Source organism: Melospiza melodia, chromosome 1, assembly GCF_035770615.1.
Source record: "Melospiza melodia melodia isolate bMelMel2 chromosome 1, bMelMel2.pri, whole genome shotgun sequence".
NCBI lineage: Eukaryota > Metazoa > Chordata > Aves > Passeriformes > Passerellidae > Melospiza > Melospiza melodia.
The window spans coordinates 44379480-44623272 of NC_086194.1; the positions used below are offsets into that span (position 1 = coordinate 44379480).

At 40.3% G+C, this 243793-nt stretch overlaps 2 protein-coding genes across 7 annotated transcripts; both read left to right on the top strand.

The window, feature by feature from the left end:
- Window positions 1-53941: 53941 nt before the first annotated feature.
- Window positions 53942-217416, top strand: TMEM108 (transmembrane protein 108). 6 transcript variants are annotated; one of them, XM_063155912.1, is made up of 6 exons: window positions 53942-53983; window positions 61716-61846; window positions 132153-132234; window positions 206104-207216; window positions 215549-215703; window positions 217073-217416. In XM_063155912.1, the coding sequence occupies exons 3-6, from the start codon at window positions 132195-132197 to the stop codon at window positions 217193-217195; spliced, it is 1431 nt and encodes a 476-aa protein (XP_063011982.1). In that variant the 5' UTR covers window positions 53942-53983; window positions 61716-61846; window positions 132153-132194; the 3' UTR covers window positions 217196-217416. The 6 variants fall into 6 exon arrangements, with proteins under 6 accessions (XP_063011982.1, XP_063011977.1, XP_063011971.1 ...); XM_063155907.1 differs by lacking the exon at window positions 53942-53983 and adding an exon at window positions 54023-54277; XM_063155901.1 differs by lacking the exon at window positions 53942-53983 and adding an exon at window positions 54023-54273.
- Window positions 217417-220186: 2770 nt separating this feature from the next.
- Window positions 220187-240619, top strand: BFSP2 (beaded filament structural protein 2). The gene is given in 7 exon segments (XM_063165728.1): window positions 220187-220412; window positions 220414-220959; window positions 228270-228352; window positions 230205-230361; window positions 233886-234047; window positions 239124-239255; window positions 240344-240619. Coding segments are annotated over 7 exon segments (1464 nt in total). The 5' UTR covers window positions 220187-220304.
- Window positions 240620-243793: the final 3174 nt, after the last annotated feature.

Genomic DNA, 243793 nt, shown 5'->3' on the forward strand with positions numbered 1-243793 from the left:
ACTATGGGTTGATAATAATCCCCTTAGAAAATGGCTCCTTTATAACTCTTACTTTTTCAGAGCTAATTCCCTTATCTCAAATAAAATCAAATTCTGCATGTGAGAATGTCCTGTTGTATCCTTGCTGCTAAAAATAGTAAAACTATTAATATGGTTACAGTACATGTGGGTGGTTTTCGTGTGCAGAAATCAAAACTACAACTTCCAAAACATTCTTTAGATCTGCTCTGTCTTTATTTTATCTGCCTCTGCTTTATTTTGCTGACAGAAAGGATGTTTATTTTTAGTGTGACAGAAAGGATGTTTTGCTGGTCCTTTGATAGTAAAAAAAGGCTTTTAAAATATCCCTCACCCCTGTATTTTTGTTTTCTTTGAAGGCTTTTATCAACCTATAAAGAAAATAAAAATACAGTGGTGAGGGGTATTTATTTGTGCCAAATATCCATGCTAATGATTCAGTTGTCATAATGCATACACTGGTGTCTCTTCCTTAGCCACTCACTATTACATGAAGCTGTGGTAGAGCCAGCTCTTCACCACTGGGAATTCCCTTTGGTAGGTTCTGTCCTTTGAGGGCTACAGGGTCAGGGTAGCAGAGCATTTGTAAATAATTTCTCTATTACACTGTGGTCATTCCATCATTGCACACAAGTCATTTGCATATGAAATCTGACAAAATTTGTTCAGTTGTTCCCTCTTTATGTTCTTTGCTTTCTCTTACCTGCTTCCCTTATTGTCTTTATACCCCTTAGTTTATTTCTGCCTCGTCTCTGGTGTCTGTTCACCTTCCATTTCCTCCTACCTGTTCCATTTCCATCCCAAACAATGCTATCTGATGCACACAGCTACAGCACACAGAGACATATATAAGCTAGCTTTGTACTTACTCATTTTGGTATTGATAGTACAGGTTCTATTTTTGTCTAAAAGTCCAAATATGTACCTCTGCACATTCTGCCACTGTTGGTGTCTGGGCTAATTCCCAAATGTGCAGGCACAGTGACAGCATTTTAGGTACACCCTGAGAGTAAGACAGACAAGGTTCAGTGCATACACTGCCTCTAGTTTTCAGCTGCTTAGTTATTGTTTAGAGTAAAAAAGGCATCTAATTTATTTAGGAGCTACTGGCTTTAATCAGTTACTTATATGCAAGACCTGTTTACTCTGCAGGAAGCTGGTCTTAAACTCTACAGGAGCCATGGCATCTGCAAGGCCCTGACTATGCTTTTCCCCTTTGTCTGAATATTTTTAAAATGTACTAGAAGCATCAAAAAGGGTACATCTTGAGAATTTTTTTAAGGAGATTTGAGGTTTTTTTATTGATTGATAATTTATGGAAATGGTTTCTGAGCCTGAAAAAAATTAATTCACTAATTATTTTAGATTTATCAGAGACTTTATTTTTTTCCCATTATCGCCTCCCTTGCATCTCAAACTGAGTTAAATATTAAAGCATCTTTATTTGATTTATTGGTTTGTGCACCTGCATCATCAAAAACTTCAACATCTCTTTGAGAAGAGTGTTCGGTGTCTGCTGAATACACAGGAACAAGGCATTGCTTAGGTCAAATCTACAGCCAACTGCATTTTAATGGGAGTGGATGGTATGAGTGAAAAAGTCAACCAGTCAACCACTTTACAAATCTGGAATAAACTGACTCAAAGCAGGCAAGGACAGAGGTGGTGCCTAAAAGAATTTATGCAGTTACTTTACATAACGATGATATGAGCACAATCACCCAGAGCAGTGGCTTACTAATGACTCTAGACAGAGAGAGCAAGATGCTTAGAGAAGAAAAACCTCTAAAAAAGTGTTGTGGTAGATCAGGACCTTTCCCTTCAATCATGTTAATCTCCTTGCAGTTGTATGTGCCACGTACAGCAAAATGCCATTCCCTTGCTTATTAGCAAATGTCTGACCAAGGATGGCTTAGTTATGTCAATGAATGCATTTCTCTCTCTTCCTGGTCTTGCTGCTTCCACATGATTGGAATAGTTTAGAAATTCAGAACATGCAGAGGACAGTGCAGCATATAAAATATATGGATTGCTAAATGCCTGAAGGTTTTTTTTTCCCCAAGAAGGCAATTTTAAATGAGTTATGTTAGACTAGGTTTGTGAGATATTAAGCTCTGTAGCACTCTGGGACAGTGCCAAGTTCCTTAAGCCTGGTGCCATTTGTTTGCTATGTGTCATTTGTGCCTGTCTCTGCTTGGATGGAAATGCTGTCTCTGTTTTGTCTTAACCACTATCCCCTCAAGTTTTCAGGATTTTATACAACTGTATTTTTGTTAATTGCTGTAATGATTTCATTGCATTAGTAGTAGATCTATTTCATATTGGAATTGAAGTAATATGTCTTGTAATATATTAAAAATGGCATGGTAAATGACATCAGCTCCTAGTGCAATTAGCAAATTATGATATAGTCTGACTTCAGAAAGACCTTGAAGGGTCAGATGCATACAACATACATGCTCGAGGTGGAAATTCTTTTCAAAAACCATATTTAACCCAGTTTAACAGCAGTTCAGCTCAAATAGAATAAAAAAGGCCTATTCTGTATGTAGAATGAGTACAGAATATATCTGACTCTTTGTTATCATTCTAGTTTTTTTTAAAATCCCTCTGCAGCTGTCCACTGAGTGCTGTGGGCACTCTAAATGATGGATTAAGAATTACGATATGAGCTTTGACAAAACTTGTTACAACTTTAACTCCATTTTCTGAAAACTTCCTCAAAAGCTATGGAAAAGAAGCAGAAAAATGGGGGCTGGGAGAAATTAGTCCATTTGGCATCCAGGAAGTAGTAACAAAGAAGGTAACTCCTCACAGTTACCATGATCCTGTTGAAATAGTGCCATTATAACTGAAATAGAGAGAAGGTCAGAGCCTGTGTATGCTTTGAGGGAAGAGGCTTGTTATGAACAATTTAAATAGCATAACAAAATGTCAAAAGATATAATTTGTTCAGACTGTCTGAAAGACTTTTTTGGAAAGATCTGCCGAGGCCTGATAGAATGTTAGGTTTAAGTTTTTTCCATAATCTACACTGAGTTACAGTGGAGAATCTGAAGATTCCTCTGCAGAGATACATGCAGCTGGAAACCTCTGTTTTTAGTGTATCTTTAGGCTGAGAAACCTTTGTTATTGCTTTTCAATCATAATACTTGAAACATGAAGAAATACTTTAAATCTTTATGGACAGAAATACTTGGTCTTCAGCTTTCACACTTCAATCATATTATGACTGTTAATAGAAACAAATTTTGCAAATGTCAAAACAGCTTTATTTCTTGGACAGACATTTCACTTTCTTCTTAAGTGCTGCATTTAAATCGTCTAAAGTCCATTTACTCTGATCCATTTTCTTAACATGTGAACATGATTGTTTAAAGAATAAACAATCTATTTTAGTTCAATTAATTTAGTTCAAGATTATTTTGGGCTAGCCTTCTTTTGCCTTTTTTTTTAATTGTGTGCCATTGTCCTGTTTAGTAATGTCTTTACAAAAGGTACTATTCTGTTTACACAGTCTTCAAGTCTCTGTACTGATATAACTGACTATTTTAAATGCAAGGCAACAAGAAAGCCTGCTCTTTCTTAGATTCCAGCTACCAAAGCTAAAAAAAAAATCCTCCTTTGTTTCTCAAGCTAAAAGACTTTCCTTTGTATGTTTTGTGCTGAAAATTCAGCCTATGGATATTAGAGAGAGTTAGGGGGAAGGATGATTTACTTATTTGATGATCTGAAAGGTCTTTTCCAGTCTAAATGATTCTATGATCCTACTCAGAACTTTCTATTCCAAGGTGCAGGAAATCTATTTCTAATCTCTTTCTAACTGCCCCAGTCAGGGATTGTTTATGATAGACACAACTCACATCACACAAAAATGTAAAAGTCTTTCAGGGTCCACAGATGTTGCTTTCTAAACATTTGATATGTAGGTGCAATCACATACCCAAATCAGAATGAAATAATGTCAATGGGAGGATGAACAGTGACTGAAGGATGCCAGTTACTCATTAACTCTCAAAGATTCTGTAGAAAATCACACATGAATGTACTGCCATCATGGTGTTAATTTTCATTTCTCTCCTTTGTTTCTCCAAGTAGTTCCTTGGCTGGAAAATCAAGATAATTTTGAGTTTCCCCACTCTTCATTCCAGACAGAGTGTAAACTATCTTGTGTATCATCTTGCCATCTATATTTTCATAAGCCTGAAGGTATAATTTTATTTCTAGATGAATTTGGCTGTAATTCTTTTTCAGTGGTTCACAAATATTTTTTTAGCAGACTTTGCTGAAGAACATTATTGGGGGAAAACCCACGTATCTTTTTATTTAGCCTTTATTAGATGAAATCACTTTCGACTGGTTAAACTAAAGACCCTGCCAGGTGAAGATGTAGTTGAGATTTCTTGAAAAATTTGACAATGAAGCTTGTTTGACGTTTTGTCTTTTCCAGCTCTCCTTGCTTCTGCATTGCAATTTCCTTTGGGGAAAGCAGATTTCTTTGAGCCAGACAAGTTGTTTTTAGTTCCTGTGCAATTGGCTTGAGGGTATTTTCAGTTTCTGTCTGATGTGTGAGATTGTCATTTTCATTTTCTGATGTTGGACTAATCTGAAGGTGTTTTGCTTTTTATTGTTGTATCCTCCCAGTATCTGTTTTCCAAAAATAAAGTTGAGGAACAGAGATTTATGGTAGCAATATATTTAGAGTTGCTGTTACAGACTGCTGAAGTTCTTTACTTGATTTCTGCAGTTCCTGCTTGCCTTCAAATGCAGAGATATTTTCCAAAATACTGAAAATTATAGTAGCCATTGTAGCTGAGCTATATTGTCATTCTGAGACATGATCAAGTGGTAGAAGTATACTTAAAGTTATTTGTTTATATTAACCATCACAGAACTGGTATTCAGTAAGAAAACTGTATCTCCTTGAATGCTGAAAACATTAGCTGTATTTTAATTGTGAAACACTCAATGTTTGTATGCATTTCCAATTCAGTGTAACTTGGCCAGTTGGTTATATATTCTTTCCAAAATCAAAGATATAGCTATTGATATATCTTTTTGAACACTTTGGAACCAGCCAAATATATGACACACTAAGTATTATCAGTTTTTTAAAATTTCTGTAAGGGGCCTGGAGATTTTCTATAACTTTTATTGATGTCACTGTTTTAAAAATAATAATTATATGACTAAATTCAGAACACCATCTTTTTCTGTGAATGTTTTTGAAATGTGAAAAATACAATCTATGTACCTGAAATAACAGTAGATTTGCCTCTCATGACTATTGGGTAAGAAGATGACACTTTGAAGATTGTAATAATTTTAGCAGAAGCTATTCTGTTGAGAAACATCACAGTGTATGGAAATGCTACATGCTGTTATGTGGTGGTGTTAATTTGCATTAACAATGAATGCATTATCAACCTCTTGCATTCTTTTTAAGTACAGTCATGCTATGTGTTTAGTGGTGCATGAATTTAGACGTTTAAATAGACAAGCTTTGAAGAACTTCAAAGTGCTTTTGGTTTGAACCCCATCTAACAATGATGTGTAACTTACCTAAATTAAATTAGCAACCCAGCAAATAGTTTTTCCATTCTGCCTTCATTGGATAGTCCTATTAGAATTATTTTTGAAGTAGCATTTGCCCACGGTTGTTTTGGGGAGAAAGAGGGATGAGCCTGCTAGCTCATAAGGATGACAATTTTCTTGTTCATTTCTACAAATCACTTTTTAGAGTCATATTGGTGTTGATAGTTTTCATTCTGCCTGGCTCTTTTGCCATGTAGGATTGGTCTCTGGTGAAATCCATATTGTGCAGAATGGATCATCCAGTGTAAATTCATACTTGCATGTTGCTCTGTACATGCATTGACCTTTCATAATTTTGCTTCTTAATACAGAAAAATATCATTTGTAGAAGACATGTTTTACAGCATCCCTATGCTAGAAGCAAGGCTTTAATGGAATTATTATAAATAAGAGCATATGCTTATACAAATTCTGGTGACTGCTTAATTCCATCAGTCATCAATCAGTTCCAAAATATAGTATGTGCAAAATATATGTTATAAAGGATTTTAAAAAAGAAAACTTTAAAGGAAATGTATGTGTGTGCGAAAAATAACTCTTATTACAGCTTGGGTTGAAGGTGTTACACAAAGCAGTTTCCTTTCAATTTGGTGTAAACAAAGGAACAGTTAATTCACTTTTGTTCAGCCATAGCAAAAATAGGAAAAGCAGAACAGAGGCCCAGAGAAGAGTGAGCAGAAACCATTTTGGCTAATGCCTTTTCTTGGGAAATGATAAAACATGCAGGAACTGGGATTGACTAGAGAAAGGAGAGAAGGAAAAGGAAATGCAGACAAATTAAAACCAAAGAAGCTGAAGTCACCATGACCTTTAAAAAATTAAGGGAGACACAGTCTTGGGCTGACTACTGACTGCAGGTAGGCATGGAATTACTCCCTGGTCTTCAGGGAATCAGGAGTTTACACTCCTTTGGATACAAATAAGGATAACACTAAAGCTACTTGTGCTTTCATTATCAATTATTCCTCCCCAAGGAACTAATTTGAAAGCTGCCAAATTGTGGTGACCAAGTAGGTATTCCAAGACAGTCTTCTATTAGTAGCTCAGCTAAAATGGTCATCAAGAATAGTAAAGCATAAGCATTAGAAGAATAATAAGAATACTAAAGCTTAAAAAGACACTTTGAAATTATATGCAAGGGTATATTGGAGATATATGTAACTACTTGTTGGCTTGCTTCCAGGATTAGCTGCTTAGACTGTGGAATCAAAATGAGCATTTGGATAATCTAATAGTTCTTACTGCAGAGCACAGATAATAAATCTGCAATTAGTAATTCTCTCACTAAATACATTTAGGAAGCCCAGATATTTTGTAGTTAAAACTTGTAATGCCAGGGAACTTCCCATGTCTCTAGGCTTATATGCATTTATTCAGCAAGAAAGGGTTGGGGAAATCAACCCAGTCTTAATTTTCCATCCTTTTTTTTCAGCTGTCAGAAGAAGTTATAGTTTCCTCCTACAAACTAAAAAAATGCTGATAATAGAAATGGATGGATCAGATTTGCTATTCTTGTAAGTGGGTACAATTCCATTGAAATTAATAAAGTGCCATTGAATTTGCCTGAAAGTACCATTATACTCCTAAGGTTTTGATATGCAGTTCAGAAATATGATATTACCATTGAGTTCATGTGCATGATCACTTTTATTTGCATCTCTTCCAGCTTTTTGCAACCTCATTATTGTAACTGCAACTGAATCTGTCTAAAAAGATTTGTATGGCCAAGATGTTAATTTACCAGCTTGAGGAAAGCTTATTGCAGTTAAAGTAGTTAAAGTTGAGTGAAGGCTTTTTTTTTCTCCTACGCTAGCCAACACTCAGAATTTTAATACCTTGAAAAATAATGATGCTAGAAGATTGAGGCAATCATTGATTGATAGTAAAAACATGGTTGCAATAGTATCAGTTTCCCACAGAAACAAAGGGAGAGGAGTTTTGAAAATATGATCCAGCTTAGCCTTTCAAGTCAGCTTTTCTGTCCACACAGATGACTGTCTGCTTTCTGAGCTAATCCTGATGTTTCTTTCTCTGGTCAGTCAAGTAGTAGAGCCACTGAAAGTTCTGTTTGGCTTCACACAGATCAAATGTACTCTGTAAGTTTTGACATAATAGAAGTTGAGGAGAGCATTCTCTGTCAGCATTATGCCAGCTTAGAGGCAAGCACAAACGATTTGATAGCCAAGTTGCCAGCAAAGTAAATAAGAATTAAGATACATTTTTGGTAAATATTGAAAGCTGTAATATTAAATTCCAAGAAGATAATTTGTCAAAATAAATGGGCTATATAAACCAAAATTGGAACTTCAGTGATGATGTTTTCACTTCTCCACAAAGTACTATTTTACTTTCTTTACCTCTTCAAGTTATGATTTCAGGAAAACTTGAGATAAAGTAACTTGACAAAAGGTTCCCAAAAGTAAAAGTTTGCAAAGTAGAAAGAAATCAACAGACATTATCTATGTGGTGTCTATGTCTTTCTGATGCAGCTTCCCCTAGATGCTGTTTCTGCCCTGGCAATAGAATAAGGACAGTGCCATGACAGTTAATATTTTCTTTGTTTATGGTCTCTTTTGCCTGTAGGAACTTTGGTTCTTATGTTCCCTCATTTGTTCATATTTACTTCAGTGAATTTGATCCTTTTGAACATGAAACCTGCAAACAAAGGAAAGGAAAAAGAATTATAAAGTAGTAGTAGTAGTAGAGTAGTAATAGTAATTGAAGCATAGAAGTGGCTGGAGCCCCAAGCTGCAATTCTCAGAAATCCATTGATGCAAGACCATAATTGCATCAGAGGAGAGGTTGTGCTTAATTTTCCCAGCAAACGTTTCTTATTGTGATTGTTGTGTTTGGAGTTTTAAAAATCCAATATTGGTAAAATTTGCATGAGTCTGGCATTTGCTGCTTATTTTTCCTTATAAAACAGATCAACTACCCATCTGTCTACATAGGAAAGAAATATTGTACCAACTGTGAGCCTGTATCCAGACAGGAAAATAATCACATCCTTTCATCTTCAGTGTATGCAGAGATGTCTGGAGTTGAAACAGACACAGAAGAAAGGAGACAGTGACTAAGTAATTCCTGCCTTTCTATTGTTAGGATTCAGACAGCTTGGTCAGCAGTCAACACAAATAAATTCCAGAAGGGAATTACAGTCAAGACACTCATGTTCTCCCATACAGCCCAAAATAACATGGAACACTGTTATTTCCAAGATGTTACTCCAGAAATGACCAGTAATAGAAACAAAGAACCATAGTAAAGAAGTTAAGATGAGAATAACTAGCTGTATCAACTTTTATTTTCAAAGCTTAGTTTTATTGAAAGGCTGTACTGGATGTGATCTGTTATAATTCAGTTGTTTTCTTTGGAAGGGATTGGGCAGAAATTATTTTTATAGCTTTCTTTAGGTGATTGTGAAAATAATTCATTATAGAAAAGGACCTATTTTTGGTTAACCTAATCTTCTGAGGCTTTTATGGTGTACCTGTCACTGTGGTTTCTTAACAGTACCTTAAAAAGTGGCTAAGGAAGTTTCACACTTGGACAGAACTTTCTTACTGGCTCAGAAGCATGCTATGGTGCATACTGAAACAAGCTGTGTTTTATTTCCTGTAATGTGTTTCTTTGCCTAGAAAAAAGATGCCAGTTGTGTGAGAAGTGGCTTGTGGGACAGGATGTGCTGATCCAAGGTAGTGCAGAAGTTGCAGTTCCTGATTACTTATTGTCTCACCATGATTGTTTGCTAAAGCTTTGCAGGACTCTGCTTTTGCAATATCTTGTAGCGCTAGTTAACACTGTGTGTATATAAACATTTTAAATATTGGGAAGTGTATGCTACTTATGTGGACATTGTGCAGTATACTAACTGGATCTTTTTTGAAGATCTGATAACATAATACACTGCCTGCGGTCAAATTTTATCTGAATGTCATGGCTTTTGAATGTCCAAACCGTGGTCTTACCCAAAGGGCTGGATTTTGCAGAACTAGGAGCAATGGAATCTTCTCTCTTTGTTGGCTTTGGTGGGAGGGTTGAACATCTCTGGCCTAAACCACCACTGGCATCCTGTTATTGCCCCTGGGATGGCTATACAGTACAAGTCTCGGACAAGGATGAAATACAGACCTTCATTTTAGGGGCTGAGGAATGCATTCAGTATTTTCTGATGTCCAAAATCTAAGGGGTAGCTGAGAAGGTCTGATGGTGTTCCTTCATGTCTATTTTGCTGTTTTTCTGGCATGGTCTCTTCTATGGTTTTTTCCTCCTTCCTACACAGGTTCTTTACAGACAACAAAAGCTTCTCTGTCTTTTTGATGTGTGTTAGGAAAAATACTCCCAAATTCAGTGCCCCCAAGGAGACTTTTCAAAACCACATTGCTGCTTTCTCTCAGTCCTGTGTTTCCTGCCCTCTTCCCACTGCAGTGGGATGCAGTTGAAAATTGGAGGCACGAAAGGCAAAGATCACGGGTTGAATTTACTGGAATTGGTGATAAGAAAATGAACAGTAAGAGCCACAATATTAATAACAAAAGTGTACAGAAGAGAAAGTGGTTCATATGCAAAATGCTCACTGAGCCCATCCTGACCCAGCTGCATCCAGAGCCACTCCACTGCTCTCTCCAGCTGGGAGCAGCACCCTGCTAACCCAATCCCCCCATCTATCCATGACTTTCTTGACTGGAAGGAACCCTTTCTATCTGGAAGACAGTTCCTTTCACCCACCCCCAGCAATGACATGAGGTAGTATAGAATAGTCTCAGTGTGCTAGTCATGGCCCACTCCTGGCTACTGCAAAAATTAACCCTGTCAATTAACCCAGAATCAGACATTCCATTTGAATATTCCTATAAACTGTGGAAAACACTTTGGAGTCTTATTTTTTTCTATCTGTACTTTTATTTTCTTTTGAAGTTCTTATTGTTGAGAAAGGTCCTGTCATAGTTTTTACCTGTCTACGAGGCATAGTAATTTTTTTTTTAATTCTTTCTGTTGTATTGGGGTTTTTGGGGATGAAATTCTACACCTGCATGTAATATTGGAAGTGAGGATACACCAGTGATTTTGATATTAACATTACATCTTTAAATTTATATTTCCTTCCTAAAGAAACCTAATGTTATAGCATGATTTTTAGGTATTGACTGAACACTGAACAAATAGATTTATTCAGTTCTCCTTGATGACTCCTTTTTTTTCTTTTTTTTTTTTTTTTTCCTACGGGTATCTTATGACTAATTCAGAAGTTATCAGTGCATATGAGTAGTTTAAATTGTTCTTTTCAAGGTGCACTGCTGTGAACTTTTTCTACCTTCGATTTAATATGATCATCATAACATCCAATTGCTTTGGTGTAATAGGTCCTAGTGGAGTTCTTGAGAATGGCTCGCTCAAAGGTTCCTGAGCATTTTATCCTGCTGCCTTCTTTGGCAGTACAGCAGCATGCAGCACTTTGGCAGGAGTTAGGAGATCAATATGATACCCCAACGGGAAAGCCTTGTGCAAGCTAATAGAAATAAAACCTCCACATATATTATTATTATTATTAAAACTGTGATTCTCTTATTAAAAATTGACCTTTTTTTCCCTATGGGCTTTTAAATTATGCCTAATCTAACCCTTTATTTTTAGATGAACTTTAGTTGGTAATTCAAAAGGATAAGACACCATGGAAAATTGACGTTTTTCTAAATGGCATTGTAAAAATCCCTTCCATAAGGGAAGCACTAAAATATAATGATGTATTTGAATAACAAAATGTACTTTCAAGGAGAAAATAAATGAGAAAATGTTCATAAATTTTAGAAAACCCCTTTAAATAGACCCTATAAATAGAGAGAAACAGATACAAAAAATTCCTAAAATATGATAGTATTGCATGATTTCTGGCTTAGTGGATGCCATTTCAAGCTTGAGTCATTTGCAGTATATGTGTACCCCTACATTTGAAATATCTTTTGTGCTGTACCAAATCCTTTATTGCTTTTGGCATTTGAGGGTTTTCTAACTAAAACTGGAAAACTAAAGTTCGGAAACCTGACCTTTTAAAATTTAACTTATTTTCACTTACTTGGCAGAGCTTTTCCTCTCACTAAGCTTTTAATTAATGATATAAAAATATTTTATTTTGAAGTTTTGAATAAAACAAATTTCCAAGGTATTGAGGGGGTTTTTTTCCCCAGGCAAGTGTTTGGTTTTCATTGTAAATTGAATCTGCTCCCATTTTTTTGTTCTTCCCTATCCCATGTTTCAATCTGTTTGTTGATTGATTCAGGAGAATCTTGAAAACTTTTTAAACAATTCCTCAAAATAAAATATGTCGCTATATTCAGGGTAAATTATTCTGACATGAAAAATAAAATTCACCCAAACTAAAGGTTATATCGAAATACTGGTTTTAAGTTAATATTCCAATAAACTTACTTCTTTCCATGCAAAGCCATCTATAGTTTAATAAAATTATCACATAGTAAACTGGTTGGTATTACTGAACTTTCTGGGATTTTGTGGTCACAGGGACCTCCATGTGTCAATAAGGCTATTGTTACCCTTTCCCTTCTTGTGCATCTAACATTAGATTAGTAATGAAATTTTATGCTTGATTTTAGTAATATTTTCATTACCTAATTATACATAAATCAAATCTCAGAGGATTTTTTGTCTATGGAGTCATGAACCTCCCATCACATCCATATTTATCACTTTCACGAGAAGATTGAGTTCAAATGCTTGTGTGGTACATGTTGCATATGTAAGAAGGAATAGAAGAAGCTAGAAATTAAATCAAAATGGTGTTAATTGCTAATAAATGCAGGATGCACAGCTGGAATGAAATTTTGTTGTTGTAGGTAGAGTCAAGATTCATGTTATTTAGATGTTTAGCAGTATGTGCAAATTGGTCTCCTTTATACATTCTTTCTATTTTCAGTATTTCAAAATGTGGACTTGGAAAATGAGAAATCCACACTCATGCCCAATCCTCCCTGTCCTCACTCTGGAGACAGCAATAACATAAACCCATGGGAGAATACTGTATTGCTGTTTATATAAGCTATTCATTTGCTTCCACTACATGTGAGGAATATTATATGGAAAGGTTCTTTCTTACTCCAAATACTCAATATTCCCTTAAAAATAATGTCAAGATATAGACTCAGAACAATATTATTTTTCAGATGATCATAAATAGGAGGATTTCACAGGGCACAAATACACTCCCTCTCAAAAATCCATGCAAGATGCCTGTCAATTCTTTCAATGAAATAAACATCTGCTTGCTTGTTGTAAACAAAGCACCAAGCCATATTTCACAATTGCATAAAAGCTGGAAATATTTTTCTTCAGTATTTTAAATAACAGCCCCATGAGAATGCCATTCTGTCTTTCATGATTAAAACATTTCTACAGAGGGAGTTAGAGATTAAAATCTATTCATTATGGAAACTATTTTCATGTTGTTGGAGCTTTTATGAAAGATTCCAAGTTTCCACACCATTTATTAGGCAATAACATCACAAGAGAGAACCCCCAGGAATATTTTAGATTGGAGGAAATCTAATAAGGACTTTCAAAACTGGGGTGAACATGATTTGAAAATATTTCAAAGAAATCTTATCACTGCTTTAGAGATATGGAATAACTTGCCTGCCCCACCCTCCTGTACTATCCATTTGGACCAAAGTCATATCTTTGCAATTAAATCCAAGTTATTATGAGTCAAATGGTGACTTTCCATTCGGTAATGGCAAACAAGGATGTTGGAGCAATAGTCATCAAAAGGATTCACTGAACTGGAAAATGCAGTTTGACGATAAACTCCACATAATTTAAAACCTATGGAGATGTGATGATGGGCTTTGCTGGCTTTTTATGGAAAGACATTTAAAGCTGTCATCTGTTTAACAGTAATTTTGCTGGAAGATACAGCAACTGAACATTGTAACTACATCCAAGGGGAAAAAAGAGATAAAAGTGTGGTTTATTTTGTATTTGAGTGCACTGTAAAAAGGTCAAATGTGACCCACTGGGTGAAAAGCCCACCTCTTTCTCCAGGGGAAAGTGATGCATTTTTCTTTCTATTGCTAACATACCAAAATCCAGAAAGATAGCTGTGCTTTCCTTTTTCTTTTTATCTGGAAGTTTCTTGGTTTTTTTGTGGATTTTTTTTTTCTTATACTGTAACCTAAGAACTTAGAGAAGAAAAGAACTGGAAATCTTTTGTGTCCAGAGCCATTGCAGGACTGCTGTTTTGACCATTATAATGTGCTTTAGCTCGAATCTCAGTATGCTTGTGAAACCTGTCAGATAGAAGGGATTTTCTGTCTTTGCAGAACTAGTGAAAGACAACAAATTCCCTGGAACTGCTCAACATACTAGAAGAGGTACTGATGTTACCTTAATACATGGTAAATACATCATCCTTAGCTGTGTTACGACAGCTGCCTTGTCCAAGCAGTGCTGCATTCCTTTATTGGTTTTATTTTTTCTATTTTAATCTATTACTTTAAAATATTGTCCAACTCTGGCCCTGTGCAGGACCTCCCAACAGCACACCTTGTGCCTGACAGCATCGTCCAAATGCTGCTTGAATTCTGCCAGGTTTGGTGCTGTGACCACTTCCCTGGGGAGCCTGTTCCAGTGTCCAACCACTCTCTAGGTGAGGAGCCTTTTCCTGATATCCAACCTAATCCTCCCCTGACAGCTTCAGGCTATTCCCTCAGGCCCTGTCACTGGTCACAAGAGAGAAGAGATCAGTGCCTGTCCATTGACCTCCCCGCAGGGGGAAGTTGTAACTACAGTGAGGTCTTGCCTCAGTGTCCTCTTCTCCAAGCTGAACTGACCAAGTGACCTCAGCAGCTCCTCACGTGGCTTCCCCTCAAGGCCCTTCACCATCTTTGTAGTCCTCCTCTGGACACTAAAAAAATATTTCATTTTATTTCAATGCTATTTTTAAACAGTTAATGTATAAAGGCTTCGGATTTTCAAGGACACAATACGAGAACACCAGCACTTCTTTATTCCGTTACATTTGGCTTTATCTCCTGGAGCTGCTAATCTATATTTATTTGCTTTTATTTTTAGAATGTGGTCAGAAAGATCTCTGTGAAATTATTTTGAAAAGCTTTTCATGTGTGTGTATATGTCTTTGTGCATGTGTTTATATAGGGGAGCATATGATGGATCCTTATTAATCCATACATTACAATTTCAATTCTCTTCTGTGGTATTTTTCAAAGCTTTACAGACAGGAGCTTCTTTTTTTTCAGTATACATCCATCCTGCTCTGGATGCTTTTATCCTTATTACAGTCTTACATAAGTAATAAATTTCAGAGTCATCTGAAAACTGTCTTGTGTCATAAAAAGATTCAGCATTTGTCCAGGCCAGAAGGATGCAGCTATCCAGCATAAAGCAACAGTGTGCAGGGATATCTGCACTAGAATATCGGAAATTCTATAGTTGTGTTTACCTAAAAGAAGAGCTGTGCTAATTGCCATTGCTGAGAACACATCTTTAGCACGAGGCCAATAAAAATGTCAATAGAAACTGCTGCAAATTAATCCAGTCAGGAACCTACCATTAGCAGCCAGAGTCCCCCTTCCAAAGTAACTGGTAAGTTCCTGGAATTGATCAGTAATTACACAAATTGACAATCTGTTTCTTCATAAGACAAAAAAGTGCAAGACAGTGTGAAAGATAATAAAGAGGTCTATTCTTTCACTGTGCATCTCTTTATGCCATAGAAATAATATTTCTTACTTCAGTATTTCCTAGAACTATATTTTATAGCATTGTGAATTTGAATTTCACCATGTTTTTTTATTCTTTCTCAAATAATATAAATTATACTTCAGAAAAGGAGAATAATTTACTTGGAGTATTCTCTGACATGAGTTGGGGTGGAAATACCTTATTGGATCAGTCACTCCTTTCCAGACTCAACAATTGCTTAAGATATATAATGGCTTCAACCAGTATTTGAATTTGAATTACTTATTTTATCTTTTTGATGGATAAACTATTCCATGGTCTGAGAGAGCCCATGAACTAAAGGTATGTTCACTGCAGGACAGACAAACCTGGACACACAGCAGGATGGTCATTAATTTAAAGTTGTATCAAAGTAAGTAAGTGAGGGTATGATTTTGATTTCGATGTAGAAAAATTTAAATTCACTGAACTGAATGGAGTCACTAGGTATTAATGACAATGAAGAAGAGAAAAAATCCAGGAAAATAAAGGGAAAATAGAAGATGAGAAGATAACTAAAAGAAAAGAGTAAGGGAGGAGGGTTTTAAAACAGATTTTGAAGTTGTTAAATTTGTGGGCCCACGTAGAAATCATATATAGACAAATTCTAAAGAGGAGGTCATTAAACCCAGTAAACTTCTAGGATTTTGTAGATGCAGAAATAAAAATCAAGGTGAATTGTAGAATGTGTAACGAGTTTCACAGTGCTCCCTACTATCATGGCTTTTGGATGTAGGACAGAGGCCACCTACTCAGTGCCTGATAGTTTAGAACAGTTCAGGAGTTAGTAATAAAACTATAGAAAACATGGTCATAAATACATGGAAATAAAAGCCAGGTCATAAAAACAACTTTTTCCTCCAACACCTCTTAATTCTGAAACCTATCAGAGGCCAAGATGAGCTGGAAAGATGACAGAAAGCTCGAAACAACATAAATTATGCTCTTCATGATTAAGAATTAAAACTCTGCAGCTTCTTCTTCAAGGAAGAGACCAAATGGTTCTAAATAGATAATTTTATTCCACATTAAGTCAGCAAGCACCCTTCTGACTAGTGTTGCCCCCATTGACAACAGTGAGTGTAAAAGCCAGGGGCTCTGATTGCAACACCTTTGTAGTTCCTTTGCTGCTTCTGTAGTAACTTTCCCTGAATGTTCTAGGTCAGAGACTCCTTTCATCTTGAAGCCCTAATTCTGGTGTCATTCTTTCCAGTGGGGCACACAAAGAGTTTGGGAAAGTCACTAAGAGTTTTCTAACCAGAACCAAATTCATAGCTCAGGGAGCACTACTTGAAAGGATGGAATAGTTCATTTCTAGCATAGTGTGTTCTGGCACAATTTCATCAACTGGGAACATCCATCCTGAACTTTTAAAGTCTCTAGCTTCCAAAGACCTTCTGAAATGGGAGCAATCTGTTTATAAAATGCAGGTTTCATTTAGAGAAATGACTCTTTCTGAAGTTGTTTCCTGGACATCAGCAACTTCTCTGTGGCAGTTTAATTATGGAATAGCATTCTTTATATATTCTAGTTATAACTAATTTCTTATTCAAGAATGAGGTCAGAGAATAAAGTCACAGTAAAATAAAGATAACCTGAAGCTGGCTCATTTTGTTCTCAAGGGATAAAAATTCACAGTCTAAGTAATAAATTTTATTAGAATTTCCTTTTTTATTGCTAGAAAAGAAAAAGTACTGCAAATGACTAACAGGAAAGCAGCATGTTGAGTTATTTGTCTCCATAGCACATACCACATTTAAATATGCAGTCTTTCAGCAAAGCCCTCAATGAGGTAAATTATAATGCCTTATGCTGTAGGTGGACAGAAAGACCAGAAATTAAGTTAGTGTTTTCTCATGGAAGAGTAGAATTTGCAGATATGCTCAGTGCCCTCATCCTCTAAACTCAAAACAGGTGAATATACTCATGTCTTCTTGGAGAGCTAGTCTGCACTCTGAGCTATGAATTCAGTTCCAGTTAGAAATTCATAGTGAGTTTCCAAAAGTCTTTGTGTGCCTCATTGGGAAGAGCAAGGGCAGAATAAGAGATTCAAGACAGAAGCAGTATCTGACCTAGAACATTCACAGAATATTACCACAGAAGGAGCTGAGGATGTACAAAATATTTACATTCTGGCCTCCTGGCTTTTAAAATATGTACATCCCATCATTAGTTACTGCTCTTTAGTAGGGTTAGTCACAGTCAGGTGTAATCTTCCACTGTCATCTCTGAGTCTTCCCAGACTCATCAATTAATAGGCTTTGACCTATTGATCATAATTAGTTTAAAGCTAGGTATTTTGTTTGTTTTTCTGAATTTATATTTTCAAGTAGGAGCCAGAGAGACAGATCTGTCATTACTAATCCACAGAATACAAAATCTATGAAGAACTTTTTCCTTCCTCTTCGGATGGTACCTTGTAATCATGGGTGATGCAGTTCTCAGAACACTGTGATGATAATTGATGCTTTAAGTTGTAGTTGCAGAATAGACACTACAGAGAACTGACAGCTAAGTAAAATTTGGCCCAAAATCCCAGTGGAAAATAGGTGTAGACCAAAGGCTTTGAATTTATTATTTATGATTAGACATGTAGGTTTTCTTCCTTTTAATTATATAATTCTGAAATCCAAGTGTGTCCAAATGAGTTCCAAACATAGTCTTTCAGTTTCTGACACTTAGGAATTCTGTATCTGAATTCTGCAGCAGAGTCCATTTCTAGTGCAGACCTTATTACCTCTCAGTTGCCTTTCTGAGTGCTTAGAAACTTACCTTCCAGGCATTAATTGTTGATATCCTGGAGTATTTTTATGTGCCACTCTATCTAGTGGTATGGTGTTTTCTGTCAGAACTTGGCTGGCCTTAAAATAAAATCCTAAAATATTTACTGTTAGAAGACTCTGGGAGGGCATCTGGTCCAACACATCCCACACCAACAGCTTTCTTAAAGCTGGGGGTGACTTGCTAACAGAAAAGACCTTGGGTGAAAAACAGTTTATATACACAGTTTTTGGAAAAAAAACCCAAACATTTTGGGAACAGCCCTCAAGAAAAAATGGTGCTCAGCATTTTTTAACTTCGGATCTAGAACTGTTACAGCAAGTGAAATTTATTTCACATGCACATGTTCACAGTATCCCAATGAAAGTACTTTGCTCTTACATCCAAAATGTCATTTTCTGTCAATGTATGATGCTGGATTTCAAATAAGTATTATAAAAATAAACCAATAAGTCTGGCAGCCAAGCACATCTTGTGAGTATACATGAAAGAGATCCCTAATTTTTTAACCTGTCATGATATACTTAAAAAATGTTGTATCTGCAAGTTTCTGAGCTATGGATTAATTAAATGAAATATAAATATGAACAAGAACAATTATCCACCATCAAAAATATTAGCTATTTCATTTTCTCCCTTTGATATGTTTATTAAAATTATCCAAGATGCAGAAATTGCTGCTGTGTAACACTGCAATTCTCAGCAAGATATCGGTATTTTGTTATGAGTTCATTTAATCTTTATGCCGTTCATTTTTTAAATGTTTTAAAATAGAATACAAATAACAACTCTGATTCCTGTTCCCATATCTAGATGTTCAGAAAACTCGATAATGGCCCCTAACCAACAAATTGATAAAAACTGAATGCAAAGACTATGCATGGTATCACATGAGCAGAATGGGAGTTCAGGGTCTTCACATTTTCATTAGAACTGGAAGAGACTGAGTTGTTTAAAAAAACATAAACTTGTTTATAAGAAAAACCTGTACAAGATCTATTTTACCTTCAGATTATGTCTTAAATTAGGCAGCCAAGCATAAAACTATTTTCCCTCCCCTCCCCATGCCAGCATGAATCTTGGGATAGCTTAAATACCTTAGTTGAAGTTAAAATCTTGGCTGTAGAACTAGTTGGCCCCCTAGAAGGGAGTGCTTGCTCAGACACTGATTTCTTACCAGCATAAGCCTTTGCTAAATGCACACAGCACTTGCAGTGTCCATACCACTGTGCTTTCCAGGTCAGGTGGACATTTATTCTGCAGCAGTTGTGTGGGTTTTGTTCCAGCAGTGATGGTCATGTGAATACAATGACATTAGTTGTAAATTAGATAGTTTAGCTATTGCTCCCAGGCTCAAAACAGAATGCACCTTTAGGTCCTTATTTCATATCCTGAGTGATTTTTGTGGCACAAACCGAGCTCTATGTCATTACAGCTCTGCATTTTGCAATTTCCTATGCAGCTTAAAGTTAGCAAACTGATTAAACCATAATTTAATTACATACCTAAGCTGTCATCACTGTCATCGCAGGGCAGACATGTCCTTCTGCTTTGCACAGAGCTTGCTTTGATGGGTTGATGAGATGGTGCAGAGACCTTGATATAAACTAAAATCATGCCATAGGCTTTCCCAGGAATTATTGCCCCAACACTTGGCTCATTCTGTACTGCAGAGGGGACTGGCTTTGCAGTAGGAAGAATTTAACACGTGCCTTTGATTTTGAGAGTACTTACATATTTTGATTAATGATGCTGTGGATCTATATCCCTTTCTGGGAGCCATATCCAGGAATGTGTTCTTCCCTGAATAGATCTTATCCAGCAGAGTGTTATTGTGAAATAAGTCTTCTGTAAAGATGCAGAAATCTCACCTTTTGGTACTGTTTTGCAGATCTGAAGATCACCTGGGGATATTACATTTTATTCTAGCTGGGTTATGAGGTTTTCACCATTGTGTGCAATCCTGCCTGTCTGAATTACATATTCAGATAAGAAAGAAATGATCTTTCTTTTCTCCTTGGTAAAAACTATCATAAAATGGGTTTTGGATGTAGGAAATGTTCTCACATTAATATTTTAAGCCTAAGAAAATGACTGCAAAATATTGGTTAAGCAGTAGAGATTCAAAACGTGCTTGACTGCAACTCTAAATGATGATTCACAGAAAAATTGACAGTGATTTTTGAAAATTTCAGAGTTGTCCTTAAATTAATAATCTTTCTGTCTGAAATTCCAAAGTATAATTTCTTTCAAAGCCTTTACATGAAGAGTGAAAAGTGACTTCTGATATAATTTTAAGGGAATGATATCAGAAAGTCATTAGCTAGCATTTAAAACCTATAGTTCAGACTACAGCTCTATACATCTCAAAATTTAATATGGTTCTAATTAGGGTTTAATTTTCGGAGCATACATAATTCCTTCTAGCAAATTAGCCATTATTAGTGAATCATTCTCAACATGGTATGCATTATAAATCCTGATTTTTGAGAATGGGTGATCTTGACTTTCTGTCTGCAATCTTTTCACCTTCCGCTGTGTTTGCTAATTCCTGTGGGATGCTGAGAACCCTCAGCTCTCTCTGTCTTCCACACAACCAAGCTCTGAGCCTACTTAGATTCTTTGATTAAAAGTTTGTTCCTTCGTTTGCTTTGTGCTCCCAAAGGCTTTTCTTCCAGGCAGCCCACATTCATTAAAGACTCTGTGGAAAACACATGGGACAAACTTAATTGAGCACTGCCAGTCCAGAATAGCAATGCTTGTTCAGTGAGAACAAGGTGCAAGACAGTTGGCATCTTGGGAATTGTAAACCATCACCAAGGTCTTCAGAGACAGGTACATTTGCTGGAGACAGCGCAGTGTGTCAGGGGATATTGCATCTCCCTTCTGTAGAAACGGGGATTTTAAAGGTTACTGTGTATCTTTCCCCATTACCAAATATCAGACTACCCTTGAACTATATATAGTATACACTGTAGTCTTCATCCCTTTGCTTATTCCAGATAGTTTGGGGTCTTTTTTTTCTATTGTGTGTCGCAGAAATGGACTTTGGTCGTGTTTCTGCATTTATTGAAATATGTGAAGTGTGCCATCCACTTAAGCAAACCACACATTGAATTAAAAAAACCCCAACACTGTGTTACTTGGTGTATTGAGTAGTGTATGTACTACCTAGAGTAATAAATACCTCATTGATAGCTAGCAAGTACTTTTACATGTAAATTAAAAATTAAGTGTAATGCAAATTATTGATCTCTGATCTAAAATATTTACATTCTTCATTGAAATACAACTACAAGTATGATTTACAAAGTTACCCTAAATACTACTTAATTTAAAACAAAGTAAATACCAAGTAGACGTGATTTCCCAATAAGGTGATTCAGCAAAGACTATTTGATCATGGTGAAACAAATTCTGCATCTATTTCCCAAGTGACTTTAAGAAACTACGCAATTAGGATATTTATTTTTAAATGCAAATGTTATTAAAGTTCTGGATGTTCCCATAAGGACTAGAATTTCTTCTCATTGGCAAAAAGTCATAGAAGATTATCTATTTTATAAAAATGGTGTTCCAAGTAGTTACAGTAGAAACTGCAAGGCTATTTTTGATCAACATACAGATACCTTAAAAATATACACAGTATGGATAAAAAAGGGAAAATTAGACATCCATAGGCAGATGTACCAGCTTTTGATGCAGCTTTTCCATGTTTCCTGATAAGGAGATTGTGTAGGAGACCAGACTCACGAGGCAACAGTCAGCAAATAGAACCCCAAGTCAAACAAAAGATTGAAGCATCCTGAATGCAAAATGATCCACCTAATAATTGCCGGTGCTACTAGGGATTCAGTCAGGTCACTGTTTTCGTTCCTAGATATTTTTTTTACCTGTTTTCTGAAAAAAAGGTGAATTGAGAGACTGGTTTTCCTTTTTCTCACAGAAAGGAAAGGTGATGGGAAAGATTGTTTGCAGCAGTTTTTGAAAGACAAGGAACTAAAGTTTGATGTGTTTTAGAACCAAAATGAATGAAGTATAAAGCTAAGGCATTTATGGAGTCAAAAAGATCTTGTTTGATTTTTCATCTTAAGGTATGTGTTCAACATTTAAAAAAAAACAACTATTAGATAGCACTGTCCAACTACATAAGCTCATCTCTGGAAATTCCAGCATCTACACAGAAATTAAAATTAGCAATTAAAAGCACAGGTATCACACCATTTCTACTTTGTAAAACTTTTCAGTATCTGTAGGAGCCATCTCTCCTCCTGATATTATTGAATCAGCCACTCATGTTTGGTGGGTTAGGCATGTTCTGATGCTTTTTCCTGCTGCTTTACTTATAAAACTAGGACTTGTTTGTAAGTCTATTCTATTTTTTAACTGGATTTTACAGTCATCAAAGCAATTTTGTTGTATTTAATTGGATGTTGTATCACGTCCTGATGTTTTTAAGAACAGAAATAGCAAAAGCTTGGTTGGGTGGCTGTGCTTGAGAAGGATCCAAACCCAATCTGTTGAGAAGGCAGTGCTGGATGAGTTTGGTTGCAGGTAAAGAATGAATATGCCATTGAGCACTTCACTTTCAACTCCTTATTCTACTCTCATGAGCCCAAAACCTCAGAAATAGGTCACAGAAATTTTTTATATGTTGTCAGTTAAACTGACACAATGCTGCCTTGCAGGAATGATTGATATGGCCAATTAAATCATAGCATGCTATATGCAGCTGATGCTTTTGAAATATTTCCCTGCAGTCCCACATTTTTCCTGTTTTCAAGAACAAACTTATAACTCCCATGCAAACTTATAACTCCCTTCCAAAATAAACCAAATAAGTTTGAAAAGTATCCTACATGGAAAAATTACCCAGAATTTTAGACAGGTGAAGGCATTAATATTCTTAGTGTTTAATTGTTTCACTCATTTCTGGGTGTTGAGTGACAGCCCTTGAATAAATGACCAGCATATCTTTTTCTTGGATGCAAAGCAAGAATATGATTTTTCACTAGGGAAATGCCAGAATCTTCAGAATTTACAGTTTCTTTGATCAACACATGTACAATTTAAGAATATATTTTAATCAAAAGTACTCTTAGTGGCAAGGCAGAGTAAGATTTACATCCCATACAGCTCAATCATTTATTAGCCTCCTCAGAGATATTATTTAGTATAGAAAAGAGTATGTCAGGAATCCTAAAAGCTTGCTTTTAACAATTTGTTGTTCTCTACATTATTAATTTCTTTCAGAAATTACACATGGTTTTGCCATTATATTGTGTTTGAGGATGAGAACTTACTGTGTTCTGTGGGCATAACTTGCCTAAGTGAAAGGTCTTTCTTCCATGCCAAGAACCTGTTATTTAATCCTAGAATCAGAGAATGGTTTGAGTCGGAAGATAATCTCTGGTATTGTTTAGTCCCAATGTCAGGATATACCAGAGGCCAATAGTCCAATGGAAGTGCCCTGATGCAGAGTACAGCTTATAAAGCAGTGCACAGAAATGTTTCTGCAGCACGAGTGTGTTGTTGTATACTTCAATGACCAAATCTTCAATCTTTCTGGACAAAGGTTCACCCTGTTGAAAGTTTCCAAATGCAGTTAGATTGTAATTGCCGTCTGCATTTGCTGTTTTCTCATCTTTCAGCATCTTGCTCTGCTGGAAAAGCATTGTCTTCTCTGAAAGCATTGACTTCAGTCTCCCATGGCTGGTCATTTGATGAAACAGGTTTATTATGTGGGTTTCTGAGTGAGAAAACAAAAACAGCAATAAAAAGAAAGCAGATTGGCAGTTGCTATGGCAATTCCATCCTTTGCTAGGGTTTGATATAAGTCTTAGGAGCTAGGGGAAATGCTCAGAAATGATAATTATTCTTTTTTCAAAGGAATGTAATTTTCCATTGTGAACAGGGATTATAAAGTCAACAATTTAACTGGTGCAACTGGACTCTAAATTTTATATTATCCATTTCTTAAGGAGGGGAAAGGGACATTTTCTGTAAAATAGTTGTATTGTTACCTGCATTTCCAATTATGTACTGAAAAATTCTATTTCAGATTATTGGCTTTTTTTCCAAGTGTATATTGGTGACAATGGTTAATAATATCTGAGCAAACACAAACCCAGTAAAGTGTGCTATTTGTTGCAAAGAGATTCATTAATTTCAATGTAAAACGTGGTGCTAAAATAACTTAGTTTTTTTCCCAGAACCTGAGAGGAAATCATTAAGTGAGTTTTGGGACATGACTTTGAGCAATGATCTCTGTGGATTTCCTGAAAATGATATAGAGTTGCAATTATGTGGTATTTCTCCATAACTGTACATTTAGGAGATTACAAAAGACTTCCAGATTAGAAGTTTGATACCAACCCATTTTTTTTTTCTGGAAAAGAAAATTCTAGTGACAATGTACATACTACTGCTGCTAAACTTATGAAATAACTCTGGGGTAAGGGTAGACTAAAGGAATATGCAATAATACTCTTCCCCATTTATTATTCCATTTCCACAGACATGTAAAGGCTCTTATTTATGTATTGCTTTCTTATTCTGAGACTCTCCTTATATTAGTATTTATTAAATATTTTAATTATTATTTATTAAATATTTTACAGTGATGGATTTTTTTATATTTCTAAGGATGGATATTGAATAAATTTAGTGGCTGCTTTGGAAGTGTAATTCTCTAAATTCTCTGTAGAAACTGCAGTACAACCATAGGACATCAGTTGTGTATCACTTGATATCTGTTTACAATAGAGTTGAATTTGTAAGAGATAATATTTGTTGTCACAAAGGACAATTGATTCCTATCCTCTCTTTTTAAATCAGTGTACTTATAAGAGAAGGTAAACTTTTATCTTTTGGGAATATCCAATGTATCCAATACCCTGTGTTTTCTAACAGATGTACAGATGTAACACTAGGGAACATACAATGAAATGCTTTCTGGAAGGACAAAGGAGACATTCTAGGAAAATGTGCTAAGAATGGAGAAGAAGTAATTCAAAATAACAAGAGATGAAAATATGGAGTCTAACTGACAGCTGTGTCATTGTGTATGCTGAAATAAGTCTGTAAATTCAACCAAATAATTGTCTGGCTTTCCTTTCTTTTTCTCGGGTTTTCTGCAAGGTGATTTTTCCTCAAAGTACATTGACAAGGCAAGATATTAGTAATTTTTAGACCCTAATTTTAAATAAATTGTCATTGCATTTTAAAAGATATTTTTAATGTATATGACAGCAGAACACAGTCAGACTTTGAATTATACTTTTGTTTCCCACAAGAGTTGAATTCTAAAAAGAACTTCAAAGGAGGGGGGATACTGTAAGTCACTATTTTCCTATTTTGATCCAAGAGATTGTGATTTACAAAACAAAACAAAACCAACAATCAAACCACAACACAAAAAGGAAGAAGTTAATTAATTGCAAGGAGGAACACTTCAAAGGCTGAACATGATGTCTTTCTCTCTGGTTAGTACTAGCTGCTTCTGATTCACACAAATGAAAGAAAAACAACATTCTTGTGTGCTTGAGCTTTGAGGTACATAGGAGTGTTGGACACCACTATGGAGAGAAGACTCCTCACGCATGTGGATGCATTCTACCACTGAGAACATCTGCTCCTCACTGTCACCAAATATATAAGGAACACTTTAAGTGAAATGGTTTTAAAAAACAGGGTAAATAACCCCTGTATACGTCAGAAAGATGTATTTCAGAAAATAAGGGATATTATCCTAAAATCCTCATATACTTGTTGTATTCTGGGAGACTTTCAGAGCTGACTAAATAACATTCTTGGAGCAGCTAGTACTCACGTTTATTTGTTATGGGACATTAATTAGCCTTGTAGATGACCCAAAGTTGTGCATAACATACCTGCACAAGTTTTCATGCTGTGCTGTGTTCTGTAGGGAATGCCCAGGCATGACTGAGGGCTGCACTTGTCCAGTAAGTGACCCCAAATGTAAAAGAACAGATGAATCCCCTCCTAGGGTCTGTGGGCTGGCAGCAACAAAGGTGTTACATAGCACTTTGCAGCTCTGAGAATCCATTAGGAGATTTCACATAGACTATTTCTCCAAGAGAGATCATCTGACCAGAAGCCTGCAGCAGAGCTCTTAGAGGGGAATTACTTTGCTTGCTAACATGTCTAAGCTTTTTGAATAATTTGTGCTGTAGAGAGATGTTCTAAAAAGAGTCCAAAAAAGTATTTTCTCAGGACTCTGAGGAAAGAAGTTAATTAAATTGTGCTGATTAGCATTTTATAACATTTTCTTTGTACTACCATCCAGGCAGGAATTTCCTGTTGGTTATATGCCATAATCCAATGAAACAGTTTAATAAAGAGGAGCACAAAGTGCTGGTGTTGGTGAGAGCACTTTGTCTTCTGGCTGTCTGCATTACAGGTTCCTCAACAATGGGAACATACATACAAGAATGCAGATTTTTTTCTTTCCCTGTAATGGTCATAGACGTGGATGTGCTGAACAGAGTTGGAAACGGTCTGCAATACTCAGACACAGAAGGGCATCTCTAAGTCTCTACAGTTGTTGCGGTGTTCTTTCCCATCTGCCTCACCTGCAGGTGCAGAAGTGAAGGCTGGACTCATCTAACAAGAAAATTATACATGTAACTGTAATTTTGGAGAGTGAGATTTCGTCTCTGCAGGCTCTGGCTCTACGCAGAGATGACCCTGAGCACTAATCCAGAGCAGCCTAAATATAGTGCCCTGCAGAGGTACTCCAGTTAAAGTCTTAGAAAATGTTGTCTTCTCAGTCAATTGCAATTGCCTGCAGAGGTGTGGAACAATTATTCCAATCAGAAACACAGTACACACATTGTCTCCTTCCCTATCATCCTAAAATCTGGTAAAGCCAAGCTTGCTTATCGAGCTTGACCCTGTGTGCTGTGCCTAGGGATGGAAACATTCTGAGTTGTAGCCTGCATAAGCAAAGAGGCTCAAATCCTTTGGCACCCTCTGTAATGAAGAAAGAGAAATAACAGTGAGGGAAGTGAAAAAGCCAGTAAGTGGAAGAAAACGAAGCAATGGGAGGTGTTGTGGAGCATCTAAAATCTGGGTGCAAGAGCACCAGCTCAATTATGTTTTCTTTCCTGCCTTGGGTAATGGAGGTTGCCGAAGTGGGGCATGGATTCTAGCAGCTTTGGGAAACACAGTAGGAATAGGAAGGATTTGCACACAGGCAGATACTTTCTGAGCAATTAAACCTTTTTAGTTCTGCAGGTTTCTCTGTGGTAATGTAATTCTGATACAGTTTTACAATGTGATAAGCTTGAAGAGAACAGGGATTTCACAGTAAATGGAGGTACAGTGAAAGTGTCTTGTAAGGTTCACACCCCATATATCAATGTATTTAAAAACCCAAGTAATTTTGTATGATATCTTACATTTTAATGTATTAGTTAAAATATGGTTCATGGTCTAAAATTAAACAGCCTAGGGTGATCATATGGTAGCAGATAAAATATTCATCTCATTATAATTACAGAACTTAAATATAAAAGATTTAAACCTAGTAATGTTGCATTTTGAAAAAAAATACTGTATTGCAATTCAGGCGGGTTACGTGAGCAAGATCCCCTCTAGGATTTCAAAATATTATTTCCTAGCCTCAATAAATGCATTTTCTGTAGGATTCAACTTCCTCTTTCCTCTGTAAAACAAGCAAACTAACAGTGTCCTTTTCACTGAGCAGCACAGAGAATCATGGTACAGAGAATTTCCATATTGAAATGTACATTTGCAATAATACCGCATGAGTAATGGAAGCAACGACTTCCCTCCCTGCCAAAAATATACACACAGCAGAAAAATCCCCTTGAAGTCTACACAAGGAGGATGTGAAAAATAGCCTAGAGAAGAGTAATCAGAGGCAAGATAATACCAGTTTTCAAACAGGAAAAAGGTTGCTTAAGAAGAGATATTCTGGGTCCATCCACTCTGTTATTCTAAATGTAGCACCCCCAGAGGACATAAAAAGCCAGTAATTTGGACCAAGAAACAGCAATCCACCTTCATTACGTACTCCCTCCCCTGCTTATTGGACATCTTAGGCACAGCAATTATGGCCAGACTGCATGGCTGGGAGCTATCATGGAAAAAAACATTGTTATGTGAGAGAACTAGGGAACCTGCTTAACTTGAAATGAGGAGAGCTCCCATTCCAGCTGTGATTTACTATTAACTGCAATGACACCAAGGTTTCCTGACTCAATTGCTTTTGAAGCACAACTTTCTGGCCTCTCTATGGCTATAAAAAGCCATAACAATGTCATAATAGGATTTTAGATTGGAGAAAGGGATACAGGATGCAAATTCAAACACCTCTGGGCAGGTTTGTCATAAAAATATATGGCTACAGAAAAAATATCAGCAAATCAAAATATTTGTAGTTATAAACTTAACTCAGACGTCAAAAAATGCTGGTGAAGGACAGGGTACAGTCAGATACCCGTGAAGAAAGCTATTGCCAAACACCTCAGCCTTTTCCTACCTCTGCAAAGTCTGCAAGGAATGGTTTAAGCAACAGCCCCAGTAAATAAATGCAAATTATAGAGGGTATTACATGTATATCCTTTTCCTCATTTTATCTTTCAATTATTGCAGACAGATGCTATTTACCTGGAGCATGCTTGTTTAATTGTGTGGCATTTAGGATGCTTCCTTTGAATTTTTTTTGTCATGTGAGCAACTTCTTCAGTAAGAACATAAGCTTCTACCCACTCATTAATGTATCATAACTTTAATGGTTCTTTCACTTTGCAATATTGTTGTTTCATGGTTATAACACCCAGCAGTGCTAAAGAGTGGCCAATAACAAGGTCCTGTCAGGGAGAGGTCTCTTTTATAAAAAAAAAAAAAACAAGGGTGAAAAGAGAACACTTGTTTTTCAATTTTTTAAGTATTTGATATTGACTGTCAATCAGGTTGTTGTCAAATAAAGTCAAATATGATGATATTTCCTTCAGTCTTGTCAACAAAGGAAATGCCATTCTGCTCTTCATTTTTTCTCTAGTTTTCTGTTTAAAATTCTGTAAATTTCATGAAATTGAACATATTCCTTGTAACAAGACTGATTTTTCTGTTTTTGTAATTAGACACTTGATAAGCCTCAAGCCACTTTGACTCTTTCTCTTTTTCCTTCTTGTATAAATTAGCAAAATTAAATGGAAACCTATACTTGTATCACAGGCTAGTATTGTACTTCCTAAGCTGTGCTTTTCTGGTATCATGAAGGCTGGAAGAGTTTGAGCAACTCTTTCGTAAAATAAATAATAATTCCTCTGGCAATTGATTGCTTGCCAGATGAGGTTAAGTGAGCTTGCTCTGACCTGACTACCAGTTCATTTTCTGGAAAAGACTTCAACTATTTTCATTTTTTGGAATCAGGAAAAAGTATTAGTTGCACAGAGCAACTTGTGTACAGTGGATTTCTGGAGCAGATGTGCAGATATGTTAATATTTCTGCTCCACTGCCTCTCCTTAGCAGTTGAGGTAAAACTTGATCTTCTGTCCAATTAAAGACATTTTGACAAAAAAATGGCATTCTCAGGGCTGCATCCAAAGCTGTAGCAACAGTAGCAAGAGGAAGGGACAGACTATAATCTCTATTTATGAACAGTCCTTTAACTTTCTCCCATCCACATATCAAAGCAAGTAAACTGCTGTTAATCTTAACATCAGCAATCTGAACCAGAAATTAGACCATGCCCATTATTTATGAGGAGGGGTGGAAAGTGAATAATCTTTTTTAGCATTATATTGCAAATTTGGAAAGAGATATGCAGGTTTTGGGTGATATGACACAGAGAAATAAATCTTACTGCTCTCCCAATTTAATACATCAGATTCTAAAGACATAAAAGTGGTTTCATTTGCTGCATCCCATTTGATTACTACCCTCTTTTGGTGCTACATCTTAATGCATTTACTCTCTGTTGTTTTGCAAGAGACCAAAGTAAAGCTTGGGTATGCTATCAAGATGGAATAAGGAAAGTATGAGCCCCAAGCCTCCTTTAAATTACACCAATGTAAAGGAAAAATTTAATTGAAATTACATTTCCTTGGTGCAAGACTGCTGACATCAATATTCCCTCTACTATGAATCTAGTAAGGTAAAACATAGTTGATGGATTTGTTGTTCACTGTGGGTGATGGCAGCACCTGCTTTTCCATTGACCACACCTGAACATCAGGCTACAATGAAATTTTGCTGCTTGTTAGTCTGTCATTGCAAATCTGGTGCTTTGATATAAATGAGAAAACAAACTAGTACAATAAAGTTGTTGTTTGCCATTGGCAAGTGTTGGAGAATTTTGCTCAGAAATGGCTTATAGAGTTTTGTTCAGACATGCCATAATCATATACAGCTGATGGAAAAGTAAAAGGCAGCTGTGAGAAGCAAATTCTCACAGCCTGTTTCTGTAAACAACAAAAGTTCTCAGGCACGTTTATGTAAACAGCAGAAGTTCTCAGGTTGTTTTTAATAACAAGTAAATATCTTGTCCTTGGATAAGTTTTGGGAAAGCAAAAGTTGACAAACATGGAGGCCTTGAGAACTTTCATAACAGGGTGAGAAAATAAATCTTGGATTCAATAACAAACCACAGGTATTGAAAACAAAAGGAGGGGTTAATGTGTAATCTGTGACCAATGATGAGCTTGGGTTTTGCAATATGCATGAACTTAATTAACACGGTTATAAAAATGTGCATGGTTGATCAATAAATCGGAGTTCGATGCTGATCAAAGGATGGGTTGTCTCCCTTCGCTTTCCTTAGGCAAGTTTAAGGAGTTCTTATTTAACAGGAAGAGACATTCTTTCCCCATTCCTTCATGGTGGTTGTTTTTCCCTCCTTCACCCCGTCACTTTTAAAGTCTTGTTTTTTGAGTGATGGTAGGAAAATAAATCCTTTTGCAAAGAAATAAAGACAACTTCTTTTAACTCTGCTCCAGGCTGCTTTCTTTGTTGCTGTCACTCTGCAGCCACTTGGTATGAAACAGTCTGTATTTACAATCCAGAAAGACAACTTTTGGAATGTGTTGGAGGCCATTGACCCTAGAAAAATAAGCTAGCATTTCCATTTAGCTTCTACCCTGGAGGCTTCTCACTTGCATGCTATGATTCATTGTCTACACAGAAAATCAAGCTTAAAAAAACAGGCAAAAGGGCTGGATACACAAGTGTAGAGCAAAATAGTTTCTTGCATATCACAGCATTTCTTGCATATCTCAAAGTGCTTTCTGGGGATGCTGATGTAAATTCAAACAGAAAGTGCAATTTTCCTAATGTCAGTGATATAGCAAACTCCCAGCTATGCCTTCAATTTTTGTAAATAATGTTGTTTTTCTTCTCCCTCCACCACCCCCTTCCTACTGCCATCCCTCCCACCCCCTTGCCTTTTTCTGCCCTGCCATATTTACTTTTGATCCAGAGTAAATAGCTTTTTAACTCAGTGTTTTCCCTTCTAACTTTCCTTGAGGAAGCTACACTCAAGAGGTAGCCTGGAGTCATTTAGTTCTTCTTTGCAAGATGCTGCCTGTTAGACTATATTACTATCAGGCAGATATTCTTCTACTCCACTGAGTGCTTTTCCCTATGCCCTCCTTGCATTGTGGAAGAATTCATTAGCTGATTGACTCCTATCTCTTTTTCCACAGTGTCTAGTAATGTTATCTATTCCATTTAAATCCCTGTCCAACTCTGTGCTGTGTGGTCATGAAAGAGCAGGCTAAGACTGTGTCTGTACTGAAGGACAGTGTGATCAAGCAGGAGAAAATTGGGTCTTTGTTCAGGAACTACAAATTCCTTATGTGCAGCACCATGTCCTTTTGAGAAAAGAAGTTTACAGCTTCCTCACACATGCAGTAGGGCTTATCTTCTGGTAATGGAAATGGACATTGATGCACTGACATTACTGGAGCTATTTGGAACAAAAACAATTAAGGACTTGCCTCCCTAGTCCTGCTTTCCCATGCTTTTTCTCAAGGAGAGGCTTCCAGTCAGAATACACCAGCAGCAGTGATGGTTTACCATCCCTGTTCAAAATGGAGACATCTCTGTGAGGAGCACCAAAGAGAGCAGGGCACACCTGAGCTGCAAAGACCATTGGTATGGGCTTGAGCAGCTGGGCTGCACATGTGCCTCAGCTTAGACATAGCACAGGGCCAGGTTGTGCGGCTGTGTGTTTTCAGAAGTCAGCTGCTATCTCCACATGAGGCTGGAGCACATGGAACTGCCATCCTAGTTGGCGTTGTTGCAGGAAAGAGTCAAAATAGGGGTTTTCATGACTGAGATCTATTCTGCTGCTATCTAGCACTGAAGGTGGTGGAGGATTGCATATCAAGGAGGGAGTTGTCTTTGCTGGTGTCATCTGACTGCTGCTCTGAAGCAGCAATGAAAAAATACCTGCTAAGAGGGATATTTTTAGGCAAACTGCATATAAATTTCTCATATAAAAGAATAGTGATTTCATTAGCCCTTCAAAGACATGAGGGTCAAAGGACAGATTAAAAGTAAATAATGCAGATTTCTTAGGACTAAGCTTTTTCTGCATCCTTTGCAGTGTTCTGCCCTCTAAAGACAACTAGGAGTGCCATACAGAAGGAAAGGTAAGGCTCAATTTCTTGCTCAGCAGGAATATTTGTTTGACTTCATTCTAGTGGGAATTTTTTGCCCCATGGCTTGGGGCTTTTCACCAATAAAATCACCGAGGTTCCAGAAATATAATCGCCACATTCATCTTCTACGCACTGTTTCAGGATCAATAAAAGATTTGCATTTGAAATGTTAGTAAATTCTCAGTTCATCTGTATAATTTTAGACTGGCTGCAAGGTCACCACTTTGGTATGCACTTCTGCAACAGACCTATGTTGTCAGTGTCATTCCTTCTCCAGATGTAGGCAAGTTACTTTACTTAACTAGTTCCATCAATTTAATAACAAAAACCAGGTTTGTGGGGCCATCATAGATTTGCAGATGATGACAGCGGATGTTAGCTGAACTCTTGCTTATATCTACTTCTTAGCAAATACATTTTGCTGTAGATTGGAAATGTCCTTTTAGTGCCACCAGAACAGATGTTGGCAGACAAACATAAAAGACAGGCTGCAGGATGTTAAAAGGTCTTGAAATAAATTTGAGCACATAAAATTATGTAACAGCTATCACAAATAAGGCGCTGTGCATCCATTTTTTACTCAACTAGCTTGAGTTTCATGCTTATAAAGTTGTGTAGATAAAGATTTTGAAAGCAAAAGCCTAAAATCTGACATGTACAGCTGTATTTGGGCACATAAATAGAAGTGCATGACTAAATTGATAATAAAGGTACCTGGCTTGCTATTTCTTTCAGACTCGCAGCTTACATGATGACTGGTGGCTTTGTAAATAACATTTCTTACACAGAAGAGCTACAGCAGGTCAGACGAGAAGGTGACCTTCCCTGGCATTTTTGACAATGTCCAATAGCAGATGTTTTAGAGAGAATATTGAAAAATGACAAACATACAGTGACACTACTATCAGTATATCCTCCCAACTTTTGTCTGTTTAAAACATTAAGGGCTTCTCTTAGATTGGAGTCTATATCAAATCTACTATTTGATTCCCATTTAAGGCCTGTTCTTGCATGAATTTGCCTGGCAATCTTTTGAATCTCCTAGTACATTTGTTCTACTGCGGCCATCAGTTCTGCTGCTGAATTATTTTCTTTTGTTAAATTATTATTCTTCTCTTTTTTTCAAGAGAAATTGTTCTTCTTTTTTGTTTCTTATTTATGTCCCTGCATTTAAAATAATGTGGCAAGCTCAGTCTCTCCTGGTCTCTAATTATTGCTTCAATATTTTAAGAATTATTTAAGAGTGCAATTTTCACTTAGGAAAAAATAAGGCTCTCTTGTTTCTGGTGCTCTGGTGCTCTTTGGTGCTAACTAGGCTAAACTTTCCTCTCATGTAGAGACTCTCTGCTAGCTTCCAGGAGGCAGACAATGACAGTACCATATGTCAGTTTGTGATGTTCCCAGGTGGTAGGTAAGTGATTTCCAAACACAGGAACAGATTGGTGATGTTTTAGACTCCTCTCTCTCTAAGGAAAAACACTCCAATATATCTCACTGCTGTAAAAGCAAATAAATTTCTTCAAATATTCTTTAAAAATGCTAAAATTAGCACACACCTGAGCATTTCAGATAAATCAGAATAAAGAGATGAATTCCCAGTAGGAGAATGTGTTGTGGAACTTCATAGATCTCCTCCCTTTCTAACGTCTGTTATACTGTCATTCACATTTTTAAAAATTTATGTTTCTGACAAACAGGAACCTCTGGAACCTATTAGAGAGATGTAAGCAGCCTCTTAAAATGAGGGTGGTGTTCACTAATGGTACACCAGTACCTCTGAAAGTTTGCAAAGATTACCTGTCCAATCTGCCCACAAATCTGAGCCTTAGGTGAGAAATACATTTGCTGCTGGCCTTAGGGTGCCAAATGTACTATTTATTCCTCCCTAATGCATCTCCTCCACATTTCTGCTACTATTTCAAACTGCTTGTTAAGGAAGAGATGGCACAAGTATAACCTCAAATTCTGACTTTTTGAGAAAGAAATAGTAAAATAGAAACCTTCCAAATTTGATGGAAAAATATTAGAAGCTTTTTGGATTCAGGATACAGACTGCTGCAAAAGGGCCATATGAGGAAAAGAAAGATCCCCAGAGCAGCTAATAGCCACTAACCAAGACATTAATTTGAGTTAAAAATAGATCTGGTCAAATCAGTATGTTGAATATGGAGCAAAGACTCAAGCAAGTGCCATTGTATCTGATGAATGCCTTACACTAAAATTATTGGCTTTTCCAGGATGGAAACCTCTCAGACTCTTTGGATTCAGTTCCTGTGCTTTGTGTAAGAACTCCACCTCTCTTGGCAGCAGAGAAATTAACCCTTGTAATGGATGATTAGCTCTCTCTACTGTCTAGAGTACGGGAGGTTCAAGAAAGGCAGGACAGTGGACCTGTGCCTCTCATGTGTAAGGAGTTGTTGGTTGCCTTGATTTAAATAATCTCTGCCCAGCATGTCTCTCATTATTCCTGAGAAAATATTGGCAATTCTTTATAAAAAGAGTAGCCAGTGACTGAAATCTCAGAATTTTTCATGCATTCTCATTTTCCAACCAGTTGTACAAAAGCATTCATCTAAGGTCCTAAATTACAGTTCCTTTGAAAGGGCAGTAGGTTTTAATTATACAGTACTTTTAAGAATGTGAAAAATACTGCAGTTTGTTGGAGAATAAGACCTGAGCCTTGTCCTCAGTTACTGCTCCATCTGGGCAGAAATGCTTTATTCCCAAAAAAGGTTTCTAAACAATGCAATGAATGCATAGAAATATTTTCTGTAAATTATGTGGCATATGCAAAAATGCAGCATGGCATAGATGTTCAAGTGGTTCAATATGGGATGATACTCATGACTTCAGCACCCCAGGGTAACTAATCCTTTCACTGTTCCTTCTGGTTCTCATCTCATTGCCAAACACATATTCTTTCTTCTGTGAGGGCAATACACTAAGACTTTTAATTTTTTTCTATCATTCTCCTTCAAACAGAATATAAACTCAAGGCAGTTAGTCACATTTTCAATCCATTTTATTCTTGGGTTACAATAGCTCAGTACAGGCTCTGCTCCTTTCTCCATAACTGAAGCTAATCCTTAAGGGAAATCCAGAATAAATTTGTATCTTTCTAGAATGCCAGTCATGTCTGCACAATGATACAACAAGAAATTTAAAAACATGATGCATAATAGTCTTCTAAAACCAGCACTTGGCATTGCTCAAAATTAACTGCTGACTGTTCAGATCTCATAATTTTTAGTGGGTACAGTAGTGGAGGTCACTGCATTTTTCACTGGTGTCTGCAGGACCATGAGATGAGAGATGTGTTATTTAGCATCATTTCATCAGAAGGATGTCTGTTCTGGTTTACAGCTATTATTTCTGTCCTGTAATATATTTTTGAGCTTTAATGTAATCAGATTTTACTCAACATTTAGACTAAGAGAAAACTGGCAACCTATAGGCAGTACATGAAACACTGAGAAAGAAGTAAAAATCAATCTCTTTTTTTCACTGCTAGTCTGCAGATGAAACATTTATTTTTGAAGTATTTCTGTGTAATAAAATTCTGAGATTCTATTTGAATTGTTATCTTTATTATTCGACTTATAATGCACGTGGGACTTAGTCTGTATAGATAGTTAAAATAGGTAAAATGAATGAAGGTTTTGCCAGCCATGCACTGGGGTTTGGGCTGAGTCAAAAAAATTTGAATCTAGTTTCACATTTCTTATGAGTCAAAGACATATGACAGTGCTGAAATAATGAATTCTGGAATAGCAAACTCTGTAAATAAAAGGCAAGTATGGATATGGATGTCAAATTTAGATTCAGAGTTCAGATCTGATATTTTGATTTATCTCTTTGATTTATATCTTTATCTCTTTCAGCTTTCAATTCAAAAAGGTAGGCATTGTGTATGCTGTTGTTAGATTCCCAGAAACTAGGCAGTTCCTGCCAGCTGCATTCCATTTTTTCATACTGTGCTTCCCATCATCATTTTCAATAAATCTGCTATGCAAACTGACCTTGATATTTAATAAAGGGATAAACTTGTTGCTACTGAGATATTGAATTTAAGGCATGGGAAATCATGTAGTCTCACTTCAGTGCATTTTGCCATTGATGGTATCTCTCAGCTTACTCCTTAAACTCTGGTGGTTGCTAAAAGCTGGATCAGAACCTCAAGTCCCTTCTCATTTTTCACCCTTACCTGGGCAATCTTTTCTGGAAAAAAAGAGTGATGTGTAGAACCAAAAGGCCGTGCTGGTTTCTCTTATCTGGTCCTGGCAAAGCTACTCCAAGGGATGACACATCTCTGTTATTCTCAGGCAAAGCCAGTGGAAATGCTGTATGTTGGATAAAGCAGTGAAGAGACAGATGATAATAGAACTGTAAAATAAAGCAGTAGGCCAGGTGCTGAGAAAATAGTCTGGTTTTGCTCCATTTGAGGATAAATCCGACAGAGTTTAATAATTTCACTTGTACTAAGAATTAATTAGGACCTTGAGGCTGGACAAATACAGAATAATCACTCTACTAATCTACCATGTGCAACCTATTTATGTCATGGAAAGGGCAAGGATAATTACAGGTTATAAATAACTTGGTAGACAAAACATGAAGGCAGAGACCTTTCATTGTGTTTTTATATGAAACCACTACCTTTTTATCCCTTTTCCCTTTGATTTCTTATTGCAGAAAAGATAGTTATCTTACATTAAAATTCTGCTTTTCACCTCAAAGCACATCAAAAATGTAAGCACACATGGTAACGTGTGTGCAATGACTTACATAAATATGAGGCCTTCTATTTTATAGGGAATACCCAGGAGATGGAGGCTTAGAAGACAGAGTGGGGATATACCCCAAATAACCATTTTAAATTTTTTTGGCATTTAAATCTCCAGAACATAATTATCCAGATTGGTCTGATTCTGAGAAAGGGATTCCTGAACATTTTTGGCCATGTAGGATCCAGCATTTTAGGTTTATCAATGCACAAAGCCACCAGATTCATGACAATATGGCTGCACAAATTTAGCACAAATCATTGATCTCCATGATACTGAAAGTGTTGCATATAAGATAAAACATTCAAAGGCCCTTTATAAAGGCCCTTTATAAAATAAGGGCCTTGTTACCCTTGTAAAATCATGGCTCAGGCCTGCTACTTCAGCTAAGTAGAAAAGGACTATGGGAAAGTGACTTATCTGGATCAGAGGTAGAAAAACAAGTTAAATAACCATTATGTGTTCATACCATGGTTTATGATGTTTGGTTGGATTACATTTGTTATGATTTACAACTATATAACTGATAAAGGCCTGGCTGCTTGAAAAGGCCTGGTTTTTGCAATAAAGGGCTCTCCTTTGCACCTGCCTGGGGACTCAGCATCACTATGGACCCTCACCCACATGAAAGCAATTTCATGAAAGCAATTGAGAATTCCAAAGTGAATTGCAAAGGCCAAAAGGACTAGTTTTGTTTCATCATTGCCATGGTGATGAGGAACTGTGTAGGTGCTGATTTAGTGTAGTAATTGTTGATGGTCCTTGGGCTTCAGGCTGGTGCTGGCCTGATTCTCCTGAACTTGTGGAAACAAAAGTCATAGCCTCAGGTTTGAGTTTTTCAGGTTTTCCTAGAGCTGGAGAATGAAGGAACAGCAGTCCCTCCCTAGGGCTAGTTGCTGTGTGGCAGAGGACATAGCATTTAGGAACAATTTTGTCATTCCTTCTCTGCAGTAAGCACTACATGGGTCAACCAAAGTAGAGGAGGATCAGACAGCTCAGTATGAATGCTCTGAGAAGCACATGCTAATGGACAGAAAAACCAGCATTTGTGCTCCTCATGGTCAGAATAGATGCAACAGTGTATGATCACTCTAATGAACACATCAGAATAGAGAAACTTTGTGTCATATATATTAGGTTTCATTCCTAATCTTCTTTGTGTAATAGAAAACACGAGGAAAGGAGGCAGATGTGTGGGATGATATATGGAGAACTTTGCAAATGTTGCCAATGCATAGAGTTAGCAAATAAATTTAGTAATGTAATATCATGGAGTCATAAATTGGGTTGAGACGCAGGGTTGGGTTGGAAAGAGACCTTAAAGATCATCTAGTTCCAACTCTGCCCGCCAAGGGTAGGGACACCTTCACTAGACCAGGTTGCTTAGTGTCCCATTCAGCCTGGCCTTGAAGACTCCCAGGGATGTTTCATATCTTCTCTGTGCAACCTGTGCCAGCGCCTCACCACCAAGACAACAAAGAATTTCTTAATATCTAATCTAATCCTGCCCTCTTTCAGTTTAAAGCCATCATACTTTGTCCTACCACTACATGTCTGTATAAAAAGTCTCTCACCAGCTCTCCTGTAAGATCCTTCAGGTACTGACTGATGCAATATGGTCACCCTGGAGCCTTCTCTTTTCCAGACTGATCAATCCCAACCCCCAACTCTCTCATCCCTTCCTCATAGGGTTCTAATGATGTATCAGAATCTTAGGCAAAAGGAGGAAGGTAGAGTGTGCTTTGGAAATAACAGAAGAAACACCTTTCAGCCTGTGCTCAGAACCTTTAGGAGTGATCTGAAAGCAGCACTATGTATGGAAATATAGGCAGGAAGTTTGCATTTTGATGAAATCTATCCAAGCCTTTCTTCCCCCTCAGTACTTCAAACAAACCACCATGTGTTACTCAAATGAACAATGGGAGCAGAAATGTGAGCAGTAAATAGCATTTTCTATTGTCCCATTGAATAAATTATGCTTTACATATCCTTTTAATCTTGGCTCTGTCCACAGCATTATTGTGGTATGGTATAAGTCCTGCTAATGTTAGCCTTGGTTACAAAAAGCATTGAGTTTCTCAGATGTGCTGTTTCCTTTTGGAACAGCAACAGTTGAGACAGACTGATTTCCCCAGGGCCCAGAGTAACTTTTCTTTGAAGTACTTTTCCCAGTTGATAATTTGGCCTGATCCTATGATCATAATAGCCAAGTTGTTTGGTATTTTTCTATTGCTTTTTTGTTTTGCTTTGCTTTTACCATTAGCAGCATGAGAATCTCCCTCTGTTCTATAACACCATCAGCCTGAGACCTTCTTTGGAATCACCAGTTCATAGGTGATTCATTAAGTTCAGTTCAACTAAATGGTCAATCATAGTCAGCTGTATACCAATTATTTTCTTCTTCCTTTGGTAGAACCTCTGCTTTAATCTGAATGGTAGACATAATATTGATACAGCACACACTCTGCCTCAGACACATAGAAATTTATGTGCCCCTGACACATAAAAAAACCCATTTCACTGTCTTGTCACTTACCTGAATAAGTATTTCTTGATTTCACCAAGAAAAATCGTTATCAAAAGCAATAGGTCTTTAGTGATGACAACTTCTGTGACGACTGTCAGAGTAAGGACATTATAGACAAATTTCTTGATTTTTTTCTAGCCACATTCAGAAATAGGGTATATTTTTTGCTTAAAAGTTAGTAAAAAAATGTTTTAAATCTTATCCATTGATGATAAAGTGGCAGATGAATGACAGTCTCGGGATATTGATATGCATGGGGATCGAGATCCTAGTCAGGGGCAAAAAACTGTGGGGAAATGTCTGCAGAGGGCATCTGTAGCACTTATTTTCATTCTGTGTTCCCAAATACTTGAGTGATTTCATTCAGATGTGATATGCTGCATTGAATTTTGCCTTTGCATAGTTATATACAGTTTCTTGGCTGGGTTCTCCAATGTAACACTTTTCTTTGTCAGAAAGAACCTTGGATTTTTCCTCCTCTCACAGGTGTTTCCTTTTCCCAGACTAGTTTCTTAACATTTCCAACACTTCCCATTTATTTCTCCCCAGCTGTTGCGCCATACCAATAAATTCATGCAGTAAACATCTCAACAACAGAATAACCCGAGAGAATGTAAATCAGCACAGAGCAGCTCAAAATCTGGCATGATACAAATTTATGAAGCCTAGAGGTCTATGGAGTTGAACCTCAATCAAAATCATCTCACAAAGAAATTTGCAACCAGTTGTGTGCACCGATACTTACTCTAAAATAATCTTCATAAGCAACAAAATCTATTGTTCAGTTTCAGGGGGGTTCAGTCTTTTCTCTTAACTCTTTGTCTTACTTATTTTGCTACTCTCCTTTTCCTTGACAAAACCTGGAAATCAGGCCTTATCAATACACCCTCCTTTGAAATTAATGTGCAAGGCACAAATCAGTAGCCTGTGTGTGTGATGTTTGTGTGTGTGTGCATGAGAGAGAGACAAACCTTATGAAGAATGGCATTAAACCAGCTGATACAGTTGAGACATACAATTAGGCCTCAGATGCTTGTGCCTAGAAATATGTACATTTGTCCTGACTGAATCATTTGAACTAGTAAGAGGATGTGCCCATGTGAAACTTTGCTTCATCAGAATTGTAAGAATAGCTTTTTATGCATCGTGGCTTCCTCAACTCATGACTTGACAGCAAAGCAATGTCATATACAATAATTAATCTACAACTGCAATCCTGTCAGCACAGAGTAAATTTGAGTGACATGGAGGAATGGATGTGAGGAATCAAACACTGGAACATCCAAATGGTTCACTGAAAACTAAATGAAGATTTAAGAACACACCTATGCATCAACCCTGAGACAGCAATGAATAAATGTGTTTCAGTAATGATCCAAAGAAACAAGAAGGCATAGCCCCCTGTTACTGGGACTGACAGGAATCAGAGCATGGGGATAATATTAATTACTTGCTGCCTGTATTGGATTAAGAACTGAGTTACCCAAACAAAGATGAACATAAAGTGAACCAATACTTCTTTTTATGCCTGATGGGGTAAAATCTGCATGCTTGACTTATGCTGAGCACAACCTATTTATAACCATGCTCTTGCAGACTTAGTGGAATTTTTCCTGGAATCAGATGTTCATTGCAGCATCAATGAACCTTCAGTCAGGACCATGCCTTTCTATTCCTCAGCAGAGCAGCACCTGCAGATGGGTACTTGCAATGGGAATAAATGTGTCAGAATCGTCATCTTTTATTTTTAGCAAAGTGGATAAAAATTAGGAATTGAGCTAGAGCAACCTCTTTCTCTCTGAAATATTTTGTGCAGTTGGAGGTCATTATAGTTGATCTCTAGTTTTATAAAGGCTTATGTAAATTAAAATTAGGATTACATAATTCTCTGCATTGAAATCCACTACTATTGTTTTCATGCTGGATAGCTAGCAAATTGATAATAGCACTGTGTATGCAGTAATTAATTCAGAATTACTATCATAAGCAATGACTGATATAACTATCTCCCTTCTTAACAAAAATTCCTGAAAATTATTTCCCTTTAAAAAATCCATTCTTTTTGTAGAATAACTCATTCCCATTTCTCTATACTATTACTAACATTTTCCTCCAGACCCTTTAAAGACATGACAAATAGGCAGCATTCTCAGAAGCAAATCACAGAAACATTTCAATTATGGCAAATGATTTCTGAGGAACAGTTTTTAAAACAATGTAAACAAAGCAGAATGGAGAGGCAGAATTGTGTTTTAACAACCAGGATATAGACACTGATAAGGTTAAAATGAGAGAGATGGAATTGAACTGCTTCTGGCTAGTGAAGTGAATGGTGACTTACATGTGCTTCTCTGTTAAAGAGATGCATAAAGAATGCCTCACCTTATCAGCATGCTGCTGCTACATCCAGTGGAATTTACTGTACATTCAATTAGGCAGCATGTCACAAAGAAACTCTGAGCTTCTAGACTTCCCTGTGTTGTCCTACTGTACCACACACAGCCTTCAAAATTTACTTTCATTCATATCAAATTTGTAAACTTGTTTTCACATTTTGAACAACATTAGGTTGTTTTTCAATTGTGTCTTCCCTCACATTTTCCATTCAAACAAGAGTAGTGAGCAGAAAATTACAAGTGTACTCATTTATATTTTAGTGAACTTGGGCAGCTCTTTCAGTATGAAGAAGCAGAATCCTTCTTCTAGCAGAAACTGTAGCTTGCTGAACAGGAAATCCCTCCCAGGTCATCCCCTTGAATCGTCCCTGTTGCTAAAAAAGAGTGGTGATAAGACCAGGAAACTGAGTATGACTTGTGCCCTATCTATTTTTTTTTGTAATCAAGGGTATTTGATGAAAATGAATAAGCATTGTTAGACCATACTCTAGGTGTATTTTCTTAAGCAACTTCTTCTTCATTAAAATTGACTATACACAAAAATTCATGTCTTTAATATTTCACAATCATTTGCTGTTTTGGAAAACACTCTTGAAAGTAAAATTTGGTTTTAAACAAAATGCAAAGAAAATTAATTCTGCAGGAGGAAACTGTCTGCTTCAAAGCCAGTACCAAAACCACTACACAAACACACAGTGGTTTTTGCAAGGGCATAATGTCCTTCCAGACAAAAAAAGTCTGATACCTTACAAAACATTTGGGAATTTGCATCTTCTAAAGGAATTATTTCTTACTCTTTCTGTACAACATTTAGCACTTTTGTTGGTCCCATGACCAACTGGCGCAGTTTCCTGCTATTTTTAGTATTTCCTTAGACCTTCATTGCTCAGTTCTCTTTAATTTTTTCACATTATGGACAAAAATATCCCCTTACTATTTGTATGTCTGCTATAAAGTTATTAACCAATACTGTTTGTGTCAGGCAAACAGATTTCATTTCAAAGTGAGATGTAGGTTATTTCCCTTGCTTTTAATTCTTATGTCTTTCCTAACCTTCAGTCACAAAGTTGACCAATTACAATTACACTCTGGAGAAGATTATCCTGAACAGGTGTTAAACTAATGCAAAATATGTCTCCATTTTCTTTTCATTTCCCCTTGTATTCAGGGGCATTAGTTATTTATAACCTGGTAATTATTTTTAGTCATTCAACTGAACAAGATAGGAAGAAAGCAACAGGTAAAGAGAAGGTAAAACCACATTTGAAGCTAGCAAAAAATACATTGTTTCAAGAGCAAAATCCTGACTTGCATCTTAAACAAAGTTCTTTATCCTTGGAGTCAACAGCAGGGTTTATATTGACGTCAGCTGGACAGTACCACTGCCAGAGGTCTTGTGATGCCACTGCAAATGTGCAAAAGGATGAGAGAGCCAGCAGCAGCAATTGAAGTATAAAAATACTGGTAGGTCAGCATTATGTAAACCATGACTATGTATTTAATTTTTCAATTTTCTTTTACTAATTTCTGGTGTTGTTCAGGCAGACTTTTAACCAAGTTTGTCTCTTTAGGCTATATTTTCTTTTGCCTGGGTGTATTGTGTTCCCCATACGATCTTTCTTGCCATGGTTAGGACAGAAAGGAAATAAAAATCAAGATGAAAGAGGAGAATCAGTTCTAGTTTGCTTTAATATTGATGGAGTCAAAGCTGATATTAATATATATAATGTAAGAACACAAACTTTTCCTGACAGACAGAGAAACTTTTGTGGTTCGAAAAACCCATAGTGAGCAATGAAAATATATATATGTGTAAATTACTATGTGCATGCAGCTGACAAAGAAAAACAGATTCCTTCACTGCTTACTTTGAGAAATGGAGAATTTCAACTCTCCATTAGGTAAAGCATTTCCTGGAGGAGATAAATAAGCAAGTGCCTAGCAAGACATTGGTGAAGGTTGAATAGGGCTGAGATGAGCCTGATGCCACACTGAATGGCATTATAAATCAAAAGGCACCAAATAAATAAAACCACTGGCTGGGAGAAGTTGATTATGGATTGGCTGAAGTTTGACTTGAGTCTGTGATGATGCTGGAGGGGTAGAGGAAGAATGATTTTAGAGATTTCTTATTGAAGGAGAATAACTCTGAAGATTTAGCTGTCTGACACAGGTACTAAATAATTGAAGTTGTAAGTTGTCTAGGATAAAAATGGTTACATCAAAGCTGAAATGTGGTCAGTGTCTCCCAAAAAAAATTCAGACAGAGAAAGAGAAATTTAAATGTTTGTTTGAACTCAAACATATATTGCATGAGTGCTAAAATTCCAGGAAAATTATATTAGTTTTAAAAATTCCCTTTGTTTTCTGTTAATTTCTCATTTTTTCCTTTCATCATTCCTACAATAACTGTTGTGGGAAAAAACTACTCATGGTCCTCCACTAAAAAAAAACAATTGAAAAAAGAACAGCACTAAAACATAGTCATTCTTTTTGACTGAATACAGAGTTGCCTTTATATTTTCTCTAACTAATTTTATCTGTGAAGGGCAGCTTAAGAAAAATAAATTACAGACTGAGGTACTACTCACAGAAGTGCAAAATTCAGTAAACTGTTAATATTGTAAATCTGTTACAATTTTCTCTGCTCCATTACATGTACTTGACTTAAGTTGAAGATCAGCACATTTGAAAACTTGGACGTAATTTTGAGTCCTGAGGGAGCAAGGCTTAATAAGTACTCACACTTCTTCCCACTTCATTATTACTAGATTATTGCTTTCTTATTCCACTATCTTAACTTGTATGCCTTGACTGTTCAAATAGAAACTCATTGACTTGAAAATGAGCCCCGTTGAGTTGGCTCTACAACTTTTGCCTTAGAGGAGAATTTTTAATGATGTAAATGCTGTGAAACTGCAGATACTTGCACAGGAAGAGAAAAGAATGAGGCAAATATTTCCACTTTGTCTTGAAGAGAAAAAGGGGTATGCAGGGAACACTGTATTTTTTGTTCCTGTGTCTGCAGTTCTTTACCAAAAGCTTGAACATTTTAGAACTCTTTATTCAAGCAAAATTATTAACTTCAAAGTCTCAGAATATGGCCACGGGCCTGTAAAACCATTAGGATCATCTTGGTTGATGTGCGTTGGACCGTGAGTTGCTAGAGGGTTATAACAAGGTTGGATTAAGCAACCAGAACCAGACACAGAGATTGGAAGCCTCTATTTTCCATCTACAGTAAGGAAGTTACAGGACCGATGGAAGAAATGTAAATTCTTCAATGGCTTAAGAAAACTTCTTTGCTTTTGAGCTAAAAAGCTTGATGCTAATGATGATAAAACCATTTATTTGGAAACACTGATGAAGGAGGACATGGGAGCTGTGTTGGAATTGAGCTGCAAATCACATTTATTTACTACTGCACACATATGCACGTTCACACTCAGACATAGTTTGCTGTCTGTTAATTCAAGGCATGGCATGATAGCCCTAGTGAGAGATCTCCAAATCCCCTTAGGCTGGTTGCTTCAGGTGAAAGAATCCCTGTTACTATCAGTCCTAGCTCAGCAGCTACCAGCCTGATTCCTTACACTGCTACCACAGGGCTGGGTGAATTACTACAAAATTCACAGCTGAAATACACCTATTTTCTTTCTAAGGATTGGCCTGTTGGCATAACAATGCATTGGATACTGTTCATTTCAGAGTGTTGACCAATTCACCAATTCATTTCAGAGTGTTCAGCCAAACACCTTGAAGTGTGACACATGAAGAAATTCCCCCACATTTGGGACCCTCATTTTTACTGAACATAAGTAAGAAGCCAAAATGTTTGCTGACCCATCCTTTCCAGGGAAATCCCTACATGATCCACGCAAATATCAGCAATTGTGCTACCTGCACTGAGTAACTTGTAATTGTTTTAAAATCTAGACAAAGTGGATGGTGTGCTTTCTTTGATGGATGTTCAGAAGTGATTGAGCTTGCCAACAGACTTAAGACCTGCTTACAGACAGACATCTTCAGACCTGTCAGTCTGTGGCTGCATCTGGTTGACAGTGGGAGGGCTATTATGAGTCCCTGAGGAATGTCCTGATAGTGCATCACCTGAGCCCAGCACTCTCCCCAACGGGAAACCAGGGAATGGTTGAGACTCTTTGAGATTCACCTCTCCAATCGTAGTGCTGTGTCTGACAATTAATGTCAAAGTTGATTAATATAGCTAATTCATACACATTATGAGATAAATATCCAAAGAATATCATCAGAATGATATGGCAAATGTGGAATTTGGAGATTTGTGTTGCAAAGCTACAGACTGGTCTTTCCAGAATTTAGGAAGAGCCAAACACCTGAATCCTGAAGAAACTGATGAGCAGAGATTGTTTAGAAGGTTGACCCTGTGAAAATGGCTGAGAACCTTTTGCAAACTGTGATGAAAGCAACAAATGGTAGAAATGGTAGGCAAAAGGAGGATGGCAAGGTGGGTGGAAAACAGAGAGGTTTTTTTGCCCTGGAATGTACTAAAAGAAAGGAGAGCATTCTCTAGAAATGATTTTATTTTTCCTGCCTGTCAAGTAAACAAAAATATCACACTCTGAATAAAAACCATCAAAAGAAATCAATATACTAGAACAGACTTCACCTTCCAGTTGTCCATGTAAAACATATTTTTAGTCTTTTTTCTTTCACAGAAAACAGTCTTATTTTATTTGTTTTGTCAATGTTTCACATTTATTTTAATAATAAACAAAAGGCAGATACCTTGGTCCTATCTTCTATTTGGCTGAAATATTTTCACACTTTCATTGGAAGCCATATTTAGACAAAATATCTTTTTTTTTTCTTTTTTCTCAAAAGAGTGATAAAAAATACTGTTGTCAGAGCATGGAAGCTGTTGTGGAACCCATCTGGAAAGCTGCACTGACTGGGGCATTTCTAGGAGTCACACCATCAGACAAATAATGCACCACTGAATCAAATTCCAGCAGTATGTTTTGTGACCAAATGCACTTAAAAATCTCTACAAAATGCTAATGTTTACATGGCTGGTTTAATACCCCCTGAAAAAGACTTATAAAACTTTTTGGTAATGCAGTTGTTCAAATACCTTCATCCAGCTGTAAAGAAGAGATCCAGTAGGTTCTACATGGTTGTATTTTCATAAAACCCAGAAATAACAGTGCCATCATGGCAGAGGGATAGCTTTCTAATTGGATCGGGGACAGTGCAAACAATTTTAATCAGACATCTGTTTCTGAAGTCTCACTTCCTAGACTTGTAAGTTATGTGACAATTAATTTTCAGTATAAAGTGTCCCAACCCTTGAGGTTGGAAACATGAATTTTCTATTCATTATCTAGTCCTCCTCTCCTGGAATGCACAGAAGAATGTCAGAAGAAGACAAATAGCTCATCTTATTTTAGTCTTCTCAATTTGGAGAACTGTAATAATGAATTAATCCAACACCTTGCTAATTGGAACATGATTGTAGTTTTAGAGATTTTTACATTTAGGTGTAAGAATTACACTGTCTTTTCAGGGGAACTTTTAGTTTAATATAACCCTTTGCAACTTATTTAAAGTCCTCACTGTATATATAATTTCTGCTTCTTGAAAGTTATTTTACAAACAAATGCATCCAACCAAAAACTCCTGGTGATACTATAAATCTGGACACAACAACTCCATAGGAAAAAAGATGCAATTTAGGAAGAAAAAGCAAGGAAAATGTTACTTTACCTGTGTTTGCATGACAGATGGTGAGCACAATCTTGGGTAATCTGTTAGTCCTTGTGAGTGAAATCAATTAAGTTAGAAAATCTATTTATTGCCAGGGAGATTAAAAAGTAATTAGCAATCATAAAGAAATCTGTAAAGGTCCTAATTATAATGAAGCAATGAATTTAGTTTCTGAACAGGAGGGAGGTTCTAAATACATGGAAAATTTGTATCTTTTCTGTTGTTTATTAAGAAAATAGCAAGCCAAATCTTTTTGGTGTTTTGGTGATGATGTGTGGAAAGGCCACCTGAATTTTTTTATCACAATGCTGACACAATAGCAATGTCCTTAATACCAGTTTATTAAAACCGAACAGCAGGATTAAGTACTTAGTTAAGAGCATTTCGCAACAGATAGGAAAATAATCTTACAATTTTTTTTAAATTTTCATATTCTTTCATCTTTTCCTGCAGTTGCTTTTAGTCAGTTGCTTTTAGTTTTAGTTTTAGTTTTAGTTTTATTTAGCCTTTTACTCATGTCACTAAAATTATATGTATTTTTTTTTTCCCAAGAGCTGGGCATAGAAGAATAACTTAATTTCCACACTAAGTTTCCATGGGATGTGCATCACCTGCAGTCTTTGCTGGAAGAACATATCAAACCCCAGTCTAAAGCTGGCGGTGGAAGGTTTCTGTTGACCATACAGACATAAACTAGGGAAACACCTGAAATGAAAGTCATCAACAACAAATCCCTGGAGTTTATGGGACATATGAAGATATGTGGCTTGTTGAAGAGACTTAGTTATGCTGTGGGGGGAGGTCTTTTTGGTCACCTGCTGTCCAGATTGCCTCAGCTTCTTCCCTGCTGTGCCCCTGTTGTTAATACTGACTCTGATAGACACATGGCAAAATGGAACTTAAGCCTCCACTGTTCTGGTTTGGTGTGGTGACCTTTCAGAAACACAGCTCCCACCAGCAGTGATTGCTTAGCAGCACTAGGAATTCTTTATGGGTGAGAGCTACTTTAAACTAGTTTTCTTTGTTGACATGTTTTTAAAATTTCTTTTCCCTTTGTGAATTATTCTCTTTGTGCTGAACCAAACAAACCAAATAACCCTAAGTTTACTTTCAGCTACCAGTGCTCTTCCTCAAAGAAGTGTTTCATTAAGGTATGGGTGAGGTATACACACATCCTCAACACCTCTGGTTTTGAATAGTCTATTCAGCACATTTACAAGAGAAGCATCGCCATTCCAAAGCCTGATATGTAACATTTAGATACAGACCTAAATTAATTGTGGCAAGCTTTGAAAATGTTATATTTTAGTTTACTCTTTTCAGTGGTATACTCCATGCTCTTTTGCAAAATCTCTGAATAGCTACAACCCTACTCAATGAAAAGTACTCTCAAAGTCTTTTGAATTCTCCTATAAACCCTAAGGCTTTTCCTTCCCTCTAGGAGAACTTTTGAAGCATTAGTAGTTTTTTTTTTTGTTTTGTTGAAGATTTTGTATTTTTAATATATTGCTTCTTCTCCATCTTGCTTAATTAACTGCTTGGAGACTTCTGTTATGCTTATGCAACCAGCACAAGAACAACTTTCCCCTAGTAACAGCTGCCTTTTTGAGAGCCCATCTTAATCAATATGCATCAAACCAAAATCTCCGAGCACTTTCCTAAAACCATTCAATATATGAGCATGCCTTATGTGTAAGTCCCTTTGGCAATCATAGCTGATCAACTTTTCCTTCTTCAGTCCTTTCCTCTCTCTTTACAAATTCTAGGGAGCTGAGATGCTTCTGAGAAACAAAAGAGGATAGAAAACCTCAGATATGAAATTTAAGGTTTTTGAAGTCTGTAGGATTAACCTTGGATTTCCAGGACTATATATAAACATTTAATAAAACAGTGCTCAGTCCTAGAGCTGCTAGGTATTTATAGCTTCTATAGGTAGGTAGACATTTAGGATGCCTGGAAACCAGACTATGTAATTAAATATTTTACCATGTACTCAGGGACCCAATGTTAAGCGTAAGCATAAATACAAAATTACAGTAGTAAAAGAACACTTCACTGCCTGCTGTTATCTGAATTCACAATCAAAATTAATCCAGTGGATGCATATTAGAAACATTATTTTTAAAACCTGCTAAAATGGCTCAGGTCAATGTTGTGGTCCTGAATGAATGAAACTCCAATATTTTCCTTACTCTTCCTAGTATTTTTATCATTACTTTTATTGAATCTTTGTGAGGGCCTTCCTTCTTTCATTCTAACTCATCGTTCTTAGCACATGCATAATTTCATGACTTTGTAAAGACCTAGAGATGAATTAAATTTGAGATGAAAGGAAAAGAGATTAATAGTAAAAAGGAAAAAGCTTTCTCCTTTTAAAAAAGTGACTCAAATACTACAGATTTGCTGCCAGTGCTTTTCTGAGAAGTATTTATGATCACAGATGTTTATAAGCCAAGACATTTTTGTAAAAAGTCCTGCATATTTCAGGGATCGTTTTATGCATTTAAGGAACATATTCTTAACAACTCATCTCCAGGTTTTATTTTTAGAGCAGTGCCACAATATTTTAGTATAATTTATTAAAAATTTATTATGCTGTTAGCTCTCAAGTTGTAAATGAAGCATGTAGGAGGAGAGGGATTACTACTGTACAGCTTCTACAACTGGGAATAATTACAGTCCTTCTAGAATTAGAAGGGGGTGGAAAAATACTGTGTAATAGGTTGTGTATACTTTTTCCTTTCAGTTACAGATGGATTCATTTTTAAAACCTGCAAATCTCTCAGCTCCTGCTGGGTGTTGGTTACCCACCATGAGATTGACCTGAGAGAGAAGAAATGGATATGGTCAGAGGACTCATCTGGGGCTCCTCTGGCTGCAGCTCTGAGTTGACAGCTCCATGTTTCTTGTGCACCTCATCCTGACCCTTTGAAGCTGATGGGCATCTACCAGGCTTCAGTTCTCTTGAGTCCTAAGGAATCCTTCAAGGATGAAGAATTCTTGTATAGATTCTTCCTTGTTCATCTCATTTTAAAACTTCCATTCATTTTGCAAAGATAAATTTTACTTTTTATCTAAACCAGTTCAATTTGGATTCTCTATACACTAAAGATTTACTTTCATTTTTGTTTGACACATTTTTTTAAAATTTTCATTAGGTAGAAGATGAATAATGTCATATGTTTTTACCAGTCCCATGAGGATTTTGAAAATTTCTTGTAACTATAGTTATAACATCAAAAATAATTTTGTTCCATTGAGAAAGAACTTCCAATCTTTTTCATTTGTCCTTTATAATTACTTATTAATTACAGTGTCTCAAAGGAGCCGAGCTTGCTGGCTTTTGACCAGAGACAAGTCACAACTTCTCTTCAAAGCATAGATCTCTGAAGTGGCTGAACTTCAGAACTTTAGTCTTCAGAAAACATCTTTTAACCTGTAAATATCTATTGCTGGCTAGTTAAATGAACTACCTTAAAATGGTTAACCTCAGTATGTAAAACATAGGCAGACAAGTGATTTCTCTGAAATATGGTTTCTATATGTGGTTTGCGTGAACCTTGGGCTAACATTTTTATAGCAGCTGAAATTTCCTCCTGAATGATATTAAACAACTATGGAAGAAAAAGCTTTTACAGAAAAAATAATTTTTAAAGTTTAGCAGAGTTGATGGACATTCTGCCAAACAAACCCCCTCTGTTTGCAGCAAAGGGCTCTATTTAACTTCAGGCTGTTACTTTAGCCTGTATAAGGCAGCAGCGAGATTAGGCAGACTGGTGTTCCTTCTCTCTTTGACCATGAACCAGAGTATCCACAGACTGGCAGACATAATTGAGGCTGCCAGCCTGGGGAACTCTCCTCATATCTATTCACTCATCATACAGGAAGGTGAAAAATCTTACACTTCCTAGTCAGTAATTGGTTACTCTGTTATTACAGCTTCATTAGCATATTTAGCCTATTTATTTAATATTTGTACTGTGATTGAAAACAACTAATTGCAGATGTTGCTAGTGGTTGGTGTATGACATGGACTCAGCCATTCATGCAGCAAATGAAGGAAATGTTGGGCAGAAGAAGAAATAAGAAAGGAAAGCCATAAAAACACAGCAGTGGTTGGTTTTACACTGATAAAGTAAAATCTCACTGAATAATCCATAGTTTCAGTGTTGGTGATATTTCACCACCAGCAACTCTTTCTTTAATTGGAAGGAAGTCAACAAAGATTGTAAAGCTTGTTGAATGAAGTGTTGAGGAACCAGGCAGATGGGGAGATCTTGTTTTAGCCTTTTAGTGTCTAAAAGGGGGCTTATAAGAAAGATGTTTTTTATTGGGCCAGTTGGGATAGGACAAGGTGTAGTGGTTTTAATCAAAAAGAGGGTAGGTTCAGAGGGTGGTAAAACCCCGACACAGCTTCCCCAGACAGGTGCTGGACACCCCATTCCTGGTAACATTCAAGGTCAGGTTGGACAGAGCTTGGACCAACCTGATCTGTTTGATGCTGTCCCTGCAGGGAGGTTGGACTAAAGGACCTTTAAAGGTCCTTTCCAACCCAAACCATTCTGTGATTGTTCTGTACACCAGAATCTCTGTGTACCACTTCACACTCTCAAATCCTAGATTCCTGATGCACTCAACATTTCCATGGAAGTAATAAGAAATAAAAAGTAAGATAGCCTACACTATTTTAAGTAAGATAGTGTACACTATCAGTACAGTAAGATAGCCTACACTATCAGAAGACTGATGTAGCAGGTTTGCATTGGCTAATAATAGTTTTATAGCAATAGCAAATCTAAGGCAAAAAGAGATAACCAGAAAAGGTAGGGTTTTCCCCTCTATTGGTTAATATAGAAAAATACCAACCAATAATGATTGTGGCTAATGAGGGGAGAGGAAGGACGGCTTAAAATTTTGAGGAAGCAGCAGTACGTTGGGTAAGACATTGAACTGGAACAAACCTGGGAGCTGCCACTGTTTCTAGATCTGCACTTCTGAGGCTCAGGTTCTCAGCCACACCAACGTCCCTACGAACGTTCCCTTGCCTACGGGATAAATCCTAACTCATCAGTAGCAAATTTCCTCTGGAGATCTCTTCCAGGTAGGCTCAAACCTGTAAGAGTTGCCCTGACAGCCCACGAGCCCCGATGTAAACGAGTGGTAAAACACTGCCAGAATGTCAAACAACCCACTGCTCGCGGCGGAAGGGGCCATGTGGAGCGAACCTCTGTGGCAGCCACCTGTAATTTCGCTGTCACACCGTATTCCTGCCAACAGCTCCTGCCGTACATTTAACCTCCTCAGCCCGGCCCCCCTAAACCCCGGGCTTCCCTCTTGGCGCAATCACGGCTAAAGCCCCCTCCCAGATCCCGGTAAGACCCAGCCCCGGTAAGACCCAGCCCCGGTAAGACCCAGCCCCGGTGAGACCCAGCCCCGGTAAGACCCTGCCCCTCATCGCGGGCAGCCGCTGCCGCAGCCGCGGCTCCTCATTGACATTCGCCGCCCGCGCCTCGCCCGCCGCCGCTCCGCGCCCCGCGGCGGGGCCGCCGCCTCCCCCGCCCTGCCGCAGCCAGGGACCCTTCCCGGGGAGGCCGGGCCGGCGGAGCCCCGCCCGCCGCCGGGCCAGCAGCAGCGGCAGCGGCAGCAGCGGGCGGCGGAGGGTGCCCGGCAGCAGCAGCGACAGCAGCAGCAGCAGCAGCGCCGCCGCCCGCTCCGCAGCGCAAGGGGAGGTGAGCGGCAGCGGGAAGCGGCGCCCGGCTCCTGCTCGCCGGGGCGGGGGCTGCGCGGTTTGCTTCGCTTCGCTTCGGCTCGGCGGCACCAGCTCCGGAGCGAGAGGGATGGGGCTCCTCTTGTGAGACGCGTTCGCTCCTCGGTTTGCCTTCTTGCTCTTGTTTCACGAGAGGTGATCCGAAGTGGCGGCAGCCTGGTGGCCAGCGCTGATAGTTTAAGGAGCGTTGCGTTGTAGCTGTCCTTCTGCGGCGAACTGGACTCGGTTATATGTGAATAAGCAGTTTCAGGGGTAGGTACGTCGTGAAAATAGCGTGTGGATTGTTGCCACTCTCTTCGAATGGGTGGGAGCTGCCAGGGAAGGTGACATTAGTATCTATCATTCCGTGAAAAGCATCATATCTCGGGTAGAAGGCAGGATTTTTTTGGTTTTTTTTTGTTTTCCAGGCAGGAACGACCAGGTGCTTGTCGCGACCAGTTAGCAGAGATGTGTATTGATAATATTCAGCCAAAGGCACGAGACTGCTCCATATCAAAATGAACTGGGAGCCTGTGGCTTGCATGTTATATTTAAAGTAGAGCACTGCATCCTTTCTTAAAGATGTCTAGAAGTGTAACCACAGAAAAAGCCTGTTGTTGTAGTAGTGATAGGCAGTTTACTAGACATAGCCTTCATATATTTATCTCATATAGTAGGAGGGGCCAGACGACTGTTTCAGTAAAATGTTTTAAAGCACAGATTGCAGAGATGGTTGTAACAGAGATAAAACAACTATGGATAAGTAATTAAGGATTGAACAGACTTATATGGGAAAAATGGGGAAGGAAATTTAACTGTGCTATGAATAAATGGCCATGCTTGTGCAGCAGTACTACAAAATATCTACTGTATCAGAGAAAATTCACCTCTCTTAACTGCAGAAAGCAGTCAGGCATTGAAGGTCTGTGGAGGGAGGGAGTCCTTTATATGGAGAGGCTGCTGTGGAAAAAGCCGCTAATTAAAGCACGTAGGATCGGTTCATCTTTATCCTATTGACAATTTAATGTTTAAAAATGACCCTTTGACTGCCTGGGAAGGTAAATCAGCAATGAGAACATGCTTTTGATGAATGAGGGTGACATTTTACACCTGGCCTTTATTTTGGAGGGGGGACGAGGGGAGAGGGGAAAGTGTGCTAATCAGTAGATTAAGGAATGCAATTCAAAAGAAAAAGAAAATTTAAGTAAACATTTTCTATGAATGCTTTGCAGCACTATCCCTGGAAGGCAGATGCAACTGTTCAAATCTATATTAAGTTCATCAGAGTAAGCTCTGATGTTTGCAGAATGATTTTAACCAGATAATTTGTAGGGATAGATAATAGTGTAGTAACAGTAACACTGTGTCTGAAGATATTCTAGAGACTTAACTAGACCTAAAACTGTACATGCAAGCAATTGGCTGTTGTCTGCTCTGCTGTTGTCCCAGAGTGACCTATTCCCCTCTCGTTTATGCCAGACTTACTGTAAGTCAGAATCATAAAGTAATATTTCATGCAGATGCAGTGAAATTATTCTGCTAATTTTTTTACCAGCTATTCTGATTGTGGTGGACCATGCTAATCAACTGTGTGAACACCAGTTACTCCTTTTAAAAAAATGTGTTATTTCTGAGGATTTGAAAACTGCAGAAATACCTTTAATCCTATTAGAACTGATGGAATTTGCTCTACCCTTGTAAACTGATGTTCTCTCGTCTAATGCCAGGTGTAGAATAGTTTGCACTTTTGTCTTTCCACTGGAGAGATTAAAGAAAGAGGGAAGCCAATTACAGGTGTTACAATGGTAGAGATGCAATTATGTGATTGCACCCAAGATCTGCAGTTACAACAGCAGAATAAAACAAAACACAAGGTTATTATTGGCAAAATCTTTTATTTCTGTTAAAAAATGGATGTTTCAATATACTGCTGACATATCTGCAATATTGTGCATACATTAAAGAAATTTTATGTGTTGTCACTGCCTCTAAAAGTTTGAAAACACTGGGCAATCTTTCCTGTCCTGGCAACGGCGGGCAATATTCCTAAGTGCTTGTGCTGTAGCATCTCCTCTGGTGCTGCCTTCCACTGGAGGGCTTGCCAGGGCTGAGTTTTGGCTTAGCAGATAAGCTGAATCAGCACAGATTACATTTCTTCACAGCCTGCAGCTCCCCCAAAGCAAGAGTTCAGCTAAGCTGAACCTCTTGGTGGCCATGCCACAGATCTTGGCTGGATCAATGAAAACCAACTCATGCTCCAGTCTAGCTCATTGTATCAATGGCATTCCATTGCCAGGTAAATAGGAGCAATTGGTTGAATAAATTCTATTGTATGTGCTTGCAAATTATTTATTCTTGTCAGAGTTAGTGGATATGTGTAGTAAACTTTCCCTGACTGGTTCCGTGACATCCTTGCTTGAGCAAAATATGAACAGGTATGCCTGGTTGTGCTTACTAAAATACTAAATTAATTAATAAGCAACCTATGATTTTTTATGAATAAGTACTAAGTTTTTGCATCCAAAGCTCAGCTGTGTTGTGGAGCACAACTAAAGACAATATGGTGTCTACGACAGATCTTCTTTGAGTAATAGGGAGCAATTTTATGACTGTGATACTGAAGATATTGAAAGCTTAAAATCAGTAGAAATTAAAGTGAACTAAAAATCTTGTTATTCCCTGAATTATTTCAAGAAAACCATTAGGCACAGTTACTGTGGGGTAACTACAAGTGACTCATCTGGAGGCATGCCCTGGCCACAGTAAATATACAAAACAGGAAGAATGAAAATCTCTGTTAAGTTTTTAACTTAACATCCACAAAGAGAAAGCTTCTTTGTCAACTCTCTTGTCTGACTGAAGGCTGAGTTATTCTTCAAAAGAAACAGGAGTGAGCCCAGGTTATAACTTTGGATCTGCTTGGTAGTCTGTTGTAAATAAAGCTTTTCAGACTTTGAGTTTAAGATACTAGGACTCAGAATGGTGAGGTTAGAGGTGTTACCAATAGATCATTAGTAACAGGAGTGTGGTAACTGTTGAAATAAGGAGTGATGGGTGCAGGAAAAAATGACCTATCTCTTGCTCCTGGCTGATGGAGGAAATGAATTATACAGAGCACTTAGCCATCTCTTTGGGCAAGAACATGATACATCTCTTCTTGGTACTGAGTAATCCTTGCCACTGATGATGATATATGTAATCCACAGGTAAAACACTCATTGTGATCTTTGGTTTGCTGATAGCATTCTCTGAAAGATGTGTATGAGCTGGCATGCTTGCCCGTTTTCCTTTGAAAAGCTCTCTGGAGCTGAGTAAGGGTCCAACTTGTTAGTTATTATGGCAGTGAATTCTCTATGCTTTCTCTTCATTCTTCTGCATCAGAAAAGCAGGTTTTATTCAGTGTGATGGGAGGCTGAGGGAAAGATTTGCTAAAAATTGCCTTGGCAGTCACCATTTGGGAGCATGATATAAAGGGGAGACATGAAAGTAATTTTACAAGTGGCTAATGCATTAAATGCTGAAAGTAGGACTACTGATCTTGCTGCAGGCAGCAGTGACCACTGGAGCTTTTCTCCTAAGAGAAGAATAAAAGAAACAGCATGATTCTTAGAGTAAGAAGCATCTCTAATATCTGGGTACATTTTCAAAGTAATTTTTGCATCAGTCTGTTCCATTTGTGAAATGTGGAGAACTCAACTGAGATCCTTGTACCACTGTTCAGGATCAACTTTGTAATTTGGCCAGGTCAGTAACATGCTATGGTGAACCTGTTTTAAAAAAAGAGTTAAGTAAATTTGGGAACAGGGCTCTGTTTACAGGGTCGTAGAACTGCTGAGGTTGCAGGGACCTCTGGATGTTGTGTAGCCAACCCTTTGCTCAAAACATCTAGAGCGGGGTGCGCAGGACAGTGTGCAGCTGAGTTTTCACTGTCTCTAGTCTCTGGGGTTGGAGACTCCAGTGCCTCTCTGGGTCACCTGCATGTGTGTTGGACCAATCTCACACTGAGTTTTCTTCTGTTTAAATGCAGTTGCTTATGTTTTCAGTTGTGTCTGTTGCATCTTGTTCTTTCAGTGAGCCCCTGAGAAGAGCTTGGCTTCCTCTTCTTTGCTGTCCCTTCTTTGTCATGTGGGCATTCTCCTTGTCTATGGTCACCTTGTCCACTGAGAGTCCCAGGTCTTGCTCAGTAAATCCATTTTGCTAGCCAGTTGCCCTCCAACCTCTGCTAGCACAAAAGGAGAGGGAGGGCTAAACAGAAAGGTGGGAAGAAGAGAAAATGACAAAGGGAAAAGAGTAGGAGACGTGGTGGGAGGTGGGTGGGGGTGTGCAGAGGAATGCAGGCATCTGGAGACATTATGCTGTTTGCATCAGGCTGGTTTACCTCAGCCCCATTATAGTGCTGTTGAGGGAAGACCACATGTCAACCCACAAGTGCTTTTATGCCTGGTAATTGAAGCAGGATTTAATGCATCCTGTCATTGTAAATAATGACATTAGTATGAATCAACAAGGATGTGTGAGTTTTTCCTCTGAGGTTGGTACATACGCTTCCAGGGCAGCTAGGAATTTCCAACAGTCTTTGCAATGGCATAAATTCAGGCAGTTTTGGTGTGATTTAATAAAAGGTTTGGCTGGGCAGCTCACTTTGCCTTATTAAGCTTATTAAGGCAGGCTTTTCCAGGAATGGCCTTTCAGTAAAACGTCATGATTCCTAAAGGAACAACAATAGTTTTATGACAAGCCACTAGTATGATACGTTAGTTATGGAAGACGTGGGTGAGAGAAGCCTTCTGTGGTCACTTAGAGGATCACTGGCATTCATATTTTAATCTAGTGGTAGTCCTCTAGAGTAGATGGTGCAGGACTACATTTAAGAGTCCTTTATGGTGGTTGTAAAATGGAGGTTGTGCGATGAGGTTGATTCTGGTGTTTCATAACACTTGTACACTGGAGCATAGAATTCCTTGGTGTTTGGAAATCACAAAGACTCCAACCACTAGGAGTCTTTCCTAGCTCAGAAGTAGTTGCTGCTTGTCCTTATCATTAGCCCATGCCCACATCCACTGTAAATAGGTCACTCAAAGTCAATGGAGCAGTATCTGTCCACCACTTGTACTTTGGTTTTTTTCTTCCAGAAGATGGAAAGTCACCCAAGAAACAAAAAATATGGTTTTTCTTTTCAAAGTCACCAGAAGTGTGATCCATGGTAAGGTGTTAGAACAATGCCATCAAAATTCTCTTTACTTTCATTCAGGCACATGCCAAGGTCTGTGTCTCAGATGTCCCTTTTCTTAACCTGCTGCCTCTCTGCCAAGTCGAGTTGTCCTAGTCCATGTTTCAGTGAAGATCCTCTTCGAAGCACCCACCATTCAAGGGACAGCAGCCACTCACCTCTGTCTGAACCCTGCTTGCTTCAGGACTCCTTGCTGTTACAGGGAAATAGAGATTGATCACAATAAATATGCTGGCTGCCTTTCCTGACCTACAGGCCCTGGTCCATCCAATAAGCCTGAGATGGCAGGAGGGTTTCATGTACTAAGACCAGATTTACTTATTTGAAGTAAAGTATAAGTATAAAGTACAAGTATTTACTTACATTGTATTTGACATTATGTTGGCATTATATTCTGAAAGAGTAACACAGTATTATGCCAAAATCCCAGCACGAGCATGCTGCAGAAATTGTAATATATAGTGGAATTGCAATGCAAGCTGCTTCCTCATGCCAGTCTCTGCATGCTCCACTGTCATGAAGGTGGATTTCTTCTAATTAGAGAGGTCCAAAATCAGGGGTTGAATACAAATAACGCCTTCAAATGTTCAGATAACCTGTGTAGTGTGGCATTTTCAGGTTTTTTTCCTAGCAGTTTGCATTGTGGTGCTTAATTTGCAAGAGTGTGTGTTGTATTTTTTCCCTACATTAGGTCATGACTGTCATTTTATTCAGTACTTCAGAAGGACAAACCTTTAACTTCATAGAAACCAAGTCCTGAAACTTGTTGGGAGTAAAATGTTGTGTAATGTTGTTATTTCTCTGAGATTGAAAATCAAGGATTCTCAGGTAATTGTGTGTGACCTTTCAGATCTGAGATCTGTCTGCATCAAGGCAGAGCACAGATCCCTTAAAGTATGTGCCAGGATCAAGGCTTTTTCTGGCTCTATCAGGAGTTTCAGGTTTGAATAACAATCAAACCAGATATAACATGTGCCATCAGTGTGTGGCATGCAGGGATGGGGTGGCTGTGTGTGCCACCCTTCATGGTGACAATTTACATCAGGATGTAAGGCTACAAGTGGTTCATATAGTATAAAGTGTCACCACTTAGGATTTTTAGACATTCTGACTGAAGTGAATTAATTTTCAATTTTCCATCATAAAAAGGGAGGGAGAGAGCAGCCTACAGAGGATATGCATACTGCAAACCCCATATACGTGATCTGTACTAACCTTTGAAATACTCATAAACAATTTCTGTGGAGAGCAGGGATGGCTTTTAAGCAGCAGGAGTCAAAATGTGGAAAGCAGCAAATATGCATCCCATTTTCTGTGCCATGATGCTGGAGCCAGGGGTGTCTGGTGAAATCTCATAATGAAACAGTTGTTTGAGCAGTTGAATACAGCCCAGCAAAGCAGCTCTTGAACTAACATGGGCTGCCTGTCTGCCAGTAAACAGATAATTACACTCTGCTGTTTAATTGAACTTCCATGAAAACTGCAATATGTTTTTTGCAAAATCTACCATGAAAATGTGTCCTGCTTGTGGATCCTGCATATGGGGATCAAGATGCTGGGGAGGGGTGTCAGGTACAGAGGTAATGCTCTATATGCTGAACACAGTGCAGTGGGGAGTCAAGCATATATGACTCCCTCATAGCTTTCACAGAGGAAAAGTGTGTAAGCAGAGAACCTGTTGCTTGGTTTTCAGAAGTCCTTCTGGTTCAGATGACCAAATTTAGATACCTGGAAGGCACTGCAGCTCTGGATACATTTGAGGAATCTACTGTTCCTCAAACGGAACAGTATTCCATTTGAGGAACAGTAGATTCCTCAGATGGAATACTGTTCCATCTGAGGAATCTACTGAGTAGATTCCTCAGTAGGAGGAGGAGTAGTTAAAAAAAAAATCTTTGACTGAATTTTCCTGCTGTCCCACTAATTCATTTTGTTCCTAAAAACCATTGAAAAGTGGCCAGGGTCACTTTTTGGGAAGGTTTTTTCTTTTTTATTACCTTGATTGCTGAGTATAAATCTTGGCCAGTCTGTCAACCTCCAGTTTCTCAGATTAGTAGCATTCTTATTCTGAAACTAGTATTTAAATTGAATTTAGTCTCTTTCCACAGGAATCAAGAATCAACCTTTAACAGATAAATTAACAAAGAAATTGATGATTCAGAGATGCAAATTGTGCCATGTTTTTTTGTTAAGTGTTTGAATTTCTTAACATTAGGAGCATGTTGGGAAATCTGTAGGATATACACATATGGAATGTGACAGTCTGGAAAGTCTGAGTCTGCAAAGAAATCCTAGAGTCTTCTACTTATACACCTAAAAATCAATAACCTACAGAAACAATGTGGTCTGTAATCCATTACACTGAAAGCTCTGGAGAGCAATAGGAGCCACATGGCACAGAGCCATATGTATTTAAATTGAATGCCTTATAAAATGAGATGAATAAACATCTTGGAATAATACACCCACTTCTGTAAATTTACAGGTTGCACCAGCTGGCAGATTAAAAAATAAGAAAGGAAGAAGCTGGAAGAGATTTGATCACCAGGAAGGTCTGAACCAATGGACTGTGTGGATATAGATATGTTTGAAAGCATCTGCTCTTCCCCGTACAAGGTAAGGCACAAATGGATTTTTCTGCTGCTTTGTGTCTCTTCAGTGCAGTGCAGCTCCCTTTTGTGGCACTGCCCAAGATGGTAGTGGATGCGTTCTCCAAAGCTTGTTCAGCCTAGTGTCTGACTGCTAATAACTGTGGCCAGTTATTAATGACATAAGTGGATGATATGCAGACCCAAAAAAGCCTAAAGCTTCCAAAGCCAGTGATAAATTTGGATCCTTGGGGCCTGTAAAATTCCAAGTTTTATTATACGAAGTACCTGCTCAGATAGCTCTACAGGTTGTCTATTTTTAGCATGTGCTAATAGAAGACCTTCCTGCTCACCTAAGGCATCTTTTTATGTGCTTATTAATTGCTGTAGATTGAAGTAGATTTGAAACCTGTACGTAGTTTAGCAGCTAATCAGGAGAAAAGATCTCTAAACTAAATGCCATAACATGTCTCTGACTGGAGATGCAAGTTTTGCTGTTTTCTTTGTACATTTTTCATTTTTCACTTTCAGGATTGGTATATGGTTTGTTTACAAAACCTGCTTGATTTTCCTTTTTTTTTTTTCCTCTACCAGTACAATTATTTACTTACTGGTCTAAACTGTAAGGTGGTGGAGAGCTTGATAGATTTACTGGGCATCTTTTGCCTGATGCCCAGATATAATCTCACTTACTCTGAATGTTTCCTTTACTGAGTTATTTTCAGGGAAGGTACAAAACACAGAATTTCAAAAAGCTACTTGAAGCTGGTAGAAACACTTGAGAAACACATTAACTGAACTTGTTTTAAAGTAAAATTTCTCATTTTCGAGATTATGTAGTTCTGCGTGTCTGAGGAGTGGCTATGTGGGACTTCATATTTTAACAATTTGGATCAAGACAAGTTTGCTACAAAGCAAACACAAAACCATACCAGCTCTGTGTTACTCAAGAGCTCAAATCAAGCAGCTGAGCAGTTGGAAAAAGAGGCATCTGGGCTTAGCTGGTCTCTACTTTAACCCAGAGCAGCTGAAGAGAGGACTTTCAGCTCAAGTCAATGCAACTCTTAATTTCTCCATTTTCCCCAGCCAGTGTTAAATGATAAGGGAACAATCCTGTGCAGTGCTCTGCCATTTCTTCTATTCTGTATGGAAATATGAGCACCAGTGTTATCAGTCTGCCATTTCCACAAGTGTGAGATAACCAGTCTCCTTCTTTTGTGGAAGAACTAAATTGAAGAGATCCTTAGGTGGGGACTGTAACAGACTGTGGCACTGCATCCTGTAGATATATAGTGGGGGGGCTCCCTTGCATGCTGAAATAACAGGAATGACATGTGTAAAGTATTCAGAAAATGCAAAGATAAGCAATAGGCAGATACAACTTAAAAGGAAAAACACATTCAAACACTTGAGCACTTGGGACATTCCAGTAATTTTCCACAACTCTTGTTAGGAAGGAATGCACATGGATCATAAAAAACTGTAGGATCTGTTCTAGATAACAGGCATTTCTCTAGAGAGTTTTATTTCGTCTACCAGGTGGTTGTGTAACCCCTGGTGTCCACACTCAAGTGCCCCAGTGGAATCTGTTTTGCCCCCAGTTGTTGCCAGCTCCCACAAGTACAAATGCCTGCTGGTCTGTGCTTTCCTGTTTGAACACCTTTACACCAGGTGTGTGCAGGGGGATGGGGAGTGGCAGCTTTGGTTCTGCCTGTGAGAAGGGACAATGCCATTTCCTGTGCCACCTTGCCTGCTGTAATCATGTCCTTCTCTGGATCAGAGCTTCCTGAGTTTGTGTTTCTTGGCACAGCAGGGAGCCCAGCCTTGGACAGGGCCTCTGGCTGTTGCGTGGCAAGTAATCCTTCCAAATAGGATTTGCATTCTTGCAGCAGCCCTTCTGGGGATAGAGGCTGAATGCATGGAGGCAAATTGTGCTTACACAGACATAGCTCAAGCCCAGCCATTCAGAACACCAGTCAATGACAGAGTTGCACACAAATTGAGTATCTGAGTATCTGAGGAGAACTTGTACTAGTGGCTAAGAAAAATGTACCAGGTCAGAGTATTCTGCAGTGTCTTAGTTAACTGGATTTATTGGGGCTGCTTCACAGCAGAAATGTTGTTAGAGCCCCAGAGTTGCTTTGTTACTTTTCATTTGCCAAAGGCTGTCATCCCTGTAGTGCTGCTGTGTGAAAATGTGAGCTTGCAACTCAGCTACCTCTGTGAACCATCTTGGTCTTCACCTAAAACTTCATTGATCTTTCAGTGCTGTGCATGCCCTGCTTTAAAGCACCTGAGATGATCTACTACATCTATACTCTTGGTATTGGTATGGTATATATAGTACAGTTTATATAATATATGTTGTATAGTGATTCTTGATGGTAGCCTGCAGCTGTTGGATAGAAAAAATAATTGGATGTAATAGTGGCTTAAATCAAAGCCAGACTTTGAATTCCTAAGCTTTTAAATTGTGATTTGTTTGTGGGGATTATTCTTGATAACCCTTTGGCCATGTTTATCCAGTTTTGGCTGAGAAATGATTGAGAAACCAGACAAAGCTTAGGAAGTGAAGGAAAAAATGACCTTCTAGTTTATACCCAACACAAATACTCCAATATTACAAGAAGCTAGGTGAGTTTCAGCTAATATTCATGTCATGAAAATGAAGGCCTGCAAACCTCTGAAAATCCTAGATTAGAAAAGTTAAAAATTGAATAAATATTTTCTTCAGCTCATCCAAATATTTTGTAGCTCTAGTTTTGTTGTGGGTTTTTTGTTTGTTTGTTTATTTCCTCTGTAGAACATAAGGACATGTTTTTTCTCCATATTGAAGCACTGATAATTTTTAATTGAAACATTTGTTTTTAAACTAAGGTTAGCTGAATCAAAATGAGTTCACTTTGCTAGGAGTTTGCAGTCCAGCAGAAGACTTCCTTATACTTCAATTTAAAAAAAATATTTTGCTAATGACTTAGTCCTGTCTTCCTCCTTTCTGGTGCACTGAATTTTATGTACCTATTATTCACTTTTCTAGCCTTGATGAGACCTCAGTTGTTTTTCATACTGTGTTGGGTCCCACATAAAGAGAAAATGCATCTTTCTGCAAAGAATATATTATCAAAGAGGCAAGAAAGACTGGATGGGTATGACCCAGGAGCATAGGGACAGTGAGACATTTTTCATCAGCATAGTAAGCAGTGCCTTCCGGAACCTGCAGGCAGCCATTTACATACACAACTCGGTAGCCTTGAGGTGATAGTGTTTTAAGGTGGTAGAGAATCAAAGCCTTTCATCCATGCAAGTGGGGAAGGATCTGAAGAACTGCACATCGTGTCACTGTAGTACTCCATCTATGCTGTTTTGATTTGAATAAGAGCAATTTGATTTAAATCAGCTTGGAAATGGGAGCAGGTTCTTGGCAGTGGGGGGAAGCCTGTTCCTTTTGGAAGTGAATGTGACATACATCTTGCCTGTCCTGCTGTGTAATTTGTCCTGACATTTGCTGGCACAGTAAGTTCTTACTAACTGCAGTGACATTTGCCCCGTGTGACATAATTCGGAACACTTTTTCATAATACTTCCACTTGAACTGAAAGCAGCCAAACTGTCTTTTCTAATTTCAGCTCTCTTGATCCCTTGTCCCCAGTGATAAATTCTGCCTTGCAGTGTTTCCCAGTGCTGCCTGAAGTAAAAAGATGAGATAGCAGCTAGCAACACCAGGTTTTTCCCCTGTTGCTACTCTAAAGCATGCTAGAAGACACTGATCCTTTATGAGCCAAATCCTGAAGGAGTTAGCTTCACAAGTCAGCCCTCCCAAAGCAGACATTAAGATACAGAAGTAGCAACAGAGTCACCTAATGATCAGGTGTGTTTGTTCTTGCCTCTAATACTATTAATACTGGTCACTAGTCACAGAATATTATATTCAAAACCCATCAAAAGGAAAAAAGGAAAAAAGGCACAGTTTACAGTCTAAACACGCAAAAAGAATTTTTTTGGTTTTGATGGGGAATTGTTTCAACTTTGATTTCAATTTGTTTCTAAAAGAAAAGTATTCCGTATTCTTTAGTAAAGAATATCGAAACACTTATTGCTACTTATTCATGTATTCAAGCTGCGTGTGAGATGCAACATTTATTTCTTGATGATTAGGTGGAAAGTAAAGTTGTTTTGATAGCATTTTGTTCATGTTGGTGACACTGAAAATACATAATTCACTCCACTTTGTGATCTGGCCCTGACAAGTTTGATTACTATTTCTATCACTAATAAGTGACAGTGTATCTTTTGGGGTGGTAGGAGACAGTAGGGATGAAAAGTCTTTTGGGTGCAGTTAAATGTTGTCAAGTGTGGTGGGGAATTCACCATTAACTGGAGGAAGTTTGGGATTATGATCTCTTGTTCAGTATCTGGTATGGAAAATAAACTGGTATACTGTGTAAAATCAGACTGTGAAATCTGATAAAAAAGATGAACTTGCTGTGAGACTAATCTAAGAGGGTCCATCAGTACTGGCAGAAAGAAAGGAGCAGGAGCCTGGCTATGCAGGATGTCATAGTGCTCCCTCTTGTTTCTCACCAAACATAGAAACAAAGGGAGACGTTTAGGTATTTACTTATATAGCCTCAGGTTCCTCACAATCCATAATGACACATAGTTTTGAGGACAACCTTGTATCAGCTCTGTGGGGTGGGGAAATGCCCTTATCCCACCCCTCCATACAGATGGCCACTGAGATTAGCCCAGGATGATCATGCAAAGCAGAGAACTAAATTCCACTTCTACAAATAAGCACCAGACCTGGCTATACTTTTACATGCATGGGCTGATTTTTCTGCAGAATGAGTGGGCCATGCCATACCTGTCCTCAGATTAAGGATCAGTCTGTTAAATTTCAGCTGTGCATTTCTAGGTCAGATTTAAAGTGAGTTAAAATGTCACACTTCAACTCTTCGCTCTTCAGGAAGAGAACTGAAAATAGTAAATGGAGAACAGAGAGCTACAGAAATTCAAGAGACTCAGTTTTCAAGAAGCAGGACACACTGAACTTCTAAACTCTAATCTGTCTGCAAAGGTGAAATTGCAGCTGAGATAGTATCACTTTGTGCTAAAGAGGTCCCTATAAATTAAGATCCTCATACAGGAAATTAAGTCAGTATAGAAAATCCATACAGAGTGACTTGTGTATTTGTTTTTGTATCTGGGCTATTAATTGCATGTTAGATTACTTGAAGGAAAATTTTAATACTCTATTTGTGATTTAACCTTTTCTTTTTTGTTTCTGTTTTCCTCTTGTTTTTTATTCTTCCTTACATGTGTGTCATGATTGCTTAGATTTAGTTAGATGTTAAACTGCTTAAAAACAAGCCTTTGCAAAAGCAAAGTAACATTCTTTTTCAAAACCTGTCTTTTGGCACTTAGCATGCCAACAGCAGTGCTAAGAAGTCAAGGGAATGCCTGCAAGCAGGAAGGGAGAAGCACTTGAAGTGAAATTTCACATCTGAAAGCCAGCATCCTCTTTTGCAACTAGTTGGGGATGTTTATGGGTGTGAAAAGCTTGCTGACTGCCGAGTTGTCAAATCAAAGTGCTTAAAAAGTTGGGAAAGATTTTGACTTCTATATGTTCTGTAAAATCCTATTTTCATGCGTTTCAGTGTGGGATTCAAAGTTAAACTGTTGGCTTCTTTCTAAATGTGTGCAGACATGGGAAACTGATAGATATGATGCACTATGTCAGAAAAAGCCACAGTGGTGGTTTTTTGCTAGAAAGTGAGATGAAAGATGATCCGAACATGGTCTTAGCTGCAGGATCTGATTGGGTTTTTGTTTGGTTTTTTTTCTGCATGGCTTTAGCTAATTTCCTAATTATCTGCTTTAAATATTTCCTTTGGTTGAATGGAGTAATAGCTTGACTTTGGGAATGAAATGAGGGGGTAGAAATATATGTGCAGTTGCTGAAGCTCCAGATTGTTAAAAATGCAGACTGCTGGTATTATACAACTTTGGTCTCATTTGAACAACATGAGCAGCAGGCAGCATTGTCTAGGCATCCTAGTGAACTACCAAATAAGTATTTAATTCCCTAAATCCTCTATTGTGGTTGTCTTTTGTATGCATCAATGTCGCAACTCATGTTCTCTTTTATAGCTATTCAAGGAAAAGGTTGGTCCTTTTTTTAAAGTTATGTTCTTTGTCCTAATCCTTTTTTTTTTTTAATATTCTGAAGAATTGTATTTCTTGCTCATTTAGCTACATCCAGTGCTGACTTTCCTTGCTCAGCTTAGTCATATTTTGCAGATAGGATATATTGTCAATAAACTTCAGGTAGTTCAGCTGCTCTGTCTTTTATGCTGAATCTTTTTTAATTTTCCACACCATTGTCCAGAAGAGACTTTCAAAGCTAAGAATGACATCAGAGAGTCACCTTGTTCTGTTCTTTCTGATTTGGTGTTATTAGCTGCTCATGCCTTATCTTATGGTAAAGTCAGCTCCAAAAATGGTTCATGTAAAGTTTTATTCTCAGAGCTTTTCTTTAAATTGAAAGATGTTTTACCTATCACTATAAAGATACTAATTTGCAATTGTTTCTTTCTCTTTTGAAATGTCATCTTCATGCCCTTGAGTACAGTCTCTCTTAACATGATGTCTTAGGCAGACAGTGTTTATTTTATTTCCTCATTCTATCACACAACTTAATAGCTTTCGGAATGGAAGCTGTCAGGTACCAATTGGCAGGAACCACCATACTTTAATTTTGTACTTTCTTTGGCAATTTAATGATACTGTATTCTTCAGTTTTCTGTTTCTCAATAGTAGTCTGCATCTTTCTTCATCTTTCATTAAGGCAAGGCGTCATTTATGACTTTACCCTTTTGGAGGATGTGACATCGTTCTTCCTTCCCCTTAGGCTGTTGAAATTCTTCTTTGATCTTCTTGCACCTTTCCAGGTTAATTTTAGTTGTCTGCTTATGGGTGATCAATCTGTTTTTATCCAGCTTTACACTAAGTAGAATCTTCTTTGTGTTTCCCTCCTGGGACTGTCTCATCCCTTGAACTTTTGCTCAAGGGAAAACTAGAAATATTCTGCTTCTCGAACACAAAAATATCAAACACATTTTCATGCTAGTAGGTAGCTTTTCTTGTGTCTTACTTAGGTAATACACAAAATGCATATCAAAGAGATTTACATGGTGTCTCTTAATCTAATGGTAGCTTGCTATAGTCCTGGACTAAACTTGCTAGGCATGGCTAAAATAATTTCTGTCTTTTGCAGCACCAATTTTATGTGTATATGTATATGAAACCTGTGCTTTGTGCTCTTCACACACTTGTTTAAAACTTCCCAGGGAATTTCAGCTGGGTATCTGCTGAGTTTCCAGTCTTGTTCCATACAGAATCTTTTCTAATTTAATGTTGCCGGTCTCATGATTCAGTTTGCTGAACACCTGACTTCCAAGTTTGGAAGAATGAAGGAAACTTGGAACTTGTTAAAAAAATTTTGGCAAGAAGTGGAGGTGGTAATTTTCAACAACCCGGCCAGAAATAGGTTGAGAAAACTTAATGCCTGGTTTCTTTCTGATGTGACTGGTATAATGTATTTTAAAGTAAGCTCAGAAATAGAAGACCAAAATTCATATGCTGGACACATGGCAGATCAGAGCAAAGCAGTCCTAATGAAATAGCAGTCCTTTCTCTCTTCACATTAGCAGCTGCTGGGACAGAAGTGCTGTGATTTTCTCCTGCACAGGTAGAAAAGGCACAAAAAAGTGATGTAAGGGAAATATTCCGTAAAAATTTCCCTAGAGTGTTTGCTTTCAAGTATGAAAACTGTCTAGGCTGATCAGTAGATCAGTTCAGGCATAGAAGAAGCCATTCTGCAGATCTTTCCCTGCAAAACTGCAGAAAATTTCTAACTACCTCAGATATTGGAGGCACCAGCTCATCTAAGGTGTGTATCTGTTTCAGTGAAGCAAAAAAGAAATAATTGGCTCCTTTCCCAAATGTGTGTTTAGTTTCTAAGCACCATAGGGTACAGAGTACTAGCAGAACTCCCTAAGAATTAGGTTTGGATAGCTGGCTGCCAGCAGTGACTTCTTAAAAGGAAAGGTGATTTTAGATATCAGCAACTAATAGTAGAAAACCAGTCTAGCACTCAGTGTGATAGCACAGCCGTGGAAGTTTTGTGCCGAGGCGGGAGCTGGGGAGAGACAGTTGGGGAAGGCGTTGAGGGGGCGGGAAGATAATTTTCACACTCTGCACAAGTAACATAAGCTCTGTGTTTAATCTAATATCCTGAAATCTGACATGGATAGCTATCCTCAGGGGATATTCACAGACTAATTGTTAGTTCTTCTTTGACGAGAGGAGAACTCACTGAAACATTGCAGGAAGGGTAGCTGTGAAAATTTTTCCACACATTTTTTTTCAGGGCTTCTTATCTCCAGTTTAACCCTTTGTCTTACTGAATTGCCTTCATTACCCCGTCTGATGTAGAATACTCGTGGATTATGACAGACCCATTGCAACAATGGGATCATTCACTATTTTTCTTCAAACTTCCAGTAATATTGTTCAGTGGCTGTGCACACAACCTTGCAGTGATGCAGTGACCTAGCCTCAGGCTTTCCCAGTGTTTTGTGTGCAATTATTTAACTTTACAATACCCTTCTGAGGCAGCACTTGACCTGTGTTAGGCAGTGCTTGTGAGTAGTTATATTGTAATTATTTTAACTGTTTATGCGTGGAAGTATGGTGTTGAGTGAAATCATGGAAGGTGGCCCCATCACATATCATATATCCTCCTCCCAAGGTCTTAATACTATGATGACAGGAATGACAAAAATAGAAGCTGAGTCTCAGCTCCCGGGAGAGTGATTTCATCATTGGACCTTCTGTGTATTTGCTTTATCCCACCTTCTTTCTACCTTTGTTTCAAAGAAGTAGCTTTACTCTAAATAAAATTTTAAATTAAGTGAGTTGCAATAATACATCTCTTCCACAGGAGTTTGCATTGTCTTTCTTTTTAAGTTAGATGTACTAGGAATTATACTGAACTCCTTGCTGTGTAGTCAATACTGCATGAAAATTGAAACATTCAAGCACCTTTTTGGAATGGAATGCCCTTACTGATGTTGCAAGGCAATTAAGTTCTGTTAGTTTTGTTTGTTGAAAATCGACCAAAACACAACACCTTTTTTTTTCTCCTCATCCCTGTGTCACAACCCTCAGTTTTTTGTGTAGATGTTAAAAGCTAAGATTCCCATTCTTTAGAGAGCCTGCACAACTTCTCTCTGCTATAGTTTGGATTATCATGTGAGGTATAATCAGGTTTTTTTATACCACATAATAATTTTTGCATTCTAAATGCAGCAAAACTTACAAAACATGATCACCAAAGGACTGTTAAAGCTGATTTCTTATCACTGGAGCTTACAAGCTGTAGCTGACAGCTGGGAATACATGTAACTAGGTAAAGGTCAGAAGTAATCCACCTCTTTGCATTCTGGCACTGCAGACCCATTCTAAATACAGTAACTGGCTGCAGGGGTGGGTTCTGTTCAGATCTCCCTCCTGGCATACACAGTATGATGAGAAAAGGAGCTAATAAAAGCTTAGTTTTTTGTTTTGAGAGTGCTTGCCCAATTCAGTTTACTAAGGACCAGGCTGCCCAGTGCTTTGCTTTAACATCACCATCATCCAGAATAACATATTGACTGCTCCAGAATAATACACTGAGCACAAATCCTGGTCAGGAACAGTAAAAGTAGCTGATACCATAATGCTGCATGGGAAGGGCAGCAGCTGTTACAGCTGTATTCTTTAAATTTATTTTTAAGTTGTATTTTAGTTTTGGTTTTGTTTGATTTGGAGGGGTGTTTTTTAAAATTTTGGTTTGGTTTGCTTTTTTAACTTGATATTGGAGATGCCACCTCAAGGGAATCCATAAGCCATTTTCTCATTTATGCAGCATTTTCTACTATGAATATAATCAAATCCCTGCTTAGTATGAGGCAATCTCTAGAATTTATGCCTGTATCTTGGCTGCAGATTACAGACTACATCATGCATATGTTTGGAAAAGTGCAGGAGATCTCTTACTGAAATTAAAAGTAAACTTTCTATTAACTAAATGGTTGAAATTTGTTATGGTGGTTTTGTGCAGTTGTTTTCCATGATTTGGACAGGACCAATCACAGGAGAATGATGAAGGTTTAACAGCAAGAAAATAGGGTTAATTAGGAACTGTGGGGTGCTGTAATGACCCTAGAGATTGCTGAAGTAGGCATGGCTTTTGTTGAACATGAGACTGCTTTCTTGTCTCCCAAACAGTTACACCCCAAAATGTGGATAAAGCTGTTGTAAAATGTGCTTCTCTAGAAGGTGTCATTCATTGAGAGAAAGAAGCTTACTATTTTTTTTTCTGTTTTGGAACTATTTGAATAAACATAAATCAGTTGCTCTTTCTCCCACTGACTTGGGAGTCAAGGTGAGGGATTTTGATCCTGTGCTATTAATGATCATAGTTTTAACTGCAATGTTTTTATGCAGTGCTTTTAGTTGGATTCCTCTCAGAGTTTATTTTTTTTTACTTAATGTACTACAGTATTGCTTAGTACATTTGAAAATTATACTTTGCTCAAACTCAGAATTTCTTCTGTCATTTTGCAGTAAAACAATGTTATGTTGCCATGTTTTTATAATTTTCTGAAGAACACCATCACTTGATTCCAATGTAATTTCTGTTTATTTAAAAGGCTGACATATTATAGTTTACTTCAGATCAGAAAAATTAATGAACACTCCAGGAACATCAGGGATGAATAATGAGTAATAGTTAGTCATCGCCACACCTTTTCTCTTTACTCCTTTTCCTTCATAAAAAGGAAAAATTCAACTGTTAATATTTTTATTCTTCTTTTTTCAGTGAAGATATAATTCAAAATGCATTGATAGCTAACTGCAGAGTGCCATGGAAGTTTAATAAGATGACAAATTACCTTAAAAACTAGGCAACTTTCTGTACTTATTCTTGATTCTGGACCATGTACTTTCAAGGCTATGTACTTAAGCCATTGTCCTCTCAGATAATCTCTCCCAGTTATTAAAGCAGGTCACTGTCTGGTATGAACAGGAGCATAGACTCAGGTTTCAAAATAATTTATCTATTCTGATCTGTGAAATGAAATACCAGTAGTTTAATGTATTTTCTAAAATTAATAATTACAATGTATTTATACTATCTTTCAATTCACATAATTCAACAGCAGATGATAAAAAAAGAGAATAGATAACTTGATTTGTTGCTGTGCCAAAGCAGGATTGTCCTGGTGTCATATTTTCCATTGCATTGCCCAGTTCACTTTTTGGTAACTTCAAGGACAGATTGCCCCTAATTTCCTCCTCCTGTCTAGGTAAAGTTGAGGTTCTTAAATGAGTTTTGTTAAGAGGCTCATTCTTTGTTGCAGTCAGAAGTTCATCAATGTAAAATGACATTTGCTGAGGTGAATCCATGTGTTTTGTGTAATAATGAAGCAGTTTATAAACCTTAGTGACTGGATGGTGCAACTGGAAGAGAAAGCATGTGACCCCTTGACTTCGAAGGGTCTGAAAAGGTAGAAATGTTGCTTCTTGAAGGTTTCCTCAGGTGGTTTATTAAGTGGTGGGTTTATGGACTCTGCACTGAACATTGAGCTTTGTATTCCAACCTCCTGGGAAAATTCAGTGGCAAGTAGGTTTTGTGGTTAGGCAGGAAAAGTTGTGAATTCAGTCCCTCATCATGGAAGTGATTGTATTTCTTAAGCAGAATTACTAACCTTCTTGTAATCTAGAGAGAGAGGCTGATTTGTAATATGAGTCTTTTCCCATTTTGTAACTCTATGTGAAAGAATTGGCAGTCCCTCCGACTCATATAAAGTCACCTTAATCCAGGTAAAAGTTTTTTTCTCCTCTCTTCTTTACTGCAGCCCACCAACTAAACCTTTAGTAGTATCTAAAAGATTACTTTAAAAATGTTTCCTTTACTTTTTGCAAAATTACACTCAATCTCTTCCAGAAATAATTTTCATTGTGAAAGTGCTTCAAGTGAGCCCTTTCTTCAAGCAGAAAGTTTTTGCACTCTCTTATTTAATAGAGGAAAACATTGAAGAAATTACAAAACTTGAACCCATGCGGCTTGTGTTGTCTCTTAAACCAGCTACCATAAGTGATGACTGAAGGATGTACAGTCCAGCATTTATCTTGCTTGATTAGCAGATCCATCAACTGAATTTTGTTCTTCCTGACACTGAGGAAGTGAAGCTGCTTGCCTGGCCTTCTCAATTCTGTCCAGCTAATTATGTCTGTAGGATTAAATGCAAACAAACCAAAAAAAGGCAAGCATGCAAAAAGCATGGTTTATGCTTGGTTTTGAAAAGAGACTTTAGATACTCATTCCCATTTGTTCTCATTGTTAAGGAATTGTGATGACAAAAGCACTTTGCTCATGAAATAAGAGGAATGGAAGGAGAGGGCAAGGCAACATTAATTGGACTGAGGGATGTGCATGTGGCTTGGCAAATTGAGCAAGTGGAGGAGGTAGGGTCAGGGCTCCTGACTTCACAGCTGATAGACTGATGTTCTCAGTTTAACTGATTTACTCTGCGACACAGAGTACTTTGGCTCTTCAGTACGCCCATCCATAAGAAGGTTATGTTACCTGATTAAATAAAGGGTTCTGCAGATTATTTTGTAAAATGCTTTGGGAAATTTGAATGAGAAGATTTATAGCTAGATAGGTACAGATGTAGAAATAAACACAGTTATGCATCTTAGCCTACTGCAGTTACAGAGCACAGCATTACTGCCACCAGAGGAAAGGACTGAAGGAAATCCTCCGGAAGCCATTAAGTGATTCCTTGAATCTAGTCATACATGTACTGGATGTTGCTTTTTTCTAGCAACAAATGTGGAGTGATATGCAACTTAGTGCATGGATAGAGGCAGAAGTGTGGGGATAAAGGATCATCTGTTGAGGTTTTTTAATTCTTTTGTAACTTAACTTGTCATTAGAACCAAAATTTGTTATTTCTCTCCTCTAGAGCCCTAGAGTGTTAAGGTACTGGCATTTAAAATGAAAGAATTTCAATACCCGAGAATTATATCCTGAGGAGAAATAAAAAGGCTTTTTCAAACATGCTTTTCTTGAAAACAGGGTACTGGGTAGATAGCTCCCTGGTCAGCTTCAGGATGCCAATTTTTACATGACTACAGCAACTCTTCTCTGAACACTTGTTTCTCCTATGGCTCATCAATTCCATTTGCAAATCACTCCGTTTTTAAACCATTAAACTGGTAACACATTTTAAGACTCAGTCCTAAAAACTATTTAAAGCAGTAGTGATCTGCCAAAAATAACACCAACCTGTTCTTCTACAGCACTGTAGGATTCATTCCCCTTGCTTTGTATCTTCCATGTATTTTTCCTTTAGATCCATCTTTCTTCAGTTTCTGCTGTCCTTGTGGCAGTGGTATTTAGATGGAGTAGAAAGCAAGAAGGGAGAGCTCCCTGAAAGCATTTTTGCTACACCACTGTGAGAGAAGCCTATTGGTGTGTGTCAGCAGGGACACAGGCGAGAGGTAACAGGTGGCATGAAAGGAAATGTAAGAAGCCATGAAGGTACAAGGGAACAGCATTTCTCAAAGAAAGATAAGTAATGTCAAAGCAATGTGCAGGGAAGGGAGACTGCTGGGGACCTAAGGCAAAGGTGGTCAGAGCTTGAAAGTGGACAAATACCATTCTTCCCAGACAGAGCCTTTTGTGGGATGTGGCCCATGGTGACCTGCTGACTACTGGGGAAAAAGCTTTGGCCTCTTCACACTGAGCTAAAAGATCCTGGCTTTTTAGATCAAAAGACAAACAGACCTCTCAAGTACTTTAGTTCATGTTTCTTCTTGAAAGTGTCCTGTGCCATTAGTACTTGGGTACAAACGGAAAGAGGGGAAATGTAGGTTCAATATTAGGAAGAAATTCTTTACTGTGAGGATGGTGAGACTCTGGAAAAGGTTGCCTAGGGAAGTTGTGGATACCCCAGCCTTGGCATTGTTCAAGGACAGGTTAGATAAGGCTGTGACCTACCTGGGAGGTGTCCCTGCCTATTTTGGGACTAGATATCTTTAAGGTCCCTTCCAATCCCTTAACATTCGGTGATTCTACAATTAAGTCATGCAGTAAGAGAAAAAGCTGCAGGGCTGCAGCTGTTTATTTTGCCTAACCAGTATGGCTGCATCACCCTTAATATGGCCAGCATGCCCAGTGTCACTCAGGCCCTGGGCACAGCTAGATACATTCAGCTCAGCTCTATATAATCAAATATTTTTTAGTTTACAGGTGATAGCTACCTGTAAACTGCTTGCTTGGTGTCGTTATCTGTAGATTGTTAACTCTCAAAGTGTGTCTGGGAATTGTCAAATCCAGGACAGTGACCCTCTGAGTGATCTAACAGCACTGGTGATTGATTTCCAGCAGCCAGAGGGCCATAGGTTGGCTTTCTCTGAAGGATATAGAAGGGGGTGGAAAGCTGACATTATACTGATAATGGCAGGTCAGAGATAGGCAGTGAGGATGCACAATGACTCACATTGATCTTGACATTCTTTACAGCCCAAAGTGTTTTGGGTTGACTTTACTCCACCTTAAGGAACGGAGTGAATATTTTGAACAAGTTTTGCTTTTGAATGTCGGAAGTTTGTTTGAGCCTGAGGAGATTGGTTGGAAAAATGAACAGGGACAGATTGCAAGTCTTCTTCCATAGAACTGCTTCAGTACTCTCTGCGTAAAGAGAACAAGATTATTGGGACTGTATTGTCGAAAGCGAAGGGAAGCCAACCCACCTTGTCGTTGATCAGCATTGACTTCGATTTATTGATCAAACTTTATATAACAGTGTTAATTAACTTCATGCATATTGCAAAATCCAAGCTCATGATAGGTTAACAGAGAAAACTCTAACCCCTCCTTTTGTTTTACAATACCTATGATTTGTTTATTGAAAACAGGACCAGCGTTCTCACTGTGATATGAAAAGTTCCCAAAACTTCCATATCTGTTCTCAGAGTAGCTATCTTTTCCCAGAGAGCCCAAGGACAGACTGTTTTGCCTGTTATGGGAAGACTGTCTGAGAATCTTATTGTTTATAAAGTGGTGCTTGAGAGCCTAATTATTTATAGAATCAAGCCTGGGAATTGCTTTACAACTACCTTTTACTTTTCCTTCAACTGTATGCCTTCATGGCCTCTTTCTTTAAGCCATGCTAGAACCAGACTCTCCACACTGTATTCCATGAGGACCAGCTATGAAACAAGGCTAAAAAGAGGCATTTTTCTGTTGATTGCACAAGGAATTACACTTGCCAATGCCATTATGTGGATGTCATCCTAATGCCCATTTGCAGCAATGCTGTAAGCAAACTTGTACCATGGTTTAATTCTAACTAATTAAAGTCTTATTTAGGAATAAGTTATCTGTACACCAGAATAATTTATTTATTTATCTAAAATCACAGAGGCAGGCGCTTCATACTGAGGTCTGCCACCTCTGTAATGCAACTTATTATCCCAAAAATGATCTGGGGTTGCTTCTCTCTGAATTCAAGCATCTGTGACGTTAATGTTACTGCATTTTATAATTGGTACTTGATAGTTTAAGTGGATAATCAGCTAAGACATAAATGCAGCTTACCAGGAAACAATTGAGAATTTAGGATAATAAGACTGATTAGACACTGTGTTATGCCAGTCTCATGCTAAGATAATTTTACTGAGTTGAAGTTGTCCAAATAATGCTGTAAGATGCACAGTGGTCAGGCAGGTCCCCTTCACATATGCTTAACTGCCTGTCTTTGAGCTGACACTGTCTGAAAGGTAGTACGCTCTTGTTAGTGAATAAGATTATATGCTTCTCAAGTCTAGGATCATAGACATTGCTTTCCTGTGATCTTTGCTACTTCTTTCACAGAGGAGTTTGAAAAACAGCTAATAGCATCTCAAAGCAGTCATAATTTCAAATACTTTTGTCCTGTTATCTAGGCTCTTTATTTTAGATTAAAATATAAAGGCAGAAGTGTCTTGTCTGGCATTACATAAGCCTGGTGGCTTCCAGCATTCATTGGGAATGCTTGTGTGCTGCTGAAGCATGTGTTAATGCTCTGAGGAGGAGGGAACTGAGGGCATTTTTCTGGTGGACAAGCAGAAAATTGGCAGCACATAATTTGTAGAGGCTCTTAAATCAGCAGCAGAAGGAGCCACAAGCTCCACTTGAGCTCTTAGGTAGAGGTGAACAAAGAAAGCTTTATGTTACCTTTGCTACAAGGCTTCATGAGAACCAGTTTAGTCTATGCCACAAAAGATACCAGCCTTATTGTCTGGGTATCAAAGGAAGGTGACACAGCCTGGTGTGGAAGATGTTGCTGGATATAGTAGCGCAGGAAGGAGACCACTCACTCTTTTGTCCCAAGGGCTCATTCTGGCCCTGATTCCCATGGTCTAGGGATGGAAAGCAAATGGAGAGAGTCCAGGGATGATAATTACAAGTTGGTTTTTTTCTAGAATGTGCTTCCCTGACACCAGGAAGTACTTCTGCTAAGAAGATTGATGTGTCAGTATCTTGTGCTGCACTGGGACTCGCATAACCTGAATCATTTGGATCTGTTTCTCAGATTCCTCTGTACTTATTAGGCTCATGAAATCCATACACTCTGATGAGCATTTAATGCTATCTCCAGAAGTGCTGGCTAATCCCCAAGTGCCTGTTTAGCGTGCCCTTGACAACTTCAGTGTCACAGGAGCAGCAGCTGGAACTGTGTGCTCAGTGGCCGTGTGATGGTTGGTTGGGGTGTGTTAGGCATATGCTGTGTGTTCAGGGCTATTAAAAGGATTAATTTACATGAGCCATGACACTGTACTGAAGCTAGTGGTCTTCAGTCTGTGCCCATTACTCTGTCATGCTTAAGCACAACAAACAATTCATCTTATTCCCAGTTTTTACTTTTCCCCTCCAAAAATTCGCCTAGGGGAGAAGAAACTCCATGAAAATAACAGGACAGCTTTCATGGCTGGTTGTAAGAGAAAGAATGAATTTCCCTAGCTTTCCTATTCTAGAGTCAGTCTGGCTCAAGCCAGCTGCCCAGTGTGTCTGGTTCATAGATGTGAGTGAGCCACAGTAGTGAGGAAAGACACTGGGATGTGTGGGTGGGGAGCTTTTCTGAGATTATTAAGGTAGAGTGGAAAGAAAATTACTGTTTAGGAAACAGGCTGCCAGTGAAATGATTGCTTTTTTAAGCAATTTGGTAGAAAGACTGCTTTTTGAGCTAATAGTCCCAGATTTCTTTAGTTACTGACTGTATATTGGGTTATTCTTTCAGATCTTTGTAACAAGCTTTTTTTTTTTTTCCATAATGGCACTTTTTTATTTCCTTTACAATAAGGGTTATTTCACTGTCTTCCGAGCATAGGAAGCTTCACTTTTTTTTCTTTCTTTGATGTTAATAGATTTACTTTGTTATTCTTAGGCTGGGAATTTTTTAATTATTACTTTGTTTGTAGAAGTATGGCAAAAGTCCTGAGAACTGTTATCCAAAAGGAACTGGCCCCTGTTTGAATTTTTGCTTTGATGCCAAAGGAATTTCTGTGAAGGAAGGGAAAGCTCTGGTATCTTTGTCACTGAGAACATATCTGAATTGATTTCAGTAGAGTCTGGTAAAATTGGTGTCAACCTTAACCACTGGAAAAAGACACTTTGCATTATTGTCTTACTTCTTAATAACAGTAAAGTACCATTTCCATCAAGGTTAGACAGTTCCGAAGTGTGCTGATAAATATCTGATGGCAACTGTGCCAGTGGATCAGCATGGCTCTGAGTCAAGAATACTGAGATTCTGATTTCTGTTCAATTTTTTAGGTACCAACTGTCCACTGGCCTGTCCTTCTATCCAGCTCCTATTGCCAAGCTATACATTCACTTTCTAATAGACAACTTTTTCCTTTTCCCCCTCATGTTTCTGGCATGCCTATTTGTTTATGCACATATTTATTCACTTATTGTGCATCCAGCAAGATAAATCTGTATGAAGAGCTGACTGTAATTCAGCTGTGTCATCACAGCAGATTTTTCCAAGGAGAATTGGAAAATCCCACTATGACAGTCACAGCCCAACTGCACATCTTAAAACTTATTGCAGCTCTAAACAAGAAAATGGTACAATTTAAATAATTAAGTGGATCTCAAATGTTTTTATTGCAACCAAACAAATAGACACACAATGAACATGGCCCTGCCACTGTTGACTGACATAAAACATTAGGGAATGTCATATTTCATGGTGCAGTTAAACACCCAACAGCCCTATCTCAGCATGGATGTCACATTTATATTGTAAGAGTGCTGTATGATGGCCATGATTTTTATTGATGACCCTTGCTACCCATAGAAAATGTTTTCTTGCAAGTGTGTTATCAAACTGACATCACCCCTCTTCCTTCCTATTCCACATCCACAGCAACTTTCCACAGCAGATGGATTCAGGTGTTTGACCTTTTTAGCTGCTTTAACAAAACACATTACTCATAGGCTAAAACTGCAATATGAAGTTATAACATTTCTTACGGTTCCCCTCACAAAAATGTATGTGGCACAGAACTTTATGGGAAGGAAATGTCTTACCCAAATCTTATGTAGCAAGAAAAATGAATCCATCTTGCTAAAGATGTGGGGTTTGGGAATGATCTCAGCTTTGATAGTGAACTGAATACAAATCACCTGAAAAATACAAGCATTTGCCTTGTTCCTTTAGAGGAATTACACTAAACTTATGGTTAAATAGCCATTTCCACTATGGTCAGCCAAAGGCAGTGTTAAAGAAAGTTGGTTGTATTTCAGAGAAGCCAAATCAGCTCTCTCCAACAGTCAGTGGGAATAGGGGTTTTTTGATTATTTTGGCACCTTTTACATCTTTATTCTTGCAAAGCTGGAAATACTGTGTGAATAGCGTCCCTCTGGGAAAAAAGTCGTATTTTATTTGCAGCCTGTCAGGAATGGAGAGATCTGAAACCTGGTCAAAATGAAAACCAAAGAAAATTGTTTGGATTGGGCTGCTGCCTGAAGATAGCTTGGTCTGAGTACTAAACTATGTGTTACTTCATGTTAAAAATGCCCCTGTTGTTCAAATTGTGTCTTAGCTAGTGGATTGAATTTTTTTAGGGATGTCAGCTGAAGGTGCATTCTATGTTGGGATGGGAAGTTATTTGTATGTTTTGTGGAAACAAATCTAATTTGGATAGGAAAATTACTTATAAATGCCAGGTACATTTCATGGCTGCAATTTTAGTCTAGTAACCTCTTGAATTTACAGTCACAATTTAGTTTTAGGTGGGATGCAAAATACAGCAGGTTAGATAATCTTTCTAGCTAGATGGAGGAGCATGTTTTCTAGGAATAAACAAATGACTGATTTTTCCCTTTTCAAAGTAGTTAATGTTCTCCAAGGTCTCTTCCTCAACCTTTACAAGCAGAGCATAAACAGAGAGGGATGAATCTTCAGTGCATCAGTTTCACACCAGCCAGTAAGAAACATTCATTCTAAATGTTGCTGAGCCCTCACTGCACAGCAAGGCATTCATTGCCTGCGTGTGTGCAGGAGTTCTGCTTCTGTCTAGTTGTGTTGGACACACTGCACTTTGGAAGGTTTAATCTACAGGGCAGGTCTTGTACAGTTGTCAAATGCATCTTTGTTATGAGGTAGTCCTCTGACCAGGGGTGTTTAGCATCCCAGAAATTCCAAAAGGTTGAAACTTTCTTATTTTCCTTGTCTGTAAAATCCCTCAAGCAGTAAAAAAAAAAAAAAAAAAAAAAAAATGACGTGAAGAGGAAAACAAACAGAGTAGTGTTAATCAGAGTTATATGTTGGAATAGGCTTGGAATTCAAAGAAAGGCTGATAATCTTGATGTTTCTGACGTCCTTTACTGCAAAAAAAATTGTTCAGTCACATTGGCTGCAGGCCCTGTCCCTTTGCTTGTCCTCCTGCATGGGCTGTGCTGCTCATAAATAGGATTGTGCTCTCCCTTGCTGAGTTCTGGGCAAGCTTGATGTGGATTCATATGGAAAACTGAAGATAAAAGGCAGATCTAGAAAATAGAATTATGTGTTCTCACCTGTTTTGTCTGAGGTAAAGCAAGTTGTTCACTGACCTTTTCTTGCTTTAATGATCTCTGTGTTCCATCTCTTATTCCAGGAAGCTTTGCTTATCTGCTTGCTGTACCCATGACTAGAAAGCATTAATTTGGACACCTGGATGACAAAGAATTGTTTATTTACACTTAAGCAGCTGCAGTGTTGGAGTGCATCCTTTGAGGATAAGAGCACATGATGGACACTAATTGGAAGACTTTGAAAACTGAGCAGTATCTGCCTTGAATTATAACCTTGTGCTGTGCTCTGCACAAGATCTCTAAGATCAAGGCAGAAAGTCTCACTGAGAACTAGCACAGTTTCAGAGACTGAAAAGAAAAGAAAAGGCATTGGCAGTCCTAGAAATGCCTCACTCAGGGGTGAGTGGTAGACATGTATCTCAACTGCATAGGCCTGAAGGAGAGGAAAAAAAATCTGATGTGCCGTTGAGGAATTCTAAGCTGCGTTGTGTTAGTTCTGTATGAATTGTAGATCTTTGTTCATTTAAGAGAGGGCTAAGCCTCAAGACCTGAACAGGCTGATTTTTCATGTGCAGAGTTCTGCAAAGACTGCTTTGTAGATTGGTTTTTTAGATATCTATGAGCTTTGCAAGCCACTGTACAATAGGCACAATGAAAAGTGTATAACCCAGAAGTACAGACAGTGAAAACTGTTATCTCACCAGGAAGTGTAAAAAGGGAACACCGCTGAGGCAAGCAGCTGAGTGAAAAACTTTGACAAATGGTAGCTTTTTCTCTTTGGAGCTTTTCTGGATTTACAAGGCTGTGGGTAGAGAATCAGCTGGGGTAGAAGCCAAGCACCAATTTTAGTGGGACATTCATGATGGCAATGGTGCCATGTGAGAGGAGGCAGAAGGGACACAGCAGCCTGATGGAGAATGACCTTGTCATTCACCTAAGATGGCAGCATCTGAGAAAGGGGAACTAGAAGAAATGCAGTTGTATCTCACAAGGTGCATTGTTGTTGTAAGAGGTAAGTGCAGTGATGTTTGCCATTTTCCTTTGCAGGACTGCCTGGCAGCCAGGCTGCTCTCAGGGGCAGTATGTTGATTTGCAACAGAGAAAGGCTTACTGTATCCTGCTCACTTTGGGTAGTTTCTCTAGTTGCCACCAGTTCAGTGACAAGATCCTGTGTTTTTTATGTGTCCCCTAGAAAGGAGTCACTGTCCCTGCCCACCCTTTCTTTTGTAGATGTACAGTAGCCTGTGATGAAACATAAATTTAGACTGTTGTCCTGTTCCAAAAATCTGTTCAATGTTTTTATAATGCAGCTAGAGTGATTTTTAGGCATGTGTTTCTTTTCTTTAGCTTGCTTGCCAGTCATGTTTATGCCTTACAGAGCACATTGTTCAGGGCCATCTTTGGCTATCTTTGCAAAAGCCTTTTTCAATTGTGCTGTTGGTTTATGTCTAAAGATGGATAGCTTTTGAGTCTTGGTTCTTCACAGAGGCACTTCAGTGAAGATAAACACTTGGTATACAAAGTACAAGGCTAGATGTAATGAGTTGTTTCCTTGACTTATTTGGGTGCAGTGATTTTTACATGGATGCAGCTGGTGTTGGTTTCCCATGTAGACACCCTTTTAGCAGGGGATATTGGGCTGTTTTGGGGATTTATTATGTGCATCTTTTATCATACAGGATTTTTATTTTTTTAAAATAACTTCTACATGACAGCTATACTAACACAGGTATCTGAAATGCAGGTCTCACTTTTGTGGAGATTTGAGGATTACAGGTTCACATGTTCCTGTACAACCTAAAGCCCTTCATTGCTCTGTGTGCCTCATCTCGGTGTGAAATGCTGACCTAAAGCCTTGCTTGTGTTTCTCTTTGTACATCCTGGCAGCAGAGTAGCTGGTGTTGCTGCTGCAGGAGTAACAAAAGCTTCCAATTACCATCTGTCATGTCATATTTATAATTTTCAGGATCCAACCACGGCTCTCCTGGTGTGATTGACTGCGAATCATGATTGACGTTAATAGCTATTTTTAAAAGTCAGAACCTAGGCTTTATTTCTGACAAGAGGAGCATGTTTGATTGATACTGAACTCATTACAATAATATAGTCGAGTCCAGGAGTCCTGCAGTGACATTTATAACAGCTTTGTTTCACATGCACGTGTACAATTATGTCCTAGTTGTGCAGGGCCTGCTCCCACAGCTGAATTTAATGCCATGTTTGGGGGGCTCAAAGAAGGAAGAAGAAGGGAAGAGACACCTGTAGAGGCAGTGAACGCCCCTTTTAGAGAGTTGTCATATTGCTGAGTGGAGGAAAAGAAATAAAATGTAACTCTTATGCATTGACTTTAGCCATATTTTTGTTTGAAGAGATGCACATCCCATTTTTAAGCTGTGGCATGCTGGCATCAAAAAATATTCTGCAAGGGCAGTAAATCCCTATTATTTGGAACAGGCTCATGATATGCTTGAAAAATGCAGAATTTTGATTATCCTTACTTTTGTCATTCACACTTGATTGCTTTTTATTTTATATACAGTAAGTAGTTATGAGAGATACAGGCAAAAGTTTTGATTCAACCTTGAAGCCAAGCTGGAAATAAAATGTTTTTGCCGAAATGAAAAAAAAAAAAAAAGGAAAAGGCAACCAGACTTTTGTCAACTAAGTTGGCAAAAATAAATACTGCACTAGCTTTCATTGCATTGATTACAAGAAAAAGAAGAGACAGCTGTGAATGAAGTCCAAAGGACAACACCTGTGGCCTGAAAAATCAATATATTAGAATAAATTGTGTTAAACATTGACTGTAGTTGAAAAGCACGTTCTGTTGAGAAAATCTTTAGAAGTAGATATTGTCCTTCAGAACTTTTCTTCGTATTCTGTGGTTTTTCTGCTTCTCCTGTATATTTTTAATAATTTGTGAACAACAAAAATGAAATTCTGAAGGTCTTTTTTTGGCATAGTTCTAGACATTTTAGTGCTCAAAACACATTAAGATTAGGTGATAACACAGTAGCATCTAAGTCTGCCACCAAAACCAGCCCTATAATTTCTGTGCAATGTTAAGATGTTTTTGATGATTAAGAGCCTGTTTCTGTCCTGTATAATGAAGTTTTTAAAGGGTTTCCTTCCAGCTCTCTGCCTCATTTTTGGTGTTGTGAGTTTGAAGGGCTGGGCTGGCACCAAATTAAACAGAGCTCTCATGTCTGCTCTCTCTGCCTCCCTGAGACATGGAATGAGTAATAATAAATGGTAAAGACTAGATGAGATTAGAAAATCTGCATAAATAAATAATGGGATAAAAATCAAGTTTTACAGAGTCAGGGGCAATTTTTTCTTAAAGCCAAGTGTCATAATTTTTAGAGACACACCTCACAAATATGTAAGTTAGTGTAATAATTTGTGAAAATGGCAAGCCATGAAAGGCAGAGGTTCTAATAGGACTATAGAGCAACATGATCTATGATTAGAATTAATTATATCTAATTGCATCCAGTGCAACTTCGAAAATAAGGCAAACTTCAAATAGGCATTTGTCATTACCACCCTCTGTCAAAAGGTGGGATAGAACATGCTTCTCTTGTAGTCCCTGGGAGCAACACTAGTATTTGGCTGGCAAACAATAAAGGTTTTCTAGTAAAATTATGCTCATGGCTGCAGAAGACAAACTCACATTTGAACAAGTACATTGGATCATGGTGCCTACAAGCAGATAGCAGCTCTCAGGATGCACAGCCAAATGTTTGCTTGTCTATGTACAAGACATTTTTGTTCTCGTAAAGCAATGCATGAGCACTTTTGCAGGTAGTTATTGGACATTGTTGTGAAAACCTGATCTTTCATTTGATAGCCTAATGCACTGATACTATATTTTCCTTTTCATTAATACACATTGTGGGATCTCAGCACAGCAGTCCTGATGTGCAGAGTCACCGAGACAACCCTTGAGGGGCTCGGAGGTCCTGGAACGTTGCCAGAAGTGTCTGGTGGCTGGACTTTGATCCTGCACAGCAGACGACACCTGTATGAGGATGGGAGGATCACACAGGGATAAATGGTGAAGGAATAGATTAATTATGGTGTGAAACACAGGTTTTAGAATCTCAGTACAGGGGGGTTCTATGGGACAAGATGGAGGAATTAGGGCGTGTCCTGTCCTTCTTCTTCTTCTTCTTCTTGTCATCCATCTTCAGTGGTGGTGGTGGCACTTTGGGATTGGTTCTTTCTGGATGCGCACTTGTCAATAGGGTGAAAAATATTGGGGGGAAAAGGGAAATATCTTATATGTAGTTTTTAGTATAAAGATAAGTGACCGCCCCGAGGGCACGCAGTGTGCTCATGGCTGGCGTGCTGTGCGGACTTCTGTCGGGCCGAGAGAAGATATTGTAGATAAACAACACCGAAGACTGAAAAACCTGAAGACTCCTTTCGTCCTTTGGAGCACAGGCTGCCCCAAGGCCATCCCGAGCCTTTCCAAGCCATCAAAAACAGCCGAGAATGGGACAACACAATCTTGAATTGATTTTGCATGAATTTCACTGAAGAAAGGATGTAACTTTTCTGCAGGCCTATTAAATTTTGTCCTTTTTATCTTTTTCTAGGCTGTACTTTAAAAAAACAAAATTGTAAAAATTAAAGTGTTTCTTGGCATGAACTTCAAATGTCTTCTGAAGCAAACTTCCTTTTTTGAGCTGACTTAGCAAAGTGCCCTGTCTGCTCTGAAGCATTCATGCTGTGAACACAAGTTTGAAATGCAAAGAAGGTGTCTGTTTTAGTACCACTGGCCAGGGGCAGTGAAAGGAGTGCAGTTCTTCTTACCTTCAACTTAATTCAGTGCTCCCAGTTCTGGGGGAGAGACTATTGAAAGAAGAGTCCTCAGTTTGGAAACAACTAATGATTTGTGTTTGACTGGGTTTGATTTCAGATCCTTGACTGGGTGAGACACCTGATCAGGATATAATGAGAGATTCACATTTTGAATTAAAACCAAACCTAAGTAGAAGTAGCTGGGGCAAAAGCTTTTAAGTACTTCTGCACATAGTAGAGAATATTTTTTTCAAGTATGAAATATTTTATATGAAATTTCTAATGAACCTTATGTTCTTTTTGATTCTTGTACATGTTAAAAAGCTGAGACATGAGATATACAGTAAGGCAGATAAATTTAATCTTAAGTTGGTTTTCTTTTATTTAGAAAAAAATCCCAAAACTAAGAGATATGAGAGTACTATCTTCAATAGCTGTGAGGTATGCTAAGGAAGGCTTGTGAAATTGTTTCCTCTAGGAAACAGAGTTCAAGTACTGTTTGAAGTTTCCCTGCTCAGGAGCATGCCCATGCCAGTATGAGCATGCTCATGGAGGCAGCACTGCGGTCCTGGAGCTCAGACTACAGATGCCTGGGTATCACTGAGCTACTTCCTAAATGTTCTGCAGCACAGGGCAAAGTAAAGTAAGTTTACTTCAGGAGGTTTAAAATTGATTGAAACACAGGCTCACCTCCATTGAAAACACCTTTTCAATGCAGAAAGATTGAAAATCACTAGACTCCACAATTACATATGTAGGATTATTACAGAGAGCTAATCTAACTGCAGGTAAAAGCTCTCGATATGGGTTGCTTTCACTATTGACATTGTGTATGTACTGGAAAAGAAATTGCTGTTGTTTTGATTTCTTCAGATTAAGAATGTTTAAGTGTTAAAGCACACTTGTTCCATCTGGTGAGACCAAATACCTCCTGTTTGGAAGTATTTTAGCCAACAGACAGAATGCTTTTATGGTCAGTCATCAATTAACAAGATTTTCAAATCAATTCTTTAGATATCAAATTCTACCTTGGCACAGCTGTTGTCTTCAAGCAATGACTTTTAAAGTAGATTGTTCTCCAGAGAGAAATGAAAGTGTCTCTCTGCTGTTAATGTGATTTATGCTTCAAGTAATGAGCATACCTTGAACAATAATACTTGCATACTCAATTCTATTTACAAGTGAAGGGGTTTTTTTTGTAATTTCTAGTAAGTTTTGCTTATGTGATAGGTGGAGTGGTTAACATACACCGAATTCTGATGGCTGGGACTAGTTCCTAAAATATGGGTGCTTTTTTGAGCAGACTTTGTGCAGTTGAAGTGATTTTCATGCCTAAATTCATGTTTAGGTATTACATATTTACTTTTGTCTGGAGATTGAGATGATTACATGTGTAGATATTTGTAGATTAAGTGAATGTTTCGTTCTAAACCATAAGATAGACTACAAATTAATGGCCTAGAATTTTTAGAAGATACGAGTATGGTGAACAATCTCTTGTTTTAGCTTGACTTCAGTGTATTTGAGGTATCTCTTGTAATTTTTTAGCAAATGCATATTGATGTTCTGGGGTGATTTTTAAAATTTGATTATTTTATATTTATGTTTGAGTCTGAATGAAGAGCATTTCCATTTCTGATTATCCCTGAAGGCTCTCCACTGAGAGAGGAATGCTCCAGAAATAGCTGTTCCAGGAGCAGTGCCTTCTTAACCACTGACCAAGTACAAAGTCACAGAACCATATAAATTGCTGGTTAGCAGGCATCTCTGGAGAACACCTGGTCCAGCCTCCAGCTCAAAGGGGGCTACTACCAGCAGTACATCAGCTGAAGTGTGGCTTGACTTTGTCTTGCTGAGCCTTGCAAACCTCCAAAGCAGGTTTTGCAGCCTCTTTGCACAAAGCAGCCCTCCAGCATGGTCATTTTGCTCTTGGGCAAGAGGTTCAGCTAGTAATCAGTTGGTGTTTCTTGAGCACACATTTCTAGGTGGAAGAAGGAGGAATTAATCTCTCAAACTGTAAGACCTACAGTGTAAATCGAAACACTTTCCATAAGTAGGTTTGTTGAAGAAAACATAAAGGGGAAATTCCATGCTGGTTTCCTTTAATCACTTCAAAGCTCAGCAGAGAAACTTGAAAATCAGTTATACAGACACGACTGCATGCCAACACATCTCTTTTAGAAACAGCAGAATTGCTACTCCTCATTTTGCTGATGATGTCATGAGGAATCTGAAGCAGCAATCTGAACAAACAGCAGCTTAGGCAATGCTTTATCAGCAAAACAGTTATGGATTTGTGGTTAGCAGCATATCGATCATGTGTTTTAGTGCACTTGGCAGTTTTATCCTTTAATCTGCTTGTAAACCCTTTTCACTGGCTTGTAAGATAGGCTTTCTCAAAATATGTAAACTGCAGAGGTGATTGTGTATGATGTTGCACTGAGATGAGCATCTCTCATAGTTAATATGATGCCATTTTTTCTTCTTGGGACCATGGGAACAGTTTGATAAATAATGTAGTTATAGATTTCAATAAAAAAGGGAAAGAATTGAGTAGGTCAAGCTGGACACAACTAGATACCACAGTAGTTGGTTTGGAGATGTTTTATAAAGTTGGAAAGAACCCCATGAAGTCTGAATTGGGGCAAGGAAATGTACTCACTTACTTTCAGAAGTAAGTTTTGATTTCTGCTAGAAATAAGACTGACTGTGGGAATAACAGTGATAGAGATCCCTTGACCCTTGATTTTGCAGTGTGTAGAAACTCTTCAAGATTCTTTCAAACTACTTTGCTCTGGAAATTTTGTGTGCATTTTGTGAGCAAATTTTCCCATGTCCTTGAATTTCCATGTCCAAGAATAAGCAATTGGTTTAAGTTACAACTCCTGAATGATGGAATACACCTGAAAATTTGCAATATTTGTTCCAACAGTCCAGCAAGATTTCATATCTAGTTGTCAGGAATTCACCTGACTTAGAGATGAGTGCCTGAGGGCAGGTCTTGCTTTGGGTGCCACTTCCCTACTGAGCCCTGCTGCTTAGGTCTGCTTATCCAGACGTGGACTTGCTGCAGTTGAGTTTGCAGGTTGCCATGGGCATTAAATAGTTCAAAATGTGTTCTCACATTTTAATAACAGCCAGTTCCTGCCCTTCTGGGTCTGGATGATAATAAAATTACTGTGTGGAAATGGATAGGGGACAAATGAAGTGCTGCTGAAAAGGTAGATGTGACAAGCAATATGGAGGAATAAGACATTTCCAGGGCTTTCATTTGTGCTGCATTATGTGAAATGGATGAGAAATGGTTTCTTTGTTCAGTCAAGATTTTGTTATGAGGCAGCTAGGTCACCGAGGGTGACTTACAGTGAAAACAGGAGAATATTGATGACTCCTGATTGCTAGCCAAAAGCAGGAGAGAGGGAAAAGCAGTTCATTTAAAATTGAGAAGTGAAAAATGTCACAGAACAGAAGTTTTTTCTGTTTCAGGAGAAAACATAGGTAGAGAAGTTTTTGTTCTCTTTGTGAATGGGTATCAGACTTGATTGTATGTACAGTCACAGGTATGCCAGGTCTTAAAGCTGTACAGGTACCATTATCAAGGGCCTTCCCTTGCAATCCATACCAGCTCTGTTGCATCCACTTATTGCATTGAAAAGTAATGACTGAGAAGTTGGTGTTTCTTTCCATCTCTCTTCCTGTTAATAGGTTAAATATTTTCTGCCTCTGTAAGAAATGAATCAATAAAAATGGCTGGAACCCCTTGAAATGTACATCATAGGTTTTTTTGTTAAAGGGGTTATTTTTGATGGTAGCACTTCAGGTCTATTATGTATGTAAGAATCCTACCCTTCCCCTTCCCTAGTCCTGCTGGGTCCTGACATAATAATATGCATATAAAATTAGCAGTTAGCCAGGCAAGTGAACAAGTATGCTGTTTTCTGTATTTTCTTAGTGTTTCCTCATGCCAGTCATATGTCAATCATTTAACCAGCACCATTTGCTAATATTTTTGTTAACTTGTTTTCTGAGTGCTCTGTCAGCAATACAGAGAATGTCATAAATTGCTAGCAAAAGGGCAAGAGTCGACTTCACTAAACCACTTCTTGAGGCCTTTTCTTCATTGGGTGCAGATCCCTCGGCAGCCTGTACCAAAGAATAGTTGATTTCTTGGTAAAGTAAATTTTACCTGTGATGGAATGGGATGAAATTCTTCAAAGGGTTGAAATAGTTATCTGTGCCTGGTAGGGCTCCTTTTAAGTATGTTTGTTTACATCTTTTAGATTGTCTCCATTGATCATTGTTCAATGCCTTGTTTTCTCTTTTACTGCTTAAAAGTTACTTTGTTTTTTCTGCAAACAAGGCAAAAGAGTTTGTACATAAAGAACACTGTGGAAAATTTTCTCTCTGTGTTCAGAAAAGTATGGAAACAAACCCAACAACTAAGTGTACAAATTTTGAAAAAGAAAAATACTGTGCATACATGTAAACATATTAATATACCTGCATACCCTAAGTAAAGATAAAAACCCATGCATGGTTTTGCTAAGTCACCACAGCTGCTCGAGATGCATCTTGTTCACAATTGTATTTATGAAATTGTCAACTCATGTACATCAACACTTTATTTTTCCTGTGTCAGGGAAAAAAATGGTTTGAGATGAAGTTGACATTGTATGATAGGTCCAGAAAAGAAGGAGTACTTGCTTTATGGTTAAATGGTGGCATAAGGTCTTCTTAGCTTGTAGTTTCTCCAGTCTCTCTGAGTTGGAACTGCAGGAATTAAGTCCCTACAGCACTCTGACAAAAAAAAATTAGTGGGAGACAGACATCGCAGACCTTGGTAAACACATCAGAAGACCTACTGATCCAGAAGTATTAAAATTGCTTGGAGTTTGATATGAGGAAAGTATCCAATTATTTGTGTAGGTTTAGGACAGCAGCTCAAAGTCAGTTCATGGTTAGGACCAGATGATTGAAAAGGGATATGTACTATTTTCCCCCATGTGGGCATGGATAGGTGCCTTGAACCCTTGATATAATAATGGCTTTTTGTATGGCCAGTGAAGGTAGGACAGTTAGAGATACATTAATTCTTGATGCATTGCTTTTTGCATTAAAAATTGGGCATAGAATATTGCTGTTGGTCCAGACAACTCATGTCTGATGGTGGTTGATCTCTGCTACATAGGCAAGGCATGCATAAAGTAGCAGAAAATTTTTACCTTCTCCCTGCTCAGGACTGCTTTTTCACAGACCCAAGAAAATGATAAATCGAACTGGGTTGTAAGTGAAATTCTTCTGCTTCTCTCCCTTCTGAATACAGTCACAACTTAGTCATCTCTTATATGTTTAATTTGAGAAAGATTCAACGCTGAAACCTAAAATATCCATATTTCAGTGTTGCTCTTGTGATCTCTACTGCCCATCTGACACTGTCTTCAGTGCCTTGTACAGAGAAATTCTGGTCTCATATACACAGATAATTTTTCATAAGCCAAGCAATCTCCGGAGCAGGAGATGGGAGACCACAAGAGTATGGCTTTGAAATGATGAGAGAATGTCTACAGGCTGGCAAATGGCATTTTTCAGTGGAACATTACCAGCTGGTCATGATCTACTAAACATACCTTGGAGTTTTTTCAGCCTGGTACCTGATTTTTGGCCCTCTGACAGATGGCACCCCCAGCCCTTGATATCACATTAATTCCTCTCCTCAGTCTTGACTCTGAGGTAAGACTGCCATCTATTGAAGCCTCAACATTATCTCCTGCAAAATTTAGCTTTCCACCTAAATACTGACCAGTTGTAGTCCTGCTTTGTTTATGAGATCTGACAAGACTGGAGGCCTCCCTGGCATGCCTTCAGGCTAGATCACCTTGCAAGCAGACATCAGAGTGTCAGAGAGCAGCAGCTGAGCAAGAGCTCTTAAGCTGCTGCACTGATTCTTTTTGCACTGAAAGAAGCCATTACAGATGCATCTTTCCATAGCATGGTTGTCAGATGCATTTTTCCAGAGCTTGTCAGTCGTAGTAGGATGCAGCTGTCTTCCATCAAAGGGAATTTCAGGCACTTGAGGATAATAGAAAGAAAGAGATAAGAATAACTTTCAGAAAACACAAAATTGGAACATGATTATAAGAAAAAACCCCTTCCATTCAGCTCATTGATTCCTCTCAATGATTTCTCTCTGCTTTCATTTATATGCAGGAATACTCTCAAGTGTAATAAGATTCATACCCTGCACAGTAGTAGCAGAAATTTTTAAAAGCACTGGCAGGATGCAATTCTGAAATTCTTCCTTCTCCCTAGACACCACTTCACCTTAATAGTTTGATAATGTGGAAATCCCATAAGCACAACATTTGAAATTTTTTTTTTTAATTTATTAAGAGCCTCTGCTGAATGCAGTGGACTTTTAAATAAGACTCCCTCATTGAAAGATGTGGACTGACCACAACCCAGGGTTGTGTGAAGCCATGTGACTCAGTGGTCTTTTCTGGATGCCAGTGCAGTGGGGCTCTAGCACTTCAGCTAAGTTGGCAGGCCTTGTTTGTTAATCTCCAGGGACTTCTCTTGCACAGTCAACAAAGGGTCTGTTCAGGAGGATGGTGAGGAGGCTGACTGTCTCTAAACACACCAGGGTCACTACCAACCTGGCACCTCTTGTGTTTCCAGACATTCCTTCTCCAGGCACTGAACAAGCCAAAGGTGCATGGCTAAAAGCTTCATTTCACTTGACATATTCTGCACATCTGTCTACAAGACATCTGTAAGGCCCTCCTTTCTTAGCAGTTTTCCTTGGAATATCTCCTCTGTATAATCATTTCCAATGGTATCACCGGTTTCAAGCAAAATCCTAAATAACATGCACTGCAGGATGGAGCTAAGCATCAAAGATGTCTAAGTTGTGAATCCTCAGAATTTTAAGGATTATTATTTTTTGTTGCCTGCAATGGAAATGTTTGCAGCTATGCCAGCTGAAAAATAAGGTAAATCACAGGCCCAGTTCTTCTTTGCTCTCCCAGAAACTGATGTGAATTACTGGGAGCACTCAATTCCAAAGTGTGGTATATTCCCCTTCAGTGATAAAGCAGCAAAGCTGCTTGTACCTACACAGCCTTCCCTTTGGATTTAGGAAGGATAATGCTTTCCTGTTCAGGCACCATAAATGAGATAATGCCTCACCATCAGAAAGCAAGGGGAAAAACAAGGCCCAAAGGTTAGCATACATCTTATGCTAACTTGGCATTGCCTGGACATTGGAAATCCACTGTCCCCTGCTCAATTCCTACAGCCCAAGGAGCAGAGGCCTCATCTTGTTCTGCATGCAGTTGTCATTTGGGGCCCTTCTCCCAAGGCTGTGTGAGCAGTGAACTCCTAATGGAGCCAGAATTGTTTGGCCATTGTAAAGTGCAGCATAAGAGACAGAAATGTTCTCATTCCTTAAGGGGATAAATTGGATAGACACAGGAATGAGAACAAAAGGTTTTGGAGTGGATTAAGCAAATAATACATTTTACCACAAAGAGAATCAGCACATACTGGGTGAACATATTGCTCAGGAGGATATGTTAAAGTGCATAACTGTTCATGTGTGGGATTGTATGCTCCAGTGTTCCTCTGTAGGTGTTCTTGTCACCCACTTTTCTCACTTATGGAGAGGCAAAGTTGTGCATCACCCAGCCTAGTCCTGCACAGTGATCCTGTACGAGGCCTTTCAGCACCCTAAAAGTACCTGTGCAGCAACCTCTATCTGAACTGCATCTTGAAAGGGCAAGACAGACAGAAAATGACCTAGAACTGAAACATTGTCTTTTTCCTTGAAAGATCTCCATTTTTTTCTCATTCTTTCTTGGGGCTTTTCTTTCAGACATCAGTAAATTCTTCCTTGACTTCTGGGCACCCAGAGAATGGTGCTGGCCCCGGAGCTTGTTGTGTGCTCCAAATGGCAGCATCTTGTCCAATTCTTGACTTCAAAGTCTAAGGGAGATTTGATTCCCCTAAACACATTGGGTAAAAAAACTGGGAAGTAGATGGGCATTTACAAAAATAAATTTCCCCACACTTTGTGTGAAGTATTAGCCAGAAAAACCAACTAATGAATTCATGTATGTGTTTTATTCCTCCTGAGGCAAATATGAATATGGATCATCATTTGTTTATGCCGGACAGGAAATCTGTGTAACTTTAATAGGGCTTTCTATTAGTTTGTGACAAATAACAAAATGCCAATATATTCACAATTCCAAACCCATTAAACCTGTCAGCTTTGCAAATGATTGATAAAATGCTCTGATTCAGACTTGCACATTTCATCCACATTTTACTACAACTACTGCTTCTTGTATGAGGCACAGTATTCTTACCAGTTTCTCATCAGGGATAAGTAATTGGCCAATTAAATCATAGGCAATGATATCTTGTAGAGTGGAGTTAAATCAGTGATAGTCTATCTCTGAACACTTTGAATCTTAATGTAGGATAAATTGGACTCCCTCCTTTGCAGTTCCCTTCATATGGAATCCTCTGGTGTGAATAATGGAAAACCTGTATTTGTCAGTCAGGCAGGGCTTTACACCCTTTTTTGTCACAGATTTGTTTCCAGACTGGGTTCCACCTCTACATTTATTACTGAGAAGGCATTACCAGCTTGGTTGATAAAATAGTGTCTCCCTTATTTAGGCTGAGGCCTGACATCTTGGTAGCAGCAAATGCTTTATCAGGGTGAGGACTCCAGGACTTGATGTTGGAGCTTTCACTCCAATATTACTTTCCCCCAGTAGTTTTGGCTTCTTAGTGCTAGAGGTTGAATTAATATTAGTAGTCCAGTAGTGGATAGAGGTTTTGAGCTGTACGAGAGCTCCATTGTGTCACAGACTGTATGTAAACCCCTAGTTTAGTGGGGAAAAGTCCCAATCCTGTAGAGACTGCAGTATAATCAGGCAAGAAGATGGGTAACAAAAGGAAATGGTATCTCTCTTTTTCAGACGGGGTTTCACTATTGACACAGGATAATGGAACAGTAATGCTGTCTTCAGAAGCGTGGAGAAATAAAGCATTTTGCCAAATGTCAAAAAGAGAATTTCTGTTAGAGTGGGGAGTGAGCTGAGATTTCTTGAGTCCCAGTACATTACTCTGATAAAAAGACAATCCTCCTGCTTTGTGATTTTTAAACAAAATTCAAGCATATCTCCCATAGCCTGGAAGCTAAGTAACGTTCTTCTGGTAGATGAGAAAAAAGCACTGTACCAAGTGGGGAAGGCGCAAAAAGTAAACAGAGATCATACAAATAAATTAGTTTTACTTTTTTCCCCTCTAAATAATTTACAGATATTTTAGTGACAGTGCTAACATGTAAGGATTGCTTCTACTTGACTCAGAGCACTACTTCATAGTTGGAATATCTCCTTTTAGCACTCAGAGTTAATCTGGGTGCTTGGATAAGAAGGAACAAAAAAGGTGAAGTGTGTGTTTAAGTTCCTAGTAACAAAAGTTGTGACCGAGGTTTGCTGTTTATGCTCCTGGATCACTTTTCTGCATTCCTGTGCTGGCAGTGACTGTTCCCTAACTCAGGACTGAATGTTTTCAGCAAAGTCCCTCCCTGAAATATGCAGCAAACTCAAATCCTTACTTTAAGTTGAACCCAAGCCTAGGTATTTTTCCATAGAAGCAAGGACTCCAAAAAGGGAGTACAAAATCACTGTTAAACACATAAGTTCTCTTAAAAACCAGAATCATAGAATCATTTACATGAGAAAGACCTTTAAGATGTTCAATCCTAACCACAAAAAACAAAAAAACAAAAAACCAAAAAAACAAAAAAAAAAAAACCAAAAAAAAAAACCAAAAAAACCCAAAAAAACCACAAACCCCCCCCCCCCCAAAAAAAAAAAAAACCAAAAAAAACCAAAAAACCACACACAAACCTTCAAACCTTTTTGGTTTTGAAGAAGCAGATAAAACATTGTTTATTTATTCTTAACCTATCCTTTGGTTATGAGTCAGAAAACACCTATGCAGAAGCAGTTGCAGGACCACAAAAAAATCCTGATTTGGGCTACATTTTCCACTGAATCCATGGAACTGCACCCAGTAGTTAGGAATTTGGTGTGATGTCATGTCAGGAGCAGATGAGGAGGGCAGTAATGTTGCCTCTGCTTCACTGGAAAAAATTCCTGATAACAAAAGCAAAACATCAGCCCTGATTGTGGAGTTTCCCCAGCCCAGCATGGAAAAATGAGTTTTTGAGCTTTTCTTGTTGATGCTCTGTGAACTTTTTGTAGGTGGACCATGTGTTCATACACTGAGGAAGGAACAGACTTGGCTTTTCACACCACATCAGAAGGGCTTGATTGCTTTTTTGGAGGGAATGTGCCCAGACACCATCAGGGGATAAGTAGTAACCAGCTGGTGAGAGGTATTTAGAGCAGAGACACATTTGGTGATTAAGTTTTGACTGTTGCACTGATGGCCTTCAGCCTGGTTTCCTTAATGGGGCAGACTTGGCAGCAGGAGGAGTGGGAACACCTGTCTGCTGGCTTTCCCTGCTCCAGCCTGAGCATCCTATCATTTGGAACACTGGACATCTGCTGCTAGACCCCATCTTTGTGAGCACTTGCATACGTTTTCAAACACTTGCATATGAGCTAAATGCCAAATTCAGCTGGGGCAGGGTGTCAGGAGTCAGAAACTGAAGCTGAACACCTTTGCATCTGGAGTGATCAGTGGGCTTATTTAAAAAGAGCTGCAAAACAGAAGTGCAGTGAGTCTCAGCTGTGATGCATGGTAGGCTTGTGCAGACTCTGAAAACCAGATGTAAAAAACACCTGCATTTAATCAGTCTGGGGAGAGTTGTTTCTGAGCTTTATCAAGACTTCTGATCAACTGCTGGTGCCTAACAACACCCAGGGAGGCACTGGGAGTTGTTGTGTCACTGGCAAGATATAATGCTGTTGTTAATTTAATGCTCTTTAGATTGTTTAATTTGGAATTTCAGATTTAATCAAATGTCAAACTCACTGTCCAAATTCCTAAATTAAACATGAATTGTTTGGAAGCTTCTCCAAACTGCTGTTTGTTACATCAGTCCCACAGTCACTTTTATTGGTTGCAGAAGCAACTATTTTGTACCAAGGTAATTTGGCCCTTACTACAGGAGTCAGAATAGCTGCCTTGAGACATACTGAGCCCATTTTCTGTAAGAACTTGTGATTTTTAATAACCTCATCGAAGTCATTTTGGTGGAGGCTGAGCAGGAGTGGAATAAAAACCCACAAAAGGAAGGGTAATTCCCATTCTCATTAAGGCATTCCCTTTGTCTCTGTATCATGATGTATGTCTGCTTAATGACTGTCATCTCCCCCATCCTCCCGAGGGTATTCATGTTTGTCTGCTTTTATAAGAAATGAGTCATGGACTTTGGGCATCTCTGTCACATAAAAGCATCTGCAAAGATCTGAGTGTAAACACTAGAGTTTTGTTCTGCTGGTTAAAACTGCTCTGCAAACACTGTGCTGGCTAAAGTTGCCTGAAATATCTTTGTGAAAAGGGGAAAGACCAGACTTGGAATGTAAATAAATATATGAATATTTGTTAACAGATGAGGCTCTGGAGCAACTTTTTAACTTGATACTGGAGTTTTTGGTGTAGTGTTGTACATGTCTGATTGCTACAACTCTGCAGCCTGGTTCCTTGTTAACAGCAGGGCTTGTGTGAGCTGAGCGTTGCTGAAAAGCCTGTCCCACTTGTGCGTGTGAACGGCTCACAGCAGAAATACGGGTCCATCTGCTTTTTATCGACTTCCTTCCACACTGGCACTTTGTAAAGGATGGGCTGTGAGACAGCAGCTATTCTAGATTAGAGTACACATGCCAAGTGTCTCCTCACATTGTCCTTCTGAAGAGTTGAAGGATTCGGAGCAAGAGCTCTGCAGGAGCCTGTTACTGCATAAATGCATGTGCTATCAGAACAGTTTTCAGAACAGTATGGTTTCTGATCTTTTGTAAATCCAGAACAAATGATACAGTGTCATTTCATATTTTTCTTAAGCTAATTAAAAGCATAATTTAGTCCTTAATGCAGAGTATCAGAAATAAAATGGTTATTAAGTTAATGGTCACTTAAAATAGTGATGTTACACTCAGTCCAGGAGGGCTTACTGAAAGATGCTCTGCTGCTCTTCCTTTCTCAGCATCACAAACAATGCAAACACCCTTGTTCCAAAAATAGACTTGATCAATACCACTTGTATTTAGATTTTTATTGCAATTATGATTGTATTTCAACTTTTCTTAATAAAACCAGCTACCTGTAGTTCACTAATTCTGTTCTTGGTGTTACTGGCAGAAAGGCAGTTACAAATGTGTTCTGTTAATGCAGAATGGATTTTCAATATGCACCTAAATTTCAGCCTGAGAATACTGAGACTTGTGTCCCATATCTGTTCAGGGATTGTCAGTGGTACCAAAAAACTTGCATTCTGGTCAGTGTAAGAAGAGGTGAATCTTCCCTGCAATGCTCCAGAGAGATACTGGGGATGTTTTGTTGAGGCAGTTGTAGCATTTGGTATTGATGGGACCCTTTACCTTGCCAGATCCATTGGAGCAGGATGTGAAAACTGAAAACTTCTTAGCCTAGACCAGTAAAAGTGTTTGTGTGTGTAAGATCTGACTTCCCTCAGTTCAGCTGGGTTGTTGAATATTTTCAGAAGCCAGCAAACAGCTGCTGCTTACCTATTCCTCACTCTGTAATTTTTGACCTGTTACTTTAATTTTGTTTCAGCCTTGTTTTTACCCCAGTGTTCCTCAGACTTGTCACTAGTGCCTGCAGTATATGGAGCAGGAAAGGAAAAACAGGAGGGAGAAAAGGACAGGAAAGAATCTGGCAGTGTGGTCAAAGCCAGATGGTATAAGAGTATGTTTGGGGAAAGATATCTGGCTTCTGAGAATATTTTCTACCCTTGTTATTTAATTTTTTTTAAATGACATAAGAGTCTGTGGTTAATATTGCTTTGTCACCAATGTGTAACAGCTAAAATGTGTTCTTCCTAGTCTGCAGAAAGCTGTGTCCCAACTAAAGTGTGAAGCAACATGTCAGAAAAGCAAAGTGACATTCCGAGTCCTGAGCAAGACTTTTCTTTTTTTGCTAAAGGGTAAATAAATCTGAAAAATGGGGAAAGCTGTTTTGGTTTAATTTATCTTGCTTCAATGCAAGACTGGTAAAGGGCAATATGAGTGTGCTGTGAAGTGGACGTACAGAATGGGTAATTTAATTTTCTTGCTGTTGTAATCTGCTGGGCATTTTTCCAAAACAAGAGTAGGGAGTAACTGGCATATTTCACTACAACTGCCCAGATGACTAAGAGGAGATTAAGCCTTTAATTACAAGATGGAGCATCCTGAGCCAGCATTACAGCTTGTGACTGAGGCCACAGTCAATCCTAGAAAAATCTAGAGGGTCTCAAATAGATGACCTGTATGTACTTGCTAAAGACTTAATGTCTTGCCTATTTACATATTTATTTTATTGAAATTATACAAATGTATGTATAAGAGGATTAATATTTTCCATGAATTGGAAATATTCTCATGTGTCTGGCCTCCTAGCCATGTGGCACTGAAGAAAACTGACAGCCAGTTCTTTTCTTCTGTGTTTTCATATCAGCAACATAATTTTTAAAAGGTGCTACTCTGTGTGGATAGAACCTTTAAACATCATATTTAAACGCCTTGTCTCCTTTTTGACTTTTCCCTTCATATTACCAAGGCTGGTTGCTGTCATCAGTGGTGAATGGTTAACATTCTTGCTGATTTTACTTGCCATCACACTGTCAAGTTAGGAGATGGCCTGCAATACTCATGGAAAAGTGGCAGAGAGAAGATTTTTGGTATTTTTCCCCTTGTAAAATCAGTAAAAAGCCAAATGGAGAGATCTCAAGTACCAAGAAGGGCTGTCTTTTGACAGTATTTCATTAAACCAACCTGTAAGAAGGAGCTGATTTCTCTTTTACACAGAACATTTATATGGAATAATGATCTATCATTTGAATATTTTGTTTTTTAGGGAGCTCCTTCAACTACATTCGTCTGTAATGGGAGTTGGAAGGGCTCAGCTTATTGCAGGAAAAGAACCTGAAAATTATGCCTTTATGCACAAGACTTAGGTGATTAAATGTCACTGTCATATTTTCTGAAAAATCTCTTTGCACAGGATTCTTCTCCTGGGAAGCTGAGAAGCCTCGGAGAAAAAGGAAAACAATAATTATCTGTTTTGCTTCTCCTGTGTTTTGCTGCTTTGGAATGTGGTTTGGACATTGTTTACCAACGGGCGCTTGTTTCATTGGTTTCATGTGAATTGTTTTTACTTAATGACCAATCACCGTCAAGCTGTGTAGGGACTCTGGAAGGAGTCATGGGAGTCATGAGTTTTCCTTATTATCTTTTAGTCTTCTGTCTGTATCCTTTCTCTATTCTTTAGTATAGTTTTGGTATAGTACTCTTTATATAATATAATATCATAAAATTATAAATTAGCCTTCTAAGAACATGGACTCAGATTCCTTCATTCCTCCTCTGTCTGGGGAACCCCAAAAATACCACAATTAAATTTGAGACCTCTTCAGTAAATTATGACGGAATAGTAGCTGGAGCAGAGTGAAAAAATTTATAGTGCTAGTTCACGTGCCCAGGTTGAAGATACGGCATGGAAAGCTGTATTGTGCCAGTGTTAGATGGTCTGCCGGAGAGGAGCATTCCCTGACGGAATGCTCGGGTATTGCAGGCAGGACCTGGCTCTGAAGAACAGTCATTCTCTCTCAGCTGCACAAAAGTTGCAGGATGTGGGTGATTTTGTTACTCTGATTCCTTAAGTCCTGGAGCAGCGCACAACTTTAATAAAGCTCTGGTGCTGTGGATGTTTCTGTTCTCTGGCGCTGGGAGCAGGATGCATTAAAGGGGCAGTTGAAAACAGCCATCAAGTTGGACCTTTTTCAACACGCAATGAGTCTGCTTTCCTCACAATGTGTCTGACTCTGGTTGGCATGATGTGTCCTCTTCTTGACAGTGGTCTCTAAGAAGAAAGCAACAGTGCAGTTTTTTTAGACATTACAGTGTGTTTGTCTGAGACAAGGCAAGAACTAAGTGTTGCAGGCACATCAGCTGTAGTTGAATGACTGAATTATGGTGACCATCCGGAAAGACCTAAAGAGGAGTGCCGAATTTGGCTTTAATGGGATTACTGTGAAAAATGGTGTCCTATGAGCATGCAGTTTTTGATGCTACTCAGAAATCCTTTGGATGACAGAAAGTCTTATGGAGAAGCTGTAATTTTACATGGGATAAGTGCACTTTCTCTCTTTAAATATAGCATATGCGGGCAGTGGCCTAGTGAGTTGATAGTCTTCAGAATCTCAGTTCAGGCAACACTGCTGTTACATCAGTGGGATTTTTCTGCAACTTAATTGTCACTTAATAAGAGGAGAGAATATTTTCAGAAGTGAAAATATCCCTGCTAGCTTCTTAGGAAAGGAGTTTTACCTTTGAAAGCTTTGAAGTTAACATGAGAGGAGTCAGTAAACTAGCAAGCATTTTGATACGTAAAGGTCAAGGATAACTATTAGATAGAGTGGCTGGCAGAGAAAATCTAGGCATTTAGCAGTGGATTCATGCCACAGTGAGTTGTGATCAGGCAGTTAAATAGCAGGGTTATTTGCATCATCCATGTGGCTCCGCTGTGCTATTAACCATTCCTCCTGGTGTCCTCTGCAACAGTGTTTTTGAAAGTTTGTATTTAATTGCATAGATATCCTGAGGCCCAGACTTCTTGTTCTTGTGTTAGTGGCTTTAGCAAGGATATCAAGAGCTGCAGGATAGGGCATATTGCTTTAGCGAAAGAAATTCAAAGACTACATTAAAGTAGCTCTTTCCCTTATTTGTTCTTATGTATCCTGCTTTTCATCCTTTGAACATGACAGGAATTTATTTTCTTTTCCCCCATAGTAGAGTGCATTGTGAGCACTGTATATGTCCCTCAGCTATGACTGAAAAATAAAGGAGGGAAACAGCTGCAGCTATTCCGTAGCCAGCGGCAGCAATCACTGCATGCTGGGTCGCCTGCTTGGCAGGCTCTACAGCTCTCTGCTCAATAGCCAGTACAATTACCTCAGTTTATTTATGGTTGGGGGGGGGGACATCAAGAGTAAATTTGGGGAAAATTTCCATTTTCATGGTATACCTGGAAGCCTCAGTCATTGCACAAACTCAGCAACCTTACCTCTGTTGAGGCAGAAGTTGAAAACCCATCCATTCCAGCCCAGCTACAAACATCTTTCTTGGGTCTGCTTCTGTTGTGACTGCACATCCGTGTTTTCAGCGATCAGCCCCATTGAAAAAGAAGGTAGACAGTGGAGGATCTGCAATAGGTTTTGTTTAGAGAATCACTCCTGTTGTCTGCACTTCTTATGCTTTCATTCACAGCAGTCCTGGTGCTTGAGAACTGGACTGGCTTAAGATAAACCTAAGCCAGAAGCTGCAGCTCTGTTTGCAAATTTCTCTTATTCAATCCATGGGACACTAAAGCAAAGCTAATCCCAAGTAAGCCACTCTGAAACATATAGGATGTGGTTGCTGGATCTTTAGCAATATTGTCATAAAAAACTACTCCGGTTGGGCTACACTACTTGCTTAATAGATGTAGCCTGGAACTACTGAGCTCTGTAGCGCAAGTCATTCCATGGAGTTCAGCTCAAGCCTTCATGCATCTCTACTCCCAAGTAGGAGAGACTCCACATTCAAAACCTCTCTTGATGGAGGGGGTGATGGTGATTTTCTCATGAGTACTCACAGCAGGGCAGGGTGAGATGGCTTCAGCTACCAGCAGATTCCCAGCTGCCCAGGGAGGAATGCCTCCTTTATCCTACAATAACCCTGGTCCTTTGAAGATGGATGATCTGTATGAACTCCACTTTCATTTAACTTCCTCAGTGCTGTAATGAAATGCCACCACTGGATGTGTCGAGGAATAAGAAGAACAATTGTGACGCCTTCATTTTACAAGATGTTAATTGAAAGCTGCTGAATACAGCACAGGATACAAATACTTCCTGTGTAGCAATGTTTATTATTATTACTGTCTGGATGAAACAGGACAGTTTATTGTAGTTATATAGTTGTTAAATGATCAACAGAACACAATTGTATGGAGGCTGTGGAAGTTCAGAGGGTGCCCCACAGCAGCTGAACAAAAGAGTGGCATTGCAGCTTATTCCCACTGTGTGGGCTGGGTAGTAACCAGCCCAGTTCACTCTTGCCAGGAGAACTGGGTGGGCCTGTTTCTTTCATGCTGTACCAGAAAACTGTCTGTGGTAGCCAAACAATGCCAATGTTTTCAGTATTACATTACCATAATTGAAAATACTACTGAATTGCTAAAAAACTGCCAAATCAAATGTTCCAGATAACCGTGGTGCCATTTGTCTGACAGATAATGTTTGATTTTCTGAAGAACCATGCAGCATGCAGAATTATGCAAGAGAAAATACACTGCATGGTTATTAATTCTTTAATACTTGAAACTACTTAGCAAAGAACATGTAGATCAAAGCCTTTGCATGAGGAGATTGAGCTTCTGAGACAGGAGATAGCAGGAGCAGTCTGGAGCAATATAACAGAATCCTGGAGGATAAAAAAAAGAACTGATTACATTTCCATTAGTTTTAAAATCTGCTTTGTGTTCAGTTTAGACATTTTCATGGCTCTTGAATTCCAGGTTAAATGTAACCTGTTAAGCCCTTGATCCATTTTCTCAAATTGACAGGCACTAGCTTTCCATTTCTAATAAATATGCTTGGAATTTTAGTAGCCATCCTTCAGGAAAAAAACTGAGATGCTTGTTGATTTCTGATTGTCTCCTTAGATTATGAAATAAAGAGGTGGGTTGTAATAATCCAGGCTTTATTGAAATCGCCCCCAGAAGACATATTTCAGACAGGTCAGATTTTCATGACCTCAGTTGCTATTGCTCATAGAATGGAAAAAGGAGGGATAATCCTTTCTTTCTTGTTGTGATGTGCATTTAATGATCTGATTCATATTTAAAGCCCAAGCCTACCATAAGTACGTTCCCTATTGATTTCATTGGAAACAGAAATAGTTTTTTATACCCAAAAATCCTGTAAATCCAAAATCTGACCCTCCTGAAGTCAATGACAATTATACCAGAAATCTTCTAAGTGGCAAAATTTGACCTCAAGCTCCTCTGGATATATATGGGAGCTTTGGAGAAATGATTTGGAGCACAACTCCAGTTTAGTTACATGAAAAAGAAAATAAAACATTTAGGGTCATTTTGATCTATTGCTAGCTTTTTAGCATTTAATGTACTCAGTAATTTGATAGTATCAAACCTTCTAAGATTCTATGCTAGTGTATATTGCAGTTTAGTGTTACTGAAAAGGATCAGTTAAGCAAAATACTGATTATCAGTGAAAACTCATCATATTTCATTAGAAGGAATTGCATTTCTCCTTGTTTAAGTTGTTGAAGAACCTGAATTTCATCTCAGGAATCTCTAAATCAGTTGAAGCAAATAAAAACCCCTACAAATCTTGTATTAGTAAGGAATAAGTTGATACACTGCATTCTTTATATTTCCCTGACATATAATTGTGTTTATTTCTGTAATTAGCACAAGTGTGAAAAATAGCACAGATTAAGGCAGCAAGCTGTCCAGTTTACAGAGCTGTGACTTTGAGTCACTGGGAGGGCAATGCTGAGCCCTGGCTTAGTTAAATACACAAGCCAAGGAGTAAATCATCAGAACACAAAAGTAGGCTTTAGGAGATGTTAATGCTACTTATGTTAATAACCCTTCATGTGATACAAGTATATAAATGGTTCTTTCACCATTGCTGTTTTTACCCTTTTGGTACTAACTGGTGAAGCTTTAATTAAGAAAATGTCACCAAAAGGTTAAGTTCTTGGTGGAATGTTTTCAGATCTTTAAATAAAAAATACTTTTGTATCTTCCTTCTTCTCTCCTTTCCATCCCTTTCCTGACCCCTTTTTAATGAGTATAAATACTGGGGAGGATTTCCAGGATGTTTAGGAGTCACCTTGGCCTCACTGACCTCAGTAGACATATGTTTATTTTGAACAAACATCTGATATTCTATTTTACTGTGTCTTTTCTTCCAAAGAGATGCCTGAATCTTTTCTTCTTGGTTGGTTTGGTTTTGTTAAATGTTAAATGCAAAAATGCATTTAGCATTGCTAGATATCAACTGGCTGTTTTAAAACAGTGGGAGTAAATAAATATTGACAGAAAGTAAAACATGCTGTAACAAATATAACTCTATCTTCTACTGCTAATTAAAAGTTGAAAGTCAGATTTTTACATGTAATTTGTGTGTGAATAGAGCAAGTCTTTGTAATTAAGGGTGTCAAAAGAGGAGACTTCTAACAGCTGTCTTTTAATTTATAAGGTGATTTGTTTGTTAAATGGTTCATGGCTGCCACAATTTTGGGTGTACCTGAGTGTGGGCACCCACCATGCTGCTCTGTGTGTTTTAGCTGTGTTCCTCTCCCCTGGAGGCACCATCACCCCAGAGACTGTTGTGTCAGGGATGAAGAACTGCAGGGTATTTAAAATATACAACAGCACACAGCAGCTTGGCTCTTGGTGTGCGTCACAGCCCCCTGAGCACACCTGAGGCGTGGTGTGAAGCACCTTGGAAAGGCTCCATTATTTTTACAAACCCAAGTTTACTTATGTTCTCAGTTCATTGGTACTGAAGTATTGAACTCTTTTATGAACAGGCAAATGTGTAAAATTCAAAATGAAGGGGTTTATGTGCAGTAGGCTGGATTGCACCTTGAGGGACCTTGTGAGTCGGAGCAGAATGAAAATCTTCTGGCTGGTACTGGCAGATGTATTGAACTTTTCATAGGTGTGATTTATGCTTCTCTCTGCTTTCCAGTCATTTTTGTTGGGCTGAGGGTGAGAGAAAACAATTTATCCTATGCCTTTAAAAAACAAATCAAAGTTAAAACCTGCTAAATTTTCTTTCCTCGTTTCTTCTTTTTTGACCTTGAATTCAGTATAATGGTAGCATGTTAACAGCAGCAGAGACAGCATTGAAAACAGAGAGAAAATTCTCAGGTTGTGCCACTAGCTAGAACAGATGAAGCACTACTTAACAGGGCCTGGCTATGTTCTCTTGGATTTTTGTTCATGTTTTGTTCATTTTTGTCCATACTTTGTTAGCGTAGCATTATGGTTTGCCTGCATTTACTTCATGGCAGAACATTTTGTCTGTGCATATGAAGTGTTGTGTAGTCATTACTCCTGTTGGCACTGAGCTTGGACCCCTTAGATATGAATTACAGCAAGCCTCGATGTTCAAAATGCAATCTATTTTGTCAGAAAATACTTTTGCACTGAAAGTGTTGTTTTACTAAAATAAACACACAGTTCACCTAATCTCTGTTAGTCAAGTCAAATGTAAGACAAAGAATGTCCCTCTCCAGGGTATGCAATTCCCTCCTGGTATAGACACTCATGTGAGAAGCTGAGCTATGGATTCAAGTCCCTGGCTGAATGAGACAAAGCAACAATTTGAGCTTGTACTTTTCTAGATACTAGGTGAGATTTTGTTTAGGGCTTTTGGTTTTGTGTCGGTTTTTTTTTTTTTTTCTCTTTTTTGCCCACTACAATTTTAAGTGTAAATTCCTTACCTCAGTGTAGAACAGAAAAATATTTAAAGTGTTTCCAATTTTCTTAACATAAAAAAAAATCCTGCCCTTTATGATAAATTGCAAGGAACCCTTTATTTAAGTGATGTGTCATTCAGGAGGAAACTAATGAATTCTGTATTATGTGCTGTTCTGCAACCCCATCTCACTGGCAAGCCCTGAAAAGTGAGAAACAAAGTCTCTAAACACTCCCTACTGCCACAAGAGAGCTTTTGCATTAGCACAGAGATTTTGGAAGCTGCTATATCCACCTTTTTGGAAAGATGAAAGGGATGTGGGAACAGAAGCTGCTCTGTGCATTGTCTCCATTTGTGGGGAGTGAAGTTTGCAGTTTGGGACAGAGGGTTGTTCTTTTGTTGTCTGGAGGACAAGGACATAGGTTCCTTTTGGCTACTGTGGAGCTCTTGGGTGGGTGGGAAAGGCACTTGGAGCTTCGGTAGAACTCTTATTGTCTTCTGTTAGAGACAAAAGAAAGCCTTTGTTTTGTCCTCCTCCATCTTTCTCTCCATCCCCCACATGAGAGCTGTGAAAATCTCCCCTTAGAAATACTCTTCAGATACATGTCTGTATGTTCAGGCACACACACACTCACATGTGAGGGCATGTGGGTATTCCTTGGATTGTCCTGGGGACGTGCAGGTGGTCAGCAGGTAGAGAGCCCTAGCACACAGCAAATGACCCCATTAATTTTCCCCTGTTAGTCCAAACAATGCCAGCCCTGGGAGTTATTTCTGGAATGTGTTAGAGCAGAGCCATGTTCAGCAGACTGGCTTTGTTGCTAAGGAATAGCAGCAACCACAGGGAAAAAAAACAAGCTGATTTCTAAGCTTTTAGAAACAATGTCTGGAGGGATTTCCCTCTGGACTTAAAGAACATTAATCTTTCTGTCTCTTGTCAGAATTACAGTGTATTCGTGTTCAGGTATCATAGCTTGGCTGGAGCCTTGTTTGTAAACACAGACAAATGTCTCTTCTCTGAGTATTAGGGGTCTTTTTATTTCAGGAAAGCAATTTGGCCTCTTCAAATAAATTCTTTACATCTTGTGATTTCAGCCCTTGGGAATAGCTCTGGCTTGACAACCTCAGGTGCACGGGGCTTTTGTTTTGCTAAACAAAGCTTTTCCTTAAAAAAGGGAGAAAGATATTGTTTTTTCCGATGTGTGATGAGCAGATCTGCACCTAGTCCACAGAGGAGGAGACCAAAGCAGTATGGCAGCAGTGTAGAGTTCTTCACACCTGTGTCTGTCCATATGGGCAGAGAAATTCTGTGGCACTCTTAATAACTCAGTAAAATTGATCCCAGTGGTGGTTGTAGAGGAGAACATGAGTTTGTCTGCTGTTGCTGGTGAATGGTAATATCTGTTTAGTTGGACAAATGGGTGCACTTTGGTGATAAAGCCCATTTTCCGTAGCTGCTGTAGGTGGTCTGTGGTCATTCTACACGAACTCTTAACTGCAGGTTTCTTAACTGCTGTTCAGTAAATTGAACTGGAGATTGCGTCTTTCTTGAAAGAGCAGCAAGAAATAAACATGCAAGTAAATAAGAAAATTGTGAGGGAGAAAAGTAAATCTGTGTATGTATCCCATCAATTGTAAGCATCACCTCTACACTGATATCTGGCTTAAAGCATCTACATGAGACAGGTACAATTTACTCCTGTAATAGAAGGGGGACAGGTCCTTTTTCATGTGTGCTCATGGCTAATGGTCAGAAAACTGGGATAAGTATGATATTAATACATAAATAGAGTCATAAATATGAATTGTTACTCAGCATAGCTCCCTGTTTACCCTTCAGATATGTGCTACAAAATTAATTCTGTTTCACTAAAGAATGAAATAATAGGAAGCTTGGTCAAGAAACTGTTTCCTGCTTCAAGAGATAAATTCTCTGTAGCTAAAACATTTTTTGTACCACCAAAATTAAAAAGCTGAATGTAGATTGTGTAAGTTTGATTTTTTTTTAGTTTTACTGTTAAATAAATCCATAAAGATGATTAAAAACTGGCTTCCTCTTGGCCCTTTCATTTGTAAGGAAACAAATGTGCCAGTCTCAGCAAACAGATGTCCACATCATAACAGTCATCATCACAGTTGGCTTGAAACCTTGGCCTGTCTCATAAATGCATCTAAGGACTGAAGAGATGAGGAGTTTTACACCTCTTGGTCTCTCTAGGTCAGGCCTGAGAGAATAGCAAAGGAGAGTAAAGAAATCTGCTTTGTTACTTGGATGTTGTATTGCAGGGGTTTTGAAATCCTTTGGTTCCTGTTGCTGTCCTCTTGGGATATCTTGTTATTAAAAGAGAGTTATAACCAAAAATATGTAGACAATGTTGTTGTGTGATTGTTACTTTATTCACACCATGATGAATCTGGGAGGAGAATGCATTAAGGATTTAATGCAAAAGGACTGGGAGAAGGAATTCCCCAGTCCTGGCACAAGCACTTGGATCACTGTGAAGAAGGGAACTTATCAGAACAGGGAATTGATCTGAATGCTGTGGGGCAATTTTGGGGAGCTGTGTGCAAATTCTTTTACTGATTCCTATAAGAGTGTAAGTCAGACTCATTGGATATGCCTGGGATCTGGCTGTATGTTTTTCAGATTCAAAGATTGCATGGAAAATGCAATTTCCTGAATCCTGTTTTTTTGTCCTTTCTCTGCATAACAACAACTCTTAAGACCCAAGAGTAAATTTGCAGACAAAATAAGGTGTTTAGACCATTACTTTACTGAGGAACAACTTCAGATTTGCTGTGGGTGCTATAGCTTATCAGCCACCAGCACATGCAAGACATAAGAGCAGGATGCTCTGGGGGTGCCTTTGTTCCTGAGTGGCTTTGTGGATTTACAAAAGCCTGAGATGCCTGCCGGTCAGTTTTGGTAAGTAGTGTCCCATGCAGGATGAGTGGGGAGATTGTGAAACACTGGAGTCCCACTTCACAGATTATGGTGCTGTTTGCTGCCTGTGCAAAGAACAAAGAGGCTGCATCTCAAAGTGCTTTCAATAGTCTCAAATTGGGTTTTTTGGGGAAAGGAGTGGCTGATTTTAGACTACTACATTGTAGGGTAAGGTTTTGTAATCCCAAACTACCAAAAACTGCTGTCTCTAGTTTTTATGAGGGGTTCATGGCACCACAAGTGAAGTCTGCTGTGGCACTGGGATGGGATGGATCTTTCCTTACAGTCCTAAAAGTACTGCGAGTCTGACCTGTATGGGGAATCTTGTTGTGCACGGCGTGTTTGTCTTCTGCTTCTTGTGTTGTGACCTCTCTTGTGTGTCGGAGGGTGGGGGTTGGGAGAGGTGTCTGGAAAATATCTGTCTTTCAAAAGGACTGCATCTTGCCTGCCTATACAGGAATGATAATGCTGAATTTCTGACATCGTCAATTTCCATGGCAACGAAAAATAATCTCATAAATGTGGGATTATTGCTTTAGGATCAGAGGGGGGAGAACCTGGGCTGTGAAAGAGAAAGTACACCCCTTACTTTATTTAAATATCTCAGCAGAAGAAGGAGTAAGAAAACAACTCTTGAGATTTGAGCATACTTTGCTTTCACTTCTTGATCACCTAAAAACCCAAGCCTTAAATATTAAGCAAATAAAAGCAAGAATGTTCATCTCTCTTACTCTATTATCTTGTCAGCAATGTTCATTGCTTCTGAGTGCTCAGCAGATGATAAAATAATTGCTGTGAAGCTAAAAGAAATCCTTTCCTTCTTTCAAAGTATATCTAAAAGAAATCCTTTCCTTCTTTCAGCAGTGCCCTCACAGCCACTGGCTGGAAGGTTAGACCCCAAAAAAGAGCATGATACTGTCCACATTGTGGTAGGTGACTCATCCCAAACAACTCTTAATGGGGACTCCAGTGGGAATATTTCTTCTGAGCAGGCTGGTTGGAGGGCAGCAAAAACATTCATGGGCTTGCTGAAGAATTCTAGATGGAGTCCACTTCAGTTTTCACCATGAGAGGATCGCTGCAAGCATCTCAGTGTCCTCTGCTTCTTTTCATCACATGTCATTTTGAAGCTGTTTGTCTCTCACATACCTACTTACACATTGAGAAGTTACAGAGGAAATTAAGGTTTATAGGAAGGGGTTCATCAGCTGCCATTTTTCCTAAAAGAAAAGCTGCAATTTAACATTAACCTAGCAATTAAGCAAAAATTTACGCTAACATGCTGCTTTCTTGCATAAAAATCCCTCTCAGCAGCTCTGAAAATTATCTATGAGAAAGGTAATAGAATAATTCCCAGCATCTTTGATTTGGAAAAGCCATTTTCTGGCATGATTGATATTTCCTTTGTGTTAGCATGGGAGGCCATAGAAAGAGGAGTAATCTTTGTAATGGGTGTACTCCATGCTGGTGCCTGGGGTCCATGATACATTTGTCAGGCTTTAATTAAAGCTCTGGAGTTGAATTTCCACAGTAATTAACTTTTATTTTCAGTTATACTATGTCTCTCATTTTTGACACTGACACTTTCCTGTTAGAGATAGGGGCAGCAACTGGCACGAAAAAGAAAGAATGTGGAAATGAGGAATAATTTAAGAAATGGCATTGTATTTGCCATGACTTCTGACAGTAGACAAAATCACATTTTCCTAAAAAGCTGTGTTGTTGTTAGCTACTTAATATGTTTTTTCTTCTCCATAAACACAAATCCTCTTACCTTGGTTACTGTTCCTTATGCAAGGTCCAGTAGTAAAAAAGCAAGTTTTATTCAGTGGTATCACATATTGCTGTTACAACAGGTCTTTCCTGTTATGTCTTGCACAAATATTTTGTTATCTTTCGGCAAATCTTGACTTTTAAGCATGAATGTGTGCTAGGGAGGCTATTCAACCATTGTTTCTGGTATTTCTGCAACTTTCAGTTCCGTTCTGAGTTGGATTTTTAAGAGTAAATACTACAATTCTATTGTAGTATGTATTGTATTGTCTACATTCTATTGTCGAGTCCACATTCTGTTGTTGGTGGTGGGTTTGGATTGCAGGAATCTCTCTCTCATTGAACATGCACCCTGCTTTTATTAGTAGAAGTTAGGTACTTGTATCTTTCTATTCCACTTTTAAATCGTAGTTTTCACATGTTTCGCATACTGTGAAGTACTGTTTAGTAGGAGCACAAATAGTGAAATGACAGAGTCATTGTCATTTGGCTTGGCCCTAACAAAACAGCCTTTCCACGAGCAGAGAAATTCCAGAAGCAGACCTGGAATCCAGTCCCCTTCTGTCTGAACTGCTGAATCAATTACCCTATGTCAGACACACTGAGCTTCATTTTAAAAATTAAGGGTTCTTAAGGTTCTTAAGGTTTGTTTTTACACTACTGTAGTCTAAAATCTCTGCTATTTATTGACTGTCTTCTGATTTCCACTTTGCATGTGTTCCCAGCTGGCTGTCACCATGTCCTCATGTGTGCCAGTCTGTGTGTTCCTGTGCTCCTAGATGGGAGAGTGAAAGCCTCTTTGCAGGATGCTGTAATCGAGTCAAGAACTCTCAGAAAATATTAATTTCCCAGGTGTCTGAATGTTGTCTTGTCTCACCCTCAAGAGTGAGGGTGAGACAAGACAACATTTTTTCCAGACAGGAGGTGGCTGCTTTCTAGCTTTACTTTTCTCAGGCCTGTTGGTGTAGCTTTGGAATTTGTTTTCTGTAATTTGCAGCAGCTTCATCTTTGCTAAATACTTGAAAGGTATCCCTTGTTTTTAAACTGCAGGTCTGGTCTTGCTGCTATAGCTTTGAAACTGGTGATGGAATTGGCTCTCAAAATGCAATACTACCAGTAAAGAAACAGCTAAGAATAGTATTGCTTCTGAAATAAAGCACTAGAGATAATTAAGCAGAGCAGTGCAGTAAATCAGTGTGGCACTTAAGGGCATGGCAAAGGCCATGAAAAAGAAAGGTAATAAATTGTATGGTGAGAGATGCTAATTGATCATTGTTAGCAATTTCAAGCTGTGTCTCCAGATTTCATTTTAATATTTCTTGTGGACTGAAAAGCAAGTGCAGAGCTGAACTGATTGTGATCAGATAGAAGAATGGAAGCTGTAGAGACACATGGGCTGTTCAGGCACCAAATTCCTGTGGAGTAATTCTGACTGGCAATATGTTTCCAAATGTTTTGCCTATCTGTTTTATAATGTGCTGGCTCTACTCACCCCACTTGTCTTACAAAACTGTTCCATAACAGAGTGTATCTGAGTGCTGTGAAATCCTGTATGATATTTTCTCTATACTTTCTTTTTTTAATTTGTCTTGATTTTTCCTTATTTCTACCATCTCTATAATTCATGTGTCCATACATTGTTTATCCACTGTCTGTTAAAACTGTTCTTTGTAGATAATTTTACCAGGTCTTTGATCAGCTTTATCCCTGAATGTACTTCAGTGCTAGCATCTCTTTGGCAGTGCTGTGTCAAAGACTGAGGGGCATTATTTTACATTCAGTTGTTCTAGAGATGTCATGGGGAGGAATCTCATCCATGTGTTCCACTGCAATACCCACTTGGAAGAGAAACTTGGGGTTTGTTTGATTTCTGACCCTGCTCAAGTTCCCAGATCTGATTTTGCACTAACCTGAGGTTAGTGACCCATCCTATTTTAATACAGAACCTTGTCCCAACTTTATTAGAAATAGGCTTATGTAAATGGCTTACAGAAGGTTCCCAAAGATGGGCCTTGCCTCAAATCTGCCATTAAACAGAATAATATTTCCTCCAGACACCTGGAGAAAATATCTGGAGTCTTGCAAAGCAAGAATTAATGGGCAGGGATCCTGCATTGGTAGAGAGGAATAGCCACTGATGAGGTCACAACTGTATAAACCGTATTTGCACCATTGCTGGGAAACTTGTGTGTGATATATTGTGTTTTATATCATTAATAATGATCTTTTTTGTTATAAGTACATTTCCAAAGTTTCCTTCTTCATCAGCAGAACATTTCATGCCATGAATTTATAATTCACTTCTTCCAGGATCTATCTGTTTTGCACATAGAGCTATTACTTCATGTTTTACAGAGAAATCTCTTACCCAGGAGTAGGATTTCCTGCCTATTCATTGTCCTTTGATGGAGTTTTGCAGACCAGTCTGAGTTCACTTTGATCTTGACTTCCCCAGTGAATGGGAAGCCCTGTAGGTACCTTAGCTGTGCTTGATCCAGTAAGCTCTCTCAGGGGGCTGGATTTATTCCCTAGAGCATACTGCCACACTGTGTGGTTCTTGCCTTCAGCCAGCTCACATTGTCAGTAAAATATGTCTGTGCTTATCTGCAAAAGGCTGTGTAGCTGTAACACTGATGTGTGGGGTGAATGTGTCTTGCAGCTCTTGGCTCCTTGGGGAGGTACTTCTTTGTATATAGATGGTATCTAGGAGCAACAGTTTCTGCCATTCCCAAACCTTTAGGGTGCTTGAAACCCTGCCCTTCATGTGGAGAAACAGACTGAATGTGCATTCAGGATGCTTTTATGGCATATATTAAAGGTGAAAGCACACTGTGACATTGACTGGAATCATTCCATCACACAGGGAGGCTTTCAGGGCACCTGCTAATCATTTGCAGCATCTGTGGTCTTTCTTGACTCTTGCTGTAGCCAAAATATTCTCAACACAAGAATTAGCTCAGCGGTTTTGCATCCCTGTGCTTAATATCTCTGATAAAATGAGCATACACAAATCTCAGGCTGTTAATGTTGATACATAGATGTCTCAGTCAAGAAATAGAGAGAGGAAATAACTATCTGAGCTTTAAATCTATGTGTGTCATTTTATTCTTTCACCTAAAGTGTAAATTAATAGGCTGCCGTCAATCTGCGCATTTTAGTCCTGCTACAGCTGTTTTGTCTCGAAGAAATAGTTTGGTGTTCATGGCCAGAGAGAGAGACAAAGAAACTCATCTTTCCATTTAGCGGAGATTTCAGAACATTCTCATCACATAAAGGAGACTTAGGTTTTGTGTCTTATTTATACAAAATGGAAAAACAGATCTAGGAGGGCAGGGAAGGAAGCCTTATGTTAGAGTACTCAGCAGAATGATGGTTTAAGTACTTATCTAGGCTGTGGATAACTAGCTTAACCATCACACTGGAAGGAGTCTTATTTTTCTGAGAAAAGAGTTGAAAGACCATTTTTCCATCCAAGAAGAGTGGTCAAATATCTGAAATCTCAATAAAAGAAAGAAAAATTGAGGTGTGAAAAATATCTAACTCATCTCACTGAACAACACTTTCAGTTGTACACACCATCAGAAAGTGTCAACATCATATGTCACTCCTCAGCTTAATATTTCTACAGTTGACAAATCAAAGGTTGGGGCAACACTGCATCAACTCTGCTATCACTGCAGTATTCTATTGCTATCTGCGGTATTCTGAGGCAGTCAAAAAACAAGCTAAAACTTTAACTCCTGTGTAGCAATGGTTCTCCAAAATGCACCAGTAGGTGAAATTGGAGTAAGAAATCACATTACTCCTTGAATTTGCAGTTTGTGACTAGTGCAGTGTCAGCATCATATTTTCTGAAAAATCTCTTTGCCCAGGATTCTTCTTCTAGGAAGCTGAGAAGCCTCAGAGGAAAATGAAAACAATAATTATCTGTTTTGCTTCTCCTGTGCTTTGCTGCTTTAGAATGTGGTTTGGACAGTGTTTACCAACAGGTGATTGTTCATTGGTTTCTGCTGTGAATTATTTTGAAATATTGGCCAATCAGGGGCCAAGCTGTGTCAGACTCTGAAGAAAGAGTCATGAGTTTTTATTAGTATCTTTTAGCCTTCTGTCTGTATCCTTTCTGTATTCTTTAGTATAGTTTAGTATAGTATTCTTTAATATAGTCTAGATCATAAAATAATAAATTAGCCTCCTAAGAACATGGAATCAGATGCATCATTCCTCCCTTCATTGAGAATCCCTGAAAATACCAGACTGTAGTTCCAAAGTGTAAATACAAGGAACTTGCACATATGTTAAATTCACATACATGGATTGTCCTCCTACTCTCATCTGTAGTGTTGTTTGCATGGCCAGCCTGCATTCAGAGCAGATGTCAGTAAAAGCATCACAAACCCTAGGTAAGATAAATCTGAATATCTGGGTCTCATCTGCATTCATTGCACAATGGGAAAGACTTGACAGAGTGATGAAGATTTAAGAAATGGAAGCTTGCACAATTCAGGTGCTGTGTGCTAAGTTACTTAGGCATTCTAACATAAAGATATGTCCTGTTTTTTTTTCCTGAGTCTGTGATAAGGAGGATTATTCAAAGCTGCAGTTGATTCATGGATAATGCAGACGTAGTCTATTTCCACTGGAATCCAGAGAGAACTTGTTCATACAGATAAGTTATTAGAGAAGAATGGCACAAGATTGTCTTTCCAAGTGAATAATCAAGCATCTACATTGTCCTCAAAATGTCTAATATTGACTTTTCCCAAATAAAGAACATCAGATTCAGTGGACCACTGCCTTTGTGACTATGCCTGGTTTATAGATCCAGGATCACTATGACAAATCCCACTGTTCTTTGGTGTGAGATGCACTGTTTTCCCAAGAAAACATTAAATGGTTTATATAAAGTCAATCTCACTCCCAGCCCTAACAAACTACTCCAGAACTGCTCTTTGTTTGCATTGTTCCATGTGCATTTAGCCTTCCGGTAAATAGCAAGTGAAAGTTTTGTTCTGCTGTGTTCCAGCACGCTCAGTTGTACTCCTACCTGGTGGGAACAGATGTATCTACTTCTCCTTCTTCAGAAATGCCTTGCAGGGCTTTGAGACTTGAAATGGCCTATTTTCTACCAAATAACAGATGTCTTCACAGATTAGCCTCTTGGAGTAAAAACACAGGCACACCACACAAAAGATGATGATTAGCTAGTTGAATAACAATAGACAAACTCCAATGCAGATGTGCAGGAAACAAGGAAAGGATCAGGCAGTTATATTTCTATTTTTCTGAGTTCATTATATGCATTCTTTTTTACAATGACATCTTAATGTTAAAGCTGCTATTATGCAGCTTTCTGTTTCAAAGCTTCTAACTTATGATTTTTTCAAATTAAAATAATGTATTAATATTTCTCCCAATTACATGCTAATAAAAGACTTAATTCAGTTTGCATACAATTAATGCATTTGTTGCAAAAGTATTCCATATGTTATTTTACTTGATTTCTTTAAATATATTTCAGTTAAGGATTTGCATTCATCTCTTTCAATATGAAGGAGATTAAAGAATACTTCAGGTAAATCCTTCAAATCATAATACACCTCTCTGTATATGGTCCAGCAGAAGCCAGAAAGTTTGCTCACAGAATTTGGAGTGAAGCATATGAGGAATTAGACACATTTATCTACAGGACTTCCCCTTGATGGTTTAACTGTCTCCTTGCAAAGACTTGAGTGCTTGCTGATTTGATAGGTCAGAGTCTTCCTGAATGCAGAAGAATATAGACAAGGACTCTATTAACCTTGAGTCTGGTAAAGGTTGCCTGATGCCTATTTTAGTCTGTAATTTTTTAAATTTCAGTGAAAATAATTTAGTCTCTTAGAGAAAAAGAAATTAACAAAACGGGGGGATGGGCAATCATGTTTGATCACATTACAGTACCTTGTATTATTATGTGGAATTTCCATATCACAGATCAGGAAGTTGAAATCTATTGGGGAGAGAGGACCATGCAGGACAAAGACTAAGATTTCTCAAGTGGAAGTCAAGGTTAGAGCTTTACTCATATTAGTGGAAAACTGCCACATTAGATTGCCTTCTGGTCTGAAAAATCCTTATCCATGTATGTTTCTTCAAATTTTGCAGTTCAGCTGTGCTAGGATTTGGTCAGTAGGGAGCATGCTTCAGATGAGGGAGATACAAAGGTTGTGGCTATGGCCTAAATGATTGCCTTGGGTATTGAAATTATTAAGAAAGGACAGGGCTGGGATATGGTCCCCATGGAGGGGAAGCTAGGAAAGGGACAAAGAGATTATTAATATGAGGAGATAACATGGTGAGGCAAAGAGAGAAGGCACAGAAGGGTGCTGAGGAGGAGAGGATGGGATGTTAAGAAAGGATGAAACCAATACACAGGAGAAAGAGGTGCACAGGATTCTGGTGGCAGGGACCAGACTAGCAGTAAGGCAAGGTCAGGTTGTCAGCTCAAGGGTTAAAGTCTGAGCTCAGAACAGAAAAGGCTCCAGTTCTCTGGAGGATTGTTTTTATTTTAATTTTTTTAAATTTATGATTTTCTCTTTGTGTTTTTAAACTGTGTAAGTTACACCTAAAAGCCCTTTTAAGGGTGCAAAGCAAAGCTCTCTGAAATATGGAGAGATTTCAGTCAACACTGCTCAGATGAATCAATATTTTATTTTCTCATAGTAGTTCATTATGTCACCTCTTCTTCCTGTAACTGTACATCATTCAAAGCCAGCTTTGAAGCCAGAGTTATTAATTTCCTGGGGAGTACTTCTGTGGCTCTCATTATTGCAGCATACGAGCACTTTAAAAACATTAATGAATTTATCTGCACAATGTGCCGATAAGGTGAAATGACATTATGCACCGGGGAAAATTATGCACAGAATCATAATGTCAACAAAGGAGATTTAATTTAGATGCCCAACTTGAGATGTTCATGCCCTGACTTTCAAGAAACAGCATTGGATCGTCCTCTCTTTGTTTTGGAGTTGGCTTCTGCTGAGTCCATCACCGTTGGAATTGCTCCACGCTTCCACAGTTCAGAGCGCAGGTGTTCCGTGCTCTGCTCTAAGCAAACAATGAAGATGCAATTAATGACTGCCTGCATGAAGTTTGGGTTTTGTGACTCCCTTGGCATTAGGCACTGAGGCAGAGACAGAATCCAGTTCCCCAGGCCAGCTTTCCACTGCCCTAGGCACAACCATGGTGGTTTTCCAAGCCCTTACCTCAGTCTTGTTGGACTGCCCAGTGCCATCCGTGCTGAGGCAGAGATGCAGCAAACAGAAGTTCCTCCTTGTTGTGACCTTGACTTGCTGAATGTGTGCAGTCAGCCCTTGCTCTTTCACTGAGTGAGGCTGGATATTAGACTAAAAATCAAGGTATGTGAGTGTATTATTTGCATTGTCACAGTATGTACAGACCATAACCAGTGCAGATTTCTTGCACTGCCGGGATAGTTGCACCAAAAGAGCTCTCATTCCTTCATATTGATTCATGTCTTCTGTAACTGTTGTGACAATCTTAGCACACAGGGGCAGGGGCTCCTGAAGCAGAGAGAAGCTGCAATTTTATTTGAAAATTATCCTTCATTGTGTCCCTGGGTGGCCTCAAATTGTGTGAGCTGATTTGGGGATAAGGTGGAAACCATGTCACACAACACACCTATAGCTGGACATCTCCCGTTTTTGTCCTTGCAATGTTGAACTCATGGCTCAGAAGTGCATTGCACCCAAAAGACACAGCATGTTCTCCCCAACTTTTTACAGCCTGGAGAAGCAAAGCCATGGTGCAATCAAGCAGGACTTGGAAGAGGTCGTCTCTGTTTCACTGAAAAATTTTTCTTTAGTAGGAAAAGAGAAGGATAGAAAGGGAGAGAGAAGGTTTTAAAGATGCACAAATAGAAGATAGTCTCTATTAGCTTTCACAATGAGAAGGGTGTCTCACTGAAGTCTGTACCTGCAAAAATCCTGCTGTAACAATCCAATCTCCCCCACATCCTCTCCTGTTCTGTTCAAGACGACTCTTCCCCATTTTCCTTCATCAGTTCATTTTCATATTGAATCCCATTGTGGTTGGACAGAGTCACTGGAATTACTCTGGATTTGCAGTCAGCAGCTCAGAAAATGGCTTAGCCCATCTCAGTTGCAGTGTAGCAGAAAGTATCTGACACACCTGAAATGGTCATCACATTTTAGCTCTAGTCAGCTATTTAGGCACATGTTTATTTATTAAATCCACCTATCAGTCCTTCACCTAAGCAGTCCTATTCTTTCCCTGTCTAGGCTCTTCCTTACACCTGTCAGGAAAAAAAAGAACAACCTTCTTCAAATTGTGGCATTTGCTTGCACTGCTTTATGAATCTTGAGCCAGGTGCTGAATCTATACTGAAATCTCCTCTCAGGGTCAGTGGGCCTCACCTGAGGGAGAACTTCACCTGAGGAAGAACTTCACAGTCCCAGGCAGTAAATAGAGTTTTCACTAACCTATTAGAATAAGCTGTGCATCGGAGCATAATCTTAGTTGACAGGATAATGTGGTTTTAGATGCTGGGGTTTTGAGATTTCCCTTTTTTGTTCATATGCTTTTCCTTCTGGCTTGCTTGCACCTCTGTACATGCCAGTGAACCTTTTGAAGGAGGGAAGATGAGCTGTTTAGCCAGTAGCAGTCTTGCTGGCTTCACAAACTGAAAAGGAAGAAAATAAGACACACAGTGATCTGCATGCTAAATCCTCTCTAAAGCTTCAGACCTGTCATGTAGAGCTAAATCTCTGTCAGTGCTGGGTTAGCATCTTGCCCAATCATCTTACCCTACCTCTCCTTCTTTTGCCTTCAGTCCCCCTCTCCAAAGCCCTAAGTTGTAGACATCACGTTGACACAGACTAGGGCATTATTATTATTCAGAGTTGCATAAAAAGTGAATTTACATTGAGTAAAACCAATAAGCCATGCTGCTCTGACATTTAATTTTCTTGGAAATTCTTCCTATTGAATCAGACAGCACTACATGCATTTTCAAATGAAATTCAATGTTTGCACTACAGTAACCTTGTAGGCAGAAGAATGAATAATTTGGAAATTACCAAGAGCCTATTTCCTGCCACCTTCCTTCAAACCTAAATTTTTATGTGGCTATATTTCTATGTGATCCCATGTGATTTTTAAAAATTTTTATTTCCACCCACTGTCTCAAAATGGTGTGCAAAATAGTCTTCTATAAAAAAAGGATTGCTATTAATGTGTGGATCACTGGTTGGTAGTCTCCTATTTTTTCTGTGGCCATTTCTTCCTCTGACATCAAACTCTGGGAAAGTTGAGGATAAAAAAATGGTGTCCCTTGAACTAGACATGGTTATGATAAACTCTGAGATGAAATGTCAAGCCTAAGCAGGTGTACTGTTCTACTTTCCAGTGTGTGTTGATCAGCCGCCAAAGCAGTGCAGTCATATTTCAGAGCTCACTTTATCTCCCTTCTCTCCTTACCATATTGAATGTCTGATTATAAAGGAGGTAGTAAATGGCTCTGTTAAAAAGAGGTTTAACCAGAGACATAGGTCAAGACATTGCCTTACTTTCTGTGTCAAATGATTATGCATTTATGCATCCATCCATCCAGATCTGCCAAAAATGTTCCTATTCTTAGAGCTGAAGTTGTTATAATTTCATAGAAGAAGCTGGTTCAGACAGACTTTGTCTTTGAAGTGATAGACTTCATTTCAAGATGAATGTGTGCTCTAAAATAGCTGAGCAAAGGAAAGCAGCAAACACTTCAGTTGGGATTGCCCCTGAACTAACATCCTGTCATGGGGGCAAGAGGATCTGGCAAAGCACACAGAAGGTCTCAGAAATGCTCAAACTTTCACATCTGTTTACCATACTGATATTTTTACTAAAAATATTTATATAAACCATGTTGGATTTTCTTGGGATTTATGGTCTGTTAAAAAAGCTAGCGATATAGGTTAGTATTAAATACATTAATGCACCATTGAGACTGAATGGTTAAGAACTGAAAAGCTGGTAATGCTTTCCTACCATGCTTTTTTCAATTATAATAAAATGTTTCTTTCAATCTTAGGTACTTGTATATGTCTATTATAACCTGTCATTGTGAAATTAGATCCTTATGCTGTACTCACACATTATGATTAGAGCTGGTTCAAAACATTCAATCCAAAACTGACATGGAAATAATCTTGAACATGTATTTTGATAGGAAACTTAATATGATTTTCTTTTCACTGAAAAGAAAAAGGAGATATATTGTACAGTTTTATTAATTTTTTTTCCTTTCTTCTTTTTTCTTTTTTTTGTTACCTTTTGTCACTGAGATGCATGCTAGTATAAACAGAGAAGGGAAGACAAACAGAAAACATAGCTATCATCTATACATATATCCACAAACAAATATACATATGCAATTCAAAATTACAATAATGAATGCATTGCATTTATTTAATTTTTTTGATAACCGAAATGGTTGTGTTTTCCTTAACTGTGGGATCTTGTTTGGTACAATAGGATGGGCCACAACCAAAATACACAGGCAGGGCACTCTGACCTGACTCAAAGTTCTTGTGTTTCACCCATCTTCAGTTCTCAGAAAGGCTGGGTCTGTGGGCTGGCCTCAGCATCTGATGGAGCCAGAAGAGCTCTACGCTGCCATCCTTCACTGGTGATTCTTTCTCTGTGCTTTGAAGATGTAAACCAGCCTCGGGAGCTGAGAGGCAAGGCAGAGTGAACGGGTCTTGGACTCAGGTCTGCTGTGCTTATCTTCCAGCAGGTCAGTTGAAGTTCCCCTAGAGATGCTCCCAAACTTAATTAGCCTATCTTGATCTTTTTCTTCTTTCATATCCCTCAATCTCGTTAATCTTTACAGTCTCTTGAGGAAAGTTAGTACAAGGAACCTTTTTTACAGATGAAGTTTTCAAAGCCAAAATCCAGTATTGTGAGATTTTTGTCAAAACAATTAGAGGCACTTTCATCTACTAGCTTGTGTCTTTAGTTCGCAGTAAATCAGATAGTGCTGATGCACAATACTGGGCCTCCTTTGTGGTGGTGTCTTAAGGATTATTTGTTTAGCTGGGTAATTGTGACGTTCACTAAAGGGAAGATGATCTTGCAGTTAAAATGTTAGATTGAGATGTTTCCATCTCTGCTATAGATTTCCTTTGAAGCCACCTGGGGCCTGTGTATCAGTGTTTTCAGGATTCTAATACAGATATGTTTGACAGCACAGGACTTGCTTCCATTTTGGAGTATCTTTATTAAACTGATATTTTGGCCTGAATTTCAGAGGCATGGAGCATGCATACTCCTCTTTGTGAACAGATGATGATTTCCATTCTTGAAAATTTGACCCAGTAAATCGACCTTAGGAATACAGTACCATATTATAAAAGAGGGAAAATTATACCTTCTCTTTTGCATGCTTTTTTTAATCTACTTGAAATACTTGCATTTAATCAAGGTGAATAATGTGAAAAGCCTGATTTCAGCTGCTTCACGAAGGTAAACCCTTTTTCAACTCTCCTGTGTTTATTACAATGCAGGCAAAGCTATTTGCTTGACTGTCCTTTACATTAAGTCTTTTTTAATTGTATATCCTACACAATGGGAACAAGAGAATAGTTTAACACAGTTGCAGAGAAGTTAACCTCATAAGCCTTGAAATCCCTGTAGCTGGAGAAAGCTCTGGGTGAGATTCCTTTTACAGATGTTGGCATCCTCATTTTCAGTGTTACGGGCTGAAATCAATTGCTTGACCTTCAGCCCTTTGAAACTCAGTGGAGAAAAACAGCCCCACAAAAGGAATGGGCCTTTTCCTCCCAAGAGAAGCATTTTAAACAGGGCACAGGCTTCAGAGGAGCCAATCCATCTGCTCATTGCAGAGGGAGTTTCAGTGTGTAAATCAAATGTCACATCCACAGTGTGGACACCCTGAGGCCCGTGAGATGCCATAGGAGATCCAGCAGGGAAAACCCAGCATCACAAGAGTGCTGTTTCTACAGTAGAAGAGCATCAAGTAGAGCTTGTTTCTACATCCATTCCCTGCTGTGAGTGACAAGGATAAAGAGGCTGTATTTTCTTCATTTTTCCAGAAGTTATAGAGACATCTTTACTAATATAGTCTTGTGTGCCAGAAAGGTCTTTTAGCAGGAGAGCTTCCAGTGGTTATAAAGTTCTTCTATGAAAGAGCAGGCAATTTATACTGCTGAATGCTTCCTTGGTGTAGTGCAGCCTGTGAAATTTTCATCATGAGCTTGAAATTAATATTAAAAGATTTTCTTTAGTTTGGCTGTCATAAGACCCACAAAGAAAATTTTGAAAAATTACACAACTTAGTCTTAAATTTGTCATATTTCATTAAAAAAAAAAAAAAAAAGGCTTTTCAAGAGGACAGTGAAAAATGGTTTTCACTATGGACTTTTTCTGTACAACTTTCTTGACTCAGTTGTTACACTTTCTTTTTTCATGGTGCATTATGAAGGATTATTCTCACAAAAACTAGGAGAAGTTGGACTTTTTTCCTTCAGTTACCCAAAGCAGCCTTGGTGTATTTCAATTTCATATTTATTTCAATGAAATAAAATTTCATTATCCAAGTTTCAAATGCCCATATATTCTCATGTATTGAGGAGATTGCTTACTAGGAAAGAGAATATTGCTAGGTGTCCACAGGGATTTCACAAAAATATTTCACTATTTCATCATTGGATATTTTATATTCAGCCGTATACAAGTTTTAAAATAAGCACAGAAATCTTCCCCTGCCCACCCCTAATATGTATTAATGACCAAATTCTAATTATCCCTACAGCTTCTAAGTCAGTTTGATCTTTATGAAGATGTTAGCTTCTCAGGGCTCCACAGACATGAATGAAGTGAAGGAAGGGCTTCTTCTTTTCTATACTAAAACTGGACAGACAGACACACACAGTCATGTCTTTGCACCATTGAGAACAAGAAGCAACCAGAATAACTCTTCAGACTTTTCTCCCACTGGAGCTGCCATAATAAATATTTGCTAATGGTAGGTGATTAGGATCAAAGAAATAGTCAAGAAATGGTCCCTTGCACCACTGATGTAGTGTGAAGAACATTTAGCAGCCTAGGGCTTTAGAGTTTTTTTCTGTTCTCCATCTCTGGGATTTCTCAGTTGTAATCAGCCAAGAGAGTGACCCTGGCCATCACAGCTTTGCCAGAATGGTCATGTCTCTTGTGAAATGACATTTCATTTCCACCCTGGTATTTTTCCTCTCAGTTTTCCCTACCCTTTGAATGATTGCCTTTTGCAATCAGTGATTGTTTATGAGATGACCATAGATGCCAAGGCATTAAATAGCCAAAGGCAACCGTAGTTTTACCCAGCCTTTTCCGACTAAGTCCTTCCCTTGCCCATGGTCACTTGGACGTGAGGTTCTTCATGCCCATCTATTTTTATGATAGTGAACCCCAAGAGTTCCTTTCTTCCCTCTCCTTTTTATCTGCATGCCCCAGGTCTGACATGGGAATAAAGGAAGATGGTGAAGGGTGAGCTAGCTGGCTGTGGCCTCCACTTGCCACAGGAATGACAGTAGTCTTTAAGCGATCATCTTGCCTGGAGTTGTTAATGGAAACACTGTCACAGCTGGGAGGAGGGCTGAACACAGGAATTGGAACTGTTGTGCTAGAGAGATGAGGGATTGGGACTTCAATAGTTAATAATTAAGTAGGGAAGCTGAGGAAGAGGGAACAATTGCTGTGAGGGTTTATCTTGTATTTTCTCTGTGTGTTTTCCTTGACTGGTGTTTGTCGTGCTAATGGGGAGTAGGGTTCCAAACGCCAATACAAGGAAAACCACAGCCAGTCTCCAGTGCAGTGGGGATTGTAGATGCTGTGCATCTGAATTCAGAGGGGAGAGGTTTTGGGAAGGTTATTGGGTCTTGGTTTTGTTCTGGATGCTCTGAGATTCTCTGCTGCCAAGTTCGTGTCCCATAGAATGCAAGAAAAGCATGGTAGTAGCTCTAGTTCAGATGCCTCCTGACTATTCCTTATGACAGGCCTGCACTCCACCACCAAGACTGGTTTTGATCAGCTGTGATATTCTGAGGGTTGACCCTACTCTCTGGAGACCTTAGGAAAGCAAAGCACTTCTCTGGGTAACAGTGGAAGTAAATGTGAATTGCTCATTCTTAAATCTGCAAAGAGGAATCTACTTCAAAAAGTGCTGAAAGATCTAAGTTTAAAATTGACATAAATATAAAAAACTCTGCACTCAGAATGTAATCAAGAAAGATGGTAACAGTGGTTTGCATGTTCCAAGCAGTGGGAAATAAATCACAGCAAACAATATGGCACATGTTGAACAAGAACAGAGAATTCCTGCCTGGAGGAATCGTATTGCTGCAAGTTAATCATCTTTTTATTAGCACGCCCTGAAGCTTTTTTGGATACAAATTTTGCAAAATAACATCTGGATTGTGGGAGCAGGCCATAAAATTAAGAAACAAACACGAAGAAAACACAGAGTTGTGCTTGAGCTGTGTGTAGTCAAGAAGAGGACACCTGTTCCTTTTATGAGGCACACCAGAACACCCTCTGTGATTAACCCGTGGGATGCAGTGGAGGAAGACCATGGTGGTGGACTTTACACTGGGGGAGTAACTCCTGGGGATAATCTCTGCACTCTTGAGCTGTAAATGAGCAGCCTCTGCTGTTGATGTCTTATGAGAAACTCGTTGAACATCCTGGGGCAATATTATACTGAAAGAATCAAGGCTGGGTCTCCTTGATAGGGGAGTCAAAAAAGATCAGGGATGGAAGTACTTCTGAGTCTGTCTACTTTTTCTCTTTCATTTTCTGGAGAAATACTATTGTTGAAAACTGTCTGTGATGTACCATTTTCTCCTTTCCAGAATGATCTATAGCAGAGAGAAGGCAGTCCAAAGTAACATAATGAGGTTTATGTGCTTTATGGATGGGAGTGGCATGTCTTTTCCTTGTCTCCTGTTTTATCACCATTTTTCAGCTTCTTTATTTTAGTCTCCTGGTTTCCACTTGACAGACAATAAAAAAGTGTTCTCCACTGACTGTTAGCTTTCCCTCAATGTGCATCTTCTGTTCTTTCTCCTCTATTTCTTCTTTAATTTAAGGCCTGGTTGGCATTTTTTTCCCATCAGACATAATGAATGGCTGGGAGCTGTCTGCTCTTTTGGACTCTTTTGTCTTCAATCCATCATTATGTCTTCATTGTCCTCTTTAATTTAACTGAGATGTTGAGGGGATCACTTACTGTGAAAGACAATATTGTGATCTGTCCACAGGGATTTCACACATCTATTCATCATTTTGGTAAGATAAACTATATGTGAAATATTGTGTACTAAAAAATGCAAAATATCTAAGTCCACTTCAGACACCAAGTGCTTAACCAGTATTTTTAAACAGAAATAGGTTAGGTGGTTAGATATATCACACCTTTTCTGGATACAAATTTTATCAAATTTAACTATGGAAGATGAATATTTCAAAGTTGACATTGATTTGATTACAAACTTGCACTAACTTTATTGCTTTCTTTCAAACTATGTCAGAAGGTACACCAATATGAATGCGATGAAGGTCATAATTAAACCTTTATTTCCTGGTTTTCAGAGGGAGTTCAGAGGATTTGGGAATATGCCCTTTCACTTGGAGACCAAAATCTAGGAAATTAACTTTACAATCCTTAAAAAAAAATCTCAGGGATCAGGTATAGTTGTATCAGATAATTCCTCAAGTACTCAGAATGGCTTCTCAAACATTAAAACTCAGTATGTTGGAGAAGTCAACTCCCAAAAAACCTCAGGGAGGTGTTGAAGAAATGAGTGAAGAGTATAAAATGGATACAAAACTCAGAGACTCACATTAGATTCTGGATTACTGAAGTTTAGCACACATTTTCCACCTAAATTTTTTTCCAAGACCACTTCTATTTCTGCTCATTCTTCATGATTTTTTTTCTATTAAGTGACAGTTTGTGTATTTAAAACAGGTGGTGGTACTCTGGTTTTAAATTAAACTGTCCAAAGTCAGGAACTGGCTGTGTGTCTGCATTTTCCATCTGCAGTGCACAACTTTGCTAATCTATTAGTGCCTAAAATTACATTCCCAAATGGCTAAGAGAACATGGGTTGGTGAACTAGAGCACTCTCATCTACCAGCAAATCTGTAACCTTCCTTGATTGTGATAAATAAATGTACCTACAGGGCCCTGAGAAGAGTGTTGTGATGGCTGGACATGGCTTAATACTCAGAAAGAAGATTTCCTCTGCAGCTATTGAAATGTCTGACCATGAGATTTTGCTTTGTCTTCTTAGAGGTACAGAAGAATTTCCATGATTGGAAGGAATTATTGTAGAAACTGTGGCAGCTTCAGAAGTCCTTATATATGATAGGTACATATTTGCAGTATCATAATAATAGCAACAGTAATTCAGCCCTTCATTGCCCTCTCTCAGATGTTGTGTGGCAAAAATGGCAGATGAAATTCCATGGTGATAATTGCAAATTCACATCCACAGGCAAAAATTAGTCCAAGCTCTAAATACCTGAGGAAAGGCTTCAGAGGAGTTGTTGTTACTTAGCAGGCAGGTCTGTAAAACAGTGGAGTAGAGCTCAGGAGCTGTGATGAAGACAAAGAGAATCATAGGCACAACTGGGAAGAGACTAGAGAAGAAACAGGACATATCGCTGTGCGGTATGAAACTCCAGTACACACCCAAATTTTGGTGGTTGCATACAATTTTTTTCCCTTCTCCTCAGATCTGAACTGGAACGGATGAGTATAGCTTAAGGCATGACAATTATCAGACATTAGGTATATCTTCTTTATGGAAAAAAAAAATTCCTCAGCTTGAAAAAGAGATTCTAAATTATCTAATGAAAGACTAAAATTGTATGATGTGGCGGAAATAAGTGAGGAATAATTATTCTCAAGTTAAAAAATATGGCACCTTAGGTAATTTATTCCACTCAGGCTTGCTGGAAATAGAGCAATCCATGCCAGGGTGTAAAGATTACCTTGCACTGAGGCTGTTTTGCAAATAATTTCCTGCTGTCCAGCTGGCAGCTCATGTTTAAGTCAGGGTAATGGGCTTGCTGGAGCTTTCACCTGGGTGGGTGCAGCAGTGGTTCCTCTGTTCTCAAGTCAGGTCTTGATTCAGGGACTTGATGGGCTGGTTCATCTGCCTCAACTTTGTGCAGTTTTGATGGTCATTGCAAGCAGTCTCTGCCTCTGGAAAACCATCACTGGTGTTCCTGGGATTCCAAAGCTATACAAATAAATCCTATTAGATGTCTCTTGCCTTGCAATAAAACAAATCCTTGTTTTGCACATATTTCCTGTACACAAGAAATAAGATATTAAAAACTGGGGAAAAATGTTTAAAAACTGGTTTAAAAATGTTTAAATTTAAATTAGTTGTACTAGATTATCATTGTGGGTCCCCTCTGAGTGAAATGATCTCTTCTATTAAGCCCAAGTAACACTAAGGACTTTGAAGAAATTATGACCATGTAAATTTATGGCAACATTTCCTTTATGTATGTTCACTGAGTTCTCCATGTATTATTTTATGGCCATGTGGTCAAAAGGATAAATCTTCTAACTGAGATCAACAGAAGAACATAATAAAGTTTTCTGTTGATAACCTTTGTTTCTTTGCCCATATGCACACTAGTTCGTATTTCTTAGCAGAGGGTAAATTCCTGGTCTAAATAAATATATGCACAAAAGCATGCAATTTATTTCAACCACAATACTATAATTTATGAGCAAATATCTTTCTTTATTATTGATGGTATTAATATGGAGATGGGAGAGAAATACCAAAAAAAATTATGGTTCACAGCCAAGAACTGCATCACATCAATATTGCCAAGGGTAGTTAAAATTATACAAAGTTAATAATATGGATTTAGGGTTGCAATTTCAGATTCTCCTTTTTATCCATTGTTTTTTATGACTTCACATGGGTCAGTGCCTGTAAATCTTATTTTGATACAAACTTAATTAATTTGTACTTTGTAGAACTACTTGTGTGTATGGTTTCTACATTGTCAGTGGCTTATCAGGTTCTTGTCCTTTCCGGCATATATTTTCATTAATATCTTAGTGGCCGCTAAACACAGGCCTATTGTATATGCATCTTTGAAGAGTGCTGTAACAGCTATATTATGTTTGTTTATACATGAAGACAGAGGTTTTTTACTGCATCTGTTTCATCATTTGGTAAGCCATAGGGAAAAAGGGGTAAACAGAAGTCCCTCAGCAAGTTTCCATGATAAAACTATAGCATAAATCTAACACTAACTCTGATTAAAAGTGATAGGCTAATTCACAGGTGATTGCTTCCATTTAGGAGAAAATGCCTTGCAGATACTGACATTTCTGCAAGTTACAGAGATGTTTTTAAGGTCCAGTGTTACATGGAAAGTGTGGAGGAATCCAAACACATGGCGTTTGTGTGCAGAAATTTCTGTGTGGAATAACTTAACAAAACCCAAGCATCTTTTGTTATGGGCAAGAAAAGTCACGATCCTTTTTCATTTTCCACATAAAAGTCAAATATAGCTCTGTTTTCACAAGCTCTGCAGCATTTATGCAGTTCAAAGGTGTTATTCATTGGTTTAACTTGTTTATCTTCTGTCTTCAAGATTGCATTTTAAATAAGCCCTGAAAGATTTATATGCATGTTAAAACGACTCAGAAATATCCCTAGGAGTTGGAAGAAGATGAAAATGTGTTGAACTGAAAGCTAGAGGATACTACATCCTTTTTAATATTGACCAGGGGACTTTTAAGGAGGTGATCTCAGGGTCCTGCTTTTCACAGTTAGTTCTGAATGTTTAGCAAATTATTTTTTCTGGAAAAAAAGAGCTTGAATATTGTGTTGTCTTTGGGTACTTGGTGAGACATTACTCACAGCAGTGCTTTGGGACCACATTTGCTTTTCACTTCTGATTTATGCATTTATTTTCCACACAATGTGAATAATTAATATCAGCATGATTTAGATTAGATTTTTCATAGTATCTTTTAAACCAAGGTGGAAAAATATCCATGTCATGTATTTTAAAATACTGTCTGAGGACTCATAAAATATTATTAGATGCTCCCCAAGTGGGCAAAGGCAGGGAGGTAAGGTGGTCACATGTTTTTGCCACATCACATTTTCAGACAGCAGGCACAAGAACTATGAGATCCCCTTCTGCACCAAGACAGTTCAATTTAGAATAAACAGAAAATGTCTAGAGACATAGAGAAGGTTCTCCAGCCCAAGTAGCTAATGAGGTATATCAGGAAGGAATATGACCTACAAAAGCTGACTAAAATAGAACTAAAAATGCCAGGACAAAGCTGCCCTCTGTGCAGAGACTTCAGCAGAGTTTGGGGTCTCTTCTGCTTTGGCACCACTCAAATTTTCATTGGGAAAGGAAGGGGTGGGCTTTCCCTGTGTAGTACTTCTTGGGGGATGTGAAAAGGGGAGGCTCAGGGAGAAAACTACAGCCCCATGTGCCCAGCACATCTGACTGCTGGTGTCTGCATCTGGTGTTTGCTTCTCCACTGAGGATCCTTCCTCCAAACTAAAAAGACTCTGATGAAATTAATTTTATCAAGACATAAGCATGACATGAAAGTAATTTTCAGTGTGTTCATTTCACATACTCTTGAGAAATTTTTCCCTGTTTGGCCATGACTCTATCCTTCCCTGCCAAGCTGTTGGAGAGCATGGCCAAAGCAAGCAAAGGGCAGTCAGGCAATTTCCCAAAGCTTATCAATACAATTTTCCTATGAAGCTTCATCTGACTTCGTAATGAACAGGTATAACAAGGCAGTCTATATTTTTCAAACATAATTTTCTCCTTCTCTTGACTTTTTTTGGCAGAATCATGAATAAACTGGCAGACCAGCAGGACCACATGATACCATGAAGAGAAGCTTACAGGTCCTCTATTGCCAACTGTTTAGTAAGTAAATATGAATTTTTTATTCTGTGAGAAAGAAACTATTCAAATCCTTATGTAAGACAGTAATATTTATGCAGGGCACAATTCAGGGAAGTATTTAACCATGTGTCTTGCTTCAGGTACCTGGAGGAACCATATGAAAGTTAAATTATCCTGTTGTCTGAGATATTTAGAGATGTATTAAAAATGAGTCGAAGGATCAGCTGATTCTGCAGAATTTTGTACAAGAATTGATTTGCTGTGTCTTGCAAGTGAGGCAATTATCACCCTCAGAAAAATGAAATGAAGATTCAGAGGATTGTGGCTGGAAGAAATAACGCAACATTTTTTGGAAGAGGGGTCCATCCCACTTCACATTTCTGGTGGTTGCCACTCAATAAAAGATGTGTGAGTGAGGAAAAGTCTAGGCTCACACAGACCTAAATTCTATGCCACTTCCTGAGATAAAAAGTTTCTTTCTTTTTCTAAGTTTTGGCTTTCAAAAGAGTCCATCCGATGTGAAAGTCCAGCAAAAGCATCAGGTGGAATTTAGACTGTGTGGATAGGGCCTGGTCCCCCGTTCGTGGAAGGGGAAGTTTTATTTGTAAAACAGCACTGACATTGTTGGGGCAATTTTATAAACTGACAATTTTCAGTGCAAACATCAAGCAACAATTTTTCTTCAAAATTGTGGAGATTAAACAAAGTAGGACTAGACGAAATATAAATATAACCACTTGATGTCATGTTTTACAAGGGAAATAGCTAATTTCCAGTAAAAATGGAAAAAAAAATAAAACAGGTTTTTTAATGTTGTCACTTCAATTTGGCAGAATGTTTCACTTCAATATACATATTTTCATAGACAATTTTGTATGAATTTCCCTTATTCTGACCAAAGCAAGAGAAAAACCAGAAAATCATGCTTAGTGTGCTTGGAATGAGCAATGGAAGGACTGTCATTTTATTGGATGTATGAAAATTAAATCTAAAGAATATTTTGTGGGCTGTTACAGAAATCTGGTTGCTATCATATCTTTGCTTTGCTCATGATCATCAGTGTATAGAGTGAGAGATTTTGTTTTGCTTTGCTGTTTTGGTTGATGTTCTTACTCCTATGTACAGCTTCTCCTGTGGCACAGGGGAAACAGAGGTGTGTCCTCATGACATTAGAGGGGAGGCTCCAGAGGTGCACCCAAGGTTATTTTACTTGAGAATAAATCTGGGCCAGATGTGCCTACATGACCTGCCCAGCAGCATGATTTTGGCCCCCTCAGATTTGCTGCCTGGCTGGAGTGCAATGTAGGAAGAGCTCCTCAAGGAGAATTTTAACCAGGAACCTACTGAGAGTAGTGGGGGCTCTGGTATTTTTACCACAGCTAAGGACCCAGAATACATCGCTGCATTTTGCCATGTTGAAATGTGGTTTAACCCTAAAACTAACTTGGTTTCTGGACCAACATTAGGTTCATTGGAAAGAAAATATGAAGCAGAACTGTGTAAATACATTTCTATCAACATGTAGGGAAAAGAAGGAAGGTATACTGTTAAATCAAGCTATCACAGTGTTGAGTCTTTCTGTAACTATTTTTATTTTTTTTAATACCATACTTCCCTGCTTGGCAACATTCGCCTCTGTTATCCCTGCTGCTTTAAACTGTATTTTTCAGGGTCATATGTTGACAAGATACGTGGCAAGTAGAGGAACACTGAATATAAAGAGGGAAAAACCGAGAAAACTGTATATATGTATATGCACACACATACATATGTAGTATGACTATGCAGAAATATTGTCAACTCTCTGATGTAATTTGAAAATACGGATTCTGAACTTACTACTTCTGATGACAGGAGAAAAAACTGCTATATTTCTCTGAGTTCAGCAAAAACTTGTAATAAATGTAGTTTCCATTAACAAATGCAGCAGCAACTATAGCTATATCAGAAGTATTTTGGGCATCTGGAATGAATGTTTTCACTGGTTGGTTTATAAAAAGCCAATAGCAAGTTATAATAATTTCTAGATAATTTCTATTATCTCAGCCTTCTTTTAGATGCACTGAGGTGTGTTACCTAGGCTCACTTTTCCCCCAGTTACATCACAGTGCTATAAACAACCTCCAAGAGAGTGCATTCTGTCCAAGGAAGAGGAAATTACTTTAATGTGTTTCCTGTGACTGTTCTTTATGGTATAAGAAGGGCCTGCAGCATGGTCTTATTTGTTTCATTTGGACAAAAGAGGAAAATTGCTGATATTATACAGCTGAAGAAAAAGCAAACTTTCAGAGAAATTATCCAAAGAGGATATTCTGCTTTGGGCTGATTCACCAATGTCTTCCACCTGCCTGCCTTCCTCATCTGCAACTGCAACAAGTGGGTCTGTGGTGCTGCCTTGATAATGTGGCAATGTTTTCATCTTGTCTGCTGTGGCATGAATGAGTGATTGAGGTTCAGGTTATAGACAGAAGGGATCTATGTATGCATTCTTGCAAATAGGAGCATAGGGCATGCATAAACACAGAAAACCTAGGATAGCTGGAACAAAGTGTTGGTGGGTTTTGTAGAAACAATGATCAGCTGGAGAGATGAGACTCTGTGTGTGCTTGTGGATGTGCCTGTGACAGAGAAATGTTGGAAGAAGCAGTTTCACCTCCAAACTGGTGTGTTGTTATGACTCTTGCCACATTTTGCTTGAGTCTCAGCTGTGCTGCTGGGCCAGTAGTGGCTACACTCATGTGTGAATTCTTTTCCACCTCTGTTCATTTGTGCTGTGTTCAGCTGTGTTTGTGCAGTGTCTGAGACAGTAGGATTCTGTACTCTAGAGGGCTTCTTGGCTTTGGGGCTGGAAGAAGAGGCTTTTGTAGATATTGGTTTGATTTTCAAAAAGTGGGATTTGTTAGCTGCATTTTTATAATCAGACCCATATAAAAATAAGATTTTGGTTGTAACATGTCTGGGCTTTTTGGTGAATTTCACATGAGTTATGTAAGCATTCTATTGCCATCCATACTCTTTTGCTTCCCAAAAAGAGCACATTCCATCCATTCATGCTGATCAAGAATAGCATGTGAAAATGGCACTAGCAACAGCTGCTCTTTTGAATAGAGTTGTAGCTGGCTTGAATCTGATCCCAGCTGTCAAGGGGTAGAGTCTGTGAAAATTGTAGCACTGCACTTGGCCCAGGACAGGGGCTCCGGGCGATGCTACTTTACCTCTAGTCATTCATAATTTATGAATAAGTAATTAAACATGTGATGTAAGGCTATGAAGAAGTAGTGCTTTCATACTGTATCTTCAAAGATTCTATTTAATCTGAAATTTCTTAAGACATTTAAAAAAAAACCCTCCAAAAAAGATTGAAACAAAAAATTTGGAAATGGTTTCTTAGTAAGAGCTCTTTGAAGTCACTAGCTAGTTTGAGTTGATGAGGACCAATTAAAGCAAAACATGTGTCCACAATTTGCTGCCATTTGTTCTAGGCACATCTTTATGGATGAAGTTTGTTGCCTCTGTAATGATGAAGATGCAAATGTCTTTCCCATGAGGCTGAGCAATCTCTGTTTTTTATAAAGACCTAATGTGATGATTTAAGCCCTACAGCATGAGCCACAATATGTCTGCATTTTCTGTAGTAAAACATGCACATCATAATTTGCCGTTCATGCACTGTTTACTCAGGGAATCTAAGCTGCATATAAGCTAGAGAAAAATGTGGGGACACGTAACTGGTAGAGCTTTTGGTGCACAACCTCTATATGAAACTTTATTCCTCAGACATTTATTTTCCTGAAAAAATGCAAGGACTTTTATTTCTTGTTTACTTACAGCACTAGGGTCTGTGTGAGGACCTGTCACACCACAGCATCTGAAATAAACGGCCATCTGAGCGCTTCTTCATGTCATTATCACTTAGTGTGTTCCCAAGTATCACTCTTTCATCTCAGAAGCCTGGCACCATGCCCAGTAATGTCAATAGAAGGAGTTTCCTATTTGCAAGTACCACTCTCTGTAGTAAAATGAGCAAAAATGGCTGTGTGTAGCTGTGCCATGCACACAGGCTGTCACAAGTCTTGTATCCTCTTGCTGTGGATGCAACTTGCCTTCCCCAGTGATAACTGGCAGTCTGGCTGCCTCTCAGTCAAGTTTTTGCAGTGAAGTTCACCCTGTAGAAAGGGTTAGCACAGGCCTGCACTCCATTCCAGTCTGAAGTAAATCCATCTTGCTCATCCCTCTTCTCATAAATATTTGATAAGCAATGTGAGTTTGTAAAATTCCTGTATTAGAGAAGGTCCAGTCCTAAGTGCCTTCTGAAAGGTGTTGAGCTGCCTCCTAATGCCTCTTGCCTCTGGTAGGAACCCACACCCACCAGCTTTTCTTTCTATTGCCGAGTGCTGTCTGTGAATAATTACGTGTTATTAATAAGATGGTATGCACTGATGGCTCGTTATACAATTACACATGGCTCATTTAGTGCAAGTGAAGAGGCATGGTAACAGTACAGGAAAGACTGCTGCCAGATGCAGGGGAATAACTGTTCTCTGCCCAGAGCAGTAGATGAGATGTGAAGAAATAGATTTATGGAGCAGGTAGCTTGACATTAGGCGTCAGGCAAAAATGCTTTATCAGGTTAAGGTATTGAAACTCTAGAACAGGCTAGTCAGGAGGATTTAAGTCTGCCACTGAAACACCAAATGGAAAAAAGCCCCATCTCTCAGGGGAGACAAAGGTCATCTAGATGATTTCTAAAGCTCCCATCAGACCCTCTGTTGCTGTGACCACTAGGTACTGTATCCTTAGTGCAAATGAGCCTGCTCGCTTCCACAGAGAGCTCTCAGCTTGCACTAGCCATGTATAATTAATCCATTCGCTAGAGATGCACAGCTGACAAGGGCTTAAAAGTACTGGGGATCACTTGATACACATCAGCAGAGAGTGTCTTCCTGTCATTCACAAGGACCCACAGAGAGGAAAGAAAACAGCATTTTTGTTGTGCTCTGTTAGATTGGCAGGTATTAGCTTGAGCAGAGACAGCAGCGGGGAGTGGTTATCCAGCAAAACAGATTCCATCTGGTTTGCTTAAAAATTAGAAAGGTAAACAGCCTCTGGCTATGCAGTGTATGATGTACAAAGCTTTTTGGGATACTCACTGGGCTGAGGCATTTGTGTTTGAGAGTCACATGGCTTGGTAACAGCCTGCCCATCGGGCAGCTCGCAGCAAGCAGTCCCTCAACACTTTCTTTTCCCAGAATTCAATTAAAGGTTGTTGCTTCAGCTTCTCAGCAAAAACTGCCTTCTTGAAAAAAGCTGCAACCTTCCATTTTGCGATCCTGTCCTGAAAAACAGACCTTATAAAAGGGGACTTTAAAAGCAAAGCAATGTACCTCATAAAGAAACTAAATAGAATTTACATTTTCTTATCAGATGTAGGCTCCAGTGTCCTTGATGTGCCCTTAGTGAGATTTCAGCTTAAACACACACATACAAGAGGGAGGGTTCCTGCTTGCTGCCTGAATAAGCAAAACTGTGAATCAGGTGGCTCTCGCCATTACAAAACTGAGATTGGTCCCGTGAATAGCTTGCAGTATTTATTTTAAATTTGCTGGTTCCATGAGCTGTACCCTTAAAGGCATTACAGTTTGGTAGGATTTCACAGATAGTGTGAACTCTTTAACAGGTTTGAGGTACATCTGTGGGGTGGGGATCTTCTGCCTTGTTTTGCCAAGAGTGGATAAAAATTCAGGACATAGCAACACAAACAACTAACATACTGTGTAAAGTTCTCCTCTTTTCTTGAAGATTTGCTCAAAGACACAGAAAAATGTGGAATAGGCCTGGTGCTGTAGAATATCAAGTCATAGTTTAGGTCCTTGACACTGAATTTGGGATAAAAAGCCAACAGGCATTATTGTATTTGCTCTTTGTATTTGCAAACAAGCTATTCATGCCTTTGCATATATCATTTGATAGTCTGAGTATGTTCTTGTTATTAAGCACCTTCAATTTTATGCCTATACTGGTGCTATTTGCACTAGAGCCCTGTAGATTTTTCAAAATTAATGAGCATGGATTCTTCACAGTGTTTATATTCATCAAGCATTCACACACCAGTTGTGTGACATTCTGGTAACAATGTCCATGATTAGTATGCCAGAAAACCAAGAGATATTAAGTAAATACATATAAATATGTATGCTTAGCCAAATTTGAAAATGCTGCAAGGATTTGGTTTTAAAATTCCTTACCACCTTGTTAAAATAATAATCTGATCTAAACCCACAGTATTACTTCCATCTTATGTTTTGAATTATTTGTGTTTTAGACCTGAAGTGATCCCCATTGTATGACACCATATCTGTCTAATCTGTTTTAGATTCAGTGCTGTTTGCCTAAAGCCCTGAGAGAGATGTTTTAGAGCGAGAGTGAATAGGCAGGAGTACAAATGTGACTTTCCTCTATTTTCCCTTTCAAAAGTCTATTCATCCATCTCTAACAGAAATGAAACTTCAGGAACACTTAACAGCCTGTGCAAATTCATGTGTGTGTTTTGAGACCCAGTGTCAAGTGGAGAAAGAAATGTTGCTGTTGTGCAGGCCTAGCAACCATGAAATATCAGTCCTATTGAGTTCAATGGCAAAACTCCCATTGACATTAGTAGGATTGGGATTTTATTCCCAGCCTTCATGTCCCCAGCTTCATTGCTTCGACATGTTGCAATATAAAACAAAAATATCCTGTCATACATTTATTTCTTTCCCCGAAGCCTTCTTTTCTTTCTGACTGTGCCTAAGAAACATTGTTATGGTTTTTGACAATATTACAATCAAGGCCTAATTCAGCAGAGATGGTTAAATATGTAAATTGAGTTGTTACCCCAGCCAGACTGCTCCTACAGCAGCCACTAGCCTTGGGCTTGAATTGCCATTGAACTATGTTCCAACAATTTGAAATAAGAAAATTTATATGTCAACATGCACACTGGTGTCTCCTGGCCATGAATTATCCAATGCCTGTAACTGTGTTCCTGTGGGAAAGACAGAAAAATTGCTGTTAGGTACTCTTTACACTGTTATGTGATATTCCCCATGTGAGAGCTGCCCTGCACAAGGATTTGTACCACTGGTATCAGTACCAAAGCAATATTTAGACCCCTGTGTTTAGGTGCTGAAACTTTTATATGTTAAAAGTGTCTTGCAATGCCTTTGAACTTTTCTCCCTCCAGCCACCCCATGGCATGCTATGTTCCGCTATTTTTGAGCAGGAAAGACCTAACTGTGGATGTTATGGCAGCTTTCATTGCTCAGTTGTGTGTCCATTGTAGCTCGTAGCAGGCTGTGTAAATAATTTACCTGTAAAACCAGGCTCGTTGCAGGCAGTAGAAACAGTTTAGAAGAAATACACATACACTAAAGTGTAATCTAATTCAGCAGCATGTGATGGGTATTATCCCTGTCCCTTGTCTAATAGAAAATATATGGATGTCCTCTGTGGATCTACAAAAATTCTCCAAAGAACTTGACCATGTACCAAAACTTAAGCACATTCGACTCAATGGAAGACTTCAAAACTCCGCCTGTGAAAAAACTTGCTGTGAATCATTATCCAAGTTAGCCTTTGGAACAAAGCCTTTGCTTCTAGAAGCAGTGCATCCATCTGGTCTTTATTTGAAGACAGGCATCTACAAAATTTCCTTGACCAATCAAGGCCCTGTACATAATTGGTATGAATGTATTGTTTTGTAGTACATTATTGGTTTAAACTGTGCTTATCCTCTAATGTCTGAAACCTCAAGGGCAGGATGTACTCCCAAGGTCTGGGAAAAGCCACAGTCTTCTTTCACATGATGTTATTCCCCATATTATTTTTGGATGAGAGGAAGATGTTCGTTATATGTCCTACACAAGATGTTTGAAAAGTGATCTTAGCAGGAAAAATACCCCACCCCTGCTCTGGTAACTTAAAGCCGTCCCTCTGCTGGGTTCACAAAAGATTCTGGAAATGAGGAGAAAAATTTTATAACAGGTCACAGCCTTTCAGCTGGAGAAGGCAAGGGAACCACAACAGTGAGGCCATATTTCCTTGGGGTTGAGGTGCTGGGCCTCCACTGTGGCTGGTGTGTATCTCATAATGTGCATCACGAGTGCCCAGGAGGAGCCACCACTTCAGGTTTTGGAGGAATAGTGCAGTGTAGCCTGGCCAGCTTTCCCATTTCTTAGCTATTCCTATTTCTCAAGACCAGGCTCCTGGTAACATGCAGAGCCAAGGACAGGATTTCTGGGGCCAGGTTTTCCATATCAGCCCACGCTTAATAACTGATTTTGGCACTCAGTGAGTTTTCCTAAGTACCTAAGCAGATTAACCTGCTTTCTTCCTAGTGGCTGGAGCAGGAAACTTCTGCAGGTGGCTTGAAGAAGTGCATGAGGCACTTCTCTCTAATACAGAGTGCCAAGATATTTTGGAAAATCTAATCCCTTTCCCTCAGATTTAAGGGAGAAGACTTTGTTTCAAAACCGTGTAACACTATGCAGAGCATAAATATTTTGCCTCAGTATTATATGAGTAATATTCATTGCTTGCTAAGACCAAGTTATAAGGAAGGGAGAAAAACAAAAAGGAAGGCACGTTGAAGGAAGTAAAACAGTGTAGATGGGTAGAGAGATGGCTATATATTCCTCATAATAAATATATTCATAATAAAGTAAATATATCCATTTGTTATTGCAGGTTTAATTGCAATCTTTAGGTATATTTCACATAACCATTTGAAACACTTTTGCTGATTGGATTTATTGTGTGCCTATTCTGTATTCATTGGACTGTTTTCCATAACTCTCTACTGCAGCAACATGTAAATATCCTTCTAGCCACTGCCATCATCAGTAGAAATGTGTGTCCTATGGTAGAGTAAAGCTTGCTCTGCATAGAAACCTAAAATATTGCTTAGAGCAAAATGTTCAGACCACACAACAAACTCTGTCTCATGAGGTTAACCCATAGACCTTCCTTATTGCTAGAAAAGGAACCAGCAAGTCTCTGTCATCCCTGAGGAATATTGGTCTTAAATAAGTTGAAGACCACTGCCATCAGTTGTTATGAGTCATTGCAGGAGACCCTGAAAGAGTTGGAAATTTTTGTGCACTCTTAGGTGACTTCACATCACATTTTATTGTGACTTTCAGAGTGAACCAGTGAGTATTATGGACAGTACTTTGATGTAAAACTGTAAAAAGCAGCATGATTTCTGGCCACAGTATAAATCCATTTTGTAAAACCCATAGCTTTGTTGCTGCTGGAATTCCCATGCAGACAGCCTGTGAGGGATGCTCAGCTTTCTAATCCAAAGTTTCTCATTCTTTATGCATTTGGAAAAGGCACTGCTTCCTTAAGTTAGCATTGCATGGGAAGGATGATGACTTTGCACTGTCTTCTAAAGCATTGGATTTCACTGGCTCCTGTAGAGGCTACAAATTCATTAGGCTATTGCAGCTTTTCATTGCTGAGGGCATTAACAATTAACATACAAACACCACAATGAAGATGTCAAAGAGAGGAAAGTAAAGATAACAAACAAGGAGAGAACCTGATAAATTAATAACAGCATGCTTGCAGGGCAAAACACTTGTATTTGTATAGACAGATTAAGTTTTGCCTTACAGCACAGGGAGAGAAAAAAAAGGGGCTTAAAATCCTGTGAGCTTTCAGCCTTGTCTTGGAGGTAAAATGGATCAGTTATCTCCCATTTTTTGTTGGTCACCTCAACAGTGCTGGGGTTTGACGCTATTTTTTCCTTAGAGAACCTGGCCATTTCACCTAGTTCAAAGCTGTTTTGTTGTGCCATTTCAGGAAGGAAGAGCTGTTTTTCTGATCAAGGTTCTGTACATGCCTGAAAGCCTCACGTTAAATCCCTGCCCCGGGACCTACTTCTTAATGCTGAGGTTGTGAAGCATAAAGTTAATCACATTACAGTCTGTACTGCACAGAGGTGCCCTGAAAGTTATTAAGGATGAAGCTTGTGCTGGAGAAAGGGCAATAGGTGCTTAGGGAAAGAGGATCCTCCAAGGCTGATTCCCAGGAGCAGACAAGGAGGATGTGCAGGAATGGAGTAGTGTTTACAGCTTATTAGGAATGGACAGTAGCAGCTCTTTTATTTTTTTTCTTTTTTTCATGCAGGACAATCCCTTATGGGAGAGATCATCTACAAGATAGGAGTTATAGAACCCTGGGCCTCAGCAATGCTCACTGCAGTGCATCTGTTCTTGCCTTTGGGACATTTATGACTGGGGCCATTTGTTTCAAAGTCACCACTGAGCATGTATGTGACTGACAGGGAATCAGATATAAATCCTCTAGCCTCTGAGGTGGAAGGGAATGAACTGGAGACAGGATAAGGCAGAGAATGTTTACTGTGCATTGTCAAAGAAAGGACTCCTACAGGAAAAGGAAGGTGGTCTTTGCTTGTGGTTTACATAGCTTCAGAAAACCTGGGGTGAGTGGGGTGCTGTGTACATAGGCTTGACTAGTGCTTCTTCCTAGGAAAATTTGTTTCAGAAAGGAAAAGCTGTTGTAAAGAAAACTCTTGGTTTGAATTGTTGAGAACATCTTGTAATGCTCCTAGCTATAAGCTTCTCTCAGTTCCAGGGCACCTGACTTCACCAGTATTTTCCAACATGAAAACAATCCCTCTTTCTCGCAGAAGGTGGTGACACCATTTAATGACTTCTGCTGTTCCCTGCTTCTAGCACTTCAGTTCTACTAGAGCAACATGCCTTTTTCACAGTGGTTTTCACTGCTGCATCAAAATTTTCAGTTTCATTCCCCTGGTTCAGAGCCTCTGTGGCAACCTGGAGCTGCACAGCACAGCTCAGCACAGCAGCCTGTGCTTCTGTGGACCATGGGCTGGCTGTGCTCCAGAGCAGCCCCATCACAGAAAGAACAGCTTGAGGGTTACAGTCAATTAGCATAAATTGCTAAGGGCCCAAAATATGTTGCAGAGCCAGTGTGAATTGTTAAGCTTCTAAATAAATTCCCTTTTTCTTGCGTCTTTTCTCTCGCTTCTTTTTTCTCTGCTGACTCTGTGGAGGAGAAAAAGCTTAGAGCCCATTTTTGTCATTCTCAGAGGAGGGATATAGCTGATACAGCTGGAAGACTAGGGCCAAAAGCACCTCCTAATATCCAGGAGACCTTGGGCTGTTGTTTTTGTCACTGAATTTCTCAGTATCTCCTGTTCCTGCATGTCTTATCTATTGAACTGTAAGCATTTGAGCCTAGGGGTTGACAGTATTTGGATGTGTTATACACTGCTGAGCATACTTTTGGCTCTTATTTAGTAATTATAACAATTAATAAGAAATACCATATGGCTAAAAATATTGTAACTCTCAAAAGAATTCTTGGGCCATTTATTTTTTGTGCATGTGAGTGTGTGCCTCATTTAAGCCAATTATTTTTGTATTAACAGGCATTGGTTATGCCATCCTTCTGCTTTTATTTTTAGTAATATTCAGATTATTACAAGAAGTGTGAAGAGCAAATGAAAAAAAGAAATCAGTTTCCTAGTACTTGTCTTCTAAAATTAAATTTTCTGGTTGAATAATCCTACATTTAATCCTCGAAGGGATGTGTCCCTCAAGGGGAACATTCTCTGCACCCTCAGGTGCCTGCTGTCAAAATGTCAGAGGATGGGAGATGAATCCAAATGAATTAATGAATCCAAATCCTTGTTTGGAAATCAGATGGTGTTTGATTATGGCTTTACCATCTTTAACTACAAATGTGAAATTTATGGGCTAGAGACATGTTACTCTCAAAATTCTATTCCCAGGTTGTGTTCTGCATTTCATAAAATGCAACAAAATGTGATAGAGTCCCTCTTACTCCCCATCTTGTCAGTTATGGGAGACTGGAAAATCTCAGTCTTCAGTGTTTCAAGATGAAATTTTTAGGTCTAGCAGAGATGATCCTTTTTAGCATGGCATAGACAAGTGTAAAGCCTCTTTTTTCCTATGGATTGAAGGGATTCAAGCTTTGTATCCATGGAGGAACGGAGATTGCACATGGTCCTGGAGTATCTCCAGATTGCTTCTGTGTGTCCCACTTTTTGGATTGGAGGCCTGTTGTCACAGGCTGTGTCAAAAGCTTCTGTTCCTGTTCAGTGATATTTTGACAGCAGGGTGTTGTCACTGAGCCCATGATCTGGTGCAAAGGATGCATCCATGTGTGTTTGCACTGGGCAGCAGCATCCAGAAGGGAACAGGAAACACAGACCAAGGACTTGGGGCACCATGGTACTTAGATCATCATAGTGGAAGATTTTTAAAGTAATGAATGAGCTTATAAAAGTGTATTTCTTTAAAATTCAGCTGTGAGTAGAATATGATGTTTATTGCTGTTAAGAATAGGGACTAATGTAATGTGCCCATTTCACTGATAATTTCAGAACTATTTCTTATGTTTAAATATTAAGTAGAAATTATTGAAAAGCTTTGACTAACTGCCTTTTTGAGAACAAAAGCACTGGTAAGTATATTTTTAAAGTGTGATCTGATATGCTGAGGGGGAACTCAGGGGAGAGATGTGCAGAAGAATGCAGGTTTGTCTTAGTGGTTTTTTTTAATACAGCTAGGATGTTATTTTGTGAAGTAAAGTTGTTTTGTGGTGGCAGATGTATAAAGATATTGGTTGTTTCAATGTCAGGTGTCACTGGCAGATGAATAACAAGACTGTGTGAAGAACTGCAGTTGGATCAGCAAGGCTGATTCCTACCAGTCAGAGAGCTTCTGGAGATTACAGTATAGCATGGAGAATTTATTGAGGTGATTTATCCACAGTGCTTGTGAGCACATTGCATCCATACTGTGTCTCAACTAGTGTAGAGTGGTTCTCAATACCTACAAATGTATTTTTAATGTTACTTTGGAAAGCAATATATTTTTGAATAGATTCAATGTCCTTCATATTCATGGATTTTGAACATAACTGTAAAATTCACAGTAAATCTTCTGCTGTTGAAACAAATAAATTTTGAGAAAGCATAAAAAATACTTTAAAAAATTACATTTGATAAAAAATAGTCAGCCTTTCTGCTGCCAAGAGTGACTAACAACCAGAAATGGAAATTTCCATAAAAGAGACTTCTGAAAGGAACAAAGGGGGAAAACTGAATATTCTGGTTTTGCCTGTAGGGCAGTTTTCTTGTTTTGGAAGCCTCCGTCAGTAGGTGTGCTTGGTAGCGAAGACAGGTGGAGAAAAGCTAAAAAAAGGAAACAGACGAAGCACTGTTTTATGTTAAGTACTCTGTTTTCCTCTTCATCCATAAGTTCTTGTGCTATGAGGGAAACAAAACCAAAAAGACTTGTTAGAGGAGGAGACCAAGAACTTTTTTTCTTTTTTTTTACAATCAGCAATAAGACAGTCATGTGAGAAAAGGCTCTTTGGTTCGTGTGGTTTCCTCTGTCATGGTATCAGAGAGGGTGAGTTCTTCTCTCTGCTTTACAGTGTCAAGCAGTTCCTCAGCAGTAGCCCTTACACTCACAAGATCTACTAGCTGATCATTGCTGGCATTGTCTCCTGCCCAGGCTTGCAGTTCCATATTTTTTGTTGCTCAGCATCTACAGCCAGGGATGAGTTGCCAAAGAAGTAATTCCTTTACAGCCACCAAAGAGCAACCCCTACCTAGATTTTTTTTTACTGCATCATTTCTGAATGGACCTTGTGAAGTGCAGAGAAGGGAGTCTGGCAGAGCTGTCCCTTTTGGAAACTACCCTGAAAGACAGTGGTGTGGGCAAGGGTAGCTCCCCCAGCAAGAGTTTTAGGAAGGGGAAGATTGCTCTCAGATCAGTGTGGCTCTGCACCTCAAAGCTGTAGTGAGAGAGAAAATGAAGCTGTTCCAGGAGGCCGGTCATCTCTGGCTGATCTTCCCCAGCAAAACCTCTTTTGCACAGTGCGTCTGTGCAAGAGTAGGAAACAGTCATGAATTTGGCAGTGAGAAAATTTTGCCTTATGAAGTTATTAGCTGCAATGGTTTCATTTGACAGCCCTGAAATACAAGACACTGAACTGAGAGTGTCTCAGTTTTGCAGAATTCAAAACTGCTGGCTTTGCACTGAGTTATGGCAGGACACTGTGGTAGCTTCTGGTAAATGAGCTTCAGGGATTTACATCCTTATGCTTGCTTTGATAAGCCAATATATATGTGTGCAGAGGCAGTATTTTTTGTGCAGGTAAGATAGGATGCCAATAGTGTTATGTTTATCATTATATAAGATCAAAAATGCATTCATTTATAATATGCATTCCAATCTCAAGACCCTGTTAATTTCAATGAATTTCAGGGTCTGATTTGAGGGACAGTGTTTTAATGAAGACATAAATCACCAGTCATAAGCACCTCTTGCTATTTTCATATGTAAAATCAGTAGCTGTATTAAAGGTTCACTGATATTCATAGTGCTTTTGGTCACTCTTGAAGATGTATTTTTCTGACAGGTCTGGGACTTTGTCATTTATGATAAACTGTGAGAATAATGGACTCAGAACTGTATGTGTCTGGGGGAGAGGTACCTCATAGTCTACTAAATTTGTCACATATTTCAGTGTTTTAAAATATCAATTTATTTTTATTCCATTTTCTAATCTATTTGTCCATTGTTCAATATAAGAGAATTTCAGCCTGTATACATGCATTAAGCACATCTCCTACCGTGTGGTTCACTCATCAGGCTCTGTAGATTGTTAAGGTTATGCCTCTAGGGCAAGTCTGGATGTGAACTGTGCCAATCTTGCTCTTTCTTCCCCTTCTCCTACCCCATTTTCATTTGCAGAGGGCCTTGGGACTGCTGGTTGTCATAGGAATGTGGTAGGATTGTTGAAGAGGAAAAGGGGAGATGCATAGCTTTGCCCATAATACATTCAAGCTACTATCTCCAGGGGCTGCAACAGCAAGGGACACAGCTTGGAGAGTCACCAGTGACTTTGCAGTTGCAATAATGTTTGGTGAGGGCAGTGGAATTTCAGTACTCCTGTTTTGAGCCCAATGCCTTTACAACCCCTAGGAAGGGCTGGGAACATATTTAAATGCTCTACAAACCTAGAGGTGACAGATATGTGTGAGTGAAGTGCATACTCTGCTGCTCTGTAGTCTCGAGAAGGCATCACTTTAATGCATTTCACAAAAATGTTGCAGAACTTCTCAAGCATTTTGTGAGGAGACACTAAAGTTGCCAAACTATGTCTCCTACAGCCTTCACAAAAGAAGCAGAAGCTAAACTGTGCTGTGGATGGCTAGTCTTCACCCCAAAAGAGTGCTTAGTGGCACAGTTGGGAGATGATGTAAAGGAGAGACCTTGGAAATGTATGTCTGACTGCTATGCTTCTATAGCATTCATGTCAGCAGCCTTCTAGCTATTTATTCAGCTTTGAATGGAATTATATTTGTGATGGCTCCTCTCTAAAGCCAGTTTTTGTGATGGAGGGGATTAATGGGTCTCTTTTCTAAAGGAGCTTTGCTTAGTTCTAAGTCAGTATGCTAAAAGCACCCTTGGGCTGTTTTTAATGTATGTTGGGATTGCAATACTCTAAAACATTGCTGGCAATGATGGAGCACCTGCAGTTTTCATTCTTTTAATTTTATTTCCTAGCATTTGAACAGGAATTAATCAGACTGTGAGGAGACTGCTGCAAGGTTTAGGTAGAGTTGTGGCTGCCCAAGCTGCTTCCCTGAAAAAAAAAAAAGAATGTCTGTCCATTTCTCTGTGACTTTGTCTATGCTGGCAATCACTGCATCAAATACTTAGCCTGAACAAGAGAATGGAAGGTCCAGCTGAAGAGAAGATTCAGAATTTCTGAAGAAGGAAAAAAGAGTAGCACTGAACTTCTCTAAAGGTCGCTGTTAAAATTAAGATTAAAATCACTAACCTACTTTGTTAAAGAGGAGGCTCATCAAGTACAGCTCAGTCAACAAGGCAGCAGTATGAATGCATAATGGAAGTGTGGATACATTGGAAATTAGGATTGTGGATGCATTGGAGGATTAGTTTTTAGTGTTGTTTAAGAAATACTTCACAAAAGTGAATGAGAATGCAAGAGCCTGAAGCATGCTGACTTTACTCCACAACAAAAAGAAATACATCACCAGAGGAAATCCTGGGATCTCTGCTGCTCCAAGTACCACCTTCAGGTTTCTTTCTGAATTTTCATTTTCTAGTATATGAACTTCAAATTGCTTCATTGTCATAAGGAACAAATAAAAGTATTTTATTAGTAATGCTTCTATTGAGTCTAAAGATCATACTCTATATTTCCAGCAGTGTCAGCCCACTGGAATTTCCTTAATTCACTGAATCAGATTCTTAATGGACACAAAGAAGGGCATTATTAACTTGGCTTAAGTTATTATTGTTCCATGGAAATAAATCACAAGGCAAGTATGAAAGTTTTGTCTGGCTTTCTTGTGTCCTTCTGCTAGAGTTCATGTTACTGAGCACACTGTTTATTCTTCAGGAGTTGGTCAGGTAATGCTCATCTTTTAGGCACAGCTTTACTGCACTTAGTAAAATACTGATACTGCATGTCAAACCCATAGATTTATTAGAACATTTATTTGCAAAACCTAAAGCTAGTAGATATTCATTAAAGTGTCTTTTAAAGGATGTTCCTACTGTTTTCCACATTAGTGTAGTCTCAGTGAAATATATATATAAGGTCTGTGCAAGCCCTTTTTTACATGCAGCTATTCACACAAATGCTGTAAATGAAATCCATCAAGCATCTCTTAATTTATTTTCTGGTTCTTGATAACTTCTTCTTTTACTGGTACAGCACTTAAGCATTATCAGAACACAGGTTCAGATTTTCATCTTGGTTGCTCTAATTTAATTTTGAGGAGAAAAATTTAATTCAGTAGATCATCTTTGGATTTACACTGATGTTAAATGTGATCTGCTTCACTCAGCATCTATTCCAATGAGAAAACCAATCTATTGAACTATTTTAATATTTTCTTCTCCCTTCTTTGCTGCAGTTGCTATACGTTTTTCCTATTTATGACAGCCCTAGATAGTATACAGCTCTCCAGGCTGGTTGATTGTCATGTGAAGGACCAATAGTGGACATCTGGCTGAGGTAGGATGCTCTGTAAGAAAATGATCCCCTGAAGTGTACTGATTTTGCAGCTATGCACAGCACAAGGAGGAAGGTTGTGTGGAGTGACAGATGGATGCCTCTGGTTAACCTCACTGTAGGTGCAGGAGGAGCAGATGGCAGGCAGGGCAATGTCCAGACATATGATTTTAGGTACCTTTGACCCTCAGCATAGCTGTGTACAGTAGCAAGTAACACTGGAGTCTTGTGAGTCACTTTTCCGTGGTGCAATGTGCTTCTCTGGTACTTCAGGCACAGTCATGAGCAGGTATGCAAGGATAATGCTGTACATTATTTCTTCTTCTGAGGGTCTTGTGGTGTCTTGCGTGGATAAACTGAAGAACTGATGACTCATTAGCAAGATCCACAAATTAATCCCCAGTAACTATTTCTGTGCTCTAAATGTATGCTATAAATAGGTGTTGTAGGTAGAAATAGGTGCTGTAACCATGTACATAATTAGTTTCTCTGCCTGTTTTGCAGGTGAGAAGCCAAATCCATACGGGGTACTATACAGGTTACTAATTGAGATTACTTTCTATGTAAATTATGTGAAGACCCTCAGCAAGTTAGTGGTAGAACAGAGTTGGAGTGCTGCCTTCTCTGTGTAATTCCTGGTTGTGGTAGATTTTTGGTGAACATGGCCCAGATTCTGAAGTTTTCCTCAAAACATTTGCTTTTCCTTGAGTGATCTTAGTTCAGAGGGTGACTTGATCAAAGCAGGAGAGTGATGATTTGACCTGAGATTGCTTTTATTTCTCTGAGTGATGGCTGAATAGTTCTTCTTCTTTCTTGGGTGAAGTAATGCCTGATCATGAACAGACATTAATCTCTACTGAGAACATTTCGTAAAATGGGAAAATGGAAAGAAAATTAATCCAGTCTTTTACGTAGCACTTGGCTTTCCTCTGTAGCAGAAAGAGCTGAGTGGTTTGTAGGAAGGATCCCAATTCTTCCTTTTTTGGCCCCTGCCAGCAAGCAGCTAAAGGTTAGATACAGCAAAATGACTGCACAGCCAGAGTACAGAGACCAAGCTAATCTCTGATGTGACAGAGCCCATGATATGACCACTGAGGAGCTCTGCAGTCACCACAGCAGCTGTCTTGCCCACAGTAATGGAATCATGAAAGGACACCCTAATTTTGGGAAGCTTCTTCCTCTCACCTTTGAACAGATCCATCAATCTCTCTCTCACACCTTTCAGGAACCACTGGAAATCGGTATGTGGAGATAAATGGGGCTATTTAAGGTGAGGAGGGTGAAGTTACTGCTACCAGTAGACCTTCTCTCAAATACAGCCATTGTTAGGGTTGTGCTCCTCAAATGCCAGGGACAAAGGCACGAAAGTTAAGGACAACTTTCTGCAGCTTATTATTTCTGATGATAATAATAGTCTTTTTGTGTTCAAGCCGGAGAAGGACTCATTTTTCAAGCCCTGTGCGCGTATATGCAATACCATCCTAATGCATTTTAAATCTTAACTGAGAGAAAGTGAGCAAAAGCATTATTTTAGCATTGGATAAATTATACAATGTAGGAACTGGCTTCTTCAAGATTGGAGGGAGATTTGATGGTTCTAAACTCTACCCTCAAGGCCCACTCAGTGTTTTAGTGCACGTTCTTCATTCAGTTTGTCAACCAGTCTAGCTTACTGAATTAGGGGCAAAATTGATCCTGTGTTAATTTTTCTTCTTTCTGGTCTTTAGTATTGGAGAAATCAAAAATAAGCAGCAAAGAGTAAATACCTTGATTTTTATTTCACTTATAGTATATTTATTTCACTGTATAGTAATTGTAAATCCTGCAGATAGTTGCTGTGTGATAAGCACTCTGCTCACATAGGGAGCTTATCTTCAGGAGATGCAGATGTCCCCTATTTCCCTATAATCACTGTGGTGTGTGAGGGAGAAAAGCAACACATAGGTTATATGTACAAAGGGAGTCTTTATCCCCAAAGCCGATAAACTACAGTGAAATGGTAGTGCCTGTTGAGCCCATGGTAGGACATAATTTCCTGCCACAGGACAATGAAATTGGTGCATTTCTTTCCCTTTTTAGTGTATACTGAAACCTTTGCCCCTTCTCCTCACTTGGCATCTTTGTTAGAAGCTGGCCAAGAATGTGGTATAATCACATTGTGTCTCATACCATAACATAGTACTCAATGGGTAGACTGAGCACACACTGAAATGCTTCTGTGCACCTATTCCTTACTCACTTTCTCTGGAAGATGTGAGATTGCACATTCTATTAAGAATCACAGACTTAAATCCTCTTTATTTATGTTGGGTGGTTTTGGCTATGTTGGATTTTCTTACTGTCTCATGTACTTTTTTTTTTGACAGTTTCTTTATTTGTCATTTATTTTTATACTCATTGTGCAGCTTCTCTTGGTCTCTCACATTTGCTCAGCTTGCTGACCATGGCCAGTGGCATTACCCTGCTGAGTAATGTCCAGCTAGGAGCCATGTCTTGTCTCAAACATGACAAAGCAGGGCTGAGATCTTGCTCTGAATAACTGGCTCCACTGCCACCTTCCATGTTTAAATCTCCCTTTTGACCTTGAAAGACTTGCTCCATCTTTTGCCCGGTTTCACCATCCCTGCCTAGCCCACGTCCTGTACAGAGACTGGGACGTGCAAACATAGCAGAACTCATGGCCATAAGTAATGTGGTGTTTTAATGTCATCCTGTCGGTTTTCTTTTTAAATTGAAGCCAACTGCCTTCAGCAGCAGTCACAGATGAAAAGGTCTTTAAGTGCTGGTGAGCTTTAACAGGAAAGGAACCACTTATTCTCTGTGAGCCTGAGTGTGCCTTGAAGGCTTCTCAGAAAGAGAACATTTGAAGAAAACAAGAGCTGATTTCAAGTCCAGTCAGACCATCCCCTGCAAAACAGACTCAGCCCTGCCCTGTTTCTCTTGTTCATATTGGTTTGCAAATTGCAGTTAAACAAGCTTTCACACTGACCCTTTGGAATCACCTTATAAACCACAGACTTTTTGGTTTTTCTTCCATGTGTGAAGTAGAGTAGAGTTAGTGGCATGATTAAGACTTTGCATGTATACGGAGAGAGATTGAGAGAAACAGGAGCTGGCTTATCAGCTCAGGAGGGGTGTCCTGCTCTGGCTGTGGCTTCTGTGGACATGCTTATAATGGTGAATATGTGAGTGTAAAATGTTTGTCTGGGGATGATCATGTCTATACCTGTGAAGGAAGGGATGCTGCTCCTAACCTTGTGCTTACATAGCCTTTGGTGCCACGTGCCAAGCCCAGTCACACTCATTCACTTGATACTCTGCTATTAAAAGCTGATTTTATAGAACTGCTTGTTTAGCACAAAATCACAGACACTGGAAACAGAAAAAAAAAAAACAAGTTTATTTATACAGTTTATTTTTACACTCTCCCAATTATCTCCAGATGTTCCAACATCATACTTTCCAGCCCTCATACGGTCCTCTTCTTAAGTCAAACCTTTCGTATAGAAATTACCAAGGAATAACAATTAAAGTCTATTTTTATCTCTTCCAGTACCTCATGACTACACAGGACATGAAACCTAATTTGTATGACACAGAGCTACAATTATGTGGTAAAGGCCACAAAATTTTCGCTTGTCTCCTTTTCTCATCTGTCCACCTTTGCTTTTGGTTGAGCTTCATTTATTTCTCATTAATCCACAAGGCCCACTCCTGGTGCATTGTTCTTGTTTGGATGTAAAATGAAATGGAGAAATACTCCTGTGCATTGCAGAAATTATCCAGGGAAAGTTAAAGGTTCCAGTAAATAGACTACATGTTTTGGAGCTTTGGCTCTGTCAGGCAGTCTCTCCCAACACTGATCAGAACCCTGATCAGGAGTGAATCTCCCGTTTTATTCTTTCTTAACGCAAAGCTGGAGGTGGCTTGGAAAGTCTGCTTGAGGAACCTTTCACAATAACAAATCACTATATTGCTTAATATATAATCATAATTACTGCTAGCTAGTGCCAGGGAAAAAGAACATTGCACTTCTTCGTGCTGATGAGACCATGAACATGGTAGAATTAAGATATTTAATTTGTCAGCATTAGTATTCAGAGTGAACAGAACTTTATAATAAGTCATAAGATACCACTTCCAGATCTGGAACTGCTACTTACGCATTGGACTGGTTGATATCAGGAGGGGTGTTTGTTTACGTGTTTTTACATTTTCTGTACTTGAAGCACTAGCAATTTTAAATCAAATCTCAGAAGGGCATGAATCTAAGGTTTGAACTTCACAAATTAGACTTTTCTATGGCTCTTTCCATTCTCTCATAGCCCTTTATTCAGAGGAATTTTATCTCCTTGCACTCTTAATGATCAGACTGTGAAATCCCCCTAATGTGCTGTGTGTACCTGCCAAAATGACCATGGTGCCCCTTTACAGCCAAACAAGAGCAGAGTCCCTGGCACCAGGTGCTGGCTCTACAGTGAGAAATAGGTGGTCTCTATTTCCATCCAAATACCCTCACCTCCCATCTTCCTAGACATTTCAAGAAAATAATCTTGGAATTTGGCAAGGGAACGGGGGACCGCACATGGCCAGATTCCCCTGCACAGATAGCAAAGCAATTAGGTCCAATTTAAGACAACAGTCATCCAAGCTGTTCTGTGTGGAGCCAAATTGAAGTATACCCAAAGCAGATTGCAGGATGTGAGCCTAAATTTGATACCTCAATATTCTTAGAACTTTTCTTTATATTTAATTATTATTTACCCTTTGTTTATTTTGTAGCAGTTCTCCCCTCCTCCGTCAAGCAGAGCATTTCCATAAAAGTCAGCCAGTTGATTTCTGTAAACGTGTCAGAATCAAGCTTTCCTTATGAGTAATAAAGAATACATTTATGGGACATTTCTTTTCCACAATGTAGTGCCAGCTCTTCTTTCCACCAGGAGAGGCTGTCTGTTCCATGGCAACTGGAATAGAAATATGATTTTTCAGTTGAAATATCCTAATGAGGCTCATAACAATGAGGCCCACCTAAGGCTGGTGGGAGGGAATTGGTGATTTTGAATAAAGTGCTCTGGCCATTTTTGACACTGATATTTTCTGAAACAGTGGGGCAGAAAGTCTCTGAAAGCCCAAACACTATCAGGCAAAGAATTAACTTCTTCTTCATAGCTGCTGAATTGAACTATCACTGGAAGGGAAAAAAGCTCCTTAATGTTTTACCCAGACATTGATTCTCTGTTGTTGTTAAACCCCAGCTGTTCTGTGGAAAGGAATAGTGGGGTCAAAGGATAACCCTTGTTCCACACCATAGAGGATCAATACCTGCAGTATAATTCAGGTAGTTGTAATTACAAGGTCTTGACAGCTCTGCCTGTAGGTTAAATGACTGTCAATACCAAGTTGGTAGATTTCTTTTTCCTGAAAGCCCCTAAACATGTGGGGTTTACTTCTTTTCTAACAAAAAGAGATCTTTGAATCCTGGCACTTCTAAATTGTGTGCTCTGCAGACTGGCATGTCTACTGAGCATGGATGTGTAGGATAAATTCTGGCTCATTTACCCCAAGGAATCCCATTACTTTGCTTTTCATGTAGCCTGTAAATCATCCTATTTTATAATGTTACGATTTTTTTCTGTTGTGGTGGGCATGGGGAAGGTATTTCCAATGACCAGGACCTGCTTCCCTTTCATGTGAAGGACAAGGCTGAGGTTTCCAAAGCAGAATGTGATGGTGGGTGGGATGGCAGCTCTGGAGTCAAATCACCAGCACTCCAGAAGATATGCTGGAGAGCTTTTTGGATGGATTCCTGCTACTCCTGGATTTCAAGTGCTATCTTGAAATTCTTGTCCACATCTGCTGTCACTGTGGATTAAATGATTTGTGTTCTTACCACACAGCAGGGCAAACCATAAGGCTGCTTGTATACTTGTGTGCATGCAGGCACTCATGCCTACCTAATGCTCCTCTTGTGAGCTAGTCACAGGCTTTTCAAGAGACGTTCTGCACAGCTCACCACTGCTGCTCAGCTCTCAGAGCCTTCCACCAGTGGCAGGAAGAGGATGGTGCCCAACACAGCAAGAGTTCAGTGGCACTAGTCACCATTGCATTGACAGGACCTGCTTGGCTCACCCTACCTGTGAAATAATGCAGGCAGTACATCATTGAAATGATGCAGGTGCAGCTCTGGGCATAAAAAATGATGGCATGGTGCTAATCAGCATTAAGATAAAAGCAGCACAGTCTGCTCTCCTGAGACCCCAGTGCTGCAGCACTTGCAGCCCAACTGAGCACAGGCGACCTCTGCATGCTGAGTCCCAAAAGCCCAGGAATCACATGGGTAAGGGCTGTGGTAGTGTGTGTGCCCTGGTTTGATATTTTTGGGCACTGCTTACATAGCATCAAGGAGGATAAACTACCCAACTGAGTTCCATTGGTTTATGAATGTTGAATGCTTTTCCCAACATTCTGTACAGTCTGAGGCACTGGAAGAATTTATAGACTGATCTTCTGTGTACTTCCTGGCAGTATGTTCATGTTGAAAATTTTCTATTGTCAGTCTGCATTACAAGGAAGAACAAGTAGGTTTTTTGCCATGATCTTCCCATCCAGAACCTCTCAAAAAATTTGTTATTCACCCAATAGTTGGTGTGCCCTACCAACAGAGTTTTCTGTGGTTTTGAAACAATTCAAAAACTCCAAAATTTTAGTTGTCTATCATGACAGTTACCCCATCTGGAGGGACTTAAAACACAAGTAGATATGAGGAGAAAAAATCCTGAACTTCAACAGAGATATATTGTTTATTATTACTGCTGATGGAAACCAAAAGAAAATCCCTGTCTCTTGCAAGTCATATTTATTCTCCTGCTTTATATTTCATCTGAAAAAAAATAGCCTCCTTAGTAGCATCTAGGAGTCACACTGTAGTGACAGAGAGGGAAGTGTGCCACCCTATGAATAATAAATAAACTGGCAGCAGTATCCAAAACCTATAGTTTTTTAGAGGTCTGTCATCTTAGAATTCACTAGAGTAAGCCGTACTTAGCTGGTGAGACCAGATGAGATAATAGATGAGTTACAGACTGTCCCTGCTGTGGACAGCTGGTAAAGTAATTTAATTTTTAGCTGGAGATTTATCTGCAGAATTTCACTTAAACATCCCTGAATACAGAAGCACAGAAAAGGATTATATCTGTCTGTCTAGAAGTATATATATAGTTCTTACATATTTTTAAGAATGAGAGCTTACTTCTGAGTCAGGATGTAAGTTTTCAAGCTTAAGTTGTTCTAATAAAATAAAAATTGCTCGATACACCAAGTCCACAAAAAAAATTGAAGAAAAATGTGAGCAACATAATCTCATATTTTCCATATGGATTTGAAATGAAGCTGTTTAACAAAATGGAGACATCTTTCAGTTTGAAATTTCTATAATCTCTCTGCAATTATGGGATAGACAGGTAATCGATGGGAATTTTGATTTTTTACTTACACTGAAAATCCACACTGATCCTTGTTTTCACTGAAGCATTTGGTGTTAAAATAATTTGGATGTCCTTTAGATAGGAATGCCTAGAACAGGATTTACAACTAATATATGCAAGGAATGGGGAAACAATGTTTACAGGCATCCCCTGGGTCTCAATCAAGGCATTAGCCATGGTTATTGTAATAACAAAGGAAGGTGCATCCCCTCTTGGCAAATTCCTGTTGTTTGCTTATCTCATGTGCAGCTCTCTGGTGTTTTATTTGAAGAACATTTATTGATTGTTCCTCATTAACAATCATGTTGTATTGAATGAAAAGAGTCAAGTCATGTTTGATATACTGCCCTCAAACCCTCAGGCTTAGCACATCCGTCCTGGTTCCATTTTTTCCCTGACTGCTTCTATTCATTATTTTTAATGGACACTTTGAAAACTGCATGATTAGGAGCTGATTGTGCTTAATTATTTTCTTTTTCTTTTTTTATTTTTTTCTTTTTTTTTTTTTTTTTTTTTTAATGAGGGAACAGATCTTATGGTGTAGGAACATACCAGCTCATTCAATTTGGCACATCCAACACCTAGATATGGGTATATCTAATCTGATACTATCTCACTAAGAATGGCAAATATGTTGGACCAGAGTTCAGGAGGCTCCCTAGAGAACAGCTGCTAGCTTAACTTTGCTTATGACTGACTTTTGTCCTGAAACAAAAGAGCTTATTGTTCCATTTTAAGCTAGCCAGATTAGCCAGTGTGCTGTTCTTTTTGTTTTTTCCTTAGGTAGAGATAGATTGGCTCTGGATGATTAAATTCCTTTTTTTCTACAAGAATAACACTGACCAATTTATGTTCTTCTCTCCTGTTCAGAACCACCTACCAAACTAGTTCTTTTTCTACAGTTTCTGTTTTCAGAAATCTCACTATTCTACAAGTCTAGATACTCTTGGATTTCCAGACAGAGTAAATAGACACATCAGATTTACCTTTTATCATTATTAGTGTGCAGAACTGTCTCAGCATCCCTTTTGTGCATGTCATCTCTAAGCCTTAAATCTTCATCTCTACAATTTATCCATAAGGATAATCCTGAACAATTTTAATTATTTTTTACATCATTCACATTTTGCTTCTGCCAGAAAATGTATTGATAATTTTGGAGCTTAACATAATACTTTTTGTGTGATTGTATCTGTTCCTGAACCATACATCTATACTTTTGCTTCATCCTATTTAGCAGAATATTGGCTACATAATTAAAAAGGGGAACAAGGCATGTTGTAATGTTACTTGATAATTATATAAACAAACCATAACTCCAAGAAGTGCCATTCTAATAATCATCAGCTAATTGAACTTAAACTTATAAATAACTGGGGATGTCTGATCTCTGTTTGAAGAATGTAGTCCTGCTCCTTCAGCATAACCATAATTCTGCTTTCTGAGTCACCAGTTCCCAAGCTGCCTGTTTTTTCTCTGGATGGCAGTGCTGTACACATGCATCATGCAGCACTGACACAAGCACAGTTTATTAAGCCACTTTCATCTCTGGGGAAAGTAAATGCTACTGCTGATGCCTGCTGCAAAGTCACCAATATCAGCTGAAAAAGTTCTGCTATTGTTATCATATTATAGGCCATAATCCTTCAGAGCTCTGGAAAAAGAAAACAGTGCCAGCTACTGGTTGAAATGAAAAAACAGATTATTTTTGGGGTGCCTAATGTGCATTTTGACTTTTTTTATTTACTCCTCAACTAAGTCTGTTCTACACCAATAAAATTTTAACATATATTCCCATCTCCTTGGCAACTAACGCACAGATTTATATCAAAATGCTGCCTGAACAGGAGTCAGGTGTGACTAGATGCCCTGCATCCCATGCCAAGCCAATTCTTGGTTCCCAAACCATTAAAAAGATACATCCTGCGGAATGATTATTCTCTCTAAACTAGCTGCAAACTGATTTCATTTTACCCTCTACTCTCAGGTGATTTCTTTCTTTTTTCATTTTTTGTTGGAAGTGCAAAAGGAACATGTGATACCTGACAATGGACAGGGTAGTGAGATTTTGTCCAAACATCCATGTCTGAGCAAGCAGTTTCTTTATGACCTTAGCATGTATTTCAATGAGCAAATCCAACACCAGCTGCATTTCCCCTCGCTGACAAAACAAAAATTATCCTTCTGGGGCTCAGCTTAGTTTTCCAAGAAACTTTCTAGCCTTAAAAATTGTGGGAAAAGCTCAAGAATGTGACTTCAGTGTCACAGGACACCTCATTGTGGACAAGCCTTTTAGGTGGTTGATCCCTTGCTGTGTTTTGGGATGTTTTGAAGCACTCCCAGTTTGCACACTGACCCTACTTGCAGCCTCCCCACGCAGATGCTTTCCAGCAGACACATACAGGTGTGCATTTTGCTCACTAGGTTTTACCAGGGAGGTTTTCTGGCTCACTGCTCTCACCAAATAGCATTTGCCTTTCTCACTTTTACAAGATCTCGCCTCTGGGAGTCTCAGCTATTTCCAGTTTCCATTCCTCATTGAATTGCCAAGTTACCAGAGGCTGAGACAGCTCCTTTCACAAAGTCCAGACCCCTCAGAATCAGGATCTCATGGCAGACACCATGGTGTGCTGTGTCTCGGTGCTCTTGGCTTGTGCTGATTTGGAGCTGAGTGCTTCCAGCAGCCACCAAGGTGCCCAGCTTCTCCTGGGGGCCAGAACCCTAAGCCAAGAGAACTGAGCCGTGATTCACTGCTCATCACACACATGAAGAACCAGCTATCAAGGTCCTCCCAGGCCAGTCTGATCTACATTTTGGAAGCCAGAGAGAAAAGTGGTTCTGGAAGACCTGAGATAATGTGTGCTGATGTAGCTCTGCTCTAGCACCCTACAGCTCCTTTTTAGATGTCAGCTAAAATGTACAACTGAGACAACTCAAAAACTGACTCCAGAGTCTCTGTAGTGGGCTTTATCTCTGCTTGAATTTGCAAATAGCCTGAAATACTGGTTTTGAGCAAATAGCCCACCTTACTGAGATGTTTAGAAACAAAAGGCACAAAATGAAGCACTGGAAATGATACAGTGCAGTATAAATAAAAGCAGATTGTCTCTTAAAAAAAACCAACAATAATGATTATTATTTTTCCTACTTTGTCCAACAGTCATATATTTTAAAATCATGTTCATCTGTCCCACAAATGTAATATCTAGATACTTTGCAACAGATCTTGAGCCATGCCAGCACGGAACTGTTGCAGTCAAGACTATAACATGTCTATAAATATGTTTATGGTGAGGTGTATGGAGAGGAATTTGAGTGTATGTGAGTATTTGAAAATCAGAGTTTGACTTTATGGTGGGCTGACCTTGGCTGGAAGCCAGGTGCCCACCAAAGCTGCTTTGTCACTCCACTCCTCAGCTGGATAGGGGAGAAAAAATATAGTATAAGACTTGTGGGTGGAGACAAGGGCAGAGAGAGATCACTCACCAGTTACTGTCACAGGCAAAACAGACCTGACTTGGGGAAATGAGTTTAATTTACTGGCAATCAAATCAGAGTAGGAACAGGAACAGACTGCTCCAGCATTAATCCTGCACAGGGTCACAAATCTTGCCAGCAAACCTGCTACACTGCAGGCATCCCTTGGCATCACAGCATCCTTCAGCATTCACCTGCTCTGGTGTGGGCCCCTCCATGGACTGAAGGTGGATCTCTGCTGTACAGTGGAACCTCCACAGGCGGCAGGGAACAGCTGCCTCACCATGGTCTTCATCACAGGCTACAGGGAAATCTCCATTCTGGCACCTGAAGCACCTCCAGCCCTTCCTTCTCGGCTGACCTTTGTGTCTGCAGAGCTGTTTCACTCACACACTCTGACTCCTCTCTTCTTTGACTGCAGTTTCTGTTGTGTCTTTTACTCCCGCCTTGAATGTGTTCTCCCAGAAGCATTGCCATTGTCACTGATGTGTTCAGCCTTGGCCAGCAGTCGGTCTGTCTTGGAGCCAGCTGGCATTGGCTTTGCCAGACATAGGGGAAACCTCCAGCAGCTCCTCACAGAAGCCCCTCCTGTAGATCTACTACCAAAATCTCGCCATTCAAACCCAAGGCAGACTTACAAGAATAAAACCATCTCTGAGAAGCCAAATCCCTTGAAAGACTGTTGAGCAACACTGATGTGCTCAAACATCAAACTAAACAGTGGCCAATTGTCTGGAGTCCCAGTCTCTGCTTGATTCTTCAAGACCCTGCTCATATCAGTATTCTGTAGAGGATACCTGTTAGTCATCACTGCAGAAGGAGGTCCTCTCCTGACCTTTACAGTAAAAAGCTCACAGGCAGTGATGCACAGTCCCCTGACACTGTTAATCTCAATAGCAATCTAGAAGGTCTGCTGTGGGGACAGGTAGACCACTCATCACCCACTGTCACCTTGGCTCCTTTCAAAATTAGAAAAAGAAAAAAAATAACAGCAACCAAAGCAGTTCTTCATAGCAAAACTGACAACAAATGTTTATCTGTTACTTGTGCTGACTGTTATCAATTTGGATTGCCAGAAACTTGGAGTGCTTCTGAATGTTGGTCTCTGCTTCACCAGTTGCCCACAGCTGCCAGCTGTATGTTCTTCATGTAGACCATGCTGTATCATCAGATAAAATTGCAATATTGCCTCCAAATAACGATCCATTTAGCACTATGTCCTGGTCAGGCCCATATAAAAATATTTTTAAATTTACTGATAGATGGTGAGGTTTTTATATGGATGCAAGTAGCACTACTGTTAATCTTGGGGTCGGTATCAGAGCACTGGAGCCAGCTTTGAAGCTTTTGTCCCTGAGTATTTCCTCCTCTGCCCAGGACAGTTTATCCTATGGCCATGTATAAACAGGAGCACACTGATGAATAAACAGTGTTCCTGCTGTGTCCTGTTTGGGAGCTGTAATTATTACTCAACAAATTACTGGGTACCCTGCTGAGACATTATTTAATGCTACTTCAGGTGCACAGGAACTGATTAATTGAATGCCCCTGTAAGCAGCCATTACTGCTGCTTCAATAGGATTTTGTTGTTTTGTCTCTCCTTCATTGGGTATTTAGAGGACTGTTTCATTGCTTAACTGCCCCATATCACAAGAATTTGCATCTAAGGAAGAGGGAGGAGATCTGGCCCTTCCAGGTCTGTCTGGGACCGTGACTTTGCCTCTGTAAGAGTGTGCACCACATGAATTAACGCAGATCACCGTGGTTAGTTCTTAAGCTGATACAACTGAAGGTTTGTCTCCCCATCTAACACATCCATTGGATCAGCAAAACCATCTAACATGACTCTTGGTCACAAAAGAGAACAGTAATCATAGAACTTTAGCCTCCAATCCAAATGAGTATGTCTGAGATGGAGCTCACCCCCTGTATGGTAGTCAGGATTGGGATAATCAAGATGGGTTAATGGAAAAATGGGTTTGGGCTGCTTGGGAGTTAATCCATAGCAAAATTCTAAATTAGCTGTCTGGATACAGAGAGAATTATGATCTTTTATAGACCTTTAAACTGTTCACAGATCATGTATTATCCTGCATTTTAAATCAGTCTCATGCAAATCAGCCCTATGGGAGGAAAAGGGGTTAGTTAGATACTGATTTCTAACCCGCAGTTTTGCTTAAATTATGTTTTTCCAGTTCTGATTTACAGACGTGAAGTGTAATTCTGTAATCAGAACCTCAGATGGACTAAAGTTGAATGACTGCTATGGCTAGGGGAATCCTGTGAATTTGAATCTGCCTCTGTTTATGCTGCTGTAAAGAACTATTTTGTTCTTTCATTTTGTCTGCAGATAGCAGAGGATAGTTTGCAGTTCCATGAGTATATTTCTGTTAAAACATGGGTTTTTACTTTCAAAGTGGTTTTTAGTGTCTGGCAGCCTGACACTGAGATATCTAGTGGTTTTCATTGCAGTGTCTGTGAGCCTTGTTACTAATGCCTTGATGATTTTTCAGCTCTACTTTCTCTCCCAGGTAACCAGCATTGTTTGCTGGAGAGATACCTTAAGCTCACTGGTCAGATGGGTGCCAGCACATGTGCATGATGACCCCTCAGTTTATCTCAGCCACAAGTGAAAATCAGCCACATATACATGGAAAAACTAACCTGATGAACAAGTCTTCTTTCTTCTTTTCCCTTGTGCTCCTTAAAGAGCTTAATTCATCTCAGTGGAGAAGAAAATAATAATCAACACTTAAACAATGAGTTTTTGCTTGAAACCCTGGGCAGTGGTTTTTAAGCAGCTCATGGTGGTTCAGTCATGTGCAACTCATTTGAAGTCAGTGAGTGCTGCATGCCTGAAACTATGCAAAGAGTCTGAAACTTGTACATAGAGCAGTGTATAAACATTAAGGATGAATGCTGTCTGCTTTCAGGTAGCTTTTCATCCCACATCTTGTACATGAAGAGGCACCAATCCTGCTGACATTTTTATATGGGAAGAGGAAATTAGAGTTTTCCTGCTGTCACCTTCCCAGACAATACACAAAGCTGGTAGTTTCTGTGAAAATTCTTACATCTTATTCAGTATCTTTTCCTTTGTCTATTTTCCTTTCTACCTATAAAGTCTTCTAACTCTAGGCAAGCAGTGTTGTCAATTTCTTGGGTGCCTAAAGCATAAGTGACTGCATTAATGTGGCCTCAAAGTAGAGTATTTAATTTGTGTCCTTATGTTGCCCAAGAGAACTATGGATTTCAGCAGCTGAATCTCATTTAGCCTGCCAGTGTAGGCTAGGTCAGCATTTTTGCTCAGATTAGAATGATACTTTTGAAGTGAGTCTCCTGCCTGTCCTGATTGCTGCACTTTGGCTCACATCAGGGAGCTTTAGCAGCATGCAGCAGTTTGATCCCTGTGGGTGAAACCAGGCTGAAGCCCTCACCTGGGAGCACACTGCCGTGCCCCAGCTGTTGATGTGTGCGGGAGATCATCAGAAGGAGCCCCCTGAAGCACATTCACGGTGTGAGTGTTGGGTCTTCAGCAGCTCCAGCTCCACTCCAGAGCTTCCCACCAGCTGCTCCACACTACTTGCCAACGTGGATGTTGGTGCTTGTTTCTGGAGTCCTCTGCTGCTCTGAGCCATGTTGGGTTGAGTGTGCTCTCCGCTCTCAGCAGCATTTCTGGGTGAGCCAGGTGGCTCCAAACAAGTCAGTCCCTAAATTCATGTCTGCACCAAACACATTATCGTTCCATAGCAAGAGCATTGCTGCTGTGAGAGTTATTACATATATGTGTATAAGGTGAAATGAAGATTACTATTTTTGCTTTCAAAGCTGGTTGACAAGATAATGAATGAATGAACATGCAGCTCTTACTGACACACTGGATGCCTAATTCAAAAGTCATCCTGCCCATGTTGAAATCATAATTGCTACCAATTGGGAAAAACCTCCATTTAGCTCATGGTATCTGTATTTTAAGTTGCTTCTTTCTGAGTTTTCATGTACCGAGATTTTGAGTTCCCTGTTGTCAGGTGTCATTACTTCAGAAGGTTAGGTCAGAAGAACCAAATCACAACATTTTCAATATCCCTCTTGATACAGTACTTCAAATCCCTTTGCCCATGACATGAAATGCAGTACAACTGACTCAGTAAATGCTTGAAATAATTGAATAAAATCCTCTCTTGAGTGTAGAATACAGAGGTTCAAAGCAAATGGTTTCAAATCCAGAGATCAAAATAGAAATGCAACATAATGGGTGTTGAAGGAGCAGGGAAAAATTTTTCCTTTCATTGTGATGAAATTCTGGGTTTTTTCAGCTTCCCTTGCAGCAATTCTGATTTTTTTCATCATTGTATATTTTAAACCACAATTGAGATTTAATACTGTGCCAAATGAGATAATTTATCTTCATCTGACTGCATATTTCTACTTAATCTACTTAGCAGATTTCTACTAGCTCTGTCAACCATAAACAGAACTCTACCCTTATACAGATTTGTTTCAGTGCTTGTGGCTGTGTGATTACCTCTCCCGTCTTTGCTTCTGTAAGCTTTCTTTCATGCATAATGGCTTACAGCTCAGTTGTGACTTGTCAAAAAAAAAGAAAAACTAAATGTTTTGTATGCATGCGGTTATGCTGTTGGGAATATAACATCCCTTCTTAATCAGGAAATGCATTTGGAGTATACAGCAAAACTGTTACCCTGCCATACTCTTCACTGATATTGTATATAAGTCTCTTGCAACACAGAGTATCCAGTTCTCAGTTATCTTTTTGTGCTACAAATAAACAAGTGTAGTATTTTGCATACTCTCAGGTTGTGTAAACAGTTGTGAAATTGATTTCTCGAGCAGGTTCTGTGTTCCCCAGCCTTTCTCCCGCTCAGCATGTGGTTAACATTGCACCTCTGGAAGTAGTTCCAGCTGGTGTTAATCTTACTCCACATCTCTGATGGGCACTTCAAAGTGTTTATGCTGGTATCTACACTAGTAAATTACTCATTCCCAAGAACAGTCCTGTGGGCTGGTGCCAGCTGGTGGGAATCAGTGGGCTGCTGGGGTTTACTGACATCCCTAGGCTAGGAAACTCCCCCAGCCTGCACAGGAGGGTGGCTGGATGCCCACTGCACTTGGCAGCAGCTTGGTAACCCCACTGGAGCAGTGCCAGAACTGTGGCTGAGAATCCTTTTGCTTTTGGATGACACGGACAACTGCAACCCAGGACCGGGGGTCTTCCCAATTCTTACTTAATTAACTAATACAGGCATAGCTTTATTCAAGGCTTGTGTGCCAGCCTCCCAGGAAGTTAGGAAGTACAAGTCCCTAAGTCAGATTTGCAGTTTAAGATTCATGCTTTTCTGAGATGGGGAGATTTCACAGCACTTCTAACAGAAACATTTAAAATTATTCATACTACCTGGTTGTCACACAAGTGGAAAAGTGCTAATGGTCTAAAGGGGTCTGAAGTGAGATGAGGTTTTGCATGGCTGTTCTGTGGAGCACTCTAGTACTGAGCAAAATCAGAAACATTAGACTTGGAGATTGCAACAGTTCAGTGCTGCATGGTAGAAAATGGGTATGGAATTTCTCCTTCTAGCTAATTTATAGTCCCAATTTCTGCGATAATGAGCTATGCTATGGCCCAGCAAAAATTTCTGTCTTTGTTCCAGAATCAAGGAATGAAGAGAAATTAATGTATAACAAACCTCACTGATTTCTGTTAGGGAGCTCTGCAGTGTTATGATCAACTTTGATATTGAATTCATGTGTGGTAAGAGAACTCCACATAACAATTTATGTCTCTTGGATGGAGAGTTTGCACTGAGATAATGAGAAAAAGGCTGCATTCATTCAGTCTCTTTGAATAATGGTTTTAGTTGCCAAATCATTCTTATTTTCAGTAGAGAAAGGAAAAAAAAGTTTTTAAACATAAACCAAGGTATATGGCAAATAGTTCTCCCTTTCCACTATTTTAACACAGTGCATTTTTTAGAAATAGATTCCACTGACAAAAGAGTACATCGTGAGCCAGAAAATTCTGATTCCTTTTATTATTTTTTTTATTTTTGCATGATGTATTGTAATAAAGCACATTCCTGTTTGAAGTTAGTGTATGTCAACTGATATTTATTTAATCTGGGCAAAAGAATTGCAAGAACAGCAATAGATCATATTCTGTTGTGTTGCATTTTTGGTCTGCTGAAATAGATGGTAACAGGAGCTGGTACTGGTTTTTGCTGAATAAAGAGAAAGAAAGCTGATCTGATCAGTTACTGACGGGCTCATCTCTTTTGGATGTTGTCACTTATGTCACCTGTTCTTCATCTTTCCATAATAAACAAGATCAGCTGAGAAATATGGGGTTCAGGTATATATGGGAAATATATGTCCAATTGTGTCAGGAACCCACGTTTTAAAAAAGGAACCCACTTGCCGCAGCAGAATGTCCAAATATGGGCAACACTGGACAAACCAGACCAGTGAAGAACTTTTTATTTTTTGCACATCAGTCTCAAGACATTGTTAGACAATGGAGACAAGATGTTAACAGCTCACTGATCCACAGGGAATGTCAGAGAAGGTGGGGTAATACAGAATAACATAAAACCATCTCAGTCTAGATTTCAGCCAGTCATACACAGAACAACACATATTGACAAGCATTCTATCCAATCTTATAAAACACACGTAATGGTAGTTAAAACAAAGACTGGTTCATAAGAGACAAAGAACAGAGTTCTATTCATGCTAACCTTCTAAAGATATACATTAAATAACCTTGTTGCTATCCAAAGCCAATTCTACAGAGGCCTGTTGTTATTTGTCATGTATGCTCTACTGCTTGGGAAACGTTTCTGCTGTATTTGCAATGCTAACAAAACTTCAGTCTGAGGCCTATACTTTTTTAACCATTTCCTAAAAACCCTCTAACTTTATGGATTCCAACAAGAAAGGTGGAGATTTTTTTCTGCAATGAAATAAAAATGAGGAGATCATTAATGCTCTGATGTTAAACATCCTCTCAATAGGGAGCTTCTGTCTCAGTTCAAGATAATAGACAATGAAGCTCTAAGACAGGAACAATTTAAATTACATTTTAATCAAGTCTCAGGAGGGAAGGCAGCATTATGTGAAACTGCTAATAGAAAAACAGCAATGTTTCTTACTCTATCATTTGTGTGCATTATGCCTGAACAATCCGATGAATTAACAGATTATCTCCTAATTCAGTCAAACAGTTCTGTGATGCTTTAAAAAAAATCCCATCCTACCTTCCTGCCACTCTTTCAGAACAATAACATCAGATAATCAGAGTCTCTTATCTAATTTCATTGCATTTAAAGTCTGAGGGGTGAAGGCAGTGTGAATGTAAGAGGCAATGTTATCACTGCTGCATTGTGACTTTGAATGGAAATATTTTTTCTTCCTTAGACTTTTATGCACCCTGTCAATGTTGCTGGAACAACCTATAATCTGTGTAATAAATGCTAGAGATTTGGCCTAGAGTCCAGTGAGTAGGCTGAGTTTTCATGTGGCTTGTTCTTCTTCCAGAAGGCAAACTCAATCAGCAAAATGTACCAATTGTAACAATTATTTAGTGTGAGGTATCACTGACAGAGATGGAATGGCAAGTGTGCTGTGCTAATCCCACTTCCCAGGCTGGAAATGGAAACTGCTGATTAAGAGCAGCAAATCAATTTGTTAACTATAGTTCTAAAAATAAGGTGTGCTGCAAATAGAAAATTAATGGGAAATGGATAATGCTGAATGGATTGATCAATGGAAATGTAAGAGAAGACAAATGATGTGTAACTTTACTTTTCCCTTGGCTAATCAGCTTCATGCCCATATGTAACCAATGAAAGAAGAGCGAGAGAACACATTAGTAAAAATTAACCAACGACACTGAACACTGCTCCTCCACAACCCTGAGGAATTAGTGCAGGCAAGAGGAAAAATGTTTTACATGAAAAAATCTTTTATTTCTCAGAGTCTTGGTTTAGCTGAAATAGATCCACTGTGTGCCATATATTGTCCCTGGATCCACCAGTCTGTAAGAAGGGGCTACTGGAAAGGGGCAAAAGTGGAGGTGGGGGCATTACTGGAAGGAAAAGGAGTAATGTCTAAGGAACTTGGACTGGGCAAGAGCAAATATTTCAGTTTAACTGTTCATTGCCATTACTGGATTTAACTTGCAATGGTGACCATGGTCATGGTTTCAGCTCACGTGCCATCCCAGTGACTGAGTTGGGATTACTTAGGGTAAAATAAAGTGAAGAACTTTGCCTCTTAAGGCTGATCAATCTTAGTGAAATTTGGAGGAAACTAAGCAAAAGTAGAACTCTGCAGCTTAGAGATGCAGTTGTGCTGCGACCCAGATTAATCTGAATACCTGCAGTTGTGCTGTCTTTGGAATTCCCTCCTTTAAGAGGAAAAATGGGTGGATGACTCATGACCTCTTCTGGGAGTCACACAAATCTGTCTGCATGAGGCTCCACTACTGATCTTGTGCTCTTTGAAAGCACACATCACTGTGTTACTGTATGTTCTATCTTAATTCCTGAAAACCGCAGCTGTGTTTCTCATTCTCCTCAAGCCAAGCGTGGAATGGTGGACAGCCTGGGGAGAATCTAGTGTTTAGGTGCAAAGGCCTATATTTCAAACAGCTTTCTTTCATAACAATGGGGGTTTGGAACATATTTTTAATAGAAAATATTGATTTAATCTGTAAACATGTACTAATATCTATAAAACTGAAAACACTGAAAACATCCTGATTTTTGAAAAAAAAATAGAGAAATCTGTGGGATGTTTGTCTTCAAGAAAACCAAAGCTAAATTGATTTTTGTTGTGATGTTTGAAGATCCCCAAAATCTAGTTGCTTTTACTGTTAAAATTCAAACAAACAAACCAAAGCATGAAAAACCCCCACACTGCGTGCAGTGACAATTCAAAGTCAATCTCCCTTTTCTTTTAGGAATTATTTGCCAGTTACTTTCAGGAATTATTTGCCAGTTTATAACCAGGAGTTCCTGTGAACAGAAAGCTCAGTATTAAATCCAGCAAAGATCAAGGTCCTGATGATGAGGATGCCAGGGCTGTGTTGTGGGCAATTGACTGCATTTTGGCAGACCAGAGAGTTCAGCAGCCTGCCCTGCAAAGCAGGCATGTCCTGCTGAGGGTTTGTTGGCTTTTTGCTGCTGACTGCAATCATCACAGCATAGCTTCATGTTAAAATCAGGAAGCCAAGCCAATCCCAATCCCAATGTCATCATGGCCTTTCCACAGCCAGGTATATTCCTTAGTGTGTATGTATATATATATATATATATATATATATATATATTCCTGGAGTATTTTGTCAGATCAACGTTTCTTCCCCATATTTGATCCTTCTGCTTTGTGGCAGTAGTAAGATTTATGAGACTCGAAGAACAGTAGTTACCTTTTCAAACTTATTTATATTTTCTACATGCAAAGCCAGTTTGTGATTACTCCATAGTTATTTGTGGTGCTGAGATATATTCTGAGATGAGCTGTGTTTTTATTTAATTAACCAATTTCCTGAACATGGATGAATATAATAAGCTCAGTTGCAAGTCTGGAACAGGCCAGTGTTGATACCCAGCCCAGTGAGACATCTAGCTAAAATCAGATCCAGCTTGCATCTAGTGCCATAAGCTATCACAGAGCTTTGCTTGATTACTTTGGGAAGACAAGAACTGGGAAAGAGAAAATCTGAGGTGGAGATCCAGGTACATGCATGAAATGACTGGATGACCTTATAGATGGCACGTGCTGAACAAAGCAGTCAGCACTTTAACAAAAACCTAAATGATTTTGGAAACTCTCACAAGAAATGGTGCTTTGAGAGAGCATATAAGCCAAATTATGGTACTGTATTTGACTCCACAAGCTGAGCCACCTCAAGATTAGGATGTGACCATACTAATCCAGCATTTGAGGTGCGTGAAGTGTCCATGTTGTTGCCAGTGGCTGGATATATGGGGAGCTTTTAATCTGGCATGGCATGTCATCCCAAGGAGAACACTGTGCCTGAATCTTCAAAGATGATCTTGTCTCATTGGCTTCCAGTTGTGTTTACTGGCAACCTGCAGCGTGTTGCCGTGCAGCTGGTGTGCAAGCTGAGGAGAACATAAACAACACAGTTGGGAGACAACACATGCTGTTTCCAAAAAAAAAAAAAAAAGTCTGAAATGCAGCAGCACATTTTTATGAGAATTCCATATGGAAACAAAGCGCAATAGAGAATCAATCTCACAAATTATTATTTTTGTGGAAAACCTTCCCTTTTCCCTGAAGCTTTCTCTTCAGCAATCTTCCACTGTAATTCCTTACCATTGACAAAAGTTTTTGGCAGGCTACAGACGTGGGTCTAGCCTGCAGCTGGCCTTTTTGGATGCTGCCATCCTGTAGGAAAGGGCTGCCAGGACCACCTTATCTTTTTTTGCCATTACTGAGAGTCAGCTCTGGCAGTCCCATAGCTCTGAGGCAGCAGCATCCATCAGCTCAGGGCTGTGGCCAGGACACACAGCCGTGCTCTGCATACACAGCAATGGATGCTGGAACACAGGCTGCTGCTTTTGACAGCAGTGGCAAAGTATGCTGCTGTAAGCCACATCCTTCTAGGCTGTTAAGCTGGCAAGGCAGCTTAACCTCCTGGCTGGCTTTCCTTCCTGGATCCCCTGCTCTCCCACCTAGCAGTGGCTTTTTGTACAACATCCAGGTCTCACAGTGCATTTCTGTTTCCCAGGTGCCATGACAATAGCTCTGAGAGCTGGGGCTTACTCCAGCAGATACAACCTGCTGACACCGAAAGCAGTGCCTGTTTCCTCCCACTAATTGCATGCAAACTAGTCAAGCTGCTTCACTCCCCTGCTTCCCTCTGTCTGCTAAGGACTGCAGATCAGGAGCATGCCAGGAAAGTAGGCAGAGGTCATATACAGATTTCATCTTTCCAGAGAGACCAGCGTGTCAGAAAAGAACAGACAGTCAAAGGCACCAGTGTGCTTCAAGATGTTTGACTTCAGTGCTGGCTTTTCTCATCACTGCTTGGCCTTTCCTTCACTCTGTCAGTATCTTCCTAGCCTGGACCAAGTTTGTGCCTTACAGTCATCTTGAGCTGTGCTTTGTAAAGGCAGGATATTGTCAGTGCTCTGTGTCCAGATTGAAAAAATAGCTGCAGAGGGTCAGGCTGAAGTGAGTGCCACACCTTTCCCACTGCAATGGGCTTTGGCTCTGCTTTTGTAAAACCAGATGTCAAGGATCAGACACGTGAAAAGGCGAGTGGTTGTTAAAAAGTAATTTAGTAAATAAAATAAGTGGATATCACATCCCCAGCTGGAGTTATTGTAGTCCTAAGTGCTTGAAAGTCATTAGTCAGGCTCCAAGAAATCCTGAAATTGGCTTAAATAATATAAGATTAGAAAGTGGTTTTGGGGTTCATGTAGTTGTTTTTCAATATTGAAGCGTTAAGGGCTCACGTGGCTTAGAAACATATTTTTATTAAAAAGTGAAGCCGGGATTTCCACTTAGGCTTCTTCCATGTTTGAAGAAATTCACAAAATGTGGCAGAACTCACTGAAATGCTTTCCTCAGTTTTTGATCTGGGGTGGAGAACAGCATCAGCTTTCAATGGGTAAGGACTTGGTTCCTCTAACTCCATAGGTCCCAAGGCAGCTGCTCCAGATTTACAGATTTACACTTGAGTGCATGAGAGCAGAGACAAAGTAGACTTCAGCTGACAAAAAATGGTACAATAAATTTATGATTAGTCTTTTCTTTGGTTGCCTTCTAATTACCTCACTTACATCTTGATTTTCTGTGTCAGGCAGCAAAGCACAGGACAAAAAATGTGGACTGTAGGATAATGAACATGACCTTCATGTACTCAGGGTCATGTGTTTTCCAGTAAAGGTGGTTATTTCTAGCCAATCCATTTGTATGCTGGCATGAAGACACCCTATGAAAATGAGGGGTTTCTTTTAAGATATTCATGTATCTTCAAGAAAGATAAAATCTTTTAATTGATGTAATCTCTTAGTTGCAGCACCAAGGTTCATTTTGATAAGAGCAGGCTAAGAATTTTTAAAATTCAGTATCTTTCTTATTGATACAAACTGAACTCACAGCACTTTTAATTAAGTTGTCAGTGTGGTGACAGTGACATTGAGAAGGTAGTTGCACAGTCATTCCTTTTTAATTATGTCTCTTCTTGGTAATTAGGGTAATTCCAGATTTATGAGGATTAAAAGAGCCATATACCTTAAATTTGTTCTTGGAGGTTCTTGTAAGAGACTGAAAGTATTGTGTCAATGTAGTAAAACCAGAGGCAAGGTAATGACAGGTAGATGATTCTCCCTTTCTGAAATCATGTCCTTTGTCTTCTGGAACATTTTTACATCTATTGTAGGCTGGAGAGAGAGCACAGGCTGCCCACGGGCACAGAGACTGCACTGGCATGAGGAATGATGGAGGAACGTTTCTAAAGCAAGAAAGGGATGCTGTTTACTGTGGTGAAAGTCTCTTACAGTAAAATATTACCTGCCTTTTAAATGGGAATAATTATTTGGGGCACTTCAATCTGAAGTAGTATGAAGGCCAGGGAGTAATTTCTTAGAGGACAGGTAGTAGCAGCCTGTTCAAAATCAGAATGCTCTGATGTTTCTGACATTGATGCTTGGAAATTGCGGCATCGATATCCAGATAAGGGGTTGGTGGATGTGCCTGTCAAGTTCATTTCCTTTCATTCCCCACATTTTTTCTTCACACACTGCAGTCTCTTTATGTGCAGAGTTTCTGTTCAGCGTGTAGACTTGTGCAGGGTAGTGGAGGAGGCCAGGTGGTGGCAATGCCATGAGTTCCTGCCTTCAGCCCCCTGCCAGTGCCTGCCAGAGGCAGAGTTAGCTCAGTGCCACCATTGCCCACGTGCCAAGCTCGGTGCTGCCCACCCAGCGTCACTTCCATTAAAAGAGGCCTCAGAACAAGAGCTGAGCAATGAGGTCTCTGGGCAGGCTGCAAGGGACTGGCCAGTGCCTTGGCTCTGCCTTGCTTGCATGGAAGGGGGCACCACGCACTTCAGCCAAGCCCTGACATCTCCTGCCCACATCTCTGTTTGAATACCAGCCTCTTCGTGGGTCAGAATTGAGGTGCAAGGCATCCCTGTAGAGGTGTCATTTCTGTTCCTCAGGTGCCTGTCTCTCCTGCATGGGAGGATAGATCACCAAGCACTCTCTGAAGCATATGCTCAATAACTCTTTAACTACTGCCTGCCTTTTCACGTGTCTGATTCTTGACATCTGTTTTTACAAAGCCAGACAAAGTCACACCTTATCTGTCTGGATTGTGAGGCATTCACATGCAGAAATACTCAGCTGAGGTAAAATTGCCACTGATCCCAATGCAACTCTTATTTTGGGGATTGAAGGTTTAATTTCTCAACATAATAAACAGCTGCCACAGTGGGTGGCAGCCAGGAGAGCCAGTGCTGGGAAGCCCTGGGTTGCAGGCAATGGTGGCACAGCTGTTCTCAGCCACACTGGGGCTGAGACTGCATCCAGGGTGTCTGGAGCTGAGCAGGAGCACAGGCATTTTCCTCTTTCCCTGAAGTGGGGTGTGTTTTACCCACTGGACCAGTTGGCTTATGGGTGCAGACATCCTTTAAATGAAAATCTTACTCACTCAAGAATGCCTCATGATTCTAAAGGAAAATGCATAAATGAAAATACAAACAGTGAGCAGAAAGTGGTAATTAATGTCCAGTGCACATGTGCAGCATCGCTGATAATGTTGCCTGGTAACAGAGGAAGGGGTGGCAGAGCCTCACCAGAAGCCAGTGAGTCCTTTTCAAGTCTGGGGTTTTGCCCAGGGGAGAGAGAGAGCCCCCCTGACAGCTTTCCCCTCCTTATTGACCCCCATTTACAGATGTACATGCATGCATACATGCATACTTACATTTCTTTTGGGGCTGCAAAATGCCATCCTGAATAAATAAATACATGAGCTCTCTCTTTTAATCTCAAACCAGACACTCGTGTTTTGCTCTGAGGTGCCTACAAAGGGCTTTGAATAGCAGCATGTTCAGTGGGGGAAATTTTTGCATCCTGCTCCTTTGATCATGATAGCATGGTGAGAAGGAAGCAGACTGTCTTCATTTCTGTAACTAGGTAGGGTGCCCAACTTGACAAGGAAAAACAGTTCTTACCCTACCAATTTGCTTTTTATGACCTAAAGAGCATTAGAACAATTTATGCATTTGTAAGGGCATTAGAAAAAGCTTAAAAAGAAAATTGGAAAATTCCTCAGGAATCAGCATTCTTTTTCAGTCCTTAACATATTCTATTCTATAAAATTATAATCTGTTTTCCTTGGGGTTTTTTACTATGTTTTCCACAACCACAAGTGTGCTTTTGTGTTCCTGCTGCAGTACATGAGACTGTTAACTAAAATTTGCAAACCGTGAAGAAGCAAAAGTATTTTATTGTTGCAGCAGCTACCAAGGCCACAAAAAGACACTCCTGAATTTACACTCCCAGCAGGCTGCAGCAAAGATTTTTGATTCATCCACTCTGAAGTCACACCTGGTGCTGAGAACTCAGGGCCCAGGATGGAGTCCACCCAGAAACAGCATGCACTGCCAAGTCAAACGTGCTCTCTCAAACAAAATTTCCATCTTGTAAGGATGGAACTAATTGCATTAGGTGTTTCAATGTCAATGCAAGTCAGGCAGGTTATTAATGGTTCTCACCAGGTCTCACAGAAGCCAGAATAGTCTTTATCTACAGCTGAGAGGTTCCCAGAAGGATGTGCATTTTCTTTTTATTCAAAACTACCTTGTGAATTCTAATAAATTCCTTCCTGCCGGAGGTGTGGCAGAAATTGCTGGTGGCCAGCACAAGCTTCTGGGAGACATTTATATCTTTATTAACTGAGTTTTGTAATTCATTTGAGAAATAGTTTGTTGGTCTCAGTAATGTGTAAATGTTTTATTAAAATGTTGATGGCATTGACTGGAAATGAAACAAAAGGATTTTTAATTTCTAAAAAGCCTGTAAGTAATTACTAGTTCATGCCTAGGCAACCATTCAACTGCAGTAGTGCCTCAGACCTTTTTAAGCATCTACCTCTAGCTATTTTTTAGAGTGCAGAAGATTAGAATTAAGAAAACCTATTAAACAATTGAATTCCAGCTTTTGCAATGGCTGTAATCTAATAAAAGATTAATGCATCACAGCAGATCTGTGTATGTTGCCAGTGGAAGGTTTTTGACTGAGCCATTGGAGGTGTCACTTTCATCACAGGCTAATGACTAGATAAATAAAACAACCTCACAATAAAAGAGTTTCAGAAGGCTTTTTTATGGTAATACAAATGCATTGCCTACAATCAAAAGTGAAAATACTAGTACACAAGGGAAATCCATTGTTTGAAGGGAATCATAAAACTTGTTAGGAGAATTAAAAATTACAGCAAACAATGTGATTCCTGCCACTACAATCTCAGTATGCAATGAACAGCAGAGTTACCGGATTTATTTTGAAATTATAGCAACACTGATTGAGGACAATAAAGAATAAAAAATTCTTCTTTTAAAGGCACTTTTCATTTATAGACTGCATTATTCAGAGACCAAGTTCTGAATCCACCAAAAACCATTTCATGTTTAAAATCATGACTCAAACAACTTTGCAGGTGTGATATACAGCCACAGGTCTAATTACTTGCAGTACACAGGATAGATGGATTTTCTGTTCACTTGGAATTGTCACAGCAGCAATGAACTGGGTGTTCCTGAGCGAGAGACTTAGTGAAATATTACCTAGCACATTGAGTAGCCATGAGATTGGAGGGAAGGTTAGACACCCTGAAAGATGTTTTTCTGCAACTCTGAAGCCATGAAATTGAGCAGTAGCCAATCCCTTTAAAAGACCACTCAGTAATGAGCTGTAAAAAGCATGGTAGTTCAGTGAGATGCTGCTTTATAAACAGTAGGAGAGAGATTTTGGCTAGCAGACAAACTCCTTCCAGCATCTTGATGAAGCAAGCATCGTTTTCCTGCTGGGATGCTGCCCATTAGCATCAATCCAGACCACCAAGCTTTGGGTCTTCCAAAGGAGTATTTTATGCTAATGACATTGACAATTATAAATTCAGATAGCACCTTTTAGCCTTACTCTGTGTGGTTTATCATTACTAAACAGTAATCACACTAACAGCATATCTGAAGTTAGGACATGGAAATACAATAACACCTCCACAGCCTTGTTGATCATCTGAGTTTAGTGGGAACTTCAAGCCGTGGCTGTTGGGTTGCTGTTCAGTAATGCAAAATACAGCTTCATGGCTCCCTACACTGAGGAAGAGAGCATAGCCAGCAAAGGCTGTTTATTTTCCTTTTCTCTATTTGCTGTTACCCAACTGCATTGGGTTTTTTCCAAAGATCTGCTGTTGCCACACAAAGTGTGTAAGTGACGATAGCTGTAAGGAAATGATTCACTGGAGGTTGTTGGGAATGGTGTCCTCTCATTCTCAGTGTAGAGCACCACCTGGTTTTGTGGGGTTCCTCCCTGACCACCTGCTCACTTTGAATATTTTCTGATGACAGTCTAGCAGGATAAATGCCAACCATCAAAACTTCAGTTTAATGCTGTAATATGAAGCTAATTGAGCCCCAGCAGCCATGGGGGAGTGACAGAGAAAAACAGGTAAGCACAGCAGGATGGACTTGGGCACCATCTGGCTTCACGAGTTCTTCATTACCTGGGTTTTCTCATTTTCTACAAATTGCTTCTGCTAGGGAGAGGCTACCTACCCCCTGGAAATGAGCTCACTTTTCTTAAGTACTAGAATACATATTAACATACTTAATTTTACGTGTTCACATTTGGGGATCTGTGTCTAGGAACTCACAGTTTGAATGGATGTGGAAGAAAACTCACAGAAAAGTTCATTTTTTCTCTCACATAAAATCTAATACATTTATAATTTTGTCATTTTTTTAGACCTGTGGTCTTTGGTCCAGATTTTTTCATTTTTAGTTCCTAGGAGCTGAATTTGGTTCAGAAAAGGAGTTAGCAAGTAAAAAAGTAGGGTTTTTTCTTGTAAGTTATTCCATACTGGACATTGAGAAATTAGTAAACTTCATAATGTCAAATTTGGAAGCACACAGGCCGTGTTTGCCTTCATTTTACCCATGGTTGAGCCAGCATATTTTGATTAGCCACGAATCATTTAGATAATCCTTTAAAAGTCTGGCCAGTTTCCTCAGTCTTGTGAGCCTACTGCACCCACCTCATTCTTTGGATAGCACCCAAAATCAGATCCTTAGGATATTTTTGTCTCTTAGAAGCTAAAAATTCTCCCAAGCAGAAGGGTTTACCTGCTGGTGGCAAAGATGTGGTTTCCTCTTAGTGCAATATTTGAAACAGTGTATTGGCTGATCCCGTTCTTCCTAGATGCTGTTGTCTGCAATACCACTGAAATATAAACCTGTTGGTGACCTTCTGTGCAGCTATGAATCTCTTACCTTACCCCTGCACTCTCAAGTGCCTGTGACTTTATGGTGTATTAGAGGAAAAAATGGCTCATGAGGATCTTGGGTATCCAAATCTTTGTGTTCACTTGCGTGTCAAAGCTGTTGGAACTGGAAGAATTCTCACATGCCATATGTATCCATGTTGGATATACCTCCACCATCTACGGCACAATAATGAGAACAAGATGCCGGCCTAGAAACTGACAAAAATGCAAACCTCAAAGCTGCCAAATTAAGTAAATTTGTCAGAGAAGCAGTGAAAGCATCTGCAGGCTGCATCTCATGAATTTCATAAGGAAGAGAATTCCACCAAATTCGGGCCAGGCATATTCCAGATGGCACAGATGGTTTAGCAAGTGACAGATTGGAAACAGAACCCAAATTATGAGCAAGTACATAAACAGAAATCAAAATTTCTCCAATAGGTAGGAATCAAAGCCTGAAGGGTCTTCAGAGACAATAATAACATGTTAATTTTAAGCCTTAAGAAGTAGCCAAGTTGAATGCCTGAATAAGGATGGAAGATGACAAGTTGTGAGAAGAGCACACAGCTTTTCAGTAGCTGCCAAGTTTGGAGTAGATTCTTAACAAAACTGAGAGGCAGAAAATGGCCCCCCAAATGCAATATAGTCTAACCTGTAAACTGCAGAAAAGCAAGTCAAGATTTTGTTAACTGGCTCATTGCAAAACCAGTCTGAATACTGGATGGAAAAATTGACATTGTTATGTCTTTTTTAATCAAAATGCAATACAGACTGGCTTTTATGACAGCCAATTTATAGATGGGTGAAAATGTGCAAATTATAAAAAGAGAAAATACCTGTGAACATGTGAAGAAAACGTGTGAAAACAATAGGAGCAATGAAAGAAAAATCAGAAGTAAGAATATTTCAATATCAATAAGGGAGGGAAGGAAATCACACTAAAGTTAATCCTCAAAATGGCATGTGGGGAGAAGTGAGAGGAATCTTGGCTCTGACTTAAACAAAAACTGATTATTTTATTCTCCAGTAATACAGGCCACCCTAAAATTCAAGACAGCAAAACATTGTAATTATTTGAATAATAATTACATTGTAGGGGCAGTATAAGAATTTTTGAGTGTGAAAATGCCAATTATAGGTTTGGGTGTACAGGTATGTACATATGTGCAGACACAGACATGTAAAATGCATGGATAAAATTTTACAGCTGCAAGTGTCTCCTCCTCCCTTTAAGCCAATGGTAAGAAGGCTTACAAGCAGCCATCCCTTTTTTGGCAGTGCTGCCCTTTATTGCTCATTAATGCCTTGGTGTTAAACATGGGCTGTGGGCCTTATTCATGTGTGAGAGTTGATTTTGTGGCTCTCTTAATACCTCCGAGGCTTTTCCTGGCATTATGGACAGCAAGCATTTTCCTAGTAAATGGTCAAAATAATGAAAGCAGTGGTGGGTGTTTCAGGCATGGTTACGTCTTCCTTGTGGTTCTTTTGAAGAGAAGCTGTGGACATCCTTCTCCTGTTTTTTTTTTTTGTTTTTTTTTAAAGGAGTTGAATGTGTCCCACCTCCTTTAGCCACATGAAGAAGGCTGGAGAGTCTCAGTTGCTCTGCTCTGTCTCACCATGCACATGTACATTCCCCTTCAGTTTTCAGGGTGGCAGAGGGCCATTCAATCTGGTAGGTTTTGTTTATGCTTTTCTCTGGCCAAGTGCACTAAATGCACATCTCCAGGATCCAGGTCAAGCTCAGGATTTATTCTAATGTGCATCAAGGAACTGTCCTAAGCAGTGCTTTGTTCATAGTGCTTTGGTGTAAAACTGAAACCTGTTTCATGGCCCTTCTGTCACCCACTGTCAGACTGTCAGAAAACTAAAAAAAAAAAAAAAAAAAAAAAAAAAAAAGAGAGAGAGTATGGTTTTTCCAGGTGGCCAGGGATGTCACCTCTTTTTTTCATCTTTTAATCTGGTCTATCTGCAATATCATCTTTGTACTGCCTTCCTGGTTTCTTTATTTGCCTGTCAGTCTCTGCCCTACTCCTTGCCCCATTGTCTTTCTGAATTTCTTTGATATTCAGATTTACTTAAATATGCTCTCAGATCAAATAGCAGAAAAAACCCAGTAATTTAAGTCACATTATAAATCCCAGATAGGCACTAGAGGTTTCTCTCCATATCTGCCTCCCTCCTCTCCAAACATCCCCAGAATGTTTTCAGGGTCTGATACTGCCTGCCTCCTTTATCTTTCCTGAACAGGGGAGAAAAATCCCCAGTGGGTGGAGAACAGGAGACCCTAAAGCCTCTTGTCTCCTCTGATGTGCAGCACGTGCCGATGGCACGGGAAGGAAGGGAGGGAGCACTGCCGGGGGGAAACGTGTGCTGTGCTCCTTGGGAAAAGGCAGCCAGCCTGGAGCTTAGTGAATCAGCAGCTTTCATCTGAAGACGGGCTTGCACAACATCCCTAATTGGATTTCTCTGAAGAACTGCAGGTCATAGACCATCACCTGGAAGGGGAAGGTGGTAACAAATGTGGACAGACAGGGTATGGTGTTGCTTAAAGGAAAGGGAAGCTGCTGGGTTGGAGACAGTGTCAGCACCAGCCTCGTGTGGCTGCTGTGATGTGACGGGGCCCACATCAGTGACAGCAGCTCAGGCACAGCAGGAGACCCTATTAAAAACAGGAGGAAACTGCCAGTCTTCCTAAAACAGCACAACCTCCTCTGTGACAATTTACCCAACCCCAGAGCAATGCCAGCATCCCTGGGGGACATCTGCATTCCCGCCTCACTCCCCCATCCCTCACCCTCACTGACGTTGTGCCATCCACCTTTGGGCTCACCCTGCTGACCCCACTGCCTCTATGGGGTGTCTGATGTGGATGCTGGGGGCACTGGCAAGTGGTGCCTTGGGAGCTCCTGGTCAGGAAGTAGGAGCCTCCATTAGGGCTATGCCAGGGAGCAAACAACTGACAGCTAATTAAACATGGCTTTAGGCTGTGGTCACTACACCTTTGAGAAGAGGATTAAAGGAAAAATTAGTGTGTTCTCAGTTAGAAAATGTTTAAAGTCTCCATGTCTGTCCGACCTTATGTGGAGGTGGAGATGTTGTTTCAATGGAGGCCTGTGACAATATGTGATGGGCTCTCACTAAGCAAGAAGATGCAGATACCAAGAAATCTTCCTGATGACTGGGAATTCCCCTGCAGTTCCTTGGAAGTCCATATTTTGCACCTGCTGGAGTTGCTGTTGACTTCAAAGGAAGCAAAGAGACAAATTGGGTTTCTGTGTGTGTAAGAGGGTGTATTCACTGGTGGCAGCTTTGTCAGAAACCAGATGGAGTCTTCACACTAGGAGTAGATTATCTGATCCGTCTTTTATTTTTCTCGCTCCTTTATTATGACAGTTAATTTTTCTAAGTAATTTTGTTCTTTCCCTTCCGCAGTTCCACTTCAGATCCTTGATCCAGCCTAGTACTTTCTCTCTGACCTCACAGTCTGTTGCCATGGAAATTCAGCTTGGTAACTTCAGTGATGGATTAGGCAGAAGACAGAAGATAGACTGGATAGGAAACTATTACCAAAAATCCATAAAATAAAATTCCTTAACATCAACATGGCATTAAGAAGCAGGCATTTTTATTTGGTGCCAGATGTGCAAGGGGATATTTCCACCAAAACGTTGCCCATGCTGAGCACAGAAAAGGCTCTTGTTTATCTACTATAGTTTACATACATATTCATTGACTTCCCAGAAGAAACATACATATGATAATCATTTCCTCGATGTCATCAGTGTATTTCCTTCCTCATTAGTGCATGTGTTCTCTCATCCCAGGGGTCTCTCTGGTGGGCTTTGGTGGCCACCGACCCTGAAGTTGTAGTTTGCTGCCTGATGAACACAATATTACTTCCCAAATACAGAGCTGATGTGACAAAACTGGTCTAGTTCATTACTTTGGGGACCATTGATCAACAAAATATATTCTCCCATCCCTCTCCTTGGTTAATGTTTAAACATGGTCCTCCTCACTGTGTGGTTTCAGTCTAATGGTTTTGCAAAAAAAACATTGTCTTTTCCCTACCAGCAAATAGTTCTTCATCTGGCAACAAAATGAACTTTCATTTGCTAAAAGGGCAAGAGCATTTATAGCTGTTCTGCTACCAAGTCTGAGGAAGCTGCTGAAAGCAAAGTCCTGACTCTGGATTTGCTACACAATGCCTGGGATTGAGCCCTTGACCTGCTCATGTGTGACTGCACCAGGAAAGTGGTATACCTGGCAGCCCCGTGCTGGAGGAGAGTGTTCAGTCTGTACCTTTGCCCACTACAGGTGGGTCACATCTCCATAGCTTGCAGACAGGTGCCAGAATTTCCTCAGCATTTCATCAGCCCCTGCTGGAAACCAGGGCTAATAGGGCTCCAGTAGTCTATATGGCTACAAATCTTTGATTAATCAAGCTGAAGCATACAAGGCTCCCTGAAATACTTGCTTTTCAGTGGAAGGCCATGTAGAAATCCTCAATAAAAAGATCTCTAGTTGGAAGGCAAGGCCAGCCATCCATTTAATGTTTTGTCTTATTGCACCTCATTTTTGCTGTAGAAAATTGTGAAGGTTAGGCTTGCCCCCATGGGTTTACATGATGATTTCAGTGGGTTTCCAAGAGAAAGGGTGAGCAGTGCCCCCCCCACAGTGCTGCAGATGTTGCTGAGGGTGCATGGACAGGGCCAGATGTGCAGCACTTTGCTGATCAGCCCCTGAGAACCCCACAGCTTCCAGGGCACTCACTGCCTGACATTTTGGTACAATCTGAGCCTTGCAGCGCGTGCCCAGAGCCCTGTGTTGATGTCACTGTGCTGGATGTGGGCCAAGCATCCAAAGGGCAGTGAGTTGGTTAACATGATTATCACGTTGCACCATAGTCTCTCCATATGACAGAGCTTTCCATTCCTGTTTGTGACTCTGCCACATTTTTCTCTAAGGGCAAATGTGACTTAAGCAAAGTGGCAGAAGGGAAGGAGGCCAGTCAGCATTCATCAGGGAAAAGAGGCGTCTGTGATGTAAAACGGTAATATTTGGGATTATAAATATCAGGAACAACTCCCACCACTGCTGGATACATTCTGTTTGGTCTGATAAATCTTAAAGAACTGGGAGCCCCCAATAAGCAACAGGAGTGCTGGAAAAATAATAACCCAGTGAGGGTCAAGAAGCCTGGGGGTGGCAGGGACTTCTGTGTCCAATCCAGCAAAAAGAAGGGGGAGCTGACGTGTTTCAGAAGAGGTGGTGCCTCTTCTCTGAGGGATGAGAGTTGCAACAGCTGGAGATTTTGCAGCTGGCTGCAGGCAGTGTTTAACAGCTGGTTTAACATCCATCTCCACCAAAGGGCAGAGCTGTCCTCACATTGTGAGAGTTATTTGGGTTCCCAGCATGATTTTATGCTCATGCCAAGGATTAGAGCAGTGCAGGGCCTCTGCCATTCTCTGGGGACAGAGTAGGGCACAGGAGCTTGTAGAAAATGAGAGCCAAGATAAAGGTTTTGGCTAAAGCCATTTTAGATTGGTGGAAATCCTCCCTCTGATGGCAGTGGCCCCCAGATCAATCCTTGAATCTTTGCATCTTGCCTTGAACAAATCCTTCTTAATGTGAGTTTATTTCATCCTAAGAATTTGCCGGCATTCCCAGCCCTGAACCGAACTCTGGAGTCTCCAGCTGCACCTGCTCCTTCTGGGTTTGTGCAGGCTGAATTTGGTGGAATTGCTTTGTGCTCCTTGGGACAAGGGCTTTCAGTTGCTATGTGTTGATAGGGGGCTTAGGCCCATGGAAACTTGCTTCTGGCTGCTTTTTCCAATTTCTTGGGCACAGCTTGGCCTCATAAACAAGCAGAACATGGGCAGGCAGAGCACAGGGAAGGAAGAGGACCGTGATGCACCCATCCAATTTTTCTTTATGGCAAGGATGACATGAACCAGAGATCCTTTGCTATTGAATTCGGTATTTTAATGGAGAATGTAGAAATATTGGTCATGCAAGGCGTTGCTCATGCCATACATTTCACACCATCAGTCTGAAACAGAACACAGATTAACATGATCAGTATTTGACCAGCAAAGCTCTAATATCACCAGATGAACCAGAAGAACTTTCAGCTTAGTGGCAGAATCTTTTCTTAATGTATCTATACAATACTTCAAAATATTTGCAATGGATTTATTTTCAGTCGAGTCTAAATCCTCCAGCAAACTCCAAATTTATTACCTCTGTTATGTGCAAAATACCTTCTTTATACCTCATATCAGCTTCCTTTCAAACCAGATGGTACTTAGAGTTTATGGCATACTACATTATAGTCACTTACCATCATACAAATTGTGTTCTTCCATGGCTCTAAATGTTAAAGGACACCTTTTTACCCTATTTGAAAGGAGGGGGAGAGCTGGAAACACATGTATTAGCAAAATTGCTGTCATTTATTTCATCACATCAAGGCTGAAATAACCAATCCATTATAAGGGAGGTAATACATCATACATTATCTGCTGCTTGCTATTGCAAGCCACTGGCTCAGCACATACAGACTTACGGATTTGGTAAGTGGAAAACTGTAATGAATGGGCAGTTGTGATGAGCAAAATTAATGCTAATATTTACTGCTCTACACAATTGCGATATATCAACAGCTTCCCCCTCCTTCCTGTTTGCCTCCCTCTGCACATGCAGGAAGATGTTCCAGCTATTTAATTTCCATCTCAGCTATCACGCAGTAGCAAGGATGTCAGCAGGGGCTCCAAACATTTAGAGGACAGAAATGGAGCAGAGGCCACAGGGAGGTTGGTTTGCCATGCCACTGTCACCTCCTCTTTGGCTGCCATTGTGCCTGTGTGTGAAAAGAAGCTCCAGAAAGATGCTGCCTGAAAACTTCTCTCTCCACAAAATAGTTCAATCAAAATGTTTTGGATCAGCTGAAAGATGTCTGGCTATGCAAAGCAACAGTGAAGTTCGGCATCAAATGTTTTGAACTACTGTAACAACATATACCTTGTTGTTGTGTGTACATATTATACTTCCTATTTTTATATCTAGAAAGACATTAAAAAGTATATGTTATAGATAGATAGATAGATAGATAGATAGATAGATAGATAGATAGATAGATAGATAGATAGATAGATAGATAGATAGATAGATAGACAGACAAATAGATCTGTTATTATATTTTTACAAAGCCACCTGGTTGCAACACCCCATAATAAGACCCTGTATTTAAGCCCCTGCTCTATTGATGGTGGGGTCAGAGTGAGGCATAATCAGGCTGTATCAGCTGTGTCCTGCCCCACTTTGAGTGGGAAGAGGACAGGACACCATGGGGACACAGCAGGCTCTGTCCTTGCCTCCCAGGAGCTGTGGACAGCCCTTCTGCAGATTTGTAAAAAGCTTTGGCACCTCCTGGAAAGGCAGGGATGTGCAGGGCAACATGACTGATACCAAGACCTGGGTGACTTTCCATGTGTTCCCTGATGTGTTTTGCATGCAGCCTTGAGGTTCCTTTGGAAGTAAAGCATAAATATCCACATGTCCAAGCCTGGCTCTTCACAGCCACCTGTCTATCAATGCAACAGGGCGTGCTTGAGGCTTGGTGCTCATAGTTTCTGGACTCATTAACTTCATGTTCAGGAAGTGGATCCATGAAATTCATTAACCCTGGATGATGCTTTAGTACTCCCTATGGTGCAGACATCAGCCCTGTACACTTATTTTTGCAGTATGGACAGCAAGAGGACAGTCCATGATTAGTTCTGGCCAGAACACAGCTACTCCACATGCACATCCCAGGCAGCTGAGCCTGTGCTAAATCACCTGCCCTTTGGAAAGGCAGGGATTTCGCCTGACCACCAATGTAACTTGTTTCACATGCAGTACAACAAAATTGTTGCTACAATTGCAGTGTACCATTATTTTCAGGGTCTGAAATGTTTTTCTCATAAAATTTTTACTGTTTTCCTCACTGCTGAGTTGCAGTTGGTTTGTAACTACCACTGTCTTATTATTTTTAAATAAGAATGCTGTATTCTCACTGGCTGAGTGGCAAATCTCCTATTAATTTGTCTCTCCACCTTTCAGCATTCCCATGTCACCCACTTTAGCGAAATGGGAGTTGTGTGATGCACCTTGGGGAGCAAATCCCCATAAACATGCAAACACTGTAACCTATTTACTTCTGAAGAGGAACAGCTGCACTATTACACTTGTTTTCTAAAACAACCAGAAGATAATGGGTCCAGATTTGCCCTCAGCTCTGTTTCTGTAAGCCCTGTGATTTCAGTGCACTGCAGGTGCCTCATGGATGGGCAGATCTTTGTGTCTTGTTTTGCCCTGATCGTTGTCAGAGCACCAGGGTGAGATTGAACCTGACGGGAGGCCTGGTGGCACAGGTGGGCTGTGCAGGCTTTTTGTCTTAGAAGCATGAAGCAAAAATGGCAGAGCAAGTAGCTGGGTGCTCAAGAAACAGATGTCTTTTGCCCACAGCACTTGCCCTTCATCACCATAAAAAACGTATTCCAGCATCTAGTGACCCTTTCTTCTGGTGATCAAGATATGGGCATTTGTGTCTCAGTATTTCTGTTTTTGCCAGGAGAGCTTGTGAAGTAGCAAAACAAGTCATTCATGGCTCACTAGAGCAGTGAGTGGTTGCAGCTTTTGACAGTGTGACAACTGAGTAATAAGATGTTTTCACATGGTGGCCCCGCGTGATGTCCTCAGCGTCTCCATGCTGTACTAGAGATTCCCTGTCCCAGGGAATGACATGTGAAGCAGGGCAGCTACATGGTGTTTCATAACCACTGCCTTTGGCTAAGGATGTGCAGTTAGGCTAGTCAGAAGGTTTTCAAGTGTAAATAATTTTTAGCTAAAAAGGGACTAGAGGTAAACCAGCTGCCTTTTTCTTTTTCTTTTTTTTTTTTTTTTGTATTTGTCTGTGTATCTCACATGCAAGGAAACAAGTTGGTTTGTAAGCACCCAATTCAAATTCCTCCTTGAACCCTCCAATATGAGCATTTGGAGCTGTGGGGTTTATTCCAGTGGCTCAGACTTCAAAAAATCTCATTTGATCCTATCAAAACTGCAGAAGGCAAACAAGTGTTTTTTGGAGAATGACTGGATGATTACAATGTCCCTGGGATGCCTCACATGGAGCAGGCTCCCCATCCTCATCTGTGTCTCTATGTGAAAGGCATAAATACATCAGTTTGTGCTAAAACCCCTGGACAGGTTTTGTGAGCGTGGTGCTGGCTGTGGTCTGGGCTTCAAGGTTCAGCTTGAAAGATAGGGTTACCAAAGCAGGCAGTGAGCAGGGATCTGGGGGAAGTCTTACACGCGTTCCTGATAGTCATCATGGCAGGGTTCCTCTCTGTAAGACATAAGGAACAGATTAAAATTTCCCTAAACAGCCTATGATTATCTGATACTAAGAGCAAAAATGTCTCTTCTAGGAAAGAAGAAAGCCACAGTCCCACTCAGGAGCATGTGGGCTCTTCCAAAGCTAATTTATGATGGAGGTGTGGGAATTGTAAATTACTTCTGTGGAAGCAAAACCACTGTTACTGCATCCTATTGGTTTCTTTTTCCAGGCTCTTCCCCAGTTTTCACTTGTTCCTAATTTTCTCAAGAAAGTTCCTTGAGGGGGTAGCAATGTCCCTCTCAGGCTTGGCTCAGTCTAAAGGTGAATATTTTGAGAACTCTCAGCAAAAGCAGGCTGGCTGTTTTTATGATATGTGAGCGTGAAGAGAAACCAGCTATTCCTATTTGTTCCGGTTGCAGCTTCTCTGACCTCATAACTCAAGAAGAGCTGATGCTAGGAAATTTGAACCCAGCTTGTTTTATAGACCTCGGTGATGAAGGAGAAAACAGTTCATGTCTAAAGAAAATCAATTCAATATTTCTAGAGTTCGGAGCAATTAGAATTGAAGGCCAAATTTTGCTTTGAAGTACTGCAGCACAGCCCTCCTGAATGCCAGTCCGGGAGCAGAGCTCATCCTGGCACAGTTTGTACATATTGATGAAGAATTTAATTTTTCCTAGAATGTTAAGCAGTGGTTGAAGGGAGGAATGTCAGATTTATTCTGCATGAAACACTCAGTTCCAGCTCTGATGCCAAACTCTGGGCCAAAGTATAAATAATGTTCATTCAGCAAGAAGTAAATATCTCAGCTATGTCAATGGGAGGTCTGTGCAATGATCAGAAAGAGGATTTTGCCAGATACAAGCAATTAGCTTTTTCAGATAACATTATTTATCCTGAACATAGTTCTTACATCCAGTATTGCTTGGTAAGAAAATATGCCATCTTCCATTCTTACTTTATTCTGTTCCCTTTTTCCTTCCTCCGTCTTTCTCCCTAATCCCTGTCTTGGGATATCTCCTTTGTTCTTCCTTCTTCCTTTCCTTCCTTAGAGCAATTCTCTAAGGCTGCTATCTGCAGAGGTTTCCCTAATGTCTTGCCCATTCCAGGGAGCAGTAAAGAGTTAATGCTGGAATTTGTGTCCTTTTGGGTCTTTGACTTGACATGTTGGTGGCATGTCAAGTAGAGAGAGACAAACTTTCCATTTTTACAAACCCAGAACACAGATATGGATAACATCTCATCAAAATACTGAGGGATTGATCACGTAAATCCACTGAGTAAGTTTGAATCAGCCTTTGACTTGGGTTTTTCATTGGGTTAATTTTGTTGTTTCTGTCAAGTGAGCACTTGTGTGAAATTTCACATAAAATTCCTCCAGATCTACCCCCTTCATCTTCAAATAAGCTTCTTGACCTAAGAAAAAACACTATAGACTGCAAATCGTTAAAGGGAACAGACATAGTAAAACCCCTTAAACCCAGAACATATTTACAGAAAGTGAATTTTTCCAACTCCTGCCTTTATTGAATCGTCACCTGCTGTATCAGGCAAACTGCAAATGAGCAGCTGTTATGAAATCAAGTCTTCCTACTCCTAAACCATTGAAAGACACCTCCACAAGTGACGCAGCCATCCTCTGACGTGTCATGACAAAAATCTCTTCTTAGTGTGACAGAGGTGTCCCTGCAGGTCCAGCTGAGGTCAATTTGTCACCTAGGTCTCTGTTCTGCCAGTTCTAAAGGATTCTACCTCTTGTGGTTTGGAGGCCAAGCACTCCATTCTCGCACCTCAGCTGAGCATCAGCTGTCATGACATATATTTGGGGATAAGCAAAGGTTGTGCCTTCGCTTTGCATTAGGAGGCATCCTTTCAAATTGATTTTATATTCATAGGCTGCATGCCATGTGTAGATGGTTGAAGATTTTGCCATATGTAGAGATAATGCCTCCAAATGAGTAATTTTGCTCAGAGACTCTAACAGAGACTGACAAGGAGACTCAAATGCCTGGATATTTATCTCCTCTATATTGGAGATGATGCTGTGTGGACATTTCATACCCACCTCAAAATGCTCCATCTGATTCATAGTACTGCCTTCCTTGGGCAGCCTTTATCAGTAGCTTTTTCTAACTTCCAACAAATGAAAGACTTTGATGTGTATACTGGAAAAGGAGGCAAGACCTAAACCACAGTAGATTGCATTTTTTCCTGATTTCGTTTTTAATAAAAACATGACCAAAATATAAAAATGAAATATAAATGTGTGTGTTAATTGTAACACTGGTATGCCCAGACTTCTTCCCTCACAACTGCTGCTATAACATACCTGTGCCTGTGGGTGCACAGGAGGGGCAGAAAGAATCTTCAGCATAATCATACACACATCAGAAAAAGACGTGTAAATAAAAGCATCCCACAAGGTGCCTGCTAGGAATGGATTTGCGTGGCTGCCACCAGCAACTCCTAGTCTGCAGGGTGAGTTTGATCATATTCATGCCTGTGAACAAATGAATGAATGAATGAACAAATGGGTGAGTAATTTTTGTTTAAACAGAGATTACAATTGGTTATTTTGTCCCACCATCTAAAAATATTATTCCCTTTCTGCCGTCTGCTTGTGTCCTCCCTTTCCTTTCTTCCCCCTTGCAGTCAGCTCATTTGTTTGAGGCTAGTGGCAGCACTGGCTCAGGAGGGAGGTGTAGGGAGAAGCATGCACTGACATGATCGTGTTAATGGACTGTGCCACCAAGATAAGAGTGGAGCTCTGGAGGGGTCAGTCTGCACTGCTGGCTCTCAGGGTGGTAATGACAGAGTGCTCTTGGCCCTGCAGCTGCGCAGACACAGAGCCAGCCCCTGGATGGCTCCAGCTTAGCAGAGCTCTTTGGGTTTCAGTAGGGTCAGATGTCTCACACGAGCTCAGGGTCAGGTCTGTGCTGCTCTGCAGAGCCTGCAAGACTGCTGATATGTGTGTGTTGCCTGGGCCAGGAACTGAAAATTAAGGGTTAGGTGGCACCTGCTCATCCCACAGGTCCTGCTACTGGGAAAGCCAAATGAACCACTTCCATCCATCCATCCATCCATCCATCCATCCATCCATCCATCCATCCATCCATCCATCCATCCATCCATCCATCCATCCATCCATGTGGCTGGAGAGCTCTGTTCCACCAGCTCTTTATCTCCATCACTTGTGAATAATTTACACCATCTAGAGTTAGATAGCCTTCATGGAATCACACAGGAGAAGTTTTAGCCTGCTTTAGAGGAAGATCTGAATCTTCATTAAAACTTAAAGGATTTTAAAGAATAATTTCTGCTGCAACCTGCTGGTTTCATCCCTGCTAAGCTTTCCCCATGTCTTTGTCCCATGTGGGCTGCAAGGGAGCAAGCAGGAAAGCCCTGATGCAATGTGCAACTGGCACCAGAGCTTGTGATGCCCTCCCTTTCTCATCAGACAGTTGTTTGGTAGCCACGAAGGGAGCAAGATTTAAAATGTTTCCCTTTCAAGCAGCAGTGAAGCACAGCAGCTCTCTGCAAAGTGACTCAGCCTGCCCTTGGGCACATCTCTTTTGCTGCCATTCCAGAAACGATGCAGCAGAGCTCTCCAGCTGCCTCCTCTCCCCATCCTCCCCATCCCTGTGCTACACTCACATCAAGGCCCATCTCAGGCAGCAAGATAGAGCTGTTCAGATAATTTAGTGCTATGCAGAGAGTCCTCTTTTATCAGAAGGGTTTTGTTGAGGGAGGCTGTGCTCCTCCTGTGCCTCCAGAGGTGCTGTATAGGTGACTGGCCAGTAAAGAATCAGCTAAAATCTCCTGCTCAGACAAAAGCTTGGTATCAAATATTTTTCTTTCCAGTAACACCATATAAAAAAAAAATCTCTATTTTGTTTTCAGGAATCATTTTTAAACTAGCTTGTAAGAATTGTTGTCATGTTCCCCTTTTAATCATGCTCTGCCAAGAGCAGCTGCACCTGAGGTGAAAGGGTGTTTGTGTCCAGCTGCTCCCAAGACCCCAGTGAGTGAGCAGAGACAGCACTGCCTCTGTTTCAGTTCAGGGTTGGGCCTTGCATGGCTCCCTCTGCTCCTCTCTTCTGGAAATATCACCTCTGGACTGACTCCAAACCTGAAGTGTTTTAGCCCTGTTAAATAATTATTGTGACAGTTATATGTCTCTTGAAACCACAGGCTTATTAGGGAACCATAATTTTGGTCAGTGCTTTAGGTACATTCTTCCCTTTTTCCCTCCTTTCAGTCCTTTCTAAACTATTCCACATACATTTTTAACATGTGCCAAAGATTTCACATAGGAAAAGAGGGAAAGTTTGGAAACAGCACTGGATAACTTAGGTAATATGATGTAATTTCAGGGAATAAGTCTGGATATTTTTTTCCTCCTGCATGGTATGTGCCACGTAGCTTGGAAGATCAGTTAGTGCCTTGGACACGTGCATGGCAGCTTGATGATTTTTCAAGGGACATGCTGAAAAAATGGAGTTAGCCGAGCCTGAATCCAGTGCAAAGAGTTACACAGCCTTTGAGCTTCATTTAGTAACTAAACCCAAAGATGACTCTGACTGTGGAAATTAAAAATATGTCAGAAAAAAAGCCTGTAAAGCACCCAAGGCGCTGCTGATAAATATGGAACATTTGTGTCTTACAAAATGTATTTTTTCATAATTACCAGTATATGGATTTGTACTGTTCAAAGCCCAAACAGTGAATGTTCTGTGATGGATGCACAATAAAACAGGACTAATTGGAAGCATTAATTTAGGCAGAGGCAGGAGTTGACATGGAGCTCTGAGTAAGAGATGCTTTCTATTACCATAGCTAGTACAAAGTGGTTGCCTGTAATTTGCAAGTTCAAATCACACTGCCTTCACAAACAAATCATTGCAAACTGTTGCTGTGTCATTTTTTCCTTTTTCTGTTTTATTACATGTCTGTTAAATATCTTGGACCCAAGGTCATCTTCAGGAAATAGTTGTAATGCAGTAGAAACGTTGCTGTAGGTGCTGCTGTGTTTCTGGCAATGCAATTGACAGTGAGTGAGCATGCAGGAGCAGTTCCCAGCAGGGACACTTTCGAATAAATATACAATAAAGAAGCACAGAGGAATGGGAGAGTAATAAAGAGCTGTGCTCTGTACATTTCCCCCAAAGCCTCTTCTTTAGGCTTTGGGCGAAATGTACAGAGGTACATGTCAATTTTGCTGCTCCCCCTGCTTTATCTGCAGGCTCCCACCCCAGTCCCAATTCAGTAAAGTGTGACCATGTGTGACACTTATGCCATGTGGCTGATGCCACCGACATGAGATGGAAGCAGCTCTCGCTCCAGTGCCTTTCACAAGAAGTCAGATTCTGATTGCATGAAGATAAAACCTTAGGCAGGTTTCTGATTATCTTAGGGATTTCAGCCACTGACCCTGGCTCATGCCAGTTCACTTGTTTTCAGCCACTATATACAAGTTACTGTTTGTGAGTAACCTTGGGCTGGGCAGCTGTGTTATATGTCTTATTAAAATCTCTCATTTGACTGAAGCGTTGATTTCCAGCAAACAAGACAAAAGGGGAAATTAAGCACCCAAGCACCCAACCAAGGTTGTGCTAAGCTATCACGATGGCTTCAGATGGTCCACCCAGCACCCAGTTTTGAAGAGAACAAAAGATGAGCCTTTCCACTCCTTTGACTACATCTTGCAATTCTTAATTGCCCTTAATCTTCATATTATTTCTTACTCCTAATTTCGTCACTGGTCTTCAACTCCCAGCTGTATTTTACTTCTTCGGGTCCATTTACTCTTTCCTCTGTTCTCCTCTGAGAGTCATTTGTATGTTGAATAATCTTCCTAATTGCACAAGAGCTGTCCTGGATTTACACTGCTGCAGCAGAAGTCACCATCATTCCCAGGGGACTTTTCCTGACGCTGCTCTCTATGGTTCTGGAATGGATACCTCAAGCAAGCCTTCTGTTATTTATATTTCCATCCAGTCCTTTGAACCCATACTGCACAGGATTGAAACTCTGCACTTAAAATTATGTCCTTTGCATAATGCTTCTTGATATTCCTTCCTCTTGGTGCCCTGACCTTGGCTAAGGCTATTGCCAGTACATTCTCTTAGCCACAGTAGTTAATGCTAATGCAAGGACTAATGCTCCCCTGCAGCATTGAAGCTGATGTGCCACACTTAGTGCTCTGTCTCCAAACAGAATTGCATCCTGATACTGCACTTTACTGTGGGAGTGATTTTGCTGTTCGGGTACAATGACAGCTGAGAATGCTTCAAAAGAGAGAGAGGGGGAAAATGTAATAAGGCAAAATTGTGACAAGACACTTTTGTCAGTATTATCATTGCATTTTATGGGAATGTAACATCTGACTGCCACACAGCTCTTCCAGCATCTGTCTGGTGAGGACTCAGAGTGATGTTTAATTGTAGTTCATTCAAAGTGCTTGAACAGAAAGTTCTTTGTTTGTCAACAGCTCCACTGCGCCCTAGTTTCAAGATTATGTTTTGCATATTAATAAATTAAGTCCAGACCAAGGAAAGCCTGGAAAAGAGCAGTGTAGGCAGTAAAAACATGTTATTATCTATTTCAGAGATGAATTTGTCTTTCCAAACACACCTCTGGGTATGTTTGCACTTGCACTGTTTCTAAGGAAACAAGTCACAGCTGTGTTGGAAGTTTGTTGCCAATGCACCAGCAAATCTCAAGCCCTCTCTGAGGCCCAAGCAGTCACACATATTAAGGGCAGTGCAGTGAAGGCAGGTGCTAACACTGGGGTAGGCACTGACACTACCAGAAATCGAATGTCCCTGTTCCTTGGCTGGCATTTTTGCATTCCCACCAGAAGCATAAATCAATAGCCTTCAAGAGCAGAGAGCTGGGTCACGGGGCAGAGGCACATCTCCCTGCAAAGCACTGGGACAAGCACCTCAGCACTTGGCTCCTGCAGTGCTATCCCAGTGCGGGGCACCCATGTACTGCAAAGGCAGAGGTGTCTGAGCACTTGGTGCTCTCGGTGCCAGCCAAGGTTGTGCACAGCCCTGCACAGCCCCCCTGCTCTTGGAGGGGAGGTGGGGCAGGGGACAGATAGGAAAACAGCCGCCCTCTATTTTGCCTTCTGATGCCAGCTCGCATCAGCAGTAGCTGAAAAATAAGCACTGTGCTTAGGAGCTATGTTATAGCCTGACTGAAATGAAATGAGGCTCCCAGGGAAGTTTCTGGAGGGGGAAGGAGAGAGATAAGATGTCCACGTCATATCACCAACAGCATACCTGGTATTAGCTAAACAGACGTCAAGGATGAATGAGCATTGGGGCTGAGCTAACTTTCACATCAAGAGAAGATCCCTGAAGGGCTGTGTGCTGACGGGGCAACATGGAAAAGCTGGTACACTTAATCTCTTCACAAGGGCTGCTCTGTGAATAATCAGAAGTTGTTAGGGTTGTCAGTCCAATTTCCTTCCAAAATAAAATTAAGTGTGGAGGTGATGACATATCAGAAATGGGTAAAGTAAATTCTTTCCTGAATATAAATAGAGGCAGGTTTAACCAGAAAGGAGAGACAAATAAAATATCTTACTTGTAAAGTACTGTGTGAATAAGGCTGTAGTAGGGGGCCTGCACATTATTATTGCTGTAATTCCAAACAGTTATTCTGTGTTGATGGTGTCAGGTGCCAGCCCATCATGTGTAAGGCAGGGTGACTTAATCCACTATGAACGCTTAAATCATTGAGGGTAAATGATGCTTCAGATATGCAATATATTCCTGTGGAAGGACAAGACCAACACATGTTCAAAATTGCATTCCAAAGCAGCACACATGTAGTTGGTAGTGGATCTTCTATTTCTTTTTAATGCAAATGGGGATGTAAAAAGAGGCCATCCACACAGAGAAGTGAAACATTTTACTTTGTTGTGTAACTGCATTCATGCTGAATTGCAAATACAAATTGCAAAGTGAATGAACTGCAGAGTTGATAGAGCAGATTTTTATAAAGTGAGATCCTCTTCCTAACTTCACATGTATTTCCATTTACATTACTCATCCCCTGACTAATCAAATACTTTGTGTCATTGTGTCATCTCACCCTTCTGTTCCTTGTGTATGATATTGAGTATCTCCACCTCTTGAATCATTCAGAAGCAATAACACTGAGTGAAATACAAGCAGAGGAGTCCTGCTCTCGTTGGCAGAAATTATATCCAGCTCGTGCTGTGACCTTACTTATAACTACAAATGATTTACTACACCAGCTTGAACCATCATTCCTTCCAGACCAATACCCAGCTCCAAAGCATGGCAAAAAAATCCATATCTCAATACCTGTGCAATCTTGCAGTTCACCTAATGGAGCAAAAACCCCATTCTTCATCTCTGCAGCCAGCAGCTGATGTTCTCAAGAAGGGAATTAGATCTTCCCCTTTTATCTTTGTATGTCCTAATGCAACATGCTCCTCTGACATTCTGGAGTTCCAGGCATGCACCTCTGGTGTTTTGCTGTGCAGGGGCTTTGCTGACCCCTCCAGCCACAAGCAGAGCTCCTTGGAGAGTGGCTCACAGAGCACATGGTCCATCAGTGTGGATGGAACATGATGAACACTCAGACTATTCTGAAATCAGCTGTAGCTGAAGCCAGGTTCAATTCAAGACTGCAAAGAGGTAATACAAATTTTTATCTCAGAAGCCAAAGGAAAGCTGTCTCTAGTCTGTAGGAAGGACATGTAGAAATGAAAAGTCAGAGCTCACTTCTTTCCCTAGCAACCTTACATCCACTCCAGAGGCCTTGCTAGCCTGCATAATCCAGCAGATAATAAAATCAGATAATAAAAACAGCACATTACAGCCCTTCTGGCTGATTTATGTGCAACCTTACATCCTTGTGCTGTTCTCACAGAAGAAAATCTGGACATGGAAATGTTCACTCCCTATTATATCCCAAGTCCATCTTGGGAGTAATTTCCATTTACATGTGACCTTTTGTATCCCCAAACCAGTCCCCAGTCCCCCATACCAGAAATGCTGACTCCCTTGATCCTGACCTGGTTTGCTTTTCACTTGCCCAGACGATAACCTGAGACTATAAATAATTTGCCCAATCCTCCCCTGTCCCCTGCCCATTTACTCGCTCTGAGGCAGTGTCCCTTTTCCTTCAACTGAAAATGGTCAAAAAATCAGAATAAAGCTTTCCTGCAGGTAAATATAGTAATTACTTTCTAATTGTGTCTTACCTGCTCATATAACAAATCAGTGCAAGCTCCTCATTACCAGCTCTCATTAGAGATCAAGCACAAGGATAACCAGGCACTTGGAAGTAATAATGTGTTTGAAGGGGGGCATAAGTAATAAATCATCCAAATTACTTTCAGTGAGCAGATGAAATGACAGAAATACCTTCAGGGTTTATAGGAGGTAGTCAGCCTGTGCATTACCACAGCCTTCCTCCTGGCTGCAATATCAGGCTTTCTGTACCTGCACCTGGAGAATTTAAGCACAGCTTTTGCAGGCAGAGGAGAAGAAGGTCTGCACTGTCAAAGCAGAGTATCCACAAGTGGGGTGCTCTGCTCTGCCTCACCAGTTGTCATACAGTGTGTTACAATATTTGAAATCAGGAGTGAGTAGGAAAGATAAACATAGGGTGGATAGAAGATAGATAGACAGGGTCTTTTCCTTTAAATGTTTCCTTAGAAAAGACAAGTTGAAATGACTGTGCTGTAATGAAAGAGTAACTTGAGTCCAGAAAAAGCATCCTTGATTGATGGATAAGTCAGTGTAAATTACTTCGAGCTGGAGGTTTAGTCCTGAAGAAATTAGGTTTGGAAAAGATATATCATCTGGTGCTGGAATCAAATGCCTTGGACTTGGTTGCCTCCAACAGCAAGTGGAAGTATTTTGAAAGGAGTGTAGCAGACACAAGAGCTGTGTGATTTTGGAAAAAGGTTTATGCATGAAGAAGTGGCTCCTACTTCCTCATGCTACCCACCACTTTCCAGTTCAGCAGGCACCAGATATCTTGCCTTGCAGGGGCCAGGAGCAGCCAATCTGTAGTGTGCTGTTTCTTTGAGAGGCAGCAGCTCCAGTTTCAGCTGAATTAGTGTTTGCCCACTTACCCTCTAATATGTGAAAGAAAAATGCTTCCTAATGCATCACCATGGAAAAGCTGTCAGGCCCTGTTCTAGACCACTCTTTATGCCAGTGTTGTGTTGCTCTCTAGAGCTTGTTGTTCACTTGGTGTTCTGTAAAAGCTGGTTCTGAATGTCCAAAGCAGTGGGATTTTATCTCCTGGAAAGTATCTACAGGGGCTTCATTTCACCTTTTCAAACATCACTTTTATTTATCCCTTTATGGTTTGCTTTATGATGATGCAGTCTAAATAGGCAGAAGGATATGAGGTGGGATTCCTCTCACCTAGTTTTCATCACCTGAAGGATGGACACCAAGTTAAAACTCATCATCCTCAATGTGACCTTTTTTGCTAATGCAGGAGAGGTGCCTCTCTGAGGTACTAGCCAGCCTCTGGATGAATTGCCTGCCAGAGCCACCTTCGACCAAGCACATAACTTTTACATGTGTGAAGTTACTCACTGTTTGGGGAGCTTTCAGAACTCTTTTTAGGATGGCTTTGAATCCTCCTATTCCCTTTCTTATCAGTGCTTGGGAAACAGACACCCTGGCTTGAGTTAACATCAGTGACACCAGCTACCTCTCTTCGGCAAGGTCCTATTTTGAGCTTTTCATCAGAGGCCACAGCTATTTGTGTCATTGTCAAAACTCTTCAAAAGGTCCGGTGACATTGATGGTAGGTCTCTTAGAAGCCAAAGGTTCTGCAGCAACATAAATAGGATCAGCAGCACTAAGTGCAGGTGAAAGAAAAGCCAGCTGCACATCCTTTCTGTCTCCCTTGGCAACAGCATCCTGCCAACAAAAACTGCTGCCAAGTCAAGGCTGGAGAGGAAGGGATGCATTTGCAAAGCTGGGGCTGGACAAGCTTTGTGTGAGGGGGGATCTCTCAGACCAAGGAATGCTCATGTGCTTTTAAAAATATTTTTGGTTTGTTCCATGTGTTTTTGGACAAGGGAATGCACAAGCCTCTGTCCTTATGAAGAGTTTTCATCTGAAATTCCAAACGACAGTCCTTGCAGTTTTGGACTGTATGTTTCCATCCATGACAGCGGTCAGGGAAGAAATCTGTCGTGAATTACTACTTACAGATGTGGCAAATCCCCCAGAAAAGGTTAAAATACGTGGCATGGTTCTCTTGTTACGCCAGCTGCAGCTTTGTGCTAAATCATTGTTTCAGCAGCAAGCTCTTAATCAGCCACGAGTTCTAGAAACTGCTAAACAAGCTGATATTTTTAAGGACCTTTTCTTTTTTATAATGCACTAAATATCTTTATTTAGAAAAACCTTCAGACTGGAAACAGTAAGGGTGAAAAGTGAACTGCAAAAGGCAGGGAGAAAAGAAGCATGGTCACAAAAACACAGAAATGCAAAACCTAAGATTATTATTATTTGTACTCTGTTTTTCCACATAATTCATGAAATTATCAGACCTGTGAAGACAGAGTTTATGTAACTGTGGGTGAAATATGCCTGTGATATAGGCACCTGCCTACTCTCCTGATAGGGACTTTTGTCCCCAGAAATCAGCACTGGCATCACTGTCAGAGTCTCCATAGCTGCGAGTGCTGCCACATCTCAAATCTACTGTCACAACATCACTTCTTACAGATTTGGCCACAGCATCAAGAAAGAAGTCTGGTGGCAACATACTTATTTCCAAGGCCTGGAAAAAATTAGGATGTCCTCACCTGGTATGGTAAGAGAGAAGAAAGAACTGGCTTTTCTTTTTAGAAAAGTATTAGGGGTTTGTTTTGTGAGCAGCCCATGGAACAAACTGCTTGGGCTATTGCAGCACCCTTGGGTGCAAGAGGAACTCTGAGTCAAAAGCCCTCAAGAACCCCCAACTTGTTGCTCTCTTAATATTTTCCTGTGCCTTTTGAGGGATTGGTATTTTGCTGCCCAGGACACTTTTTGTGCTCTCCAGGCAGTGTGTTTTTCCAGACAGCCAGCTGTGCCAAAGAAGCAGAGAGAGACTAAAAAAAAAAATAAATAAAATAGAAAAAATGAAAGAAGGGAGGCAGGATTATGACTTCAGTAGTCACAGGATCTGTGAAATTCTTTATGGTTATAAGAATTGCCCATTCACCACTGAGGAGTGAAGAAATAAAATACAGAGAGAGCATTTTGATGCCAGGGAAGGAGAAGGAGAGAGAGTGATCACTATTTCATTCCCTGTATTTTCCTCTGACAGGAATATTAATATCATTAGAGATAATTGAATAAGTGGAAAGTCTGGTGGAGGTGCAGAAGCAGGAGGCAGATCTGTACAATCTATCCACACACAAAAAGCTAAGCACTGCTCTGGAGGGAGGGCACTCTGCCTTGGAATAGGGACTGAACAGCCTCACAAGGGCATGCAGCTGGGCTGCTTGTTGCTGTTTTGTTCCCAGAAAACAAGAACTGCCAGCAATCCTCTGGCATCTGAATAGGCTCGTGTCAGACAAACTGTATCTGGAGTTGATGGGAAACCAAGCTGGAATACCAAGCAGCCCTTGGATGTGCTGGCAGAGAGGGGGACTGGCTCAGTGAGTGATCTTGCCTTGCAGTTGCAGAGGTGCTCCATAAAGGAGTGAGCCCTCTCGCTGCACAGCCTGCAAGACACGCCTGCCTGGGCTGTCCCTGTCCTCGTTCCTTCAAACCACTTCCAACAATAACAGCAACTCCTGCGTGCAGCTGCCTCATTAGAGAGATGTATTTTTCCTTTTTCCACTGAGAGATGAAGCTTCCAAATCCTTGTGATGTGAGCAGGTGAGGATGTCTGCTGACAAGTCCAAATGATATTTTCAGGTAAGTGCTTACCTTGAACGGGCAGCTAGAGTCAGGCTCTTTCTTTTTATTTCCCCCCTCTCAGTAATTACTGTTGCCCTGATTGTCAGTAAGCCTTTTCACAAGCTTGAACAGCTCCAATATCTGTATGTATTTAGCTGAGTAGGGGATCTAAATAATTTCTAAAGCACCTATCCCTGTAGTCTCTGTGAGTCTCTAGTGCAGTGTTAGAATGAATTGGGAACTGCTTGCTCTGTGACTACACGACACTGTTCTTTTTGTAGCACCTATTGTTTAACTCTCTGGAGGGCCAGAAATTAATTTTGATTCACAGGCTCACTCTCTCAGAGTCTGTGGTGTAAGTGCATTTTAAAGCAGTAATAGTGGTCTGCAATGTTTTTGTATCTTTAAAGGACCGTGACTTCTTGCCACATGAAAACCATAACTGCTGTTACTGTTGTTGCACAGGGAGTGTCAGCAAAAGCTGCTTAATTTGTGTTTGTACATGTGATTTCCAGAGCTTCTGCTGATGCTGTTTAATGTTACTGTAAATAGAGCTGTTACTCTGTGTGTCTCATTCCCTGCGTTTTACCAAATGCTTGTGTGCTGAATTTCAGGTTGATCACTCATCTAATACCAGGGAAAACAGATAATAACTTGTAAGTTAATATCTGGGATTTCTGGCATGACAGATAGACTTTCAGAGAAGAGAAATTTTCTATGCAGAGTAACCTACTTTTTTTTTCCCTCAGTTCTGCAACCAATCACAGAGATTAAATTTGCTTAACTCTTTGTTTGTACAAAGGCTGCTTTATTGTGAGTGCAAATCGTATTGCTTAGACAGACCACAAAGAAATGACCGTAACAGAAGTAATAATACACACTTTGTACACAGTTTCCACCTATTAAAGATTCATTTTGCTCCCTGTAACATTTTAGGCTTGTTGAGGCATACATGAGAAGTTATTAATGTCGAGAAGAAAGCTTTTGTTGCAAAAAAGCTTTTGTTGTTGTTGTTTGAAGAGGTTTTGCACAATCTTCTCTCGCTGTTACTAAGTCAGGACAGGAGCACAGAGAAGCTTCAGCCTCCCTCCCTGTGGCCATGTGCACCAAAGCCCTGGGTCTGTAGATAATGGCTCCTTTGTAGGACAGCTCCCGTTGCTTTCCTTGCCCACGGCAGTTTGAAATAATGAGTCCAGCAGTAGGTCTCTGCACAAAAAGCTCTTCCTGACTTCCTAGAGCAAAAATGTTTGCCAAGTACTGCTCAGGCTGGCTCTGTTTGTCTTGCTGCAAGGTCCGAGGTAGCAGCAGAGGCCAGAAGGGGTCAAACACCAGACTGAACTCGTTGTGCATTTTCATTTGCTGTAGAAAATGTGAATGTGCAGCTCAAAAGTTTCCACTGTATCTCTGGCAATTAGGACTCGATCCAAAGCTCGCTAAAGTCATTGGGAGCCTTTCCACAGGCTTTAGAACAGGAGTTACATAAGTTTGTGCTGTTGAAAGGGGGTGCCCCAGGGAGGCTGAACGCATGAGCTGACTCGACAGCCACATGCCTGCTCTGCCATGTCATCCAGAAAGGCTGTTCTCAAAGGGCCCATGAAGGGTCCCGTGCAGCACCAGGCAGTGTTAACTCCTGAGTGAAAAAACCTTCCAATGCTGTCCTGGGCCAGGACACTGGCTCCTCGTGGAGCCTCCCAAAGCCCAGAGATAAAACAAAGAACATAAGCTGCTGAGGCCTGAATTGCTTATTTTTTCTGTTAAGGAGGGTCACAGTTCTGTTGCTTGTGTGCAAATAAAGGGTCACAAGGAAGTTTCCAAGTGGTAGAACCCTGAGGATTTCATAGTCTAGGAAGTGAAGTACTCCTAACCCCAGACTTTTCTGAGACTCATTGAAGACATAAACCATAATCTTTTAAAACATTGCTGTAAAGGAATTCCTTCATTTCCTTCACATACACAACTATACACACCATTTCCAGGCTCCTCATGGAGTGTACAGTGGGGAGAAGCACTGCAGGGAGATCCTGTTGAGATTTGAACCATTGCACCGTGTTGTCAGGAAGTTTTTATGGCTAAATGCACATCCACACCCTCTGTGTACCTTCTGCTGTCACTCTGCTGTGTTTCATCCTTGAGTTAATTCATTTTGTACCTAATATGCCCTTCCTGGTGCACTGTGCACGAGGCAAGACCACAGTTCACACCACAGAGATGTCAGGTCAATCAGCCTTCTTATTAGGGTTGAATGGATTTAATGTAGCCATAAAATAAGGTTCCAAAAGCATGAATTTGACACATAGCATTTAAAACACAAACCAGTTTGGTCTGTTCTGACCCTGTGCTCCTGTACCTTAGAAACAGCCCCTTATGAAAAAAGTTAATGGTGTGAGCTGACCTTTGAAAATATTATTATTTGCTATAATGTGCTTGCATCAGTCTGTATTATTGTTGTGCCAGCAGATCATAAGGACTTACAGTCCTTACTCCAAAGGGCTCATGCTCTAAGTAAAATCAGCTCCAAGAGCTTTAGGCACCCAAAATGAAGGCAAAGACTGAAGAACTGCACTTTGAACATTTGCTATCTCACCTGGAATATCAAAGTTTGGCAAGGAGAACTTGATAGCAGCCAGAAGGCTTCTTTTCACTGGTAGTAGAATTGAAGGTAAGCTGAGGAACCAGGGGACAGCTGGCATTGTACCCACCATGGTGCTTCACGTAGTACGGGTGCATTTGTGAAGCGCAGACAGAGGGACGAAAAGGAAAGAATGTCACAGGTGCTGGAAAAGTCCATTTCTGGGACAAATGCCTCCTGTGCCTGAGTACAGAAATTTAGAATATCATTTTCTCAGGCTTAAGCCAAAGTTGCCAATAAGGGCTGTCCAGTATCAGGGAATTCAGTAAGAACCCCACTTTGTAAGACTTTGCCTGTCCTTAATGATAGAAAAGTAAGTGGGAGCTCTAGGCAATCAAGTCACTGCAAATCCAGACAGAGCATGCTTGGGTGATGATGCAGAGCATCTAAAAATACCATTTCCAGCTTTACTTTTGCTTTCCAGCAAATTAATTCTACTTAGCAGGGCCAACAAAACCCACTGTGAAGTCCTTATCATCAGCTGTTCCTCTCTAAATATACAGCACTGGCTATTTTTACAATTATCTGCTAAGCTGAATATTTTTCCAGTAGTTAGGGGCACAGATTAGCTCTGGTGGTTACTGAAGGAATTACTGTGGGCCATCCAACCAACAGAAAAAATGTCCTAAAAAGTTATAGCTTATAGGGCCACAGTGGCTCTGCAGAGGCTTTTAAAGCAAGAGTGGCAGATGAGTAAAACCTGACTGCCACAACCTGGGATGGCCAAATGTCATGGGAGTTATTGTTTATTGTCAGATAAATTACTGATGTAGTATTTCCTATAAATATTTATTCATACTTTACAAGCCACCTAAAGGTACGAGCTAAATGCATCTGGTTTCCCTTGCTGATGTGTGGTGACCTGCTACCACAACAGACTGCCCCAGAGAGACTATAAATGTTTATAGGGGCAAGTCTCAGATTTATCAGTATTTCAAGATGTGGAGATGGGTGTTAGGTGGGTTTTCAGCAAAAGATCAGGGTTTCTAACCCCAGGGCATGATATGTAGAAGAGCTGACAAGTTCTTTATTCTTTCAGGAATATCCTGGACATGAACATTGATCCAATGGTGAAGGGGTTTTTGTGTGTGAGGTGTGAGAGAAGAAAGAACACACAAAGAACATCCAAAAATTTTAATAGTCATTAAAATCATTATAATCTAGTATCTCATAATATCTGCCAACGTACTTTATCTTGTGTGCTCAGAACAGCAGGCTCAAAGTTTCCTGCACCATTATCTCCACACACCAAATCCAAAATAAATCGTCATCCTTTCCTCTTTGAATTTGTTCTGTGGCAGCAACTTGTCTTGGCATGAAATATTAGCCATATGGACAGTAGAATATCTGCTTTGACCTTGACCTCAGAATAAGCACTGCCAAATATGTGAAGATAACTCCTGCCTTTTATTTCCAAGAGCGATGCTCCACGGGTACAGCCCGATCTGCCCTCCTGGTTGCATCTCAGTGTAGAGAATTCATGGGTTTTAATTTGAATAGGTGCTCTGCTAAGAACATATTGTCTGTGGCTGGCTAGGAGCTGGGAAGCAGTATCCCAGATGATGGTTTATTTGGCAGAGATATTTATTCCAGAAATTAAAAAAAAAAAAAAAAAGAAAGCTAATTTTAGCATCAGGCAGTGGAAAGTGTACTACTTGTAATTGGCTCTCACCATGTTATTTAGTCAGTGTTTTCATCTTCTGGATACTCTTCCAAGTAACAGGAGTCTGCTGGGGGCAAGATGAGCTGATTTTTTTTTATTGCAGAGCTCTGTGCTTCTCTGGTTCAGAAATGATGGGTAGTGATCACAGTAGAACATTTAGCTGGGTAAGAGGAACAGATACTGCACCTTTGGTGAGTTTTTGCTGCATGTGTTGCAATGATCATGCATGGGTGTGAATGATATTTAGGATTCAGAATAAACTCATTTCATCGCATTTGCATTTGCTCAACATGAAACAGAATCAAGGCCAGCAGACACCTAATCAGAGATCTTCTTTCATTTTCCCAAGTCCCTGTCTTCCTTTGGCCCATAACAGACATTCCCAAAGACTGTAGAACTCAATGGCATAACAAGGCTCATGGAGAAAGCTGGCCAACTAGGAAGGGCAGAGCAGGGGGCAGGAAGGCATTCCACAGTCCTGGCTGGAAGTTGATCATTACCCAGTTTGGAGTCCTGCAGTTTTGACGAACTCATCTCCCTGATTTGTTAAGGCCATGACAACATTTTTCACCTCGACACTGCTGGTTGAAATCCACCCTAGCACAGTGCTAATGGTGCCATCTGATGATGCTCAGTGGACTGTGCAAAATGGATTTATTCCATGTGCTTCCTGGTAGGCAGAGATCCACATTACACTCGACAGCTTCAACATATGGAAATGGTGACATGTGATTGATGTGGTCCCTGCAGGTCACGCTCACTCAGGGCGTATTAGCCCTGCATCCCGGGGAGGCTTATGCTACTGCAGCTGCCCACCTCCATTATCTGAACTAGGAACAAATGAAAGAATTGATGTTCCCAGCAGTGTGGATCTGGCACCTCGTGAAATTATATGCAACACTGAGGGAGGTGGGAGGCAAAATTCACACAATTCAACCCCACACCACGTGTGAGCACAGAACACGTTGTAACCAAACTTTGGTTGTGGATGTGAAGGGCAGTTGTGTTAGATCACAATAATCACAATGTTTTTTGAAATGGCTGGGATAGCTGTGTTTTCTTGTTAATTTTTGACATTTGGAGTGACTAGATTTTCCGAAGTCGCTAAGTAAAGCACAGCATGTATAACCCACGTAGCCCTCTCATCAGACATCCCTTCTTGACCTAATTTTCAGCAAGGCCTAAGCATCTGCTCTTTCAAAAAACAGATTGCTTAATGGCAGCCAAGACTGGAGGCAGCCAAATTTAGGATTTTGTGGCCAAAGGAGTGAGCAGACTAAGGTTTCCCATAATGATATGGACATTCATCTGGACACCTCCTGGCCGCAATGAAAATGAGGACGTCTGTTCTTTCTGCCCCTGAAATGTAGGATGCTTTTTAGCTTCTCCAGGGAAGTCATCTGCCTATGGCATTTTAAAGATTCACATGAGTCAATACTGCAAGGTCCTCTCTTTTCTTGCAACAGAAATTCCCTGTAATCTTGCTCATCACTCTTATGACCATGGGGTTACCACAGCTCCTGCAGATTTCTTTCTCTTCCTACTTTCGCAGAGAAGCAGACAAAGTTGGATGTTAACTCTTCTGTCCTTCTGCAGAACATGGAAGGTATTCCTTCCTGCCAGACACACAAGACATGCTGTCCCCATCAATCCCTTCCTCCCCGGTATCTCACCTTCTTTTTGTGTTTTTTCCTCAGGTGTTCTACTGATCTTGGCACTGACAGAAGAGCTGGTGTTTTCTGTTCAGGTACTGTCTCCCACTGTCTCCTCCTCTCAGGGCTTCCCGATGAACACTACAACTGTCACAGCCATGGGAACAACACCTCACCACAAAGACCACTCCACGGCAGAGCCCCTTCCCATGTCTGCTGAAGCCATGTCCCACCCCATCAGCCTGGTGGAGAAAGGCCCTTCCACCGGGCAGGAGCAAGAGAGTGGCCCTCGCATCGGCGAGAAGGAAACTTACCATTTGTACAACCAGAGTGCTTTGTACTCAGGACAGTCTCGCCCCAAGGGGAAAATATTCCAGGTTTTCAAAGGCAACTTCTCAGAGTCGACAGAGCCTTACCTAAAGACAACCCTGCACTCTCCCTTCCCTACCCTGAGGAGCCCTTTCACAGATCACCCGTTTCAGTCCCAGACCACAGCATCCAGCGATCCAAATGGAATGGGGCTGGCAAGAACTACACACTCAGACCCTTCTCCCCACCGCAACTCCTCGGGAAGCCTTAGGGAAGCAGAGCGAGGGGATGGGACCGAGGTAGCAGTGCAGGAGGCAGATTTTGCCACCACAACTGCTGGACCATCAACTGATCCTGAAGCAGTGTCGGTGCCTTTTAAACCCACCCGCTATGGCATGTGGGATATGCTGAGCAAAAACAACTCTTGGGTAACCTTGAATCTCAGTACAAATGTCCCTGTGTTTGCTGGCTCTGGATCTGCTACAGCAGCAGCTGGTCACTCAGTTCAGACCAGTTTTGACGTCAGCATCTCGTCCTCGGCAGCGGGAGACGCCGAGGGACTGACTCCGACGCAGCACGGCGCGGTGACCAATGCCACGTCACCAGGCAGTGCTCTCTCCTCAGTGCCTGCCACCAGGTTGTCCAGCGCCACCTCCACAGCTGGCTCCACCGCCACCGGGAACTTCCTGAACAGACTGGTTCCTGCCGGGACCTGGAAACCAGGTGTGCAAGGAAACATCTCCCATGTCACCGAGGGGGACAAACCCCAGCACAGAGCAACCATCTGTCTCAGCAAGATGGACATTGCCTGGATCATTCTGGCAATCAGCGTCCCTATATCCTCATGTTGTAAGTTAATTGCCACTTTATTTCGCTTTCTCTTTCCTTAATATTCAGATTTTGGCCCATGATTCAAGGACTAGCTGACCTAACAGAGGCAGGTCAGCTTGGAGTGGATGAGATGTACAGGCATCACATTCACTGACCAAAGTGTTCAACTTCAAAATGCAGGACTCAAAAGTTACAGTCAAAGCATCCTCACTCTATTGCTATTAAAAATCTTATGGGGTAACTCTCCACTTGAGGGTGTAACACTAGCCTGAACAACTCTGGAATATAAGGCAGCTTTACTCCAAAGTGTTTAGGACAGTGACCAAAAACTTGATCAAAGACAGTGATTCTTTTAGACAGCAATGCTTTTATATAGGAACTAGTACTTGCTGCCCTGAAATTGGAGCTAGAAAGCCCACTGCTAAAGGATTAATAACATCTGTAATGACTAATAATTCAGGAAACACCCGTTTTCCAGTGCAATAAAATATTTCATTGCAGGTAGTGCATGAATTATCAGATTTTAAAATCTGATAACCAAAGTGCCGGTTTCCTCAATTTTAATTCCAATTTACAGTTGCCAAGGGAAGAGAAAGAAACCTTGGCCTTCAGACACCTGGAGTCAGCCACCTGCAGGACCAGGGCAGGTTGGGTTTCCAGACCTGGCTCAGGGTCCTGTTGTTTGATTCAATTACAAAAAACCCATGGGAAATTATGATCAAGCTTGTGAGTGCTTGCCAGGATGTCCTGTGCCTAGCTGGGTTGTATCAGCTTGGTGGGACAGCATATTCTCTGTAGTCTCACTGTCATGGGGTGTGATTATTCTGAGCTGCAGTGAAACAAAACCAAACTTTTCCCAGCCTTTGCTGCCTGAGGCAACATAAAGGGGTAGTAGCCAACAACACTGAGTATTAATGCTGTAATTTACAGCTATGAGCTGCACTGAGGACAAGGCTAGATGAGCTGCCTGAGCCAGTCTCACACACAGCTTACTCCAGCCAAACAGGACAGTGCTGCTCTCTCCTGCTCTTTCTGATATGCAGGCACCTGATCCTGCCCCTCTTCTTTCTGCCTGACTTTTCACCTCCCCAAGACACTTTCAGATTGTTAAAGTGGCAAAAAAATTTCACTTTGCTCATTGGTACTTTCTGTTCACCCAGTGAACTGAATCAGCTCCCCACAGAGTTAGATGGGCATGAGACCCAGAAAGGATGAGGCTGCAGGAGTGCAGACCTGGAGAGGGGACCATACTAATCCTTTCAGCAGCTGCAAATTATTGGATTGGGTCAGCATATTTGTTAGAGTCACACCTCTCGGACCATCAATTCTGCTATTGCCAACGTGGTTAAAACCACAAGTGAGAACAAAGCTTAAAGGCTAAAAGATGGGCAATCAAAGAGAAACCAAAGCAGAATTTGCACGTGTATTTCTGGGCAAGATGGGGAGGAGAAACTGGCACTTAGCAATCATGTAGTTGGAAGCAGCAGTATTTGATGATTTGATGAACTATGCCTTGTCTGTCCATCAAGGATCAAATAAAGGAACTAAACTAAATAACTAATAATTAAAGGATCAAATAAAAATTTCCAAGAATTACATTTTGAGCCAATATCCAGAAAGAAAGCTGAGCTGGATAGAAAGCATCTAAACACAAAATAAGAAGTGTAAAACCATACAACACAAGCATGGGAAGTATAGCCAGTGGGTAAACTGGTCTGTGCATGCAGAGTGCCATATATGAGGTGAATAATAATAACAGTAACAGTAACAATAGTAATAATGAGAAGACTGATAGCAGGAGTGCTAACCCACTGTTCATTAAACAGAGGTGTCAGCACTTTTCTTCTTTTCATTTGTGCCATGTGTTCATGTGACTGCCTATTCTGGTTCTTGTATTCATAAGCTACATTTAAAAAAAAAAAAGTTAAATGCTGTTTTGAAAGTTATCTGTATCAGCACTAATACAACTGAGTGTTTAAATAATTCAGATATTTAAGTCCTGCTCTCAAGACCAGATTCCTGAGGATGGCTTTCATTGGGACTCCCCTTTAAAAATCCGGGGATCCTCTGATCTATTTCAGAGCTGAAACGAACGGCAGACAGGCATTTAAATGGTATTTTTGGGGGTGATCTGGCTTTAGATCAAGGAGATCGATTCCATCCCGATGTTTGGCGGTCTAAAGCGTGCCGCGCACCGGAGGGACGCTGTGGTGTGTCCGCGGTGCGAAGGGGACTGTCGCCACCTCCCGGCACAGGCGGGGACACCGGCCCCCGCTGGCACACGCTCCTCTCCTCTGGCATGCAGCGGGCTGACGCCGGGAGAAGCATGAAGAACGGATATTAGGGGCTCATTTCATCTTCAAACAGCGAAGAAGTTTTGCAAGAGAGTCTCTCTCGGTTGTTGTAGGCACGGATTGAGAAAAAACTATTGTCGTGCTCCTGCCTTGGGATGCTGAAAGGCTATAGAGGCACAGTCCTGTGCTGTGAAATAGCTGAGCTGCCTTAGGAGGGATCAAACCACAGGGGAAGTCACTGAGGACCCCTTACAGCTGTGGGCTGGTGGCTCTGCGCTCAGGCTGGCACCTTCAGCACCAGGCAGAGAGACAGCCTCAAGGCAGGGTAGTTAGCCACACACCCTGGAAAAACAGGGAAAGAGGTGAGGAGAGGCAACCCAGAGCCTGTGCATGAGGCTGCAGAGCTGCAGGAATCCAATTAACTCAGCTCCCTTGTCCTGCTAATGAGGGGTGCCCGGAGCCGAGCCAGCTCGCTGACCTCCTGTTTCCCCAGAGCCTTTGAAGAGATGTGCAGTGACCAGACCATCTCTCCTCTGCCAGGAGCCCTTGTGTCTTTCCATATAATCTCTCCTCTGTGTGAGGAGTTACAAGGAGGCTGGAAAAGCTTTCTTTGGAGGGCTTCTGGGCACAGCTTGTGCTACCCAAAAGTCCTTGGAAGGGAAAACATATCGCAATACTGCAAAGATGTCTCTGTCCCTCTCTGATCCCTACACACTGCTTGCTGTCACACTTCTAGTGACAGGCACCTGTTGCATGGAAACCTCTGGGCATTTGAGCTTCTATAGCAGGGGAAGTGACTTGCTAGAGAGCAACCACAGGAGCCTTTGGCTCCTCATCCTCACTGGAGGAAGTGCTTGGGGTGCAGCGCTTCTCCTCACAGAGGACAGACTCTGCTGGGGTTTCCTTGCTGGCCCATCCCCGCTGTGGGGATTTGCACCAAAGGGCAGGAAGCAGCAGAGTGTTTGTTCAGCAGCACTGTGCCCTGACATCTGAGCCCCATGGGGACTGGCAGGTCCTACAGCCAGTGCTGGTGGCACAGCTGAGGGGCTGGAACACAAGCCTAGAGATCTATGCCTCAAGAACTCCCCTGCTTAAAAAAGACCTGGGATTTAGCCTCCCACCCTCACAATTAATGCTTCTTTACAGATGCACAGATTTCTGAGTCCCACTGAAATCCCTGAAACTGCTAGCTAGAAGAATGATGCTTTGAGTAGGAATGTACAAGCCATGTCTGCTGCATGAACTTAGGGAAATCATTTCACCTTTTGGCAGCTCAGTTTCATGGTATAAATAATGACAGTAATGTTGCTAATGCCATGGGAGGGCTGCAAAAACGAAGGATTCTGTATCATTCCCTTTCCCAGAAAAGCAAAATCATATACAACAATGATGTCATTATTTTCTTCATGTCACAGTTTGAGCTGGGTTTGCAGTGTCCTTCAGGCAGCCTTGAACATTTTTGTGCACGTTCTGTTGTACTTGTGTAGGTGCCTCTCTCTGCAATGCAGAACAAGAACAATATGAGCTCATTTTAAAACTCACTGTTCCAGTCCTTGGGCTCCTGGTTCTTGCGTCACTGGAACTACAGAGTGACACAATAAAATGTGGGAGAAGAGGAACTTGCAAATCAGATGTACAGGAGTCAATTTATCCAGTCAGTTCTGCTGACACAGGAGAACATGAGAGGAAGGCTGAGCCTCTCAGCACGGGCATCAGCAGAACTCAGAGAATATGTGAAGAATTGCCTTGGGCCTAACCTCACTTAGCTCACATTTCATGCACTGGAATGCTTTCCAAAATTACCTCACTCACCTTCTCCATCACAAAACCTATGCTTGCTTTCCAGTCTGAAGCAACAGAGATCCCAAGCCCTGAGCCTGATCCCCAGGTGTGAACTCAGGCTGAGCTGGAGTGACTCCTGTCTCCAGATGTAGTCAATAACCAAATCCATCCTGATACCTTTATCACAGCCAAGTATGTGCTGCTACATATAGGAAACCAGGGAAATAGAACAAAATAAGGAAAAAGCATTTTTAGTCATGGAGGGAAGTGTTCTTTAAACTCAGTTTATGTTGTGATCTGCAGGCATAGGAAGAAGTAAATGAAGATCCTTCACCCTGAATATTACATGACTTTTAAGTGCTTACAATTTCAGGTCTGTTAACACTGTGTTTTGTGTGGGGGCTGGAAAGTGGAGGAAGAGAGCATGCAGCTGTGTAAGATTGGTAAAATATTTTAGTGTGTTGAAGGGAAAGACTGTCAGAAAACTATAGGGAATTGGTATGATCTTGTTACACTGCATTAATGATGCTGGATTGGATGTGGTATATAATCATATTGGGTTATATTTGAAAAAAAAACACTAGAGATTAGAAAAGAGACATGGAATTACTCAGGAGTGGAGAAATGCAACAAGTTCCACTTGTGCCATGATGTAGCACAAAAAGAGGCTGAAGCTTACATATATAGGAGAGATTTCTGACAGCACAGAGGAAGTTTTCAATAAAAAAGGCAAAAGAACATGGAGGAAATGATGGTTGAAGGTGAAAGTACTTATACAAGAGTAGTGTAACCATGTCCCCACAATGGAAATTAAACATTGAAACAAAATTTGTGGGAATGGGATGGACATCTGGTCACTCTGTATCCTTAAATAAAGCTGAGTATTTTCCTGTGAGATGTGTTAAATACAGATTATATTAAAGGTAACAGGTGAAAGTCTCCTGGTGTGCAGGTGCTAGATGGGTGACAGTAGGTGATGGACATCTTCCCACCAGCCTAGAAACTTGTAAATCTGTGAGAATCTTGTTTCTCCCATTTGTGGGATGTTTTATGTCATAGGTGGGGGGACAGATAATGCAGATGTAACTTGCCCTATGCCAAAGAATGTCCAATGTCAGAGCTGGAACTCCTCAGCAGCTCAGCCCCTTAACATGTGAAAAGACATGGGTTAGAAATGCTTCCAGAATCTCTGAACCTCCAGAGACCCCTGATTTTTCCTAACATTGTCACAGTCTCTGTACAAGGGACTTCAGGCTGACACAGGGACAACACTCACATGTCCTCCTCATGGCACTCGCTGTCGACTTGAACACTGAGCAGGCAAAGGGAAGTTAGCTGAGATTTTCTGACTCACAGAAAGCAACCAGAGGATTGCCTGAAAACCAGGGAAGAGTTAACCACACAATATACCAGGATAGATGAGCAGGGTGGTGCAGCTACTAATTCTCTCTTCAGCTCTGTTGTTGTCGATACTGCCATTTGTGCCTTCCAAACCATCTCTGCCCTCTGTGTATTTCATCCACCTGATATGGCCTCCCTGGACATCAGAGTTGTCTGTCTGGAAGAGTTTTTCTGTAATAAATGTAATTCTAATTATGGGAACAAAAGGATGTCTAGGAATATAAAAGCTGTACCCTGATCCTAGTGTTCTGGAGGTGGGAGGTCTTATGTTGGCTGCATTAATTTCACTAAAATGTACCACAAATATGGCATGTTATGTGGTAGATGTGGCACTTAATGCTGTCCTTTAGGGCTGGATCTGGCTCTAATAAAACCATTAAGTTAATGGTTGAACTCAACATTCCTTAAAGTCTTTTCCCATCTAAATGATTCCATGATTCTGTGAAAAGGGCAATCAATATAAGATGAAGAGGGACCAGCCCCATTCCAGCCCTGCTGTCCTCACTCACCCTCTTAAATGAGATCTCTTCTGCTTTGAATTGAGGCAGCTTAGGTAGACATCCTTCTGCTGAAATACATATTTGTGGAAGCTCAGGAACCCATTTTCCATGCTCTTCCATCCATTTTCTTGTGTGTGCACCACAGTTGGAGGCCAAGAGTGTAATTAAGAGAGGGAGAATTATTGCTGTATGTATCTACACATGGCAAGGCCATTTCCTGCTGGAAGAAGCTGGGATCTCTCTCAACTCAGTGTCACTGGCTTTCCAGCCCCTAAACCCCAAATCTGATACTTCTCTGTCAGCAACCACAATATTTTATAAGCTGTAAAACCTCAGGCTTTCAAAAAAATATTTGCACAGAGTTGACTTTACTGGAGCTCTCACATCCTCAGGCACCTTCAGAAATGCTCTGTGCCTTAGGGATGGATCTCTTGTTGCTGGGTACTGAAAAGCTCCAAGGGCTGTTTGCTCTCACCAGCAGTGGTGAGGACTAAATGCAAGTCCTGCATCACTTTCTAATCTGCCCAAGCCTGCAGGCTGGGCTGGGACACGGAGAGGGCAGCAGCCAAAGTAGGGATAAAAGGTGCAGCCCTTCAGGAGGACAGGCATTTCCCCAGGCAGGGAGAGCAGTTCTGAGGGGGTTCTGCACCCCCACCATGAGGTGCAGCAGCAGGATTCAGACTATTGGGTTGTCAGCAAATGAAGTTGTTAGTGACAGAACTGCCTGAACAGAAAGACATTGATTTTTAAAAAAATTTTAATTATTATTCTTAGTAGTTTATTCTCTTTTTTTTTTTTTTTTTTTTAATAGAGCTCTAGCCTTGCACTTTTGTGTTGCCATTTTTCTGTGGTAGATGGGATAAGGAATGAGATCCATGGCACATGGGTAGCTGCAAAACATACATAGCAGCAATGATCTCTCTGCAGTCTTTTCTTTCCTCTGAGTTATCATTCTAATACATAATTATACCTGTAGCTGAGGAAATAATATATTTTTCTGCTTCAATAATATTTTCTCTCTTCTCCTTTACCATGAGGGATTTAGAAATGATAGAGGGAATTTACAGCAGGGCATTTCCTATTTCACAGGTACAAACCAAAGCAAGTACGTGTACATGTACATGAATTCCACAGGTGTAAGGGGAGCAGACAGAGCTCACACATCACAGCTCTGAGCAAACCCTTGCACACACCCCAGCTCCTGCCTGAGCCAGGGCCAGTGGGAGCAGTAAGTCTCCTGCTCTGGGTTTGCTTGTATCTCTAAAGTAGCCAAGATTACCCATCTGAATGGAAACAGAGATGAATAAACTGAAAGCAATTCCAGAAAATAACATTCAGCCAGCTTTGTGTTCAGCTCCCTGCTGGGAGAGAATTACCTGGCCATTTCTGGAGCCTGGGGATCCTGTGGCCCTGGGACCAGACAGACTCCTGAACATGAGGAGTTTCACTTGCCGGTCACTTTGTCTTGCCTAGCTGCTCTACTTTAAGTTTGGATATTTCAGATTGTAAAAGCTTAAGTGAGTTCTGAAGGCGAGGAAAAAAATAACACTCTCAGACATCACCCAATGCCCAGGCAAACATGGGGGAACAGGTTACCCTTATCAGTAGATTCCACATCCCACAGCTGATGGAGACAGCAGGAAAACCCCAGCTCTGGCATGAACACTATCCTGGAAGGGTAAGGTGTGTGAGACTGGTGCCACAGGGATCTCCACACCCTTACCCCTCTCTCATCCTACTCAGGAGCCCATCTGTTCCTCTGGCTGGTCGCTGATGTGTTCAAACATGGTCACAAACCAAAACCCAAGTTACAAATGGCAGGCAACAGAGGCAGGGATCAGTGGCACTTCAGGACAGAGGCTTTTGGTGTTGAAGCCACACAGCTGTGGCATTTATGAATTTGCCGTTTGAAATAGGACAGGTATCTCTCACTGCCCACTTGCTAATGTGCTCATCTCTGCAGCCCCTGAACACACCAGATGCAGAAAAGATCCCCACAGAAGCATCTTAGCCCCTGAGGAGTTCCCTCTCTCTTACAGGGTCTATAAATCCCTTCTTGGGTATTGAATTGCCATCAGTTACAACAACAAAGCTTTCATTAATCAGGCAGGCACATCTTGGAGATTATACACTCACATCAATAAGAAAGCAAAAACTTCATATTCTGCCAAGCCCAAAGCCTCATCTGCTTGGCCCAGATTCTGACATAATTGTGTAGGGTTTGCTAGCAGAGAGCTGGGGCTGGCTGAGACTGAAGCATATGAATGCAGGTCACCAGCCCTCTCCTTAGGTAACATAAAGTACAAATCCATGGTACTGATGAGTCCTTATTGCAAGGAAATAACCAGATTTTTGGCATGTTTCTATTAACAGCAGTTCTGCTGACAGTCTGTTGCATGAGAAGGAAGAAGAAGACATCTAACCCAGAGAACAACCTGAGCTATTGGAATAATGCTATTACCATGGACTACTTCAACAGGCATGCTGTAGAGTTACCAAGAGAGATCCAGTCACTGGAGACTTCAGAGGTACCTCACTTGCAGAGCTGGTGTCTGAAAACTGGAACTGAAGCCATGCTGGGAGGAGGGGAGAGGAAGTCAAATGAATAAACCTTGAAATCCCTACACATGTTCAGGGGAGGAGCTATTAGGGAAGGACTCCCTCCTACACATGTATTATGATGGGATAAGCATCTCAGCAAAACTGGATTGCCATCCTCTTCCAAGCCACTGCAGATGTGTTCCAAATTGCTGTCTGGTGATGGGCGTTAACCACCTCTTGGTGAATTTGTTCCTGGGTTTCTCTTCCTTGTGAGCCTACAGCCAATGTCAAGCCATGCCATGGTGGCTTAAGGAGAGCCCTTTGTGCTGCCCCATTACTGACAGTCAGTCACAGCATTAAAAAAAAATGAGGCTGGTGGGAGTTAGTAAAACAAAGAAATTTTTTACATTTATGTCTCAGGAGCTCCCTGCAACTTCTCAAATACCAGTCCAGGGAATGAGTGTTCCCACTACAAAAGTAATCAGAACATCAGCATGTGGGGGAGTGTGGTGGTGTGGTGTGCACTCATCAGCCTTTACTTAAGGGGTCTGACTGGTTTGGTGGGCTTATTCACGCATGAGCAGGTGATCCTACTGACAGAAATCTATTCCCTGGCCTCAGAGACAGAGAATAATTCAGTTCATTTCAAAGATAATTAAAACCTAGAAACAGTGGAGAGTCTGAGTTTATGCTAAAATGATTTTCAGATTCAGATTTTCAGATTAACTCATGTGACTAAATTAAAAAAAAAAAATTAGAAAGGAGCCTCTGAGATGTGATTAGACAATCACAGTCACTTCATTAACCTCACCTTGCTGGCAATCATGTTGCTCAAGCTAAGGCAGGACCTAGTCTGGCTTACCCAGAATCCAGTGTCAGGCCTGTTCACATACAGGGTGGTCTTCAAAAGCTGAGTCATTTAAACCTGATCAGAATATGACTGAACTGGGGAATGATTGAGTGGCTTGGACCCCTATGTGTGGCTTTCTAACCTTAAAAAGAAGTTGAAAATGCATCTTTGAGGAGTCAAGCCCAGCTGAGAGACAGGAAACACTTGCAATGAGTCAATAAAGTGAAAAAAAAAAAAAAAAAAAAATGTGAAAGTTCCAAAAGGATTGGAAGTTTGGTGCAGCTGACCTCTGGGTCTCCAGGCTGAGAAAGAATCAGCAGACTCTGAACCTTTCACTCACAGCTCCTCCTGCCTGACAAAGGGAAAACCCAGCTCACCAAACCCGGCTCTGCAGAGTCACAGCCCACACCATTCAGGCACCTTTGGGGGACTGGGAGGAATGCCCTGAGTGCCCGTGGAGGCTGAAGGGCATGAAGTGCTCATTCTGCCTCTTTGTTTTTCCCCAGGACCACCTGTCGGAGCCGCGCTCCCCGGCCAACGGCGACTACCGGGACAGCGGGATGGTCCTGGTGAACCCCTTCTGCCAGGAAACGCTCTTCGTGGGACACGAGCAAGTCTCTGAAATATGACCCCACAGCTGCCCCCAGCCTGCAGTTTCATCTCTACCGTCTCCAAATTATAAATAAATATATATATATTATAAATATAACCTTTGTGTAACCATGAACTGCAAGAAATGTTTTCAGCTTTTCTTTTGTCCCTCAGAATTGTCAGCCCCTTTTTTATAAGTGTGGTAAAACTTTACAGAACAAACTGTGGCTTTATAAAATAAAGGTATTTCTAAGCAAAACATCTGTCAAGTGGACTGTATCCTTTCTGTGACTCCAGTACTGCCTGAGCACCAGCTGGGGTGAGCCCTTTGCTGTCCCACTTCCAGTCTGAGCTCCAAAACTCTTTTATATGAGCAAGGACAAGAATGGCTCTTTTTTCCTGCATAAGTGTTTTAACCACACTATACATTGGACTTACAGCTGCTACACTTCAGCCCAATAAAACTAGAATTATTTCCTGAAGATCAAACAGCCTCAAAAGAAGTTGTGTAGAGTGCTGCATTCAGAGGAACAGAAAATTCCTTTCAATTTATCAAAAATCTTGCAATCTGGTGACAAGGGACTACCACCAATTGAATGCTGTGACTTTGACCACATTTCCATTTCCCCACTGTTTTATTTATCTTGTGTGTTTAGACTGCTGGTGCCACTGAATCAAGTTTCCTCATACCCTCTTCTCCTCTCTGAGACTTTCTTTTCCCCCTTAGGAAGGAAAACACAGCATTTTGGAGCAAAATGGCAATTCTTTCCTACCCTGTTAAGTGCTAGATTGCAGACTCTAACAGTGTTAGGGGAATAGGGAAGGGTGAACATAGCTTAAATGATGGATTAAAAATAGGTTGCTGCAAGGCAAGATTAATACGGAACATGGAATGATTTGGCCCAGATTGATGCTCTCTCTTTGAGTAACCCAGAACTGTTACTGTGAGACCAATTCTCAGTTTTGCTTCTCAAATTGCTTTTTTATAGCATTCAGCAAGTGAAATGGCTTCTGTCCTTTTAAGCCTTGTCCTCCTTCTCCCCACCTCTGGCCACCAGTCCTGCTGGACAATGTTCTGCTTTCACTCCTCACTTGATCAGGAGTAGACTGTGAGGGGCAGTTCAGCCCCTGGCTGCTCCCTGCCACTGGCTGCTCAGGTTTCATGCTTGGCTGCATGAAAGGGAAGTTTCAGCAGGACAGGGTTAGTGTAGCATCATTAACCATATGCCTTGTTCAAGATGAGCCACAGCTGGTGCTAGAAAAGAGACTTACAGCAGTGGCACATCTGGTCCAGCTGTGCCCACTTGCTGATAGTGTCCCAGGGGCTGCTGTTGGTCAGAGCAACATGACAGCTTTACTAAGTGATGGCTGGAGTCAGATCCAGACTTGGCTCAGGGAGCCACAGAGGCCTCAATGCTCCTCCTTTCTCCCCATCCCACACATGCACTTCTGCTGTGCCAAGGCACAAACCTGAATGTGGAGTACAGGCTTCCAGAAACTGGAAGATTGTAATGTTACAGGGACTCTCGTGGGTATTTGTTCCTCTGCTCAGCATCAGAGAGCAACGCAGGACTTTCTCATAAGGTGATGGGGCAGGCAGGATGACAAGGCTGTCTGTGGACATGGATGGGCACCTTGGGAATAGATCTTTTCACCATGGGATAAATGCTATGCAATGTGATACCTGTGATCCTCATGATCAATTGCTAAACAGCCTCCTAGAAACCGCTGTTTGATAGGAGAGTAAAAATTCCCTAGGGGTATTGCCAAGACCAAAAGCAATCCCACAAGGACCCGTGTTTTTATTTAAAGAGGGAGATGGACAGAGGGAACAAGGTTACAGAAAGCTAAATTCAGATCTTTGAAAAAAGACCCCATATTATTACATTTGTTTTCTGTACATGGCGTTACTTTTGCAAGGGAGGTTTTCTAATTAGACACAGAGCAACTACATTGAAAATACTGTGTAAGAAATACTGAAGGATGCTTCCCATTTAACCAGCACAGTTTGTTTGGTAATCTAAAGGCAGAATATCTAAACTAGCCAAAAGTATTTGCAAAGCTGAGAGACGCTGTGCTGTTCCCAGTCTTCACACAACCTGGAAATGGTGACCTGACTTTAAGCAGCCTTGCAATTCTCCAACTTAAAAAACAAGTGAAACAAACTCCAGCCATCAACCCGTTGAGCCAGGATTAGGCACCAGTGGAAGACAGGGATTTCTGATTTATCCTGTCTCGCCAAAGACTCACCACTGCCCCTGCACAAACCTACAGTGCATTAGGGCAATGCCCAACATCAGCACATTACAGTCGTGCCTACAGAGATGTGCACACAGTGATCTACACTGGAACAGCATCCTGGCTGTGAAGTTTCCCTGTGTATAGGTAGAAAAAGCCAGACCTAACATTGTGTTGTGAAGAATTGCACTGTACCAGGAACACATCCTACTTAATACTTATTATTACCTATAAACTACCCACCTGATCACTAGTAGCTAAAGAATAGTGACATAAAAAGAAGAGCAGGGGAAATCTCCCCCTTTCCCTGCAGTAAGTCTCTAGGATTGTTTTGCCCTTTTCTTCTAATTCACAGTTGCCTCACTGTGTCACCACGTTACGCAGGCCAAGAAGTGAAACAGGTCTGTGCTGAGCAGACAAAGTGCAATTGATTATGTGAAGTTAAACTGACTGGGAAGGAGTGGCCGTGAGGGTGCTTGTCCCTATAAAATCTGCTGGGATTGTGTCAATATCCCTTGGGTGGGTAGTGAAGCCAAATTGCAGAGAAACCCAGAAGCTGCAGCAGACACAAGGGAGCATTCGATGCTCTGCAGCGGCAAAAGGCTGGCTCGGCTCTGCTCAGCCGTGGCTCAGGTGACTCCACGGAGGTCTGGGTTTTGCTAAGTTAGGAAATGTCTTGTAGACTATGTCTGGAGCAAGCACTGGTGTGAGAAGCAGATGCATTTGTAGTATATAACGGATACCTGTGGCTGTAAGGGAAGGAAATCATCCGGGTGTCAGCGTAGAAAACACTGCTGGTATTTTAACACGTACATTGTACTGAATCCCCGTCCCGCTGTGCCCGTAAACACCATTGTGCTTTTCATCTGCCACATTTGCAGCAGCAGCAGCAGGGAGATTTCCCCTGAAATGGGACTGCTGACCCAGCAGCCGCCGGACAATGCGACGGGCGCTCCCAGGCGGCACAAAGCGCCCCTTCCAGAAAGCCGTCGCACAAAGCCGAAATCCCAGGCGAGCCCCAACCTGCTGGGCTCGGCACATCGCTGCCGCCAGTGCGGGGCCAGGCGGCCGGGCTGAGCGGCGGTGCTCGGCAGGCTGGAGCGGCACCATGCCCTTGCCGCGGCGCCGCTCGTCCTTCCTGGGGCAGCAGCCCTCCACGTCCGCGGCGGAGAGCTCGGGGCCGCCGGGCCGCCGGGTCAGCGTCGGGGGCGGAGGGAGCCTGTCGAGACCCCCCGGCGTGTACGTGGGCACCGTCCCCACCGGCGGCGTGAGCAGCCTGGGCACCCGAGTGTCCCGTAGAGCCCTGGGCATCAGCAGCGTCTTCCTGCAGGGCCTCCGCAGCTCGGCCGCCGCCGTGCCCCTGGCCCCGGGGCTGGATAAGGGCAGGGCTCTCTCCTACGAAAGCCTGAACGGCTGCCTGGTGGAGTACATCGAGAAGGTGCGAGCGCTCGAGCAGGTCAACCAGGAGCTGGAGGAGCACATCAGAGTGTACCTGGACAAGAAGGCGGCCAGCGTGAGCAGCTGGGGAGCGCTGCGGGAGAACTGGGAGGCGATTTACCACCAGGTGAGCCCGGAGCGCCGCCGGCAGCCCGCGGGCGGGAGGGACGGACGGACGGACAGAGGGACGGAGGGACGGACGGAGCTGCGCGGGTCATCGGCAGCTCCGGGCGGGCAGGGGCCAGGCTGCTCATGAATGCCGTCTGATTCCAGGGCGAGGAGCCCTAGACAGAGGGTTCGAAATCCACCTTCATGATAATTAGCATTATTATGCCTATCAAGCGGGAGAATTGCCTCAGGCATCGTGCGCATGGGAGCGATTGAAATGCACCCCAAGGCGCCCAAGTCTGGGTTGATTAGAACGGGTGGGCGTTTTTTCCCTTTTTTTTCCCCCTTATTTTAAGTCTGTGGTTATTATACTGAGTATCAAAATTATTGAAAGAAACCTGCTAGGACTGAATTAGGTTATCTCGCAACATTATATTACGAGCACGTTGTGGGATTGTTTTTTTTTTTTTTTAATCAGCAATTCAGATTTTACTTTATTCCCTTGTTGGCTTAATAACATTTTCAAAAGCTCTATTAATTTAAAAATAATTATCACATGGCTACAAATGAGTGACTCCCTTTCTTTCCTTTGCCATCACCCCACCATCCCTTACTATCACCTTCTCCATAAGGCACAGATGTTTATTGTGGGGGTGTGAAATAGTGTCTGTATTGACCGCATGGACCAGAAGGAGTTCCTTTTGTCTGCAGGCTGATGTCCTGCTTGGAGCAGACACAGATCTCTGTCTGCTGAGGTCTTGGTGCAGCACACAAGCCTGGATTCCCAGCTCCCAACTAGTGGGAGCAGACAGACCTGGAGTTTGGCATCTTGCACACCTCTTCCCAGCAGCGCTTCTGCAGGCACACAAAATGCCATCACTGGGTCTTCAGAAAGCTGAAAGCCAACTTTAAGTCACCTGGGACAATTGTGTGCTTTAACTTGGGTTGGCCAGTTTTACTTTGTATTTTTAGGGCAGGTGTTCCCCCAGAACACTGCAAACGTAGTTTGAACCCTGAATGTTGGCAGAAGCTGTTGTACAAAGATTGTGTCAGCAGAAACACCCAGCCAAGCACCAGCTTTTAAAGTTGCTACATTTTAGTATTACTAAATGACATCATTGCTTCCTGAAGGGAGCAGCTGCTGAAGCAAAGGGGTTCTCTGAATCCAAGGTACAAAAAGCCATCTCCTTGAAACTATTATCTCACTGGGGAAGATGGGGACTTGATGGACGACAGGGAGTTAATCCTTTGCAGCCGCCATCCCGTGTTCTCCAGACCAGTGTCGCATTTCGTAGTCGCAGACTTCACCTGTAAATCCTACCAGGATTTATGGTTCAGCCCAAAAATGTGGGACCATAGGAAAGGACCATTTAGGAAGGACTGCCTGATTTTTCATTATATAAACCACTAACATTGCAGTGCAGATGAACCTGCAAATGTGATAATTTTTTATCCAAATTGCTTTTCCTTCAACCTTCCTTTGTAGTCATCCTTGCCTCTACCTCTTTTTTATGAATGAATAAGAGCATCTCATAATGAAATCTAGCCTGAATATCAGGCTCTTCCTGTATGAAAACCAGAAAAATAAAGCCATGTAGTAACAGCATTTCTATCATAGAAAAGAAGAGAAAAAGATTAGCATCATCCGTATCTATTTAACTATCAAAACACATCAGAGAGCACATAAAATCTTCTGAATTGCTTCAATTAAATCAATAAAAGAGGCACCACTTAGTGGGTTTTGTCTTGCACGGATGTGATCCAAGCTGTTATGTTCAATTCTGATTAATAGGTTTCTTTGCTTTTTTTATTTAAGCATTTAACCAAAAATGAAAGTAGGTCCCTATCCAGTCCAAACACCAATTAGCTCATTCGTCCTGGAGGTAATTGGTAAAATTATGCCACCATCAACATCAAAACCACCACATTTATTAAAGTAATGTCAAAATCAGTTGCTGCAGAAACAGCTGAAACCACATGAAGTCAGAACCTTCCTGCCACAGCACATCCCAAGCAGAAAAGGAAAAGGCATTCAGGAGCAAGGTGTAGCAGAAATGAGAGACACCTGGCAGATACATTCCTAAATGTAATTTTTGGAAATATATTCAGATTTTCTGCAGATGTCTGCATCCACCTTGATTTCTTTAAAAGTGGCATACCCCATTTTCAGCTTCTTGTAAAATCTGAGCACTCATTTCAATTCCCAGCCAGGCCCATGTGTTCAGTGGGGAGAAATGCCTGGCAGCTGTAAAACTCCTTGGTCATTTGCATAAAGCAGCTGTGAAAGTTTTGGGGGAAAAAATACACAGACAGGCACCTGGATTAGCCCAAGCACTCATGATAGGAACAGTTTTTGAACAAAAAACAGCGAAGGAAAATACACAATTGGGAGGGGGTCTAAGCAGGACAGGAGCCCTTTCCTCTTGCCCTGCTAATGAGAAGACAAGCACATGGCCACAAAGGACTCTCCTGGTCTCAAAATCACAAATGTGACAGGCCCATCTTTACAGTGGCACAGGAGAGACCCCAGCAGGCCTGAAGTCCCATTTCCCTCCTGCCCTTCCTGGGATGTGCTCCAGCATCCCAGAGTTTGCGTAGTTGCGTTGCCAGCAAAAGCAGCTTGGTGCCAGCACATCTCCCAAACAGAGAGCTGAGGGAAGAACGAGTCAGGGAGTGACTCAGAGGGTGTGTGTGAGCACAGAGTCCCTCAGGGAAAACCACTCGTGTTTCCTTGCCATCGTCAGAGCCATGGCTGCAGCAGGGGATCGCTGGTGGGAGCGGAATGATGGAAAGCCACTATCCTGCTCACAGGGTTAATTACCCACCTGGGCAGCTGGCTTCTGGCAGAGCAGGTGGACACACACTAATTGGGACAAAGAGAGAGGATTTTTGCAGGAAAAGAGGGAAATGAGAAATCCTTGCCAAGAGGAGTTCATATGACAGAATTATGATTTCATGACAGAAATATAAATTTTACCCTGTGCATACTCTTCTTCTCTGGGCTTCATCTTGGTCTTCTTGTGGAAAATTCTCTCTCTAATCAAATGTGTCTCTTCTGCAGAATAGGAGACTGTTTGCAATGGCAATTCCTTCCCAGGGAACAGGGCAGCACCTGGCAGAAGTGGATGCTTGAAACAGTCTGAGTGAGTTTACAGACAGAAGAGAGTAGCTCAGTCTCCATGACTGCTCAATTACAGCTGCATGGGAGACACAGAGATTTATTTTGTCTATGAGATGACACATAGCGCACTTCAGATCACAGGAGTAAACACACAAGCAAAAGAAGTAATCAACATTCTGCACCAATTTTATCTCTGCTATGACTGATCATGACATCCTATGTGTGGTTGGGAGCGTTTGAAAGACCTCCAGAGTTTTCCTATGGAACTACTTTTATTTGCATTTGGCCTTTCTATTGGCATTTAATCAGTGTGAATATTAAGCCTGGAGAATATGCAGGTCTAACAGCCTGAGGAATTGTCACATTTGGACTCACACCCACTAATTTATTTGCTGCAGGGTCAGAAGAGCCTCTGAGTGTTACTTGTGACACACTCTGGCACAACACAGTGCGTGATCAGTGTCTGTAAATGCGTGAAATAGCACTCTGCTACTCATCTGAGGGTACAACAAACTCCCACAAAATGGCACAAAGCTTGATCAACTGCCCTACAGAGGATGGCAGTGAATTAGTTTTAGTCATGTTCTCTCAGCCACCTCCAACAGCATAAATTTGGGCTGCCTTCACAGGCAGCTGTGAGGGGCCATGAGGTTTTCTCCTTGTGCTTGGATAATATTACAGTTTTACAGATCATTTTTTGAAGAGGTATCTCCTGCTTTGAGAACCAGGCATTCTTTGATGCAGTCCTGTGTACCTATAAAATATTTGATGCATACACGAAGTTGAATTTCCCTGGATGCAGCAGGAATCAGGAGAGGAGCCATCAATCTGAGCCTCTCTCCAGATTTTACCTTTCCTGAGGCCATGCAACAAATGCTGCCCTTGCTGCCTTCGAGGTTTCCTCCTTCAGGCTCTGAGAAAGGGTTCAACATGGAAAGCATGACCAAGACCATTAAGAGTTTATTGCTTGGCAGTGGGCTGCAGGCTTTTAGCCTGATTTTAGTTCATTTTAGTGAATTAAAATGTGTTGGAGGCAATGGTCTCAACTATTTCCTTGTGTATGTGGAAGGAAAGACTGGATCAACATCTTCCGATCTTTTCCCATGGAGGCGTTTGCTTTACTGAAGTGAACTTAAAAGCCAGAGAAGTTTCCATTACATGAATAATTAAACCATGAGATTCATTATCACAGGCCACACCTGAGGCCATGAATTTAGTAGCAGTCAGAAAGGATTTAGATTCTGTAAAAACAGCAAAAGTATACAAATCTACAGATAAAGCACAGCTAAAAATTTGAAGGGTATAGTAAAATCTTACCATGCCAAACTTGACCAAATCTCTGTTAAAAATCAGAAGCTGCTAGTCACCAGGGATAAGGAGTAAATTCTCCCTGGGTCTGTATGACTTCAGTCTGGCATCTGCCCACTCCCTTGAAGCAGCTGTTTTATCCTTGATGCCAGTTTTAACACAGGAAATGGGCCAGCATGTCAGCACAGATTTTTATGTGACTTTTCTTCCAAAAAATTAATATTGCATTTTCATGTCCATAAAATCACAATGAAATCAAAGAAAATCCTTGCTGCTTTGTTGTTAAGATGTTTGATACCGTGAATATTCACTGTTAATTCAAGAGCTGGAAAAAAATCGTGATCAAAAGGTGTATGTGTATCACAGAACTGAGTGTTGAAAGACAATGTGTGACTGAAAGGAGCTATTGTTAGTAATAATATTTGCATTTTTTTTAACTCTTCCCATTTTGGCTGTTTGAATGTGCATCAGTGATTTAAGCGTCCCAGAAGCTCTGTGAGGCAGGACAGCACTGCCTTCTGCTTTACAAGCAGAGGAGGCAATGTCTAAGTGCTTGCAGCCCTGCAAGGCCTCTCATTCCCAATGGACACAAAGAAGGGTGTTTCCTAAACTGCTGCATCATGTGGTTTAGTATACATGTCAGCAAAGTGGCTACAAATCTGTCTCACTAATGCTGTGTGTTTGCATCCAGCTGTTGATTAATAGGAGAATTAAATCATACAAAAAAAGCCCCTGATGGAAGACTTAGATTTCTTCTGGAGCTAGGAAAGGGCTTTTACAGCTCATGCAAATCAGAGGCACCTAACATTTCAGAACTTGTGTCAAAGAGGTCCCTCTACTTCTGTGCTGACTAAATGCCAATTTTCCATCCTTCGGGAGAAACTCAGGTGTCCTGGTGTAAGGGAACCTGAGGACAGAAGAGCAGCATGTCCCCAGAGCCCCAGCTCTGTTCAGCTGCTCTGAAATGCCACAGATGGACAGCCCAGGGTTTGGGGAGTTAGGACAGTGCTGGTAAAGTGGGGCTGCAAAAAGATCAGGGAGAAAGAAATGAGGGGCTGGACAATGAAGAGCAGCCAGTTCTGAGTGCAAACGAGCACAGAGAACTCTTCTGTACGTGTGTGCTGCACAGCAGGGCTGGCTGGTGTGTGGTGAGGGACCATCTCTTTGCCTGCACCTGGGGCTTTCATGACATCTCTGAGTCCTGTGCTTTTGCTGCACTCCCCAACTTTCCCATGCCCAACCTGGGGCTTCCCCCACTCCGAGCAGCAGTATTTACAGAACCTCTCTCCTCTGTCCAGATGCTGTTTTCATGAAATGAGTTAGAACTGGATGTCTCTGAGATGGCCTATCCCTCTATCATATTGTTTGGAATAGGCCAAGAAATCCCACAGTTATTGAAGAAAAATAGGTTCCCCATGCAATGGTGTGAAACAAGATCCAACCCCCAACCACCTTCCCTGTTTTTCCCTAAAAATAGGGAAGAATGAAGAAAACCACTTTTTAAACCACTCTTGTTCTTCATCAGACTGAAAAGATGTAAAGTGCTTTTAACTTCCTGATCCATTATGGACATAATAGATAGTGAAAAGCAGGCTGTTTCTCCACATTTCTCCTTATCAGATGCTTTCAGGTATTACATATTTGTTGGTCCAAACATTTGTAAGACATGTGGAGCAGTAAGCCATTCTCCATGAAGGAAAATGTTAACTGCCCCCTAGAAATGCTTCAGCCTTGCATGCCCACCTCCACCCCATCACCAGGCAGCCTCAGGGCAGGTGGGAACATAGGGCAACAATCCCACTTGAGATCTACTTGTCTGGATGCATCCTTGATGTTTCCACATTGCATGGTGTGTTTCACCTTGGAGGAGCAGAATGCTTTGGGTGATTTGCAATCTTAGTTACAGACTTAATTATCTAAGGAAAGATTTTTCTGCTTGAAGAACTCTCCTGGCCAGCCTAAAAATCTGATCTTATTCATGAGGGGATTTAGTTTTAACTGCAAATCTTCATGGGCGTCTGCTGAAAAAGACCAAAGAAATGTTCAGTGCAGCTTTGCCAGAGTGACAGCATGGATCATGGGGTGACTGGAGCTCCCAGACACTTGCAGAGGTGATCACTCTAAGCCTGGTACTGAATTCTGCATGGCCACAGCTCAATGCACATGTGACTCCAGGGCAGGCTGTGATCTTTTTTTCCTATTTATCATTTTATATGACCTTCTTGAATCACAACAAGCTGCCAAGTCACAAGCCTTTCGGGTTTACCCCTCAAGTACCTCTTGGACGTTTATAGATACACCCCAGAGCCATTGCAATGATGCCACAGTCTGCTTTGCACGATCTTTCCAATCAGTGTAATAATCTCTGAAGGCTTCTCAGGTCTCATATCTGTCGCAAGAGCCTAGAGGATCCCCTAGGAGAAGGAAAGCGACGCTCTGGGAGCTGAGGAGGGCTCGCAGGCGGCACGAGCAGCACGCATTCCGCGGCTCCCTGAGGAGGACGACCCTGAAGAGGACTGCTAATATGGGAAGTAGAATAGGAACTGCATAAGTGCTGCTTAAATTGTATCTAGAAAGTATAAGTGGGACTTAAATGATGAAAGTACCTTGAGCAAAGCAATGAATTTTGCCCCTTGCAAAGAGCTGGTGATCAGAATAAATGTGTTGCTACAAGAAGATGAGGGTTTAGGAGGAATAAGCAGTGTGATGACAAATTACTGTCTCTTTGCTGAGAATTTGTGAACTTATATGTACAAAAATAATTGTTTAAGTTATCTGGAATGAGTCACTTGAACAGCCCTAGGATGAAGGATTATTTTCAGAATCAAAGCTGTACATCTGCTTAAGATACATGTGCTGAAGCTGTTCACTGCTTGAGCTCTGTTGTATCTTTCTTCTAGGTGGGTGAAGCAGTCCTTGAAAATGCTCGTCTCATGCTGCACACTGAGAATATTCAAGCCTGTGCTGAAGATTTTAAAGACAGGTAGTCCTGTGGTGGCACCTAGATGGCCATTTTCTTTAAAATTTGCCTTTGTGAACACTTTATTTGTAAGGGTGTAATGATAGTGAGTAGATTTTTTAAGTTGCATATTTATATTCAACATTCTGATTTGGGAGAAAAATAATGATGGTGCTAACATTATTTTGGAAGATTTTGAAGATTTGTAGTAACAAAAATGTGCACAAGAACAAGCAAAATGACCTAAGCTAGTCTTAACACAGACATTGGTTTTTCACTGAGATGCCAGTGTTCATTCAAAATTGGGTTGGCATTTTATAAAGGCGAAATTCCATGTGCTTTTTAGTTGTAATTTTTAGCACTTCAGTGCCAAAACCAAGTGGTTTTGGAAGTAACAATAATTTTGCTACAGCCACAAAGTGAAAACTGCACCACTACAGACATGGGTGGAAATGCTAGTCAAGAAAACAGAAATGGCCTGTGCTGAATTTACTTTACTGAGAAAAATAAGAAATAAAAGAAGATTTTAAACACTGGCAAACTACTTTTTTATTGTCTTTCAGTTGGAAAAGCCTGATAGTCATGTATATGAGTGCATGAACCTCTAGATTTTACTCAGAAGATGTGATCCTTCTAGCTTTTTTTACTCATTATGGTCTCATTCATTTACAAATAGCTTTTTGCAAGCTCTTACACAAAAAACATACATCAAACTAATTGATTTTTATCTTCTATGGTTTTTATCATCCCTTAAACTTCTTTTTCTCTCTCTCTGGCATTATTTTATTTAATCATAAAACTAGAATGTGCTAATCATTTTTAAGTTTGCCTTTTATTTCAGAAAGGTACAACTCTGAGATACTCATTTGGCCTTACATCCAGCAAGTTACATTCATATTTTATGTAGTTTTAAAAAAATACTTTTTAGAAGTGTCAGCTGACTTGGACAAGCAGTCTACATAACAAAAACAATGTTGAATCAATCTACTGCATAGTGAAACCTGAGATCAGCTGCCGCTCTCCCAGGCTTTAAACTCCCAGCAGTGAAGGTGGTTATCAAGGAGCAAAGTGTTCATGAAGCAGGTTCCCAGCTAACCTGCCGTTCCCTCCAGGTCCCCAGGTTGGACAGGTTTGGCACAAATGTCTCCCACCCAAGGAGATTCACAATGCAATCCACATTTTCAATGGAAAGCCTAAACCAAAAAGTTACAAAGAAGAGCAATGCAGCAAGCAGTGCTCTGGAATGGAAAGTGCTTGCCAAAATTTCCCTACCATTACAGCCATGGTTTGGAAATGAGCTCTTTGTTCCAACAGCAATTCCAGCTGACAAACCAACCACAGAAATTTCCTCTTTATTTTGATGCTACTGGGATTTGGTCTAAGGGATGGGCCAGGACTCTGGAACATAGGCCAGACTTCCATCAGCATGTCTATTAGTAAAAGTAATGCTCTTTCTTTAACCATTGCTCTAAAAGGTTTTTATGTAGACAAGGGAGTTGTTGTTCTCATTTTACAGCCAAGACAACTGAGAAAAAGCCACCCATGGTGATACTGTAGATAAATATCAGATCTAGCAAGAAACCATGACCCTCTCCATGCTTTTTCTGGAATCCTATCAGGCTGATAACCACCTTAGCACATACTGCTAACTTGACCTGTTTTCTTACACTCTGAATTAATGACAGGGCACTTCAGGCAGTTAACTTCAAGTACGAAGAGATAAGGTGAGAGCAAAGTATACTGTCTCTGTATTCTATGCTTCTGTCTGGGACACGTTTGCTAATTAGCAGAAATACTATAATTCAGAAAAAAAAGACAGGTTTTACTTGCTGAGTTGTGCTGTGTTGAAGTTTGGCTTTTTTTTTTTTCTCTGCAGGTATGAAAATGAGCAGCCATTCAGAAAGGCAGTGGAAGATGAAATTAATTCCCTATATAAAGTGATTGATGATGCTAATTTAACTAAAATGGATCTGGAGAGTCAGATAGAAAGCATGAAGGAAGAACTAGCTATGCTGTCAAAGAATCATGAAGAAGTAAGTGCAGACTCAGGATACTGCAAAGGCAATGTGTGCCTGTTTCTTCTGGTTGGTATCACACATCTAGTGCAAAGCAAACATTAAAAACTCCACCTGCCCTGTCTGGGCAGGGGGGGGGCGGATTTTCCTGAAACCTACTCCTATTTCTTCCTTCTCTTTTAACTCAGAGGACTAACCTCTGAGGCATTATCAAATGACTCACAAGTAGGTGTTAACCCTTTCTTGTTTGATAAATGAGAAATGGAAGAGAAGCTGTCCCTTCATTTCTTGTCAGTCACCCCATGATGGCCAAGGGGCTGCACAGTCATGCATGTGGACATCTCAGCAGTGAGATCTGATGGAAGGAGAAAGTCCATGTGCAGGCCACCAGCTCTGGTCTTGCTGCACTGATGCTGAGCATTAACCAGGTTTTTATGAAAACACCTTGCCTGACTTAGCAAGGGGCTCAGTTCCCAAAACTGAGTCTCTCTTGAGAAGCACAACACTGAAGCAAGTCACAGGGACAGTAGCATGAAGGAGTGGCTCTAAAGAATCATCACCAAAGGTGTTGGCAAAAGAAGGTTTAATATGAGATGTGAAAGTGCAATTTAACTTTGATGGCAAGGTTCCTTTTATTACTTACTATATAATGAAGCTCACAAAGTAAAATTGGATTAGAATCAATCTAGAACAGTTTACATGGAAATCAGGGAGACAGAGGGTAAAGGTGCTAAAGGATAAAGGTTCAAAAGGGTTAGGGGAGGCCTTCCAATTGAGTCATGAGGTTCAGAGGAGACCCCGTTGCTTTCTAAACCTCTGATGGAAATTAGGTGCAGCTGAGCCCAAACTTGACCTCAGACTTGGTCAATGGTTTATAGCTATAGGATTTGTCACCACCTGATCACTGACTAATTTAACATTTACAAAATTATCCTATAGGGTTTCCTGTAAGCACAGCACTAACTTAACTGTAGATCTGGGATGGAAGTATTCATACTATATTTGCTATAGGGTATTTAAACGAATTCACACACACACACAAACAGATATGAAGTTGGTACAAAATTACCTATTAAAAATTTCCCTCAAGTTCAGTGCAATACTCAAGTCAGATACTTCTGCATCTCAGAAGCATCAAGTCAGGTGCTTCTGCACCTCAACAGGTGAGAGCTGAGCCTTGAGGAGTAGTCAGAATATCCCAGGTCCTACCACCAATCAGCATTTGGCAACAAGTATTGAGTATTGCAAACTTGAGAGCTTGTTAGCTCAGAGAGGTGCCCCAGTCGGAGGGAGATTGCTGCTCACAGCCCACTGCAGTCCTGGAGATCTCAAAGGGCCTCACTCAGGACTGCTGTTTATAGAGTCCCAAGATGATTGGCTTCAGTCATCTGTCAATCTCCATCTTGGCTATAATCCAAGATGGTAATTACTGAGTTTTCCTCAGAAGTCTGGTAACAAAAATATTGTTCCACTCAAACTATGATTCGGGCAACTAATATTCCAAGTTTATGCTAGGATAGCTGACTATCTCTTCCCCTTCCTTTGTTGGGCACCAGAAGCTCCTAGGAACAGACAGTGTTTCTGATAAACACAAGAGAAACTTAATTGCCCAGGAGCCATTGACTGATTAAGGGTGAGGTCTGTCAAGAATTCCTGAACCCACAGAGAGGCCCCAGTGGGTGGGGAGGATGCACCACCACAGACAGGCAGACAGAAGAGAAGCCCATACTGCCCAATTTTGCAATACTTTCCCACCTAGTCACTGCATTCACCAACACTATTTGCATGAAGGTGGTTTACTTCCTTCAGCAGGGATTTCAGGATTGAACACAAGTCAGCATCTTTATTCATGGGGACTTGAATATGGAGCTGTTGCTAATCCCTTATAAGGGAAAGCAAGCAGCTGTGCTGGTGCCTCAAAAGTAAGATAGAGCTTGAACTGTGATGGCTCATGAAAGCAAGGTACTATCCTACCTTACATTTCTTACCAGTTGTTCCTCCAACCACAAGATTTCAGCAACACTGGCTTGCCAAGATGAGGTTGCATCACGAGCTCCCTACTTGCATCAGTCAAATTCCAGGGCTGGCATTTTGCAGAAAATAACCAGTGGCTTCATCAGCAGTGCATGGCAGGAGAAAATTGAAGTTGTTTTAGATAAGAGGGTAAAGAGAAAAATGATAGAAATAAACAAGATCCTCTTTAAACCTCCAAGTAATGCAATGACTGTTGTGAAACCAGAAAAGCTGGTGCTGATGCTGTTGTCTGTAGCTATGCATAATGAGAACACCATCTTGATCCATCTTGATCCTCATGTAGCCAACAAGGAGCCCTTGCAGAGTGGAAAGATGATTTTTTCTTTATCTTTTGGGAATACCTGAGCATTTGCAGAACCACTTCAGCACAGGCCTGGTTTTCCCATGGCAGCAGGACCAGGGAAAGCTGCCTAAGAAAAGTCACAGAATAAAGGCTAGAAGCAACCATTGCTGAGCTCTGGCAAAATAAAGTCCCAAGGACTTTCCTGAACTAATCCAACCCACTAGCAAATTCATGCCAAGTCCTTTTGAAGGGTTTGTGAACTTGGAGTGGGCACATTTTGAGGTTTGCATTCTTGCAGGTTCATAATTCGCACAATTCCCATCCATTTTTTCCAGTATTGTCACTATCAGGGGCCATTGCTTACAAATACAATTCCCAGATACTTTTACACTGCCTTTTTTTTGTTTTGTTTTTGCGCCAATAACACAGATAAACAGGCTGATCTAAAAGGATTGCAGTGCCAGACAGTTAAGATACATGTGAAAATCTCATTAATTATTGGATTCCTGAACACAATGTACAACTGATGTGCTACCTTTAAGTGTTCAATTCTAAACCTGCTAATCTCTACTGCTTACATGTTTTTGGAGCACTTAAACTTAAAAAAGGAAATTTAAAGGCGTTATCCTGCCACAGAGGATAACACTCTTCATCTAACATGCACATGCATAAAATGCACACTAGTCTCACACAAGCTGTGAGGCTGTAGAGCTCCTGCTGCTTTGCACATCTTATGTCTTCCAGTAGATGCTGGAAGGCTCCTGCATGGTGCAGCAGCAAGGGAAGAGTTTCTGATGTCCTGTAAGCTGTTAGTTCCTTGGCCCAAAGTCCACACTGCAGCTTGACTGGCAATGTTTGCAGTGATTTCGGGTCCCAGCTGTGCAGTGTGCACATCTCAAGAACTGGCTGCTGGAGAAACTTGCCACCATTGAGAGGCCGCTCCAGGCACTGCCTTGGTGCAGGGCTTCAGCCTCCTTCCACCAAGGGGAAAGCTCTTCCTGCACCCCAGATCTGCAGGAAGACACCCCATGCAGAAGCAAGGGAAATCCACTTCTGAAAAAGAAACCCTTTAATTCACCAAATCATTAATGCAGAGATAGCTTTTGGGGCCAAATTTAATTACTCTCTCTGTTTGTGGCACCAAAAGAGCTCTTCCTTGAGCTTCTCTGAAGATACCATTCAACTGTCCAGTTCACTTTCTTTATGTTTGTTATTTTTGTTCAAGGATGTGAAGGTATTATACAAGCAGCTTGCTGGATCTCAGCTGGAAGAACTTGATGTTCCCCTGGGAAGTGGCCTGGATGACATTCTGGAAAAAATCAGAATCCACTGGGAGAGAGACATTGAAAAGAATCGTGCTGAGGCAGGTGCCCTGCTCCGTACCAAGGTCAGCACTCTGTAACCCACTCCAACATCACAGGACATCAAGCAAACACAAAATCTCTCTAATATTCTGCAATATCTTTGAGGGTTGGGTGCTTTTTGGGGGTTTTTTGAAACAGAAAAGATGTTAAAAATCTAAAATATTTTGGTCCAATCCAAAGGAGAATGCACTTATAAAGGCCTTCTTGGGATGCACAGAGTTAAGCACTGGTGGAAATGGCCCTGCTCATACCACAGTATCTGTGGGAGCCTTTCATGGGCTCTGAAGTGTTGGCTAAGGAAAACAAACTTAATCAGTTGATACCTTCTGTAGAGGATAAGCCACTGTTATTACCCTTCTTACTAGGGCTGTTCCTCCACTTAATAATTTACAGGGGTCTATAAATAAGAAGGGCAAAACACATTGCCCTCTACACTACAGACTCCTTGGTCCCTCCCTGATATTTTTTCCTCTGGCAGCAGAGGACAAGTTTAGATAGTAGCTTAGAAATGAAAAGTGATTATAATAGCCATTCCCTTTAAATAGGGGTTTTTGTCTCCTGAGGCTGTCTGAGTCTGAGACAGACTCAGCATTTTAATACAGCTTTTTCTCTGTCATGAAGGATCTCTCATTTTCCAAAGTAAGTATTTTTGTACAGATGAAGCATTAAGTTCAGTGGATGATCCTGTGTGTTAGAAGCCATCTCGTTCTGAGCTTGCTCTTACAGCAGAGCATGACAGGGTAAATCAGGAGAGCAATTAGAATGGTGAAGGGCCCTGAGGGGAACCCTGGTGAGGAGGGGCTGAGGTCACTGTGTTTGTTCAGTCTGGAGAGGAGGAGACTGAGGGGAGACCTCATTGCAGCCTGCACCTTCCTTTTGAGGGGAAAAGGAAAGGCAGGCACTGATCTCTTCTCTCTGTTTATCAGTGACAGGGCCCGAGGGAATGGCCTGAAGTTGTGTCAGGGAGGTTCAGATTGGATGTTAGAAAAAGGTTCCTCACCCAGAGGGTGTCTGGGCACTGAACATGTTCCCCAAGGAAGTGGTCACAGCACCAACCTGGCAGAGCTCAAGAAGTGTTTGGACAATGCTCTTAAGCACAAGGTGTGACTCTTGGGGATGGTCCTGTGTAGAGCCAGGAGTTGGACTCGATGATCCTTGTGGGTTCCTTCCAACTCAGCATATTCTGTAATTCTGTGAAATCATAACTGCAGCAGTGCTGTTGAAATACTTAGCAAAACCATATAAACATATGCCCCCCTGTTTCAAGGTAAAGAGCTGCCATGAGAGGTGTAGGGGGTATTGAAGGCAAACAGTGAGAAAAAACAACAAAACCAAGAAATATGTTTGCAAACATATGTGCAAGCTCTGAGTTAATTTTCAAAATAAAGAAGAAAAATCATGTGACAACAGTGATACCAAAATTGCTAGGAAATGTACAAGAAGTCAAGCAGAGGGGTTTATCCCAGAGGTCCCATCAAGTTTATGAGAATGCCAGACTTATTAAGCAAAGTTTTCATAAAGTTAGTCTGTGGGGCCTGATTTTCAGCTCATAAAGTCCAAAAGAAATGAGTGACACAGTGATAGAATGCATGAGCCTGGAGAGTGCCTCCATACAAAGCACATGAGCTCTGAAAAGCCAGGGCATCCTCAGTGGCCTCTTGAGCTTTCCCCAGAAAAATCTGTTCCTGACCCACTGCAAAATGAGCATCACTCTGATGGCACCAAATTCTTCAGTGCTCCCGCTTGCCTGTCCTGCTTCTTCCTGCTCCTTGTCCTCCTGTGCAAAAACACCCTTACAACTTCTTCTTCCTATTTCTTTCATACCTTTGATATCTGGTCCTTTAGCTTCAGAGATGTCATTTGGTGAGAAAATTGACAGCTCCTAGTACACTGTTCTATCATGTCTTTGATACCCAACCCACCCCTACTCAGCCATCTGAGCCTAAGCTCTTGCTAGTTTCAGTTGCTCCTGTTTTGGTTTGGTTTTTTTAATGGAACAAAGAAACAGAATATCACAGATTTCTGAAAAGATCAGTTCTGGATCTGCACAGATTCTGGTAAGACATTCTAGGGGCTTTTTTTTTTCCCAGAAATTAAAGCCAGGTGATCCAGTTTTGTGTCCTTTATCTTGTACAGACACAGATCAATTCAGATTACTACTATGGAAACAGATGACAAGAGTTTAGCTTTTACCAACTAAGCTTGTGGTTTTAAATCATCTTTTGTGGGTAAGATGTATAATTTGGTTATCCACACAGTGAAAAACTTGCTCTTGCTCTTTTGTGACAGCACAGGAGGGAGAGCAGTTCCCTGCACTCCTTGGCTCTTCATTACCAGTGTTTTCAGTGTCTCTCTGTGAAGTTTTCCTTGGCCCCTAATATTTTAATTTCCTTTTTCTGCACCTACTCTCTGGTGTACCTGTGACCAGCTCAGACCAAGGTGTTTCAAATGATGTCTTAGCATTGATTTAGACATGAAGGCAGTATTTTTGTATTTTTGTTATTTTCTGAGTAATTACCTTGCCTCATTTGCTTTGTCTTGTGCCTAGATTTGTACTGTTGGCTCAAATTTTCAAGGATATTTGGGCACCAAAACACATCAATTTAAATTCATACCTCACAGGGTTTCACATGAGCCTTTTTTAGATGAGTAACCCCAAAACTTAAGTCCATTGGTTTCACCTGTGCATTTTTTTGTCTGTAGTGGTCAAAATCCTTTCCTGAATTGACACAAGTGATTGAAACCCTTGCAAGACATGCATGCTATTTAATACTTTTTCCCTGGAAAGATACTTTACTTACTGATGTGCTGTTCATTCATGTAGTTTGATTCCAAACATCCATTCCTGCTCATTGCTAATCTGTATGGTTTTCTGTGATCCATAAATCCTTCTAATTCCTGCTTCATTCCCAACGCAGTACACCTTGAGGCATCAAGCTGTTAAGCTTCTGTCTTAATGGAATTAGACCTTCATTTTCTCTTCATGTTCTGTCTCTAGAGCAGCTGTTGATCCATGGAAATGTTCTGCCCTGAGCACACAGATACACAGCTTTCTCTGTTGTCTTCATAAAAGGTTCTGAAAAATCTTGTGAATCACTCCAGTTGTTTCTCCCTTTTTTGCTACTTTGCTAAAACTTTCCCAGAACGCTCAAAAGCTTTTCAAAGTAACTTTGTTTCTTTAGATACCACACTGGTCAACTCTGGGTGTTGGTGTTCCATTCCTAACCATTCTTTCATTATCTGGATTCCATGAAAAACAGACTAATGAGGGATCCTGCGCTCATGCACAATGCTTGGGCCGGGACTGTACAGAGGTTTGAAATGCACAGATTCCTAGGAAACTCAAGCACCAACATGATAAAGAGTTAGGAATATGATTTCATCCTCTCCCTCCATTAGTCCAGCTGTTTGTGCTCACCACATACATAGCCTTTCCCTTATAGAGCACCTCAGGAATAGGAAAAGTCCCCAGAAAGCATGAATAGCCTAGTGAAGAGGACACAGACTACTTCTGCACTTCTGCACAGAAGGAGCCCCAAAGCTGAGGCCAAGTGTCATGCCCAGCAGCACCTGGACACCTGGGGCTGGTAACCTGTAAGGAGGCTGGGGAAACCTTGAGTGTCCCAAGAGCTTTAGAGCACATTTGGTGTGTGCTCACTTGCTGTGTCCTCCTGAGTGCTCAGCACCCGATGTAGCCATCTCCATCTACTCCATCTGCCTGTTCTCCTGTTCACACCACTATGGTCACTCCACAGCTTAGGGGAGCTCCTGGAAGGGTTTCAATGCCGCCTGTGGTGAGGGCAAGCTGGATTTACAGGTAGCATTTGGGCCACCAGCAGGGTAAATGTCAAAGCCAGGATTCAGGTAATGGGTGTAGGCTATAAATATAGATGCAAAGGCACCTTCCCTTCCCTGTATAATTCTTTAAAAGGAGACATTTGCAGTCCTTGTAGCCCAAGAAGGTGCAGACTGCTCTCTCAACACAATTTAGCAGACACAATTTACTGAAGAGTGGCAGGTCCTTGATCACTGGTTCACCAGGAGTAGTCAGGTAGAATTATGTCCCTGTGAAGCACAAGCCCCCAAAAAGCATTTCCAGAAAACACAGGATCTGTGCAATTTGCTGGAAAAGACAGGTTTGGTGCTTGGATTAAAATTCAGCCCTCTGCAACACAGGTTCTTAAATCTAAATTTATGTTTGAGATTTAACTGGTATTTAAATGACCTTTTCCCACTGAGGCTATTTCATTCACAATGTGCAAGGTGTGGGCTTCACATGGTAATTCAAAATAATCCCTATTTTTGGTGCATGGTCCTAGATTTTTTAAAAATTCAATCTTACTTTTAAAATAAAAGAAAACCAGAGCAGGGTTGAGATGAAGTTTCAGAGTGGGATGGAAGTATTTTGCATAGTTTAATTTTAGCATCAACCACAAGAAATGTAGGTTTTGACTGAAGAACTGTATTTTCTAGAGAGCCCAGAGCTCTGGGCTGAAAAACCTTGATCTCAGCCCTTATTAAAAAGTATAGAAATTCTATTTTTACTAAGGTACTTTTTCCTTCACCTATTTTCAAGGAACCTGAACTAAACACGTATAAAACCCCCCAAGCCATAAGAGCAGGAAATAGCACAATTAACTTAGGACTTAATTAACAAGAATTTTTTTTTGACCCCTGTAACATGACTTGCTGTCTGACTCATAGAATCTTATGTGCAAAATTAAGGTGGAGTAGTTCTGAAGACACAAAACTTTTAAAGAAATATTATAGTATGGCTATAAAATGAGCACTTACAGCCATGTTTTATCTTTAGAGATAATTTTAAACATACAAGTATGAATTCTGAACAGCTGTTGTTGACACGGATAACATAAATATGCTTGCATGCATAAGCCATTTTACAGTAAATGCCTAGAAAATATGATAATTTTGACACTAAGAAGTATCCAGAATTATTCAACCGAGGGATTTAATGCACAGGAATCAAACTTGGAGTCAGGATTGCCACAAACTGTGAAAATATTACTGTCAGTTTGGTCTGCAAGGAAGCTAAACCATAACTTGTGTAGGTTGTGATGACAGTCGCCTTCTTTCACCAGCAACAGGCTGAGACGGCGGCTGCCGTGCGGACCCAGGAGGAGGAGCTGGTGGAGGGCCTCAGAACCGAGTTCCACGAAACTGCCTGCAAAATACAGAGCTTGCAAGCAGAAACCGAATCTTTGAGAACCTTGGTAAGGAATGCTGGGTTTTCAGGGGGTGTATTCTCTGCGAACTCAACGCAACCTCTGAGGGGAACATTCCTGTCTTGGGATGCAGAGTTAAGAATTAATCCCATTTTCCACCCAATCTCGGGTAATGAGTTGTTAGAAAGGCTCCCAAGGTATTAAAAAGTCTTTTTTCCCAGCCCCACTCTTGAAGAAAAAGTTGGGATTCCTTGGCTCTGGTTTTCAAGGTTGTTTATTTTCTCTTATCTCATACAATCTTTTTCTTACCGCTGAGGTCTGTCCAGCAGGTCGAGTTGAGGCACACTGACTGCCTTGGGGTGGTGTTATCTTTTTATACTAAAAACTACGTGTACTTTATTTACAATAATTTTCCAATACCTATCACCTGTGTTAGATAGTTTGTCTCTACTCTAAAGCAATCCAAAAGCGCCACCATCACAGCAGAAGATGGAGGGCAAGAAGAAGGAGAAAGACAGGACACGCTCAGATTCCTCCATCTTGCCTCTTGAACCCCCATTCTAAAAACCCAAAAATTCTACATTTTCACCCTGTGATAAATTCACTATCATTCTACTCAAACCCTTGTGGCTTGTAACTCTTCACACAAAGTTGGTAATTGTTTCCATGGGTTAAAATTGAAGGCACAGGTGTCTTTGACTCCATGCCAAGGTCTCTGAGCCCCCTGCCAGAGTCTCGAGTCCTCCAGGGCAGACAGAGAATGTCCTGGGTTCCAACACACCAAATCCTGTTTCTAGAGATGCCAGATATTTCTGGGCTCCTCTTGATTTAAATAGTGCTCTAAGTGTACCACATTTGACAACCAGGCTCCAAATTTCCATCGTCAGTGTATTCATACTCAATCTCACCGAGATTGCTTGGTAGTGTAGTATTAGATAATGTCAGGAATATCTGCACCTTATAAAAGTACAGATATTCAACTTTTGTAATGATAATACCTAATACCAAGGTAGCTAAAGAAAGGAATTGTCAAAATATATATATAGTCAATAGAGATATTGGGCAAACCTGAATAAAAATCACTATGAAGCATATGGAAATTGACTGATTCATTGTCTGCTGTCCTGCCCTTGCAGAAGAGAGGTCTGGAGAACTCTTTATATGATGCCAAGCACTGGCACGACATCGAACTGCAGAACCTAGGCTCTGTCATTTCCAAGCTGGAGGCAGAGATGGGAGAAATCAAAGTAGAAACCGAACAGCAGCAGAGGGATCGTGAAAATCTGCTGACTAGCAAACAACAGCTGGAGAAAGACATTGCTGCATACCACTGCCTCCTGGATGGAGAGCAAAGCAGGTACTTACTTGTCCTTAAAAGGATGGAGAACATGCTCCCAGGGAAGGGGTTGTGAGGTTGCTGGAAGCAGGAGGACTGGGGTGCTTCTCATGTTTCATAAAGCTGGCTGGTAGATGGTGAGGTTTGCAGAAGCTGCCAAAGAGGGAGAACACACCAAATCCCATCAAACAAAGATTCCTGGTATATTGGAGATGGGTGGTTTCCAGCACTGCCAAAGAAGGACATGGTTTGAGAACATGCCATGAGTTTCATTTCTCTGAAGGTCTGAGATGTGACACTAAAAAAGCTGCTACCAGGGGCTACATTAGGGGCTGCAAAGCAGATGCGTAGTTGTTTCCTAATTTGAATACATTATGCCATCCTTCCTCCTCCCTCAATACAGTCCAAATATTATAGCTGTGAAAAATTCTCTGCCTAAGCTTATAAGTTTGTCCTGAAGTCCAAGGACAGAATCTGGGCCACTGACTGTACCTTTTGTGAAGAAATGTGGTTCCAAGTCCTAAGATGTTTCTTCTGGGAATAATCTGTAAACAGATTTACAGTGATTGGGTAGGGTTGCTTGGTTGGGCATTTCTAAGATCCTTAACCGCCCTTAGTCAGGAACCTCTGAGAATCTCATCCACAGATTTTGACTTGCTCTTCTACTCAGGACAGGGAGAATTTTAAAAGAATCAAATATTGCTGAAGCTGGTGAGTTTTCACCAGCTGAACTGAGAGTAGGACTTGGTTCAGCAATTTTCCTGTTAGTAGTAGTGACCAATTTTTATTTTTATCTTTTTCTTTTTTTACTTTCAGCTGATTATGAAGACCATTGCCATTAAAGCAAAAGATGTCACTGCCAATTATGTTCGTGGAAGCTAAAAACTCATCAAAGCAGCCTGCTTTATTCAGTTTGATTCAACAATCAAAGTAGGTTGTAGCTTGAACAACTTTATTAGACCCTCTTCACGTAATTGCTTTGCTTACAGATTTCAATTTACTCATGTTGTTAAAATTATAATAAAAGTAAAGAATATCATGCTTTTGTTTGATTTTTTATTTTCTTCCAGTATTTTTCATGATAGCTGGAGAGGGTTAGATTAAAAATATTAGTTCTCCATTTCCCACCAAGTAAACCTTTTCTTTTGACAGTATAAATATATCAAGATATATATGTGAATATATCAAGCCTGAACTACCCCTCCACTGAGCACACAGCACCCACATGGAAATGATGACTGTTCTGTTGTGTCACAAGACCATCAGCTCAGTGGTGTGAAGTCTAATTCAAATAATGCCAAAGGAGTTTAAGTGTGCTGTTAACTCAACATGATTAATTTTGCAACATGTAAACCAGCAGAATCATTAATCTAAGCATCCCAACAGTACCTTATAAACACATTTTTAAGTCTAGACTAAATTTCTGGAAAAGCTGAAGGTGCAGGAGAGCAACAGCAGTTCTGCCTGCATCCAGGCTACATCCTTTTACTGTATACTGAAAGTCCAAGCCAGGGAATCAGTTTGTGAAAATGTGATACTTTTTGAGATATTGATATATTTTTATATTTGTTTTTATATGGTTGCTCTTTCTTAAAATCAACATCCCTCCAAGGCAGGTCAGCCACACTTCTTTTGAACAGGAATCCACACAGCATCATCCTGATGCTTGACCTTAGGTAATTTCCTGTATTTTGATGGTATCATGAGGAAAAAGATTTCTCCATCTTTCACTTTTGACTTTCTTTTATATTTTAAACATGGACAACCTCATTGTATTGCATGTCCAGTATGGTCACATAAACTGCCAAGATGGAGCTTGCATTTTCAGAGAAACATAATGAACCTTAGCTCCTATCACAGAAAATTTTAGGCAGGTGGCTGGCTTTCCTTCACAAGTTTCCGCACAGCGATGAAGTTAACCATACATGTATTTGTTGGATTGGGACTTCACAAGACCAACACTTACACCAGGTGACAACACAGTTCATTGTATGGACTCAAAGACTACTGAGAAATCGCATATATTAGAGAACACAGTGGCATACAGGACATTAGAGAGGCAGACTTTAGATATTTTGATTTTTAATTGAAACATTAGCTAAGAAAGCTAGTTAGATTTTAATGACTGATAAAATCAAATACTCTCCGAATCCACTAAATGTGATCCACCAGTGAATTACAGGAATAGGGACACAAGTGTTGTCATGCCTTTCCTTGTACATTCCCCCACACAGGAAAAATCCTCACTGATGCAGCTGCTTGACAAATTATCCTTCATTTAATCTCTACAAAAAGTCCATCTGGCATACACCACCTGCAAGATTTTGATAAAAAATTACTGGATTAAAAGATTACCCAACAAAAGCAAAAAAAAAAAAAAAAAAAGGCAGATGATGGCAGATTCTGGTTGGCTTTTTTTTTTTTCTCATATCATGAGAATGGCTCCTCAGAGCAGCAATAATACCTTCTAATACATCAGTGCAGACAGAACTTAGCAAGCTGAGACTCCATCAACAACAGTGATGATGAGAGAAAATACACACAAACAGTGATACAAGAAATTAGATGGCACATGTCCTTGGGTTGGGGCTAACTGGTTGGTGTCTAGGAATGATCACTTTTTGGCATTAACAGAACATAACTTCCCACTCATTCCTGACACAGAAGAGAGCAATCTCCCTCTGATTTGAAAGTGAAGAGAGAATTTAAAAAACATAACAATATACAACCTGGATTCAGATCCATTTGCTATCTTCTAGTGATGCTTCAGGTATGAAGAGCAACTGATTATCCCCCTGTGAAACTATTCTTTGTAAGTGTCACTCATGGAGATAAATCTGATGAAATTCTGAGTCTACAGTTATACTCAGATGTGAAAGAAAGATTTTTGAAAAGTTTTTTATATGTCATGATCCATTATACTCCATAAAAATCAAGTTAGATTAATACTAAGATGTATATTCATTGCAATGGAAACAGTTTCTTTCAAAATCATCAAGGTATTTCAGCACGGAGAAGTGTCTGGAAAAGGAGGAAGCATCAAAGCATAAATAATGAATTTCCAGCAGCTTTTCTCTCTATTCCTAACAAAGACCAAAAACCACAGAAAAGATCATTTTTGGGAGTAGCCCATCAGAAGTCAAATGTAGCACATCTGGCCCCTCTAAATCAAAGTGTTTTCATATTAAGTGCTAAAGCTCTTGTGAAGAAATCCCTCTGCACTTTTACACAGACTCCTGTGAGTCCCTGG

Excerpts from the sequence above, each read along its gene's own strand:
- TMEM108 (XM_063155894.1), top strand. The coding sequence starts at position 134,547 with ATGTCTTCCACCTGCCTGCCTTCCTCATCTGCAACTGCAACAA. Across the intron at positions 134,590-206,103 it reads CTCATCTGCAACTGCAACAA|GTGTTCTACTGATCTTGGCA; the intron begins GTGGGTCTGTGG and ends TTTTTTCCTCAG. Across the intron at positions 207,217-215,548 it reads CGTCCCTATATCCTCATGTT|CAGTTCTGCTGACAGTCTGT; the intron begins GTAAGTTAATTG and ends TTCTATTAACAG.